This window comes from Micropterus salmoides, unplaced genomic scaffold, assembly GCF_014851395.1.
Source record: "Micropterus salmoides isolate LMB-PRFRI ecotype aquatic unplaced genomic scaffold, ASM1485139v1 Ms_hic_scaffold_1, whole genome shotgun sequence".
Taxonomy (NCBI): domain Eukaryota; kingdom Metazoa; phylum Chordata; class Actinopteri; order Centrarchiformes; family Centrarchidae; genus Micropterus; species Micropterus salmoides.
The window spans coordinates 39,068,550-39,356,907 of NW_024040040.1; the positions used below are offsets into that span (position 1 = coordinate 39,068,550).

The following is a 288,358-nucleotide window of genomic DNA, read 5'->3' on the forward strand; positions in this document are numbered from 1 at the left end:
AATTTAGTAACTTTAGCAAAATTTAGAATGCGGGACTTTACTTGTAATTGCAATGTCTTTTTAAAGTGTGGTAGTTTAAGTAAATAATTTGTTTACTTCTTCCACAACTGCCTTAGGGAGACCTGGAGACTTGCAATAGCTGTTTGTTGAAATTTCACTAAAAACAAAAATGCGAACCTTGTGGTGCTGTGAGAAGAAAGTCAGGCGATTGCCAGAGTCAAATTGCCAGAGTCAGAGTAATCTGGAAATGGCACTTAGAGTTAATTCCCTTGAAACCTGTCCATTCGTGTTCAACTTGAATGGTTCACACATTTAGTTTTTTCCAAAAACTGACAAAGCTGCAAAAAAATAGCGAAGATCCCTTGTTTGTAGCCTATACTACCATAGTGTAATTGTTTTGAATATTTTAGAAATTCTGTGCATTGGCTGCATTATTATAGAATTATCTTCTGCCATGCAAGCAGCTTATTTGTGCCAATTTGTCTAATAGCTGTTGAGGTAGTTCAGTCTGGACAAAAGTCATGGACCGACTGATCGATTGACACAGATACATTTTAATCCCCAGAGCTATGCTGATAACATGGCTAAAATGAATGAAAGATATGCTGGTTACTGGCATAACATTTTAAAGAAAAAACTCACCTAATTTGGTAATTGTTCATTTTCATTGCAGATGGCAACAACAACTACTCTTTAGATGACAAATAGTCAGGAATTTAGAATAAATTATCATTATGGCTCTGTTTTCAAACTTCTTTAATCCTTTTAATCAACATATTTAAAACGATCCGATAACAGCTGTGAGTCGGTTCATTGGACACCAGTATTTGCTACTGACATTGCACTTTGAGAGACACCTTCCCACTATTGATAAGACCTGCTCTACCAAACACCACATGAGTCATCAATAGCCCTTGAGTGATTTGAGACAGAGCCCTTCTGTTCTGAAAGGTCTCCCTCTGCACAGATACTGAGGAATCGGAGCAGCGCCAGGGCAGCTGGGCCCGCTGAGGAGAATCAGGACTTGTGGGGAAGCTGGCAGGGAAAAATGGAGGAGGCATAGTGGGTAATTGGAGCGCAGCGATATCCGCCATCTTGGCTCGTTACCTAAATAACAGCTTTGATTGAGGTGAATAGGCCCATAAAGGGTTGTGGTGGAGCTGATAAGCTTCAGTGTGGCTTGGCTGGTGTCACGAGGCTCTTGGCATCCATGAAGACTCTTGGCTTTCTGCAGCTCTGCAGCTGAGACCTGGATTGGCGGGACAGGGCACCTGGGATTCCAGATGTCTTGGGGTGGAATCTATAGTGGCATCCCTCAGCTGGCATTAGTGCCTACGGTGACATTCATCTTTCAGTCTGCCATGACGGAACCGGCAGCGTCGAGCCAGCTTCCTATCTGCACACACATATCTGTCTGAACGAGTGCTGCTGGAGGTCATGCTTCCTTCCGTCTGGGATGAAGAAAAGGACAAGTTTCTGCTGTGCTATCTGGAAACTTGGAAAGCGACACAGACAAAAGCAGCTGCTAATACAATGAGCATAGGATTCCGAAATGCTATTTTCCTGGAAGACGTCAATGAAATGAAAAATATTTTTCTTCAAGTATGGAAGCAATGGTGCTATTAGAGCTGAGAGATTAGAGCTGCTTTGAAGAATCTCTCTCATCTGTTGCTTTGAATACATGGTAATGTTAATCCGTACTGAAGCTGCATTAGGGAATGTTTGCTTCAAAACATACAAGCACAGGAAAGAAATATACACATATGATCTGTTTGTAGCGTCAAAGTAACAATAGATTGGTGAATCCGCGGGGCTTCACTGTGGAAGGTATAAGCTACACCTCTGTGGTGCTATGCTGTGAAAACCATCTAGTTTAAAGTGCCTGTGTGTGTGTGTGTGTCTGCACAAGTAAGCGTGTAGACACTAACTGTAACCCCCACTGCATGACAGCCGTTGCTAATCACTGTTATTTTCCTGCTGAAAAAAAACACAACATTTTATGACAGCTCATAAATTGTTCAGTAGTCTTCAGTCTTCCCTGGGGTTGTTTAGTCAACATCTACTTTCATCACTTCTCCCAGCTCATACAAACATAACGCAACAGTACATTCATCACTGGATTTTCTCCCTGAAAGCATTTTTCACAGCGCACTGCACTGACTGCATGGGGTCTCGTCCAAAACTTGGCTATAACTTCTTCTGAGACTCTCGGGCAACAAATGACTGAATACTTTCTGGCTGGATTAACCGCTGTAACAACAGCAGGTGGAGCAGCCAGTTGTAGTCTGGGGACATCATTCTGGGGTATTTGTATAGTTCTCCCTGCTGACATCACGGGGTGGTGGATTTGCTCGGGGAGGCGCCGAGAGGCCGGTCTAAAGCACAGTGATCCATGTGAATGAAAGACAGAGTCTGGCCTCGAGAGGAAAAGGAGGTGTTTAATGGGATGTTCACGCTCTGTTACCTGCTTGACAGGAACAATCTCACTCACTCACCTTGTTTGCCACTCAGAGGCCCCTGTATACAGGCTGCTAATTAACAGAGCTCCTGAATGCTTCATGAGCAAAAGTGTTACATGCACAGAGAATCCTGGCTCTTATTTGGTGAAAACTATTTATAGTAAAATGCCTTTTGTATTCAAATCACATCAGTAGTATCAATAGTATCAATCAAACAAATATTCAGAAAATAAACACGGAGGAAATGCTTTCACAGTCTAGATAGGATGTTTATGGGCCAATATTTTTATCAGTATTGGCGTATACTAGAGATGATATTTGGCTATCCAGGATAATGAAATGTCGCATTTATGCAAAACAACACATTTATGGAATCCTTGAGAATCTCTAAAAATACTTGAATATTAATGTCATTTTTTATCGTTCAGCTGTCGTCAGTCTGGTTGTTTTTGTAAATCCGTGACCACAGTCTTACCTTAACTAACAGGCCTGTACTTGCCCAAAGTTACAAATTGTGTCTGATCATTTAATGGTATTTTCACAGAGTTTTTGCTAACATCATCATGCTAAAATGCTTGCACTGACAATGCTAATACGCTGATGTTCAGCATGTTCACCATCTTGCGGAATATCATTAATTTTGCAGGTATGTGGTGATTACCTGTTGGCGCCAGATGAAAAGTCAGCAAAGTTATCCCAGTTCATCTTGAGGGGGGACATGAACTACTGCACCAAATTTCACAGCAATCCATCCAATATTTCACTACAAACAACACATATCAAGCTCATATTGAAATTTGAGGTGCTAGAGGAAAAGGATCACCTAAGTCATTAGGTTTCATCATCTGGGAACCAATATATCTGTTTAATGTTGAGATGTTTCACTGGGTAAGTGAAAGCTTTGACTTGTTGGTGGCCCAAGAGGAAAAATCAAGGGATCACCAAAGCCTGTGGGAGTCATCCTCTTGGGTAACATGAATGTCTACACAACATTTTATTGGCTATCCATTCATTAAATGTTGAGATACTTCAGTCTGAAACAAAGTGGTTGTCTGACCAACACGGCCATTGCCATTTCAATAAATCCTTCTGCGTACACCATAAATAAGATGCAGACTGAAGTCGCATCTCATGACACTTTGACTCCTTTATACACTTGCAAGCACTCACACAGTCAGTTTCGTTGACAGGCACAAGCCCTGCTCTCGTGACCTTTAGGTGTGACCTTTCGCAGTCCCTAAATGCCACTTTGGGAAAGTCATTCATTGTCCTCGGCCCTGCTTTCAAAGTGGGATGTCACATGTGTCTGAGTGGCTACGAGCTTTGCGAACTGATGCAAGTGAATGCTTCCACTCTGCTGGCTTTAGATGTTGTGTGTGTGTGTGTGTGTGTGTGCAGGATATGTACATTATGTGTACATCCAGTAATGAATCATCAATCAAGGTTTGGTGAGGTCAGTGTCTAACAAATGTCTGTTTTATACAAAATGCACAGAAATGAGCGCATATGCAGTTGCTCACACCACTTTTACAACCTCTAACACACACTTGCAATTGCATCCATGCTAGCCACCTCCAGTATATGTGCATATACAACCATCTGTGTGTCAGCTGCAGCATTGCTTTCTCTGGTAGTAAGAATGAAGTCAAGGTAGAGAGATTGATTCTCTGAAGCCAGACAGTGCTGGGTCATACGTACATTGGGCTGGATCAGCAGCCCCCCTCCCCACCACCTCCAACCAACCAAACAGCCGGGTGATTAATAACACCCCCTCCATTACCCTCTGCACACAGATGGGACGTCAGGTTGAAGGTTGATGGAGAACAGCCCTGTGTGTGGTGTTACACCCCATCATACAGATTAGAGTTTGGACTTCAGACAGCGTCCCCCTCCACCTTTACCCTGCGCGATTTGTATCCTTCAGATATCCTTCCACTGCCGCAGATACCATTTGTCACTGCGGGGCCCTGCTGAAGATGAGGGGGGAGGGGGGAGTCTTCAGCTCTGGTTTTGAGTGATTTATGAAGTACAGGTGTGTGTGCTCATGGTACTGTGGTTTTACAATGTTTTGCTCGAAGAATATCAAAGTCTCCAAAGTTGTCAGAGCAAACCACAGCGGACAGAAGTGCCTCACACTTAACGTACCTGCGCGCTTTCATATCACTGCTTTGACTGGATCTGAAGCCATATTTCGTTCATTCATAAGAGCCAGAGAGAAACTAAAACTTTGTGGGATCAAAGGCATCAAAGCTTTACAAACGGGATTGTAGACAAATGAATCTGTATAACTCACACTCTGACAAGTTTGTTGTGTATGAAGCCGTTTTTAATTTATGCACAGTAACACAAGCAAACATGTAGAAAGTTAGTTGCAAGTCAGCCACTGAATAACCTAATATTGGGTTATACACTCTGAGCAGAAATATCTCGACTTGCTGAATGTGTTTCATCGTATAGTATAGGGGTAGCGCTCCAGTTGAGGTTCAGGAGAATAGTATTTGCTACGCTCCATCTGTACAGTAAATGCCATTAACATTCTGCTCTCACAAACACATAGTTAACTCAGAAGCAAAAGAAATAGCGAACACTATCAAAATTCAAAAACTTTTTTTTTTTTTTTTTACAAAAAATATAAAAAGTACGGTGACAAAGACTGAACTTGATGCAGGCTGATATGACTACTGCAGATTATTATTATTATTCAGAATGCACATAAACTTTTTTTCTTTTCAAAAGGAAATGTTTTATTCTTTGAACACTTGAGACATTGAATTAATGTATTTAGAAAAAAAACCTACAGATACAGGCTTCAAACTTAACTTCCTGTACAAAATATATGTAACTTTAAAAGCAAAAGAAAACAAGAATATGTTACACTGAAAGTTCAATCACTGCGAGCTGCAAGAACCTGTAACAGAAAGAAAACAAAAACAAGTGGACAAACTTGACCACAGACTTCAGATATCTACATCCTGACTCTAGGACTCGGGCTGGATATTGATCCATCTGGTGACTGCTGCAGCAGTAAGCGGCACAGGCCGTCAGGAATCACCAGTCTTTACTTTATCTGACTTCCAAAACCAATCCTGAACCAAAGACCTGCAAAAACACTGCTTGTGTGTCCCCCAAAACTTGGAATGCGATCAACCATGCAAAACGAAACAGAACTGCAGAGAAAACACGTCAGATGAAGTCATGCAAAGCGCTTTCATGGTTATTTCCCATCATTACAAATACAGGTCTTTTTTTTAAGAGGCGTCACAGGAAAGTTAAAAGGGATCATATTTCCCAAAGTTTTGATTTCTCCCCTTTTGACCACGTTGGCAAATCCAGATGTCCGTTTCTCAGTGAGAGTCAAAAATTGAGCTTTCCAAGCGTACCCCAAGGCACCTGAGAGAAAGTGGGCATTTCCCTCTGTTGGCAACACTGCGTGTCAGTTTTTCATTACATACCAGCTGCCATAGAGTCTCAGAGTGGGACTATCCCACGCATGGTGTCACGAATCTCAATACAAAACACAAAGAAAAGAATATGAAAATGGATCATAGGGTTGGTGTCCCCGCTATGGTATGGAGTCTGAACTGCCGAATCGAGGGCTAATAGTCATCGTAGGTGTTGAGGTCGGTGAAGTATGCGTTGGTGTATGTCTTCCCCGCGAGCTGTGGGTTGAAGTATTTATTTCTTTCCTCCAAAATCAGATTGTTTTTGTTGAAGGCCTGTGGAAAACAAAAACCAAAAAATAGAGAGGAGAAAGGGAAAGGAGTCAGTACGGACTTGTTTGCAACACATGGATTAAGTGATTATTCAGCCCAGATGGCAAGGTAGAAGCAAATCCATCTAGCCCAAAAAGAAAAAAAAAAGGAGCAACACAAATCAATGGGAGGCCGCTCGGTGAATGAAACATACATTTCACAGAGCAAGGTCAAATCATTTGCAAACAGGCTGGAAAAAATGATAAGCCACCACGGGGCTAAATAATTTTGATGCGCGTCCGTATGTCCACCTCTGTCAACTCTAATACCCAGCATCAGCAGTTTTTATGGCCCTGAGATTGTTGGTCCTCTAGGACAATCTAAGCCATAAAAATCGATCAACAGAGGGTCTCCTCTCTGTTAAACAATAAGGAAGAGCCATGGGGGCATCTTCTCTGTCCCTGCGTGACATAGTAAACATGGAATGAGCTTCTGATGTGGTGCTCAATACAACATCGGCAATTTGGCAAATGGATGTGTTCACATCCAGTCTGTTGTAGAGAGTGTGTGCTGGGAGTCCCTTGGGGCAGTGTAATTGAACACTTGATGATGCTGCATTTGCAGTTGATGGATGTTGCGACTGACACTGATAGGGAACGAGTGTGCTGGACAAAAAACTCATATATTTTGCTTCTTTCCCATTATGTGATTTGCACACAAAGGGAACGCAATCAACGCTCCCGCAGCCCCGGAGACGGTTGTGTCTCTGCAGGTGGCCCCATGGCTGCTTTTAAACAGCTGTGCTACAATGCTTGTTAGCATCATCTACTCTGTCTTCATGCCTTAAACTTCTTTAATTGGCTGAAGAATGATTATATTTGAGTTTTTCGGTGCAGTAAACAACGTTTGCTTAAACTATGAAATGGCATTAGTGATAGAGAGGCAACCGAGGAGCGTAATAAAACAGCATCGCTGTGAATTTGCTTTGTCATCGCATCAAATCAAACCATCAAGTAAAAATAGAGGACAAAACGAAAGACAAACATGAAAAAACATGCAAATGGAAGCACTTTTTGAAAGAGAAAAATAAGGGGGTGGGGATACACTGCCTTCTCACAAGCCGGGCGAGAGAAGGGGGGTGGGGGGTCGTGATGGAGGGATGAAGGGATCTGAGCAGAAAAAGAGAAACTAGAGTCTGTACTCCAACCTGCCACACGCAGGAAGTGCCACAGGAAGTGGAAGGGTGGGGCACGGTGGGGAAGAGGAAGTAGTAGTGGTTGGGGTCAAAGAGTTGTTGGGGGGGTCAAGAGGCGGGATGTTGTAGAGGTCAGAGGTCAGTGGTTAGTAGAAAATCTCCAGGCCACGCATGGACACCCCCATGTTAGCAGAGAGAGGCTGGTGCATGGCGGGGTCGTCCAAGGGCAAGAGTACCGACACATCTGGCTGCAAGGAGGAGAGGAATGGGCAAGAGTCATCCTCAAAGAAACCCTAAGGCCATATTTTTTCTTACAGGAAGCCTGGAAATATGATAAACTGTACATAAAACTGCAGCTTATTGGTGGCAGGCTTGTGATCACAGACCAGACAGCTGGAAACACTCCAGCTGGCCAAGAAAACAATATCTATAATACATTGCGCACACTAATAATGACTAATGTGTCATCAACATCAATATTTGATCCAAAAAACTCTAAAATATGGCATCAGGTGTTCATCACTCCTCTTTATAAATGCTCAAAGGAGGCATATTATGGTTTTGCACACTTAATAGTTGAACATTTACTGCAACATTCAAACCGTTTAGGCTCAGTGAATGAGGGTTGGAGGCAGAATGTGCTTTTACAAAATTAGACAGTGTTCATTTGTCATGCAGGTGCCTTTGTATTTTCACATGGACTGTCTATATTCATATTCGCCTCCATCTGCAATAGAGCTAACTGAATTACGCTCTGTGCTGCTGACTCTAATTGCATGACAGATGAATGCTCCACACCTTTATTCCACAGTGAAATTACATTCGGAGAGGTTTGCGCCGAACCAAAGGATCTGTTCTCTCTGTGGCAGCTTTGCAAAACACTTTCATATCTGTGAAGTAGTTTTGCAAACAGAGATCCAGGTATTCACTTAGTTTATAATATATTGACGCCTTCCTCTGACAGAATAGAGGATATCAAACACAATCGAAAAGTAAAGAAAAATTATTGATTTCTCAGCATTACAATAAAGTCAAGTTTGACTATAATACCAAGCTGAGTTTGAGATTTAGGTTAAAAGTTTCATAAGTTCCCTAAACCCAGGGAGACCAGATGAAACAAGGCGAAATTCGGGACAGGGGAGCTGGGGGTGGGCGTGGCCTCCAGTACAATCGGTGTCAACAATCAGTTAAACCATAACACCTGAAAGTCAAAACTCAACGCTAAAATAAATTATTTTTGTTCAAGAAGTCAACTATCTGTAATTAGGAAGAAAACACAAAGACTATGTTGTATGTAACAGTGTGTAAATCATTATCTGTCACATAAAATTTATCTAATTTCTGTCTGCGTGTCAGATCTCTCTTTCTCCATGGCACTTTCCCTGTCCTCGCAACTGTAACTTCCACTCTCGTCCACTATCTACACTAGAAAACAAAAAGGGAAACAGAGCACACATGTTACTTTGTAACTATAACAACTCGGTTGACACAATGTCCATGATACCCTGCAGTCCCTGCTGCAACCAATGGAGAGCCAGAACAGTGCCCATCTGTGGGCAACACCAAAAGAATGTTTCACAATGGTCAGTATTTAATGTTTTATTAGGCTATAACTAATCAAAACTCATGTTTAGTATAATTTTCAGGACAAACGAGGCAGGAGTGGGGACAACTGCTCATAATTCGGGACTGTCCCGAAAATCGCCATAGCAATGCCTTACTTCCAGCTGTTCTGTCAAGCTCATCAAGCTTCAAATTCCTCTGCATTAGAAGCGATGCTAATGAAGCTGTGGAAAAGAGATAATCTGCATTTCAAAAGTTTGGAGGTTTTTTTTCTAGCATGTGTAAGGAAATGCTGTGTTTTGTCTGCTCTAACATTAGCTGCAAACGTTAGCATGTTTGGCTATTAGCTTACTACCTATAACAGAAACCAAGCGTTACTGTAAAGGCCATTGACACATCAGCTTGTGGGTTAGTAGGTTAAAAAAAGCACAAACTTGCTAACTAACTAACTAACACTGTGTAGTATTTCCCCACTGTGTGGAAGCTGGTCCTGGATGCTATCAGAGTTTAGGCTAACATTAGCAGCTCTTATGCACTTTATTGAAAGTTTACACACCAGTAACCTTAGTCAAAATTACGTTGGACAAACACAATGGTTAATCCTCTTCCTAAAGCTCTTTCTCTTGTCACATTAAAAGTGAAAACATACAGCAGCTAAACAGGGTATAAAAGCTTCTCTACAACTAATGTACATGTAGCCTTGCATGTCCAATAGCTGCTTATCAACAGGAAGACCTGGGTGCTACAACGTTTAAGTGGCAAGCTAGATGTAGGATTTGAGGTGACGTCCTTTATTGTTATAAAAACATGATGCCAGATTCACTGCTTCTAAAGCTCCTTTTTAAGGTAAAAGTGGTTGAAGCGCCCTTTAATATAGAGCACTGGGAATCCTTGAAAAAAAGCACAGCTGGAGCATGTGGACAAGCACTAATCACCAGCTCAGTCTGGCACTAAAGGCCTGATGTATCAGTGGATAAGAGGCTGTGTACCATAGAGAGTAGCTGGATCTCTGTCACTGGCTCTGGTGCATCCGACTGTCTGCAATTTAGGACGCAATAACGACACAAAGAACCTGTCTAAGCAGGGAAATATGCAGTTGCGGAGCGTGTTCGCTGATAACCTACCCACGCACTGATAAGTAATTGCATTAGTATGTTATGAGAAAGCAGTGTATGACCACTGACACATAACAAAGTCACACACTGAGACACACAGCAGAGGAGCACATGGAGGGAAGATGTACGCACAACTGCCTATCTGTTACACGACTAGAGAGTGTCAGTGCACGACAGGAGGTGGTGTGACAGTGAGATTCATGCAGTAAGAAGTGTATTTAATCACAACTGACACTGGAGGAAGAGGCAAACCGTTGCTCACTGGCTCGCAGAGGGAGTGGGACATCAATTGATTAAGTCAAACAGTAAGGAAATGTTACAAAGTGCTGCTTTGCCTCTACACGTCCTGACATCTGTCAAGCGTGACCTGCAGTGAACCCAGTGCAAACCCGTCCACAGACCTTGATGGCTTCCACCGAGTCGTATTTGTCCAGTTTGTTGATGTGGTTGGTGATGCTGGTGTTGAGCGGGGCTGCCGAGATTGGGTGGATGACGGTGGCATCGTGTGACTGCTGCTGGTAGCGCTGGCAGTACGAGTAGACCAGCAGGGTAACCAGACAGCCGAGGATGGAGCTGCTGAGCCCCACGGCGATCATGTGGAAGAGGTTGAAGTCTGGAAGAAGGGAGGGGATAGGGGAGAAGGAGGATGGGGGTAGTTCTGTCAGTTCACACAAGCGGAAGCTGTAACTGAATGTATGCCCTGTTTATATCTGGCATTCACATGCAACTGTCACCTAGATGTTGCACATATCGGCAATGATTACAGTAAAAATGTTTCTTCAGCTTTAAAATATTAATACAACCTTGTTTTATTTACATTTTAATTCTTCTGACTTCCTGCAGTGTCATCTGATGGATAAAATTGGATAATAAAAATGGATTTGCTATTTTGTATATTTTTTATATACTGCTATATCAAAGCAGGTAATGCATTATTAAATCAGTCATTGTTCTTTTATAAATAATTTTACCACAATAATATTAGTCTAACATAATTAATATATAAATGTAATATTGGTTTCAGGATTGTTAACGCACTATCCCTACTGAAACATCATGTTTCATGGATAGAGACATAAATCAGCTACAGTTCGAATATGAACTACGAGCTATCGGACAGCACTCTATTGGCTTTTATCTATGTTCAAAAACATGTACAGGAGAGAACAATAGTTTGGTTTTTGTTGCCCTGGGCACTGTCTGCATGCTGCAGAACTCCCTCTCAGACTGCATACAGCCTCCAACAAGCTAAATAATGATAGTAAGAGCAGCCTGTAGCCTGTGTAAGAGGCAGAACTCAGGGCACAAAAAGGTCCTGAAAGCCTCGCTTCTCCTCATGTAACTTATTGCTGTGGGCGCAGGATGCTTGTTGAAGCCAACTTAGATGAGTCTATCTGCATTTTTCATTTTTATCAACCCAGAGCATTCTCATATGTGGATTGTTGCAGCTGGGCTGCAAGACGACACTGTTAAAAGTGATTTTATTGATTCACTCAAACTCTGGCTGTAACTGTGCAAATTACAGCCATGGTAGTTTTTTTTTTCAGAACTAGGATTTTGCTGTGTAGAACTAAGAAGTAAATAAACCTGTAAATATAGATCACAGTATATATGTACATAAGACAACAATACAAACAGAGATGCTGTCTACTGCTCCTTTTTGGTAGGAAATTATACTTGAGAAGTGTGGTACATTTTCAAATAACCTGACAAATTTCATACAGCGCATCTATATCTCCAGATATAATCAGATCCCAATTTTTCCATTGTACCTTGGGTGCGTGGATTTATTTGCCGTTAAGCAGGATTGGAAAGCAAAGATGCTGTATAAGTGCAACGCCAGGTGTTAGCCTCCCCGCTCCATCTTACAAACACACAGACACACAGACACACACAACTCAGTAATACCTCCACAGCGCCTCTCCTCCTGACTGGAGCGTGCAATCGAGATTTCTGTCAAAGGAGAAGAAACAGCAAAAGGCAGCAGAATTAGGTCCAAAAACTATATACTGTTAGCATGACAAATTGTACCCTTGAAGGTGAGTGTGGGGATGAAAGCTGCACTCAATATGAAGCAGATTATCGTAAAAACTCCGCAAGCTAATCACAGCTGTGGCACCTGGAGTGGTTTATGAAAAGTATCAGCTCTCATTAAAGGAAATGAAGTACAAGACGTTGCTAATGAACCTTAATGGACTACCTTTCCCATTAAAGGGGATGGATGATAAGGTATAAAGGCAAATGGGTGATTCTATAAAGACCTGAGAACGTTTTTTGTGACTATTATATCCCTGCTAATTAATACAGAAAGGTTACAAATGTATGTTTCGATCAAATGTTTATTCAATCTAATAATTAATGATTCCTGAAGTTTAGAACTTCAGGACTCTGCCTATGAATATATAACTTTTTTCCAAATATTTGTACATATTTTACAGGATTTGCAGTATTCACAGTGATACAATGTGAATAACGTAAGTGCCCTTTGTTAAAGGGAGGAGCTTTTAATGATCTCTGTGTAGCAGAGATCAATGCTCTAGGGTGTCTCGCATTACTGGCTGTCAATAGGGAGATGCCTGTCTAAGCAGATATCAATACTAATGGTGTGTGTGAGAGGTATGTGTGTGTATGTATTTAGGTTTTAGAAGGACTTTCTAAACTTTCAGCCTTTCAGAAAGAGTTTAAAGAACTGTTAACCGCTTAACCTCTCCCTCGAACAGCTATAGTCTTATTGTAGCTCAGCAACCGTAACAACACACACCACATGCTGTAGCGATACTTGGCGATACTTTTAAATCTTCCCAAAAACCAAACATGAGCAAAAGTTAAGGAACAGTGTGTTATGAAAGAAGGGTTAGTCTGACTTTTCAGATTTTTTTTATCTCTTCTTACTCCACAATCTTTTTCATTTCAGCAGTTCCTTGTGAGACTTATTATCTAAAAAATAGATCAAGTAGTTACATCAAAAAGACATCTCTCATGTGCGCCACGGGTCATAAGAGTTTTTCCAGGGGAGGATCAATCCTGTCTCTGACAGTCAGATATCTGATCTCATTCAAATCAGGCTACAACATCATCTGATCTAATTCGTATTTGTTTTTAGGCTATTTGTTTTTAATTCAGGGTGGGTGGAAAATGCTGTGGGCCTCAAGCTCTTCAGCAGCCACAGAGCTGAAGCTTGTTCACGGTTCCAAAATTCAGTGGATGTTTACCCATTTATCTGGCAACTCTTAACCAAAATTAGAAGTTGGCTGCATTCTCACCTCTTTATAAATACATTGTTTTCCATCATGGGGGGAAGGGATTGCATTTTTTTTTCAAAGTCAAGTGGAGGATCCAATGAAAATATAGATAAGGCTGTTAATGAAATTAAATATTAGATTAAGCTCCCCCACCCAAGCAGATAATTTCCGCACTAAATAAAAGCTACAGCTGTTGGCATGCAGGTCCTCATTTTAAAACCTGTATGCCTTAAACATTAGAAAGTCAAACAACTCATGTAGCTACGGTTAGCTTATTTAGCTTGCGAGCTACAGCCATGTGAAAATGGACAGCTTGAAAGCTGTAGCAAAAGTAAGGGGGGCAGGGGTTAGCAAACAATCAATTTGCCTGTGTGGGATCAATAAAGTTGATCTCATCTTACCAGTTCTATAAATAAAACCTTTAGTACCTCACAGTAGGTAATTAAGTTGACATTTAAGGAGTTGTTGCGCTTGCATTGTTGATAAACAACAGAAAAGCAATTACTCTCATTAAGAAAAAGGTTGCATATTTAAAGGGCAAATTATCACTGAAACATGTATGCAAGAAAATAGTCTCAACCAGGCACTGCCCAGGCACAGAAAACAGCATACAGGAGCCATTTCTCCCTTTACTTCCAACATCTGAAAAAAAAGTAATACTGCTGGTGTAAGTGCTTTTTGCATGGCCTAACAAGACTCCTAGGCTCATAATGAAACTAATATAGCAGCAGCGTTGGTGGAACGAGTAGGGAGACAGCCCTTAAGCGTAGCGCCCGGGTTCACGCCCCCGTGTAATCACCTGCCACACTCAGGAGTCCTTGAGCAAGACGCTAATCCAAACCATCCCCAAAAGTGCTGCCCTGTTGCTGAACCTGACCTCTGACCTGGTATGAGTGCCTTAGAGGGATCAATATTGTATTTCATTATCACAGGATTCTTGGAAATGAACTGAATTGCCGCTGTGGGCATTTGGTGGTGGGTGGGGCGGAATGAGTGTGTGTGCTCAGAGTTGTGTGTTAGTTTATGCATGAGTGCCCAAGACTTTCCTAAAGAGAAGAAGCTTATGTGTGTGTGTGATCACCTGGTATAAAATTGGAGTCAGGAGGGCATGGCCTGGTCTCGCTGTTGTTTCCTGAGCACTGGTTTCCAGTGGGAAACAAGACATCGCAGTGACGCACACGCATCTGGGCCCCGTTGGAGTCACAGTGGGACCACTCCGACCAGCTGGACCAGCTCTCTGGAAATGTCAATGACAGTATTTCTCACAGCTGTGTGTGTCCATATTTAAGCTGTGTGGGCACTCAGCTGGATATTAGTCATGCATGCGTGCCCTCTGAGGGGCCTGGAGAGACTAAAAAAAATAAGCAATGAACCTGTGATGGATTGGTGGCCGAGTCAGAGCCCTAGGCTGCTTATCATTGAGGTGTGTGTGCGTGTGGGTACCTGGGCATGGTTGTGTGTTGCACAGTGCCTCCTCAGTGTGCAGGCCCAGGCAGATGTCTCCTCCGTAGGCTGGCGGGGGGTTGCTGCAGGTGCGTGTCCTCATGTAGTGTCCCCCTCCACACGTCACAGAGCACTTGGACCATGAAGACCAGCATGACCAGCTGCCGTCCACTAAACCGAGGATGTCAGCGTCACATTGTTTATGCTAATGCCCAAGAGCTGCATGATTATATTAGTATAAACATCTTGTACTTCTGTAATTGTGAGGACATTCGGAAATAGTCACTACATTTCACAGTTTCTGGTTTTCCAGGACAAGATTCAATATTTGTGCTTTCATGTTTTCTAGGTTTTAGGTTCCAGGTCATTTCAAAAGACAATTTCCTGTGAACATCAAGTGATTGGAAGTCATTCCAAGCCATTTCAAACAGCGATGCGTAACGCACAAATATGAAGCAATTTGAATATGTGTGTTTGTGTGAGTCTTTTGAAGTGACAGGAAGTGTGCTTCAGCCAGCTGTTACGCCAAACACCTGACCCCCCCCCCCTCCCCCTCCGAACTCAACAATCTTTCCTCTGATTAATAAAGATAAATGAAGCATAGCAATCCCCCGTTGTTGTTCCTCCCTTCATGTGGTGCCAAGAGGCAAACAAAACACGTGAAAACTCACGACGGTATCGGCAGACAAAGAAGACAAACAAGATGAAACGAGGGAGAGATGTGGGAGGAATGACAAGAGAGGAGGAAAGAGAGCAATAAAACAGGGGCAGTCTTTGACCATGAATCACAACGGAGGCAAACGTCCTTCTGTTGAATCATTTGGATAAAACCTTAGTTCACTGTGGCAGAGAGATATTCCCCTTTCGGATCCACTTGTGAATTGCTTCTAAAGAACCGATGATGGCTTGCAGCACAGTGCAGGTAATTTAAGTTGCCGATGCTTTTTGTCATCTCGACGTAATTTCTCTATCACAAAGTGACACATAAGTCGATTCCTGGCCTTCGATGACGGATCATCTCATCTCGGGCGCAGACGCAAGAAAAACACGGATTCATTTGTTTCCAAACCAGATGGATGGCAGGCATAACACCTTTTCTCTCCCCTTCTCCTTCACAGTGCTCGAATACATTTAAAAAGCACTGGATTAGCCATAGGAGGATTACAATTGGTCTAACGGCGCGGTCTGCCTGCCTCAAAATAATATCTCACTTTCAGAGGGGTGCTAATTGAGTATGCATTAGTATTCATTGCTACTCAGGCTGGGTTAAGTCGGTTCCTTTGAGGGTGAGGGATGCGGAGTGGTTCATCAACATACTGTAGCTATGGTATTATTACAGTCAACAGAATAGGTGTACTACATGTATTAGCACAGTGATGCTGCGCAGGGAAATCAAAGTGCATTCACTCGACATTTTACTCAGGGAGGAACAATTGTGGCAACCATAGCCCTCCTGGATGAAGCAAATCTGGTGCTTGCAGATCCATCCAAAGTCTTCATCTGAGCTCGCAGCTGATAAAAGCTTACCCTATTAGCGACTGCGTTCAAGCTGCTGGGAGCTAAATGCATTTGCACCGAATGAATTAACAGGCCGTTAAAATAAAAGTGTCGATGGCCGTTCACGCTCGTGTCCCTTTTGCTCGCTTACAGCGTGGCAGCAGCTATGAAGACAGATTGCTGCTGCTGAAGATGACGGGCAGATTCTTCAGGCTTTTAGTGGTATACCTAAGCCCTACTCCAGGGGGCTTGATTAATAATTATCTGAGACAACGTCCTGCTTGTCTGCTTGTCTTGGCGCCAGTGCAGGATACCAGGTGTGCTTTATGCCAAACTAAGCACTGGATTTCCATTTAGACAGCTTACTTCCCTTGTCAGACAGAGTATTCTTTTAATTAGAAAGCTTCCTCTCGTTGTCTTCCGCTAGAGGAGTGTTGAAAATGCATTGTCTCAGGGCTTTTCACAACAGAATAAGGCCTCCCATAGCTGGCAGCATAATTACCCAGCAATGTAATTACATACTGGAGCGCCACAGGGATTGTCTCTTTGATTCCTGGTGTAAATTGGGGTCTTCGTCACACCTCTTATCTGCAACTGATTTCTTTTGTGGTTCCTGATGATTTGGTAAGTCATTTTGTCACTGTAATTCTTTATCCATTAATCAAGGAAAAACATAGCTTGAGCATGGTGTCGGGTAGTGTTTATTTATCCGAGCGAAAAAGAGAGCTGGCAAAGTCATTGACTTCTAATCTTGTAAATGTTCTTATCTCCGTGGGTACTTTTCATTCTGGCAATGACGTTTGTGTACAGTATGTGGGTCTTTGCAACTAAATCTGCCTTGTAGCATGTTCATGTGTGTGCATTCCTTACCTGGACACGGGGTGATGTTACACTCCTGATACTCCTGTGCTGGCCCCAGGCAGGTCTGACCTCCGTACTTGGGCTCTGGGTTACTGCAGGTCCTCTTCCGGCTGCGGATTCCTCGGCTGCAGTCTCTGCTGCACTGGGACCAGGAACTCCAGGACGACCAGCCGCCGTTCACTGTGTGGCCTGAGATCCTCCCGAGACGAAGCACCTCTCCTGTTGGAAATAAGAGCGGCGACAACATAGATAATGAGGCTACTGTCAAAACACTTCTACTGTGCGCCATACCTGTGGTATTCTTAGCTTTTCTCAGTATAAGACAACATTTCCTATAAATCCCTGCTGTGTGAATCTGTAATGAATAGAACGATGAGAGCCAACAGCAGCCCTTGATAACAGTGCCTTTAAGCTAAAGCTTTTAGAGATACTCTAAACTTAGAGATACTCTGAAAGCTTTAGCTTGATTTGTGCTGAAAAGCAATTCAACGGATTTTATTAAAAACCAACTGGTGGAACACCATGTGAATACAGTGTAGAGGCTCGTAGGTGCTGTCGATCTGTTCTGTTTTCTAAATTATATCTGAAATTGTACTGATGCCTCAGGCAGATAGGAACACAAAAGCCAATTCATTCATTCAAGATCATGTTCGCCAAGTAGTAACATGGCTCTAGCGATCTTGGTCTGTCTGTCCACCACTTTGATCCAGACTGAAATATGTCACAAACTAATAGGTGGATTGTACAGGATGAAACCTTGTGACTATTACACTAGTGAGTATGCTAACACACTAAACTAAAATGGTGAATGTCGTAACCTTATACTTGCTAAACATCAGTATATCAGTATTTTCACTGTGAGCACATTGATGTTAGCATTTAGCACAAAGCCCCATTGTGTCTCAGATAGTCGCTAGCATGCCTGCAGACTCTTGTTTGTGTACTTGTATATTTATCAAGTTAGTCAAGTAAGTAAAATGACCGATTCAAAAAAATCTTTATTTCTATTTGTACTTGAATATTATCTATTTCAAATACCATACTAGTAGTATTATTGCCACAGTGCAAAAAATGTCAGAGTAAAGATTCACACAAGAGACTGGAGCAGCAGATAAATAAATCCAGTCCACAGACAGATCCCACATTGATGGCGCCAGAAATATGCTGCACAAATGTATCCATCATTTAATTCTTCACAGACCTCTTGTCATTTTCTAAAGATGGATTCAGTGAGAGCTGAGGGTCTCCCGTCAACACGCGAATGCACCCCCTCATCAAACAATATCAGCTGACTAATCTGTGTACTCTCATTTGAAATGAGTCGAACAGAGGTTTCCAAATGAAATATGAAACCTTAATTTCTATTAAACTATAATTACTGCATGCATTAATCAGTGCCGTGGAAATGAGCAGAATGAGCAGAGAGAGAAAGCTTCTGGCCTTTTTGAATGAAAAGAGTGAACTCATCTGTTTGAGTGAATGATAATCACCTCCGATGAAATTACAGCCACTGTCCAAGCACTTCTCTGATGATTCACTCATTGTACAAACAGGGTTATTATCTACTTTTTCAGATAACAATGGAAGACTTCATTTCGTGTCTGTGCTGCTCCAGCTTTGCGTCATTCTGCTCTGTCTTGCTCTTTCAGTCTCTTTCTCTTTGCCTTTGAAAGAAACAGGGGAGAGCATTTTTGTGTTGTTGAAACAGACAGCAGAATCCTGAGCCTTAACCACTCGACCATGCTTCATCAACCTTCATTTTTTTTGTCAGATTCTCCTTACAATCTCTTGATTCATCTTTTTTCATGATCACTATCTCATCTATTTTGTTTCCTGCACCTCTCTATCCTTCTCTTTCTCTCTATCTTTCCCATTAACCTTCTCTTGCTTTGTGTCTCGCTCCCCCCTCCCTCTTTGTCCTCCAACCTGGCCTCGTTGTTTTGTCAGCACGCTCTTTTCACTGACAGTTAGTGTGGCGTGGCTGCTTTGTATTCTCAGGGAGAGGACAGCGTGTTTACCTAGCCCAAATCCTCGACCTCTTCATAACTATGGCCGACCTTGGCAGTGCACAGGCCAAATCACCCTGGCATCAAGCTGGCGTGAGTGTTGACAGGCCCGTCGAGGCTCCCGCTCTTTATCGATTCTGAGCAGGCAGTGGCACGGACTGTCCTGCCACTGTGACCCATAGTCTTTATCAAGCCCTCTGGAGTCCAAGAGACTGGACTGCTGCTCTAAAGGCGGTGGAGTGCGCAAAGTCCATGCACACACTAATACAGGTATGCACAACATGGATACTTAACTATACACACACTGCACTTTGCTCGCTCATGCTTTGGCTTGAGACTTATGCACTGCGTATTGTTAATGCTACTTCACAAGGCCTGCCCTCCCGTCGCCAAAACAAACAGCGAGGTGCCCTCCCTCTCAAATAGGTAGCGACTGGATCTATTGATCCGCACAAGAACCACACACAGGCGGAGAGAATTAATCCTCGCTCTCCTGACGAGCTGCGCTGAGCCAAAACTAAGAAGGACACAGCGTAACGTCCAATAGTCCCCACTGCAAAGAAACTAGGACATGAAAAAAATTTCCCTCCTCCACTGCTCAACCTTACACCCAGCTCAAAGGCAAAATACACTGTAAACAAACTTGTGTGAACTTTGTGTGTGTGAGGGAGAATGTAGACGTATGTATGTGTGTGAGGAAAAAGAGGCCACACAGACACGCAATGCCTCGCAATCGAATGTACTGTATAGGCAACTGTACAGGCACACAAGAAGCGAGAGGAAAGGAAGCAAGGAAGGCAGAGATGGAGACGGGATGACATCTGCAAACCAGAGAGACGCCGCTTTGAGAGAGACAGATGTGAGAGACGGAGAGGTGGAAAAATCGCCAACCTTCAGCGGTGAAGAGAGAAGCGCTGGCATGTGTGAACAAAGTTTTATCGACATCAGAGTAACACTGGACCACACTGGGGTAGAAATAGAGAGGAGAAGTGCTTCTTCCAGACTGCCCTAGATTCAGATGTGCACATTTACTCCCCATTACTCTTCCTCCCTCCTCTTTACTTTCCCTATCACATCGGCAATGTCTCCCTGTGGAGGATGCAATTTCTTTGAGTGTGTGTGTTTGTACGTACACTCCATATTTATATCTTAAAAAAAATGTAGGGCTGTTTGTTGCAAACATCACGCCATTTAAAACCATGAAACAAGGGGCTCTAGTCGCTTGCAGTGGCAGAACATGACAGCCCCTCCAGAGCTGTCCTGAGGTCTGCCAAGCGACGGTCAACCCAGAAACCCTCCAGAAGGACATCCCCTATGGAAGAGCTAATTAAAATTTTGTGAGGGCGCAATTAAAAGCCCAACTCTGAGGGATGAGGGATCAGTGCACATGTGCAGAAACACACACACACGCACACGCACACGCACACACACACACACACGCACACACACACAATTAGCCAAGAACAAGGATCTAGATAGTAGCCTGATACGAGTACAGGGACTTACTGAACGTTATGGGATGTTTGATGAATTCACTTGAGGCAAGGCTTGTGAGTCTGACACGTTCAGGGAGGATTAAAGGCCCAACCTGCACCTTCAGACTGTGGTGTCCTCTGCTGAAACACTGTTACTCCCCACTTATAGGTTTGATTGCAGGGATTTACTGTACGAACAGGCTTTATTCACTGTCTGGAATGTTTGGGCTTATAAGGATAAATGGACTGAAAGGACAATATAAGACCTACTACTAGCATGAGCCATATTTGATTACTTTATTGGCGTTTGCAGGGTTTCAATGTTAAAAGGGATTTGCATTAGATTAAACAATATAATCATTAGATGTTTCAGTCAGCTGCCAAACAGCAACCTTTCAACGCAAACAAACAACCAAACTCATGTTACTGATTTTTTACACTGTTGTCTGTGTTTACTTAGTGTTTATCTGGTGATTTTCTGACAAAGTAATGCAGCATGATATTATTTTCAGCTTCTGTCTAACAATTTGTCCTTCAATGCGTCATCAGGGAGAGTGTTGGTCTTCCCTGTTCCTCCAAGATGCAACAATAACACAATTTTGACAAGAAAATTAAGGCATCTAAATGTTTACTGGGATGGATTACCTTCCACATGCAAGTCACCACTTGTGGATTTTTATGCTGTGGTGAAATGAAGGGAGACCAGCTAGTTGGAAGGTGGAAAATAAGCATAAATATGGTATTGTATTTTTCCAGAAAATTGGTGGAATGTAAAACCCATTTAAATAAATGCTTTTTTATCTTTTAAGTACGTATCCTTTTCTATGCAAAATTCCTCAACTCAACCTTGGTCCACTTGATGACACTCTCATGACTTCCTGGCTTCCTGGCAACTCTTCAAGTTGTTTTGTGTCGGTAGAAAAATAAATTATCAAGAAGGGAAATTCAAGACCAGTTTCTCTCCATTTATCCCTCTTGCCAATACAATCACAGGTAACACAGAGTACCAGCTGGTACTGCTGGCTGCAGTGGTGGGCTTCAAGTGCGTGTTTGTCGTAATTGTGGGCGCTCTCAAAAGAACGAGCCAACTACAACAACCTGAAATTGCCAACAAACAGTATAACTGGGATTGATTTCCCCCCACTACCTGAGGAAACTTGCTTCCATCAAAGAAACAGCCATTTCCTTCTCCCTGGTAATTTGAAGTATGACAAGCACTGCTCTCCACTCTGAGGCAGCATCCAGTCAGGCTGGTCAAAAAAAGCACCAAAGCGGAAAGTGAACCAGTGTCAGAGAAGACAGGCAAAGACACGCTCAAGACTGACTCAATCTAAGTCAGAGACCAGATGTTAGAGTGATTAGAAGGTACTGTCAAAACCTGCTGTTATGATGTTTTTTAAGAGCTATTTTCATGCAGGCAATGTCGAGCAAAGACTGGCTTGGCACCAACAAAGTAGATGACAGGCATTTCTGTTTTTTCAGCTCCTACTTTCAGCTGCTTATTTGTTGACTGTTACTGAAATCTGCGCTGCTCTACGAGTGCCACATTGGAGGCAAAGGTGAAACAGGCAGGGTGTCATTGGCAGTCCAATGGTTCCCTACAAAGATGGTGTCAAGGATAATTGCAATAAGGTTGTGAACTCCATCTGACAGTAATCTGGGAGAGGGCCTGGGTTATGTACTTACCCGAAGCATAACAAACAGAGAGAGACCCTTAGGGAGAGATCTTTTCATCAACTGCATAGTATTTGATTTATCGCAATATAAAATTGCAACTGAACATATGGTTATTGTGAAGGATACGTCATTATATTTCAAAATAAAGCCACACCCTCACACGTACCCATAATTAATGAAGATTTGGCGGAGGTTCTACAAGGAAGACGTTTTATTTTTTATGAAGTCTGTAATTCTTTCAGACTATTATGCAACCTATGCAACCTGCCACCATCTCCCTTTTTTCGGACATTCAAACAGAGTGCTTTCATTTTACTGGCTTTGCTCCACCTCCACCATCACCAGCGTCTAGACTCCAGGGGAATCTTGTCCTGTCTTCTAACTTTTTGGTCTTTTATATTTTATGGAAATGCTTCACTGTGACAGCGCCGATTCACCAAAGACCTTCTCTAGCTCAATAAATTTTGTTATACATTACATTTAAAGATAACCTCTCCTTATTGAAATACATGATGTGTGATAATGCATTTCTTTCTCATTCAAAAGAAAAGTGCACTGTCACACCCTTCATGCCCTAACCTTGATTTACAAAAATAGTTAACACATGAAAAATATGAAAATACCCCCAAATTTTAGATGGCAAAAATGATTCTGAATTATTTTAGCTATCTTGTATAGCAGTTTCCTATAGAAACAGGCATCTCAGGGACCAGACATGTGATGTATAACTTAACTCAACTGCATGTTCACATATTAGCTCACCTAGTTCTGTTTCTTCCTTGACAAACAGTGAGATGTTCACTGAAAAAGAGAGTGCTGACTGTAGGGAGAGAGAGAGAGAGAGAGAGAGAGCTGGACATAAAAACAGAAAGACAATAAGGACATTGGCATGGTTGTCATTCGTCAGAGGCGTCCCTCAGCACTGTCCTGTGTCTACTCATGACATCCGTGCAGCAGAAACTAATCTGTCGCCCATGAGAAGGCCCTGGCCTTGATATCAGATCAGCTGAAGTGAAACACATCAAGCTGCTGGCACGCTACTGTTTCTCCCTGGGAAAAAAATGAAGCCATCACTCACCAACAAAGCCAGCAAAATTACAAACTTGCAGTCAAAAATGCCTTTCATCTTTCCAGCGCTTTCCCTTTTCCCCCCTGTGTGTCTGCCCCTGTCTCCACGAGATGCAAATGGAAAAAAAACTGGGATAAATGCCAGATTTCAAAGTTTTTTTAAGCTTGATATTACTACTGCTGCATCATAAAACTAGCGTGATTGAACTTTTAACTAATTCCCATTATGTCGAGATATTGATTAAATCAGGCAGGCATATCTGTTTCACAAACATATGGCTGCACAGAAATCATCATTCAAATTGTCTGTTTGTGCAGAGGGTTGGCCTGTGGCAGCAGAGACAAAGTGACAGATAACGAAGACGTTTTTTTAGTTGGAGGCTGACTAATGATAGACAGGTAGCTGGTTTCAATCCTGGCACCAGCGGGAGGGTGGATCCCAGCTGTATGCAGACTTCTGCATGCTGGCTTGTAATTGACTGTTCACAAAACCCCTCCCCTGAACAGCGAGTGTCCAGTCATAGCTTAGCACGGAAGACTTGTCAGGCTTTCGATTTCTCCCCATGCTGAAATGTGTGCACGGGGCTGCTCCTGTAAAAGTGATACTTGATATTTAAAGAGTGTCGAGGATGGAGAAAGAGAGAAAGAGAAAGCCTTTCCAAGAACAAAAGTCTGAGGAATGGATTAAACAGTTTGTTTATCTGCTCTAAGCTGCAATCGTTAGCATGTCCGGCTACTAGCTTACCACCTTCACTAGCAATGGGGAGTTACTTCTAAGCAAAGCAGCATATTATTAACTTAATGTATTAGTTTGTAAGGTTACAGGTTACGTATAAAAAAAAGCCCAGTTCATGACTGCTACATGGTGCTACCTATGAAATCTATTTGAAAAGCTAAGCAGCCAAAAAAGAACTGCACTGCGAGAGAAGAGACTTCCAAGTAAATTTACACTCTGCCTACAGCCAAAGCTGTCCTTTTTTTGTGGTGGTAATGCACAGCAACACGAAGGAGGTTAACCCTGTTTGCTAGCACAGCTGTAGGGTTAACCGGTCGACATGCATATAATCAATAACTTAGGTTTAGGCACACACTCTGTGATGGTTGTGGTAAGGGCAATTGGCATAGGGGGGCTGTCAAGAGTAACATATCTAGCTACCTACCTAGCTAGCCAGCCAGCTAGCTGGCAGTATCAAAGTAAACAAGGGTCCTAAAAATGCAGTTCTGGACTTAGGATTGCGGTCCTGCAGCTACATACTACTCATTATTAACTGGTGAAGGACTTTTTGCCTGTGTCTTGCAGCTTTAGCCACCAAGTGCATAAGACCCCTTTTACAGGATTCTTGTTTTAAAATGTGTTAGGTATAAACATAAAAAAAACCAGCCAGAGACAGTGTTTTCAATCAATTCATGGAGCTAACGTTAGCTTGATTAGATGGCTAGCTACAACTGATAAAATCTGCCACTGACAGTTGCCTTTGTCCACGTAAAGTGATTACGACAGTGTGCATGATATAGAATATGCAAAAAACAACTGCCTTGTGGAAGCTAGTAATACTGTGTATCAATGCATAAGTATTACATGGAGACATACTGTGTTACTGAGTGAAAACAAGAGTCACATAATGGGTAGAAAAGCAACGCCTGTAGGATTTTCCTTCCTAGACGTTTAACAATACATGTCTCTACAGGCAATTATGCAAAGGATCAAATATTTGGTTTTTCATTCAGGCTTGTGAAATGTGTTAAGAAGGAAAAATGGCTACAAACGCTATAAGACTAATCACTGGGTGTAGATGACAAGAGAGGTCTTTAAATCACTACAGATCTTAAGTAAGTAACTCATCGCTATCATTAAGCCATGAGCACTGATATGAAACAATTCAGTGTGTTATATAAAAGCTCATTGTAAATGCTTGGTTAAATCATATATTCATAATTTATCTCTCATTATAAAGACAGACGGAAATCTTAATATGAGAGACACTGAGACACAAAGAAAAAGATATTCTGAAAAATATATTCTGGGGGGAGGTTGGGACAGTTGCTAAACATATCTCAAACAACAATTTATTCTCTCCATTGACGGAGGGGATTAATTCTCCATATCTGTGTGTCACAGATGAGACTTCCAGGTGTGTGTCAATACCATGCGCTGCATCTCTGAATACAATCCAAATCGTCAAATGTCAGGTATATCTGATAGACGCTCAAAGTTACAAACATGGTGGGCTTGCTATTGAGTAGCGGGGAAGCGGCATCAGTGCGACAGCAAGACAGCAAAGTATTCCTTCAGAGTTCATGCGGTGGTTTCAGATGAGAAAACAAAAACGGACAGCTTTGGCTGTAGGCAGAGTGAAAATTCACTTGAAAGTCTCTTCTCCCTTTAAAATGTTTGGTACTTAATCTTTTTAAAAGGAGAATGTTTTTGTTGTTTGCATACACAATCTCTGTGCACATTCTGCCTCACTGACTTGTATTGAGACGTTGTTTAATGGAGTGTTGATATCAGGACAGACTGCTGTGGGATGCGTTAGCTTAGTGCAAGTGTGGAAAGGTGTGGAGAGATGGATAGTCTGTGCTTGAATAACAGAAATTTGGCTCTCTGTAACTCAAAAGTCACCTTTATCCTTATGATTACTTATGACAGATATTAGTTTTATTTCTCGTATCATTTGTGTATATATAGAAAGACTGGACAGCAGGGCATACAGGTGTTGTGCTGAAAAGTGACCGTCCGCCGAAAACTGATTGCCGTCCGCGGGAGCGCTCAGCATGTTAAAGCTGTATCGCCCAGTCTCTTCACGACTACAGCTGCTTTTATCTGGATCAAACAGACATAACGTGCAAATAAACATCACTTTATGTCCGTGGTATATGTCTTGGTGATACTTCTTTTAACGGAAAATCACAATTGTGGCCAAATAAGTGTTTGCAGTTTATAACGTAACCAAGCATGACATTTACGTGACTATAGGTAATAATAGAAGCCTGTTGTTGCCGATGGAATGTGTGTGTTTGGTAGGCCTATGTCTAATGTCCTAGTTTATATTTGGAAAATGGAATAAACCCATAATTAACATGACTTTCTACTGAGTTATATATAAAATAAAGACATGATCTCTTTTGCAATTATTTAATTTGCTATGTACCAACAAATCCAGTAATTTTTACCTGTTGAAATACCTTTAAATGGCCAATGTAACTCATGTAATGCAGTATTCCACTTCCAGAAAGTGATTGCAGCTTCTACTTATTGACTGAAAGGTAGACTGCCTGAAAATGACTTGATTATATTTCACAGATTATAACTGAACTAGGACTTTTTACCTCTTAAAATACGTTTAAATGACCAAAACGACATATAAAATGCAGTATTCTGCTTGCCAGACAGTGATTTCAGCCTCTGTTTATTGAGTGAAAGGTTATTTCTGCCCTGAAATGAGTTGATTATATTCATTAGGGTTATATTTGACAGATTGCAACTGTCCTCCTTTATTACTTCACATATATAACATTATATTTTTAATGATATACTGACTAACCCAAAAATGTCCCCGGTTTTCATTTCAGAAATCTGGTCACCTTAAACTACAACTTAATCTTGTTATACAACCCTGTGTTGTAAACTGATAAATATCCTATTGTTGAGGATGGGACTTGAGTGCTCATACGGTCAGTCACAGTGGCTAAACTAATGTTAGCTGTTAATTGTCTGTAAATATCTCCAAACTGTTGGCTGGCTGCTCATTAAACCACCACTTGTTCTTTATACACATGTTAAATACAGAAGATGTGAGGTGTGGGTGTGGAGGACAGGAAGCTGTTAAAGGCATCTTTCATGAAGCTGGGCTGAGTAATGAAAGTAAAGCAACATCATTTATTACTTTTACTTTTTTGTCTTTAGTAAGCTTTTGTAATTATTTGTCAATGAGTAATTAATTACAATATTCAAGTAACCTGCCCAACATTGTTTTGCAACAGAAAAGCCCAGATTGTGTGTGGCGGGAGCTGTAATCGAAACTAAGCTGCCTGATGCAAATAGTAAATCTTTATCGGGTGACACACCATTCCTTTTGGGTGCGCTTCATCTCGGAGGGATCTCGGCGTCCTTTGCCTCGGCAGTGGATATCAATACACACCACCACTGTGGCGGTAATTATCCTGCAACGGCCTCTCGCTTTAAGCAAAGTTAACTGCTCTCCCAAGGGCTTGGGGCACCCCATGCATCTATGGGAGGTGGAGGGTGGGAGGACAACATATTGGAAAAATGTCATGTACACACACACACACACACACACACGCACACACACACACAATAACAGATACACTTATCCACCCACCCTCAAAACTGGCAAACGTGCACGCCAAAGCCGCCCCCACAAATACACACACCAGCGCTCTACAGATGGATGGCTAGTTTGATAATGGTTGAAATGAAGAAGTGGATCACTGGAGTCCATCCTCTTTTTCGACAGTTATGACCTAAAACTCCCCGAGAAGTGAATCATATCATAAGTCTGGAGATGAACAAGCAACTCGGGACAAGAGGAGAGTAGCACACGGAGGACACGTGCACCTCCATAGGTCTTGCTTTGGAGTGAAACAAATGAGTGAACCAGTTTATTGATGTTGAAAAGAAATGTGTTTCAACATTTACAAAAAGCAACTACATTTTTGATTTCATATAAAATTGTTTTACTCACAAGGTCTGCAGTGACGTTAATTACTTATCCGGTTTAAAATCCCAATATCGGGGAAATTAAGGTGCGATTGCATCATGGCAAATTACTGCTGCTAATAAAACTTTGACACTAATTCTATAATGAAGTCTGTCTCTATTAACAGGGATATTATAACCTCCTCTCCAGAATTATAAAAAGTGTCTAAATGTAACCTGCAGCACTGCTGGTACTTAATTTGCACCTTAATAAGTCCCAATTTCTTGATAGATTATTCGTGAAAACAACACCCATGTTTGTACACTGGCTGTTGAAGGGATTTGAAGGTTGTACTGCACAGCTCATACATCACCATCTGCCTGCTGTAGTAGCCTATAGGCTGCTTGCATCCTACAACACACACTGACACATTGCCAAAACCCTCAGCCTTCACTTTTCAATTGGTACAATTAACACTGAAGCTAATCTGATGTCAGGCTTGTGGTGGCAACCTGTTATGAAACACATAGTGTCATAGTGTTACTTCCTCCCCCTAATCAGAAACAAGACAGACCTATTAAAGCTCAAATCTTTGTTCTCTAATGTCTTGAATGTGCGGCTGTCACTCCTCTTGAGGCTTTTGAGCCTGCGGTGAGGTTTTCTCTGTGCCTGCCAGCGCTCGTTTAAAACCCTTCAGGAACATTTAAGCGTCGTCTTCAAAGTGTGAGGAGAACAACTTGTACCGGCGACAGCAGTGGAGGACAGACGACGACTAATAATCAGAAATGAGGGGGAAGAGAGAGATCAAAAGAGAGAAGCCCGCAGATAGTGTACATTAGGGCGAGCCCCGGTGATTACCGCAGCGTGTGGCATGCGAGCGGTGGAACGACAGACCACCCAGAGTCATAGATGAACTCAAAGTGATGGGAGGCCGCCGGAGCTTAGCCAGGCGCTAACTCTAAAGCCCTAAAAAAAAAAAAATTTAAAAATCAGCTTTTCCCCTCTGAGGCGAAGAGCAACTCCATAAACAAACTTTAACTGCTGCATCTGTATCTGAAGCCTGTTTGCTGTGATGTGGTGCCACCCGGCTTGTCTCCCCTCTAATACGGATCCTTCCACTTGACAACATAAACAACTTGTCAATTAGCAGCCTGTTTGTTCAAACGTTTACAGCGTTTAATTCACCAGGGGCGTGGCTGACTGGGACTGCGTGGTGCAGCAGCTCAGGCAAAAGGGGAAATAGCTGGGATGACGGATAAAAGGGCGCGTGCTTCTTTACGAAAGTATAATTTGAGTTTGTGCACGCATCTGTGCGTGTGTTTTGTGTGTACGAGTGCGAGAGATGGCGCGGGAGAGTTAAAATTAGTTGTAAACTGCTGATCGGCTTTGCAGATTGGAAGTTAATTAACATGCCTGATGCTTTGATCTGCTGATAAAGTCGAGGGAGGACGGGACCATAAACACGAGAGCTGATTAAGATAGCGGTCATTCAACTTTTGCAGGACAGAAAGGGGGGAAAAGTTTGAAGAGGCAAAATCCGATGAACAACAGAGGCACAGAAAGAAGGAATAGCTTGAGGTGAGGAGGCCAATAACTAACCCACAAAGCCAGTTGCAGTGAGATAACACAGAAACATCCAGAGGCTGAGATAGCTGGGACGAGACCATCTGTCTCTCCCACTCTGCACTCACCGTCAGTGGAGCAGCCAGTGGATCCGTCGCTGGAGCAGTAGCGCATCTCGATCCTCTGCCTGCCTACTTCGAGCAGGCTGGGGTCTGGGATGCGAGCTTTGCAAGTGTAGCGGAAACGCTGCTCGTAGTGCCCGCCGTTATCGGAGATGTTGACGGGCGTCCAGGGTGTCCAGGGTGTGGTCTTCTTCAGGTCAGGACACGGCAGGGTGTTGCACGACTGGTACTCCTGCAATCGCAGAGACAGAAAACCATAAATTTGTTATTACACGGCAAGCGCGTTTTCTGGCAGGTGAATTCGTCACAGCTGGCGTGGGAAGAGATCATCACAAATCATTAAAGCAATCATTAAACACGACAAGCTCAGACAGGAATTTCTGGTGTATTTCCAAAGCATAATAATGGACAGGACAATGCCTTTTGAAATTCTCACCAGTGACTAATATGAAATTAAACAGCTTATTTTATGAGGAAATAAACACCCTTTTCAAAGCTTTCTTAATCATTCATCCTTGAAAGCCTCTTGATCCCAGTTCTGGCTGGTTTACTGTCCTGCATGTTGCCAGATCCAGTAGCACTCACCGCCCAGAAATACCCCATTTACAATCCAACCAAGCCCTGTTTAGCCCGGCCCAAACATAGCCTGCCATTCTGCCTGCTCGCACGGACTAAGGATACATTCCCAGTGCACCACTTGCCGAACATGGCAAGAGACAAACAAGCCAGGCAGAAAAGGTCATTGATCAACTTCAATTTATAACCAAGGGGAACGGATGGAGGAGAAGAGGGAGGAGGGGGCAATTGAGAAGTTGACAGAGAAAGAGGGTGAAGAAGTGGAGGGGGAAAGAAATAAAAAGGCAATAATGGCAACTCTTTCTCCCATCTGCATCTGGCTTTGAGAGCCGGGGCAGTAAAAATGAAAAACACAGCACTGCAGCTCTAACAGTATGATATGTGGGTCTCATTCAGATGTGTCATGAGTATATATTTTGCCTCCACTCTTCTCAGCCAATTCATATTTGGACTGGAGGCTGAAAAAAGAAATCGTCTGCTTCTTCTGTGGTGCTGTATATGATAATGTGATCCAAGAAGATAATAGGTGGGTAATAGGCAGACCAGACCCCTTTTGTGCTCCGGCTAAATAAATAAGGAGGTGGAGGTAGTGATGTGTCTGGAGAAAATGACACCACAGAAAGGGAAAGTGAGACGGCTGCCATTTTCCTCACACTTGTTTATTTATGCTTAATAGCCCTTGAGTGACTGCCAGACCTTGACAAAATAAGATAAGAGTTCCTTTCTGCACATCCGTCAGCCTGTCACATGGGATACGCTGACAGGTCAGCTGAGGAGAGGAGCACTATACATTATACAGTATGCAAGTCTATTTTTCACCATCTTACCTCCTCTTTTATGCTCTCTCTTGGTCTCACTTTCCATCCAACTATCTATCTCTATCTTTCTTTCACACTCTTTTTCAAACTCACATAACTCGCTTTGTGTCAGCTCTCTTTCTGCCTCTCTTTCTTTTTGCCTCTGTATCCCCGCTTCATCTCTCACTGTCTTCTCCTCCTCTCTCCTCCTCTCACTCTGCCTCTCTTCCCCGGGGTACCAAGGTTAAAAACACAGGGAGGATTTAGATTCTGTTTGGGCCCCTGTGATGAATGAGGGTGTCACCTCCACCGCACTTCCTGCCTCTCTCTCCATCCTGCGCAGTAATCATCTCCAGACATTAATATTTAACATCATCACGCATCACAAGCCAGCCCACGATCTGTGATTATCAGCCAATAATGAAAAGTGGGGGGGGGGTCCACCTCAGCGTCTCACCATGGCACAAATCGGGTGGGAAACAGGCAAACGATCCGTGGGTGTTTGTTGTGCGAGTTGTTGATGGTGGCCAAACACAGTAAATATTTAATGAGGCTTGTCTGGTAAGCGTTTTTTCCTGTCCTCTCATAGGATTAGCGTCGATGCAGAGGGCTAAGTAGATAATTAGTGGGTTTAAAGCTGAACCTCATTCAAGGTCTCTGAAGACATCGACATCAACTACAGCTAAAGTATGTGCAGCTTAAAGCAAGGTGGTCAGTGTAGATGTAACAAAGATGCCCCACTGACTGAGCATTTTTTTGGGCCACTTAAGTCCTTCAAAATAAAACAATCTAAGAAGACAAAAATGACTCAGGTTGAGCTGCTCATTAAGGCCATAACCAAGTAAACACTGCTTCATTTTAAGGAGTCACAAGTCTGAAAGGTTGGTAAACTCCGCCCTTTGTGGTCGGTGGTGGGATTGTAGGGGATCAGTGAAATCTGGTGGCAAATCACAAAATATCAATTAGGAGAAGCATTTTTTTTAATGATCAGTTAAACATAAACATAAACATAGAGACTGCAGTATATTTGATTAATAAAAAACTATACTGAGGGAAGTTAAAAGTTCTGTTTGCCATTTGAAATGCACCAGGATTTAAATCTAAAGCTAGCTAAAGAGCTTGGAGTGAAGGTTGTTTGTGTAACCAAATCGCTAAATAGCTGTTCAGTGGGAACCATGCCAATTTAATTTCAATTTCTTTTCTGACATGAATCAGGACGGCAGGAGGAGAAAAAGGCGACTGAAGGGGAAAGGGAAGATGAAATGTGTCCGAAACCACGCAGAAAATCACCTGCCGTGAAGTGGAGCTGTCCTCCGTGTCACCCATAATAATAACGGACTGCACAACTTGTCAGGTATTATTCCTTCACTCTTTATTTATGTGGAGGGGAAGACGTCTTTGTTGAAGGCGTTTGATGAAAGTATTTGTGAGAATGGCCAGTTTTGTTGACTTTTACTTTGAAAATGCAATAAAAATAGCTGAATAATAACCCTGCTACCCTGCAGTAGCAATGCTAATAAACTGACTGAGAGAATGGGAGTATGACGTAATGCCGTGAAGATATGGTGAAGGTCCCCAGCATCATCCCTGTCTACCACCTGGGGGTCTATGATATGAAAAAAAGGTTGAAGGCCACTGCTGTTGACTATTACATCTAATAACAAATGTTGAAGGACAGTGGACAGTTTATTGTCTTCTCCTGCTATGCATGAGAATAAAACATGCGGCATAATAACAAAACAGTTCTCCTGCATTAAGAGTGGCAGTTTTTATAACATTTTGAATAATGCATTAAAAACGGAGCAGAGGATGTGAAATAAATATCAGTATAATTCTTCCCATAAAAACCCCTTAACCCCAACGCACACATACACCCACAAGCAGCTGAAATAACTCCATTCAAATTACATTTACTGAGCCATAGTAGTGAATATGTCGTACATTAAATATTGGCCATGTAAATGTGCCTCTGAGCAAAAAGAAGGAGCCACACTGTATTTGAATTAAGCTTTGATTCACTGTTGAAACACTTAGGCAAAGGAAGCTGATTGAGAGTAGCTATTTAAATGTTTCATCTCATTCTTTCCAGCTGATATGGTGAGCTAATAAAACAAAGTAACAAAACTGCAAGAAAACAACAAAAAAAAAACAGGAAACGTTCCCTGCACTCTTCACTCTGCCACGCTCACATCTCAATTTCAGAGAAATTAACCCAATGTGAAAAAACTGGCGGAAAGCAGTCGAATGTGACAAGTGGCATGTGGAACACAAAATTGGATTCAATTAGTCCACTGATTTCGACTCATATCCGCACTGACTCTCCCGGCGAGAGCAGTGATATGCATTATGGGCAAATGGAGAGCAGCGAGTTTATGCTGTGCTACACCTTTAACGGGGCAGCTGCTCGGAGACGGGCATGCACGGCAATGTGTTTCTGGCTTGAGCTCAGGAGGGCTGGGTGGGAGGTGCGCCTGATAGCATCTTTACTGCCCTCACACAAACAAGCTGCCTGGTTGGTCAGCGTGGGAGGGGCGGTCGGGCTGTTTGGGTGCGTACGTGCAAGTTGACTGTGGAGTGAAAGTTTGACTGGTACTTTAGGCTGGCAGTGATTTGTGTATGTGTGTGTGTGTGTGTGTGGGAAGCGCGTGCGTGTTTATAAGTTTATGCATGGCTGAGTTATGGATTCAGGCAGCTCCTATCTCACTCCGCCTCCATCCACAGACCTTTCTGCTTATTTTTTAGGTGTTATGGGCTGAGGGGATACAAGCTGAGGAGAAGGAAGGGCAAAGAAAGAGAGAGAGAGTGTGTGTCAGCACAGTGTCAGAGAGCTGGTGGAAGTATAAGCCTTCAGCCTCTCCTGACTTTTATTGAAGAATGTATGAATGTAGAGTGGAGGGTAAAATTCATTGTATGTCTTTACTTCTGTGTGTGTGTGTGTGTGTGTGTGTGTGTGTGTGTTTGGAGGGAAGAGAGTGTGTGTCTGTGTGTAGAGGTACAAAAGGCTCTCTACGGTGTCTGGCCAGCTGTGGGAGGTGAATAATAAGGAGTCGTGCCTCTCTAGCTTCCTACCATCATTACACTCATTATACTTCTTATTGGACTGGGAGAGAGGTGAGTGTGCGTGAGAGGGAGAGTGTCGGTGTGCATAAGGATTCCCACGTATACACACTAGTACTGCGCGACGTTTAAGTGAATGGTCCAGATGTGAGATGCGAGAGTGACTAATCCTCTCCAGTGCCTACATCTTTATCTATTGTGGTCGAGTCCATGGAAACAGAAGCCCAGTGTTCCTCAAGTCCCCGCGACACATCAGTTTAATTAGCAGCGCCGGCCAAAACACACTTTGTCAAACTCTGACTTCTCTCTCTACCTATCTGTCTGTCTCCCCACCAGTCTGAGTCTATAATGAAGCCTGCTGTGGTCCAGTAGCAGGTCTCCTGGCTGCACACCAATGCACACAGGCACGCATGCACACACACACGCACACACATACGGGTGCGATGACTTAAACTGAACAAATACGAAAACACACAAGTGTGTTCACACATCAGTCTGCCTACACAAACAGCGGGTACTTAACTTTCATTTCACAGCCCCGGCTGCACAACTGAACTCCTCGCAGGTAAATAGAACAGCTCGGTGCAGCTTCAGTTCCGCACGGCCCATATTTGACTTATTTAACTCTGAGAGGGAGACTCAAGATGTGCAGTTCAGCTGAGAAGAATGGTCCTTTTGATCCTTGGATGCGAGAGATATTTGATGTACTCTACTGTATAAAGTAGGTAATACCACAGTGTATGATATCCCCTTGAAGAGCGCACATCTCTGAAGCAAGTCTTCTTTCATCTAATGCTTGGAATTAAAGGAGAATACCAGCGCGCCATTTGCAGTGGAGCTGTAGCTCTAGTGTACATGTCTCTCATAAATTTTTTACAACATATATAAGTGTTACTGCTGCAGAAGTGCCTAAACTGCTATCAAATATGCAAAACATTAGGGAAGACATGTATGTGATGTCAAATTTCACATCGCAACATACAGACAAATGTGGCGGCTGATTTATGCATTGCACTCTCAACTTTTACACCAACAGTGGAGGCACAGATTTTTGGTTTGATCACCCCCAATGCATCATTAATGGATCATTAATGGAGATTCATGATAGTAAATTTGATTTCATGGAGATGAGGCTTACAACTTTTACTTAGTTTTTTCCCCCCGAAGTTGAAGTTTATTATTGAGCAGTTGATCGCAGGACAGAAGAGACATCTGGCAGACTAAATGTTCGTGGAAAAGTTACACTTTTGTAGCTTTTATCCTGCATTCTAATGGCATGTGACTACATTTTCAACATATAACCCGTTCTCCACGATCTGAGCTGAACAGATATTGTATCTTGGCTAAAGCACTTAAAAGGTGAAATTCGTCACATACATTGCCGTTACAGGCAGGTTTACAAGTGAGTTGCCACCGCAGTAGTGGCGGCTTGTCTACTTCTGCCTAATTCATCTATTGTTAAGGGAGATGTTCATTTGTTCCTTGTTGAATGAGTGCACTAAAACATCAACTCAAAACACCATAAAGTAACCGGGAGGCAGAGACTCTGACAAAGCCCAATTAAGGCAACATGTTTGCTGTGATGTATTGTGTAGGCTGGACGTGTCGATGGAAGTTTTTTTTCTTCTGTTCATTTGTGCTTCAAGGGATCAAAAAAGGAGTCCTCAAAGCAAATAACCCAGCTGACATGTGGCATAAATAAAAGTAAATTGTGAACAATCATGAACAATGATTCCCCCTTCATAAACTCGGCATTAACTCCTCAAAAGGGTTTGATATAGAGAATTATTATTATTACTAACACTACAATTTACCTTCTAAATAGTAGTGTATTGCCAAGTTTGCCTAACTGTATACTCTTTTTAGCGGAGACTTTGAGTCACGGAACCGGAGAAGATGGGGTTAAGTACAGTACACGTGGTACAGTACATCGCTGCCGGGCCACCAGAGGCTACCTTGTTTATTTCCAGCCCAGATTTTGCCAGCTCCTCTGGGGATTCAAACCTGTAATGCAGATACAGTGAAAGGGGAGAGATGGAGCAGCGCTGCATGGACCAGGGCTCAGACTGATGAAGTTGCAGTCATGTGCCCTTTTGCGTCAGCAAAATGAGGCACAGAGCACCTCAGGACTGAATACTTCCACGGTGATAAGACTGCTGAGGCTTAAGGCAGTGACACACAGGGCAACATTAGGGCAGGATTGATGGAAATAAAACACCTAGAGAGCTTGCTCTTTTCATCATGACTCTGGCAACATTTTGTTTTTAAAGTAGCAGGGTTGCATAGAGAGTAGACACACTTTTGTTTAAACTGAAGTGTCCTTGACCTGAATCCCTTCTAGCTTCACTTGAGCTGTTCTGTATCTGACTCTGTGCTGTGAGCTCCCTGTGAAGGGGGTATAAGTGTAAACAATTTTGTTTCAGGGATCAGTAGAGAATCACAAAAAAGTAACATTAAAATGTATTTGATTTTTTACTCATGTTGGAAGTGTTGAACTTTAGACTGACATCGCCGACTTCGGTCCATCTTTGTTTATTTTTCTAAATAAGTTCCAAAAGTTCACATTTCTTGCAAAGTCTCCCCCTGACATATCTGTAAAAGACCAAACAGATGTTAGCTCATCGCTGTTGATTAATGTCTGGAGGTGGCTGGGAGATATAAATTCCGACAGGTAAACATGAATGCACATGTGTACATCCGCGCACCAACATCTAAGACACACACAGTGTTCATCCTTTCAGGTCTCAGCAGGGTGTCTGGTCTAAAAAACTTAGCTCTGGCGACAGAAGCTGCAACGTGTGTGTGATTATGTGTGTGTGTGTGGTCTCCTTCTGTTTAATTAAACATGGATCTGTCCGGGGGTAGAGAACGCAGACAGATGGTACATAAAAAACGAACTCCATCACACTTTTCGGGGGTCCTTGATGAAATAAAACGAACGCATTCCCATCATCCTTGATCTTCAAGTGCTGAATACAAATGTATATAACTCACTTTATTGGAAAGGTGCATGGCGTTTCAAACACTGTTTCCTGTCTTGAACACTTGAGCTATACTTCGAAGGTGCTTTAGGTGCATTGAAGCAATTGTTATACATTAACAGCTGTGTCATTAAGCACCCGATCAGGGTTGTAAATGAAAGGCAGCAAATGTTTCTTTGATCTGCGTAAATATGCGGCTATAATACAAGTGAGCCAAGCTGTCCAAATAAAGCCCTCCCCGGGAAAGAGAAGGTGTTACATATGCATGTAATTACAACTCTGGTGGCTGCGATGGCCCCAATTAAGTTCATGTCGCAATGTTCGACAAGGAGCCGACGAGGAAACAAAACAAAACAGAGAGGGACTACAAGTGAAAGTCTAAGAGCAGTAGTGAAAAGAAGTGGCAAAAGGAAGAAAGAGAGGGAAGGGGGGAAATGGAGAGTATTGGGTATAGACAAGGTTCTCTTTTGAACTTTCACACTGACTCAGCTCTCTCTAGTATGTCACTTCCTTGTCTCTAATCACTTCGACACCAGCCTCTCCGCCTACCCTGACACCAATAAAAACTATCTCTAATATCAAGTGCACGGGGAGCCTGAGCTTGTCTCCAAACATAAAAAATACCCCAAATTACAGACAGTCAAAGACAGGCTTTTCCCTTTTGGAATCAGCAGTGACTCGGACTCCCTCATGCTCGCCGTCACTTTACTCTGCCGAACTGAGCTCCTCTAGGAATGCCGCACAGCATTCCCAGGATGCTTCATCGAGGATAATGGTCCTCCGCGTGGTGATAGAAATAAGACAGCTGCAATCTGATGGGAATGCGTGTGAGACAGAAAGTAGGTAGGTAGACGTAGCAGTAGATGATATTGTGTGACTGCTAAATTGCTATTTAATGGGAGGTCAGTCTTTTCATTTGGGTGTTCTGCAGCTACTAATGTGTCATGGGCAATTATCAGATACTATATATGCTCTCTGGGTTGCAAGGTCTTGTGTGGGATGTTTCATAATACTGGCAGTGTATTATTTAGCTTCACAACGGGCCATTACACAACCTGTGGGATGTGATTTTTCAGCTAAATGTGATTTGGGTCTTTCAATGCTTTTTCAGCATTTGGCAGAGTCATTTTTTAAAAACTAATTTCATCCAAAATCTCTTTAATTTTGCACAGTGAATGCCTGAGTCCAATCATTTATTCTGCATACATACAGACATTATGAAAATGCACTTATTCACATATACGCGCATACGGTATAAAGATGTGATATGTGCGTGTAATCCTATATATAAATAATCTAAAATAAGTTAGGTGTAAGGATCAGCATATTCCTAACACCATCCAAAACAACATTTTCCAACCAAAATGGTAAATAAACCCCACAAACAAACAAAAATATACATCAAAGATCTCATGCATCCACAGGACCCTGACCCATATTCGTTAATCCATTTTCAGGAGGGACACGAGAATCTACAGCTATCATGTTGATTCTCTCTTATTTTTACCAGGACTGTAGATGAGTGTGTGTGTGTGTGTGTGTATGTGTGTGTGTGTGTGAAAATAGCACCAGAAATAACACGAGCATCACATAATTCTGTCAACAAGGAGAACACTCGTATTTCAACACTCCCTTGCATCATTCGTGCGTTGGAGAAAGCTTTGTGGCAGAAAATAAGCCTATTCATATGTGCAGTGATTACTGCGTGTGTGTGGTATTAAATAGGTCTGGGTAATAAATCTGATGGCTGCTGCCACTGTATAAATATAGCCAGGGGATTTGGTCGTGTTAGATGTTCCAGTTTCATCACCGCTGACTGTTTCACCACGTCAAATGGCTCAGGCTGAGTCCTTAAACAATGAATAGACGGAGAGAAAGACGGATATAAGGATGGTGAGCAGCAGAGCTATTGTATTGTGTGACATACCTGACCACACCCGGGACAGTCGTTGCCGTTCTCACAGGTTCTGCGACGTGACTGGATGCCTCCGCCGCAAGGCACGTTGCAGCGTTCCCATGCCGACCAGGCCGACCAGTACACATGCGGTGGGCAGGGCAGGTGTTCGTTACAGTACCTGGGAGGGAAGAACAACAACCGTGGGTGATCAGAATGTAACTTTATTGAATATGACGGTTCGCTTACTCTTTACTTTAATCATTACTCAAGGTCATCCAAACAACAAACCATGATCCAAATGTTTTGTGTATAAAATATAGCAGTGCAAAGGGATGGATGGTTGTTGTACTTTCGTATTTAGTAATTGTGGAGGAGACCAGCCTGGGCTGTGTTAGGTGAGGGATTCCCCAGAAGGTAAAAGTAAATATTACCGCAGTCAGCTGCCAGTTTTTAACAGTAGAAATGCAGCAGCAGATGCTGTAACATTATATGGATCGGATATGCCCAACACTTGCAGTTTGTGTTCATATCTTTCTTTTTCTTAAGTTGAAAGGTGATTCAAATAAAATTTGACTGCTTTTGTGGCATCTCTGCGGGGAAGTCGCAGTGTTGGTCTGTTGTTTTGCCCTCTAGGTCACCGCGCATGTCATGTGACTAAAAACTATTAATAAGCTTAACTTATACTGGGTACATCCAACTGGATCTTGTATCTGATGTATGACTGTATGACAATGTCTTTTGACTTGTCTGCTTGGCTACTTTATCTGACAGAGTGCTCACATCATATGTGAAGGGCCCTGAAGACGTCACCAGCCTTCTGAAACCTTGCCACTGAACTGAAATTGCTACAAAGAGTTTATTCCACCAGGCAGGGATGTCTGAAAAGGCGTGTAAACTTGACTTAAAACAAACTCCAACAAACCCAACATCTCTCTCTGATGTGGCCACAGAGTGCGGAGCAAACACGGAGCACAGCGAACCGAAACATGCAATCGAATCACTGTCTGTGCACGGCATAATAGCCAGTGTGTACATCTCAGTTCCATCTCAAATCTTAAATGAACGTGCATATGCATTTTGCATAATTCATTGACACAGCCCATTAAAAAAGCCACAAAGATGCATGCATCATCTCTAATTACATCGTTTTACAAGACAGGATTACTGCGATGTCTAAAATACTTAATTACGCAGCCCTCATTATACAATAACGACAGACGATTGCCAGGCTTATTAGAGCCATATAATTTATTTTATAACTTTAACACATACTATAAAACAGCTTTTATTGCTGTTTTGTTGTGTTTTGGCACATGACTGTGCTTTGAGGAAAAGTGAGTCTTCTTGTGCTAAAATAGCTTTAACTTTATACCCTCACTCAAGAGGCTCAGGCTGGTTATTTCCATTGTACCATTCCCAAAAACTCTACTATTGTTTATGGCAAATCAAAAAGCTAGATTCTGTAAACCCTGGCTGTAAAAATCCTTAGAGCAGTGTGTTCTTTTCCACTTTTACTAATCTGCACGCTTGTAGTGGGATCATGCAGCAGGGAAGAGGAGAGTGGAGAAGTGAGGAAGAGTGTGGAGTAAAATCTGGAGCACACTTGAGAGACAGAGAAAGACGTACACACACGCACACACACACACAGACAGACATTAATGCGCACGGGCTTGTATTCAGACACAAAATACCCCTGCTGCACCGCAGCACAATGAAAAACTGCTGCGATCAATATAAAGCAGATTTACAGCTTAGAAATCATCATCACACACACTTTAATCATTTCAGACAAATCGGTGGCTCTAGTCCATCTTATCCTTTTCTCCTCTCTTCAAAAACACACAGAGCTGATCAGACTAAAACGCTGCTAATTACTCGCTATAGGCTGAGTAAGCAGTGTGGACGACGTCAGTACGCTAAGGGAAATACAGACAGAAGGTTCATAAATGCAGGCATTAACCCGCCAGATTTAAGCCCACAGCGCTGCCGTGCACGGTCAGTTTTAGAACATTTGCTTTATTTTTTAAAAGCGCTGCCTGCTGCAAACAATCATTTCAAACTTGTGGGAAGCCAGTTGGCTAAAAGACACAGAAAAGCGGTGAGAGAAGAGGTTCAGTTTTGGCCTATGTGCGTCTCTGTACTTATGAGCTCACACTACATGCACACATGTTTGAACACAGGTCTTGTGCATTAATCTGAGCATGGCACTTTGGGGCAACATGGGAAGAACAAAGTGAGTAGTGAGGCTGCCGACGCCTAACACCTCTGAAAGGAGGACCGTGCCCCATAAAATAAAAGCCTTTTCACAGCATTAAAAGAATCGTTCAGCGAGCAAACGCTGATAAAGTGCCAGTCCTTTTCATACTATGCGGATTAACGCTTGTACAGAAGACTCTACCTATTTCACACATGGGTAACTATAAACAACAGATGTGGTGAAAGTTTTTGGACACCGTTACACGGGTTGAACATCCAATGAGACGTTTTCCCCATTTTTTCCCCCAAGAATTGGAGATCCACATGCCTGACACACCTGGAAATGCTGATATTGAACACACGCACACACACAAACATTTTTTAGCATCCCTATCCTATTTATTTCTCCCTCAGGCAGACTCAAACCGACAGATAATTTATCTGTTAACACATTTTCTATCTCCCTGCCTCACTGTTCCTCTCTCTCTCACACACACACACACACACACACACACACACACACACGAATACTCCCATTGTCTCAAACCACCCTTACAAAGATCCTTTTCCAGCCCTCACAGATGGCCCCTAACTGGCCTAAGGTGTTTTAAATAGCTGAACCGAGCAAGTGCTGAGAGCATTAAGGGGGAATGAAACAAAGGAGATCGGAGAAAGAAAGAGAGGGGGTGGCAAAACCTGCTTCTGGCCTCCCGTGGTCTTCACTGCCAGCCAGCGTTTTTTCTCTGTGTGGCTCGTGAGTAACTGGGCTGTACCGGTCACTCCGTATATTTTCCCTCAGAGCTCCTGGAGGAACGGCCCTTGAAAGAAGGACCGCTCCTCCAGGAGCATCAGTGAGTAAGAAAAAGGAAGGTGGGAGGTTAGAGGAGGGAGAGAGGAAATGAAAAAGTGCAGAAGGGGGGGGGGGTGTAATATAAGGTTCATCCTTGAAGGCCGTATCCAATTACTCGTCCATCGCAATGCTGTTTCGGTTGCTGTGGTAACGATTGGCAACAATTTATTTCTCCATTTTCCTTCCCTGTAGCCCCTGAACTGTATTTATTTGCACTTTTTCTGCCTCCACGTCTGGTTACCGGCAGGAGCTGGATGAAAAACATCAGCTCGATGCCTCACTGGGTAACACAGACACTAAGGACACAGAGGAACAAGGCCTCAGTTCATTGAGAAATACCCGTCTCTATTAAGACTGAATTTAAATAATGTTATATAGTCACCACGGAAGGTATCACAGCTTTCCTCAGCCGCCACTGTTTTAAGATTTGGATGAACTGAACTAAAGTTTGAGAAACGAATAAAACTTTAAGGATACTCATCTTTTGACCTTATCTACCTGGTCTGCTTTGTACGTCTCTTTGTGCTCTTTCACATACTTTCTCCTTGAAAAGCAGATTTTTTTCTCCACCAGGCCTTGAAGGTTGCTTAGAAACCATACACAACATCTTTAAAAAGGCGATTATTCTACACCAAAGCCTCCAAAGCTTCAAAATGCAGACTCGGCCTGTGTGTGTGAAAGCCAGATAATTACCCGAGCACAGGCCTATCCCACTCATTCCTTAATTGGCTGTCACAAAGTTGGACAGAAGTGAGGGAAAAAAAGAAAAGAAAAGAAAAAGTCACAGTCAAAGTCAACTGCACGTTGCAAATTATGGAACAGAATGGCCTGTTTTCATTTTTTTTACATGCACAGAAATACGGCATGTTTTTGCTTTACTCACTACATGTAAATGAATGTATAACCACATGTGTGTGTGTGTGTTATACCTCTCCTCGCGGTTCTGGCCCACGCATACTCGTCCGCCGTGGCGAGGGGTTGGGTTGCTGCAGGAGCGCTGCCGGACCTGGAAGCCAATGCCGCAGCTGGTGCTGCAGGGAGACCAGGAAGTCCAGGGAGTCCACGCTCCGTTTCTATGAAGACACACAGAGCAACATCACTCTAAGCCACTGATGGAAGAACACAACAAGAAGATTATAGCAAGAAGATATTGATACTGTTCATAAAATAAGACTCTGGTAACTTGTAATAAACACTATTCATTACTTTCAGATATTAATAAGACTAGAAGCTGAATTGAAACAACAGATAAATTAATTAATAATGAGAATAATCCTTAGTTGCATCCCCTTATCAATTCACACGTCATATCTTTCATGCAAGGATATGTTCACAAGCCCTGTTTAGCAGGCAGCCTGATGCTCAGCAGCAGCATCTCAGTTCACTTTTGGTGTTAAAACGTTGTAATATGTCAGCCGAGTGAGACACAAAAACACCCCATCAACACTTGTTCTCCAAATAACTGACACTGAATATGCAACACGCAACAACTGTATGTGGTGCGAGGATGCAGAAAATGAATTAACACATTTTTATTTCCATCCCCTAGCCTCTCCATCTCTCTTTCCTGCCAACAAAGACAGGAGAAAGATTTACACAGGTGTGGTGGCGCATCACTACTCAACTTACCTGGAGCAGTTGGCGACTTCCACGCGGATGCCGTGGCACTGCTGGCCACCACACTGAGGGGCGGGGTTATCACAGGCTCGTGTCCGACACAGACAGGACCCCGCGCTGCCTCCATCGTTATGACTACATGTGGACCAGCCTGACCAGGCACCAAAGCCTCCATCGACTGTCACATTACGGATCTGTTAGCAACGAAAAAGGGCCAAAAATAAAACATTTAAGTATAATAACCTTTCTCGGGAAAATGGTCATTGCATTAGACTGATGGTCTCCAGGATGTGTTGCCATGGGAAACGCAGCCCACGGCTACGTTGGATGCAAACAGAAATCAATTTAACTCAAACAGATGCAAAAATAGCTGCATTACATCATATACAGCACGTCCAACATTGTGCAGCTATATGGACAAAACCGTGCTGTAAACACGAGGAAGATGCATGATGAGATTTCAGAACGGCAAATCGATGCTGTGAATGGACACATTCAAAGGACGGAAATATGAGGAAATAAAAGTGGCTGCATAAATAGATTTCTGAAGCAAAATAGAATGAAACAGGAAGGCTCCGATATTAGAGGAGCTACGAATTACGATGTCCTGGGCATACGAGCTAAATACAACATGAGCCATGTCGTCTGCACGCTACATTTCAGGGTGATTTAAAAAATGCAAAGAGCACTTTCATACGGGGAGAAAAGAGAGCGTGATCATCTGCTGCTCTGGCAGAAGCAGAAATAATGTCTGCCCTCCGCTCTTACTTGTAATTGAACTCTGCCGTGTGCCTAAATGGGGGAACGCTTGGCTAAGACAGACAACATTTGCATCAATGGGCTGTCTAGAAAGTAAACAACTACAAAGAGACAAACAATATCATCTCCAGCTGAGAATAGAAATGATATGGTGTGGATGCGATCATCGATTTTATACTTTTTATTTGTGCCTAAAACATAAATACACAAAATAATATTTTTTCCTGGTTAAAAGTACATGTGCAATTTTAAAAACAAAAACAGGATGATAGATGTCTTCTGAGGGACGATGAAAAGTATTCTTGTTTTATGTGGATTATAAGACAAGTCATTTCTTCTTCACAGGCTGAAATTACAACTTTTATATTCTAAAGCATACTGTAACATCATTTTTTTAGAGTGGTGGTGGATTAAAATTGCTTTTAAAAGCAAAGTGGTTCTTTCTAAAGCAAAGTGGTTCTTTCTAAAGCATTCGTTGAGTAAAAACGTCCATATTACCTGAGCAAAGTAAGACTCAGACTTCTTCCCTAAAACTGCAGAGAAAGTATTTTCTGCTTGTTTCCGTATAGAAGTGAGTATATGGTGCCAGATGGCGTTTGTGAACCGGTTGGTAAAGCGTATCTCCTGTCTCTGCCTACACAACGCAACTCAGTGTACAAACCCCAGACTTCCAGACATTCTGCCAGTTTAGCCTTTTTCAAAACTGTTAATGGACTCACAGGGAGTGAAACACTAACTGTGATAAAAGACAACTTCTTGTTTTTCATTTTTCACGTCTTGGCATCGAATTGTTGCAAGCAGACAATTTTCCCACTCAGGTCTGGCTTCACAAGCCCTACTGTATAGCCATTTCTTGCAAAAGTTACATACAATGTTATTACTGACAAAGTTAATTCATGATCACTTTAAATGGACTGGACCTGGTCAGACTAAGGTTAAGTGAGTAAATGCATTTTCCATTACTGGTGTGGGCAGTGGTGTGTGGCCAAATGAAAATACATCAAAACTAAATGACTGGTGGCTACACTGCTGCGGGAAACAAGTAATAGTTTGGAAAAGAAGGTGAAACATCAGTACCTCTAAAGCAGTGATTGCCAAACTTTCTCACGTCAATTTGTGTCCATTTTGGGGTGAAATGGACACAAATTGGCAAAATTTAAACCACAGACCTCCATTTGATAAGATTTCCCATCTGATAGGATTTTTGGATTTAAATTATTTATTTATTACAGAAGGTTTATAAAACCCATGAACAAAATAGCCATACTTTCTGTCACTGTGTTGCTTATGGATTGAATTATAGTGAAAATAAATAATTCCACTTCCACTGAATTCCCCCCTAGATCCCCCTCAAGGACCCCTCACCACTATGGGAAACACTGCTCTAAAGCTCACTAATTAACGCACTGTATGATTAATATATTGTTTGGTTCATCCGTATACGTGAGTTGTATTCTTACGGGATGTGTTTTTCAGTCACTGCTAAACGTGCAACATGCTAATTAGTGAGCTTCAGAGGCGCTGGTATGTATTCCACACTTTACGCTTTATGCTAAGCTAAGCTTCATAGTTACTGTACAGACAGGAGAGTGGTATCGGTATATTTGGCAAAACTACTTTGGCAAAACTATTCCTTTAAAATTAGTACTACAAGCAGTACAGCTAAGCCAACTCCTTTCAGACTAACATAGCTTAAATGAAAGTGTGACTATGTTTGATGTAATAACGACTACAGAAATACTCTGATTCTGAGTCTCCAGCTTAAGAAAAAAAACGCTGAGTTGCAGTGAAATTATGACGAAAAATGTTGAGTTGCGGTGAAACTGCATATGCATGCATGACTGTTTGTGTCCATGTATGTATCTGAATGCATATTTGGATGCAGTGTGGGGCCAAGTTTCTGCCAGAGCTCTGCTGACAGATGCCACTGGGTGCTCAGTGGCCTGAGTGCCAAATACTCCTCTGAACATGAAGCCACATAAAAGGGTATGTGCAGCACTCTCTGCTGTGACTGGCTTGAAAATGATGTCTGTGAAAAACTGAAAAAAAGCAGAGCCGTGCTGAAATTGATAGGCTTACCGCCCCCTAATACTGCTTCCACATTTGGTGCATGTTAAAATAAATGGAAGAGCTGTTTTGCTAATGAACAAGCAGTCAGAAGTGAATGATTGAGGCAGAGCTCTAGATCACTCCCGGGGTGCACGTCGATCCCTTAAAGTCAAGTTGTTCAGTCCCGAGATGCCTGTCTTTGGCAAGGATATGCTTCTCGGGCTGCTTTTAGGGGCTGTTGCTTGTAAGTTGAGTGTACAGCGAGAATACAGAGCAGGGTGTAGCTTTCAGAGGAGAGGAGCACAGATGAATGTGAGTATTAAATTCACATACAGAGGAGCGAGCACGGAGGCCGAGTAGGGATAATTGTGTTTTCCACCAACTTTAAAGTTTCAAAGTTGACACAGCAAAGCAAGTGAGAAACAAGCAAGTGAACTACATTTGAGGTGTGTACAGATCAGGCAGCAGGTCGGTCATACTCACAGGGCATTTTGTGATGCTCTGCTCCCATTGGCTCATTCTGACACTTTCCTCCAGGGTGGTGCATTTCTTCAACAGCAGGTCCCAACCACAGTATGGGTCCCTGGCCCCCACACACGCTCTGGAAGAACAAAGAGCACAAAGTTCACCTTTAACGGGTTTTTATTAACCTGTCATATGTGAATACAGATTGCTCTGCATTGTGACAGGACATAAAATCAAACATCAGGTTTAGACATAAAAAAAGAAAATAAAGGAGATTATGGAGAGCGTTGGAAGATAAGCTGGTTGGGAAGAAATGAAAAATTGGAAAGGGGAGAGATAAGATGGCAGAAGAAGGTAGGGGGGAAGAATGGGAAACAGCAAATATGGGATTGGGGAAAAAGCAAGAGAAGGGCAGAGGCTGAAAGTTAATATAGAAGAGAGGGAGGAGATGAGCTAGTGACAGAGAAGAGGAGAGAGATAAAAAAAGGCAAGGGGTAAAATGTTAATTTTGTTTATTTATGAATGTAGAGTATTGCGATGCTTTGCGATGCTTACATCGCATCAGCATCCTAAAATTATGTCTTAACACAATATGCTGACTGATTTCTCAGGTAATCTTCAGCCAAGCACCAGGATTGCAGTTTTGTGTCTACACACACACACACACACACACACACACACACACACACACACACACACACATTTCTGACTCAAATAGCTTATCAGCCCAACAAATATTCACTGTGAGGACACTGTAGCAAAGATAGCTGGATCTGTCTCTGCCATATCACCTTCAGGTGGTTTATCGAGTGCAATAAAGGGCCTGATGTTCCTCGTTTCATGCAAAGGCTGTGACAGCGCGACATATCTTGGAGCCACTAGCACCAACGCAGCCTGACATAACCCTAGTGAAATGTCACCATAGTTGTCAGTGGGTTTCACAAGAATGAACTGAGCACAGGCACTTATGCAAGGACACAAGATCATATGCATCCATCCATATTAAAATGCAGAAAGGCAAACGCTCTAGCACTTGCTTGCACACACGCAAGGCCGCTTATGTAGCGTCTGGGTGGCTAACAAAAAGTAGAGGGATACGGACTGTTCTGACAAGGATATCATGGGTGACGACAGCAGAGCAAAATGAAAGGGAGACAGAATGCACTAATAACTGTCTTTCAGAGGGCGTTAAGGACCTTGCAGATTGTACCCCACCCATCTGTGAACCAAACTGCACACACAGCCACACGGAGAGACTGCCTTCTAATATTTCAAACAGGTAAACCTCAAAGAAAGGTCAGCAATGAACCCAGTAACTCTCCGTGTAGTGTAGCTGCCAGTCTCTGTGCATGCTTTTATTTCTTTTATCTGTTTTTTTTTTTCTGACTCTCTCGGACTCTCTTCAAAAAAAAAAAAAAAATATATATATATATACATATATATAAAAAGGAGGTGATGAAGTGCTGTAATGGCTGCAGCATATATCACAGAGCCACAGCTGTAACATGAAGCCTTAACTCTTGTGTGAATTCCAATAAGAGCTCATTGTGCGGTAGATAAGGAATGCAGGTGTGATGCCTTTGCTGCGTGCAATGATGAATGGGATCCCAATCTTGCGGTGAGTCTACACACCCTGGCCTCTGTCTCTGCGTTTTTCTTTGCCAATATTTATGCCTTGACGGAGCGTCTTCCAGACAGAGAGAAACTCAATACAGTGTATCTGCTAAACACACACACACAGCAGAACTGTGCGCGAGGCAGAAACACATGGTCTAATGACAACGAGAGGAAGACAGTGAGACAGACAGACAGGGCAGCTGTGGGCACCTCTAGTGGCTCAGACAAAAGCTGATTTACAGGGTTTTAAATCTCAGCAAAGGCCCCTCACCAACACCCAGGCCTGGCCCTCTCAGATAAAGAGAATCTTATGAAAGAGGGAGCTTTAAAACTTCATTGTGGGCATATTTGCTTTTGACAGTTTCCATTGAGATTAATGGTTAGTGCATGTACTCACTCTCGGCTCTTGTGGTAGCTGCATCTCTTGAGTGGGATCTTGATGACCTGGTCTCTTACACCCACGTAAAGCTCGCTGCGGCTGTGCAGGATCAGCAGGCTTCGGATCGGCTGCCTCTTCCTGAGAGGGAACAACTCGATCTCCTCCAACAGGCAGCTCCCTGTAGACTGATTGAGAGGCGAAAGCACTTTCCTGATAGTACCGTAATCTGGAGGAGAAAGAGAGGGGAAGAGAGGATTTGGTCACAACGAGGAAGCTGGGTGTTCATCTGTACTAGAAAAGGTAAAAGTAATGGAGAGCAAAAGATAGGAGAGGTATAAATAGCAGGGAGTTTGAAGAGGGAAAAACAACAAAAAATATATCCTGGATGAGCAAACCTGCACACCAGTCGATGTGAAGTTGTGAACTCAGTGTGAACCACGCAACAATCACTTCCTACCACAGCGGCTCTGAAATAAGACTGTCAAAAAGACTGGTGGTGGCTGGCGTGCCAAGCTTGGTTATGCCATCAACATGCTGTGCTGTAGATGCAACCAGGGAATTTGTATGACACCTGAATACATGATTCCTGGCCTACTTTTCTTTGAGGGGATATTCCAGGGGATAAAACCACTTTGTAGTTCTGAGAGAGAACAGTGTGGAAAATCCATGTCATTGTGAATACGCCCTGACCTTTATTTTATGTAAGGTAGGCCCCTTGAGATGAAGTTAGGGGCAGATTTTCTTTTGGGAGAGCTGAAACAAACATCGTCTATTATACATGAAATCCCCTGGGTGAAGAAAAAGCAATTAGGTGCACAGTGATGCCAAGGGAAGAAGGGTGAATTGCTAATAGATAGTTTCAAAGTGAGGAATATAAAAGTGAAGTATTGCCCCGAGCAGTGTTGGGCAGTAACGTATTAATTAGTAACATGCTAAAGTAATGTGAATTACTATTTCAAGTAATGAGTAGTCTAAGGGTAAGGGGTTACACTTTGATATTCAGAAATAATATTACAGTTACTTATCCCAGCAATGCTTCATGACAGTTGACAATTTGGTCTCTGTGTGTTCAGTATCTCCAAAATGTTGTCCAGATGCATGTTCAACTATATAGTAGTTTGTATCATGTTACTCTAACAAATACAAATAAATATAACATTACATTAAACACACTATAATATAATTATAATATAATAGATGTAATATACAGTATGTATAATCCCCTATCATAGTATGCTACATATGGTGTGTAACATCGGCATACTGTATTTGCTCATTAATAACACCACTATGTCACTCACATAGACACAGCACTGCACCACTGGTCATGGGGATGTATACTTCTTGCCTTGTAATTTTGACTTTGCTCTTGTATTATTTTTATATTAGCTTCAATTACTTTATTATTATTTTATTTTTCTGGCGTATTATTTATTAATTTCTTCTCTTTTCTCTATTCATATGTGCTTCCTTCTCAGTCTGTGCTGCTATAAGACCCAAATTTTCCCCATGGGAATCAATAAAGGCTCATCTTATCTTATAATGTCTCCTTTTCTAATGCTCCATGTGCTGAAATAATTCCTTTTGCTGTTTTACTAATTAAAAAAGTTGCCCAACACTGGCCCCAAGTTTTTTTTTTCTCAAGGCATGTACGTAACTCTCATCTCCAGAACTGGTAAAAAAAAAAGTGGTACTTTGGGGAACCAGGAACTTTGAAACAATTAACTGAATTCTGTCCACATTAACACAGACAAAATTAAAGACAAAATGCTGCTGCAGGGCTGACTTTACTAATGAGAGCTGAATAACAAGAGAGGTAAAATCTGCTGCAAGCCACATGTTTGAAAAAATGAACCTACAACACCTTGAAATATTTGGACCCCCAGTTGGAGCTATCAGGTTTTCCACAATGGCCCCAATCAGCAGAGTGCATTTAAGCGTTAATAACAGCATGTGATTAGGTACAATATGTGCGCTACCCAATGGCCTTGGCAGTGTTTCAGATGTTTTCATTAGCGTCTGGTTAGTGTCTGGGGAACTTGCAGTGTGGGCAGCTCTGGTCGGACGCTACATTGATCACAGCACCATGCAAACAATGACTAGGGAGTTTTTGAGGGAGATGCCAAGCAGAGATCCAGTGAACTGGAACAGGTTGTGTGTGTGTGTGTGTGTGTGAGAGAAAGAGAGAGTGCTTGCATGTGTGATAACTTAAAATAACACTGACGCTACGACAGGAGAACCATGTTGACATTTCCCAGCGGGCCTATGGTACATTAGCACAGTGAAGTGGGTCACTACGTTCAAATTCTGTTCGGTGCACCCGTTCGTAATCCATATTGTCTGTTATATTATAATACAGAACAGACACCAAACGCTGGTGTGTATCTGGGGGTCTTGCTGATACTGTTTGCTGCACTTTGCCAAGTCTAATATCACACATTGTCACACCAGCATGATCAAACAGCCTACTGATAAGCAGGGAGCGCCACTCAGTTCAGACAGCGAAAACATGCAAGGGTTAAATCAGAAATGTATGTGGGCGTTACTAATTACTCGTCTGACACATGGCTGTTTGCTGTTTCATGATGTCTCCGATCTCCTTATGATGGATTGCACGGGAGTGATATGTGGTGCGATATGTGTATGTGCGCTCTGTCAATCCATATGGAGGACATATGGAGGTAAAGAATGATCCAAATTGTATCAGAAGACTAAGCTTTGATGTCTCCTCAGAACTACAGATCTATTGGTTTAATTATTCTTCTTGCAGGCCTTTTTTCCCCCCTAATGCTTGAAGTGCACTTCAAGGGCTTAAAGCTCCTGACCTTCGTATAATATTTTAAATGTTCTTCTATAACAATCAATACTCATGAAAACATGAGCATCAATTAAAGCTTAAGTTTGGGAAGCTAGGTTAGGTATTATTTATTAAGGGTTAAACAATGATAAAACTATCCTATGCTTCTCCTGACTGTGTCGGTGTGATTTGGTCAAATTTGACTGATAGAGCTGGCAACATAGGCACAACAACCAAACAACTGTCATCGTTTTTTTGCTTCTAGTATTGCTAAATCCTGATTGGTGAACAAAAGTACGTGATATGAGCTTTAGATTAAACCCATGAATGCAGAAAAAATTACAGAAATCTCTCTGGTTATGTAACCAGTAACCTCATATTAAGAAGGTGAGCATATGTTTTCAGGATCACAAAATCACAGCAGATCCATGCAAGGACCCCCCAAAAATATGCCAATGAATAAACAGTAAAATGTGTAGTATGTAGACAGAAATATCTTACGTATGAAAACAGAACAAAACATGTACTCACAGTGCCAAGAACCTACCAGTAGCCAAGTATATGATGTGAAACAGCATGTCTTTCCCCTGCACCACATCCACCGCCACGTGAGTGAAGCGCACGTTGTCCTCCATAAAATAGGGCACAGGAACCACGGGTTGGACCACCTCATGCATCAGCAAAAACTTCTGAGCGTCCTGCAGGTTCCTTTCAGTCAGGTTCACGTAGGAGCCAGAGTCAATGGTGCCGCACTGTGCAGGTGGGTAAGACAGAAAGGAAAAGTTTGACTGACTACATGAATAGAAGCCAAGCTACATTAATAATCAAGTTTTTTATCCAGAAGTACCACCAGAGATGGGAAAAGAGAGGGATTGAGTGACTAAATGAATGGGGCTTGAAAGTCAATTGCTGCCTCATGGTGATGGTTTGCTATCCTCACAACCTTAAGGCTTTGTAGTCAATACACCGCAGCTGATGGAAGAAGAGTGAATGAATGTTTGACTGAGCATGTAGTTTTTTCTCTTTTATTAAATTCTTCTTCATATGCATATATATTGCTGGTGAGTTTTATTGGAACCAAATACTAATGTTTCTGATTGTTCTTTTTAACTTTTTTTTTTACCTTTGATAAGCTAATATCTTTAAATTCATCTTTGGAGCTTCATTACTGCTAATAATTATAATTACAGTATAATTACAGACAAAAAGACATTCCCTAAGTGCTGCATTGTCATACAATCAAAGATCTCCCCACTAAAATATAAAGTATCAAAATGATGTGCAGCCACAATGTTAGGACCTGCTTAGAAAACTGTCACATAAATAGGCAGATTTCAGTCACAGATTAATTTGTTTTTTTTTTTCAGGCATTGGTGACTCATTCTGTGTCCTAGTGGAGTTTTCATACCGAAGCAGAGTCAGAGCCACAGCACTGGGTTTTAATGTGAAATATGTAATATGTAAGATATTTCCCTGAGTTCATTTATTAAAAAGAGTTCAATAAAGTGAACAATCTCCAAATGTGAGTTAAAAGAGGGAAATATTAAGGAGTCAAAAGTATATTTGTGATATATGGATATATATATATATATATATATATATATATATATTACAGTGAAATGTTAATTTCTTTAGTTTTAATTACATTATTTAATTTTTTTTTTTTTTCTGGGAAACAACATAATAAAATAATCTTTTGGCATTTGTAAATTTTACTTTCCAAGCTGAAAGATGTTCAAAACAGCATCATATACAATATAATGACCCATTATAGCAATAATAGCATACTAAAAACTAACTACAAGGAATATACGGTATATCTTTTTGTAGCATGTTGTTTGGTGATTTAGAATTTTTTTAAATAAACTGTGACTGTGTGTTTAACGTATCTCCTACTTCTAGATTTAATTAACCATTTAAAAACCCTAGCTTAAATGAAAAGCTGACATTTTGAAGATACTTGGTTCTCATAGGACAGTGACAATACTAATATGCTTTTTAATGTAGTATCTTTTTTCGAACAAGCAGAACGGGAAAAGGCCAGGCGTAAAGCCAGTCCAGCTGAGGCAGAGGTGGATAAGTAAAGCTAACCATGCATGTCCTCTCAGTAACAGAGGTCCCAGGCTGGGTCCAGGATTGTGGATTTAGGCACCATCCACAAAGAACAGGCCTCCTCCACAACATGGAGCAAAGAAAACAAAAATAAGTCATGCTCGACAATTACACTAACCCAAATGACTGGTCCTGTTTTTGTTTTGAACATCGTATCGCAGATGAGCTGCACAGATTTGCTCCAGGCTAACCGTACACACAGACTTGTCGTACTTAGCTGACTGAGACTGGACCTTGGGTGACGATTAGTTCCTGCTGACCAGCTACAGAAGCAACAGCAGGGGCACTTTATACAGATCAATCCATGGCCTTCCCTGGGCTGACAGATGAGAATCATGGTGGGTTTCCCCGGGATGGGCAACGGATCAGTGCCTTCACCACATCAGGAGATGGGAAATTAAAGTCCTGAAGGACAGGGAAATGCAACTCCACGCGTATGTGCTTGTGTGCATCCAATGTGTAGTGTGTGCGTGTATGGGGGCGCTATATAATGACATATGTCTGAGGTTTCCTTTTGTGGTTTGTCCTTGCATTGCGTGCATGTGTGTGAATCCCGAAGTGCCTGCGTGATTGCATTACTGCCACAGCGAGACAAAGTTAGGCGCTGACCAGTGAGGGTCTACGACATCAGTGAATGTACAGAGAGACGGATGGGGTGATTTCCTCAGTAAAGTCAAGGTGAGGGACAGAACCATCATTTGGCTGAGGGCCCATCCAACACTCAGCTGTCACGCTCCTCATCAGCACACTGTGCTCTGCCAGGATGATAAGTGCCACTGAGAAATATGGTTGTATTACAGCATGTTTTTGCCAAATGGGGTTTTGTTTAAAATGTGCCCCACGTCATTTAAAATGCCAGCATCCCAGTAAGATCTGATTACAACATTTTGTCAGTTTTGGCTTCAAATGATCACAGATAATGGGAAAGCACAGACACCTGATCCCTCCTTTTGTGTCGCACTTGAAACCTCTAAGATAACAAAACTTTCCATTAGCATTTGGCTCAGAGTGTAACATACCATATTTTCCTACATATGGAGCTCAACAATGAATGCAGTTTTACAGTAAGCAATTACAGTGTGACAGAAAACCTATACAACACAAAGAAGGTATTAGCTCCTAACGCCCAACGAACATGACTCATAGCCTGAATAAACCCAAGCTGGATCAATCAGTAGGGTTCAAAAAAATGTACGGATTTTCTCTGCAGACAGACAGGGAATTAAGCTCTCAATCAATGACCAGCGTGTGTGTGTGTTGAGTGATGAGTTCATTGTCATAATTATCCCCGTTTGGCAGCAATCTACACCCCTCTTTTTTTTGTGGGCATATTTGTGTACAGTAGATATGTACGTGGCCAGTGGCTTTCATAAGTGTACAGTATGTGCATGTACATGTGTGTAGGTGTGTGGGCACAAAGGGCTGAGGGGGAAAAAAGGCGCAGGCCATAATTCCTGCGCTCGTAAATCTAATCCTCCAACATTGACAAATGCTTGATGAAGATGTCACTGAAACCTAGATAAAGTGTGCATCGGTCCAGCGGTGAGGAGCAGCTATTGTGCCTGAGTTTAAGTGGAGGGATGCGGATGGAGAGAGAGAACTGATCCTGGTTTATCTTTCAGGAACACAGCCATAAAAACCATATATATATATATATATATATATATGTGTGTGTGTGTGTGTGATATATTATATTTATATAGTCTGTGATGTACCTACAGTATGCTGAACAGGATAAAGCTGTGGTCAGCACTGACCAGATTGGTTTTCTGGAAGGTAAGGTGAATTTCAGAAACATATAAATATATGACGGCAGTGAGATGCTTTCTATGTTACAGATTTGTGTGTGTGTGTGTGTGTGTTTTTTTCTTAGTAAACTATCACACCCAGCAATTTTCTCTACATGAGCACTTCATCCACTTTTTTCTGCATGAGCCTGCCATTATAGATAATGTTTGCGTAACTTCTCGATAGCGGGCATTGCGAACGCTCGTGCATCTGCTGGCTTGACGGAAACATGATCGAGGGCCCCGTGATGGGAAACATGTGTGGAAGTGAGGCGTGTGTCACTCATTGGCAGCCAGACCTCAGAGGGAATTCAATCCCTCATGGAGAGCTGCGTGGATTAGCTCCCTCGCTATCTGCTAAGCCCCGGCTACAACTGAGAACCACTACTGCTAATAAAACATTCCCTCTGTGTCATCAGTATAGAGCAGCGCCTAAGAAATCGTGATAAGATGCCACTCGGTTTGCTCCTCCGGGTTTTAGGACAGAATATAAACATAAAGTGCCACTTTTGCAAAACAAGGACAGTTTATTAGAAAGGGACTACAGTTCACAGAACGAGGCCATGAAACATCTTAAAGGAATGATTATGCCATTGTAAAAATCACCGGTTTTAAAACGAACGGTCGTAATGTGTATGTGCATGAGTAGAGAGAGGAATGATTGAAAGAGAGAGGAAATTAATGAGAGGGAAGAGCTTGCTGGGACTCTGAGGCAGGCTCATCAGGGTGAACACACATTTATTTATCAGGACACACACATAACACACCGCATGCATAAATTTCCTTAGGCACGAACAAAGCCACTCATATTGTTCGGCTGATTGGGCAGTGTGTTGGGTCTAAACCACCTCAAGCTTGAACAAATGATCATTAAGGATAAAGCGCTGAACTTTAGCTCACATCATGAAATGCCTCAGTGACCATGTTTTTTAGCCATGCTAGCAACAGTGATGCCGATATTGGTGCGTTGGTCGGTGCAAGATTTTGGTCCAGACTGAAATATCTCTGCCATGACGTTTTGCACAGATATTCCTGACTGACTTTAGTGATCCCCTGAATCTTCCTCTGGCGCCTACAGTGGGTTGACATTTTTTGTTTTCATCCTGCAATGTAAAAAGTGGAACGACAAACTACTGGATGGATTGTGACAAACTTTTTTTCAGATATTGATGATCCTGATCCCCTGTGGATAAGTCTGAGTAATGTTATTGACGCCCTGACCTTTATCTTTATCACAATCATCATGTCAAAAGTTCTAAACTAAGATGGTGAACAGGAGGAACATTATACCTGCTAAACATCATGTTGTCATTTGGAGCATATTAGCATTTAGCTCAAAGCACTGCACCACCTCACAGAGCTGCTAGCATGGCTGTAGACTCTTTGTCTTTGTCTCTGTGCTGTTCAAATCCCCACAAATATGTACAGTTTTGTTACCTGAAAGTCTGGGTTGGGGTTGGGGTAGGGCAGCCACGCTGACCGTGAGTTCTCCTGGTACTTGAAGGGCCCGTTGAAAACCTGTGATATGGCACTGAGATTGAAGGCACACACCGCAGATGCAGCAATGCTGTTTCTGAATGTCAGGAACAGAAAAAAAGGGTAGAGAGACCCAATAAAGGGGAATGAGAGGGTTGAGAGGATGATGGATGAGAGAGGGAGGAACAGGGGGAAAGTATTGGAAGAAAGAAATTTAGAAAAAGGACACTGTAACGCTAGGAGAAAACTCTTGTTTTCTAGAAAACTCTTTTTTTCTGCTAACAACTTGTGTTGGTATTTGTAAAGGTGACCATTGTATGTTTGTATTGCTCTCAGCCAAAAATACAAATCAAACACCGGACAGACAGAAGCAGACAGCGGCGTAAGTGATCGTCATTATTGGATTATAAATCCAGCAATAGGACACAATTAAGCTGTTCGGCTTGTCTGATTAACTGTACAGATCTCTGGCCTGGCCTGAAATACAACTTTGACTTTTTAGGCTGTCAGTTTCAACAAGTACTGGTCTCCTCCCTCCAAAGAGAAAGTAAAAAATGAGAGTATTAACTCTCAACTCAAACTGTGAGACTTGGGCAATGTGAATTATAATCCAATGCGGCTGTTCATTAAACTCTGTGCCTGCAGGGGGAAATGTTTCCAATACCCTTCAAAATACTTCTTTTTCAGCAGTGTGAAGGCAGTGGCCATAAAGAACAGATTACTCAGCTTTTAATAATGGTCTGTGAGAGCATGTGTGTGTGTGTTTGTGAGTATGAGAAAGTAAAAAAACAAACACATGAAGAGACAAAAAGAGGAAAGGACGTTTGTGGAAATAGAAACTAATAGTTTTCATCCATGAATGCATCCGATCTCTTACATGTCCGTGATGCAGTGTGCACTTTTAATAAGTGATAAGCTTCTTTCATGGGTTTAAATGTGAGATGTTACTGGAGTAAGTGCTTCTGTTAGTAGCTGGTTTGAGTGTTTATGGGAGGAAGTTTCTACTGGAAATTCAGTTTATGATGCATGCCATGTAACATCATTGTCAAATATCACTCAATGTTATATAGTCAGTGTACACGCTACCAAAAGGTCACTTGCCAAGTTAATGCAGATGCAGTTGAGGTGTGTTTGTTTATGCAAATGACAACATGATGCCAAAAACACTGAATTATACATGAAGCTATTCTGTGAGTGCATTTAAAACAACAAAGAACAGAAGAAAAAGCTGTTGATACGTGTATCAACATGCTGTGAGCTGAATCCCACTTTGATTCATCCTTCACAATGCGAGTTGTACTAACTATCAAATATACAGTATCATTGAAACTGGGCTGATTTTTTAAAAAGTCACCAACTCATGGAGCTAACGTTAGCTGAATTTGATTAGTTGGCTAGCTGGTTAGCTAAAGGTCAACTGTGGATGTAAATTCTGTTGGAACATTGACATAAGTTACATGTTGTAAGTACAGTATGAAGGAAGTAAGGTATGCAAAATCTCATTTTACTCACACATTGGTAGTGAAAATGCCGTAGAGTAGCTCCAGCTCAGGCAGGTAAAACGTTCCCTGCAGTTCGTTGTAGTTGAAGGGGATTTCGCCTGGTCGGGAGCAGTTCAGCCTGGCCTTCATGAAGGTGGTCCACGTGTCCTCCAGGAGGAAGCGGCCGCCAATGTCATTTTTACAGACACGCCCTGCGCGGGAAAATACAGTCCGGCCACAGTCATGCTCCACCGCATTTTCCCGGAAGAAGAAGTAGGTGAAGTTGCCGATATCGTAGGAGGAGACGAAGTTCGGTTCTGTTGAAGGAGAGGCAACAAGAGACACAATGAAAGTGAGCTGGGGGAAGGAGACATAGAAAGAAAAATTGAAAAGAGCTAAGAGAAAGATGAAGTGCAGAGAGAGGAAGAAGTGAGAACAATATTTAAGGCTGTGGGAGTAAGAGCGAGTGGGAGAGCAAAGGGTATGTGTTATGACTGATTGACTCGCAGTGTGTGTAAGCAGGAGGCCCACACAACAGCAGGTGATCAGGATTAATAACTACAGGCCATGTTATTAATGGCGTTGTGTTGTAATAAGAAAACTCATTTTTCACTCCCCAAACCAAAAGGTCAGGATGAGAAATGACCACAACAGGTGTGGCGTAATAGCTCGGACCTTATATGAAACATGTGACCTCCACGACACTGTCACACAGCTAAGGCGTTCATCTTTATGTATGACATTATTGGATCTAAACCGCACACTTTATTCTCGCTGACAGTGATTTAATTCACCTTTAAATGAAAGTGCCCCCCCCCCCCCCAACTTCTCATTTCAACCCTCTTCTCCTCTGCACCTTTAGAGGGCAGTGCAGGGGGAGACTGAGGGAAAAAAATCAATTCCCCATAAAATTAGTTATTAAACCTTTTCCCAGAAGGTTGCTGCAAAGCGATGTATGTGGTGGCTTTTAATTTATTTTTTTCAATTTAGCTTAAATGTGAATCAGATAAAAGTCACTTGCTGACAAGATACTGATTGACCTGCTCCTCTGTAGGCTGGACACTTTAAGCTGTCTGAAGTTCTCCAATTTGCACTGAAGGGGTTTGTGCCTGAAGCAGAAAAAGGCATTGATTGCTGAAGAATTTGCAATTTTTATGCCCCCTCAAAGAAAGGGTGAGATAAATATAAAGATTTTCTAGTTGCTTACTGACTTTTGAAATAATTGTTTTTACTGATAAAAAGCTAGCAGAACAATTACGAAGAAGATTTTCTGTCTCAGCATTCGCTACACTACTTTGTGCAGCACGGTGGGGATTTCAGAGGGAATACAATCCTTCAACCAAGACAGACAGATTCCAACACCTATGTTAGATAAGCATCTGCCACGCTTGAGTTTCCTTGAGCAACACTGAATACCCACCAGCTGCAGTAGGGGAGACCAGGGTCAATTGTAACAAGGGGCAATTGTAGCATCTCAAATTGCACCAATCACAAACGAGACAGAACCATGAAACCCATCATGCCCGCTCTCTGTGGCCATCACTCCCTGCCTGCCGAATGACAAGCCAAGGAGACATACTTATTAACGTTTTTCTGCCCAGACTCATTTTTGAGCTATGAAAGTAATTATTTTCATCTACAGTATTTTTCTCATACTGTCTTAACCATTAATGTCTATGCATTAAAATCTGTCTTTTTTGATGACCATTTTGTTGTCTAACATTTGATATCTTTGTCAAATATTAGCTTCATTGTTTCTAGCTAGTAAGGTAGCTTGTCAGAAACCATTTAAAATAGTGTCCAGCTTAGAAAGAACATCTATATATATAATTTTATTTTATTTTTGATAATTTACAGAAAAGTGTTTGTGGTCAATTTAAATATCTAATGTATATTCTATATAATGTGTGTTTTGCAGCATAGTCCAATAGTTAAATCTTTGGCCTTTTCATTCCCACCAAGAGCCAATTGCTCATGCTGTCAATATCTTCAATGTCTACGAATGAGAAGTCGTCTTAACTTTAAATACTATAGTCACTATAGTGGTGTAATCCAGAGGTTAAAGTTTTTGCCTCTCAATTTGGGGATCCATTGGACAGGGAGGTTGCCTCCAATGATGCGTTAAGGGGCAACTCAGTGAGGGCTGTCCTATGATGTTTGTCATGTGACCTTGTACCACTTCATAAGAGGAGAAGTTTCAAGCAGTAATATCAATGGATCTTAAATTGTTTTAACCATATCTATATTCTTGGTAGTTTTTTTTTTTATCCTTGGTATTTATATGAAGTAATTATGTGTGTTGTTACAATTGCCCCCATATGAAGTTACAATCGCCCCTGCATGTGGGGGCAGATGTAACATTTCACATCTAGTGTTTGAATCAATATTGTGACTTTAACATTGCTTGTAAAAACATTTGATTACTATTATTATTATTACAAGTTAGCTCTTTAAAATTGTATCCAATTAGTTCAAGAAGTTTTTGAGAAACCAAAAATTGTTACAATTGCCCCCGGTCTCCCCTACTGATGTTCAATATCTGTGACGGGGGGGAAGCCAAAAGATGATTTTCTCATCTGTAGTTGGACCCTAAATTTTGCCAGCCCCTCACCGTTCAGCCACTTGGAGTTGTACTGGGCGGTGCGCAGCGGTGGCAGGCCGCCCAGGCTGCGGTAGATGGCGGGGTCTCGCCCGGAGAAGTCCATGGCTGTGGCAGCGTAAAGTTCCCCGCTGGAGGTGATGAGGGCAGTGGAGTTGTGGAGTGGGTTGTAGGGACACCGAGCCATCCCGCTGATCTGATCGTGGATCTCTGTCAAATTTGTCAACTATGATAAAGAAAAAGACAAGGGTAAGGTAGGGTAAGGTTTATATTGTGAAGAGGAAAAACAGGCAGAGGGGACACAGGTGTTACCCATGAGAAAATTATTTTGATTGTTTGTAACAGGAGTATCCCTTGAGGTAAAAAAACATACCAGTAAGATGCAATACACTCGGCAATAAGATGTATGTTCTTCTTATTTCTAAATAATGGATCATTGCAAAAACAAAAAACTGCATAAAATATAGGACAGAGAATCAGAGGGCAGCATTAAAATGCAAACCAGAAGAAGTCTGGTAATGTTTTGTTTGTTCTTGCCAGTATGTAAATGAGGCAGGCCAAAAAAAAATGCTTAGTCCCATTATGTTTTGTTTGGTTTACATCTACAGCGAAACGCACCCAACAATATATATATAAGCAAAACCTTCAGGAGCAGGAAACATAATCAGAGAACGCATTTACAATCATTAGCAGTATAAAGCACACACAATAGAGCAGATGCCGCAAGTCCAATGTTAAGAAACCACCTGTTAAGAAAGCAATATAATTTATATAACAGGCTTCTTAAATAAAGTTACCCGGGGCTGCAGTATTTGGTTTCTGATGTCTCTACAGAAACACCAGCTGTTTGTCTGCTTATAACATTATTATACCACATCTTTGAAAAGCCTCTCTGACTTCCAAAGAGGTTTGATGTGAGATGCAGTCTTTCCTTCTTTGAATATGAGGCCAAATCCGACTCCCCGCTTTTTAAAAATACTTTACAGCGTGACCCTGGCTTAGCCCTGACACACTGCACTGGTTCCTCGTTAAAAAAAAATAAAAATTCAAGCCATAGCTCAGTGACTTAGCCCTGAATTCCAAAAAGGAGTAATGCATTTTTTAAATCCAATATGTAATTATATTTTATGGTGCAAAAGTAAACACAGTATACGGGGATTAGCTCATGGTTTGTGCTTCCATCCAAGTTCATCTAAGTTCTGAGGGCAAACGCATGATGCAAAGTAAAATTATTGCACTAATCTCAGGTTTTAAAATCCACAAATGATAATTGAAATGATTTTATTTGCAATTACTTTTCCATCAATCAATGTTCCAGATTTTCAACTCCTCGCTGGGTGCGGAGGACATCCAGTGACAGCGCTGCAAGTCTCAAAAGATTCATAGCTCAATCTCCCCTGTCAACAATCTGTGGACGGCTCCTCCACACAGGAGGCCAGACTCCATTCGGTGCATGTGTTGGGGAAACGGGGGACTTCTCTCACCAATTTCCCAGAGCCGGTCGATTTGGATCAAGGGGTTCTGTTAACTCCTGCCACCTCTGCTCCACCCAAACCACAACAAAACAGAGCAGCCCTGTCTGAGCTCTGAGATGAAAGCCTGGTATTGATGGGACACATTCTGTGGGCCGGAATGGCCGCTTTTAGGTCAATTGGGTCATTAAGAAATACAACAGGATGAGTGATAAATAGATAGACTGCAGTGTATCCGCTGCATTTTGAGGAAGTGGAGTGAAAGCCTTCTCTATAGTGCACCCAGCAGCTGTGCGAGGAGGACACTGAAGCGACTCTGAATGCATCTGATACAGATTTTTGGAAAGAGACGGCTCACAGGTTTGGCAGACGGCTGCGAGAGCCAGTTGGGTGCTATGTATGGCGCTACTGAGATCCTTTTTATGGCTATAGAGAGAATATTTAACTACACACTATGTAAGGACATCCATCCACAAGCTTTATATAAGCATGATTTGACATGGCTGGCAAATAACACATGCTAGCAGCTATTTGTCACGTGAGTGCAAACAGAATGAAAGAGATGTCACACTGAATTCTGGGTGTTTTGTGTCTTGAGCATTATCCCTGTCATCAGCTTTATTGTCACAAGCTAGATAATCATTGCCTCTGTCAGTGCAACAACCACCATTATCTTTATAATAACCACCTTTATTATCACCACTCTGACCAACAAAATTATAGCAATGGTTTTGAGAAAAACACTCATTTGCACTCAAGATTGATACCACTCTCATGTTTGTACGCTAATTATGAAGCTAGCCAGTAGCCGACTGGCTTAAATTAGCATTAAGACTGAAAACTGGAGGGAAACTGCTAACTTAGCTTTGTCCAAAGGTAAAATGAAATAAATTCTGCCTACCATTACTGTTTTCCCCCGTATCCGGTCCTTATGCTAAACTAAGCTAATCGGCTGTAGCATTATATTTAGTGCACAGACATGAGAAAGTCTTGTAACAGACAGACTGAAGAAACGGAATAAGCAGTTGTAAACTGGCTAAATACAGCCTCTAACTCAAATGGAATAGTTTCTTCACTCACAGTATATTAATATAGTCTCCTGGAGTTTTCCATTGAAATATTATTTGACCAATTAACGACAGGAAGTTTCTTTACAAATTTAACTTTATTTTATACCACAAACCATTTTTAAGTATAAGAATCTGTGATGACTGCAGTTCTTTAAAGTCTTTGTTACATTTATTTTAATATTGTCCTCAGACATTACACATTTTATTTACAGCAGTTGTTCTTAAAGTGAAAAGGTGAATTATTTGTTTTCACTATATTTCTTTCCATGAGTAACATAGTGCCAGAATATCTATTTTGGTTATGGGTTTCATACACTTCCTGTAAAGAACTATCTTAAAGCCAAAACACGATCGGCTGGGGATCTACCCTGGGTGTCAGCATTTCCTCTGTGGAATTGGTGGACATGACCATATCTGACCACAGATGTATTGTTTTTAGCTGCGATTTCGCCTGTTACTCATGCCGCCTCACCAAGCTCCGTGTGTTCTCGCATCTTTAATGAACAAAGTGTTTCAAAGTTTTGCGCATTCTTTAAGAGCCAAAGCCAACACCTGTCTGATTCCAACACCAACAATCTGGTCGATCACTTCAATCATATCTGCTTGTCGTCACTAAATATTACTGCTCCTCTAAAGGTTAGGCCTACGTCTAAAGCTAGTAAGCAACCCTGGATAAATGACAGCATTCGCAGCCTCAAAAGGGAATGCAGGAAAGCAGAGTGCAGATGGAAAAAATCCAGTCTCCAAGTCCATTACCTCAGTCTGAAGGATTTATTAATTAACTACAATAACATGGTTAAGGATGCGAGAACACACTATTTTTCTGAACTCATTACTACACATAAACACAATCCCAGGTTTCTGTTTAAGACTGTGGATCAGCTGGTAAACCCAACCCCTCCTTGTGCCTCAGCTGGAAGTAATGATGACTGTGAATTGTTTTTATCTTATTTTACCAATAAGGTGGTGTCAATCAGAGCCTCTATTACCCCCACTGCCTCTTACTCAGAGGTTCCTCACCAGCAACAAGAGAGTTTTAACCAGTTTTATCCCATCGACTTGTCTGAGCTTTTAAAAACAGTATCACAAATGAGAGTGTCCTCCAGCCCATCTACTGGTTGTGTCCCTGATTATTTTTAAACGGCTTGCGTGAACCCACTTTTAAAGAAACCTGGTGTAGATCCCTCCCTCCCACATAATTTTAGACCAATTTCAAAACTGCCTTTTATTGCAAAGATTCTAGAAAGAATTGTGTCCAAACAGCTGCTCACTGTACTGGAAAATAACAAATTATTTGAAAAGTTTCAGTCTGGTTTTAGGAAGTACCACAGCACTGAGACTGCCTTGCTTAAAGTCACCAATGACCTTTTAATGTCTGCTGATGAAAGTATGTGCTCAGTCCTTGTACTCCTGGACCTTAGCGCTGCTTTTGACACCATTGATCACAACATCATGTTAGACAGACCGAGGCACTGGGTTGGGATCTCTGGTACTGACCTAGAATGGTTTTCATCCTACCTGTCAAATAGGAAGTTTTGTGTGTCTGTAAACAACTATGTCTCCTCATTCTGTCCAGTTAAATATGGTGTGCCTCAGGGGTCGGTCTTAGGACCCATTTTGTTTTCCTTGTATCTGCTTCCCCTTGGACATATTATCCATAAACATGGCATTTCTTTTCATATTTATGCTGATGACACACAAATATACTTGCCCGTCAGATCCACAGACCCTGGAATGCTGAGTTCACTTAACAACTGCCTTTGTGAAGTAAAAAAATGGATGTCAAATAATTTCCTCCAGCTGAACTCAGACAAAACAGAAATCCTGGTCATCGGGTCTCAGCAGATGGCAAATCAAATACTGCCATCTGCTGGTTCCCTAGTAAATCACATTAAGCCTGTGGCAAAGAACCTTGGTGTTTGGTTTGATAGTAATTTAAATTTCGAGCAGCACACCACAAAGCTTGTTCAATCATGTTTTTATCAACTTAGAAATATAGCTAAAATTCGATCTATGTTAACTTTTAAGGACACCGAGACCATTTTACATGCCTTCATCTCATCACGCCTGGATTATTGCAACAGCCTTTTCACCTGTTTAACCCAAAAATCTATTGATCGACTCCAGACTGTCCGGAACTCAGCTGCCAGGCTTTTAACCAGAACAAAGAAATATGACCACATTACTCCTATTTTAGCTTCATTACACTGGCTCCCAGTATGTTTTAGAATTGACTTTAAAATTCTATTGATCATTTTTAAAGCTCTTCATGGCCTCTCGCCTTGTTATATTTCTGAACTTTTAGTCCCATACACACCAGCACGTACCTTGAGGTCCTCGGGCAGAGGTCTGTTGTCTGTTCCAGAGTCTCGACTGAAAACTAAAGGGGACAGAGCGTTTGCTGTCAGGGCCCCGAGGCTCTGGAACAGCCTGCCCGAGGAAATCAGGTCAGCTGAGTCAGTGAACTCTTTTAAGTCCCTTCTTAAAACATACTTTTATAGGAGAGCCTTTCCCGATCTTATTTGACTTTATTTTATCCCTTTTATTTTATTGTATTTTACTAATTTTATATAATTTTTTCATGCTCTTATCTTGTTTTTGTTTTTTTGTATTATTCTTTACACTTGTTAAAGCACTTTGTAACTTGTTTTTGAAAAGTGCTCTACAAATAAGGATTATTATTATATTATATCTCCATGGTCTAGTTTGTGTCATTTTAGGGGTCCTTGACGTGAGAAAGTTTGAGAACCACTGATTTACAGTATATTCAACTTTAACTTGTGTTTGGAGACTGAAGAGAAATATATTAAATGAATCTGTTATTTGAACTGGCAAAATACTAAATACATAAATTCAGTAATCTGTAACAAAACCAAAGAGTACACTGACACAATCTTCTCTTCAAATTATAAGAAAGCAGTTAAATAATTGATTACATTTTTATGTAAAGACATTGCCCTGGGTTCTACACTTGTTAATAACTAATAAAACTAGGGTCCCTCCCAAAAAAACTTCTCTCATCGCCACGATCGCTCTAATTATCACCATCATTGTTGTCATCATCAGTGGCAGCATGGCCAAAAGCCAGGGAAATGTACAGCTGTTTAATCTGTAACCCCCAAGCACTTACAAACTAATAGAATATTCTGCTCCATCTCTCTTGATCCATCACAGCTGATAGTTAATATGTCTGAGCGTCACTGCACTGGTGTTGCTGAGCCCAACTGATGTTTCACATAAAAGCACGTTCAGTGAGTAAATATGACAGCCCCTGATGAAATACTGCTATAATAATGTCATGACATTTCAACTATATGTATTTTCACAGCAGTAAACAGTCATTATGAGCCTGTGACCTTTGGATGCAGTGCTTTTGGACAAAAACAAATGTCATCATAATAGTAAACTCCTGCCTCCTCCTCCTCCTCTAAAATCAACCAGAAGGAAACGCAGATATTTGATATGTTCTTAAGTAAGTAAAATGCCCTGACATTTTGAATGTTGGTCTATACTTAACTTCAGTGGGCAGCGGGGCACTTGTCACAACAATAGTAGATAAAAAAAGTTTCTGAGCTGACACTTCAGTTATCAAGAAACATGGTTATTGGCAGCGTGCACTTTTGTAATAAAAATGAAAAGGATAGCAGCAAATTACAAACTGGGTTTTGTTAAGACACGAAACAATGTGTGTCGCCTTTCCTTTTTTCAAGATCCTGCTGACACACAATTCAAACTGAAACATCTGACTAAACATCCCTTTAAAACATGGGATTAAGAGCTAGAAAGAATTTGTAGGAGCATGAGAGAGAGAGGAGTGAAAACGTTGCGCCACACCAGAATTAAACATAGAAAAAGAAAAGACAACCTGATTTGATACAAAGAATAGAAGCTAAACAACTGCAAAGACTGAAGAAGGGCAAAACAGCAGTGTCTGTGTACTTGTAGGCCAACGCCTTGATTATTGGGAGTAATGAGCTTAAGGCGATATTTTGATTGCGACGTCTAAGATGTTTGAGGTAGCACGACTTCCTAAGCGACCTTAATACGATTCATCTAATTGGTCTACACCCCTGACTGCACAACAAAGGAGAACAGCCGTACAGTAAGTCCTGTGATATCAAGATCACCACTCAATCACATCTTGATTAAATGTGTTGATCAACCTTGACCTTTCCTTCTGACATTGTCAATTCAATTAATAACACTCCAGTCTTCATATTTGCAAAGTTATCAGGCTTGCCCAGCTTGAAATATCACTGTTATTCAAGGATAATTACTCTTTAAAATGTCCTCCTGGGGTAATCCGTGTTCTTTTACAGATTTTCAGTAAATAATGAGAATCAAATGTGACATATATTCCAGACAAAGAAAGAAACTAAGCAATGGCTGCTGTCAGCTTCTGATGGGAGACTCCTGAGGGACTGCTACAGCCTGCAAGGCAAGACGATCGAATATGCGCTTTGATCACTCACCCATTTTGCTCCCCCCCTACTGTGCTGTGACTGGATAGTACTTGTTACTTCGATGTGTCCTTATGACTGGATGCTAGGTGTGAGTACAATGTTGCCCTAGGATGATGATGCCCCTTCACCTGTAACTTATTGCATTAACTTTCTAGTTGGTCTTTATCACTGACACACATGGTTCAAGATTGTGTGTAATAGGTTCATTGGTTATGCTGCAACTTGACGCAAAACATGTGGGGAACAAAACTTGTGTGTGTTAAACAGTTGCCATGTGTTAAAAAACGTCAGAAACACTAGTTTTCGTTAGCATAATTTGTTAGCTTGTTTAGTTGTGTTGAAAGAAGTTATCCAGTGAAGAAGCGCATAACACTACTGAATAATGTGTGAAAGTCTAAAGCAAAGGGAAAGACACTTGTCAATTAAGGTGTTTCTTTATTCTTAAACCTTTCTACAATTCTATCTCCGAAAAAGAACCAAGTAAGCCTGTATCTGCAAAGCTTGAGTGTCTTGAACAGAGAAAGTCTTTTATTGCTATTGTTTTATATATATTTTTAATTACATATATCCTTCGTGACAAAAACTAATTAAACAACTCAGCCAGTGTGGTGAATACAAGATAACATAGCAGCTAACATGCCAGCGGTAGTGCTAGCTCGATCACTGCCTTTAGTTTGTAGCTTTCTCCCCAACATTATTATGCAAAATGACTTGCTGAATTTGCTTGGATCAGGTCATTTATACAGAGACAGACACCTTTTATTGGGTTAAAATTGGCATTCATGTGAACCTAGTCAAACAAAAGTAGCCTAGAAGAAACAAGTAGGAGGAGGCTACAAGAGAAACTCTGTTGTTATTCATACCGTTCGGTTGGTGCAGATGGGGGTGAAGGCGTTGGTTCCACAGGTAAACAGCCTGTTCCCATTCACCAGCAGCACCCTGATGTAGTTCTGGCACTCCTCCTGTGGAAACACACCAGCAAACACACATATCGCAGTTAGCAGCAGCACCATTATCTATCCATTGACGAGCAGCAGCATTAGGCAGAGGGACAAAATTACACTTTATACCAATAAATGAGACAAACACCTGCAACCACGGGGAGGGATACTTTAAAACGTGGCAAAGCTCGACAGAGTCAAATCAAGGCTAATGCCCACACGGCTTAGCCATGTCACATCTTAATTCAACAGGGACCACGTTTGGAGAGGGACCTGAATGAAGTGGAGAACAGATAAATGCAGCAGGCGTGGGAGAGGACCACTCAGGATTAGTTGAGAAAATGGCCTTGGCTTTGTTGACTAGTCAGAAAGTGTAGCCTCTCCTATGCTTCATTCATTTGTTTTTTTAGTCTGCTCTCTACATTAATCAATTCCAACAACTTTTCTCTAAATTATGGAGAAGTACATGCTCATCACTCTTTTCTTGGCTCGCTCCTCCTCTGAGGTTTTGGCATGGGTTTCTAGCAAACCACTCAGCACTTGGTTAAAAGCACACGGCAAATAAAGCGTGACAGGCAGAGTGAATGATTGATTGAATGATTGATTGCCACTGAACGTCTTGAACTCTCAACATTACCGTCTCTCGTGCAGCTTTGCTGGGGATTTCCATCACAAAACTCAGCAAATGTAACAACAACAGTCAGTTTTCATGTCAGAGAGTGGCATTTGTTTTTGTCCTAGGACAAGGTAATAAAGTCATACAGTCTCCATTTGAAAGGGGCCACGGCTGGGTTGGTGAGGGCCCCTCGTAGAAATTTAAAACCTTGTAAATCTACTATTGTCTGAGCCACTCGAGGTGCCCACGGCGACCCTCCCTCCCCCTCATCCCCCTTTCAAGGGTCTGATTTAGGAGTGGAGGGCACTGTAGGAGAGAAGAAGGGAAGAAGGGTTTTTATTTCCCCCTATCAAGATGGAGTTTGACTCGTAAAACAACTCGTTTCCTGGTGCTTACGACAACCTAAGTATGTGTGTATGTATGTGTGTAGTGACACTTGTTATGTATGCCTATATATCTGTGCTGTTTGTACTGCTCGTTGTGTACTGTATTCTTGTGTAGGCCTATATCTGTGCACATAAGTACAGGAGGGGGGGTGGGTTGTGAGGGGTCTGCATAATTAAATTCTTCTCAGCAGTTTGTTTCTATGGTAAATAACGGCATATTTAATATTTGCCCAGCCTCACAGTCTTGACTTGTTTATGAAAACTTCCTGACAAATGTTCCACGTCTGTACTGTAATACAGAAGCTGTTGTGCTTGGCTCACGCATTATAAAACAAAACAGAGGCAGCAATCAAGTGCTGTCAAGTCAATTTAACTCTCCTTTCTTCTCCCGGTTGAAATAAATCAAATACACAGGAGAAGTGCGGACGCGTGCATTAAGAGAAAAAAAAATACAATCACTTGTAAATTCACTCAAAGCACAGGCACGGTATCTGTGTAATAGCTTAAGCGATGGTATATTGCTGCGCGCTGAGCTAGGTAATAAACCATCGAAAGCCCTGTCAACTGCAGGAGAATGAAGTAAGTCTTTTAATGCTATTCTTAGTGTACATCACAGGAGCTGATCCTCAGAAGGGAACAGTGAGCAAAACAATTCGACTCTCTCAGACAGCAGCGACTCTCAAGGACTGAGGTAGCTTTGGTCTGTAATTCACAACAGCTATCTTGTGGTGGCCAGCCCATGCATGCCTATTATGGGCCCCTAACCACCTTTCACAGGAGGATAAATACACAGTGGTGCACACACACACACACACACACACACACACACACAGGGATCAGGGCTGGGCAGTTCACCTATAAGTCAAGTTCAGCTCGAAACCAGCTGTTTGGTAGACAGAGGGTTGGCAGTGAACCACATACAAAAACAGACACTTCTGCACAAAAAGAAACTTCAAAAACAATAGGAACTCCCTTTATGCAAGGTCAGTAAATAAGAGTTAAGATGTGGTTGGGGAAGCTTTTTACTTCACAACAAGTTGATTTAGATCCTTTTGAGGACAATCCCACATACAAAGCAGGGATTCCCAGTGATTTTATAAGTTAACGCTGAATTAAGAGCTCCCTTATTCTGTCAGGCTTCAAAATGTTTCATCATAACTTTTAACTTTTTTTGACTTTTGTGAGCTATTTGATTGTGATCTGTTCTCTGGAGCTCATTCAACTCTGTCTGTTAAAATGAAGGGAGATCTGTGATTCCTAATCTCTGCAGCACTGATGCTCCCATGGGAAAGTCCGACATCTGGGGCCTTCAGTTCCACTGGTAAACAACATTGATTCATGTGTTATTTTTGTAGCTTCATATCTATATTTTCTTCTACTATTAAAGGGGAGCTTCATCATCATCAATTTTACACATCAGTACCAATTTATTGTCATCTTCCAGGGCTCTTTAAAGAGCTTTGTCAAGTCTGAGACATTGGTTGAGTTGGAAAAGTAAACTTTTAGCCACGTTAGCGGCATGACTCAAGGAATCGCAATGCCTGTCAGTGGGTTTGTCAAACTCCTGACTACCTTGAAAATTGGTATTTGTATTAGTACTTGGTTTACGATCAAATACCTTCAAAAGTAATGACATACTTTGTCTGTGTTCGTAACAGGTAAAAATATTGTCTCAGAAGGTGTCTAATGCTATGTTCACACTGCGGGCCTTAATGCTCAGTTCTGATTTTTTTTTCCCCAGATCCAATTTTCTTGTTTGACAGTTCACATTATTGCTTAAATGTGGCCCATGTCAGACTTCAGTGTGAATTGTCCACGGCCTGAAAGTGACCCGCATGCCCAGAAGAATACACAACGTCACATGCAGCACGCTGTCGTACATAAGTAAACAATGAGCAACAGAGTTTAGCTCCAGTTAGCTCATACTTACTAAACCTCCCAATTTTCACGGAAGACTCCCATACTTCATTGTCCTCTCACGGGTCACATTCTCCCAAATTATGACCAGTGTTCACAACTTTCTATCCTTTTCATTACGGCTTCTGGCGCTGTACAACGCATCTGCCTCACAACTTGTAGAGCTTTTTCATTCCATCTACAACAAACTGTGACAACAGCTGCTCTACAGTGACGTCAAACTTGCATCAGTGTCCAGACTCAGGTCACATTTAAAAAGATCCGATATGTATAGGATTTGGACCACATATGAAAGTGGCCCAAATCCGAACTGGAAAATATCAGATTCCATGTGACTTAGCCTGTTCACTCTGTTATAATAAGATCAGATCTGAGTCACATATGGGCAAAAAAAAAAAAATCAGATTTGGGTCACGTTGGCCTGCAGTCTGAATGTAGCCAAACAGGACAGCAAGGCATCGAGTGCAGTTTGAACGGATCGAACGATCTTTTCATGTCTCATAAGATGCCTTCAAACTGCTCCCGTAATGGTCAGTTTTCGATGCTGCCTTTTACCCATAAATCTGTGCGCAGTAGCGATAGCTCACGAGACAACAAGCTCAATTTCATTACAAATATAAGTTTTTTATTAACTTATATATATTTTTATTTGATTTTTGAAAAGTTAGCGAAAACTAAACACTGAACGATCATACTAGCCTGTGACTATAACCAACCAAGTCAGTTTATTATGATTTCTGAGGTGTCCGATAGCCATTTGCCTGTTCAATAGTTCGCTAGCTGACGCTAGGGCTAGTGACTGACGCAAGGCGGCGTGCTGACATCACACGTTGCAGTAAATGCTGCCCTAAAAGGCAGTTTGAAACAAATGTTCATAGAGATGCCTTCACTCAAAAGTAATGCCTTCTGAGTCACCTATCTATTATGGTAGCGAGGCAGCATGGCAACTGCCTTCTGTTTCAAACAGAGCCTTTGGGTTTAGTGCTAATTCGCAAATATTAGCTTGCTCCATGCATATTAGCTTACTAAGATGGTGAACATTATACATTAAACATTAAACATGAGCATGTTGGCATTGTGAGCTGCGTTAAATGTTGTCAAATGAGAGTTGTAAAAAATATGGCTTATGTTAACATTTAGCTCAATGCGCTGCTAAACCGAAGTACAGCCTAACAGAGCTGCTTGCATGGCTTTAGACTCTTGCAATACAAATAGGGTGTTCAGTTTGAAGTATGTTTGCTTATGCTTTTACAGAAGACAAGATTTTGGTTTGCTTTATATTACATTGCATATAGAAGTTGTTTTTCTCAACCTAGTGACAAGTGTCTGATAAAGCAATATAACAGTGCGACATTTCAAATACTCAGGCATCACTTAAACTCACTTCAGATTTTCCACGGCTGAAGCAGGCTCCCTTGGTGAACTCATCGCAGTGCCACTCAGCCTCCTACAGAGTGAGAGAGAGAAAAGAAACATAAGGCTCTCAATAAACCATCAAGAAGAAGCAAACATTAGAAACATTTGGCGCCATGTCACCATGAACCACTCTGAAGACCAGTCAGGGAACCCAAACAAAAACAATACCTGGCTCTTAACTGGGGCAAAATTCCCACCTTTTTGAAGTCAATGTGATGTCTGGTGACCTGATGTCTCAGATAGCTCGGCAATAAAAAACGCCATAGAAGACATGAAAACACAGTCACAGGTGTAATAGAAACCCATACTCTGACGGGTTAGACACTCTGTCTGAAGCGCTGATATCTGGGTGCTGACTATTCTGGGTGCTGACTATTCTGGGAGGAATGGATTAAAACAGAAGCCGACAGTAGATGAATATGACATTACATCTTCACTGTACTCTCAATCCTACATACACACACTCACACATACACACTTACAGTACACAGAAGTTTATAAGCCATGTTAAATACAGGCACAGAATCCAATTAAGGTGCATACCAAGCAGAGACCTCAAGAAATGATGGGCAAGTGTGTGCAGAGCCGAATGCCATTTTGATTTATGTGTGAGGGAAAAGGAGGGATCATAAGACATAACCTGTTATTCCCTAGAGTAGGATGTCACCGTGATTTACATGTGAGGAAGAAACAGAGGGGCGCCTTTTACATTTTACAACAGGAGGGAGAGGAATAAGATGATAAAAGCCCGACCCGTCTCCTCCGAGGGTGAAGACACCAGCGTGCTCCAATTTCTGCCGTTTAATTTCAGCGTGACCTCTTGGGGGGCTTTCTCATTGAAAAAAGTTCTATTCATGAAATGAGTGTTGGCCTCGGGAAAGCAGCGGGCCACTAAGACACTTGCGCTTGTGACAGGCAGAATTAGACGTCACTGCCACCAGCGCAGTATGATTGGCAAAGAGAGGAATACTTAACAGAAAAACTGGCTGGCGCAATGATATGCTTAACGCTAAGTCATGAAATGTCTCCAAAAGTAAAACTATTCAACTTTTTTTTTTTGGCTGTAGAAATACGACTTTCCTGCAGTAATAACCTGGCTAGCGGCCAGAGGCGCATGACTTCACTCTCTGAGGGAATATAGTAAATATCTCTAACTGAAAGAGAATATTAGATTTCACCTTGTTATCAGGGCTTTTTAATGCCGGGACAAGAGCGGGAACGAAAACTGAACCCCCCTCAGCACTTAGGAGAACTTCTTTCATTTCCTCTTTGAGGAGCTCTGGGAGTTTCCTCTGTGTTTTATGACAAGGCCTTTCGCTTTCCGTCTCACTGGCTTTTGGGAGATGTAGAAACACCCGTATGTACACACACACACACACACACACACACACACAAATGCACACATAGGCAGTAACAGGAGGGAGCTTAGAGAGAGGAGAGAGCGCAGGGTGTGTGGGGCTATTCAGGGAGGATAAGATATGGAGTATTAATGGGAGCTGGCTTCTCTCTTTCTGTCTGTGTGTGTCTGTGTGTGTGTGTGTGTATGCGGGGGGGGGGTCACTTCACATTCCAGGCCAAAGCAGGCTATTCTGGGGCTCTTGCCGCCACCACAGACCCAAACCACACACATCAGCACAAGCAGCACAGCCTGCACACACAGCACCACAGCATGTCCCAGCTGAATTGAATGTGGGCGCTGAAAAGTACTTTCACTAATCGCAAGGGAAGGGGGGGGGGGGACGGGGGGGACGGGACTGTTACAGGCCTGAAACCATATTCTTTCATTCTCAGTGTAAAAATCAATCATAGTACAAAATTACAACTTGAGATCACATTAAAGGGAGCAAAACGGTTGCTTTTATCATTACTGGGTGATTATGTCATCATCTGAAATAGTTAAACGCAGATTTTCAGAATGCTACTGTACATATTCCCATCTTTAAGACATCAACTTTGTGACTACTGAAGGAGGTGATGCCATAAGCCTGTAAGTAGGGGATGTGCTGGCATCATTGACCACTATAGCCAACCTATCCGACTGCCTTGCCTCAAACGGTCCAGAGTAAAGAACAGAATCACAGCCATGCAAAGGCAAGTGCCAGTGTCATTAAGAAACATTAAAAGCTCATTAAGATGCTATTGTTCAGCCACAAGATGAATCTGTTTTGGACGGGAATGTGTCTGGAATGTGTTAAAGAATAATTCTTGGCTTTATCAGCAGAAGCTGCGTTACATAGACCTTTTTCTGTGCTGTTGTCACCTAGGAGTAACTGAAATAAAGGCTTAGAGGGGGAAACAAAGGAGATGAGAGAATAAGGAGAGAGCTGAACATGGTGGTGAATTAGCCTCAAAGGAAAAAATACATACACCATGACACTGGATAATGTGGAAAAAGGAGTGATATACAGCCGTTAAAGGACAATTATGGTTTTGTACAGCTATATATTTTCATAGTTTTGTTTTTTTGGTAATCATTTTCAGTGGGTATGATAACATTTTACTACACTACAACAAAGTCCGATAGGGCAGAAAAACATGGACGGTCAGTTGTAAACAAGCCAAATGTTTATCTAGAATGTCTAAACCAATCAATGAGCACACCTGATATGTTGCCCTCAATGCTCAGGAACGTTGGGGGGTAGAATTATCATAAGTACACTGGATCAAAGTTGAACCACTCGGTTCTGCAGGATCACGTGACACACATGGGCCCAGAAAGGCACTTTCCCACACACAATCATTTAAAGGGTTAGTGTGTAAGTTTTAGTGGCATCTAGTGGTTAAGGGTTGCAAACTACAACCAACGACTCACGGTGCATTCCCATGCTTCTTGGATCCCATTTCCAGAGTTGAGAAGTTGTTCTTCCGACTTCAGTGTGTGTTCATGTGCTCTTAAATCGGAATGTGGAATGGACGTTACTACAAAGATGTGTTGGATTAGCATTATCAGAGCATATCAACAATAGGCAGACATCTAGTTCACTTTACATGGACAGCAAACTAACCGTTATGACCATATTACAAATTACATGTTTGCAAAATATGTATATGCAGTACGTGATTTTGCACAAATCAAAGTTCTATATACTTCTTTATGTCACATGTACACATTACTTCTCTTTTTGCAATGAAAACTTAAGGAGGAATGCACCATCAGTCACCAATGTAGTTACAATTTATGTAGAGCAGTTTATCCATTTGGGCTACTGTAGAAACATGGCGGCACAACATGGCGACTTCTATGTAAGAGGACCTGCGGTGTATGTACATAGAAATGTCTCATTCTAAGGTAATAAAAACATAACGGTTAATTTTGAAAGGTCTTTAAATACCACTGAAAACATAGTTATGTATATTATATTGCATTTCTGTTAATAGATCCTCCTAAATATTACACACTGAATCTTTAAAAGGAAAATTATAAATTCTTTATGGGCATAAAGACAAACATTAATGATTCTTGTATTGTCCTAATTTTATCCCTTCAGTCCAATAAAATTAGGGAAACCCAGAATAAAAAAAGAGTTTGTTTAAAATATGCATGATTGATTGCTCCTGTTTCTTGCCATGTCGGACTTCTTTCTAGCAATACTGCCACCCTCCCAGATCTCAGCATTTACTTGGTGAGCAGAGTGTTTTTATTACCAAAAGCTATATTTGCCAAAACTACAAAAACAAGACTCACATTGTTACAAACCAGAATAATCCTATAAGCAAGATAAAGTGTGATTAAATGCAGAAATTCGGAGAGGCAGAGGGAATTTGGCACAGTCTGTAGCAGTCATTTGTTGCTTCAGGGAAGCTGAATAAAAAATAAAAAAAAGATCTGTTATGTTCCATATGTCCACCCTCTCTGCTGTCGCCTGTAATGCGTGCAATCCTCAGAGATGAACCATTGTGCTCGGACCACTCATCAGCCCTCACACTGAGGGGCTATTGTCAACACGAGGTGGGTGCACGAGAGATACCAAAGGAGAGAGTGGGTAGCGAGGGAGATCGACAGAGACAGAGGAAAGGACAGAGAAAGGAAAATAAGGGACAAAAAGACAGAAAAAAACAACAAAGAAAAAACAGAGTCCAACTTCGGAGTCAGCCAGAACAAAGGAGACAGTGTGGGCAGAGCGTAGTCACTGAGACGAGGGAGGGAGTGAGGAGCTGAATTCCAAAACAGCTCAGTTTCCAGACATGATATTGAATATATTTTGCATAAAGAGGGTCCAGAGAACACACTCGCTGCTGACACCTGTCTAGCTTTATTAAAACGACTGGCTGTGCGTCTCATTACAAGTGGACGGTGGGTTGAGAGGGAGATCTGGACAAATCCTGCCGGGGAAATCTAATCTGTCTTATGAATGGCTCATATTACCTTTTGATGCACTGGCACAATATTTGCTATTCAGACTGATGTCTGCTGATGTAAGCTGCTGAAAGATTTACACATGAAATTGGTGTTGATGTCATGTCTGAGTGAGTGTTTAGGTCTGAGTCACTACATATATCATAACCCATAAAGATATGTCAGTGTTGTAGTGACCCCCTGCTATGCATCTTACTACTTAATGCTGCTTGCACACTGCCCCGACAAACACTGACCGACTCCAACCAACACCAACTGTTGGATCAGTGTGCGCAGTCAATCGGTGTTTGTCGGTGTCAGTCGGATGAAGTCTTAAGAGTTTGACATGTCTAGTCGGGCTGGGTGGAGCTGTAGGAAGTCGGGCCAATGTTCGCCATTTTCCAACAAACAACATTCTGCGAGTGTTCCCTTTACAACTAAGTCTATATTCGCATGCAGGACATCAGCGCACACAACTTTCTTTGATGTCAGTGTAGGTTAATAAGGTGTCCATTACTCGCTCCTCTCTCTCTCTCTCTCTGTCATTGACAACAGACTGTCTGTGAACAGCCCCTCCTTCTGTGCACAATCTGAATCAGAACATGTGCTGGAGGAAGCGATAGGTCTCGGGCCGAAAAGTGATAATAGGAGCGCCTGCAGCATGTTAAAGCTGTAACGCCCAGTATCTGTACATCTACAGCTGCTTCAAACAATTCTAACGTGCAAATAAGCATCACTTTATGTCCGTGGTAGCAAAGGTATGTCTTTGTGAAATGTTTCTTGTAATGGAATAATCACAGTTGCAGTGTTTGCAGTTTATCAGGCCTGACAAACCTTTTTAGTAAAAGCAATAAAATTAGCCTATTGTTGCCGATGAAAATTGTGTTTGGTAGGCCTATGTTTAATGTCCCTTTTTCATATTTTGAAAACAGACTGTAGTCTTTATTTAACATGATTCATGGCTGGGTTAGGCTATAAATAAAATAAAGGGAGTGTCTCTCTTGCAATAACCCTCTCTTGCAAGCATTATTTTTGCTTGATCTGTGCCAACACAATCCACTTTTTTCCTCGCTGAAATATTTAGTTGCACGTAGTATTGCACTCGCCAAAAAGACAGGGTATTGCTGAATCAGTCCTTATTACCAGCTACAATACATTTAAATGGCCAACACAGCCCATACAGCCAATTCAGTTTTACACTTGCCAAAAAACTGATCCCGCCTCACTACTTGTGACTACAAGGTTCTCGAAATGAATTGATTTCAGTTATGAGCGTTATATTTGAGTTATGGCTGATTATAGCTCACCCAGTCCTTTCAACCTGTTGAAATACCTTTAAAGGGCCAATACACAAAAGTGATTGCAGCCTCGACCTTGTGACTTAAATAAGAAATAGGCAACCAAAGTCTGTCTGGTCAGTGTGAACTGACAGTTGGTTTTCTGAAGGCTGAACCAACTGCTGTCAACTTTAGAATGTTGGTGTTAGTTGGGCGCTGTCTGAGCAGTGTGCGAGCAGCGTAAGGCTTGGCAGACTCGTTCTACACATGCGCAGTAGATCGGTTGGTGCCCTGGTAGCGTTGTCTGCGTGCGGACATAAAAAACCAACAAGCCAAGCCCTTTGATGCCAATTATTTCGTCACGCAGACCCTAGCGGACGCGGAAAGTATAATCCTTGCTTTAAACTCACAGCTTCCTGAAAGCGTCCCATTGATGCTTTATATTCTATGCATTTAAACAGCCAAGTTAGAGGTTTCTAGTAATTTAATTAGTAATGCTTCCAGAGTTATGGAGGACAGTTGCTGTTTGCTACTGATTAGCAGGGCTAATTGTCTATCTGACAAAGTATAATTGCAAGAGACAGGCCAGTGAAATACAACATGTGTGACTGGAGAGCCTTTTGTTTTCTTTGGAGTCCCCTTCCTTCTTAACAACACAACAATGCGAGGGGAAGGGATGAAAAATGGAGGCACAATATACATCTCAACACCATACAGTGTCTGTTGCCAAGGGGAGCTGTTATGGATAGTGTTTTCATGTGCCAGTGCAGCAGGAGAGAGAGAGAGGAGAGAGAGAGAGAGAGAGAGAGAGAGAGAGGCTGGAGTGAATATCTACTATTTTTCTCCTCCTATGGTGCTGTATTGAATGGAGAACAATGCCACTGATCCTCCTCATCCCAGTACTTATTGACTAATGCTGTGCCACAGTGTTTCTGTTGAAACTCAGCCTCAGAGTCTGCATCCTGTTTCGATTTAGCATGGGAAAAAAGCAAGCTAATATTGAATTCTTAAATAGGGTGTTTATTTCTTTTAATTTCTTCTTACATTATCACCTTTGCTTGGGACATTGTGAATTCAGCAAACTCTTATTTTGCCTGCAAATGACACACTGAGTACCACCATGAAAATGTATAGCCTGTTGTTAGACCAGGGGTGCAAGGGTAAAGATGGAGCTAAAAATAGGCAGGGCGGATCACTGTATTAGGGTATTCAATGACGTCAAAGAACATTAATTGGGGAGCTCACAAGCAGACAGAAACACAGGGCTGAGAGGTACATCGAGCCGATTTGGCCATTCATCAGCTCTGGCAACACAATGCAAAAGTGAACACAATGCAAATGCAGAAGGGCCAATTCATCAGCATTTGTTCGCTCTCTGCAGAGGGCCATGGAAGGTGGATAATGGCAATGCCAGCGTTCACCTGCCTGCCCAAGGTTGGCAGCAGCTGAGGGCAGGGAGCTGAAAACCTGGGATAGAAGGGGCAGAAGGACAATACTGAACAGATGTGAGATATAAAGTGGCATTCACCTGTAGATGAGGGAAGGATACTGTGCTCTATGGCCGCTGTCTTTATAGCTAATTCGTTGCTGCGGGAGCTCTAAATGTCTTGTTAGTTGTGCATGCTGCAGAGTTGAGTCCTTGTCTGTTTTTTTTTTGTTTTAAAGTGGAGCAAGGAGAAAAGTATCAACCTTTTGTTCTTGACAGTGTTTTCCAGATCAGTGAGGATAAGGGTAGAGGTTGACAGGGAGAGGAAGGCCTCTTCAGGCTGTCGAGACACTGCAGAAAAAAAACTCTAAGTAACAGATATTAACTCCAATCAAGGCCATAGGAAGGGCTGACTCAAAGACTGTTCAAAGACTCTTCCACTTCAACCCCCAATTGCCTTTTACTTTGAGTACATACTTGCAAGTTCGTGTAATGTGATGAAAGATTTTCTGCTTATACTGTTTTTGATTGTTTTTTAGATAAATCTTCATATCTCTCTTACATGGCTGAACCCTTTCTAAGGCCAGGACTCAATGAGGACCAGGGGCCTCATTTATAACTGTATGTGTGCATCGGATTGACATCCAAAAGTTGCATATATACGAAACAGTGCTTACGCACTAAAATATTCGGATTCATAAAACAGTGCGCACACATGTCCAACGCCGTGTTCCCTTAATAAATCAATCAACTTAAAATTTGGCACACATGAGTTATAGTTGCCAGTCAGTGAAACGCACCTAATCAATATTATTAACTAGAGACTGCATGAAGACAAAATAAATATAATGAAGGATAAGGATGGCAAATTCTGACAAAAAAAAAAAATTTCACCCAGTGTGAGATTTAAGTTCTTGTTGGGGAGGTTGAAGCAAGAAAGATGATGTTGTTAGGTGAACATATAGTGCATTGTCATACACAGAAGAGTGTTTGTGCCCTGGAGGAACAGGGACACCAGTGCTCAACCCCCCTGATGAGCGACTTGCAAGAATGGGAATCCGGAAGTGGAGGAGGACATAGATTTGCAAGATGCACCTGATGTCCCCGGTCCGTAGTTTGTATTCCCTCGTTTGAAAAGAGACTAAACCAAATACATAAAACATTTATTCACACAAACAAATTAGACACTTTCTATCTTTTTTAGTGGCCCAGCCGGGTCGATGGTGCTGCCCTGAGCTTTTATATGCAAATGTTTGCAGATGAACTCATATAATGTTAAATTATTTCTTGACTTTTATATAATGCTAAAAGGTAATATTTCAAAATATTTTACACAATGGTATCCATTCTTTTGCCACTTGAGTCGCAGTTTCTTATTCCTCCAGTTTCTGTGCATGGATCAGAGTTAACATGGAGGACCGCAGATTCTCCAGCCAAGTTTGTTTTTTATAAATCCCAAAGTTTGCTTAGGAAGTGGTGAACACCTTCTTTTGTCCGTACGCAACTTTTAAAATGAGGCCCCAGATCTGAGGGGTGCCCAGACACACGGGCAATGAAAGCATAGAAATTCTCAGATGGCTTACAATCACCTAGAAAGGACCTCTTTCTCTCCAACTTCTGATGTTTTTGGCCTTTTTCTATTTTTTATTACCTCCAAGCAAGGAGGGCATTTACTGAGGAGATTATGGTTGCTGGGCTCAGGCTTTATTGATCTGTGAGTCTCACCTCGATATGTGCAATAGAGCAGATCAGACCAGCAGTCTTTAGCTACCACCCTGTGTCACTACTCTCTAACCCCTCCATAATACAATGGTGAGACGACCAAGTATACAGGGCTCATTGCAGAATGCTTGAAAACAACTCATACTAGGGCAGGAAAAGTGGGTGGGATTTATTTTGCCTTCATGCAGCAGAAGACCTTGGTGCCTGTTTTCATAAATGTTTTATGCATGTACATCAGCCCATCATCGATCATACGGTAATTATATCCACCTCTTTAGAGTGTTATAGGCTGTTTGTATTACACCGGCTCTAAGCCTTGTGCTCTGTCAAACCAAACACAGCTTCCCTCTTAGCTCTGCCAGCCGTGCAAGAACAAATTACTGCCACTGGGCATTTATCCGACAGGACTGATGCATGGGGATGGGGTGAAATCACAAAGACATGCGTAGGTGTAGCTTTTAGCTTGTTTTCCCTTCTGCAGTTAAGAAAGAAAAAAAAAAAAGAAACTGGCGCAACTCTTCTGAACGTTGGTGCAAACGGAAATAAAACGCACTGAACTACTAACAGCTGCTTGTGCTCAAACTTTCTTTGTTTGCTGTGGCTCTTCTCAGCACCATATTCCCTTGTAAATCTATTTGATCAATCAGCAATGCATGTGATGTGAGTGGAGCAACTGTGCCAAAGGGGAAAATCATTCAAGGCTTTTATATCCAACAACAATAAGAATGACAAATATATGTAAACCCAGCCACAAAGGCAATCAAATCTCTGTGCAATTAATCTCCCGTTTTATGCCAAGATGAAAAAGAAGGACGCAAAGAAAAATAATTCAGACGAAGGCAAATGAAAGAATAGTACTTAAGATTCCTCAAACTTCAGCAGTTGAATTTAGCCTTCCCCTTGACTCTTCCTGGTCCAGTCAAATACAAAGCAGGGACTAGTGCACAGGTCATCTTAAATTGGCTCTCCAGGCCGTAGCAGGAATTACCAGCTCCTATTCTCTTAAGAGAAGATGTCTTGGAGATGAGGGGTGATTGGGTCGGTGGAATCTCCTCGCTGATTCTGAAGCGCCACAATGAAATAAAGAAGGAAGCATGATTGGGTGCACGGATTGCACAGCGCATCTTTAAAAAGCATCTGTGTCCCAGTGAGCGGGCATAAAAGGCAGGCTCTGCATGAATCCTCGTCTCTCTTCGTGGGGGGTTTCTATGCTTTCTTCCCGCTGTCTCACTGCTCCCTGATTCCTTTGTATGTGCCGCCTTTACTATTCAACAAACTGAGTCTTGCTCCTTATTTTGTCTGTTCGACTGTTTTTCTCATTTTCCCTTTCCAGGCGGATTTATATCAACACTGCTCCCTCCCGTCTCCCTTTTGTTCCATCCCTCCAATCCCACCCTTTCTCTCCCTCCTCATCCTCTCCCCAGGTTTTCCAGGGTGTAAATGGCAAACATCAAGAGTTGTCAAACCATCAAAGAAGTCTTGCTGCTACCACCTTGAAATAAACCCGTCAATGAGTCAATGTTTGTATGGCAACTCAGTGGGTCACAAAATGCTTAGCTCAACAGGGGGGACGTAGGCTCATACAAGTTTGTAATAAGAAGGAAAGCAAAGAATGAAAACATTTGAGTGACAACATGTGGGAGGAGGGGGATGAAAAATTTTAAAAGTATAATTGCCACCTTGAGCATACTTCTATTTATGCATGTTCTGTGCTAATGTTACGACATGTCATCATACGCAGGGGTGAACTATAGCCATGAACTTAGCATTCTTTAAGTCCTCTGTAGTATTTCAGATGGTTTGATCCTCTCTGTGGATTTTTTGACCTTGCAACCTTGAAAATAGTGGGAGAGTTTAACCAAAACGGCAGAATCATATTAAAGAAATTGCATACAGTGTTAATACCCTAGAAAATGTCAGACAGTGTCAAACTGGATTTAAACACGAAGGGTTTTTACACTGACTAGAGTTTTTATAAACACTTGTTACCTCCCTCTGTGTATCAACCCACAGCACTGTTGACCAAACCCACTGTCACTCCGCCGGATGGGAACTTGTTGTGACATGTGAAATGCTAAACCATTTTACTGTAACAGCTTTAAGATGTGGTAGCTGGCAGCACGGCGTTTGTTGGAGGCAGGCAGCTCTCTGGGTGCCTGTGCCAGTATGTGACTGTAAGAGTCATATGAGCAGACAGAGTGAACACATATTCACTCAGAAAGGCGGTTGAGTCAGACTGAGCCAGAATCAGAAAGACAGAGTGGGAGAGAATTAGCACTCACCTGGATCAGTGTCAGGTCCTCCAGATTGAGCCTGAAGAGGTGATTTCTGAAAAAAACAAGGAAGTATGTGAGTTGATGGAGCCATTTCCTGCGAATAAACCAAGAAAAAAAGGTGGGTGGATGCTGGAGCATCTCTGCTCAAAGGCCAAGGCTCTGTACAGTTTTTATCTGCGCTCCCTCTCCAGTTCTTTCATCTCCACCCCACTCATAGTGCCACCAGTACAAAGGGATGTCCACCTCCAAAAAGGGAGCAGATAGACTTAAACTGCTTCAATAGCAACTTGGGAGGGAAAATTCCTGACTTAGATATGTTAGGAGCGAAAACGGTTCAGAGGATGTCAACAAACATGAAAGCATTTAGCACTTCAAACTCACGATGTACAGTTTACGCCACACATTCTTCTTCCATGTCAAAACCTCTCACCTACATTACCCACAATACAATTCGACAGCCGACAGTTCGGCCTGAGATGTGGGTGTGTTATGCTAGTAGCGGCTAATGTAGCCTCGAGTAGCTAGCCTCAAGCAGAGATGAGGCTAACGTTACAGACCGTCTGGCAAGCTCACTTCTTTCTATCGCCACAGCCCCAGATACCTTTATTTTCAAACTTGTAGTCTTGAGGCCCAACGCTTACTCAAGTGACATCACTTGAGGCAATTTATCAGATTTTGTACAGATCACTCTGGAGCCACAAAGGCTTTATAAAACTTAATACGCAGAAGTACTCCCCAAGACCTGTAAACAGACTCTGAATCCCCATGAAAAGTGCTGCATCTGAATCATCTATGGTTTCCCCACATTGAATTAAAATGGACCTCTTCATTGGTGGCATAAGAAGGTGCAACAGTCTAGTCAGAGTACTCATGGGGACCAAATTCAGTGGACTCCACCCACCGCAGCATATGATGGACCTCTAGGTTTATCCAACCCATAATTAGGAGGTAAAAGTGCTGAAAGTTTTTACAGCATGTTCCCATGTTCCTGGAGTCCCTGAACAGTGAGCGAGAAAGCGACGGAGAAAGAGAGAGATTGAAAGAAAATCAAAGCCTCACTCTAATAAGTGCCTATCCTATCTTGCCTGAAGCTTTTCAAATTTGCACAGCACAAACAAAACAGTTTCATTTGCATTTCCAACTTTTCAAGAACCATTAGGTTCTAATGAATGCCCTCTCAAAAGGAATATTGTGTATATTAACTAACGATGTCTCGGACTGTCTAACCACCATTACAAGAATGAGATCACATGAAACCTGACAATTAGGACTAAAAGTATTATTTATTGTGATTGTATTCCCTTTGAGACTTCGGTATAATCTTTGTACTTTTTGTTCCATGAGCCAATCATGATCCAAGAATATTGTCGGTCCATGCCGCCAAAAGAAAACCCCGTTAAAGATTTGGTAAGTTTAGTGCAATTTTACAGCAAAAAACATTTGTAGAGATTGGCCCGAACATTTTTTAATTGCACTGCTTAAAAACAGCGTTTCTGGCAGAGATCATGCAATAGCTTTAACAATAACCCATAATGTGTTTTTCTTCAATGCAGCAATCATTTTTAAAGAGCAAGAGCTGTTTTTTTTTCATGAAGCAGACATCTCATTTCGGGGTTAGAATCTTCAAGCGTGTTCACACACACTCACGCGCACACGTACATACAAACACTTTCACAGAGAGCTATCAATCACCCAAAGAGTGGCTATCAGCCAGGTCTCAGTGTGGCCGTGGCCTCCTGTTTTACTGTATTGATATTTGCATCGATCCCTCTTCCCCTCCATTATCACTCATACTTCGAACCCAGCCTGCAGTCATCCATCCAGCCACATTGCCTTTCACAGTGAGACACTCAACGGCCATCGAGTTGGCACCGAGAATTTAACTAAATCTCTTATTTAATTTTTTGAGTGCTCCAAATACGTTGTGACAATGTGTTGAAAGAATTGCCTCAGTGTGTGCTGAAAAATAAGTGATTGCCAGCAAAAACACTGTGTTTCTCTTATATTCATATAAATATTTTATTGGCATGGGAAACAGACATTTAGATTATATTATATTCTATTATGTAATTTCTCCTTTTCGACCTTTGCTCTTTATCTGTCCACACATACACACTTTCCCTGATTAGCCTTTTCAATCTAAGTTCCTGGGGTGCATTAGTAAATTCCCTGGGCTCACTTTGTTTCTGTTTGTTTTGCTTTGCTCCTTCCTGCTGGCTCCTCTGTTATCTCCTGCTCATGTGAGTGTTTCTTTCCATTGACAACTAAGCCATTAAGTGAAGTGCAGAGCGCACTTCATCTGGACTCAGCTAGAGACTCACACAGCGTGAATGCACACGCCCATTCCTTACACGACCACACACACACACACACACACACAAATTAAAGAACACACACACACGTATGAAAGATTTTATTGGAGTTTAATATTTGTAACCCACAGAAAACAATCCACAAATGTGTACTATGATGTGCAAATATTTCACTAACTACAATAGGGTGCCACTCAATGTAATGGCCAATTTCTTTTTTTTTCAACATTTTCCAGGTCCCACCCCCTCATTCTGTTCCTTTTATGATGCATAGTAACTGTGAGAAGTTTCATTCAGATACATTAATATTTACTGGTAGCTCAATGGGCTCAATGTTTTTATATTTACTTTCATTGTGATAAATTGTTATTTAATTAAAAATTTCTCTACCAAAGTAAATTAATCCTTGAGTAAGTATTGTTATAATTTTTTATATCATTTAACTGTTCTTTTTCATATTCTGATTTGTGTTATTATTTGGTTTAAATACTGTGTAATCAGAATAATATTTTGGGTTAGCACTATTGCAGCCGTAGTCAGTAGTATAGTTAACTCTGTGCAGGGTTGCGAAGGGGCTGGAGCCAATCCCAGCTGTCATTGGTGAACCCTGGGCAGGTTGCCCGTTCATCACAGGGCTAACTCATAGAGACAAACAAGTCATACACACGTTCACACCTAAGGGCAAAGAGTCACCAATTAACCTATGTCTTTGGACAGTGGGAGGAAGCAGGAGAACATGAAGAGAACCCACACAGAAACGGGGAGAACATCCACAAAGAAAGGCCTGGGCCTCAATCCACAGAACCTCTTGCTGTGAGGTGACAGTGCTAACCACTGCACCACCATGTCGCATCTGTGTGTCATGTTAATCTTAATTATTCTCATTTTTAGCACCACCTACCAGTTATTTTCTGGTATAGTAAATAAGGACACTTCAAGAGAGGTCACTTAACAAGAGCTTCTTCTGCAGCTGTCGCTTCTATTTGTTGGAGCGCATTGCGGACGTACCCATTTAGGCTCTCAGAGCTTTCCACTGGGCTCGGTGATCTACATATTTTTACATTTGTGATGTGTAAAATCATATCCACAAAAATACAGAGTGACTTCTACACATAAAACAGTTTGTGCACATTTGCAGATTGCTTTCTGTCAATTTTGGGTCATGTTACATTTGTAACTTCCTTTTTACACATTTGTAGAATTTTGTCCAATGTGTACTGCGGAGATCTGTAAATAAAAATATACACAAATATCTCACTACCCAAAACATGTATTTTTACATTTGTGTTCTGTTAAATAATATCCACAAAAATACAGTGCAATTTGCAAATATGTACAATTTACTCTGTACACACATATTTTAATTTCACATACAAAGTGTTATGCATTTGTGGATCTATTTTTACACACAAAACAATTTTTGCACATTTGCGGATCATTTCCTGTCAATTTGTAGGTCAACTCAGTCTAAATTTTTCTGTACAAGTGTATATAGTTTCCTATTGAATACTTTATCACTGTATTTTTTGTAAGGCTCATGAGTAGGGTCTACATGACACCTCAATACTGGAGATCCATCTTGGGGTGCCGTTCCCAACCAACCCAAGACTGACTACTGGGGGACCTCTTAGACAGGTTTGAGGGGCAATGTTCACTTTATCAGACTAGCCCTATTGCAGCTAATAAATTAATAGCCATTTGCTGGAACTATATACACTTGTACAGAAAAATTTAGACTGAGTAGAGTCCAGTGGTCCAGCAGAAGCAGAAATTGTTGTCTCCTACAGATGACCCTGGGTACTGCAATGGATATTCTTGCAACTCATGAGAGGCAATGTCGCTACCGCCACCTGCTGGTGTAGCTAATAAACTGCTCTCACATTTACAGATCTCTGTTTACAGCTCTCTGTGGTCCAGAGTGGACAAAATTCCACAAATGCGTAAAAAGGAAGTCACAAATGTAATGTGACCAGCACATTGACAGGAAATGATCCGCAAATGTGCAAAAATTGTTTTGTGTGTAAAAATAGATCCACAAATTCGTACACACTTTGTATGTGAAATTAAAATATGTGTGTACAGAGTAAATTGTACATATTTGCAAATTGCACTGTATTTTTGTGGATATGATTTTACACAACACAAATGTAAAAATACATGTTTTGGGTAGTGAGATATTTGTGTATATTTTTTTTTACAGATCTCCGCAGTACACATTGGACAAAATTCCACAAATGTGTAAAAAGGAAATTACAAATGTAACATGACCCACAAATTGACAGAAAACAATCTGCAAATGTGCAAAAACTGTTTTGTGTGTAGAAGTCACTATTTTTGTGGATATGATTTTCACATCACAAATGTAAAAATACACATTTGTAGATAGTGAAATATTTGCGCATCATAGTACACATTTGTAGATTGTTTGCTGTGGGTTACAAATATTAAAGTCCAATAAAATCTTCCATACACATGCTTCAATATTCTCACACGTATGCATGAACATCACAAAAACACACAACAGTTTATCACTAAATGTGTGCAATCCTTTTCAGTTTCAGTGTTTCAACCACTGAGTAACTGTAAACACCACACACACACACACTTGGCTGGGCTTGATAAAGACAATAGACTTGGAAACAATCTCCAAAGCTATTTTTCTCAGGCTTTTGAAGACATCTGTAAAGAAACTGATCATTACTCATGCAATGCACCAACAAACACTGAAAAAATGGGGAATGAAAGAAAAGACAATAAACGGACAGGCAACAAAGGAAAGAGGCAGGAGGGAAGAAAGCGAGACAAAATGAGACTAAGGGAAAGAGAAAAAAGTCAGATATGGCTTACCTGGCACCAACAATCAGTTCGTTTTGGCCAGGGTCAAAGGTCAGCTGTGAGTAATCCACCGTGCCCTCTGCCTTGAACCTGAAGATCCACGGCTCCATCTCTGCCAATGACACCACAGGACAAAAGAACAGTGAGCCAATCAGGGCAAAGAGTTTATCACTGCAGATGACAGCTGTGCTGATGAATTAGCTGTGTTCAAAGGGCTGCTGTAACTTTTCTCAAAACACTCAAAGAGTGGGGTCCTTAAAGGCCAAATTTATTATAGCAGCAAGCCTAACCACTACTTCCTTTGTTCTGATTTTTATCTTTAAATCCAACCTGTCCTTCATATTTAGTGATGTTGCGTAGCATTTGTGAATAAATACTAGAGCAATCGCACTTGTATTTTGTATTAAACAGTGTCACAAATGACATAGCCAAAAAATGCCGAGGCAGGTGCAAATTACTGACAGTATATAAAGACAGATGACATGACCCCAAAAGTGAAGCCAAAACGTCTCGATTGCGCTCTGGCAGCTGGCTGCAGTGTAGGTCATAAGCCCCCTCAACCCTATGCACCCATGTTAGTGGATGGGACATGGGCCAAAATCATGATGTTCATTCAAGCGTTCATTTCTCTGTTAAGTGTGGTTTTAATTAGTTATATGATGTTATAAAATGGGGGTTTCACGTCATGATTGAGTCAGCCGGGTGTATGGGCTCCAAAATGACATCACCAGCGCAAGATGGCAGTGCCCATATCCGGGATATTTTGGCTTCATTTTTGTACAGTAGGAAGTAGAGATGCATCGTCTATCTTTATATACAATCTATGGCAGTGATCCCCAACATCTTTATATACAGTCTATGGCAGTGATCCCCAACATCTTTATATACAGTCTATGGCAGTGATCCCCAACATCTTTATATACAGTCTATGGCAGTGATCCCCAACATCTTTATATACAGTCTATGGCAGTGATCCCCAACATCTTTATATACAGTCTATGGCAGTGATCCCCAACATCTTTATATACAGTCTATGGCAGTGATCCCCAACAAGGGGTACTGGTACCCCAGGGGGTACTTCTGCAGTTTTTTTCTTCTACGGGGTACATGAAAAGATTGCAAAAGTAGCCCAACTAATTTGAAAAAACATAATTTATTATTTTATGAAAAGAATATATACACATGTTAAGGCAGCAGTAACACCTTAGCAACCACAGTACCTGTTGTAATGATGTAAGAGTGTGTGAAAACTAGTTAGCGAGCACATAAGTCTAAACAGCTAAAGGTAATAGATAAAAGGTGGAACTAAATTGCTAACAATTAATCGATGAATAGATTAATTGTTAACTATTACAGTTAATTAAGCGACAACAATTTTGATCATCGAGTAATTTTTTACAAAATGTAAAAATCTTGTAGTTTCTTTACTCCTCTATGACAGTAAACTCACAAATATCTTTGGGCTGTGGACAAAACAAGACATTTGAGGATGTCATTGTGGGCTTTGGAAAACAAGCATCAACATTTGTCACCATTTTCTGACATTTTACAGACCAACGACTTATTATAATTAATTCATTGAAAATAGGCAACAATGAAAATAATTGTTAGTTGTAGCACTACACATGATCTGAACATCAGCTTCATATGGTAGTAGCTGAGCTGACCAAATCAACCTTAACACTGACACTTAAATTGTATGAAAAAAACAAAACAATATCCACTTTCATATAATAAATAGTGTACATGATAGTTGTGATTTATGAAGGGCTACGCAAGTTCAATTGACAGGGCTGTGGGGTTATCTTACACCAAAAAGGTTGGGAACCACTGGTCTATGGTGTCAATAGTTGTCGCCACACACCAGTAATGCCTGCAACAACCAACTGAAGAGGTCGGGCTAATTAAAAATAATGAGCTGTGCGGGGTACGTGCTATTTACAGTAAGCCAATGATCACATGAACCTTAATCTCAGTTAAACATAATGTCATTTCAGATCAGGAAAGTTTCAGTTTACTGTTGACAACAAGCAGCCTCCCGCCAAAACGTATCACACCTGAGCACATTTCGAGGGGGAACAACGTGACCAACAGTGGTGGAAAGTACATTACTCAAGTACTGAATGATGTAGATGCACATGTGCTTTATTTGAGTATTTCTATTTTATGCTGCTTACTGTAATACTTCTACCACACTACTTTTCAGTGGGATAATGTACTTGTACTCGCAACTTCACTACATTTATTTAACTGCTTTGGCTACAAGTCACTTTTCAGATTAAGACTGCATAAAAAACAACCACTGTTATAGATTAAACTACCTAACAGTATAAAGAGTAGTCCACATCAACCAGCTACAACTTTAAAATGCTCCTTACACGTCAATGCATTAATTACACATATGGGCCATTTTTCAGCATCATGAGCACTTTTTTTATACTTAAAGTATATTTAGCTGAGAGCACTTCTGTTCAGTTAAGTAAGATTTTGAATGCAGGACTTGTTTATTTTATTTTAATAAAGGATCTAGATACATCTTCCACCAGTGGGAACCAATCCAATCTTTAATCTAAAGTAAAAAAACATTAAATTTCCTTCTGCACAAGACATAGTTATAGATCATTATATTTCTGTGTTATAAAGGCAACAGGAGGAGCATTGTTGTATAAATATTTAAGTTTAGCATATTTTGTAATTACAATTACTTCACATAATTGCCCGGCAAGTTCTTCCCTGCTGTGACACAAATTTGGGCCCACCTACCAAGGAAATGAAGAGGAGATTATAAAAAGAACAAAAATGCTCAGAGCTGTCACCACCTGATAAGGTCACACATTCAAAAAATTATTTTGCACGGATCAAAGTACTCTTACATTAGTGCTTCTCAGCCTCTTCGTCTAAAAAATCCCCATTACAAAAGTGAGACCTGAAACCCCTATCAGCGAATGTGTACAAAATATTGAAATGTAGCTTCTTGTGACTCAGTTGGCAAGTCCTTTGATTTCTGAGAACCATCACTACTGCGGATTGACCGCTTTCATGGAAATGTACGCTGTATATGAACCGTGACGGCCGATGACTTTTTATGGAAATTGACCTTGTCTCCTTCCAGCATGGTATGCTGAATATTTAGGCACATAAAGAAAGAGAGAGATGCCAGACAGACACTGACATCTTATCCACGACATGCCTGTTCTCATGGCGCCCAGCCCATTAACCCCTGACCAAATCACAGGCCCCCGGGTGGTAGCTGAGCAATGAGGTACGCCTGTCTACCGTCTGGTTACCCGATAGGTTTAGTTGAGGATGGTCAATCACTCATTTTGGTGACGCGTGTTCTCTATCAGTCAACACATGCTTGATCTGTAGTCATAATAACTCATATCAGTACTACTGTATGCACACTTCCAAAAATCATCACAGGATATTTGGCAGATTTCTCCAAATAGCTATAAATTTGTGTTTTCCAGTAAGGTGCCAGCAAGGCTGAATGTTCCGCAGTGGTTGCTACAGTAATTTAAAAGAATTTATCACTACATTTGTGAGCTATTTCCAGACTAAAAATTTCAAAGGGACTTTTTTAATTTACTGGGGAGCTTTCCATCAGGGCCGGAACAGAGGGAGAGGACAGTTTGAATATCCCCCTCAAAACACATTATCTGCTTCAGGCACACCTGTCAGGCGGCGCCTCAAATGAAAGCACGCTCTCCCTTCACTGCATCAAAAGTAAATGCTTCGGGTTTGTGGCAACAAACATGGGATTGCGTCCGGGTGTTTCAAAACGAAGACAAACAGAGCAAGAAAAAAACGGGGAGCTTCCAAAAAACATCTGTCTCCTTCAGCTCACGTCGTGGGACCAAACTCTGGCTCGCCCAACAAAACAATATCATCTGCTGCGAGAGCGTACGCAAAGACACTTTCCCTTGTTCTCTTTCATGTCTCCAGTGACGAGTACAAGAGAACTGCGAAAGGAAAAAGCATCCCTCGTTTGGTTGCACAGCGCTAATACATTTTCATTAGCCGCCATGAAATGAATATCTGGGAGATCACTACCAACTTCACCCCAAATAATTCATTTTCCTTAATGGCTGCTGCTCTACTCATTCTGGAGGGAGACGCAAAGTTTTGGATGTGCCAATCCTTTGGCTCCACTGGGCTTGTTTTTCACACCATCGAGAGGATCCCTGGCATACAAATGTAGCTGTGACACCCCCTCGGGGGAAGACGCTGCTCGACGAACCCAGCTTCTCCCCATAAATCTCCCTGACTCACCGGGGGAGGCTCGCTAACGGGGTGATGGAGTGCGTGCGAATTTGTGCGCTTGTGTGTGAGACAGAAAGTGAGAAGAGAGGATATTTGGTGGAGTGTGCAAACGGGCCAAAAGGTTTTAATTGAACACAACAGCAGTCAAAGGATTTATGACCTTTTGTGACGAGGCCAAGGACAGTTCATAAGCGGCGTGGAAGGGGCCTCCCAAGGCTGTGTAGTTAAAATATACGGAGCTTCACAAAGTCAAACTCATGGGGGTTAGGCGGATCATATTTTGGCTTTACTGCAGGGGGAAAAAAACTGTGGCACACTTGGAAAGACTTTTAAAAACAACAATGCAGGATACTGTATTAGCGCCGCCACAGGGACTAATCACACTGATTTGAACTCTGATCTAACTTGTGGTATTTATTTGTTTTCGGGTGGTTTGTAATAGCTAATTTTAGGGGCACCCAGGGAGATTTTTATGATCTCATTAAATCAACCTTATCATTAACCCAGCAGAAAAGGAAACAGTAGGACAACCCCCAGCTAATAAATATCCTAAAAAAAAACAGAATCCACCCCCCCCCTCCCCATCTCACTTGCTTGCTTTGCATGTTACATGGGCTCATACCAGCTTCACTTTAAATGCATGTGATAATGTAATCACATCACGCCACGCTTGTACAGCAGCCGCCTGAATCAGGGGATTGGCTGCTGATGAGACAAAGGTGTAATCACGCACACAGACACACACGCACACAGACTCACATACACACAGATCCGGATGAAAATGCAGAGAGCAGCCAGGGCTCTGAGCCAACATGAAACCCATGAACACACACTTATACTCCCCTCCCCCACTTTTCCTTGCCCCATCTTATCCCCTTAACCCCTGTCTCGCTCCTCCTCAAAATAGAACAACCCATCACTCACATCCCGTTTGTTATTCCCCGCTCTGACACAGAGCAGTTGACACAAAGACAAAATGACAGGATGTATAAATATTTACAGCCAGCATCAAAGGCCACGCCGGTCTTCAGTCTTCCAGCCCTCAAAGTTAGTGTTCTACAGTACTGTCAGGCCCCCAACAATGGCAACATGTGGAACCAGTTCTGAAACATGAATGGTTTTTCTGTGAGTGGGTAAATAGCGTGTGGCAGCAGGCGCTCATATAAATGAAAAGCCAATTCACTCTAAATGCAGCCCTGTGGTACTGGGAAGCAGAAATAATGGCGACAACCACCTGCCCAGTTTGAAAAAACCCAAAGCAAAAGGTCAGTTAAGACTTTTGTGTGCAGCTCTGTGCTCGAAGGTTTTCTTCCTATTATGAATATCAAGAAAAACAAGCAAATTTTGTAGCTGAAAGTCCTACAACTCAAATTACCGTGGCTGTGCTGTGGCCCCCCGGGGGCAGCGAGTGAATCATGCAAAGCAAAACCACCGTGAAACAAAATATTGAAATCTAATGTGTATTTAGGAGCAGAGTCGTTTGGTTCTAGGCGTGCGGGAGAAGAGACAACCTTTTAACAAGATGACCAAATCTCTTCAGGCCACTTGACAGAAAAGAAGATGGAAATGTAAGGAAATGACATGTGGGACTTTTATTGCAGCAAGTCAATGAAAGACATAAAAAAACAAAAATATAGACAGGCCCTGCTTCATGCCACTGGTAGCCGGTCATCCATGAAAATAAAGCATGACTAGAACATAGCTGACCTTGGCCATGAATAGAGCGGAGGTAATGCTTTGGAATTGAAGCTCCAACGGCCTTGGTGGAATTACCCCCAAATTACCAATTAAAAGATCTCTGATGCTAGCTGTAGCCTGGTGCATTTACGAAATGCTATGAGGCAATTTGTTTTTTCTCTCCCTGCTTTCACTCCCCTCTCTCTCTAACGATGTGTTAGCCGTTAAGGGATGATAAAAGCTAAGCTCAGTCTGTGGCTGTAAAACAAGTCTGCCGGTTCCACTCCTCAGAGACATGGCCCTCAGCTTGGCCTGTGAAGGCATTGTTTACACCACAGTTTATAACCTTTTAAAGCCTTCAAGTCTACACCCAGGAACACTTGTTAAATACAACACTTTATTAATACAGTGTATCTCTGGGGCTTTGAGCTACAATAACAATACAAATGCTTGGTCACAAGATCTTTGCCAAAACATATCCTTTACTAAGAATATGGATAAAATCTTTCAACACCCCTCCTAAAATAATTCTATAAATTACACACACTTACATTGGACCTCTGCTGAAGCTATATTCAGACCTGTTTTCGTGAAAGCATAGCGAGTGGACCTTTTGGGTGAACCTTTCGAACGTAGCTGCTGAACTGTGTACAGTGTACTTTCTTTCTGAAACCCTACATTTCCAAAACCACCGTACAAAGCAGAAAGCGGTCTTCAGACTATAGCGTCCTTGCACTACAGTAGCAGTTCTGTCAGCCAAGTGTTGTGCCAAGTCAGAAAACCACCATCCCCAGTGGGGTCAAACCCATGTGAGGCACGCCCTTCCACAGTCAGGCCACAATCACGCAGAGAGAAAGAAATGCTGTCACTGGAACACACTCAGACAAACCTTGACCTTGGCTTCTCATGATGGGTCACAACCACACTATGGGCTCGCTATTGTTTAACCCCTTTGTTTACCGGACCAACTGAGACTGTCAGCTGATTCAGTGAGCCGAACAAAATGTCAGAAAACTGTGAAAAATGAACATCTCAATGCCCCAGAGTCCAATGTGATTTTGTGAAATGGCTTGTTTTGTCCCAGTCCAAAATCCTAAAATACTCAATTTAAGGTAGAAAACAAAGAAAAGCCAAAACATCCTCACATTTGAGAGTATTACTTAACGCCAATTGTCGCGAATTTGCATCACACCACTTGTCTGGTTTATGCCTTTTGTCGCTAATTTGCATAAAAACTAAATTTATTTCTGTTCTCTGGGCTATAGACAAATTAATGATCTCCACTTTTTTTTACATCAGCTTGAAAGCAAAAACACAATTAATTATTTTTTTTATATAAATGTAAACATAATTGTAATTACATTCAGGTATCAAGGGGTAAAGGAATAGTTTGCTTTCTTGACAAAAATTAGATGAGAGGACTGATACCACTCTAATGCAGCTCTGCAGCAAGCAGCTGTTTAACCTAGCATAAAACTCATTAACATGTAGTAGGTTGGAAAAGCTTCATGTTTAGTTTTATGTATACACACACCCCCTGATTTTTTGTTAATAGGGAATGTGAAGGTGATGTCACACCGTGTTTCATTATGGGTCCTGCCGCCATATTTACAGGATCGCCCCCTATCCCTCTCTACCCCGCTGTATTTGAATTTGTGTGTTGAGGCTGTGTTTGGATTTTCTGTCGAGATTTTAATAAAGGTCGATATGGTTGGTCAGTGCTGCTCAAACAAGAACTGCCCTAGCAACGGCCGGCTATGGCAACCGGCAGCGCTTGTAAAAGCAGCAGCCAGTAGCTCTTTCGAATTTCGCTCCATTTTTGTTTTTTTATCTGTTTTTTCCGACTTTATTGCCAAAACATGTGTTACCTCTGACATAAATACAGTCATTGGAAGATGAAGAGAGGGTTTTTTGGGTTAAAGAGCAGCAGACCACGATCCACCCGGCCCCAAACAACCGGACCAGGCGACCACGGTGGGTGCGGTGATCGCTCAGAGGAGAGGAAAGAGAGCCAGGAGAGGAACCATGCTGGCCCAGCTTGGACTTAATTCTGCTCCTATAGATCTGGTCTGAACAAAATGGGACTCATATTGACCAAGCAACCGAATTCAGAGACTGTTGTGCCCACATCGTTACACAGACCTGCCCCATCAACATCCCGGATCAAGCACTCGGCAAGTGGTTCATGTTCCGAGCTGTCAGCGCAAGACTCCGGCAAGATGAGAGGAGGTTGACTCTGTGTTTTACATCGATGATGCTTGGTGCTCAAACACAGTCAAGATGAAACTTTCATACTATCATCTGGTTGCTGCTGTTTACATTCACCCCAGATGCAAATTTAAAAAATGCGCTGTGCAATGTTCAGGGTGTATCCGTGTATGTATATGTACAGTATATAAATAACTGTATTGTTATTTTATTTTTTTATGTTACCATCTTTTAATATAGGCCTACATTAATTATATGTTGTGTGTGTAGCACGAAGGAACTACAAATTTTGTTACGTTATGTGCTGTATAATAACTAATAAACAACCTTGTACCTTGAAAAGGTACCCACGTCCCATAATGCAACACTCCGTGACGAACCTTCACATTTCCTATACAGCCTTTTCATAAAGGTAATACACAAGACGCTAACTTTGGTCATCTCTCTATCACTCCACAGGTACAGTAAAACTTGTGTTTCTATGTTTAGCATGTGAATGCAGTATAAAATGTTCTGTAGTGTTGAAAGATAATTTCGAGATGTGTGTAAAGTGTAGTAAGCTTCATTTTCTAGCTAAGTGTTCCAATAAGTGTTTTTTTTTATGGACTTCAGTCTCACATGGTAGTTTTGTAAGCGTGAGTATTAGCAGTCTGTAATATAAGCAAATGTGTTACTAAGGTGAGCAGATTTCTGAAATGAAAACCGGGGACATTTTTGGTTTGGTGGTCAGTATGTCATCAAAAAATATAATGTTATTATATATGAAATAAAAAAGGGGGACAACTATGGTTTTATAATCTGTCAAAAATAACTCTTCTGAATGTAATCAAGTCATTTTGAAGCAGAAACTACCTTTCAGTCAATAAGTGGAGGCTGCAGTCACCTTCTGGCAAGTAGAATACTGCATTGTCTGTGTTGTTTGGGCCATTTAAAGGTATTTTAAGAGGTAAAAGGTACTAGGTGAGTTATAATCTGTCAAATATAACCCTATTGAATATAATTAAGTCATCTCAGGTCAGAAATAACCTTTCAGTCAATAAGTAGAGGCTGCAATCACTTCCTAGCAAGTAGAATACTGCATTTTATGTGTTTGGGCCATTTAAAGGCATTTTAAGAGGTAAAAAAGCACTAGTTCAGTTAGAATCTGTCAAATATAACTTCTGAATTAAATAAATTATAATTAATTATTGGCTACATTCTGTTTTCCAAATATAATCAAGGATAAGGATTCTGTTAAAAGAAGTTTTAAGACATACCTTTGCTTTTACCACGGACATAAAGGGATGTTTCTTTGCATGTTATGTCTGTTTGACCCAGATAAAAGCAGCTGTAGACGTAAAGAGACTGGGTGCGCACTCTCGCGGACCACAATCACTTTTCGGCATGTCTACCCTGCTGTCCAGTCTTTCTGGCCACGTAAAATCTGATTTCAGGTCTGCTAACACCTCATACAGTCTATGATTAACACACAGTTAAAAATGGAGACATTTTCGGGGACAGGTCCCTGGAAAACAGGGACATCTAGTCACCCTATTCTAGATGTTGTTAAGAGTTTTAGCCAGCCAGTAGAGGGTAAATGGTCAGCGGAAAGATACCTTATTCAAACTAGTTCACATTGCTGGTCACACACTGGCCCAATCCCAATGTCCACATTCACAGACTTTGAGGTGCGTTCCTGGTAAGTCCGTGAGGGCTAAGGGCTGTCCCACTATCAAATCGTCAAGTGCGCGAGGGCTCTCTCATGGACATTTTGAGCCCTTTTCGTAAGTCCACATTTTGCAAACTTTGCCTAAGGGAATTGCCGAGAGTTCATAGCGTTGTGACGTGAAACACAGGGGTTACCAGGGGACACTCCGAAGCGAGAAAAATATCACGGCAAATCTGCCTTCTAAAGAAGAATGGTAAACAAACAGGCATGGACAACAACGTCCATGTGAAAAATGTTAGAATTTTTCTAAACATAGATTTAAGATGGTACATACAACACATGAAGTCAGCGGAATGCAATCACCTTATTACACACTTGACGTCAAATCAGTCAGCGCTTAGGGTTTAGGGGGTAATTGGGAGTGAGCCTCTAACATGTCGTGGTACCGCCATATTGTTATGCGCTGCGGTTAAGTGCAAGTGTGTGAGAGAGTGTGACGTACAAGATATGTGTAGAAAGATTGTGTATGTGTATTTCATGCTAGTTTTACAATTAATGTTATCAGGAATGTAATAATGTAATGTGTTAATATGTGAGTGACTGTATTAGAGTAAAGTGAATGCGTTTTGACTTATATTATTTTGTCAATTAAAAGTATTTGAATTAAGTCAATTTTGTTGTCATGTGTACTTATTTTCCTTAAGGTAGAATGTTTTATATATTGTAAATGGTCAGTTTGGTTACATCATTTGTTGTTTATTTTGTGAAATGTTTAGTATTAGTTTATAATGCACTTTAAGCAGGAAGCTAAATATAATGTGACTGGGACTGTATGTGATTGTAGCTTCCTAGCCTGTGTAACCTTTGCTGCCGGTCAAGATTCCCCCTAGGTCTGGCGCCGGTAACAAATGCATTACATCTCATGCCAGCTCAGCTGTTTCCCCCTTCTTCCGGTCTTTATGCTAAGCTTAGCAAAGCTAACCAGCTGCTGGCTGTACCTTAATATTTAGTGTACAGACATGAGAGTGGTGTAAATCTTCTCATTAACTCTCAGCAAGAAAGCAAACAAGTGTCTTCACCACAATGTCAAAGTATTTCTTTAGAACTAGCTGTAACACTGAAGCCAAATCTTTAAATGTATGTCTGTGAATATTCAAAAGGATAACGTTTGCCCGAGTAGTGTTCTGCTGTTGTGATCCACAGAGGTGCATTTAATGTGTTTATAGTCCTCCCAGCTCGACTGAAGAGGAGCCATGGCAGCCTCACACTGTATATTCTCAACAACCAGGGATTACACTACATTACATGGAGCACAATGACTCACAAAAGAGAATGATAATAGGTTTAACAAGAAGTTTCTCTTCCCTCACACACTGTGTGTACGTATACGCGTGTATTTATATATGTGTCGGCATTTTCTGTAATGACTCTGAATTTTTGAATTTATTGCAAAAAGCAAGGGCTATAATTTGGCGGTCTCTGAAAAAGCTTTGTAAACTTTACAACTCGGAACAATGAGATGTGTTTGAACTGCACAAAGACTATCATCAGGCCAAGAAAGCAAAGATATTAAAAACTGTGCAAAAATATAACTTTGAACACAAAGATTAATGCACATCATCATGAGACCGAGGGAATTAGCAGCTGCTCTGCAAAGGTGCTGATTACACAAGGTGAGAATAAACAAGATTGGGATGTAAGCAAACAGAGCTTAGTGATAAAACTTGTGTTAAATGGAAACTTCTTTTGTTTTCTTCCCCCCCACGGCAAAACAAACCAACAATCCTATAGACATGCACTGTGAGCTTAGAAACTCTGGGTAAACTTTTAGGGGTCAACAACCTTAACAAGCCCATGAAATGTACGTTTGTGCGTATGTATACTCTGTACATGTTTCTACATCAGTGTACCTTCATTTTATGAACAATAATTCCATGTTTAACAGTATGAATGCAGATGTGTGGCAGTGACTTGACTGCCTCTGGTTTCCTATTTAACCAAAAAAGAATTTCAACTAGGAGACATTTTGATTCCTTCGGGAAACGGAAGCACAGGAGTTTTCTCCGCTATTAGACTAAATAGATTAAAGAGGAAAGAAACAAAAAATGAAGGAACTGCATTGTGTTCAATGACATCCTGATTCTTGATGATTTAACTTTAACAGGCTACTGGAACGATGTGTTGAAAGACATTGTTCAGGAAATTAACTTCTTTGTTTTGCACTGGTATAAGAGCAAGGATACAAAATAACTGCCAAATTAGTATGTAAATTACCGGTTCAACGCTAGACACGCCCCCAAGTTTCAGGGTAATTTCAGAGGCACACATTTCGAAAACAAAACTCAAACTGTGTGTGGCCAGATACAATGGTAAGGTCTAGTTTGAAGTTTCTTTTGTAATTTGTGTGAAATTACATTTTAGCTTTTACCATACAATCTTCTATTATATAATATAATATTTCTCCAATGAGTCTCTTATCAAACTCCCTCCAGTAGGAAACCTGTGTATCATTACCGCTGATCATTCAGACCAAAGACACTGAACCACAGACACGAAGCCTCTGAGTTCTCCTCTCTTTCTTTCCACTTCTCCTGTACAGTAGCTTTGTGTTGGTGAACCATGTCTGATTGCTAACGGTAATGTCGACCCTTTTTATTAATGCTCCTATATCTCAAGCATAGCATTAAACCACTGGAGCTTAATGGGCCATTTTGGCACATTAGAGAACACAAACGCATTGACCACGGCTGACCCACTGGCTGGTGTGTCACTTCCCTCACGTAGAAAGCACAAGGCAAGAACGTACCACGTTAGCTGGGCAGTTAGTCATCATCATTGCACTCAATTGGCGCAGAGGGAAGAGTGCCACCTCAGCTAACAATGAAGTTGAAGACGGAGTGAGAGAGAAAGAAACTTGGGTTGCAGAGGAAGAGTTCTCGTGTCTGTGCTATATACTGAATATGAGTCTTTGAATGCATGTGGATCTTTGATCACATGCGGTGACCTTGGTCTTTTAGTGAATTTCGCAGTAGACAGAATCCTGTGCGATCATCTGACTGGGACTCTGCTGGACTAAAAACAGCTCAATGACATTTTGCTGCTTCGCAGTGGGTAGACAGAACTGTATTGATCGCTATTGATACTTTCCTTTGACTAAGTTTTACAGCATTTCATTACAGTTTAGTTGTTCAATAGCAATGTAAGATAAAGGATACGGACAATGAAATCTGATGTGGAATATACTGTATCTAAAAACTGCAGAGCCACATAGTAATTAAAGGCCTACGAGGAGGCTGTGTCTGCTTTGTGTCTCGAGGGAAGAAACAAAAGAGGAAAAAAGGGAAAGGAAGGGAAAGGAAGAAAAAGTTTTTCTAACCTAAAATCTTCATGGAAAGGGTTTTGAAAATAAATTACTAACTAAAAAAGTCCACAATTAACCATTCGTTAAGCTCCCTTTCTCATAGTTACAGGACATTTGGACACACTATAAAAGTGACAATGGGTCCTTAATTTCAGTCGGATGTACACAAAAGCAGTTTTTTTCTAGTCCATTTTGCTGTAACTAGCACAATTTATCAGCTGTAGTTAGCTAGCTAATCAAGCTAATGTTAAATTGTCTGAAAACACGACATTAGCTCGACGACTCGTTTCAATTAAGACTCTTGTAAAAGGGGTCTTAAATATGCACCTGATGACTACTGATACATCTACATGATATTGTGCTACAAGACGGAGGCTAAGGCTTCATGTTCCAGGTTCCAGGCAATAGTGGTAAGAATAGGTTTCTACTCCAGGTAGTAAGCTAGTTAGCTGGACATGCTAATGATAGCATCCTGGATTAGAACAGACATCACTAAACTGCTTTTGTGTGACACCACCCTTTCAAACTCTTCAAATGCTCAGCATCCCTCTGCATTTGAACAACATTTCAACATCTGGAGAAATCCATAACTTGACTGCAGTGTCTAGTTACAGTTGTTAAGCTTTGTGTTTATGTAAAATGTCCTGGTCCAGAAACTAGCCAAATGGTCTACAAATCTAACCTGGTGAAGACTATAGAAAAGGAAGTAGATGTCGATGGAGGAAAAAATATGTTTAAAGTAAGAGTGAAGGAATGGAGGATGTAGGTGGATGTAGAGAGACATCGCTAGGATCTAAAAAAAAGTACAAACAGCAAGCAGAAGATTTCACATAATTATGGGGGGAAATAAAAGAAAGAAAACATAATTAGTCAAATCGATGATGTCGCCTTGGTGTGTGCATGTCCCTGTGTGTTTGTTTGAACACTTACCTGAGTGTGGGATGAGTGGGTGCTCTGTCTTGTGACAGGGCGATTCTGGCAGCAGCACCGGCCCTCTCCTACCTGCCACGCCTCCAGGCAGCAAGACCAGCATGCACTGCAGCAGCAGCAGTGCATGCTGGGTAACAGGGCGTCCCATGGGCGCCTGAGCTTGGCTCACTTCTCCTCAGGCCTCAGGGGCCAAGAGCATTGGAGAGACACACCTGAAAGGATAGAAAGGGAAAGACAGATTTGGGTTTAAACAAAGACTTATTTCACATTAGTTTTAATCCAAGCGCTGAAAAGCTTGATACAGTGTAGCACCTCTCTACAATTACCAAGGATTCACTCTGGGAGATGAAAAGCAGCAAAACTAAATCCTTTACAAAAAGGAGAGGGAGCAAGGGAGAGAGGCGCAAAGACGAGAGAGGGTGTGACAGATTGCGGGGGGAAAAAAAGGTGTGAGTTCTTGCTGAGCAATAGCAGACTGTGTGCTCCTCATCGACACCGAGAGACCTCACACCTCTCACCTCTGACACCCAGTGCATGAACAAGACATGGTTCTGCATTACCTCACACAACTAAAGTGTGTGTGTGTCCTCTAATACAGTGGGTACAGAAAGTATTCAGACCCCTTTAAATTTTTCACTCTTTGTTTCATTGCAGCCATTTTCCAAAAATCAAAAAAGTTCATTTTATTTCTCAGTAATGTACACTCAGCACCCCATCTTGACAGAAAAAAAACAGAAATGTAGAAATTTTTGCAAATTTATTAAAAAAGAAAAACTGAAATATCACATGGTCATAAGTATTCAGACCCTTTGCTCAGTATTTAGTAGAAGCACCCTTTTGATCTAATACAGCCATGAGTCATTTTGGGAAAGATGCAACAAGTTTTTCACATCTGGATTTGGGTATCCTCTGCCATTCCTCCTTGCAGATCCTCTCCAGTTCTGTCAGGTTGGATGGTAAACGTTGGTGGACAGCCATTTTCAGGTCTCTCCAGAGATGCTCAATTGGTTTATCAGGGCTCTGGCTGGGCCATTCAAGAACAGCCACGGAGTTGTTGTGAAGCCACTCCTTCGTTATTTAGCGGTGTGCTTAGGGTCATTGTCTTGTTGGAAGGTAAACCTTCGGCCCAGTCTGAGGTCCAGAGCACTCTGGAAAAGGTTTTCGTCCAGGATATCCCTGTACTTGGCCTTCATCTTTCCCTCGATTGCAACCAGTCGTCCTGTCCCTGCAGCTGAAAAACACCCCCACAGCATGATGCTGCCACCACCATGCTTCACTGTTGAGACTGTATTGGACAGGTGATGAGCAGTGCCTGGTTTTCTCCACACATACCGCTTAGAATTAAGGCCAAAAAGTTCTATCTTGGTCTCATCAGACCAGAGGATCTTATTTATCACCATCTTGGAGTCCTTCAGGTGTTTTTTACCAAACTCCATGCGGGCTTTCATGTGTCTTGCACTGAGGAGAGGCTTCCGTCGGGCCACTCTGCCATAAAGCCCCGACTGTGCTGCAGTGATGGTTGACTTACTACAACTTTCTCCCATCTCCCGACTGCATCTCTGGAGCTCAGCCACAGTGACCTTTGGGTTCTTCTTTACCTCTCTCACCAAGGCTCTTCTCCCCCGATAGCTCAGTTTGGCCGGACGGCCAGCTCTAGGAAGGGTTCTGGTCGTCCCAAACGTCTTCCATTTGAGGATTATGGAGGCCACTGTGCTCTTAGGAACCTTAAGTGCAGCAGAAATTTTTTTGTAACCTTGGCCAGATCTGTGCCTTGCCACAATTCTTTTGTCTGGGGGTCTGAATACTTTCCGTACCCACTGTATCTGAAATTATGTGCCCTTTGTGAATGTCTTTGTTTCCACTGCACAAGAACTTAGCTGTATGTCATGATGAAGGGCAGCAACAGTTGAATGTTTATGTGCATGCATGTGTTATTCATTATTAAGAGTCTATTTGTTTGTGCGTGCATATGTGACTGATATATGTATGGAGTTGCGCTGCACAGCGCTCCTCGTGGGTCAATTAAATCCTACAGCTGCTGTAAATCTGATGTGTTTTTATTCACAACCAAACCCCAAATTGCTGGATGTGATTATTCTACAATGCTCATGGCAGATTCATCCTTCCCAGAAAAGTCGTTCGCCGCAAGAAAAACAAAGCACTTTTCACAACTCAATTGGTTCTGATTTCTTTTCTTTGTGGGGGTGAATTGATGAGCAGTCTACACCATCTACATCATTACTTTTTAATCATTTATGTGATGCTGTTAGCAAGAGTGATTCATGCTGTGCGTAACAGAAGAATGAGCCTCCCTGTCTGTATACCAGATTTGAAGCAGCGTGTGTGGTGGAGGGAGTAAAGATACTGAGGATCTTAGCTGTAAAGTGCTAGTACGGGCATTCATTTGGTCTGCCAACATTTTCTTTACTGAACCTGAGGAGCATACTTATTATTTTATTGCAGCATGTGAAAAAGGCTTTTCTATCTATTGTCCAGCTGGTGGGGGGGGGCTTTGTAGAGCATGAACAGAACCAGCCCTCCCTCCATGACACAGTTTATTTTGTGTGAATAAGCAAAAACTATTAATACTGAAATTTTTGTGGGAAGACAGCAAAATATGGAAAATACTGCGTGCTGCAAAAAAGACAAACTGAAGTGAGCTAAGAAAAAAATTAGTGGGAAACATTTGCTCTCCTCCAAGAAAAACCTTGTTTCCGCTTTGAGTATGAATCCCCCTTAGTGCTGGAAAGCTTGGTGTGGCACTGGGATAGAACATAAGGCACCTCTATATTCATGCTTTCAAATGAAACCCCTAATGCTTAGAGTGTGGTGATTTTATTTCATTTTCTCCTTCAGTGGAAAGTTTACTCTGCCTTTAGTGTGCATGAATAAGCTCCATGACCTTGGGGCCTATATGGAATTTATTCAAAGTCCAATGTATAAATGCACAGGGAGTGGGGATGTGTGGTTTGCCTTCACCTACAGAGTAATCTAAAACACCTGTCAGCCACAGCAAGGAAAGCCAGTGACAGCTAGTGCCTCTGTTCCTTTTCTCTTTCGTCTTGACGGTTCACACGTCGTTCTGTACTCTTTTGCTGTTTCGCTTTAGTCAACCTGTCATTTTACATGTCACTTTTCTTTGTCTGCTAGTTTCCTTGACAGTCTTTAATGTTTTTCCCCTCACTATAAAGTAATTTTACCTGTTGCAGCTGAGAGTGAGCAAGTCATTTTCCCCAGGTAGTCTCTAGCCAGGACATTCTTCTTGTCATTGTTCATACACACCTTTATGTCCGCATTCATTTAGGGAAAATATTTCACAAAATGCTGTGTGCAGAGGTGAATGTCACGCAGGAAATGAGTACCGTAAAGCATCAATTAATAGCCGAGTCCCAAATAGCCACCTACCCCGTTTACTGGCCTGGTGTGCGAACACATTTTCACAAATAAACGCAGGTCTCCATTAAACGCCTGGTCTGGTTCTTTGGATGTATAAAACAACTCTGCGGGGTTGCCTGCTTTGGCTGCTTCTAAGCTGCTTAGATCATCAATACAAATAGCCTATTAATGTTTAAACATATGATCAATAGCTTATGTCAGTACGGACCTGCTACACATCCTTAGATCGTTCAGTTCATTTAACAGAAACAACAAGCCCCAAAGTCTAATTCTTACAGATTTATCGGTGTAACTGGCATGGTACAAGAGATGAAAAAAAAAGTGCTGACTCACGTTACCTTTGAAGCGCTTGTTAAGTCCGAATGTGTCCGTTCCTTGATTAATTATCTTCCTTTAGTCTGTAAGGGTCCACCGATCAAAAGAATCAAAATAGCTTTTCATAAAAATTAATCCAAGTTGTGAATACTGTCATGTGAAGTCCATCACTCTCTATCTGCTAACTTCTGCCACACTTTTCTCATCCTGTACCATATTATTGTTTTCGTTACGTTGCTGCCTACAAAATAAAAGCGCATAAGTCGTCTGTCGGAGCTAAATCAAATGAATGACGTGTACCCTAAAACTTTGAATAATAGCCCGGGCTTTTATTTGCTAAAATCACTGAATTGACCCTGCCTTTATTTGGGACAGGCATCCATATGGGACGAGCCTTTAATTCTTTTTGCGCAAAACTGAAACTACTATGAAATAGTTTATTTATTTCAAACAGAATAATACATAGGTAAATCTAGAAGAATTAGACTTTGGGTCTTGTTGTTTCCGTTAAATGAACTTAAGAGTGGTATTGTGGAGAATCTAACCGATCTAAGGTGTAGCATATTGACTGACATATTACTGACATATTGATCATACGTTAAAACATTAATGTTTGTATTAACTAAATCTAAGCAGCTTAGAAGCAGCTAAAGCGGGCAACCCTGCAGGGTTTAAGAGGTTTTATACATCCAAAGAACTTCTATAAAAACCAGACCAGGCGTTTAATTAAGGCAGGTGTTTATTTGTCAAAATGTGTTCCTACACCAGGCCAGTAAAGGAGGTAGGCGGTTATTTGGGACTTGGCTATTAATTGAAGTTTTACGGTATTTGATATTATTTGTTCATTTTTAACATTAACATTCTGTTTGAAATAAATAAACTGTCTCATAGTAGCTTATTTCAGTTTTCTGCAAGATGAATTAAAGGCTTGTCCCAAATATAGGCAGGGTCAATTCAGTGAATTTAGCAAATAAAAGCCTGGGCTATTAATCAAAGTTTTACAGTATTATTGATGTTCTTATTGTTGTGTGCACACATGTGCAGAGAGCTGGCTGACAGGAGCAGGAGCTGAGGCCAGTGAGCTGTGCACCCTTTGTTCACCTTGCTACTTCTGAAACAGCCCTGCACACAGCCTCCCGTCAGCTTGTACATGCCTGCACACACACGCAACACGTGCATGTTCAGAAAACAAATGTCCACCGTCTCATGCACAATTTGTAATGTTATTTGAAGAACAAGCTGTTATGTAAAAATGTGTTATCACCAACGCATTCTCCTTGTTTTACAGAAATTTGTTGTAATTTAATTTAATATTAAAGGTGCCCTGTGGAGTTTTCTAGTACAAAAACATGTTTACATTCCCTGTTTCAAACCAAAGCACATTGTGTGTATCTGTGAGGTTAAACAAATGTTTTGGTGTAATAAAATATATTACACCAACACATTTATATAATATACTTCCTTCCTCATAAAACACTTGCAAAGTCAATTTTTACGACAACGTATGCTCGCTTGTCGTCTTCTTCTTCCTTGGCTTTGTTGGCACATTACGACACATCTTTGTATATTACCGCCACCAACTGTCCATGATTGGAATAGCGGGAAAATAGTCACAGGAAACTGTGTCGCATTCTCAGGTGAGAAACCTGTCATTGCATGGTGAAACAATTAAAACAAAAATTTAAGACACTGTAAATTTTTATAAGCCATGGTTTAAAAAAATGCATATATGCCACTTTAAAGACCCAGAGATAATGATTTATGCCCACGCATGCATTTGCATCATGCCTTTCAAGTAACAGAGCACAGACAGACAGCCATGACTTGATTTAAAACCAGACCATTTGAACAGTTGTTTTATGCCCCTGAAGGGATCTCTGGCGAATCCTGTTTTCTCTTTAACTCACCACAAGCCACCGACTGGTCCTGTGGGAGAAAACTGAAGAGCTTTCTGTGCTGTTCGGAGGTCTGAACTCTAAATCATCTCCAGGGCATTAGTACAAGCCTCCACCTCCTCCTGCTCCCACTCCTACTTCTTTCTGTGTCTCTCTCACACCTCCGCGGATGCAGACACACAAAAACACGCATGCAGTACCAGTGCATTCACAGCACACACACACACACACACACACACACACACACACACACACACTGAAATCACCCTGGGACCCTTTGATGGATAACACACCGCAGGGCACTTAGCAGAGGCAGCCCGAGCCACACAAAAAACTAAACATGGGGTAAACGACGTTGACATTTGAAATGCACGTACAGGGCAGATGATACAGTATACAGATTTTGAGAAGGCAAAGACAATGAGCTTCAACTTAAGTCCATCATCAACACGGTTTGCTAGTTTTTTTTCAATCTTGACTTGACTCGTTTCGGCTTCCTTTAAACACAGTCGATCTTGTTTTTACGACAAATTTAATCCACTGAAGCTTTGTGCGGCACGTTTAATTTTGGTGGTCTGATGTATCAAAACCTGCAATTAAAGGTGGAGTAAGCGATTCTGGAGAAATCCAACACCATGACAAATACCATGATGTAGAGCATCAAAGTATTAGAGAGTTAGCATTAAAGTTGTGGGCAAACTGTCGCTACTGTTACTGCCAGAGCCAGCACACCAGTTCCTGACAGCGATACTCACAACTCTCCTGCTACCATAGCTAGCATCACAACAGCAGCATGTCTTGGTGAAATAGAAAGTGCGCTGAATGTCTGTGGGCAAGTAATTTAACGTTATCTGACACACAAACCATGGCTTGAATAGTGTTGTGCGGCCCAATTTGTTTCCCATTTACAGAGCCAGGGCAGAGTATAAACAACAGATTTATTTTCAGGGCACACACAGAATGGACAGCGAGAGCACCCTGAGGAGATATTCATTGAATTTAACAAAAAGATGTGTATTGGATTAATCGCTTACCCCACCTTCAAGGACGGCATGTTAGAATAATAATAATGCAGACACAAAGTCCACTTGCACTAAAAAGTATTGTAGAACTCAATAGGCGTTTGCTTCATAGTTTTGGAAAGTTACATAATGACACACTCTGCTGCCAATAGACAGTATTACACACGAACACACACACAAATACACACTCTGCATGGGAGTTGAGGTGTCGGCTAACTAATCAATTGAAGTCTTCCTGCAGTGACGGGTGGAGAGAGGATCATATTAACACCACTATCGATTTTGTCTGTGGGGGGGGGGGGGGGGGGGGGCCTTTGTGGCGGTTGAATTACACTATACATAATGAACAGACTCCCAAATGTAATGCAGGCTTTGTATTTTTCACACTGGCACATACACACACATGCACGCAGGCTCAGATACAAACACGTTTGTCAAATGTGAGTGCTGCAGTGATGATCCATCTGTCCAAACACCGTCCAGGGAGTGTGAGCTTGGGGTCACAACACAGTGTTGATAGATGCTTCTCTCTCTCTCTCTCTCTCTCTCTCTCTCTCTCTCTCTCTCTCTCTCTCTGGCTAGACAGGACCCACACCAGTAAAAATCCACCCAGACTTTGCTTTAGAGCAGATCACACAAAGACAATACAGAGCTCTCTGTCTATCTCTCTCTCTCTATCAGACGGGTTATTGCCAGCTTTTGTTTGTTGTTCTGTGTCTGTCTGCCAATTGGTAATCTGTGATTTTGGCGTATTGTGTTTAGACCAAAGCACGCACAGAAGTGACGGAGAGATGTTTGCTCTTTACTTTGCTGTCTCTCTGTCTCAAAAGGGCAGCTGGCTTTGTGAATGTCAGACCGACTGATTTGTTTATGATTAAACTAAATAATTGATTGATAAAAGAGTAGAATGATGACTGACTCAACAAATGACAAATTCAAAGCCTAACCGCGACTTACCAACTTGTCTGACCGAGTGGCCAAGTGAGCGACTGATTCCCTGACTGAGTGTCCGACTGTCAGGCTGGCAGACTGAATGACAAATGAACTGACAAAATAACAAACTAGGTGACTGATTGATGAGGCGAGTGAGTGACTGCTGCGTAAAACACACCATGACTGACAGACTGAGTGGCCAACTGACTTTTCCTCTTTTCTGGCTGTCATGAGGATTTTGTTTTCACTGCCATCTGTTGGATTTCTCAAACTTCTGCCGTGCCCCTTTCTGTTTCTACCTTTCATTGACCTTTTCCATCAATGCTTTCAGTTCACCTCAGTCCGCTTGGCGTCTTGTGGGGGCTCTGCAGAGGATGACAGAGTGATGATATCGCCATCAAGGGCTCGTTGCCGCACAGCAGGGTCCTTTCCACTTGATGACCCCCAGATATGAGGGGTGATTAATTCTGTGCAAAGACATGTTTGTGTCTCCCCAACAGTGGGATTGGAAAGCGCATTCGACTCAGATGTTTGTTTCAACACCTTATCTGTGATGCACAGTGTGGCTTTTGAAGCGCAAATCAAATGTGCATGTGTGCGGTTTGTCTTTTTTCGCTCTTTCACATTGTCTCTCTATCTGACAGACACACACACACGCGCACACACACACACACATACACAGAGTGATGAATGGATTTCACACTTCACTCCACTTCACACTTTCTTACACTGTACCAATATTTCTCTGCATTTGGAAGTCATTCTGCTTGTGTGTGTTGTGGCCTATGTGAGCATGTTATTATGTTTTATATCTAATATATCCCATATATTACCATACTACTGTTACAGACTTCACTTAGTGCACATTTGCTCATCCATTTTCTTGTTTTCCTTATTTTAAAGCACTTTGAATAACATTATTTTTGAGCTACATTCCTTCTATGAAAAAATAAAGCATACATTTTTCTTCTTCTTCTTCTTATTTAATTAATTAATTTCATTTTGTTTTGGTACTATAAATCCCTTTTTCAAGTCAAATTGAACTTGAAATTCATTTTTGCTATGAAAAAAGTATATCCTTATTACTTGTGCACTTCTTTGGTTAAAAACAACAAAAACAAGAACACAAAAAAAAGAAATTAAAGGTTTGTTTATTTTTCTGCAGTGACAGTGTCCCCTACATTAGTGCTCGAATCTAGGTTGCAAAGTTGGTTCAGGTTGTTCTCCCTGTGTTTCGGGATCATGTACCTGTGATTGCCGGCTGCAGTGGCTTTGTTTTGGATCACACTATCTTGCTTGCCACCCTACTCTGCTTCTGATTAGCTTTACCTAGGAACTGCACATGTGCAACTCCCAACAAAGGTCAAACAGAAGTGAGATGCTTCACTCCGTAGCTAAAATGGAGCATTCAACCCAGAGGGGTTAAAAGAGGTGCTGCAGCAATTTTAATTGATTGTCATTCTGTTGGTTCAAGTACGTATTTATCACTATGAGAGCCTCGTTCATGTCATGCAGCAAAAGTAAATAAGTTAACAAGTTAAAAATACATTTCATCATTTAAGTATGTGATAACTTAGTTAAAGCAGATCATTAAAATGTATTGTGATAACTCTGTTAAAAATATACTTTACATTAAATGTGGTAATTTAGTTAAATAGATCATTTAGAACATCAAAAAGATACTCGTGGTGACTGTGGTACTGAATCTGAGTGTGTGTATATAGGAATAGAGTGTGTGCATTGTTCAAAACGTGATTCAATACAGATGAGTGCAGGCAAGACCTGTGTGTGCTTCTCCATCCTGTTACTAGTCCCCTTGTTTAAGGGCACAGTTTGTGTGACTGGATTTGACTGGTGCAATATCTGTGTAAGTGGACACACAAATAGTTAGCAATAGGAATTTCAATTCCAACATTCACACAGGCAGTTAACCTGTTGGGCCAACAGGCTTTGATTAACAAAAAGTAACATCTAGTGACAGTTAGCGCTAATTACTAACACTTGAGGAACAGAAAATGTTACCACTTCACTGTCTTTGTACTTGTTTTATGTCTTTTTTCTCTATTGTATTTGTTTTTATTGCATAACTCTTAGCACTGAAGAAATGCAATTTTGTTCCCCAGTATACTGAATATTGTGCATGGAGAGAATGACAATAACTTTTACCTGGTACTTGTATTAACGTTCATAAGCTATACAGGTCTCTGACAGGTTCCACCGGGGAACAGAAGTTGACAGCACATCTCCTAGCATCAGCTACCAAGGAAAACACCCACCACGAGGCTTGAAGCTTAGATGTTGTTTCCGCTGATATGTCCATACAACAGTTTTATCCTCTTTTGAAAAATGCGGAAAAAAGTGAGGAAGTTTCAGTTCAGCTCAACTTTAAAGCCCAGTGGAAAATGTTACAAATGCTTTATCACCAAGAAAGGTTTTCGTAAGTGTTTGAAAAATCACCCTTTGGAAAACGAATGTTTGCATATTTCTTCAGCGCAATGTTATATTTTGGCGTATTCTGACTCTGAGCCTGAATTCCAGTACGATCCACAGATCAGTGTTGGAATAAACATTAAATCGAACAAATACTGGAACTGTTTCTACCTGTTGGGTTGATGCTCTGAGATTCCAATCTTTTGTTAGGTTTTGCCACCGCTGCATATGATTTAGAATAAAAAGAACTTTGATTTGCTGTGTATTTTCTGATTTCAGCACATGTGGGGAAATGACACAGCTGATGAAACACAGGCGCTGCTCTGGTGGTGGACTGAAAGGAACATCCCAGGTACTCAATTTGGTTCAAAGTGTATTTCCTAAAACTTCTTCTGAATCGTTTTAGAGTAAATAGTCTTGGGGTCGATTTAAGAAAATGTCACCGTCCTTTGCTTCAGAGTAATGGTTGTACATAGCTCAGCCTCTGTGGTATTTTTGTTTTTTGTACATACTGAAAAACACAATGAATCTTAAACACACCAAAATTCAGTGCAGTGTAGTGAGGTGAAACACTTTTTTTGTTACCAGCCCTGATGACTTGCCTAGCCACAACCATATCTTTGGTCCAGTTAAATCTGGGACATACATCACACAAAATTCACCACAGAAACACACACACGCTGACTCTCTCCACTGTCTTGCTCAAAAACACACCCAGCAATTTCATCCGAGTCCCACCCTAGCTCCAGAGGTTTCCAAATCCTCCTGTTATTTTTACTCCACTCGCTTACCCTCTAGCACTCATGCTGATGCATTACCACGTGACTGAATGTGGTCTGCGTGTGTGTGTCTAGCACAACACGACTCCAGACAAGCAAAGGCTTCGACAACAAGCAATATGTGGCAGAGGAAAGTGACATCATGCATGAAGAGAGAGAAACATCGGAGTGAAAGCTCTCACACAATACTAGATTACCGGCGTGACCTGGCCCTGTCTTGCCGCCTCCATGATTGCTGGAGGTAGTTCAGTATGACCTGTGGCTTAAAACTATTACAGAAATCCTGGCAGGATAGACCTTTGAATATAGAGCAGGGCTTTTAAAACGGTTCACATCCAAATGTAGGTCAAGGTAAGGCAGAGTCTGGACTTGTAACCTACACAGCCAACTTTCATAATTATAGAGAATTAATCATTTCTGAGGTTGGTTGGCTCCTTCTAAGCTTTTGACAAGGGTGCTATGAAAATGGATACAGTGAGCAATCTTTTCATTTTTATTCATTTCTATTTGGAACTGTGCCTAGTTCCTCTTAAAGGAAAAGTGTGACATTTTGGGATCTATGCTCATTTGCTTTCTTGCCTTGAGACAGAGTTGATGCCACTTTAGTATCTTTACACTAAATTAGAAGCTATCGCCAGCAGCTGGCTAGCTTAGCTTAGCACAAAGATTTGAAACAGGGGGAAACAGCTAGGCCTGGCTATGTCCAAAACCAAAATATGTCTACCAGAACTTCTAATGCTCACCAATTAACATGTTTCATCTTGATTGTTTCATTAGTACAGAAAGTGAAATATAAAATCGCTGTTTTAAAGAGGGCTATGTGTAAGATTTCTTGCCTCTGAGCAGTTTGCCAGGCAAACAGCAGAGACCCCGGGGAAGTTACTGGTCCTGACCAACAATTAATCCGGCACATAACTGCCAGTTGTAGTTCTTACACTTTGGTTTTTTTTATCTGTTTCCTCCTGTTTCTAGTGTTTATGCTCAGCTAAGTTGGCCAGCTTTGGGCTGTTACTTTATATATTTAGCGCACAGACAATGTTCTCATCTAACTCTCGACAAGAAAGCAAATAAGCATGTTTCCCAAAATGTCAAACCTTCCTTTAAAATTTCAGTGTATAATATTTAGGAGGATCAATTGACAGAACTGCAATATACTCAGTTTTCAGTGGTGTATAAAGACTTTTCATAATGAACTGTTTTGTTTTTATTACCTTAGAATGAGGCATTTATATCACACCCACCGCGGGTCCATTACATGGAAGTGGCCATATTGCGCCACCATGTTTCTACAGTAACCTAAACAGACAAAGTGCTCTACCGAGTGCATTTCGTCACTACGTTAAATATGTACGAAGAAAAAGTAATAATAATAGTAGTAGTAGTAGCAGTAGAAGTAGTAGTCGTCTGGTTTGTTACAAGTAAGAAGAGAAGTGAAATTTGGACAAATGGAGGAACACACGTATTATTTAGCAGAAGAGCTGACAGAGCTCTGTTGGCCACCGTAGCTTCTCCTGCGCGTTTGGAAAGGGAGGGGTGAGCGGTCACTGACGATGCATTCGTTTAGTGTCGGAATAAATGTCAGATTTTTTTTTCACAGCCTTTTTATTGGTAGATTCATAAATTAAGTTGATATAATGTACAACCTCATGGAGAAAAGGTGCAAAGTTATTTTTTTTACTGCTGAATTTACAACAGAACTTGAATGCACAGTGAGTTGTTGGTTGCAATTTGCAACCCTCCCCACTAAATGCCACTAAAACTTAAACACCGAACCTTAAAGTTTACTTAGAAAAAAAGATCCTGAAGGAGCTAAAAAAATAAACAAAACCACATACAGCACGACAGAACAATGAAACTGTTTCACAGAATCAGTTTAATCAGGATCTCTGGACATCACACACTTTTCCTTTCAGTGCCAATTACCATTTTTCTACAAGCCCTGTGTCTACCGCTACAGCTGGGCTGCTACTGCTGAGAGATCTCTGTATAAAACAGTGTCAACTTGTGAAGAAATCCTGTGGCCAACCCAGACACGGATCGGCTGTTGAGACAGCGGCTCTGACACATAGTCCAGACCCTCAGGCTACTGTCTGAGCTGCTCTCAGTGTCAAGAAAGCGCTGTTCACGGGGAGAAAATTGTCACAACAACCTTGCAGATCTGGAGTGGCTTAAATCTGTGAGAAGAAACCGAGATTGTCACCACTGTCCCAACACTACATCTCACTGAGAGTTGATATTTCCACAACAGCCTCAGCAACGTACAACAAAATTATCTCTCTGACAGGAAAGCAATTGTCACGTTGCTACCAGCTCCCTTATACAAAGTTTCAGGATACTTCTTCAATGCCAATGTCATTGATAACTTTGGCTTAACAGCTAGCACTTCTGATAAATACAGGCCCCCCAAACCCTAAACTGATCTGCAAGCATAAGATCAGTTTCTTCTTCGCCCCAGAGATGATAAAAACAATCCCCACACGGATGTTTGAATAATTTATTGTCATTTTCTTGACGTTTAACTGCTTGGGTAATGCATTGGCATCAAAGATGTCTTGCACTTCAAAGTCTTTGTTCTAGCAGGGCCAATCCACACGACAAGAGCAGTGTCATCTGATGCCTGATCAAGGCAGCGCTGCAAAGATGGCCACAACACTTCAAGACTTCCAACAAAATAACTCACCACACATGCAGGAAATACAAACATTAAACTCGCGCGCTCATACCTGCTCATGCACACTCACCTGGGACTGCAGCGATAAGGGACATAAAGCCCACCACTGAGCGATGGTGACATTTTTAAAGCTTTAATTACGTGCTTGGCTAACGGGTAGGCGACTGTCTCACTGGGCGCAAAATTACACTATCACAGTCTACAGCTGTGCACAGACTCAGGTCTAAAACTGACTTGCCATTCACACAAACACACCTGCCTTCTGCACCTCGGAGGTGAAGAAGAAAAGTGAGGGCACTTGTGGCTCTGCCACTATCAAGGGCAACTACTAAGTAAAGGCCCCAGCTCATTGATCTATAGTTTCAAAAGGGCACAGACGCGCTTCACAGAAGAATAAAATGCTACCCTGATGCTAACCAGACTCTAAATGAAAAGAAAATTACAGTCATCCAAGGGTAAATTCCTCTCATTCAGCTGAGAATATGAAATCATTCAGTGGAGACTTATTCTTTTTGTGTTCTGCAGAGAATACTGCAGTTCCGAAGCATCCAATTACTAATATCGTAATCAATCATATCAGCTTTAGTGGTGACAGGCTTTGACTGGGGGAATGATAGATGAAATCTCTAACAGATAACTTCCACTGCAGGGGAGGTCGAGTCTCTTTGGTTATAGTTGCGGTAAATGTACAGAGCTTTCAGCTGTGTGTGCTGTTAGATCTTCTACAGCAGAGGTGGCGAGTTAAAAAGTACACGTAGTCAGGTGCTGCTCTTCAGCATCAGTATTAACACCATTTTGTTAGGTTATATTGTACTTGACTACATTCAGAGGGACGCTAATATTGTACTTTTTATTCTTGTGTAGTTACTTTATATACCGGTTACTTTAAAGCTGCACTTATTAATATTAGAAATTACTATGGATCAATAGTTATGTGTAATATAAAAGGCCTTGCTCCTAGTGAGAATTATTACTCTACACTTCCCCTACGCTCTATGGAGCTTTATAGCTTCTTTTAATTCCAGTCCACAACTTTATCGTTTTGATGCACTCTCATCGATCTCTTAGTGTTGATTTCAGCCACAGCAGGCTTCAGTTTTTGTTTTCTCTAAAAACCCCACTACCTGCCCAGCACAAACTGGCAGACAGACAATGTTAGCAACTACCTGGTGAATGTAGCAATTAGGTTAAGAGCCAGATTTTTCTCAGGAGTGAGAGACTAAACACACAACCGAATGAATGCCGTGAAGGCAGAAACACAACTCCGATTGAATGCTAATGTTGTCGGATGTGTAAAAAAGGCAGCTGTCTGCTAACAAGTTTGCCATTTCAACTTAAAATGTGATAATATGTCAGCGTTGACGGCTTGTGCCAGAGTGCCATAAGATGTGCCAAAGGATGATTAGTTAAAACTTAAAGTTAAAACTTGCTAATGTGATGGTTAAGATTGTGGCTATTAAAATATTTAATCTGTTAATTAATACTGAGATTGTAATACCTTGGACCTCCATATTAGGAAAACATGCTAACCTTTCTCTATTTAGTATATTTTGTGTGTTTCTTGTCACTATGTTTTCCCCTTTTAAAGTGTCAAACACCAGCAGAATATTCTTTATGGAGACATTGGATTTGAAAAGCATTTATACGCATGAGCTTAATGCAGACTACATTTTATGGGGTGCTTTCAATGTCTTTTATTATTTTACTTTACTAAAGGAGTTGATTACTTTTTCAGCTACAAGACTGGATTTAAGAAAGTTAGTTTTCTTTTAAATCTAGTCCTGACTGACAAAAGTATCAGTCAGTCAAATCCAACTCTTTACCCATGTTTCTTGCAATCAACATACCCCAGATAACAAGCCTAACAGGCTGCCTACTCCCACACCTCAGTAATTATATGCTAGGAAAAACAACAACAACCAACTCCTTGGCTGTAAAAAAAACAAAACATACACACATATACTTCAACACACATTAAAGAACTACAGATGGGGTAGGAGCCATAAGGAAGCTGCCTTGAGATGAGTTGTCTTACTGTATGTGAAGAAATGTGGCAGGAGGGATAGTAAATTAGCTCTTGGCTCCACTGGAACCAATTAATTACCCGGGCGTGGGCACGTGTGTGTGTCTGTGTGTGTCTGTTGAGTGCCCGGCCTTTGTAATTTGTCCCGTTAACACCAGAGACAGGCACAATAGCAGAAAGTTATAGCATTAATGGGAGGGAGATGTGGATTTGATTAACGGTAGCTGTTTTAACACAGAGAGGGGGCAGCAGAAGTGGTCTTTGTGTGTGTTTGTGTGTGTGTGATGTGCATGTGTGTGCCTGCCTGAGCCTCCGTCTCCTCGAACATGTCTCCCAAGGGTAAACTGGAACAACAGCGGAGCAGAGTCAGAGACGGAGCCTGCAGGCAATCCGATGTGGTCGTGTCTCTGCTAGACCAAGCAAACAGATCTAGGCTATATCTTTCTCCCTCAGTCTGCCTCCCTTTCCTTGTCTATGTGCTAGTGAGGCGTCTGAAGGATTGTGTTTCACCGAGGGTTGGATGGACCAGTCCGCTCCGACAGTTAGCCTCCTCAAAAATAGAGATGTCTGAGATTTACCACAGAACCAACATACACACCTTAGCCCCAGGCAACTCTGGATCTATTAAGGCCATGGTAAAGGAAAAAACTTCAGCCTAGCTATGAAATGTACTACTTCAGTAATTCCTCTTCTACTTCCTCTTCTCTGCTCACTTCTACTGGGGCAGGGCCTAAGGGTAAAAGTGCTAATTGGGCATTTGATTCCCAGCTGGAGTCCAGAAGAAGACTTTATTAGTCCGTGGTACAATTAGGAGGCACCGGACATTAAACGTATTGAGTCTGCATTTATATATATTACATTTTATGTACATTTGCATAGTAACAGATAATGGCACAATGCCAACACCTGCGCATTAAGAAGTTAACTTGTGTGTGCTGTGATGGATGAAGTCTTATATGTTTGTTCAGGTGGGAGTTAAAACACACACACACACACACACACACACAAGACCACGCTGCCTTCCAGATTTGCTACAGCTACACCAAGGGAATTTTTCAGGTTTACTAAAAAAAGAGTGTTAAATAAACATATTCACTGTAAATATATTAATTTCACTTCATCTTTCAGAGACTCAGCAGCTCCTCTTGAGGTCATGGGATGCACACATATTAAAAATGGCCGGTTAATAAGCTTATTTACATCCTGGGAGGATGGCAGTGAGTAAATCAAATGATTTGTGCTGTGTCTTTGAAATTCAACACATTAAAGAGGCTAACTTTTAACATCAGGGCTCAGTGATTAGGAATCTGCTGGGAGGCGGTAATTGCTCTTCCTTCTGTGTGATCCAGTGTATGTCCCCCATGAGAGAGACACCAGGCTGTTTTTGAAGAAGCGCAACAACATACACACCTCGCAAACACACTCTCGGGAGGGGAAAAACCCGCCAAAGCATGGCAGAGTAGCTGCAACAATTGCAAATATTAATAGATGGGGAGATGTCCATCATTACTGTTCATGACGTTCTGCATCATGACATGTAATGGGGGTTTTCACTTGAGGACTGTAACTGCAGCCTGCTTCAACACTTTCCCTAATGATAGCCCACAAAATGGTAAAAATGTCAATCAAACAACACATTTTATTCACCATAACCTCTGCAGAATGAATCTTTCTTTTTTCCCTTCAAAACAACTTCCTTAATGTCATCCTCCACAGTGCAGCATGAATATTCACAACTTTATTTATAAAGGACTGAATCTGATAGCTGACAGCTTTAATGAGCCATATTTTACCCCTAACACTGACATGTAAGTCAACACAACTGCACTACTGTAAAAAGCTTAAGACCACACCACATACGTATGGCCTCATCATTATCTCACCCACATCAAAAGATGCCTTGCTTAGGTTCAAAGGCTTAATGATCAGGATGTCCTTCATCGTGTGCTCATTAACCACTGTGACAAAGCCTTTTGTGCAGGTAGTGATCCTGTGTAAATGCCAATTGGAAGGTCATGAGAAGCAGCGAATTAGAGCGCAAGTTGACAAAGTGCCAAGGAAGAATCAGTGGTTAAATGAGGGGTTTGCCCTTGTATACAACTCGTGTTTATATAGAAAATGGTAGCACACGTTTACCAAACTAAAGGTAAACTACTAACATCAGTGTAAAACTGTCGTTTAAAATTTCTCTTTGCAGCATTTACACAGGAATCCATAATGTACCTATTATGTGACACACTTTCACAGCAGCGTGGAAGTGGCTGGTGATGCATTCGAGAAGCTGCCATGCTCTGCAGACAACGACAGTAGGGGGGGCATCAAACTTCTAAAGGAAACAGAAAACTGAGGCTCAAGCAGATTTTCTCCGGGTGTCATTATTGATGCTGATCCCTTGGCACGTCACGCTACTCTCTTACTAATCAGGACTCACTATAATGTTTCCACACTGTCTCTTCCTCTGATCAATGACACTCTGCCCTCCTTTAAAAGCATGAAACCTCAGACAGAGAGCGTGAACTGCACAGTTAATCCACTGCGCCGGTGTACTGCTAAATCATCAACATAATACATTAGATGGACAGAGGGGCGAGAGAAATGTAAAGTAGGCAAAAGATTAGATCACAGGAGGGCAGGGCAAGTAAAGACACAACATCACACATTATCACACAGTATAGTGTTGTGACCACATGAAGCAGATCAGACTTCAGCCACACATGAAAGGTCTGGTTGGTTTTACTCAACTATTTGAGCTATTTTTTATATTATCAACTAGACTACTGCTATTAGTAAAACACCACTTCCTGAATGTGCTTTACCATAAATGCACTTTAATCTGAACATAGCTATAGGCCTTTACTGTGAAACTGAGCTGCCATTGGCAGTTAGCTAAAATTACTATGATGTTACCATAATGTTAGCTAGTTTTACATTAATTCATTTAGCTGACGCTTTTATCCAAAACGACTTACAATTGCTATACATGTCAGAGATCGCACGCCTCTGGAGCAACTAGGGGTTAAGTGTCTTGCTCAGGCACACAACGGTGGACCAGGTCTCTCACACCAAAGGCATGTGTCTTATCCATTGCGCCATCACCACCCCGTAGTAAATGTACAATTTCATTTTGTTGGAAAGTAATTTTGCAACATTGCATGGCTAAAATAACATTTTACTACCCATGCTTGGTAAAGTAGAGTGGCTCAACCAACACACTGTCACTCCCAGCTTGTCACATATGGACGCCTGATCAGCACCCCTTTGTAGTCGCTTTCTAAATATGTAACATCCTTTCAGATTAAACAAGTGGTTAATGTTGTGAAACATCACAATTTGGTTATGTTTAGTCACCAAAACTACCTAAAATAACAACGTTACTTACGACAGTTAAGTAACATCACTTACGTAACTTACCCAACTTACGTAACCTACGTAACTTAAATAAAACCATTCAATGTTGACTTTTTTGTTCTGGAAACGAACAGGTGAAAGTCCGGTTTCTGGCCCACTTATCCCAACCACCTCCTTACTCGGACTTTTGTGTTAAATATCCTACACATACCTTTAGTGTTAAAAACTGACACTACAGGGCTTCTCCCAATGCTCCTTTGGTGAATTATGACACCAAAGGATCTTGACCATGCGTCCATAGGTGGCGACTGCATTTCATCTTCAACATGGATCTCATTCTTGGAATATAAAACTTATTATGTTCCCATCAAAACAATTTAAATTAGATAACATTTTTATTACTTCAAATTACTTCCATTTATTTCTTTGCCATATTTTACCAACAGAGAAGGGTGCTACATACAACATTTAAACCACTACATTGCTATAACTAGACATTTGAGACGCTGATGACTATAAATCCAATTATGCTCTAACCAGAAAGACTTTCAGCAGCAACAATTCCCAAAACCTGACACAAGGGATGTCCTCCTCTATTTTTTAACCTGAAAAATTTAATTTGAAAGCAAATATTAGAGCCATATTATTGCCAAGATTCCAACATGCTCATAAGTAATTTATGAAGAAAGTGGTTACTTTTTCAGGATTCAAACAAAATGTCATCATATAAAGCCTACCTGTGGTGACTGATATTATAAAGTGCTTTTGCACAATTGTACAACAGCTTGCACAAACACACACACAGACACGCAGTCTTCAAAACAACAACTCCCTTTTCAACTCATGTCATTTCTGCCTTGTAGCGACAACACAGCCTTTTAAGACTCCATATGACAAACACTTGTGAATATTTGAGGACGTCACAGCCAGACAACTAATTGCAAGTCTTTGGGGTACGGTGCCACTGTGCCCCCGAAACACTAACAACACAAAACAAGTTTCCTCTAATTGACCTAAATGAGCCATGTAACGAATAGAAATCACTTTGATAATGTGTCATCACCTCCCTCAGAAAAACTGAAAGAGCGACAGCAATTCAAAGCTACAAAGAGTGAGAAAACAGATCCTGTCTGTCTGTGTCCTCTCCACCCCCCCTAAAAAAAGGTGCGTGTGAGTGCGTGTGCACATCTAGTGGGCCAAATCACGCATCCAGCAGACTTATAAACATTTTTTAGTCTGGGTAAAACTGCAAAGATAGAATTATCAAAGACTCACTCCTCCATCTTTCTAGGTGGCGGGTGGATGGTCTATAATTGTTATGAAAATGCATGTGTCAGCAGGTATACAGTAGGAGAGCAGGTGTGTGTGTGTGTGTGTGTGTGCATAAACGCACTAAGCGGCTTCAGGCTTCATGTTGGTGTTTAATCACTTTTGTGGGGGGAAACTCCAAGGTGTCCGGGATAAAAGTGAGATGCTGTAGTCTCTATTTGGGCCAGTATTAACTCTCTGAGCCTTCGTGGCTGCAGGCCTCTCTACTAACTTGATTAGACAGGAATGGGCCAGGTGTTTGGGCCCTCTCTTCGCTGAAATGAAAGCTCGCGCAAGGACAAGCTGACACAAACACACACACATTAGCACACAAAAGGACAAAACCACACACTTGCAGTCTTTGTCTTTCTTTATACCATTATTTTCTTCCTTTTAATGCATACATGCCGCCACAGCCTCTCCCAAAATGCCACCCAGGAGTAAAAACAATACCATCTTTTCAATAGCTCCATCAACCTCCCCGACAGATGAAGAGACACACAAGCCGGGATGGCATGTGTCTATAGCTGTGATAGGTCTAATTTAAGCTTGCAGCTAAATATACAGTGCAGTTCAACGCTGCCCCTCTGAACCATGCAGTTTCATGACGCCTTTGATGGCTCAACATCAAAGCTGAACAGCATCACTTTTAACTCCAATACATTAATTCACTTGCTATGTTTAGGTTCTGCCTCGTATTGCTGCGGAGAAGTTAACTTGCCCTCACAATGCATATTCATACAGTGTACACACATAACAACACCTAAGAGTCTTGAGCCACACAAGACTCCAAATCTTGTTGGAGTTCGTTTGACTAACCAAAATTTCCCAGAAATTATGGCAGGTATTAATTTGGAAATACCTTCCTGTGTCATTATGATAACGATTACAGGTTGTGGTCCTGGTTAATACCCCTTCACTGCTCTAAATCCCCAGGAGTCAGACGCAAGAACACTGGGCGTATTTAATGTGTGGTCTCCACTGGTGTTGACACACCAGCCTCGGGGTCCATCTGGGCTTGATTGTAGGCCAAAAACAGATGTTTGTGCCTGTATAAGTGTGTGTGTGTGTGTGTGTGTGTGTGTGTGCTTGTGTGTGCGCATGGTTTCTTCACTACGTTTAAGCATGTGTGTGTAGAACATATGTGTGTGTGCACAGCTGTCTACCTGACCCAGATGTATCTATTACTGCTGAAATGCCTCTTTGTCAGAGTGAGCGTACCTGACCCACTTGTATCAGTTTGTTTACCTGCATGTTCCTCTGTTCCTCTGTAAGTGTGAGTTTGTATCTGTGCCTCCTTATATTTATTTTTGTGTTATATCTGAACACTTTTAAGGGGGCTGTGAACACCTCATGATCTGATCCTATTTATTGGTTTTCATGTTCTCTTAGTCAATCCACAAAAAATTAATCTGCAACTATCCAAAATTAATCTCCATAGTCAGCTGTGAGGATATGCAGGAAAAGATGTACAAGCATAGAAGAAAGAACACACAGGTTGATGAAAGATAAAGATAAAAATGATAAAAAATGGATCAATAAAGATAAATAAAAAGAATAAAAGCAATAAAAGGACAACATCCCATAAAAAACAAGTCTATACAAATGGGTTTTAAGAAGTGATTTCAAAGGGGTCACTGATTCTGCGAGCCTTATCAGGTTATTCCAAACAGCCAGAAGGCCCCAGCTGAGGATCTAAGGCTGTGAGCTGGCTCATATGGGGGGGTCAACATTTCTGCTATATAGCTTGGGGCCAAACCCAGATGTGCTATAAAGTAAAATCAATTCTATATCGAACAGGGAGCCAATGGAGAGAAGCCAGGATTGGGGTGATGTTGTGATGTTGTCTGTTAAAACCAGTGAGAAGCTTAGCTGCTGCATTCTGAACTAGTTGGGAGAGACTTTTGGTTTATGCCAGAGAGGAGGAAGCTGCAGCAGTCAAGCCTAGACAAGATAAATGTTATATATGACTATCATAGTTTACTAAATATCTTAGAGTTTTGGACTGATAGTCAGATAAAATAATTGAAAATTATTATTTTTTATAGACAAAAAGATTAATTGAGAAATAATCAGCAACTGACATACATATATGAGAAATTGCGCTTTGTGCTTAATAATTTGCATATAAGCAAATGCACATGGATGTTGTTCATATGTGTTTCTTTTAGGGCTGACCCCCAATAGTCGAAGATTCGATGCTTCGATGGGCGGAGCCTGATTCGACTGTCTCACAGCTTCGTAGCGAAACAAGGATCAAGCCATTTTGGCGACATGGGGGTGCAACGTCTAATTTTACATAGAACTACCATTTTTCTCACAATAAGTTAATATACAGCCTATTACAATACACATTTCAACGTTTAATGCTGTAAATAAACAAATAAACAAACAATGGCAACTGAAACTGCGAGCATCTTGTTGGAAGTTGGGGCTGATTGATGTTGTACAGCAGCTACTGTTAGTAAAATTACTTAAACGCAGAAATGAGAGAAGTCCCTCTTACAATGTCAACAAGCGTTGCAGATTTGTAGCAAATCAGAAGTATTTAACACAGACAATTTTATTCCTGTGATTACTTTCTATAATCTTTACCAAAATCCCAATTGTAAAAAAAAGTCTAAATAATATTTTTGGTATTGAAATATTTCTTTTTATTATTTTGCAGTCCTGTGTCAGGTGCTCTGCAGTAGTATAACAGTGCACAAGTGTCGGAAAATTCAAAAGTGCATTATCACGTGGTTACACTTGACTTCAGATGTGAGCAGTCGGTGGACAAAGTCGGACCAAATTTAAGTGTGTACGTGCATGACGTTGCCTTATAACTGTGCTGCAATTAAACCCAGCTGAACACTACAGCTAGCTCGTCTGGATGCCTACATATATTATATTCGCAGCGTATATTATTTACGTTCAAAGTGAGCACATGAGAAAATGTCCACACATACACAAGTGTCCATGAACGTGAACATGAAGCTAGTGAATATTACTTCCACATCTGCCTGTGAACTCTTGGAGGCACCAGGGCTGCTCGGCTCTCAGCGAAGACTGAAAACATGGTGGAGTAATGGCTTTCAGACTCACGCTGACCTGCTCTTCAAAAACACGAAGAGAGGAGCCAAAGACTGGAGAGGGTGAGGGGGCGAGGCAGTCGTTTAGGGTCACTTGAGGTGGATTACCGGAGAGAGGCTGCTAATAAAGGGAGGAATCGAGGAACAAAGGACGAAGGGAGATACAGGAGAGGATGAAGAGTAGAGGTTGGGTGAGATAAAATTAAGGGATGGGGGAGGTTGGAGGGGAGAGGGAGAGGGGTGTTAAAGAGGTTAAGCTCGAACAAAAGGAGCGGGGAGTCAGGAGGAGAATGGAGAGGATTAATAGAGGATGAGTTCAGATGGAAAGAAAGAAAAGGACTGAGGAGTTTAGAGGCACTTCGAAGAAAAGGAAAGAAGGGTTGGAAAGAAAGCCCGGGACCTCCATAAATAACACACACCACATAAAACTGCAACTCTGAACATCTCTCCTGTCCAGTGTGTGTGTGTGTGTCAGGAGAGCGGTCCCACAGAGGTAAATGAATCAGGGCATGAAAACAACAGGGGAACAGATTCGGGGTGAGGTGGTCAGGCACAGCTGGAAAAGCAACAGTTCCTTCCCTTTTAACTAAAGGCAAAAGAAACACCGGGGGGAAACGGCGGTATTTGGAGTAGCTGGGACTGCGGCGTCTAGAGAGCTGACTCTACATGGCCTTTCACAGGAGCCACAGCTCCAGGTGCAACACAGTGCAGGTCTGTTTAACATCCAATTCTATTCCAACTCCCCATGTCATTTTATTTCTTTAGACCGCCTGTTCCCCATATGTTTTCACGAACATGCTAGGCTTTTTTTGTTGTTATTGTTGTTTTGTTTTATGTAAACTGCAATCATATCGTCCATCACGGTGTGAAACGATGACAGAACGTGTGAAAATTAGAGTCACACGCATCCCCTCTGACAAGGAAAGGCAGACTCAAATAAACCAGCTGACACACAAAACACCTATAACAACCACCAGGCTGCTTTTACAAGGTAAGTAAATGTTGCGGAGGGGAAGAAGCCAAAATTGGGTGAGAGGGAACTTAAAGTGCTCTGTTTGCGCTGCGTTTTTACCCGGGCTCATCAAGCAAACTACTAGGGGGGAAATTGCCTGTAAAAAACGTCCCCTCTGCTACCTCATCCCTCAAACCGGAGGAAATCTGGAAGTAAAGGTTCACTTTGGGAGCAACAGCGTGTAAATAAACATAAACAATACTAGGTGTAAACGAGCCCAACGGGGGGAAAAAGAGGTGGGTTAGACGTCTCGGCAGCTGGCCCAACTGTTAATGTCTGCACTTTTTCTATTAGACGGGACCCCCTGGCTGCCTCATACAATTATGTTATTCTTCTGGGACTGTGAGTGTGGGTGTCTGCACTGTGAGACCGTGTCTGGAGGTGATAAAACAGCAGAAAGCACATAAATAATGACTTAATGATCCCCTCCACCCCTCACTATAATGATGACGGTGAGGTTTTCAAAGCTGAGTCGCTGGTTGGAGGGGGCGGGGTTATCCACATGTGGCCTCCAGGTGCGTTCAACTCCATATGCGTTCCTTCTTAACCTCCCAACTCGCAAAGGCGACGTCCACTTTTACCTTATTGGCCTTTTATTATCCCACCGTTGCTGTCCATCCCTCTGCAAGCGCATTCTTTCCCATGTGTGAGCATTCATCTTATTGCAATTGTAAAAATTTGTCTGTAACACCGTTCTCTAGAGGATGATACAGACGGATGATCTGCATTAATCAGCCCGTCAAGCTGCATTCTTCTGTGCACGGAGAGTGTATGAAAGTGGTAAATGTGTGTATGTGTGGATGTGAGAAGCAGAATTTTTAGAGTGACAGAACGTGTGGGCTCAGACGCAGAATCAGACGCTAAATTACAGTCCAGCCGCCGAGGCAGAAATAACAGGGTGATTTGTGTAATTATTTCTTTAGGTACGTTCTGCTACCACTGCGACGCAACAATAGCAGTAAATCATGTGACCCTACACTGCAATTAACATGCTTTGCCTCCTTCATACTTCATACTAATCATGCTCGGTGGCTAAATATGGATGCTGATGATTTGGGTTGGAAATACTTTTGCCTTTTCTGCTAAAGGTATTTTTAATAATTTTTCACACCTGACTGTTTGTTGCAGCTCCTTAAAAGCAGCTAATTCATGTCTGGAGACTGAGAATGTGGATGCACACTGGGAGAGGAGAAAAGGGATGACTAAGAAGCACTAAAGAGTGAGAGTCTAAGATCAAATAAAGGGACTGTAACCTGCCAATTACTATGATTGCTTCAGCTAAAAGTGATAAACCCTGGAGATGAATCTGAGAGGATGCGCAATCGCACATTGGTTCGTGTACGTGTGCTCTTGTGCATCTACTAAAAGAGCACCAATCTTTTTAAGACCAGGCTAAGAAGAAACCCATATTTGGAATGAGAAGGTGTTAATTATGGCCCAGGGGGGTTGCAGAGCTCTGCTGATGACAATGACAGGTTACAGTGGGTCTCACTGTGTGCAGAGAAACCTGCCACTGCCTGCAGGTGTTTGGACTGAAACGGAGCAGAAACGGCTGCTGCCTCATGCCTGTCAACAGGGTTGTTAGTGTCCTTGAGGAACTTACCACATCTCTCCTCCAAGATCCAGCTCACCCTGCACTCTGACCTTCACATATCAGAGGGAGGACGGGCGAAAAGATTACTTCCCCCCAGGGATGAAGGAAGTATTATATTAATATTTTGATTTCCAGTACAGAGTGAGAAGGTGAGTGGGAGCTGTAATGGGGTTTGAGGGATAGGAAAAAAAACATCCCCTATTCCCTAAAAACAATTCAGAATGGTTTCTCCAGCTACAAATGTCAGGTTTTTGTAGCAAAAGCAAAGGCATTAAAGAGTAGGCAAAAAACTCACAATTACCTACTGAGTATCAGCTGCTTGAGGGTCTCTAGCAACAGTTTCCTCTTCGCATTGTGCGATATAACTCCTTTTTGTGTGGTATTCCAGAGTCAATAAAAAGACGTCGACCCCGCAGGAAAGATCCCCTTTTGCCCTTAACTGCTGCAGAGAAGGGAGTGCTTTTCTACCCCGAAAGCCTTTGGGGAACAGCGTGGAGTACAAAATAGATCAGGATGCCACGGGGCCCGTGCTTCAGAAGGGCAGAGGTCTATTTTTAATGACAACAAGAGCACTGCAACAAAGTGATGTGGTAGGGCAAGTCCAGAGGAAATGTACCCTCTGCGTAGGAGTTCCTCCCTCGCTGCGCACCCCCCTCCACCTCTTAAGAGTCCTGCAACAGCTTAAGTCCAAAACAACTCTGCAACAAAATCCACTTTATCCATTACTTGCAACGATTTGACTGAATGTCTCCTCTTGCTGACAAGATACGCCGGGGAAGAGTGAGTGTTTTCACGCAACTGCGCACCTTTCTCACACACCTATAGATATGCACAGCTCTCCGAAAGGGCAGCGGTGAAGTCGGGGTCAGGGCTGGGGTCGGGTCCAGTCAAGCTGAGGTCAAGCAACGGGGGCAGTCTGATCGCTGAGAAAGTGAAACTGGAGCCTTTCCTTTCAGAGTCACCCTGCTGACCTCCAGAGGCCGGACACATGTGCCTGAGAGCCGAGCCTCATGTGAAACTAACACTAAAAACTATTAATATCTTCATTTTTGTACACAGGGATATTTTTTGCTCACTCTAGTTTGCTTATTCTTGGGGATTTATTTGTTGATATTATCTGTCTATCTGACTGCCTCGTTCCGTGTCACAGCATATTATACGATGCTGCAGGGTTTAAAGCTCATCTTCTTCCACTAAGACAACACACAAGCTTGCACTACACCACCTTTTTTAAGGTACTTTTAGGTGTTTCTTTGCATTTGAGCCTTCGCTTTTCTATGCCAGACAGAGGAGGGGAAAAACAACATCTCATCCCGGAGAATCTTTAAACAAGCCATTCCAGTCCCAACAAGGCCGAAGAAGCACGGGCAGAGAGTCAGCACAACTCTTGAACGTAACTGACTTCTCGGGGGGATTCAGTCACACAATAGAGTCAGAGCAGGAGAATATTAACATTCTCTTGTTTCATGAACAGCAAAATCAGCTACTATAATACTAGCCAACCAGCACTGTACATGCAAACAGGACACACCTGGCAATACCTCTACAATTGTCTTTTACAGTAACTAATATCCTTATCGTCGAAGCCCAGTATCTGCTGAGCCTTTAATAGACTTAATGTTCCATAACAAAATATCCCTTGAAACCAAACCCCCCACTAGTGCACAAAGTATTCAACTCCAAATGACCACTTCCTGTCGTGTAAAGAGCTTAAGAGAAATCAAAGTCAAGTCAGCTCGGTGTACCATATGTGTGCGATCGACAAAATAAGGTGTTCACGGCTGGCAGGTTTCTAACTGAGGGCTCATTCTTCCTGATGGTTTATTCAAGGAAGAATGAAATGTTATTCAGAAGGAATAATAAGTGGTTTGTTATTCACCGCTGGTGGTTCAGATCAGACCACACTTCCTCTGCGTGGTTTCACCTTCAGAACTGAGGCAGCATTGTGTCTCCGCCCGGGCAGACTACACATTCCCGTTCATGCCTTACACAGAGCGGTAAAGGGCATGACTCATGAGCGTCTCGTTTCTGGAGTGTGTGTAGTGCAGTGTTTGTAGGCAAGGGTCTGGAAAACAGGACATTTGGTGTGTGTGAAGGAGTACTCTACCATGAAGACCACGCAACTTCTTACTTGTTTCTCACTTGGTTACTTCGCCTCTCTTTCAAGGGCGTTGTTTGGTTTCAGGCACACAGTGAAGTCGGACGTCCTTTAATGAAATACCACGTATATTACTGTGTTGTTAATGCAGTAACCCTGCTTAAAATCCCATTTAGGTCCCTTGTGAAAAATAATGTTGAATATTCCACCTTTGCTCTTTTTGATTGAAATTTAATTCCAGCATTTTTTAAGGAGAACATTTACGGTGAATACATCTTTTAAAAAAACAACATATGGAAGAGGTGGAAGTGCTTTTTCCGTCCGCACCATGTAGTGCCTGCAGTCTTCCTCTCTGGCAGTAAACAACTACAACAACATACCACAACAAGGGTGGGCAATGCAGTTGTGGAAGAAGCGTTAGGATCCTTTACTTAATCAAAAGTACCAATACAACTATGTATAAAGTACTGCATTCAAAATCCTACTTACGTAAAAGAAGTATTGTCAGCAGAACTACTAGTCTTGCAAAAAAAATGGCTCGTGTGACTGTTTTAACTTTTTTTTTTTAAATTTATTTTAGGACTTTGGTGGCAACAACAATTGAATTGTAGTGTGTTGACAAAGAGGAGAATTTGGTGAGTTAACTGAAACTGTAAAAGTTAGGGCATTTTGAGGATTTTGAAATGTGAGGGAGACATGTTCCTCTCATCCCCTGTGGCAAGAGATCCCTTGCTTCATTTCCTCTTTACTGTCAGTTCTGCCGTCTCCTCTCCAGTCTTCCCGTCTCTTGCTGCCTGTGCATATACTTCTCTCTTTCCCGTCTTGTGCCGCCCTGTGTATGTGTGTCTGTCTGTCCGTCCCTCTCTGAGGACCTCAAGCACTGACAGATGAATCCAGCAGACGGAGGCATCTGGGGAACGACTAGACCGCCGCCTCCTGAGAGAAACCTCCTCCTTGTATATTTAACAATTTCCCCATCCAACCTGCTCGGCCTGCCTGTCTGCTTGTCAATCCTTGTATCACCCCGTTCCATCTCCACATAATTCCTCTTCCTTTTTTGCCTTTTCTTTCTCCCCTCAAAAGCAGGAGCCTCCCCTCTTTGTCTGGGAAACCTAAGTTCTTATCTTTTCACCTCTATCTGCGCTGTCCATTCTCCCCTTTCTCTCTCTTTATATCTCTCCTCTCTAATCTCTGTATCTCTCTTCCGCTCCCATTTTTTCCTGCTTGGCCGAACTACAAGTAGTGGGCCGCTTTATCTTTTAGATGCTATCGTAAACTTTCATATAAGGTCGGATGAAAAGAATACAGCGTGCGCTGTAATTTCGTTTTCTCATTCATCTGCCAGGGGAAGCATTCGCTTGCAACACAAATTTCTTCTTCTTCTTCGAGGATATTGCTCTGATTAGCCCTCCGTAATGATTTCAAAGTGCAGATAAATGTTTTCATTTGCTGAAGATTAAAGGATTTTCCGTATTTATATCCTCTCACTGATCAAATTAGAGCTTCTCTGGCTGTTTGCAGCGGTGCCATAGATGAAGCTCAGATAGTTCTAAACACCTCACATCAAAACAGCTTCTTATCGTATAATGATATGCTCTATAAAGATAAGACGCTGTGATCAACGTCCCATGAGGAGTAAAAAAAAAACAACACCCAAACCCACGAAAGAGTCTGGTTGCACTACCTCCCGCTGACATGAAAAGCACACGGCAAACACAACATCGCATGACAAGCAAACAAACACACGGAGAGAACATACCCATGCACCTGTTTTACTAATAGGCTGTGGGCTGCTAATTTAGCAGTGACTATACATAGCGACGAGTGTCAAAGTCTCACAGGAGGCAGTCCAGTTTTGCTCTCACCTCTGAGGTATGAGCCGCAGCCTGAAAGAAGAAGCTCCTATAAAAGAGAAATATATGAGCTGAGCGCCGCTATCAAATGATCCTCTCATTCATGCTTTAAAGTCATTCATCTTCCAGAGAAATACAGCTGTGTGACGGCCTGGAGAGTGTGTTTCTCTGTGTGTGTGTTTGGTGACAACTCATGACTCATTTCACCCTTCAAATGGCCGTGTGGCGCTCAATCAGTCAATAAACAAAGACCAGCAAAGCCTCTTCACTCTCTCTTCCTCAATCTCTCACTTTCTTTTCACCTCTCTTCCCCCACAGCTGCCCCCCTCCCCTCTCCCTCCCTCTCTCTCTCTCGCACACTCACTCTCTGTTGCGCTGATGCAAGTGCGAACGTAAAGCACAACAAACTCCAAACTTAAAATGAGTTTACAATAATCGCTTCTCCTGTTGTCACAGAAGTTGGGAGCCATCTCTGTTTAACCTTTCAAACACCCTCTCGGCATGATCCCCCAGTGAAAAAGAGGCTTTGGGGATTATTTCATCGTGACCCAAATGGAGTCTCCCTCTCCTTTTCTGTGCTGGCGTTGTGGTTTAAAGACAGATTCCTCTGCTGTTGGAGCTGGGTTTTGAGGTTGTAGTGGAGGAGAGGGACAGAGCTAATGTAGTGTAACAGTGGCGGGGAGTGACGGCTGCTTCAGCAGTGCTAATTCCCTTTGACGTGTGGACATGAAACTGGATGTTTTACTTGAAACCAATCATTCTTGGATCCAGGCAACAGAAATAATAGCGCATCTAGGATCACATATCGCTTGCCTGTGCTTCCCTGCCGCACTGTGAACTCAAATTATTTCCTACATCTGCCCCTGTGCTGTTTCTGCTGTTTAGCATGCAGTGTGAAATGATCACAGCCTCTATTTTTATGTTTTTTTTTTTACAAGGATCTGTCCAATCACAGAGCCCGGCGCACTTGTGTTTCTACACACACAGCCCACATCCATTTTTTTTGTCACTTCATTTTCCAGCTCTTTTTCAGAAATCACTCTTCATTATGGAAGTCAACTCACTTTATTCTAGCTGTGTACACCTGGCACAAAACCAACCGGTTTGTTGAAATAACGACACCATTCCAGTTTTTCTTAAGCAAGCAACCTTTCAGATCTGACCTTGATGGAAAGAGATGTAACTCCCCTCTACCTGTATGGCCATGGAGACTTTTGTGAGGATAAACAACTGATCCTCCTTCCAATCTCTATGCCAACCGTCGTGACACTTTGGCTTTTTAAGAACAGAAGTGGTGTGGATGATAAACTTTCATTTTGCCAACATTTTCATTCCCTTTGTGACTGATGGGGCACTCAAATCCCCGGCAGGAAACCTTGGGGTAGCCATGGCAACATCACACCATCTCACTAAATAACTGCGAGTGGTGGAAAAGAAAGAATTGTTTACTTACATCCTGGCAACTTTCTCCGCTCAGTAGAGGCGGGATCAGAAATGCATCTGAGTAACGCTGGATCCTGGTACACACAAGCACAAAATTCCACTAAAAATGAACATGAATATATTTGAATCAGCGTCTCCTCACATGTGGGATGGCTTTCTGGAGCTACTACAGACTTGAAATCAGATGTGGCAGGGAGAACACTGGAGGGATGAGATAATGACAAAGTGGTTGTGATGTATAAATAGCGTGGTAGTAGCGCGACAAGGACAAAGCACAGCGGGGAAGAACAGCAAACCACTTCAACTATTGTTTGCGTCTCCCAGTTTACTTGCATAAGAGCAATAAATCATCCGCTGAGGAATTTTGAACAACCAGGGCTTCTGTACAATTCACAGCCAATAAAGCCAGATCTTTTGTGAGGCTGTGTGTACAGGGACAAACAATCCCAAAGCCCCGTCTTGCTGGTGTCAGATAAATAAGTAACCAAAGGGCCTTAAAGAGCACGAGGGGGCCAGAGGGTAATGGCTGTTTAGTTTACACGTGCATGATAATGCCTTTCACTTTCCCTCCCGACAGGGCTCGACCCCCGGGGGGGATACAGAATCACAAAGGTCGACGACAATGGGGCTTGTCACTCAGAGGGTTTCCATGGCGACCACACAGCCCGCTGAGGCCACCGGGGGTCATTTTCATCATGGAAATCTCCCGGTTGGGACTAATTGCTGTGTTTGTGCCGGTGTTCTGTGTCAGGGCTGGGCAAATTCCTAACACGGCGCAAATATCAGTCCTGCTCATCTTATTCTGCTCATCACCGGGTGCTGGAATATGTGGCTGGTTTCCATACCACAGGCTCATCTGGATCTGCTACATCAATCTGTCAATTCCTCATGTTCTACCTTCAGAAAATGACTCAAACCATTAATCAATTATCAAAATAGTTGCCAATTAATTTTCTCAATGAATCGATTAATAGTTTGGTCTACAATATACCGACAAAAGTCCATCTCACTTTCCAAGAACCCCCGGGTGACGTCTTCAAATGTCTTGTTTTGTCTGACTAACAGTCCAAATACTAAAGATATTCAGTTTACCCTGATTTAAGTCAGAGAAAAGCAGCATATCCTCACACTGGAGAAGCTGCAACCAGACAACTTTTGGTTGAAACGAATGACAACTATCAAAATAGTTGCATAAAAATTGATAAATTGACCAATCGTTGCATCTCCATGCCTGGACATGTTTCGACCATCTAGCTGAGGGTCCCTTGTTTACCCCATACGTAAGAACAGTGTGACAGGACGGATGAGCTGCAGCATCTTCACAGGTCTGAGGCCACGGGATCAGAGGAGGCCGACTGTGTTTATCAAGAGCTGCAGCTTTCAAGTCATAAAAGCTAGCACGAGCAAAACAACCACAGACCTATATGAATACCAATGAAATGGAAAAGAGTATCCGCTCAGGGCTCTGGATGCAACATCTGAGTCGAAATGTGCATTTTTCCAAAAAAGACGCTTGCCTCAGGCTTGACAAAAGACAATGGCGAATTAAGTGACTTACTAAACAATTATGTCTAGTTAATTGTACACTAATCGGCATGATCATGGTTACAGATTAGCATTCATCTAAACCTACTGCGGGTCCGGTGAGAACCAAGGACAGGGCTGCGGGCTAACTGAGGAGCTGTGAATTCATGTAGCACCTGAACCACATATATTATCTCCTTCACAACACCAATCACCTTTCCACCTACGGCACAAACAGAACTTTTGCCATTGTGCATTTAACTTGACTAATCTTCTTTAACTCTGCTCGCTGACAAAAAGCACATTGGATATGCTGGGTTTCATTTGGAATTTGTTGAGTACAAGAAAAGTTCAAATGAAGCTCTTATTCTGCTTGTAAATTAACTTTTTTTTTGACAAAGCCCAAGGTAGAGACCCTCAAGGACTCTGTCCTTGCTCCTTCATTACGTGCGATGTGGAGAATAAGAGAAACTTGGCACATCTCGTCACTTTCATTAATAGTAAAAATACAAGTATTATGCTGTACACTATCAGCATGTATCAAGGTCACGCATTCTGTTCACCTCTTCTGTGCATTCAAAACAGTGACATCACTTCACCCACAGCAAATAAGAATGAACATTTTCAGACTGAACTGAACACAGCAGCAAATACAATTTAAAAGTCACATAGAAAAGCAGAGACAGTCGATTCCACAGCCATTAATAAAAACTGCACTGCTGTCAGAAATCTTGACACATTCAACCAGGAAACAACGGAGTGTGAAAAATTCCCAATTTGCATTTTGGGCTTTCAAGGCACTGACATTTTCAGGACTGGTGCACAGCTTTCTTCTGCGCTTTTTTTTTTTTTTTTTAAATCATGAGCAGAATTATCTTTCATGCTTCTCCCAAAATTCACACTTTTCTTTCCCTGCAGCCAAACTACTGACACTATTGGCCACCACGCCAGACCCCAATCAATGGTCATAAGATACTGAAAGAGGAAAGGATCGTGTAGAATGTAAAGGTTTGATGAGAGCTCTCAAAGACCTGCTGATGGCTGCACTCTGCCAGCACCACCAAGTGGTCGGACATCGCAAAGCAAAATGCAAAACTTCTTAAACTGATTGTTTACGGTGTGGGGTTTTGGATTTGTGGATTATATCATTGTACGGTCCCTGGAAGATGCTGGCGTATTCCCATTCTGCAACAAAGTTTTAACCTCTTTTTAACTTGTGATACGAATGCAAATTATGACAAGCAGTAAAAGTCGTGGGTTTGTTTTCGGGAGAAAACAAATAGCTCGCGTTTAGAAACAGAATGGCTGCAGAAGCCTGTGACACATCAAAATAATAAAGATGCACGAATCCACAATAAAATAATATGATCCGGCTTACCAAGTGAGGTGCCCAACTCCCGTTCATCTAGTATGGAGCGAAGCTGCGTGTCTTGTCCCGGTGAAAAGAGTGTTAGGGAGAAACAAACAATAAAGGTGAGCTGAAGATGATATATCCTCAGTTCTGCTGTGTCACTTGTCAGAAATCGACCTCGGTAAAACTCATTCTTTCTCTGCAGAGATTCCTCCGTGCCCTCTCTCTCTCTCTCTCTCGTCCCTGCGGAGCCCTGCGTGCTATTTCTGCCCCCACAGAGGAGCGCTCTGTGCCGGTGGCTCCTCGGCGCACTGTTTGTAATCGGACACCGCACTGTCGCGCTGCGCCACAATGTGCCTCCGCTCTTGGGGTGGGGTGGAGGTGGAGGGGAAGGACAAAAAGCAATGGCGCCAAGAAAAAAACTAAAACAAAACTGTGCTTCAACTAAAACACTCGGAGCTTGCACACAAAAAAGCCAGCCGGAGTGGAGGTGGGCGATGTGTCCATAACGCTGCTCTCTCAGTCACAGCTGCGCATCTCACGCGCAGGGTTTTAATGAGCAGTGCGCCCCCACTTTGCGCGTCCGTTCCAGCAGCAGCCGCAGCAGCATCAGCGAGAGAGACGTGGCAGCGGCGCACAGCTGTCCTGCAGGTGGAGGAGAGGAACAGAGCCCGCCAACCGCTGGAGCTCCGAGTGGGATGGCGATGATGAGATTTGGACAGTTTGAGCTGTTTTGACACGTTGACCTCAATGCAATATGGCGCTCTGTTGATTCCAGCAGTTTAAAATTCTCCCGTGGTTTGTCTGTTCCAGGGAGGTCAGAGGTCAACATCAGCCTCAGGAAAGCCGCTCAACCCTTGAATCGTTCCTTATTTGCAAGTGAATCAGGCAGTCTTAAGCCACATTTGGACGTATAGCCCTGCTTACAGACATATAAAAACTTCAATTTTAGAGTCTTTCCACCTGCACATCCTCAAATTGGTTCTGTCAGGGACAGAGCTGGTGAGAATTCAGTTTCAAGGACACTTGACAAGAGAGGATGCTCACTAAAGTGGAGCTTGAACCCTGTCATGCATATCTGTAACAACTGGGACCAGCAGCTGTCCAATATTGTGGATCAAGTGTTTTGTATCACTGTACACCGCTGAGTTTTTTAACAGAGAAAAAAAATGAGCAATGATGAACGGTTAATTCTTCATTACAGCTCTATTTTGAATGACAGCATATTGATCGTTTTAGAAAGTAAATGAAGACTGATGTTTGTGTGTGTGAGTGACAGCACTGTTTTTTTGTGCCTTTGTGTATTTTAATAGTGACATCCCCAGTCAAATTACCTATTTATCCCCCCCAGCCTCTATCGTACTCCCAACAGCCCAAAGATTGTCGTACACAGCTTTAGGGCTATGACAGCAAGTGTGTGTCTGTCTTCTTGACAGACACGTAGCGGAGTCAACAACAGCCTGTTAATACGCCTCTTCATTCAACGGGAACGTGGCTCAGTGAATGCCTCGGCTCCTGTATACCCACATCTAAATTCAAATCAGGTAATTTTCATAAAAATGTGGCAACCCACGATGGGAAGTAAAGCTGAGATTTACATTTCAAGTGGCCCCCGTGCAACTCTGGGAAATGTGTGGGTGACCTTTTCCTTTCTCTTTGCTGCACAGGGAGACACCAAATGGAGCAGATCTGCTTTCTTAAAATATCAGAACAGATTGGATGAAGATATGGCATGCCAAAGGCGGTGACAGAGCTTGGCAAATATAATGAAGAAACTAAAAAAACAATATATATATGATTTAGGCAAACGTTAGTTGGAAAATCAGGAAAATCAGAGTTTCATCCACTGAAAGCGCTCTGACCTCCAGAACTTTTCTCTCAGCGCTTCAGGAATTTCAGACTCCCTTTTACTCTGCATGGTTTGCTCTCCCGCAGAAGTAGACGTTTTACTTCACTCACGGCCAAAAGCGTAACCCACAGAGCTCCTGCTAAACTTCAGAGTGAGGCCTCAGTTGTCTCTAAGCTGCACAGAGGAGCAAGTTTCATCAGTACAATGCAGTGTCTCTGAATGAGCCACCCGACTCCGTGATGGATGATTGTGAGTACATTAGCTCTTGATGGGAGGCCTGAGACGGAATGAATCAAACCCACACTGGCATTTGAGTCTCCTCTGGTGTGTGTGTGTGTATGTGTGTGTGCAACCACCTTTGTTGCTCAGGATTTCTGTTTTGGTGTCAGACAAAATGAACACAAGTTGCCAGGCAACCACCAAAAATTCACCTGGTCGTATATGATCTCAGTAGGGTGTATTTGTGAGTGTGTGGATGTGTGTGTGTTTTTAAAGTGTTTCATCTCTCAGTTTTTTGAACAAATGGGGTTTTATACTTTTTTTTCTGGTCTACTGTGCAGTGACCAAACAATATTTTCAAAGTAATGTCATAATGAAAGAAACTGAAGGCCAACTTTCATCTGTACAGGGAAAAAAGGCATACCAGAGGGGACAAAATATTAATTTGAGAATAATCCCCGGCATGTCTATTCATTGTCGGTTACCTTCTGCTGCATCTGTAAGGGCTCCTGTGCAAGCATGTGTGTGTCTGTATGCAGTGATGGAAGGGGCGGAGATACAAACAGCGGACCAACCCCTTGCTCTGGTGCCAAACCTCAGTTGACTGTAGCCGAGCCGCCAAATCCGCTCTCCCAAACTGGCCATCTGTCTGAGGTTTCTCTGTTGCTTCAAGCCCTGGGTCAGCTCACACCTTTTCAAACACAGCCAGCCATTGGGACATTCAAAACACACCGGCTCGCTGACACATAAATGCAGCATTTGCAACACACACGTGGAGGTTGAGATACGGGCGCACTCCGATGCTTGCACGCTTGCATTGTAATTGTGCAAGAATTACTGTACATCTGAGGTGAGAGTACAGGTGAGTGAGAGAGAGGAGGTGGGGGTATGAAAAGATAGCAAGGGTGAGAGAGAGAGAGACAAAAGCTGGCCAGTTGTGAAAGACTGCAGTCATTTCTCACTTTCAGCTCCATACCTGCAGACTCAATGAGCCGTCCCACGCTGCAGCAGGGCCAAAGCCATGCGATTTCTCAGGCTTACTCAGCCTTACTGCGCCCCTGCAGCAGCGGCATCCACGGACGGCCTTGTAGTGCGATGACTACACAAAGTCTGCTTTCACTGCCACGCTCCACAGGAGGAAGGATTGGACGATGATACTGTCACGGTGTCAGAGGAAGCATGTGTGCGACAGCAGTTCTAGAGGTGACAGACTCAGCAAAATTATTCAGAGAGGTGTCGTTTCAGTAGGTGCAAATTTATCAGCTAACACGTTTCCATAGAGATACCAACACTGGTCTGACGGTCGGTCCGCCACTTTGATCCAGACTAAAATATCTCAAGTATACTTGTTGGATTTCCATAAAGTTTGGTGTAGATATTCATGGTGCCCAGAGGATGAATCCTAAAGACTTTGGCTATCTCTTGACTTTTCCTGTAGCGCCACCAGCTGAAGTTTCCATTTATCCTGTGAAATATTTCAACAATTTCTAGATGGATTTGCACAAATTTCGCTATAGACATTCATGTTCCCAGATGAGGAATCCTAATGACTTTGGAGATCCCCTGATGTGTCCTCTGGCGCCACCAGCAGGTGGACATTTTGGGTTTTTCCATTGGATGGATCGCCAGGAATTTGGTACAGACATTGATGTTATTCTCAGGATTAATTATAACAGCTTTGGTAATCCCTTCACTTCTCAATTAGCACCATCATCAGGTCAAAACCTTTATTTTGTCCAGTACTTGTTTATGCATCCTTTCGGCCTCAGCTGCACTTTGTGTTTTGTGCCAATTAGCAAATGTTAGCATGGTAAAAAGCTCAACTAAGATGTTAAACATTATAACTGCTAAAGATCTTAGTATTTCATGTTAGCATGGTCGTGTGCAAGTTAGCATTTAGTCTAAAGCACCGCTGTGCCTAAGTACGCCCCCTCATTGTGGTCGACTCTGAGTCTTCTTAAACACGTAAAACAACATCAGACACTGTAATAAAATAGAGTGCTCTCTGTTCTCACTTATAACATCATTATGGAAGTTTACTCCATCTTCATCTTCTTTTTGTGGATCTGTCCAGTCCACATCAGCCTGCAACAGCGCAGTGTAGAGGTATGATAAAGTGTTTTAGGGGCCCAGTCCATCCAAAGGTAGTGAATAAATGGACTGAGTGAGATAATGAAATGCAGCTCCAGAGTCCAGAGGGGTCATCTTTCTCGCTTTCTGCCCAGATTCTGGCTGGCTGTATTTGTCTTTGTCCTCCCTTCTATGGCCCATGATGGATAGTAAAAAGAATATGGCTGATGGTGAGAGTTTTCTTTCTTTTTTAGTGTCTTCTTTTTCCCCCCAATCACCATTAGCCGAAGTGGCAAAGTTAAGGGCTGGAGAGATGAACTCTGAAATTCAATCATGGGAATTGAAGGTTTGGAGGCGTGAGGTCTTGGCCCCACGGGCAGTTTGGAGATTGCTTCAGATTAATTAATGTCAAAATGGAGAGTGTGAGGCTGAGGAGGACAATTATATATGTGACTGCTGGGCACGGTGTTTGCCATTCACAGTAAATAGTGCAGTCTGCTGATTTTCCTCTGTGTTAAGAAGATACTTTATTCCCAGTCAGTAATTTTGAGAAGCCCAAAGCAATTTAAGTGAAGATAAAGTAGGCAAAAGCTACCCATGGCTAAATGGATAGAAAAATAAAGCCACTTATGTAAGTACTCAAGGCGTGTATAATCCATAGAAACCACAGTGGGGAAACTACCACCATCTCCTGTGCATTGTAATCCCAGATTTAAACCCAGAGTTAAAATGTGAATGTCACTCAATTAAAAAATTCACGTTTTATTTATAAAGCCTGAAATTGTCCAGTCAAAACATATGAACCACCACATGACACCTATGTATGTGTGTGTTTCAGTTAAAAAATATTTTATAGAGGATCTTGAATTACTATGGCAATGCTATCAATAAAAAGAAATAGAACCTTATCTTCAGAAAATCTTCCTGCAGCCACAGCCAGGTTCTCACTTCCACTTCATACTCAGTCGAGGTTTTACATCTCAGATTAAGTAGACAAATAAACTGCACGCTGCTCCTCCTGGCCACGGGGGACCGAAGTGATTGTTCACTAGCACTGACCAGAGTGTCTCAGGAAACAGGAATAAATCCTCCAATTTCTAACTCAGCAAAAGCAATTTGTTTCTTTCGACACCATCTTGTGTTTCAGAGTGAGCCCGCTGGCCTCTCGCCACACTGTCTGTTCTCTCATTGCACACGCACAAATCCGTATCCTCACTTACTGAGGCCACAGACATCATGCACGCAAATTTTACATGCACAAACGCTGATTTAATGAATGGACACACAATTTCAGATGTGCACAACATGCTCTGTGCCTTTGTCTCCCGTCTTGCTCACTCTCACCATGCAAACACACAACAGAGCTGCACCCGCAGACCGACCAAACGCAGAGGGAGTTTGTATTTGCGTGATCCGTGATGCACTCTAAGCAGGTGTGCACAGGAACTCAAGATTGGTCTTCTCGCTACACTGCATTTCTATCTCCAGAGTTTTGGAAACCTTGATTTGTGTGTGCTTCTCAGGTCTGCAGGGGAAACAAAAAATGTCAGAAGAAAATTCTGAGAGGCTTTGCCAGTCTAACGGAGACACAGACTGAAGAAATTGAGCAGCTTTTGAAGAAATGGTTAAATTACATTAATGTATGTATGCTCTTGGTAAATGTACCGCATTGCAGTCTTTGTATATTTTCATACCCTTTAGATAACACTGACTTTCATAAACAGCCCCATTAAAGGAAGGGAAATAACCAGCAAGCCTGACAACATCGAGCAAAACTTGCATTAGCTGATAATAATCAGACACATTACCAGGATATTATCATTTCTTATTATTCTCAGTAATGCAGATCCTATTTATAATGAGCCCACAATACGGCTCAGGAACTCATTAGAAAGAAGGCACCACTGGAAATACAGACATCCATCATCTCTGCACGTCTCCTGTAGGGGCCATCTGCAAAGGACTGTAACAGGGTACCCATACCTCTCATGAGAAACGAGCTTTGTTGACATGCAAAGGGGCTAATTGTAATTGTTTTTGCCTCTCTTTGGGCAAGTGAATTAATTTCAATTACTGGTAGCTCACCAGGTGGAGGGTCATCTCTGAAGTCATCTCTGGACCAGGCTGTGTGAAGGAGGTAGAGTTGGATATTTATTTTTCCATTCATCAAAGGCAACATAACTTTAACTTTGTTACTTGTGAGTATATTTAGATAGACTTTGTCTCTGAAGCTGTCATAAGAGCTGCTCTGGCTACTGATCATGAGAGTGAGCTCATGAGAGTCTTGCTGTCTCCACACAGTAGAACAGGAACCGTCAAAATAGCATCATAAGATGGAAGCACCTGCTTATGTTCAGGAAATTTAGGCCACTCTGCAAAAAGGAGGAAACTCTTTTGCTCCTGCTTTGAACATGCCTTTTTTTCCCCACACCACCTCACGGAGTCACTTTCACCTTTTTTCCCATCTTTGAGGCATGCCTTTGGACAAGATGAAAGCAAATGTCTTAACACTTCAGTCAGGGTACACCAGACAAACTATATGGAGGCAGCTCATGTGAAGTAAAGTGCCTCTAAAAGGAAGAATTCAAAGGAGAACAAAAGACTATCGACAGTTTATAATGGTTTAAAGGCCAGGCTGCATGCTTTTGCACTAAATAGGGAAAAAGCATCATCACATGGTGAAAGAACATTTTATAAGAGGCATACTCTGCAGAGGCTCTGCAGAGGCTCTGCAGAGGGGGTGTGACAGTGTTAAGTGGACAATATACATTGCTTAATAATGAAGTCACCTAATGAAATAAGTCTGGTAATTGGTAATGGACGCAGAGATGTTGACACTGGTTACTTAAACAACTTTTCGGCTTGTGTCATTCTGTCTAAAATCCTGTCCAACAGCCTTTTCTAAACTCTGAGTGATACATTAAAACATTATTATAATTAGGAATTTGGTTGACTTGATCAAAATCAAAATAGTCTGCAGGCACGCTAGAGGTATTGTAAAGCCGTGTTTAGACCGACTTTAGCCCTGCATGAAATCTAATTCACTAGAATGAAGCCAATTCGGCAGACGCCGGAAAACATGGGCCAGGTTCCATGCACCGTGATGTCATCTGGCAAGGTGTTGCGCTTTGTCGTGATGAAAGGTAAAATTATTGTTGCTGTGATACGTTTCCAGAGTTGTAAAATCCTGTTTGTGAGTATTTTAAATCTTTGTGCAGTGTTTTGGCATCTGATAAGCTTTAAATGCATTGATCTATTCCAACTGGACCTCCCAGATCATATTTCACACAAAGTACAGCTGAGGCTGACCACAAATAGTTTTACTGGTATTTAGTTATATACCAAAGTACTGAGCAAATTGAAATTTAAACCTGATAATGTACACAGTGGGCAGAGGCAGCGTATCTGCGTAGTTTGAGAAAAAAATGATCCCCATTGATGGAGGACCCGAGTTTTAAAAAATTGTGAAGATTATTTTATTCTTAATCAGATTCTGTTTGTTTCCACTTGAAATTCTTGAACATTTTTCCAAAATCATAGTCTAAAGTTTGTTGAATTTGCAGGCAAACGTTGTGGCCTACTATATCAGTCAAACTAATAGCATGCTAAGATATCTATGGAGGGATGTCATTAACCTTTCAGGTTTGGCTACACTGAACACAGCGGTTTGGCCTATGAGGAACTGAGGAATCAGCTGATGGATTCAATGGAAAACGTTAGATGTGGCAGCAGCACCACTCGACCCATGAGGGTAAATATTAATGTTATTGAATAAATGCTAGCTATGCAACTTGTGTTCTTGCTACGTATGGTGCCCTTTTGTGTAAAGGTAGCATTAGCTAACGATCCTCTCACTAGCTAGTGGAGCAAGATGTAGAGTAAAGGTATCATCTAAGCGATTACAATTCACGGACACGAATGTCTGTCCCAAATTTCACAGCATTCATCCAATAGTTGTAGAGACATTTCACTCACAACCACAAATGTGAACCTTGCGGTGGCGTAAGAGGCACTGCTTTAAGTGGGACTTCTTGTTTCGCACCAGCACATCTCACATTCTGCCGAAACTCATGTCTGCCCTCTCCATATCAGGTTCTCTGGGTGGTTCATGTGGCTCTAAATAAACTGCATCACCACTGTGTGACGCTCACTTGTTCCCGCTCTCACCAGCCTGCTAATCTGTGTTGGCAGAGACGGAGTAGGGCGAAGATCAGGTGCCTTTTGTTGAAGCGTGTGCATAAAGATGCTCGTCAATGTGACTTTTTTTGCGAACCGACTAATCGCAGCCTGGACGGAGCAGAACAAATTTTAAAAAAGGTTGACGTGCTACAGCAAACTTTTGAAATGTTGAACTCTTTGTTATGCGTGAATGGTTATGATTATCGACAGCATTAAAGGGACTATATGTAAGTTTTTCAATGAAATTAATCCAATTGTCATTGCCTTATTGTCAGTAGGCTCAAAACTCACTTAGAAATGAAGCACACGCCTGTTTTCTCCGTTGCTTGCATCAGCCACTACTCTGCTTTTAATGTGAGGACTACGGGTCGGATTTAGCCCTGTGCGTGCTCCTGAGCCTCTCTCAGACTGTAGCAACAAAACAGCAGCTAACAACATGCAGTCCACTAACACCATAAAACAACCGGCTCACTGCAAAACACAGGCTCCACTTAAGGATACAAAACAACAATAAAGTTTTATGTGCTGAAGCCATCAGACCAAACAGGTTCAGATGATGTCAAGAAGAACAAAATGAGCATTAGTAAAGCTGGAGAAACACAGAGAAATGCACGTTAGCTTGCAGGTGTTGTGCCGAATTCTGCCTGCCTGCCGAGAATTGCGTACACCTCGCGGGTGATAACGGTCATTTATGCTGAGATAAGACGTGGATGCAAATCTTGCAAAAATTTGATCTGCCGAATTATGATGCACCTCTTTAGGTCCTTTTCAGACACTTTGCTGTGCTCATTTATCAAACGGCGTTTTCACCACATATATTTACTGAATGTCAAGGAATGGTACTTCTACGAAGTGTATTAAAATATTAAAGACTCTAAACGTTCATAAAATATATACTTCGAATCATTTATCACCATTGATGAACCCCACAAAGAATATTATAGTGTTTAAAAGCATTATTTGAAGGTGCATGCAATTCTCAGGTAGGCAAAACTCGGCATAACACTGGCTAACGCCGAGCAGTTGCTAATGTCACCTGGTGCAAAGTGTACCACTGTTGATTTAGCCTGCAAGAAAGGATGCAATGGTAAAAAGCAAATGTGGAGCGATTTTTTTTACTAATGTTAGCCTATAGTGATGTAGCCAGGAGCAGTCAGCTAACGATACAGTAGCTCGGATCTGCCGCTGTTTGCTTCTTAACGTTTAGGTTTATTGTGGTTTTACCAATACTCATGTACACAGCTTCTCCACCTCTCCATTGCTGTAACTAACGTGACCCACATAATATACAATACTGCAAAGTCACGGCGACAACAACACAGAGGAAGAGCCATGCACTAGACACTACAGTAAAGTAGTGTGTCGTTCAAAGAACGTTTTGTTCATTTGACCTAATCTTGTATGTGACTTGTATGTGAGTAATTCATTCATTTTTACGCATGCGTTCACTCGTTACACAGCAGCTGCAAGGTCTCCGTCAGCACAGGAAACAGAATTGATTAGTTCAGGACTCATAACTGTGGGTCTCTGGGTTTGAGTCGTTCATTTTTCACGTGACATCTCGGCTATTGTGGAGCAAGAATGAACTAATCGTTCAGCGCTCACATGGGTCCTCCTCGGAGTCTGTCTTCACTCGGCAGGCTGACTTACTGCCAGCACCGGGGAATGAGAGGCAAGTCTGTTGTCAGGTAACAGTCACTGGACCGACATATATCTAATATCTATTTTGATAATTGAAGTTATAGTTTTAACACAGCCGCACTGTAACTTTAGTCCTGCTAGTGTTTACAGCCAACAGCTGATGAGAGTTGTGGGTCCGCTCCACTTCAGCACCCTGAAAGACTTTTACTCATGGATAGGCATTAGGCTACTGTATGAATGAGCACTGTAGAGATATAGTGATAGTAATTATAATTATATATATATGGCTGGTCTGGTAGTATATATAGATTGTGAAAATGGACGGATTTAGTCGGAGTAGTGGCTTAATCGAATATTGACAACATATTTCTGTGGTTTTTACATGGTTTGAATTTGGTTGTGGCTCCATGGGGCTTTATAGAACCATGATAGAGAAAGAGTAAGAGGTGAATTTGTGCATTATACTGCAGCCTTCTGTGTTTGAGCACTGCGCTGTTTTTTAAAAATTTCCCACTAGAGAGCTACAGGGTCACTACAGTAAAGTTACTTACTGCGGTCTTATTATTATAAAGAGTGACACAATCTCATTATAATATTCAGTCCAGCTCACTACCTGTTCGTTATCATCCAGTACATTTAGCTGTTCTGACATTGCTGAGCCTCCGGTGAAAGACACACAGATAGTAAAGATAGTTACTGAAAGCAGCAGGCGAGCTAATGCTGTAGCACGTCGGGTAAATGCAGTCACTTTAACTTTATCATGTAACATTAACGAGCATGGATTAGTTCAACCTGCAGCTGATAAAACTATTACTCTAATGTTTCAGTAGGGGATTACCTGAGTTTCCGGTATATTGTGTGAAGCTGTCGCCTTTTTTTCAGGAGGATTGCAATAAGGTTTATGGAGCCGGTGTTGATCTGCCTCTGAGACGGGAACGTTTAAGTAACAGAGCCTGAACATGTTTGAGTGAAAAGCCCTAGCCTGCATGCTGGTGTTCCTGCGTTTATTGCAGGATTTCTGTATGAAAGCTGTTGTGTTTCGGATTATGCTCGCTCATGAGTTCAAGCGAGCGCGCGTACGAGCTTCAATGTAAAAAATGGTGTGCCCATTTTTCCACAAGATTTTCCACTAGATATTTCACAGGATATGCGAAAACTTTCTAGTAGTTGTTGAGATACTTTAGTCTGGACCAAAGTAGTGGACTGATTGACACGTATAGAGCTATGCCGCTAGCATAGCTGACAATTCAAATTGGATTCATAGATCTTGACTGCAACAAGACCTCCTGAATAACTAAAACTTAATTAACTGTCTACAGTGTAATTCTGAAATATCAGCCCTAAGTGGCATCAGTCAGTCAGCGAAGGATTATGTGAGATGATATTTGCAGCTTGCCGTGAACAGACCTGCTTTTATGTTGCAATATTCATATTAGATCTTGATCAGGTTTTATCCCAGCAGTAACAGCTTCTACGGCCATTAGTCACACACCAGCTTCCTCAGCACTCAGCAGTGTTCAACACCTAATGGAGACTGTTCCATATGTGAGACATTTTGTTAACTGATGCCAGGAGATGAATGCTGCTCTGGTCTCCATGAGTGTTAGAGGTATATAGCTTCTGGGCTTTTTAAAAGGTATTGCTGTGTGAATCATGCAGGAGATAGATCAGTGAATATTACAAGCTGTTTGCAACAGATTTAAAGAATTAAATATTTATTTCCTCCCAAACCATTATTTATTTAGGCGTTCATCAGATGTCTGGGAGAGCCACGGCAGTAATGCAGGGTTTCTAGAGACATTCATTCTCAAGCCAATCAGTGTTCAGAAATTTTCAATCGCTTTCATAAGACCTGAATGTGTTCTATTGCCCTCTATGGTGACAGCATCGCAGAACTTATCTGTGCAAGTCTACATTTTAAGCAGCAAAATGTTAATTATTTCTTAATTGTACATTTGAAAGCTTTCCCTCAGGAAGGGCACTAATTTCCCAAGTGTGACCTCTTGGTTGCAATAGGGAACAAAACTAATAAACAGCCTGACTTTGGTGCTTTGTCGAGCCAAGTGCACACTTCTCACTTCAGCAACACATGTATTACCATAATAGCTACATGGGGGCCAATCAACCCCTTGATTGATTGGTTAATTGCTCAGAATCCTCCAACTGTACCCCAATGACCGACTAGTGTCGCCGTAGGGAGTATGGGATTTGTGTCAACATTTCCCCAAGCCATCTCATTCATTCCGTCTTTCTGCTACTCTTCTTCAGAGCGTGAAGCATGAGATTGGATTTACAGTGTAATGGAATAAAGCACATTGTTTCTCATCTGTGAGAGATGAGGATAGCGCCGATAAAACCCAGACTTGGCCGACTGGAAAGTTGATCAAAAGCTGTGCATACAGGATGGAATTCTGTTTTTCTTACCCTGTTGTTAAGTTAACCAACCCCCACCCCAAGAAAAAAAACAGTACATCTCTGGGTTTCTTGTTGCTGTTGCTATTGATTTGCTCTGCTGTCTTATGCTGGGTTTTGGAAGAAGAGTAGGAGTGAATAAAAGAGGTCATCATCAAGAGATCAAAGGCTCGGATGTGACAGGTGTGTTTTCTCCAAGATGCCTGTTGTGCTATTTGTATAGAAATACACAGGATGAAATTTATACTCCTTGGTTTAGGTCATTGTTGTGGCGGCTGTGATGAAGATTACTCAGCATTTTTGGGCATTCATGCCATCCCAATGAGAAGTTATAAAAGTTATCAACTTTTCTTTAAGATCTACAGAATGTCCATTTTTCTCATTGACTCACAACCTTTTATTTCTATGCACTGACTTTCATCTCAGTGAATAGAGTGCCATTATCAGTTAATTAACTCTTAACTCTTATCTGCTTAACTGTTACAATAACACTTTCCTGTGTCACACCGACGCATAATCTGCTTAAGTTACAATGTTGCTGCTACCATCTCTTACCACATTGTTTTCATTTCCATACGCACGCAGTAAAGACAGAGAGAGGAACATCTATTTGCTCCAGCTGAAGCAATGAGAGTGGAAGGTCGGGTTAGATGTAATTAGTAAGAATCCTAATGACTTCTTTTGGAAACTGGCGATGGCAGTCTGTCGCTCAATTTATGCTCTTGACTTTTCAGTTGCTCTTTATTGGCGTGATACTGCAGAAGTTAATCACTATCTCGTTACAGTGTACAGAACATGGATGGAACCTGCAGATGCCACAGTCTGGAAATAATGTAATAATACAAACAATCAAAATTAGCATTTTAATTGCATTGTAATGTGTTTTGCTTCAGTCCATACCAGTGTAGACATAGAGTAAGTATTGTCATATACCTGATCTCTGTGTAACAAAACCACAGAACAGTAGCTTTAAAATAGCACTTGTGCTAGTCTTATGAGAAAATCGGAAGAACTGACAATTTCAAACATAAAGCTTTTGAATTGAATGATTGAATTAATCTTAGAAAAGACAGAGGTAAACAGAGTTTCCAGCAGCTTTATTCCAACTGATAACTTTTAACTGTGAAATCAGTTTGTATTAGGCCTCACAAGACTAAGGACATAAGGAGACAGAGATTGAGCAGAGAAAGGATAAGACAAAAACTTTTTTATTGTAATTTGACCTGCAATATAAGATAACAGCCTCAGTAAAGCTAGTCGGTTAATCGATAAATTGATCTACAGAAAGCTTGTTGGAAAATAGTGTTTAGTTGAAAAACTTTTTAAAGCGGTCAGACAGACATTTATGACACCCGGAAGAAAGATCCTTATAACTTTGTAGATTTCTGGACTTTTCCTCTAACACTCATGAAATGTGTCAAAAATGATTGTATGGCTTTGGTCATACAGTCTCCTGACCTTTCTTGTTGTGCCTTAATAAGGTCAAAATCCTTTTTGACCAAATACCTTCAAAACTCATGACATTCCCATCAGCCTCACTAAACTAACATGGCAAACATGGTTTTCCTCTTATCTGCTAAACATCAGCATGTTAGCATTGTCATTGTGAATGTGTTAGCATGCTGAGGTTAGCGTTTAGCTATATGGACCACTGAAAAAAACAATTAACTTTACACATTTGAATTAACTTACTACCTGAAACAGGTTTGAACCAAGCAGAAACCTTTGGGTCTGAAAAGTGAAACCAATGTGGAAGTGCCTTAAACCAGCATTCTTTCCAATGGCCAGCAGGGGGCGACTCCACTGGTTACAAAAAGAAGTCCTGGCCATTAGATGTGTAGAAGTGGAAAAATTACCCTACTTCTAACCTGATATATTAGAGTTTATGGTCTCAATCGCTAGTTTCAAGTCTTCTTCAATACGGCATCATGTTGATTTACTAAATTATGGTTCCTTTCAGAGAAAATAGACAATAAAGCAGCGCATGATTTAGGGCATGACTATCTTGTGATTGTTGTTGCTACCATGGTCGCCTGTCAATCAGGCTAGAGTACAGGTAAGTACGTTTTGTTTTTAGCCTGTTTTTTTCTAGCCAGAATAAGCATGCCGGTTAAAATCAAAGCTAATGTGAATTACAGATGCACCTTGCTAACCAAGCTTGCTAGCGCCACCTTCTAGTCCAAATATCTGGTGTCTGGTTCCAAAAAATCAAGATTGCAACGGCCAAAATGCCAAACTCGAGGCTTTAGAATGGTAGTCCGCAAACCAATGGGTGACGTCACAGTGACTATGTCCACATCATTTGTACAGTGTATGGTTTGAATTCATCAGATCTCTGTTAATACAGGACAAACATAATAATATAAACAACACAAAAATTTTGCCTTGCAAAATCAACTAGGGTCCCAGAGCACTCACGCCCATATTGTCTGATATAATATTCTAAACAGATGTAAAAGGTCGACCAAACAAAGACAGGTGCTGACGAATCATATCTTTTTATCTCATATCTTATTAGACAAAATCTTACCCATCAGCAGAGTTGGCCAACATGCCACATCAAAGAGAGTGTAGGAGTGGACGCGTCCATCCTAATTAGTATGATAGAGCGTTGATCTGTGAGTGATCTAAGAACACACACACACACACACACACCTACCTTGAGCCCAACTCTATTTCACTGCTGTTTTTACGCACACATTCCAAGTATATCCCTGGCAATGGGCGCATGATAAATCTTGGCATGTTCAAACTCATTAAAATACATAGAAGCTGATGTGTAAATACGCACACACCACACACTAAGTCCAGCTGTAGTTTTGTGACATTTCTACACACACACACACACAGGAAGGATATTCCTGATGACGGCAGCATGAGTAATCTTGGCACATAAAGCTGAATTCTGCATAGTCAATGTGAATGAGACTGACTGCCTGTCATCTTCAGTGGACTCACACTTCAAGCCTGTAAGTTGTTTCTCTGAAGGGCCGCCAGTTACTCAGCAAGTATAGTTTGGCTCAAATGTCAGGATTCAATTAAAATGTAAATTCTCACTAAGCTGATAAATGAGAACAACAGTTCTCTCAGTTCCTTGGGCACCAGACAGGAGGCGTCTTTTTGCAGAGCCAGACTTGGAAGTTGTAGCGCGGGACAGCAGGTGAGCAATGAGGCCCAGCAGGGAAAATGAGAAATTAACATAAAGTCCGAGGTCGGCGGGATTCAGGCCATCCAGACGGTTTTACAGACTGGTCTTGTCTCTGCCTTTTCCCTCACTGCTTCTCTTGCTTCCTGCACATCACATATCTTCTGTTTATTGCAGGTCTTTTGTCTGGTATACTGACAGCTCCCAGAAAAACTCAATCTGGTCTGCACCTGCACCTTTGAAGTTCTTCTACAAACTGTACAAGCGGAGAGACATTGTTTGCAGGAGCTGACACACTTCTTCGACTTGTGGTAGTTTAAAAAAAAGTCAGCAATGCACGTCACGTCAAAACCCAATACGCTGAAGGGCAAATGCAACACTTTGGAATGCTGAATCCAGATAAGAATGACTACATTTCTGTAAGTCAGATAGATATCTCCAAACTGTTTCTGCACCAGCTCTCAGCTGATTTTTGTGAGAGCTGAAGGAACGGTAGCGGGACAGATGAACGGTTTGCTTCACAGGCCAATGCTGAGGCAAGCTGCGGGCCCTCCAGCAGGAGAGAGTTTCTAATTTTCACCTTTCATCACTTAGATTAAGCACGTGGTGTATATAAGTCACGAACCCACTTGCCTAGATGACAGCTTTCCATTTGGAGAAATTCTCTGGGATTAAAAATGCTAAACATATTGACTCCAGTGACCAACAAATTACCTTCTTGGAAGAGTGGACGGCTTGCACAACACTGTGCCATGTGGTCGGACTGAATTAAGAAGCCATAAAGAATAGGTCCTGATGACTATGTCCAGTAGGTAATAATAAATTCTTAAAATTGAAAAACCCGATGTCTTGACTGATTCCTCATTATGCTCAGACACATGTCTATCTGCACCAGGTGCTCATCCTTCCTTCCTGACATTCAGACATCCTCGCTTATCCTGTCATCACACAGACACAGGAGCAGGCATGTCCCTGCCCTCTAGATTTTATCTATAGTGGCGGGCCAAGTAGAAATGATGAACCTGCTTATCATGCTGTTGACACTTGATGCTGATGAAAGCTAGTGTGGACAGCAGTTTTTAAAAACACCCGTGAAGCAAACCACTCCTACTCTGCCTTTCTTCAAAACTCCCTTTCCTTCATATAACATTACATTTTCTGACTTCACCAATCACTGAATACTATTATATTTTTTTTATATAATCTTCAAACAAAAAACACAAGACAAATTAGTAGTTTTTCTTTCATCAGTGGTGGAAGAACTCCTCAGACCATTTACTAAGTAAAAGTACCAATAAAACAATGGGGGAAAAAATCTAATAAAGTACTGGTTGTGCAGTTACATGTCCCCAGTGACTGATATATGATTAGGAGTGCATGCACAAAGTTTTTAGCTTGATTGGGCATGACCAGTGACTGGCTGATCGGTCCCACATATCTGATTCTGTCAAATGTACATGCATGCTGCGCTGCACAATGGTTCAAATCATGCGCACAGCCAAAGCAAGCCAAAGTTGACAGCCGGTGACTCTCCAAAAGGGTCAGACTCTGTTTCTTCTCTCTGCCTGCTTGGTCGACTGACTGACGCAGCTGCCTTGATAAGGATGCACATGCTCATCCATTTGCTAGTTAACCCAAGGTCGAGATTATCTTTATTTTTTTCCATACAGACAGACTGACTGGCTCTATGTAGAAAGTGTTGCATGTGGCTTAAATGACACACATAATTACTTAGGGTAACACAGGTACGCATAGTGACTTGTTTTGAAGCAATATCCAACATAATCTTCATACATGTATAGACAGGTGAACGAGAACCTTATTTTGGACACTGAGCTCTATTATGGATGTCTATGAAGGATAAATACCCCCAGACATGAAGTATCCATCAGAATGATTTTGGTTCTACGTTATCGTATCTGTAAGCGGTGTACCATAATCCGTCTCCCTGGCCGGGCTCAATAAACAGTGCTGTGTAAGTATTCAAGAGTCTCAGAGAACTTTTTCGTCACACCTGACACTTGGCTCACTTTATTTTCATAACAATTACAAACATGTTTTAGCGTGTGCGCCAGTAAGTTTTTATAGTTGAATATTTAATTCTGACAATTGATGAGGATGAAAGGGCGTCAAAATCAAGGTTACATAAATAATTTGCCCTGCATAAGTAAATTAACCGTACCTTGTCTATTAAAGCCTTGTTTTTAATATACTATGCATTTAGGTAAAAGGTGTATTTACCTTTTTGTTTTGACAAATCAGCATTGTTGATGCCTCCCCCCCCCCCTCAGCTTCATGGTTTGCCCCGCAGCTCTTAAGCAGGTGCTTGGGCCTACCAGACTCCTTTGCCGCCGCCCCCTGCTGAGGAGACAACTAGGAAGAAGTGAGTACTACCATTGTTTGCTTTATCCGTTTGAGCTAATTTGACTTCCAGCTTTATCAACAATTAACTATTTCAGGTGATGGAACCACTGGTCTCCACAGAGGCCTTCAATATTTGTGCGCACACATGGTCTGAGGCAGTTCTAAATTTGTTCGCAAGGTATGAACAAATTCAGGTAAGAAAATATTGATGAATCATAGATTTGCATTATAACAGCTGAGGGCAGTCACGGGAACACAAGAAGTTTGGACCCAAAATGCCAGACACCAAAGCTCAGCAGTTCCGTTTGCAGTGTTTAATGGTCCATATGGAAAAAAGACAGCCGTCCAAATGACAAACACAATCCAAAAAGGGTTCGGGCAGTAATCCAAAAACAAAGATCCAAAACATAAATCCCACACATAGCATAAACAGGACACAGACACAGGACATGGCAAAACTTTCAAAATAAAACAGAAGTTAAACACACAAGGACATATTTAACAAAATAAAACAGAACTAACAAAACCCAAAACCCAAAAACTCAAACCATAACAATTTGTATGTACAGTTTAAACACAGATGTGTGCATATGCACTGTTTATAAAAGAGGCCGAATGAGCTAAGACATGTTTGCACATGCTACTCCAGCAGAGTAAAAAGTAGTTACAAGCAAGTAGCCATATGAAACTACGTGTCGCACAGCACATGATTCTTCAGGTTAAATGCAATGGTCCAATTTATTTCTGTTTAGCATGACGTTAGTTTTTTACTATTATCTAGTGCAGTTATGCTTCAAAAATGTTAGTGTTGCTCATTTGTGAAGGTTATCTTTAGAAACAATCATTGTTGATATTGTAAGTAAACATGTAACCGACACTGTACACTGTACAACACTGTATGTAGAGTCCGAAATCATTTTCTTGATAGAGGGGAAAAAAGTTAAGATTCAAGCTGTATTTTTTCAGCAGGGGAGCCCAAATGTTTTGAAATAATAGCACTATGTTAGCTAGCGAGTAGCTTTGATTTTAGCATCATGATGCATGCTCTTTGAACATTTATTCAGCCCACTAGCTAGCCCTTTATTCTTGTATCCCTTTCACACTGATTATGTTCTGGGCCTGGAGGCCCCAGTGGTCAGCGCATGCTTTAAGCACGGTGGGGGCCCACACACTGTCACACTGTAGGTGCAGAATGGCCCAGGGGCCCTAGTGGTCAGCTTATTCTAAAAAGGCCAAAGGCCCTGGGGATCTCACATTGTAAGTGCTGGGAGGTCTGGGGGCATTAACCAGTTTTAATATTTAAATCTTAAGAATGCACACAGCAGACTACTCAGTCAAGACAAAGCATCACACACTTGGCGTTAATACTAAGCAATTTTCCTGGTGGCAATTCTGGGGACTTGGGATGTCACAGAAACTTATGTAATCAGAAGTGACTTCAAACATAAGCAAACATGGAGGCAGATTTTGAATCAAACATAGGGGGGGTTGGGGAGCCCTATAAACACCCAGGGGTCTGGTGGTCAGCTTGAACTATGCGCTCTAAGGAACCTGGCTTAACTTCCCTCAGAAGTCTTGGGCTTGGAGGCCCCCTGGCAATCCGAAGCACTGGTGCTGTCCATAAACCCACACTATACTCAGGGATGTGATTTTTATTACCTGAAAATCTGAACCACGTGAATCATGCAGATCTGTAATAATAATAATAATAAAGTTGAAGTCGAGTTAAATGGAAAGGACATCTATAGGCTGACGTAAAATGGCGAATACTTACTTTATTTTTATTTATTTTTAATTAACCCATATTTAGCCAGGTAAGACCTGACTCTTTTACAAAGGACACCTGGCCAAGACAGCAGCACAACAAGGTTACAGACACAAACAATAACCACAAGAAGATTTAAATTAATGTGTCAAAATAATACTGCTGAAAAGATCAAAGTCTAAGGTTTACCATAAGCTCTGTCAATACTTGTCTGCTCCTTTGTTTTTATGCATAAGGGTAGTGGAATGAAGGGGAGAATATGTTTTTGTAAAATATAGTATAGTATACAGGTATGTGACTGGCAAAGGGCAAAAAAGCAGGAAAATATACAGAGACACCCTGATTAAACTGGCAGCGGCAGGACCCATGACAATAACTTATTTGGTGGATGTGTAGTGGGAATCAGACAAATGTCTAATCCACTGCTCCATCGCAACCTCTCAACAGCTAAATATGCAACATGAAATAATTTACTCTATAACTAAATAATATAACTACTAACTTTCAAATTACTTCAGTTGAAGTTAATAGATTCTTTTTAATGAATAAGAGACAGCAGCAAAGGTTGTCGCCTGTGTAAGACCTGGTGGCCAAACTGTTAAAGAAACAGTTATATTATTATGAAATTTTGCCAAACTTGCCAAAACCTTTAACATAAGGACGACCTAAAAAGCAACCATTCATACAGCAAAGTGTAGCCTATTTAGCCCATGACTGATCAATCGACAACAAAGTCAAAGTAAACATTAGATAGCTTATAACAAGCAATAATCAAAACATTCCCAATTTATCTGATCCTTATTGTCAACTCAGTGTTGGGCAAGTTACTCAGAAATAATATAGTTATTACCAATTAGTTACTCAGCATATACTCCTTAAAAAAGTAATATCAGCTACTCCACTTATTACTGGGGGATATAAAGCCACTTTCTCCCGATCATAGACTGTAGTCCAAGCATCACTGGCAGCAGCGGCCGGAGTTTCTTTCTGAGTTTCACATTGCTGTGTTGCTTTAGCTGATGCTTCAATTCCCAATGCAAATTTGAAATGTCGGGGGAACTCTTTAGCTCCACATTTTAGAGGGCTGTTACCATTTGCGTTGAGAGTGACAACTGGACACGTGTGACATATATTACATGTAATTTTTGTCTACAACACAATCCATATGGTTTATGCACCATGCAAAAGAACCATGTGGATAAAGATGCCACACCTCTGCTCTGACATGAGTCACCCTCTCTGTGGTTTCTGAGCTTTGGCATTATTTGAGCAGCTGTTGATGTTTGGACACTTTTCACCGTGGGACAGAAGCATGGCAGAGAATCACCCTCTCTGTAAACAAACCACAGTAGCTGATAAATGCACAAACATCTTCACAATTATAGCCACCAGAGTTTTTTAAAACAAATGTGGTTTGAGAAAGATGGCCACTTGCCAGTGAGGCTGCCAAAGTACTGAAGCTTATCAGGCACGCTAAGTTTTTCTTTTAAAATGATGACAGGGGTTGTTCCAATTCCCGATTCATCTATATATATATATACTCTGAATGCATATTACATAACTTTTAACTGAAACACTACTGTAGCACTGAACCAAACTAACAAGTAAAGTAAGACATTAGAACAAAAAGCAATGAAGGTGTTCAGACAGAGAGAGGGAGAAATCTGTTAGCAGTTAAATGACCTGCAAAACTCATTAACGCTTGCTGTGTTGCCATGTTATACCGTCCATGCACAAGGATGTAATGTGAATTTGCAGAAAGATAAAAATTTAAACAGTGTAAAATAACACCTTTGGTCAGGCTAGTGATGGGTATCCTCATCTGAAATGACTTTGAGGTGGGAAATTAATAACAGAAACATTTTCTTTTGACATCTTATCCATCCTCAGGAATGCCTGGAATGTGCTTTCTTGCTGAAATCAAAAAAGGTGGGGCTTTTTCCACTGCATGCATACCGCCCTCGAAAACTCTTCTGCCATTTGATAGCTACTGCACCTATTGGCTTGGAAGTACAATGCATCTTTGACAAGACAACAGAGGGTAATTGAGCCGTCGCTTGTGTTGAGGCCTTGAAGACCTCAATAATCTCGAGTGGGGGTTGAGTGAATATCCTTGAGCAGAGTGTTCTGTGTTGTATCTATTATACAGCTGTTTATACTGAGATGTGATGATTAGCAAAGCCGTTTACATGATGGATAGTTTCCTGTTTTCCAAAATGCTAATATTTCCCCTGAAAACATCAATTTCTCAAAGCAAAACCAGTGCACTGCATACAGGAGTGACAAACACAGACTGTATTTAGCCATGACAGGAGATGTACTCACACATGAATCAGTGAGTACAGCTTTAGTCTTGATGGATTACCTTCATTTCAGTGTTCAAAATGATATCTGAATAGCTGCGGATAAGATAAAGCACATAAATGTGTACCATTACAACATTTTAATTCCTAATTCTAATACATATTTAACAGGCATGGGAATGAGCATCTTTTATCCAAGTTGCCTGTAATTCCAATAGCTCTGCATTAATTTATTTCTCTTGTAGTTGTCTGTCAAATGATCACTTATCTGATTAATCTCACAGGCATCAATTTTGCTTAAAAAAGGGTCTCTAATGAAGTGTATACACAGTGCAAATTGTTCCAGCTCAGCTAATCTGTATGCAGCTTAGCAAGGCAGCAGCTGAGATATGAAAAATGAGCGGCCTTGAGGATCTACTCTGCTATACATTCCACCGAGAGGGCTGTACAATTGATCTTGATCGAGCCCAATTATTTTTTCCATCTAAAGTCTAAAACTTCGGAGTGAATGTCAGTGCCGTTTTCTGCGTAATAAAAGGCATCAATCTATACTGAGGTGACGCCAACCAGCAAGCACTGCTTATGTCACAGTTTTGCACATGGGCTCAGCAACAGGTGCAGGGCTGCTCAGACGCGTAGTTGAAATCATCACTGGTGCAACACTGCTCTCTAGTGGCACATCAAAGCTTTGCCAAAGTTTCTAATAATGAAGCTTCAGCAGTCTGACATAAAAAGCAAGGAAGTATCCTCAAATGTTTTTAATACAAAATTCCCTCTTTTATTGTACACCCCCCACCCCCACCCCCAGAAACTTTACACAGAGCAAGGATGGATACTGTCCCCCATGTCTTGCATTGGAATCACATACGGAAGAGATTTCTTCATGTAAAGGAGCATTTGCAGTGCGAGTTTCACGCATTTCTCATTACTGAGCTCATTCTTTTAAAACACACAGTCGGCACAGCAACAGTCAATGTGGACTAAACTGTGGAACACTAGTCATCGATCTGACACTAAATGCATTCAATGACAACATCTTTCAAACGACATGAATTGTTTTCTCACTCCCACTTATCTCCACCAAATGTGTGTATTTGCACATGTTAATGTACCCTTTTGAAATAGCTTAAATAAGATAAAAGGAATTAGGATGTAAGTACAAAATAGAAAAGATGGGAACAGTGTTCTGGTTCGAGAGATGTGTTTTGAAGGGTTGTGGTTGCATTGCTGCATCTTGGGTGTGAGATTAACTGTTGTGTTGAGCTGAGACTTTGAGATAGATATCAGTATAGACAAATGTGGGTAACCAATTGTGAAAAACTTTTAAACACATTTGAGTAAATGTACACCTACAAGGAAAGTGAAAAAGAAAATTCCGAGCTCAGATTCTGCACACTTCTGCATTATGTTGTCTGTAGGAACCAGATAAACCTAGTTAAATATAATATACTGTATAACCACCTACTTCCTGTGTATAAAGTAACCTATTACACTAGTCACTCAATATTTAGTCTAGCACTCTTCGGCCTTTCACTATCGTATTCTTATCAGTTCACAGTTTGACTTGTACATATTGTATGTTGTTGTTCTTTGTTGCCGTTTATATTTATTTATATACATGTTTTTACACCTGTAGTTAAACTGTTTGTATTAACTTTGTTCAGCTTTGTTGTTGCATCCTTGTCTTTATCTCTAGGTCCATTTGAAGCTACCTCAAAACTACACTACACACACTTGGCCAATAAAGCTGTTTCAGATGAGCATGTTTATACAATGCATAATATAATGCATTTTAAAAGGGTACATGAAGGTCTGTTTAGTTGTCACAGAGAGCAGTCCTCCACCTGTGAAACCAGTTATGTCTTCTTTGGCTCTGAAGGGAGCTTTCTGAAATAAAGGAAATAACCCCGATCATGTCATCAAGGTCGTCTCGGAGTGGGTTGGAGACCTTAACTGGAATATGCCAGATATACTGTTGTTTTACATACAGGGGGCTATAAGGTTTGAACTAAACGGCATTTTGGAGACTGGAACATAGACAGTATATTACTGAACGAAGCCACCCTGCAGATTCGAATGGAGAGCAGTGAAGCCAGTTTTGGACCAATAAAATACTACTACAGGGCTACTTCCTGCTTGCACCAGCGTCTACTGCATATGATCGCTCAGCATAAGCGTGGTTTAATGACATAGAGCAACAGCAGACACACCGTAGTTCTGGTAGTTGCATAGCTGCGCTATGTCGCACAAACAAGAAGTTTCATGGCTCAGTGTATTTGTCTGACTCAGATCGTCACTGTTTCATCAACCCACCTATGAGGCTCACCTGCCAAACACCAAAGTAGCTTTACTGATGGCCGAATGTTTATTATTTTTAGATTCACTGAGAGTTTATAATCTAAGCAATACGGTTACATCTCTCATGTGCATCGGGATGACACAGAGTTTTGATTTGTCATTTTTGGGCCTACATGAAACCATTGCATTATGGGAAATGTAGGTTGCTTTTGGAGATCGACCCATACTAGGGACTAAAATTCAGGATAATTCCATTTTAAGGCTGATCTGATAAAATTATAATTGGTATACTCCAAAAAGTAAGTAAACATCAATAGAAACAAATCATGACAGTCTAATAGTGTGAAATTAAGTAAATAAGGTCTATTTTGGAATCTGAGTGTACTGCAGCTATTGTTCAGGTAAAGCAAGAAAATAACACTAACAAGATTATAAACAACAGTTTAATACAGAAGACGTATTTCTCCCGAAACAGAAAAAAAAAAAGTAGCAAATTCCCCACAACTTACAACTGGAGAGATCCGATAGGTCAACCACCATGGGAATAAACATGAAGTTAACAAACATGATGTATTTTACAGTGGAGGCCTGTAACTATGGTTAAGGTAGTCAATTGACATCATAAGATCCCCTGTTATATACTTTCCACAAAAGCCCCAAATAGATTCATACAGCGATCATTTTGTTTTACTTTCGTCTCATTTTCTGCAATGTTCAGAAACTGTATACAGATTATATTGTTGCTGAAGCAAAACACAGCAGGTGGATTATTCGGGAGCATCTTTTAACAGTGTTATTTCGAGATGATCTGAAACGCAGTGATACAAAAGAAGCAAGAAAAAAATAAAATAAAAGCACAGTAATGACCTTTCCCAAAACAATACTACAACACACCAGAAAACACAAACAGAAGAAATACACAAACGTTGCTGACTTCTACCAGCCTGTGGTAGATTAACATGAAGATTAAAAGGAACGAAAGCTGCTATTGAAAAATTTTGCATTACTCTTCAATTTGCAACGATTCTAATGAAAACAGCTTCTCTCTTTTTCAGCAACTGCATTAAATGCAGCCTTCAGATCCAAAAATGTTTTGAGCCTTAGCTCACAGCCTTGTATGGATTTTTTTCAGGATTGTTGCACATTTTTTTTCCATTTGATGATCTTTTTCTCATTATATTCATAACATCACATCCGATTATTTCACAGCTGGATCTAAAACTACAGTGTTTTTTTTTCCTTTTTACATGTGGTAAGGGACTGAACTACACATTTCCACACTTCTGAAGACCTTTTATCTGATTCCACAGTTCTCACAGAAATAATTAAATTCATGTTCATACCGTTTGCACAGAACCTCACTTTCTGTAATATGAAAGCAGCGACAGACAGAACCCAGGAGTAGAGCTGACTATCATCGGTGGACAACCACTTGTCTACTGCCAGGAGTCATCAGCTTGTCCTTGCTCACTTCCATTCACAGATCTAATAGGCACTTGAACTACCTAATGTGCCAGTATAATCCCCATGATATACTACACAGAACCAGTTACGCTAAACACTCGAAACAATTAGTGCATTCATGAAGTAGTTCTCAGTCAACAACACATGCAGTATTAATGAAGCATTAAGAGTAATATAAAACACAATTATTTCAGTATTTCAGTAAGTATTTTCTGTCACACAATGTTCTTGAGCTACTGTGTTCAGAACATCTACTCGTTTCCCCAATCGTACTTTTTGGAATGAGTCAATTGTTTGAGATCTGTGAAAGGAAGTGGCCGCGGACATACGGCGGGAGACGTTTTCATAAAAACACACTTGAAAGTTATGTGTCTCTCTGATTATCTGCATCTCTGGTTTATCCTCATCCTAGCTGGGAGGCAGGTTCTGCAGTCCTGACCGAGGCACACAGGCTTGCTGATGTCATTTGTTATTGCCCAACTCATCAGATGATCACTTTTTTTTTTAAAACAATACAAAGTAGAAAAACAACTTAGTTCTAAAAACCCCCAAACACACACACACACACACACACACACACACACAGTCGCATTCAAATAAACATCTGCTCTCATGTGCTGAGAGTTAGGCTGGCAACGATCGCTGAGGTTGAATGTAGGAAGGCAGTGCATGGAAAAGGCAAACTGGCATCAGGGATCGATTAGGTGGACCTGCTCTCGACTCGGACTCAATGTGGCTTACAGGGCCGTCTTGCTGACTGACTTGTGGAGTTGCACACGGTGTGTAGGGGGGTGGGGCTTCATTTATGCTGATGGTGTCTCCTCCCTCAGAAATGAGAGGAGTCTGATGGAAGGGACGAAGAGCGTCGGCCTCCGCGGCATGAGCGTACTGGCTGTAGGGAGGGGGCTTCAGGTCATCCTCTGAAAGGACAGGAGAAAACAGATCAGAAGGGTGATCAGCTGTCTAAAAAATGTAAACATTAGGTCAAATAAGTTTCAACAATAGGGCTGCAGGTCTAATCAAAAAAGCTCCCGATCTCAATTCACACCTGCAATCTCACTTTTATGTGACAATGATTCTGCCGTGTGCGCAGTTGCATCAAAACAAACGCTCCAAATTTCTCCCTAAGCTGCATCAACAAATGACAAGTGTGTGTCTGCGTAGCAAGAGAGACAAGGCAGCGAAATGTGGTGAAAGACAAAGCTTTTTAGGAACAACAAAAACATGTCAGAGTTTTGGATACCCAGTGATGCTGAAGAATGACAAAAACGTTGTCGGAGAAAACAGACCCCGGAGCACTTCTCATCAAGTTGTTATTTTATTTTACTCTCGGTTCAACAGTGTTCCTTGTTTGCCGTATTCTCATTACAAAACCTGCTCTCTTTTCATTTGTCCATTACCACCGTGGCACCTCCGGTACACTCTCCTCTCCTTCAGAAGGTGCGTCTCAATTCTCTTAATTGCATCCATGTTTCCCTTACCCGAGTCTTTTTCCATCCCACCAGAGATGCATGGTGGGACGCAAGGAAACCATGCGAGGAGAGAAGAAACAAGGAAATATGTTTTGTATTGAAATGAGACGTCTTTTCCTCCGAACTGTCACGTGAAGCGATGCCTGTTTCTGATGATGGTGGCAACTGATGCAGCTGTATCAGCTGACACTCGGTTTTAACAGCTGTAGAGGCTTTTGATGGATCTGTGGCTGCACACATGTGCACTGTGCTGATACTAAAAAAGAAGCAGCATGTTTTCCCTCTGTAGCCGTTACCTGTATAACAAACACCTGCACATGAACAACAACCTGCAGTCTGTATTTATACTATGACCTGCTCAGAGGCACTGGATCATTTCTACAGGCACAATGTGTTTATTTATTTATTCATTATTTGCATCTGTATTTATTAGTATTTTGATTGTGAATTAATTATTGAATAACCCAGAATATGATCATAGTGTCTTTTGATTTATAAGGCTAAATGTTTCAGGGAAAATTGAAGTGATGTAACCCATATCAAAGCCAACTCTCCGGAATTATCAGCCTCACATCTGACTGAATGGAAATGGTGATAAATGATGTATAAAAGCATTTCTTGCTGACAGACACTGCCGACTCTCTGACTTTAATTGCCTCTAAAATAAAAGTTAGTGGAAATGAAAAAATCTTTCTAATAAGTGAAGAAAGTTGTTTGTGGTCCTTTTGGTTTTCAGACCTACAATGAACACAGATTTTAACTAGATAGTGAATTAGAAAACTAATCAAATATAAAACTTGGGTGTGACACACTGGAGTTTCAATTCAGTATGAAACTGCAGCAATGCCGTGATGTATCAGATCAGTCCAATCAGCTGCAGCGTCCAATGAATAACTAATATCCGATAAGAGGGCGTGTCGGCTAGTAAAAGGCTCCCGTGATGGCTGGTCTCGTGTATCCTTAGTCATTGCTCCTCAGAGATCGCTCCTCGCTGCACAAGTAAGAACTTTGGGATGGTCTGCATGATGGCGGAGCAGAACAACTTCCAGGTTCAAGCGAGGAAGCGACAAATAAAATAAACTGAGATGCACCTACTGTCTCAGCCTAACCACACTCACTCTCTCTCTCTCGACTCATTTATTAACCTGAAAACAACATGACCTATCAATTAGTCCTACACTGAAGCCACTGGCTCTGACCTGGCGCATGCAAATGACTTAAACTACATTAATGTAAAGTTTGGAAGTTACAAATGAGCATGTGACTGGGAGTTTTTTATTTATTTATTTTTCCTCAAATGGTCACAGAATTACAATTTGACAAAGATTATGTAAGAAACTGCGCCAGCGCAGACGCATTACGCAAGTGTACAAAATTATTTTCCTACCTATAGTACTTTTTATCCATGCATACATTTCCCCAATTAAAATTTTTATATTACAGCAAGCCCCTAGACACCATCTGGTATCTTTGACAGGGGAAAAAAATCTGATGTGGGGGTGAAAATGAGGTTGCAACATTGTGTAACGCAATTAGTGCTGTCACCACTTCCACCCTCCATGAACACATCCTGCTTACTGAATGAGCCCTTTAGATGAAGTAAAATGCAATTTGTCAAGAAACAGACTCTGAAACTTGACACAAAGATTACAAAAACTGGCCTGGGTAGCTCCTGCCCTATTCATGAAGTCACAATGACAATGTTGAGAATCAGCAGTAAGTCACATGAAAGACGAGCTCCTTTAAATGTTACTGGGAAGAAAGGTCAACATCAGATTGGCTGGGGATAGTAATAACATTTAAAAATATTAAATTAAATAGGATTGGCATAGGGGGAACAAAGATTTAAAAAACTGCTAAAGTGGTAAAGGTCTGACTGCTCCCAGAGCACCAGCAGAGTGCTGAGTACATGAAGTCTCTTAGTGGAAAGAGTTAGATGACAGGTTTTCCCTTACTAGCTTTGCTTCTGCCTGCAGAGCTGAAAACACAAGAAATGACTGAACTGACATGAGCGGCACACATCAAGGAGACCTGGTACACAAAGTAAACCTCGAAGCGTCTGATGGAGTCATAATGCTGGCAGTGTTTCAGAAGCCGGTGGCCAACTTTTGTCATGAGTAGTTCAAACCTGTGCTCAACAAGTGCAAGCAACTGGATTAATAAACTGTACTCTGATGTGTGTCTGAGTTTTTTGTGGGTTACGGTGAAGGAGTAGTAATTTTAAGCTTAAACTGGATTTCTGTGGTAATGGGCAACGCTGTAACCACGGTGACAACGGGCGTAGGCTCCATTATGCTGTAGGCTGACATGCACCTCTATAAAAATGTAAAACGCTCAGTTATCTTTTCCTTTTCAAAGCCACCTCCACTGCAAACCTTCTTCTCACAATAAACTCTGCTCAATTGCAGTAAATCAAGCTATGTAAATACCACGACCAGGCGGAATAGTCAGTAATGAAACAAGGCAGACTTCCCCACTGTTGCTCGTAACACAAAGCGAATAAAACAATGTAAACAGAGTTACTGTGGGGAATGTAGTAATTAAAACACCATCTGGTCCGATCATGTATGATATACCTGTTTTAGTGCTGCGGTGGTGCTATCAACTGCTGAAATCCGACACTGAAATATTAATCAATACCCGTCATAGGTAGCTACGATGTGACTACCGTTAACCCCTAGCATCAAGCATAAATCTGGCTTTGCTTTGCTGGGTGCTGTGAACCAAGGAGGACTTGCCTTTTATATCTTAAAGTTGCAACTGAGTGAAAATATATGCAGCGGATAGCAGCCAAGAGCTGCCACTGACAGGAAGTTATGAATGAAGAAGTGCAAAAAATAAGAATGAAGCCGTCTTCCTGACTCAAATTTAGGTCAGCTATGTGAATGAGGAAGCAGCAGGCGCATGGTACATGACTGTGTTGAAGAGTGTGCGTGTGCTACCTCCGGAGACGGTCTCATATGGTGGTGGCATGTCCAAGTGGGAGTAGGAAGCAGCTGGTGGCAGGGCTGTGGAGGGCTCCTCTATTGACAGGTCATCCTGAACGCCGTACAGACTAGGCCAGACAGACGTTTGCTGCAGAGAGAAGGAAACATAGAGGGAGTTAATGATACACTCAAAAAAGCAGAAACACACAAGAATATACACTTAGACCTGCACTTGTACACAGACAGCAAAAAGATGCAGCTTACACCTTCATAAATCTGAAGCCAAGAAATCCCAACACTGCTAACACTATCAGGATACTAACTCGGTTGGTTTTACAGTACACATCTCCAGAGGTGACATTGCTGCTGGCTATGACAATATTGATTTATGTATTTTGGTTTAGCCCTGATGATAAAGGGGAGCCAGGCAACAGGACGGAGCCATGTGCACATCATCTCCGTTTAGCCCACTGATGTGTCGGTGTAAGTGTCATCGGTCCTCCAGCAAGAATCTATGGAAGAAGGGCGCTTACTTTATGTCTAATCATTATTCTATGGTCATAATTATTGAAATCTAAGTAGGCCAACAACGTATTAGACACACACCATTGTAGGCTAATCAATGGCATACATGTCAGTGACTTCTATCACCAGCAGCTCCTTACAAATACCAAAATATACTATATCTACAGTCAGGAATGTATTAAAAAATAAATACCGCCCAAGCCTACCAAACACCATGAAGCAAACAGTGAGACAATACTCCTGGAGAGAAATGAGATACTGTAGGTATGATAGACCCCTCTTTACTCTGTTTAAACGTGTTTTCTAACCATTGTGCTGACCAGCATGGAAACTTTCCACACCAAACCCGATGAACCACGAGGCTGCCCATAAAGTCGTTTACACAAAACGCAGGAGCGAGGCGTCTGCAAGTGAACGTCTGAAACAATGGATTCAAATCACACAAAATGAAACAGGGGTGTTTATTTTGATGACAAAAGATGACGAGGAGAGCAAGCAGCTATAATAGTCATAGTCAGTTTTATCAGCCAGTTAGAACGGTCAAGGTCTTTTATCTCCTCTACCTCCTCTGAAGAAGCTCTCAATGGGTTTTTTTTTTATAACCATGTTAGCTGGCTAACTACAGCAGGAACAGGAAGAAGGTTCATGCTGTTTGAGCCGATAATGCAGTGATGATGGACTGATTCCTTTGCAGACTGATGTCTTAATTAGCCCAAATTGCCATCCTGTTGTTGTGGGCGTGATAGAGAGCGTTGAGGAAAGATGCAGCACAGATAAACCACCCCAAGTTCAAGGTAATTACCGCACAAATAACCTGTAATAGCCTATAAAATAACATAATTACTGTGACACCTTTTTGCCAAATCAAACTGGATCCTCAAATCTTCCGTGGCCAGTTACCGGTCACATCTCTGCACAGCTATTTCTATAGTCCAAAACCAATTAAGATAAAGCCTAAGAATCTAAACTATTCAGTTCTTCCATCTCTCTACAGGGCCTACGTGTATCAAAAGTTTCTTTTCTCATAGCTCTAATGGATTCACTTTTCAGGTTAGCCGTGAATAAGATTGTCCAGGTGGCTTAGTGAGTGATACTACATTAAGACTTTCCCCTCCCACTATGTTTGATTCATTGAAAAAGGCCAGGACTCGAGTCGTCTTGGCGTCTCTCCAGAAAACGTTCAGGGTGCTAGGTTATGGATGACCAGGGGGCCTCCCTGCTGCACATTCCATTAAAATCTAAACAGGGAACATTATACACCAGAGACGGCAGAGGGAACTAGAAAGGAAGAGGAGCAGAAGGGGGGTAAAACGGAAGAGGAAGAGTTATGGAACAAGGACAGATTAGAAACTGGAGGAGGCTGAAGAGTAACAAGCCGAAGAGGGCTTCTGGGATACTGGAGGTTGGCCAGTATATGCATGTCTGATAAGACACGAAGAACGGCAATCTAAACTGGATTGGACTTTCTCTAAAATCAGACAAACATTACAGATAGCACACAGGATATTATAACTGGTCTGGGAAAACCCAAGGCCAACAGCCCAGGCGTCTCAGTTCCTACCGCATCATTTATTTATTTTTTTAACAACTGGGGCATTTCCTGTTTCCTGCACAAATATTTCAAACAATGCTAAAAATATCATAGTCTGCACCTCTTAAAGCGTAACTACAGCAATGAAAAATAACTCAGAAGAGGGGGCAGTGTCAAGATGAACAGGAAATGACTAAATTGACTTTTATGCGTTTGTCATTTGTGCAGCATCTTTTGCAATAGCTACTCAGAAGTGGACGAAAGTTGAGTTAGAAAAAAGTCTGAGACACCGGTTGTGATTCAGGGAGCATATTCTAGGTAGGGTCTGAATCATGGACATTGCTTCCAGGTGTTTTATAGAGGCAGTGAAGCAGAAAGGCCGTAGGAGAAGCACGAGCATGAGGACTGTCTAAACCTTTTGGCATCGCCCACAGAAAAGACTATTCTAGACATGCCGCTCATCAAAGCAAATTCAACTTGCACTTTAAGGGAGCAATAAAAGCAGACAACTAAGGTCATCCCAGAGATCAAATGACTCTAAAAGGGCAGCCCAAACGGACCACATCAATTAATCAGGAAACTTACAATTTTTTTTTTTTTTTTTTTTTTTTTAACCTTTATTTAACCACGAAGTCCCATTGAGATTCAGAATCTCTTTTACAATTTTGATTCTTATGATTTCCATGGGACAAAAGATAGTAACAGTACAGAGTAAAAGAGTTCTGAGACACACATTGCTGACTGTAAACCAGTCCCGCACACGTCACTCACACACACACACACACACACACACACTATTACTTTCTAACTGAAGAAATGTCGAAGCTGTGACCTGCCTTGCCAGGCCCTCGGTCGCCACGGTCAAGTGCACGCAAAGCAGAAGCGTGGAACCTATTAATGCACATCCACACACACACACTCACTCATTATGTCACTGAAAGGGAAACGAAGCCCGTCTTGTCATTCTATACAAAGTAAAAGCGACTGACTGAAAACCACATGCCCTCTTGAGAGAACAAACAACTCCTCTGCAAAAATGTAACACAACTGTGACCTTATTTGACTTTCTCTCACTCCAGGCCTGCAAACTCCAGCGGGGTGAAAAAGGTGACAGTTCTGGGAATAGGGCCGGACGTTGCTTATTGCCGAACAAAGCTAGCTGAAGTAGCTGAAGAGGAACAACAGTTACTTAATACAGTCGATTTTTCCAACAACATTCATATGGTGTGTGTGTCAAATATGTGTCTGCTTGGTTTTGAAAGTTTAAAAGATATTTAGGGCCCACAAACAGTAACATTAACTGCAGTAAACAGCATGGCTATGTACTGAATTGCTTATGCTGACTGTCAATGCTCCTTTACACTTCCTGTATTTCCAGGGGAGAAATGACATCATCTCCTGGATCACACTCTGTGTAGCCTCGAGGCCACGCACCCTCCAGTTGTTGCGCCATCATCCCCTCTGTTGCATTTTTAAACATGTTGGGAGAGAGGTACAGCAACCATGAGGTGTCTTCAGCCTACATAAAGTGAGTCTCTTTATTGCCAAAACACCTGAACCTGTGTATACTTGGCCTCAGCCATAATAAAAACATCACCTGGGGGTGCAAAACCACTTTGGTGGTTGACAGCTAGATTAGCAGTTTCAAATGTAGACCGAGTTAGTGTTTGAATGTAGGTGGGGGCTCAGCACTTACACTCTGTCTCTCGCACATCTGATGAAGGTAGGCCCTTCCTCCAACAATGACTATCTGAGCATTGCGTGGATTGCTCAGGTATGCTGCCAGCTGCCTCTGTCTTGATCGGTACCAGCAAACATAGAAGAATATCTTGATGATGATGAATATAATAACAACTCTGTAAAGGGCAGAGGAATTGGCAGAAAGAGAGGAGGAAATTGGGATATGGATGGGTATTAAGCACACAATTTAAACTCTACCTTTATCATATTGTTTTTAATTCATTATACAATTAAACAAGATATACTCACATGTACCAGTACAGTTCCATTTTTTGTGAGATGTCAGTCACTGAGTACAGGCTCTCATAGCTGGGGAACAACTTGCTGATGATCCCTAGCCAAAACCACAAATTGCCCTACAAAGGGAACAGTTTTGAGGAATGATTAGAGAGGCAATATTTATTACCTTCACTTAATTAATACATTACAATAACAGAGGTTATCAGGTTATCATTAACACTAACAAACTTTTATAAACCCAGAAGCTCAGAGCATCTCACCACTTCAGCTAACGTTAGGTTGAGTTAAACGTTCAAGCACTTTCTGTAACTTAAACCAGATGGTTAAACATTACGTTTAGCACGACAGCTTCTCCTTTAACTTAGCAAAACGCAAACGCAAACACAAGAACAAGATTTTTTTAACTTACTTTCTAGCAATGGCTACTCGGCCTTCACAGTTAACTGAGAAGGTGTGCCATTTCCCTTTTCCTGTAGTCTCTTGAGATGCGAGTAAGTCAGAGCTCCAGGAACCAGTTGGGGCTACTGCTAATTTAGCTAGGCTATCGTGTCGCAGGCCAGAACAGCAACAACATCCGTTAACGTTACTCTATTTACATCCGCCGCGAACAAAACAATAACTGAAATTGACCTGTTTTATGAGCATACGTTACCTTCTTGGTATTATATACCAGGTCGCTAGCTAGTTACTCGGCAGGCTACTCGTTAACTTAACATTGAGGAAACAACTAAACTAGTCCTATAGAGTTTTAGCTAGCGTTAACTTAGCACATCCTTGTGCGTTCAACGCTGCCTTCACAGTGGGCGGCGTTCACGGTACTGTTTCTTTCAGTGCTTCCAGTAAGCAGCTGCACCGCCTCAACGCATTACGGGTAGCTTTTACGTTCATGTGCTGTTGTTCCTGTCAGAAATTGTAGCCCCAAATGGCGACCGCTGTATAAGCAGCACGGAGCTACTTTGTGCTTCCACAGGATAATTCAAATAAGAAAGCCTAACTCTGGTGGGTTCGTAGTTTATGATTTTTTCCCCCCAAAATATGCCCCCTCCTGGAAAAAAAATCCTCAAACGTCACAACTGTGAAAGGATTCAAAATAGTAAGAACAAATTATCTGTCTTCCCGCATCTCGGCAGCGGCGTTGTCACCACCACAAAAAAAGATTTGATTGATTTAAAAAGTGATATTACTGTGTTGTTTTTTTTTTTACTGCTGGGCATTTAATTGAGTCCTATCATAAGTGTCAATATTTCCTGGGGTCATTGAAAGTACCATCGTCTGACAAAGGGGCAAAATTGGACCAAATATAGAATATTTTAAAAACTATGTCAATATATTACACATGTAGATCAACGTGTTATAAACTATAATTATTAGAAGGCGAAATGATTGCAAACGTAACCTTGTTTAAAAGTAGATGTTCAGTTAATGTCGAGTCTTGAAAGTTTCCCCATGATACCTTCCAAGAACTATTGAAAAACTCATCGAAACACCCATTCAAATTCAAACATATATAAAGATGTCAATTAATGACAAATTCTAAATATTCTAAAGGGTTTTTCCTATCTCTTGATTCTTTGCCCCATCTAGTGGCCACTGTTTTATAATACAATGTACCATTTCAAAAAGACAACCACATACAGAATGACACAGTAAACTACAGACTCAAGTTAATACGTAAATATATATAAATATGAAAAGCAGACCTATCAAAATTTACAGGTGTGTGACTGAGCTAATTTCTAAGCAAATCACAAGGAACATTTCTGCAACATTTTCAAGATCTCTAAAACAACAGATTTGACAGTATTTTAAACAAAGATGTTTTAAGGGTAAAAGCTTTCTTAAAATAACTGACAATGCCGCACCTAAACCATAAATCCAATTCAATAAAGCTAAAAGATCACAGTGACATCCATAGGTACAACCCAACAGTTACAGAAAAAAGCACTGACACTATTTTTTGTTGTGTTTCTGTTCCAGTGCATATAACAAACACACATTTTTATTACAATTTATAAGCATCTTTTATTACACGTTATTTCAAAATTCAAGTCATCCTGTAGTCTTTTAGTCAAAAACAAACAACTATTTGTAGCACATGTGTCTGATTTATAAAACAATAACACGTAAGAGTGAATGATTATTTTCTGTGAACGAGACTGTGCTTTGCAATGCTCTCCACCAAATGTATGTAAGATATGTAATGTAAATTTAAGTTCAATTTACATTACATCTTAAGCTATTTGTCCAATAAACCAAACCTGCCTTTCAGAGATACAGTTTTCACAATGCTTTCACAGTGAAGTGACACTTCACCATTATCCGAATGTTCAATGTTAGTCCATTATCTTTCTTATCGGTTATCTTCCACAATGATGGTCCTTCTTGGGTAGGTGTCTATGTCCACAAATATGTAGCGAAACTCATATTTTCCAGTTTCAGGGTTCTGCAAAACAACAAGTTAAAACAGTATCTCAACTTGGCAGATATTTGTAAAATCATTTCAAATCATGTCTAAATATCACCTCTATACATTTAGTCTCTCTGCTGTCACACGTGACATTACTTATGGATTTTTTTGCAGATACTTTAAATTTAGAATAAATATTGGGATAGCTCAATATTAATAGTACTGCTCTTAACTAAAGGAAAATGCCAACCTCTTTTGACTCTGAATGTACAGTCCCTTTGAGGCCTGGCTCAGAGCCTTCGATGTAAAATGTAAGTCTCATGTGCTTCAGTCCGTCCTTCAGGTACTCCATGTGACTATAGTGGAAACACACACACACACACACACACACACACACACACAAAAATACTATAATGCCTCAGCACTACCACCACATAGATGCTAATTTATCTACTGTATACTTTCACCTATTTAACACTCAAATCCAAGATATATCCGGTTTGTGAAATGGTACTTTTGATTTGATTGAAGACTTTTTTGTTCACTGTCAGACTGAACTGAGGTAATAAAAGCATATGATAATTTGAAGTGACAAAACTTATTTATTACTTCACGCACTAATCACCAACAGCTTATTTTGACAGAGTAACGAAATTCCCACCTGACTTGCTGCCTCCTTCCTCGACGGGTAGTCTCCCCATAACACTTGATTGGCTCCCCAAATGCACCAATCACCTACATGTTCAACAAACATAAATGTTTTATTGCACTTCATTTTTCAACAGGAGATAACCTCAAGACCTTGGCAAACTGTCAGAACAGATATCAACACAATATACACAATAAGCACCACAATACGGGCACGCATTTAGTGTAACACTGCATATTATCCAGTATAGGTGTGAGCTGTCTCTGGGTTATTGAGCTTAACAAGAGAAGTACTGTTTGGTCTCAGCAATTTGTGATTTTAATCTCACCTCTGGGTGTAACTTGACTTTGTTGAAGGCTTTCCCGTAGATTTTATTTGGACTCGAGGAAGAAAACAGCTCCTGGAACACCACATATAACAGCCCACCTGAAACACACACACACACACACACACACACACACACACATAAACGTCCATATCCATTACCTGACTTGAAATGAGACTGCAAATCTGCTCGTTTGTGATATGCCACTCTTGAAATCTTGAGGTTGTCGTCACCTGTCACTCCAAGCCCGATAAGGACGACTATCAAGTAGGTGAAGTCTCTGCCGGCTTCTTTCACTGGAAGATATTGTGGGTGGGAATTATTAGACAATCAACTAACTGAACATTTGCAGTTTACAGTCTCACAAATACAGGTGGCCCAGTTGGAAAATTGCACTGGACTCTGGTCACTTGTGATGACGATTTGTCACAATTCAGATGCTATTTCTAGACTCAACAGTTTTTGGGTGTATAAATGAAAGAAATACATTATCATATCTTATCATGCAAGGAGCAAGAGAGGCCACAACTCTGCCGGCCCCTGGCTTACCTTTTTGTGCAGCTGAAGGCTTTGGACTCGCACCCTGATACCTGTAAACTGACTTGTCTCTCTCTTCTGGGCTGCTTTTATTTCTGGCTGTAAAGTCCAGGGAAATAGCCCGCCACCTCTGAGTTTGAACGAAGCAGCTGAGTGCTGGCTGAACACAAGCAGGAGCCCCGACTCTTCTGTGGAAGGTCAGTCTTGATACTGTGGACACGGTCCTGTGTGTGAGGAGGACCGAGCTGACCTGTGTGAGCTTGGATTTTTGCACAGAGTATTGTGTCGCTGCCTGTTGTAGATTCCGGTGCAGGGCTTTCAATATCTGCGTATAAGCCATGATTGTGTCCTCTGTGAGTGAAGCTTAAACTCCTTAAACCTGTAGCAAGGCCGAGTTAACTCTTTAGCACGGTCAACAGCTAGGTAGCTGAAGATGTGAAATCAAACTAACCTACCGCAATGTATAATAACATAACATTAATTTATTATACGACATGAATGTACTACTTTAACCACTGACTAACCTACTCGAACATATTTGCAGGGGTGGTCTGCGTCAAATCAATTCCAGAGTCGCATACGTTTGTCGTCACACAACATATAGGATTCATGGGAGACTGAGTTTTTAACTTTAACTGAACCTCCCAACGGGAGGACCTTTCTGACGAGGAGAGATGCCAATATAATAAACTACGAAATAAATAACGACATATATAAAGCAAAAGCGAGCATGTGTTAGATCCAGGAAAAAGTTGATAAAAGAGGGCGAGCAAAACTCCGCCTACTTCTTTAGACTGGAAAAAAATACATACATTTCTTAACCGGCTACTGTTGATCAGATTAAGGTAGATGGTAAAATTATTGTTAACCCTAGAGAAATAGCCTCTTATTTCTAGGCCTATACACTTCTAATTATTGTGAGGCAACTGCCAACTCCTTTACAGAATCTATCGGCCACTGCAAAGTTATACAGGTGAAACTCGAAAGATTAGCATATTGTGCAAAAGTTCATTTATTTCAGTAATTCAACTTAAAAGGTGAAACTAATATTTTATATAGACTCATTACATGCAAAGTGAGATATTTCAAGCCTTTATTTGATATAACTTTGATGATTGCATACAGCTTATGAAAACCCTAAATTCAAAATCTCAGAAAATTAGAATATTACATGAAATCAACAAACAAAAAGGATTTTAAATACAGAAATGTCAGCCCTCTGAAAATTATAAATCATGCATGTGCGCTCAGTACTTGGTTTGGGTCCCTTTTGCATGGATTACTGCCTCAATGCGGCGTGGCATGGATGCTATCAGCCTCTGGTACGGATGCTATCAGCCTGTGGCACGGCTGAGGTGTTATGGAAGACCAGGATGCTTCAATAGCGGCCTTCAGCTCTTCTGCATTGTTCGGTCTCATGTCTTTCATCTTTCGCTTGGCAATGTCCCATAGATTCTCTATGGGGTTCAGGTCAGGCGAGTTTGCTGGCCAATCACACACAGTAATCCCATGGTCATTGAACCAGGTTTTGGTACTTTTGGCAGTGTGGGCAGGTGCCAAGTCCTGCTGGAAAATGAAGTCAGCATCTCCATAAAGCTCGTCTGCTGAAGGAAGCATAAAGTGCTCTAAAATGTCCTGGTAGACGGCTGCGCTGACTCTGGACTTAATAAAGCACAGTGGACCAACACCAGCAGATGACATGGCTCCCCAAACCAACACAGACTGTGGAAACTTCACACTGGACTTCAAGCAACTTGGACTGTGTGCCTCTCCATTCTTCCTCCAGACTCTGGGACCTTGGTTTCCAAATGAGATGCAAAATTTACGCTCATCAGAAAAGAGGACTTTGGACCACTGAGAAACAGACCAGTTCTTTTTTCCCCTTTAGCCCAGGTAAGACGCTTCTGACGTTGTTTGTTGTTCAGGAGCGGCTTGACAAGAGGAATACGACATTTGAAGCCCATGTCCAGGACCCATCTGTGTGTGGTGGCTCTTGATGCAGTAACTCCAGCCTCAGTCCACTCCTTGTGAAGCTCCCCCACACATTTGAATGGCCTTTTCCTGACAATCCTCTCCACGGCTACTGCTTGTGCACCTTTTTCTTCCACACTTTTCCCTTCCACTTAACTTTCTATTAATGTGCCTTGATACAGCACTTTGAAAACATCCAACTTCTTTTGCAGTTACCTTTTGAGGCTTTCCCTCCTTATGGAAGGTGTCAATGATGGTTTTCTGCCCAACTGTCAGGTCAGCAGTCTTCCCCATGATTGTAAATTCCACTGAACCAGACTGAGACACCAATTAAAGGCTCAGGAACCCTTTGCAGGTGTTTTGGATTAATTAGCTGATTAGAGTGTGACACTTTGAGCCTACAATACTGAACCTTTCACAATATTAAAATTTTCTGAGATTTTTAATTTGGGTATTTCATAAGCTGTACGCCATAATCATCGAAATTATATCAAATAAAGGCTTGAAATATCTTACTTTGCATGTAATGAGTCTATATAATATATTAGTTTCACCTTTTAAGTTGAATTACTGAAATAAATGAACGTTTGCACGATATACAAATTTTTCGAGTTTCACCTGTATCCATAGACTGTATATAAAAAGTTGATATCACTAGAGGATAGAGACTTCTGTGATTACAGCATTTCCCAGGGGGAGGTGTTAACAGCTATTAGAGGTCTGAAATATAACAGAAGCCCAAGGTGTGATGGCATAACATCTGAACTATATTAAATGTTTGATGAATTGCCATGTCCTTTTCTGTATAAGGTTTTCTTAGAGAGTTTATAAAAAGAAGCTCTTCCAACAACTATGACACAAGGTGTCATCACTCTGATTCCAAAAATAAAAAAAGACAGACATTGTCTAGAGAAATTGGCACCCCATCACTCTCATAAACAACGATTATAAAATCTTTGCCCTTATTTTTGCTAATTGACTTAAAGAAGTGTAATAGATGAATCATCGAGAGATGCCTCCCAGATTTCTCCTGCATTAGATTTAATTCATGGTTTCTCACTGGCGTCTGGTTTAAAGTTAAATGCGCAAAAATGTGAACTAATGGCAGTTAAAGAGTGTAATGTCTCTTCTATACAGTGGGTACAGAAAGTATTCAGACCCCTTTAAATTTTTCACTCTTTGTTTCATTGCAGCCATTTTCCAAAAATCAAAAAAGTTCATTTTATTTCTCAGTAATGTACACTCAGCACCCCATCTTGACAGAAAAAAACAGAAATGTAGAAATTTTTGCAAATTTATTAAAAAAGAAAAACTGAAATATCACATGGTCATAAGTATTCAGACCCTTTGCCGTGACATATTTAACTCAGGTGCTGTCTATTTCTTCTGATCATCCTTGAGATGGTTCTACACCTTCATTTGAGTCCAGCTGTGTTTGTTTATACTGATTGGACTTGATTAGGAAAGCCACACACCTGTCTATATAAGACCTTACAGCTCACAGTGCATGTCAGAGCAAATGAGAATCATGAGGTCAAAGGAACTGCCTGAAGAGCTCAGAGACAGAATTGTGGCAAGGCACAGATCTGGCCAAGGTTACAAAAAAATTTCTGCACTGTTGAGTCTTCTTTTTTCTGCTTCATTGCCAAACTTCATTATAGTTTAGATCACTGCTGATTATTTTCTAAATTAGGGTTGCAACTAATGTTTATTTTCATCATTGATTAATCTATTTTCAGTCAAGCAATTGATTGTTTAATTTATAAAATAGCAGAAAATTATAATTTTTTATGGAATGCAAAGAGACATTTTAAATTTTAAAAAATAGTCTAAAATGCAAAGATATTCAGTTTATAATGATATAAGAAAAGAAAAGCAGTAAATCTTCACTTATAAGATTGCTAAACTAGAGAACGTTTTGGCATTTTTACTTTATATGACTTAAGCAATCAATCGATTATCAAAATTGTTACCGTTTCATCGACTAATTGATTCATCCACTAATTGTTTTACTGACCTGTACACAGTATCTAAAGGAATAGTGATAGACAGATTAATTCGTCGGCCGATTAATCAGGCATTCACAAGGCTGATGTATCATCTTAATGACAACAGATCTAATCTAAAACCATTACTGGCTAGAGTTAAATATATATTGTTATACTGTAGAGAATAATGCAGTTAAGTGTATTTTTGTTTTTCATGAAGTAATAAAAAGTACATCTAAAACAACACGTTACTGGCTAATAACATGTACTGTATGTGATATCTTTGTGATGGATCAGGTAACATACTTGGGAGCAGTTATCTTCAAAGACCAAAATGCAAGATGTCTGTTAAATTTTAAGCCAATCATTGACAAAACACACAAGAAATTTAACTATTGGCTGCTAAGGAATTTATCTTTGAGAGGCAGAATATTACTATCTAAAGCAGAAGGCATATCCAGACTCACTTACTTGGCTGTGTCTTTGGATGTTGACGCTGTGTTATCCAAAAGAATTGACAATATGTTGGTTAATTTTGTGTGGAAAAACAAAACTCACTTTGTTAAAAAGTCTGTGATTATGAACCCTATGAATTTTCTGGACTTCACAACTCTAAACAACTTCAAAATCAATTGGCTTAGACAATTTGTTAATAATCCTTCATCATTATGGAATTTCATTCCAAATGCAATCTTTTCCAAGATTGGTTGCCTGGACGTTCTTTTATTGTGTAATTATCATAAGTCATAAGTCAGCTGGCAGATTTCACAATGTTGTCTTTGAAAAATATTAAGCAAGTCTCAAAACCTATTCAGATAATTAATTTATTTGCAAGGAATCTGGTTTACAACTGAACTTGAAAGTGTGAATTATTAGCTATAAATGTCTGCCATCTTGTGGCAGCACATAGTATCCCCATTAAAACTAAATACTTAGATGTTTATATAGTAGAAAGGACACAAAATTAAGTGAAACTTTAAATCTATGGAACAAAACTGATGAATGCAAATCAAGTTTAGACTGACTGAATAGAGATCTTCCTTGTTTTGATCTCATTTATATATTAAAGAGGGAGAGTCTTTCAAAGTGCATTTACTCAGCTTACTCTCTTTCCATATCTAACAAAGCAGCGAGGACCATCAACAAGCTAAACATTTGGAAAAGAAAACATCATTATTTAAAGAAAGCAACCATGGTAAAACATTAGGAAGAATGTGGCCCCCCTTAAAACTTTGGTCTTCAAACACTTAATTTCCTGCATTCTGGTGATTTTTTTTTGCACCAAATTGTTGAGGAAATGTCTAAGGTGACAATTCAAAATAAAATAATTTAGTGTAATATAATGCAGTAAGGCTGTCAGGCATTCTGTATTGATGTCAGATATGTTTCTCCTGTAGATCAACTTTTCTCATTTAATTTAATCCTGAGTCTGCGAGACAGGCTTTGTCATGAAGATTATTGCACATTAACATGGAAAATATTTTTGTTGCTGTTGTACATTCAGGGCTACAGTCAAAACATCCGGGGCTAAAGCCCGATGGAATTGATTTTCTTTTACTTTTACAGTCCCTCATTACTGCCAAAGACCCGGTCATCCTCTTCCTCTTCTTCATTAGTGGTGATCACATACACATCCACACTATGAAGGGATTATGAAAATTACATATGGTAGTAGTGGTCTGTATGGGTATTATTTAAGGTAGGACGTCTTCTGGGAATAAGCAAATATTGGTACAATACAAACCTAAATGTCACTACTTTTCAAACAGACATCACACACAAATAGGCTACAACATACAAGGAAAAACTGTCCTCACCCTCAAAAAATGTGATGTGTAACTTTTTAAACATCAAAGATGATGTTATCTCTTTATCATTACAATGCCTCATTTTGCATTTGTCCAGACATTCCACTGATGAAGTTGTGTCATGATTTCACTTTCCCATAACCTGAAAATAGTTTTTATTAGGCCTATTGTAATCATCAAGCTAATCATTAAAGCTAAGTATCAGTGACCACAATAAACTGTATACTTGTAAAGTTTGAATTATTAACTGTATTTGAAGAGTGCTTTTATTTGGTTATTTACCAATAAGTGGCAACAATGTAGTTTAAATGTATTTTTGTGTATAAAAATATGGAGTTTATTTGATGTTGCTAATGAGTTACTATGTAATGCTAATGATGTTATGTTTTACTTTGCCTTTTGTCTGTATTTCTTTGTTTAGCACATTGTTGAATGCTAAGAGAAACCAGCACACTGTTGTTGCTGCCTATACCTCTCATAATATTAATCTTTAATGTAGAATTCTATATCATTAAATGCTAATCTGCAAACAAATGTACAGGGTTAATGCACAGCAGGGGTAGGGATCTCTTAAACTACACAACAATTATTAAGCTTTTTAAATTATGGCTGTATCAAATATGGGGAAAAGATAGATTTTCAAAATTTAACCCATTTGAATTGAACTAAACCCTATGGACACAAACATATTATAATTCTGAGCAAATATCGTCCTATTAAAGAAATTACCCTTTGCACTTTTGTCAATATATGCACCCTCGTGACTATTGCAATCTTAAATTTAAAAGTTAACTCACAAACAAGTTGCCCTTAAAGTTCAAAAGACGAGACAGTGTACACTTTTCAGCCTTACCTTGACTGCTGAAATTGAGCACTACAAATGCAAATTCAACAGTGCCATGAAGTAATGACATTACAAAACAGCCATGCTGAATGATTCCATCAACAAGAATAAATAAGAAACTTGGAAAAGGAAGAGAACATTGATGAATAAAAAAACTGATAGGGGAGATGTTAAAACTAGATAAAATAGTTTTTACCCCCAATGAATTTCTGTTTAAGATTGTACACAGGTCATAACCATTTAAAGCTAGTTTCTACTTTCTTCCCAAGTAGGACATAGGGACATAGTTATCAACAACCATGTAGACTGGCGATGGCATTTCCACAGGACAGTCTCTTTCAGTAGGTCATCCATGGTACTATAAAACTACCTTAGGGTCTTTATCCAGCCATGGCACAGTGGAGGACTACTCTGCTCAGGACTACTGTGGAGGTTGTGCATTTCAATTGTGAGGAAAGTTAGATACAGTAGTTTCTTAATGGATAGATGGTTTTACTTGTTGCTAAAGTAACTGCTAACGGCAGCTGCCTTTAGCTCAGTTAGCTGTGCAGCTACAGTGCTTTTTCAATTGTGAACAAAAGTTAGTTTCTTGATGGATACTTCTTACTAAAGTAACTGTTAACAACTTTTAACGGTAGCTGCAGTTAGCTAGTTAGCTCAGTTAGCCGTTCACCTTGAGGTCTCATTAGCTAGCTAGCGTTCAAAGCTCCTGTGCTAGCAGTGTAAACACCGACACTACCCCTGTGCTTGTGTCCTCTGTCCAGGAAGTCAGCTAAGCCCAAGTCCCTCCCGTTCCAATGGACCTAGATGGGAAAAAATACGTACAGTAGTCAACGGCAAGACACAACAAATTTTTGTATCCTTTTGGAATTGTGCCCTGAATTACACATTGTTTGTCAACTTAAAATATAAAGTTGAAAGTCAAGAAAGTTGCCGTTTGTCGTAAAACTGTTCAAGTATAAGACTGTGAAAATGCATTCTTTACAAAGACCACTTTATGCCACAAACCCAAAAGTCAGGCATGTAATGTAACTTTTTCTCACAATGACTGAAGCTAATGTTACTGAAGCTACTATTACTGAAGCTAACTTTAAACTTACATGTTTAGATGATGTGATGAAAGGACAAAGAGTGATTAAACACATCAGCTGAGATACATCTGAGCATGGAACATATAGGTATAGCTAGTAGCAACTAAGCAGTGAACGTTAGCTAGCATTACAGCATTAACCTATTGGAGATGAGAGATGTAGTTTTTTTTTTAATTGACAAACATATGTGTATTTCAATGAACAATTCAAATGGGATAAAAAAATAATTGTTTCTCAAGGTTGAACACTGAAATAAGGTCTATAGGGCTGGTAGCTGCATGGCTAATTGAGCTAAGTAGCTAACAGCAGCTACACGGCTCCCCTTTAAAACCCACAAATTCCCAGAAAATATTGAGGACATATGGCCTCAGTATCCTCGATGCTAGGTACAGCCTTGAACAGACCAGAATAGAATAGAAAATTTGATGTTACTGACAAAATAAGTCATCACAATAAAATCAGTAAACATTAGTTTATTGAAAACATTCTATCCAGCATTTTCTTAATGTTATCAAATAAATGTTCAAATAGGTTAAAAAAAACACCACAACGCAATGAAGTTTGACAAAGAGAAAGACAGAAAAAAACAATTCTGTTCTAACATCAGAAAGTGAAAGTGGGAATAAATAAAGTCGTAGTTGATGGTCAGTAGAATCATGTACTGTATATGCACCTATTTATGAAGATTAACATCATTTTATTTCAAACATTCTGTATTTTTTGTCTTCTCAACAAGGCGTCCTGTAATTGTTTAGATTAACAAACAACCTGGCACTCCACTATAAAGACAAGAAATGTGAAATCAGCAGTGGAAATATGCAATTTCATATTTTGATGTTGACATGAAAAGGATTTAAAAAAAACCTGATTCAGTTTTTTTTTCTCTGCTTGAACAACTTTACATTAAAGGTACTCTATTTTTCAAAAAACACAACGTTTCAGTCCCGTATCTGAGATTATCAGTGTTCCATGGCTCGTCAATCCTAGCCAGCTGTGGAGCACCGGAAGGGAAAATGCACCTCTGGGGTCCAAAGCAAAGAAGAAAACTTGATGCATACGCCACAAACCTTTTTTTAATTTTCATTTTTTAAAGTTTTTTTCTCATCACAACACTCTACACTGGTAAAGTTGCTCAGGGCAACAGTTCACTCAAGATGCAAGGGAGAGAAACCTTATAGCTCCAAATGCTGTCAAACTTGGCAAGATGCAGAGGAATGACGCATCTGTCTGATGTATCTGCAGAGAAATGAAAACACTATTACTTTACGTCTGTTCTGGGCCCACCGCTTTGCTCACCTGCTGCCTGGGCTGCTTGTGATCGAATTGGTTGAGACTTACTTAATTACTGAGTTGTCTGCCTCTATCTATATACTGGCAGATGAGTTTGTGACTTTGTGGTTTTGTGTGTGAGTGTGTGTGTGTGTGTGTTTAAGCAAGAGAGTAAACAACAGAAAGAAAGAGAGATGAGTGAGCTGTTTTTGACCCTTTTTTGATATCTTTAACAGAAGTTTTGGCACAGTTGTAAAACAGAGAAACAACACACAGACATCAGCACAATGTACGTATAGAAAAGGGAAATATTTTATTTAGTATCTGCAGAAATATGGGTCTTTGTATGATTATGTATATATGGAGGAATAAGAGTGGAAAGCATGGGTGTAAATAATATATACACATGACATTGAATACAAAAAAGAATGCACACATGGATGGTAAATACCATAAAAATTGATACAGTAAGAATTAAATTGGTACTCTGAGAATGAAATAGTGTAAGAAAAAAGACGTGATATGCAAGTATGTGTGAACTGAAATGTGTTTATCTCATTGTACTGACAGCTGATCTCTTTCCACATGATGCGTGTTGTTTATCAGTGTTTCCTAAAAGAACAGCCTGCCAATAGTGAGTGTTGTTAGAGCATGAGGCTGATCTGTCCCTTCTGCAGTATATGTGAGGTTAATCTCATCAGGACAAACACAAAAACTGAATTAACTTGTCAGATACCTGTGATTACCTGTGTTTATTTGAATTATCTAGGACCCGTTTTATTGTCCTGTTTTGGTGAAACAAATCCTTTTGGCTTGGGTCTGGTCTACCTCTAAAGCAAACCAGCCACAACAAATAAACCAACATCTAAAAATCACATGATTGTGAGACATGGGTATCGTGGGACAGTTTGAGAACACACTAAAGGGACAGAGGAACTACTGATCAAATGCCAATAAAACAAAGAAAAAAGGTGAAGCTTTATTGTTATTTATTTTACAAAGCATCAGTAAAATCAGCCCTGAAAGATCATTTGAATAACTGTAAAAACTGTCATCCTTTCAATTTGCCCTAGTATAAAAGTCTGTTTTAATACAAAGATATTAAGCTCCCAGAAGAGAGTTAGAAGACAAACATACTTGAAATAAATATGTTTGCCAAAAAAAGTACTCTTTGTTAAAATAAAACTGCCTGTCGAAAAGTTAGTCAACATAATTAAAAGGGAGTTTCTTTTAAGATACAAATTGTGAAATTAATTTTGCGCAATTCTCATTAGCCAATGATTTAACTTAGCAACAACATGCAATGCAATTACTTAATTATGAGGATGCTTTTTCTTATGTCCACATGACACATGTGTTAGTACCTTGGGGCAATTATTCTAATATTAGTATGTTAATGCTTTATGGCTATAAAAGAAGCATGCACAAGCCACACTACTCTGCCCAGAATTGTTAGCCAAATGAAACTACTTCTGGTTTTCCCAACAGTATTAGATTTAATTAGGTTAGTAATTAATTTAGTTTAATTCTAATTTTTTCTAATAAAGTAAATCTTCATAAGTTTGACAAGCTACTATAATTTGCTATTAAAATAATAAAACATATGCTACTAATTAAAAAAAAAACATGCTTAAAAATGAACTTGAAGATGTTTGATCACATTCATTTTCTTATCAGTGAGGACTCTATGACAATGACAGACATGAGGCTGACTAACATCCCTCAGTTAGTATTCGTTTGTTCATTCTAAAGGTCCATTTCTTTCCAGTGAGACAAAAGAAATCTGGATTGACTACAGTACGCACAGAGCTGCAGCTGGAGTGTTTTGATCTAGTCCTTTGTGTTCATCCTTGCACATGAATTCACATTACACATATTCAATATCCTTTTGTCAAAGTGTCCCTTCATCATCATCAGCATCATGCTGGTGTAAATCTCCGCTCCGCTTTTTCACATGTCAGTGATGCCCGTTCGTACTGATCCAGGATTGCACTATTCTCAAGAAGTCTACATGATGGAGACAATGCAACATAATGTAGAACATAAGCACACACACACACACACACACACAACAGGGCAGCACATTTTTCACACTAAAAGACAAAACAATGGGTAGCACTTTATGTGACTGCTCCATTATATGCAAGTATAAAACTGCAAGCATGAACTTCTACAGTCCTGCATTGAATTTTTACTACATTTAACTTTTTAATGAATAAGTTCACCTATCGGTTATTTAAATTTCAAATTTATTAACTAAAACTTCTTGTTATATTGTGCTTATTGCAACATTATGAAAGCACAGTCGTGGAGCACACACATGAACTGTTACACACAGGCATACATACTATGCTTCACAATTAACCAAACACAAAATCAAATACTACAAGTGACATAAATCATGCAAAACTACAGAGAAATTCTGTGTGTGATCAGTAAATATTTGTAAATTTCAAAGAGATTAAGAGGAAGATGCGATATTTAAATGATCTCAATGTGCTTTCTTTAGTGTGCATGCAAAAAATCCCACTGGTGTGACTGAATGAAAACACGTGGGATTGTGTCTGCTTTCAAATTTGTGCTTCTATGTGGACTTAACAAGAGTCTTTACACGACTGATATAAAATATTTGCTGTAGGCCTACTGGGAGAAAAGTGCAGAGGTTAGACATATTATTTGATAACAGCTTCAACTAAAGATGACTGAAAAAGTACATGCTAATGAATATCCACTGAGTGACATAATGTATGTCCCTTGGAAGACATACAGTAAGCGCTTGCATCACAAAGACTTCAAACAAACTCACTAGGAAGGCAAGATGGTTGCAAGCAAGAAAACCATCTTGTTGAAAATAAACAATTAAAAACATAAACAATTAAATATAAACCTGCGCAAAAATCACAGAAAAGAAAAAAAAAAGAACTTACATAAAAGTATATACTGACTGGGCAAATGATGACTACAGAACAACATATAAAGATGTTGATTGTTGAATAAGGGTGCTTACCTTGAGATTGTCTCTTAGACCCTAGTTGTGTTGTACTCTGATTCATGTTTGCTCAAAGAGCCAATGAGGCAGAACCTGAAATGTCATGGCTCTTTCATTTAATATCAAACTCTTTTTGCATAGAGAGGTCAGAATGCATAATGTGCTACATAACAGGAATAAACTTCATTAGTGCTTTGCTAGTCTGTGGGAGCCTTGCATGCAGACTTGTAGAAAATGAATAAACAGTCAAGAACACTCTGGAAAGAGCACATAGAAAGTGCATGCAGGAGAAGGTTGCACTCCAGAAATGTACTCTGATACCTTCACACAGTGTTTTTGTAAACATATACAGTTACTTTTCAAGCAGTCAAGGTGCAGGTACACAGGAAAATACTTTTTTAAAATAGAAAATCTTGTTCATGCCAAAATGTTGAGCTACATAGAATAATTGTTATATATTTTCAGTGGCACAGTTAGGAATAAAAATGCATATTTTATAATAATTTGCATTCATGGCAATGAAGTTAGTCATCTGTATGAGGCACAGATTCAAGCCCTTGTGTTACTGATTACAGAATTAATATCTTTTAAAATTAAGTCTGCATTTGCTTAAAGAGCTCCATTTGAGGAAACTAGCTTGACATGTTGACAAAGATGGGCATGCAAGAGGGGGGCAAGTTTGTCTATCATAATTTAGCCCTTTGTAAATTTGTTTAATTTAAATTAGAAAGGGGGGAAAGAACAAGGATCAGTGCAAAAAAAAAAGGTTATCATAATCTTAAAAAAATAATGAGAGGAAGAGGAAGAACTTAGCTAAAATAAGAGGGGAAACAAAAATAAATGTAAGTATCCCACACACATTTCAAACATCCCCATAGGTAACTCTAGGGTTGTTGTTCTTTCCTCATCAGAAATCTATGGATACTGACCGCTGTACTGCCTTTTCGTGGCGTGAAAGCCGGTGGCTGGTGGTGGGAACGTCTTCCAGGTCGTCGTCCAGGTCACATCCATTGTCTGCTGCCTCTTGCGAGTAGCTGTGCTTCATGACCAAGATGCTCCTGCGGTTTCCAGTGGCCGGCAGCAAGGGCCGCACTGCCATGGGTGGCTGTGGAAGGTCTGTGAGCAGAGTGGCGGCCGCAGCGTCTCGAGTGCTCAAGTTCCCGCGGCTTCCTCGTCCACTGAGTGACAGCTGGGATATGTGGGCTGAGCCGGGGTTGGAGGAGGAGCCACAGTGGTGATCGTGGACGCAACGTGAGGAGGCACGGCGAAGGGCGTGATAGTTCTCAAAGTCTTCTGCCAGGTCGACTAAGTCTGCTGAGGCCGCAGCGGCTGTGGTGGCACTCCGTAAAGTACACAGCTCATAGTGAGGCGGCTCAAAGACCTCCTGGAACATGGTGGGGTCAAAGTCTTCACGCCGCAGGATGTACTTTTTACGTGGCTGCTTGATCTGGACGATGACAGAGACGATGAGGAGGATGAGGACGATGCAACAGGTGACACCAATTATGGTGCCGTTTGTGTTGTTGAGGTTGTCCAGTATGTTGGCTTTCCTCTTCTCTGAACAGTGGTAGAGAGACAGCACAACAGAAAGAGAACGTTTATGAGAATATAAACTATATGGCCCTATTAGAAGTCTTGCAAAAGTTATGAAGATAATGATCACAATGAAAAAACACAGTTAATTCACCATTTGCTAAACCCCTCATGAAGCAGTGATTATACAATCATAGCCTAGCAAATGTAATTATGCACGGCAGGTTTGTCAAGCTTTGGATTTCTTTAAGGCTGTAGTAAGAGAGAAGCTCCTTATATAAAGGGTTTGGGTGGTGGATTCTTTTGTTAGCCTTTCCGAAAAACCAAAAACACAAGTTTAATGGGTTGAATTAAACCGTGTGTCTGTCTGCTCCAAACATAACATACTACCAACAGTAGTTACCAAACCAAACATTACTTCCAAGGCCAGGGGCATTTCCTACTGCATGTAATAGAAAAGCCCCATTCACAACTAGCAAATCCACTGTGTAGTATTTCTCCACTGTGTGGAAACTGGTCCTGGAGGTTACTGTATCATAGTGTAAACATTGCTCTGTCCTGCTCAATTGGATTTTGGGAAGTTTACACACCAGCAAGTCAAACTTGTTCCTCAAGATAGCATTACATTCATCAAACACAGTGGTTTGTCCTCATCCTAAAAGCCTTTTCTACTGTAACGTTAAGTTTTAAACTTACAGTTTGAAAATATGAACAACTAAGCATCTGTGCTCTCTCTTGCTTGTCCAAGTCATAGGCCCAAGTATGTAAGCTAAGCAGCCAACCAGGGTTATGTTTCAATGAAATAATAAAAAAATAAAAAATATATAATTAAAATATGAGGACTAACTAGCTCTATGCTGCAATACAAAAACAATGCAGGTGGATCATCAAGATTTTCGAGAGGTAATCTGCCACTGTTATCCTTCTAGATTGCACATGTGCTTTGTGAGAATAGAAAGTTTGACAGGCATCGCAGCAGGTGTGGAGCTTAGCACGCGGTCATAAAATTTCTTTAGCAATGGCACAAAGAAGGAAATACTATAGCTCACATGTAAAGGAATCGTCTAACAAATGGACTTAAAAGTGCAAGAGTAAGGCCATGCCTTTCATGAGCTATCAAAAGAGGGACCAAAAGGTCCTATTGGGTATAGTCTAACAATCACAAGGGAAACCACAAAGAGTAGCACAGACTAACCATGTGTGTAGAGGTAACCTGTGGGGAGATCTGTGACATTTAAATGCTGGATGAACATGTAGTGCAACACACTGCGCTTCAATGACTGAATGGTTGAGTAAATGGTTACATTCAGAAGTATAAAGAAGAAAGGAATAAAACTTGACATTTTACCACTAATGAGGATAAATGTGGGCACTGCGGTGGCCCTATGCTTTACTAGAGTGGTGAGAAGATGGAAGACTAACAGACAGAGAAACATGGCCTCTTCTTGCTGAGTTCTGCACAATTTCAAACTCAGCGTTGAAAGGTATCTTAGTCTGAGTGAGGAATGGGCCATGTAGGATTAACTTAATTGATGCTGTTTGTCAGTGGCTCTGCTTATAGCTTCAGAGAGTTACAGTACTGTACATACGGTATACAGAGGCATCTCTGTGTGCAGCTTGTCTGTCTGATCTAAAGGAAGCTGCACTGGTGGGCTGGGAGTTTATGGCAAACAAATGAGAAACTGAAGAAAAAATGTAAGAGAGAGAGAGTTTGTGTATATGTTTGACAAAAAAACAAGCTAGAACTCATCTTAACAGCAAGACAAGCAAAACAGCGTAATGATCATCAAGATGTTTATTGATCTGGGAATTTCAGTATTATACGGTTCAGGGGATACTGTATGGACTTCATCTTATGTACTTATAAATACAGTGATGAGTCATGAAAGGTCAAGGAACAGAAGACAAATTCATTGGCAAGATAATGCAAAGAAAAACTGGCTTGTCCTCAGAGTCTTTACACATCTCAACACAGGAACCCACCACTCACATCATTGCCTTTAAAATGGCTGATTAATGGCTGATCAAAATTTAAGTGGACCATATTTCACAATGGTGTGGTTGCTGGGGTAATATGTGAAATACTAATAGTACCTGGATAGATAGTACTATAAAGTACTATTAGTAGCAGTAGAAGTAGTGACTAGTAGTAGTAGTAGTAGTAGTAGTAGTAGTAGTAGTAGTAGTAGTAGAGACAAAAGGACAGCCATTCAGTCTATGGTTCAAACCCACTCTGTTTCCCTGCCGCTTTCCATGGTGCTGAAACATTAAGCGTCTCTCTCTGGTGTCCCTCTTCATGTTGCTATAAATATTTCACCTGAAATGTAACATCTCACCTTTACATTGGTTCTCATCCCAGGGGTAGACACAGTTCTGCATGCCATTGCACACCAGCGTGTTGTTTATGCACATGTTACTGTGACAGAAGAAGGCATCTGCATCACATGGAGCTGGAAAGGGACAGAGCAAATTAACACGATATTGCATTGAGAGCTTTTTAAAGTAAAAGACATCCATTGTGGTACTATCTTAACTGAAACTTTCTCTCTTAGCAATCCAATCAGAAGCCATAGAAACAGTTGAGTAAAAAGTTACTACTACGACTACTTTTTGGTGAATCTCTCATTATTAACAACAGCAAATGTGTAGCACACTTAGATATGCTGCAGCACAAATCAGCATTTGAAGTACAGCTGAAGAGAAGTCCCAGTGTGCCAGATTCTTGAGGAAATAAATTTGGATGGGCATTACTCAAATCAGACCTGTTCCCCCGAAACCCATCTGTTCTTCATGAATTTTCATCCTCTTCAAACATTTGCAGAGACAACTTGTGGATATGAATGAATTCCTTGTGTGTGTATGTGTGTGTACTGTAGGCTACGTGTGTGTGTGTGTGTGTGTGTGTGTGTGTGTGTGTGTGGTGTCTGGAAAAACAGCCATGACATTTCACAATCATCTGCACGCAAAACAAACCCCAAACTAATTCTGTTTATTTGTGCAAGATGTTGTTTATTTGTCCTTAGCGCACAGCCCTTATCAACACAAATCTAAACAGACGATAAAAAAGAGCTTATCCTCAAACATATGATCCATCTTGACACCTGCCCTCCCAGTATGGCCTTTCTGCGATCACATCTCCACCTTTCTATGTGTGAGAGGTAGAGCCACCCATCAGCCAGACATGGTCATAAAACCAGTGTCATAATGTTTCAGGCTCCGTCGTAACATATATGCGGCGATGGAGCTACATAATTTAAAGCCAAGGTGCCCTTGCTCTCAACAGCCAATCATGCTAATGCATAAACGAGCTGATTGGCCAATTCATTGCTTCCTACTGTCAATCACAGACAGTGCCATGGCAAGCTAACCACATTCTAAATTAGATTGTCCTATCTACTCTACAGTGTATAGTGTAATTTCACTGCTACCAGGTAGAGATTTTATTTTAGGATTATACAGCAGTAGTTGTCTCTTTCCACTGCAGGCAAAGGAAACATATGTCAATACTGGATTTAGAGGATTTTTGTATCAGTGTGATGTGATGTGTTTCACTGGGTTAGCCAAAAACACTATTTCCCATCTGATTATATTCATCTATAAAGTTTCTTAACTGAATTACCAGATAATCTGTTGTATCAACATATATTTCAATATTGCCATATACAATTATATATTGTAAGAAGACTTCAGCCATTGTCCACCCTAGGCAAAATGTACACACACAATGTCAGATCCTTTACTTAAGGAAAAGTAGCAATACCACACTCCATTAAAAGAAAAAAGGATTAAAAATGTGACAAATGTACCCAGTATTATCTGCAAAATACAGTTAAATATAAGTATGTTGTTGTATTAATATCACCGATGCTTTAAAGTGCATGCAACAATTTAATGTTTCAGCTGGTCAAGGTGGAGGTCATTTTAACTATTTTACATACCGTTGGGTTATTAATTGTATAAAAAGGTATTTTACAAGCTCATTATAGCAATGCCAGATATATGTAGTGGAGTACAATATTTACCTCCAAAATGTAATGTGTTAGAACTAAACAGAATAAAAACTCAAGAAAAGTACAAGTACTTAATTAAGTGCAATACTTTACTTAGTTACATTCCACCATTGCAGAATAGTATTAACCAATCACCCATAACAAGTACTATCCCTTAGTATACATACTATCCATTTTGCACGTGGTCTTGTGGGAAAGTATGTGAAGAGTAAAAGTGTTCCAAAAGTTACTTATTTGCCACTGACATGTGAATATAATGGATGGCTCTATTTAGGTGCTGTCTGTTTGGTAGTGGATTAGACGTCCAACCACTCTCTCTCTCTCTCTCTCTCTCTCTCTCTATCGCTCTCTCTGTATGTCTCTCATTCGCTCTCTTTATCTCTCATTCTCTCCCCTCTCACACACAACACTGGCACTGGGTACTAAAGCAGCTTGCCAGTGGTATGGGAGAGCTGGGGACTATTTGACAGTGTTACCACTGTGATGCATGGCTGTTTTCATCCCAGCACTCATCCCAAGTGAATAATAACACACCAAATTAGAGTGACTTATCTCTATCTGTCTCTGTATCCCATCCTGTCTGGGCCTTTGCCAGCATCGCCTGAGTCAAACTGGCTCTCTGTGTGTGTTCTGATACTCCTCTTCTCGTTTTCTCCCCCTACCTCTGTTTCTGAGTTTCTCTCTTTCTCTTCCTTCTTCTTTCACACAGTATAGCCAAAAGCTGTGACCATTTGTTTTTTCTGTGTGTTAATAACCAGCAGAGGGAGCTCACACCTTCTCCTCTTGCTACTGGTCCTTCTGTCTCCTCTGCACACCACAGGGCGAGACCCAACGTTATAAAGAGTGAGATCCACACTAATCTCCTGCAAAATTAATTTCAAGACATTCTGTAATAAAAGTGCCCTTTAGCCCACACAGAAATATTCCCAGTCACTGCTGGAAGCATAAATTAACTCCTAAATGAGTGGCTGATGAAAATAGTCTGGGTGTCTCTGCAGAGGGAGCAAAGAGGCTTCTGCAGTGAAGCGCTAGAAGCAAAACATATTATGAATGTTTTAAACGAAATAACCATTATAGAGCTGTGTTTAGTGTGTTTTTGCGCTATAGGAGTGTAGTAGGGCTATTTCTAGGAGATGAGTATGGTGTGTCTTTACCCGCTTTTTTTGTGTTTTTCATTTTGTAATAATCTATTTCTTAAGGAAACTTAAGAAGGCATAATTTCAGTGCCAAGGTCTTATGAACGTCTACAGAGGAACAATAGAAAGCATCCTGAGAGGAAACATCACAAACTGGTGGCCTCTGCAGCGGGTGATTAAAATCGCATACCTCATTGGTTGAGCATCAAGAGATATCGGTGAGGTGAGCGACTTGAGCAGAGCCCACAGTATACCCAGCCACTGCCTGTTCATCCTGCTGCCGTCTGGCAAGAGATACAGAAATATCTGTAGTCGCACCACCAGACTGCAGAGCAGGGTCTTCCTCCAGGTTGTGAGACTCTAAATTTGATCCTCTCACCATGTAAAATAGTTGTATTTCTTTATCCACAAATCTAGTGTATATAATTTTTGTCATATAACATTTGCTTTTTGTGAGTAGCATAAAGAGAACTACAACTTCATCTTGTTATACAACCCTGTGTTGTAAAATCATAAATACCTTGTACCTTTTTTTCAGCCCCCACACCTGCAGTAATATATTCTTTCTCTTTTTTATTTATTTTTCAAATGCAATGTTTTTTTTTCTTTTTAATCATTATCTTAATGAATAACAATTAATGGTATGTACTTTCATGGCTGACAGTACATACTGTAACTCTCTCTCTGTGGGAATCAATTATCCCTATCTTGCCTGCAGCTATGGAGTTCAAAATGCTCTTTATTGCTACCAGAAAAACAAACCACGTCTACCCAGTACCAGACCACATCTAGTCTCCCTGCACTGGTTACCAGCAGAAAAATATACTGTACAATAGATTTTATTTGTTTTTAAAGCACGGCATGGACTGGCACATGCTTATATCTCCAATCTTCTTAGGCCTTTAATGATTAATAAAAATATAAAATGCCTTAAATTTTGTCTGTAACGGTTGCCTCTTTGTTATCATCTTAATTATTTCATTTGTATTTTAAAAGTACTTTGGTCAACACTTGACTAATGCTTACAATTCAGCTTGTATTCTTAGTCAAACTCCTGTTGGCCCTCAGACATGAGTACGAGAAATTCTATATGTAAGAGTTGCTAGATTATATTGTATGATGTAAATGCACCAGGCAAAAACAGTAGGCTTTGCCAGCGGATTACATGTTCTACATTTGTTATCAACTAAATCCCGGTCCATGGAATTTCTCCAAACCCTGGATATTGCGAAAGCCAATTGCCCACCCACTCATCCACCCGTCCAGCCATCCATCCATCATCCATCCAGTAATTCTTCTTATCTTACTGTACTTTGCTTTACAATGCTACAATCAAATATTCCCACAGTATACTTTCTAATCCCAAAGCAGCTGAGATAACAAGTGCGCAGAGATGATATAATCTGATCTAAGACCTAGCAAATATCCATATGTTAACAGACATTAGCATACTGTGCTGTTCTCAAATGCTTTCATGCATGCAGTAAAAGAAGCTTTGCAAGAAACAAGAACTGATATGTGTAGTGAAGCCAGAGCAAATTTTCATCTGCAACCCCAGAGACGGGGATCTGTCGATGAGGCATAACAATGCTGACAGCTCAGATGTCACACAAGCACATTTATCACCTAGACATAATTGCTTCTTGAGAAAAGAAAGGCTTCACTTTCTTATACTTTAAATTAGTAAAATCTTACGCTGTAGTTCTGCATCGCAGGAGTGTGTGTGTGTGTGAGAGAGAGAGTGTGGAAACAGTGCATCATCAGTAGTATCAGCTGCAGCAGGTGTGAACACAGCGTGGATGGTAAAGGTGGAGGTTTGCATTTGGGAGCATTGCTCTCCCCATTGGAGCATCTAGTTGGGCGTCAGCAGCTGTGAATGGTTCTCTAAAAGCTGCTGGTCCTACAAACATACAGGCTTGGGATCCACTGTAGCAAGGAAGTGCTTATTGTAAAAAATAAATAAATAAAAGGCCTATAAACTGCTAACCCAGCTAGCGCACCTGTAACAGTACAGGTACACACACTCCCTTGTAGTAGTAACACAATGACTCCCTTTCACCTGAGGAGGGGAATTAAATAGCTTCTTGCTGTATTTTTTTAGCACACAGTGCACCTAGTACCTCACCTTACATTGTCCATGTCTGTCGACTGTACTTGCCTGCTCTCTTGATGATTTTTAAATTGTATTTATTTACTTTAATTCATCACTTTGATAAAATGTGTAGTTATTAATAGCGCCAGCTTTCTGGTCAACAAACCCCTGTCCAGCTGCACCGCTCGCCACATTGAACACTTTTCTGTGATATATACATGTCACTAAATGGTGTCATTTTCAAGTTTTCCATATTTGTTGTAGACAAGTGAATAGAAGGTATGTAGTTGTTGGGGTTTTTTTTGTTAAGTCAAGAGAAACTTTAATGGGAGCATTGTACAGACAGATTTCAGTTCAAGAAAAACCTGTTAACTACATACTACAGAGCAGTAGAAGCACTTTAGACAGCACACATGAATGAATTACTTGTCTTAGTGCTTGTACGCCACCTGTATACATCCACTGTTGGCAGGGCTGGTGCAGTGCTGTGGTGGATGCTGCTCTAAAGACGGAGGTCTAGCTGGGGATCGCCTAAGTGACTTAGGGAGAAGTGTTGCCCCGGCAACAGCACATCCTGGCTCTGCTTGGTGAAAAGGCCTTACAAAAGGGACACTGACTTCACAACACAAACAACTCCACTGCCACTGCTGTCACCTATGGTGTAGAAGCTAGCCCCTTATCTCTTCATCATCACTGTAACATGCACATGCGAGCGATACAGACATGTTGTAGAAATGTAAGGAGTGACGACTGATTGTCCTTCAGGGTCTGGTGATTCCTTATATATGTGGATATAGTTTAAGACGTTCAATAAATCAACCATGCAGCATGAAGGAAAGGTTAATTAAACTCACTTAAATACCCATTCTAGGTTCATGTATTTATCTGAAAATTATTTCATTTTCTTAATACCCCAATATGATGCACTGTGGCATTAATAGAGCATTCTGAAAAGAAGCATCTGACATAGTTTCTCCTTTTTCCATCATAAAAATAAAGAGCTAAGCACCTCTTTGAAATTTCAGGGGAACTGTAAACCATTTTTCAGATATTCAGCGAATAAGTGTAACATAATGTGTATCATGTTATGATTAATTTTTTGGTGGGGGCATTGTTTCAGTTTTGTATCTCATCCTTTCTGGATTTTTCTCTTCATTTTCCAAAACTGCAGATGCAATGTTCAGTAGTGCAGTGTGTGTGTGTGTGTGTGTGTGTGTGTGTGTGCGCGCACAACTGTGTGCTTGTATCTGTGGCATAAAAAGGCACTGAATACTCACAAGCCTCAGACCGCTCTTCATTCACCTCACTAGTACAAAGAATGCCCTCTGCAACCCCTGTCAAGCTACAAGCCCCATCAATGGAAAGCCGGTGAATGAGAAAGAGGAAGACTGTGTTTGTTTACAGTGTGTGTGTGTGTGTGTGTGAATTTGAATCTCTCCCAGGAGTTTGGCTGAAAGAAAACGGGTACATGGCAACATACTGTAGCTCATCCTGATATTCCTTTGTCTCAGAGTCTCTCCAGCTCGCTCTCTTTCCATTTATCTATCTATCCATTAAGAATAGTGCTGTGGTGCTGCAGTGCTGAGCTAAAATCCACCAATACTGTCATATTCACAATCACCCACAGGCAATATTCTCCATAATGGAATTCATATTCCTTGGTTTCCTGCTTGTTGCTGTTTAAATGGTAATAAAACTAAATAGAAACCTCAGACAGCACCTTTCCTATGAACAACAAAAGATATAACTTGCCATAAATGAGATCGCTGTGCTACCAATGAAGACTGGGCCCGTTTTATTTTGGCGTCAGTGTTGCTTTCATTGAGTAGTGGTCTGAATAATAAAGCTAATCAGTTTCCCTCAGCAGGTGGGTCATGTTGCAGTGAAAACCTCTTTATGATAAACAGCACATGTGTGCGAGGGTAGATATCTGTTGCCTCTTACGTTCTTGGTAGGTTGTGAATAAGATGCGGAAGCGGCTTTTGCGGCTGGCTTCATCTGCCCACATGCGGATGACGCCCAGCGTCGAAACCAGCATGATGTCGTTGGCCACCGTGGAGCAGAACTTGCTCTTCAGGTCTTCCACTGAACTGAGACAAGACAGGATGAGATAAGAATACATAGTTTATCATCAGGTAGCATGGTTATTTGCTGTGCGTTTAAATAACTTATAGAACAAAACTGATCAGAGCAGTCATGGTTGCTCATATTTTTATAGGCCCATTATCATGTGATATTTGTATTCTGGTTATCTCAAGATAACAAGTTAGATTGTTAGGGAGCTCATATTTGTTTTTATGCCTATTGTAGTTCATGATTCAATTATATCTTTATCTCAAGATTGTATCTCTTATATTGTTTTCTTTGATGGCAATTTTAATACCTCATTATCTTGAGATAGAAAGAAGTTACGGATTTGCAAGTGACGTTGCCTATAATATTGTCATCTGGCTGTTGTATTAAAGGAATAGCTACATATATAGTTAAATAGGTAGTTGGAAAATACACTTGCTTTTTTGCCGAGAGCTCGATGAGAAGATTGACACCTTTCTCATACCTGTCTGCGCAATATGAACCAGCAGATAGTTAGCTTAGCTTAGCATAAATGGGAATGGAAGGAAGGAGAAAAGAGCTAGCCTGGTTGTCCACGAGTAAAAAAATCCCCCTACTTGCACTTTTAAAGCTCACTAACATGTTATTTCTTTGGTTGTTGAATCCACACACAAAGAATGCAAAAACAAAAAATGTGTGTGTATTTCTTGGCCAGGTGCTGTGACTTTCTGAAGTCTCCAATTGTGGCCTACCAACCTCTTGGTGACAAAAAGACTCCCACTCCAATGAAGGTTAAAGTCAAGGGCAACTGAACTTGGTTGAAGATACTGGAAGACGTTTTGTCCCTCATCCAAAGGACTTCTTCAGTTCTGACTGACTGGTAGGGAAACTCAGCTATTTAACCTCAGTGGTGTCATTTGCCAGGATCGTCGATACTGCTGGTTCATTAGTGTTCCTTGTGGTGGTGATGGTGCATAGATAAGATGCTTGCCTTTGGTGTGAGAGACCTGGGTTCAATTCCCACTGTGAGCCATTCACCATTGTGTCCCTGAGCAAGACACTTAACCTCTTGTTGCTCCACAGGCGTGCGACCTCTGACATGTATATTTGGATAAAAGCGTCAGCTAAATGAATAAATGTTCCTGGCTAGCAGTCGTTATGGTCGTTACTACTACCCGAGGCCAAGACTGAACGACCATCGTTGGCATCTTCACCTGAGGCCAATAGGTTACATTTGTTGAGTTTCCTGGGAAGTGATGAAAGGACCGCATTGTAAGTGGAGGATAAGTGGTGGCGTAGACCCCCTCCCCTGTTCAATGACGGCCTCTTGACCCAGGTGTAGATGCATTGGACCGCATACACTAGATTACTTTTCTTGTGTTTTGGTGTGTCTTTGGGGTGTACCAGCATCTGTCTTAGCGTGTTCTTGGGTTTAAAAAACACAGGGATGTTGTGTTTGTTGAAAATCCTCCTGAGTTTCTCTGATAATCCAGACACATATGGAATCACAATGTTGTTGTGTTTGACCTTCTTTTCTTCATCCCCTGTAGTTTTGCTCTTCTTGGATCTTGTGGGTGTGTTCACAAAGGTCCATTTAGGGTATACACAGGCTGTAAGTGCCCCCTTCAGGTGGTTCTCTTCCTTCTCTCTGGCTTGGGTGCTTGTTGGTATGTTGTGCGCTCTGTGGTGCAGTGTGCTCATGACCCCTAGCTTTACTTACATCTGAAGGACAGAGGACACTCGTTTGAGGACCACCAGGTGCACATCTTAGACAGAGAACACAGATGGTTTGAAAGAGGTGTCAAGGAAGCCATCTACACCAGGGTTGAGAAGCCATCGCTGAACAGAGGAGGGGGTCTACGCCACCACTTATCCTCCACTTACAATGCGGTCCTTTCATCACTTCCCAGGAAACTCAACAAATGTAACCTATTGGCCTCAGGTGAAGATGCAAACGATGGTCGTTCAGTCTTGGCCTCAGTTAGTCCTAACTACTGTAACGACTGTCGTTACGCCAGCCAGGAACACTAACGAACCAGCGGTATCGATGATCCTGGCAAACTCCACTGAGGTTAAATAGCTGAGTTTCCCTGCCAGTCAGTCAGAACTGAAGAAGTCCTTTGGATGAGGGACGAAACGTCTTCCAGTATCTTCAACCAAGTCCAGTTGCCCTTGACTTTAACCTTCATTGGATAACTATGACCTGGATGACTGAGAATCTTCACAGACAAGACTCCCACTGTTTCCACTCTTTGAGCTAAGCTAAACTGCTGCCTGTGGCTACATATTTACAGTACATACATTAGAGTGTTATTCACCTTTTCATCTAACTCTTTCTGAAAAAGTTTTATTAATTATTACTTTAACTGTAAATGACAAACGCTTGAAATTTGTGTTGAATAGAAAATTACAATGATATTGCTCCACGTCTCAGAAATGGATTCCTGTAAAGTAAAATCTGAGTTGTTCATCAGTCTTGGGCTTTAGCTCTCAGTCTGTTACCAAGTAGGTTATGTGAGGCTAAGCTAACGTGGACAGACAAGGGCAAGGGAACTATATCTTGTCCTAACCATTCATTTCTTGTCTTGACAAAATTCAATATTCAAATCTTCATCAGAAAAAGCCCAATTGTAAATTGCAAGTTTTTATCTCAAAATAAGGAGATGATTAAAATTAACAAGCAACTAAGTCCACTTTAAATCTCTCTATGAGTCATCAAAATGAAAGGTTAAAAAGTCCCACCTGCCACCATCATATACTGCCACAAAGTTGCGCTTGCATTCATTGGAATTGGCCATCTCATAGTCGAGAAAACGCAGGTATATCTGTCAAATGCAAGGAGGCAAAGTGGAGGGAAAACACAGAGAGAACTTTAAAGATGTCAACATGACAGAGTGAAAAAAAGCTGAACAGGAGGAGGAGTGGTGACAGAAAAACTCCTATTCTCCTGGATTGTGCATTAGCCCGGTGCATAGCAGCTCTGTATATAGCAGCTCTGTAATGAAATAACGCTGACAGACTGCAGCTTGTACAAAGTCATTACATACACATATCAAATGAGGACTCAGAGAATGACAGAGTATATTAGCTTTACACTCATTATCCATATCTGTTGAGATAAAGCATTACACAAAACCTACAACCTTGTTAAACCTCAAGGAGACCTTGGACATTTTTCCCCGAACTTTGGATGTCTTCCACTTGAAGTTCATTCAAGAAATTCAGTTGAAATTCAGTCTAAATGTTTACATCATTGGAGTCCAAACATATGCAGTTTAAAAATAAGACTTTCTAAATGCTGTGTATTTGTATAGTGCCTTTCTAGTCTTTGTGACAACTCAAAGCGCTTCTACACTATATTGCATTCACCATTCACACACAATTATAAACTGAGCCTAAGTGCTCAAACAGAAACTAACATTGATACACTGGTGGAATAACAACCAGGGGCCATTCGGGATTCAGTATCTTGCCCAAGGACACTTTGACATGCAGCCTGGAGGAGCCAGGGATTGAACCGCCACTCTTCCGATTGATGGGCAACCCACTCTATCCCCCGAGCCACAGACACCCACTTTCAAATGATGGCAGATATATACAGCGTATGGACTATTTGATTATGCTAACAACCCCTTGTTGAGAGAAATATCCACCTTGCTATCCACCTTGACTCTTCACAACAGCTATTCTAGGTGAAACTCACACTTCCTGATTGCTTCCGCATCATTGTCTGTCACTCATTCATCAGGCGGAGATCGCCCAATCACAGCCATGGTTCCGGTTGGGTGGGCACAGCACTCGCCATCATTACGGTTAATGAGCGGACCGCTCCCGAACTGTGACAGGGGAATGTGACACTTTAAATGCCCAAAGACGAAAGCTGCAGATCGAGCAGGATGATGGACCTTGCAATGTCAACTCCGCTTCAACAACATGACAAGCAAAATGGAATCGCGGAGGGGGAAAACCAAAATTCCCTCGAGGTCTCATACTGGTGTCAATAATGTTCCATCTAATAAATTTGTCATATTCAGCCACTCTTTTGGCTATATTGGCTTTGTCATACGAGTCATGGCACTTTTGTTTTCCATCCTGTGACACTGGAATGAAATACTACTCAACCAGTTTCATGATGCAAAGATGAATGTACGTATATATCTATATCTATCTATATCTATAGAGATAAGTACTGCATGGGGAGTATATGCTCTTCCTAAAATTTATTTGTCGCACAGAGTCTCTGCAGGGAGGGCTGGAAGATAGAAGAGGAAGACAATTGCTTAGCAGACGTCACTGTGGAGTGCTGTTGTGGTCTCTTCAATATTGTATGGATTTTCAATACAGCACCTTTAAATGTCATCAAAAGATTGAGAATGTGGATATAAAATGTGGCTTCTCAACGGGGTGGATGAACTCAGAGAGACACAGTGATTAGGTCAGTGATCTGAGAGGAACGTCACTTTACATTGTAGGAAGTTGCACAAAAAATGGTGCTACAAATGGCTTTTTTCACGCTTAGGATTTGAAGAAAACGGTTAGCAGTCACTTACACTATGAACAGGTAAAGAACAAAGTTATGGGTGGATGATGTTTAAAAATGGCTCCATTCCATGTGGCATGTTGCCAAAGAAGTCTGATTAAATGTGTTATTGTTAAGGTTATAGTCAAGGTTAAGGTTATGGTTAGGTGCTCTCTGCCAACGTTGTCTCCATTTGTTTTAGAGTTGAATACGCCAATAATGAGAAAAAGTAACACTAAGCATGTTAATTAGGTCACTTGGCCCAGTCTTTCTAGTCAGCTAGAAGCAGCCAAATGACACATGAAGTTTTCCACCCACAGCATAAAGAATATAGTTAATGCAGCAGTCTGTAACCAATAAAAGTGAATTTAATCAGGGGAGACGAATTACAAACACAAAACAATGTTGAATAGACTACATCTGTTGGTAAAAGCTGATTAAAGCAATGTACCTACGGACATTAAAGAGCATAATCTCCCAGCTTGACTGATCAGAACTGATTTTGTATGGCATAATAAGACTGCTGGTGTTGTTGGGGATAGTGGTGGCTGGATTTTTATATTGCATTCACAGATGGATGTTTTGCCACAGCACTCTGTACACACATTCCTGGTATCAAGAGGATAAAACATACCGACTTTGGTGATCCCCCAATGTTTTTATTTATCCTGTTAAAGATCTCAACATCTGCTGGATGGATTGAAACAAGAGTTTGTACAAGCCATTCATGGTTCTGTGGCCAGGCCAATCTCCACACATTCACAACAAGTGTACTGTTTATTGCTGTAGCATACAGTTTCTTATAATTTTATTACTACACACAAACATTGTTCGATACTTTGGTTTATGAAATACTAAAATTTCCCTTCAGCCAGCTGCACTTTGTGTTTAGTGCTAACTAGCAAATGTTAGCATGTTAACACGATAAAACAAAGATGGTGAACATGGTAAACATTATACCTGCTTAACATCAGCATGTTGCTAACATTGTCATTGAACAAATATTAGTAAACTAATGTTAGCATGTAGCTCAAAACACTGCTGTGTCTTAGTATAGCCGTACTGCTATTGTTGTGTTTTAATTTTTATTTAATTTATTTTAACAGCATTAAGACACTCTTTTCTCGTCTCTTTAACAAGGGAGTCCTGTCATGTCATCAGCGAGGCTGTAGACTAGTCTTGTTATTCTCTGCATCATAGATATGTATCACTTGCTATGTGATTTCAGGCCATACGTGGTCTGGTTTAGAGAGTATTTTGTGTATTTGTATCTCTCAGTATTGCCTGTCTGACTGGCTTCAGTCAGTGCTTTTGGAACCTTTGTAAACTGCCCAATTTGATATAGTGTACCAAGAATTGGACACATTTTTTGAAGACCTCTAAGTTTGCAGAATAACTGCTAGTTTGTTTTCTTCCATTGTATTTTTGTAAGCGTATAGGTGCTGACTTCTTTGTTCTTTAGTGAATTTTGAGCCAAGAGCTAAGAAAGTGTCTTTGGATAAGAACCTCTTTTGTTTTACTTAACGGCCTCTTTCTGTTGTATTTCCTGTGCAAGCACTGTCCATGGTTAATTAAACACCTGACTTTTGTAGTGAACAACGGTGTGGATTTGTGCATTTTGTATTGAATAAATTTGGAACTACTACAAATTCCTTTTTTTCTCCCACAGAGGAGCAGGGGGGTCAAAGTTGCTTTCTCTAAGTGCTATCCCTGACCATAAAACTGGCACCTTTTGATTCCGAAGCTGATAACGCGGGGCCTGACTGTTAAACTGACAAGAGACTCAAAGCATTTAATTAAGTTTAATTAAATCTTTAGTTACTTGATTACGTTTGCCTCTATTTGAGTAGTTATGTTAACATGTTGCTATCTGTTGTTGATATTAGTGCTGAAAAGAAAGTTACTTTTGCAGTGTTTTTATTTTCAGCAAGACACTCCATCTAATGTAATCAATGCTTGTTCATAATACTTTCCTACAGAATTCCTTTAGAAATGATGACAAAGGAATGTTTTACTATACTCTTAACCGCCAGCTTGAATTTAAGGATGAATCAACAATATTCCCCAGTTCCTAAGGAGAGATGATCTTGGATTAATCTAAGCTTTCCTCAGGTAACCTGAGCTCCCCCAAGTGGATGAAATAAGTATTACATACCCTCGTTGGAAATGCCGTTAAATGTATAAATATCCTGACCAATAATGTGACAATTGTTTCCTGTTACCAAATGCTTAACTTAGAACAGTACAACCGTTTCACCATTGAGGTTCGACTGTGGAAAATATTTGTATATAATACGCGCAAATAGATATATTTTCTTTTAGACCTTAAGTTTAGAAAGGCAGTCCCTTGGGAAACCTGAAACGCCCCCTGGGGAACCATGCCCCAGGCAACAAAAGAGCAACACGCGACGTTCTCGCGCTCTTCTCTCTCCGCTCTTCCCCTCGGCTCTCTCTGGACGCTTCTGCACGCGTCCGGCGTGCCTTGCCAGGCAACGCCCTAAGAGTTCGGCCAGTCCTTTGTTCGCTTGAAGCTACACACGCGAAGTGCCGCGACATCGATCTGCCCCTCAGTTTGTTTTATTTTCTTTCTTTCTTTTGTTTTGTTAAAGTTATCAGTCCGTTAAGTTACACTGGACTAATTCAGGAACGACCAAGTTCTATTTTTAAGCCTTTCTCGTTGAGCCAACTTCACCGAAGTCAGACCAAGCCACGTGGTCTCGCCAGCTACAACGAAGGAAACCTGAAAACAGCTGAATTGCCAGACAGAGGAGGAGTTTTCAATCAGACACGGAGAACCCCGGAGAATCCCTAGCAAAAAGCCAGGATCGGGCAGCTAGTGGGACCAGCAACAGGCCAAAGCAGGCTGTCGACAAGCAGTAAGACTTAACACACATTGGTCAGAGATTTCCCTTTTAACTCCTAAACTCATAGCATTAGCTTACTTTCATTAGTTTTTCTATGCCATATGAGTCAAATGCTTCCCACAATCGAACCTCCATTTCTCATTGTTCAGCAATTGTTTATTTTCCCTGTATTCAACCATCTTTTTTATCACATTAGTTAGAGAATAAATTCACTGTAATATAATCAAGAACTGTGTGTGTTGCCTATTTCTACGTCCCTGCCAAGAGAATTGACCCTTTAGATATGAGACTGACTGATTGATTTAAGATAATTGATTGAAAGTGATTATTAACTAACTGATCACTAGTACTAATTGTATAATTATTCAAAACTACCTAGAGGTCCAGAGACTCTAGGTTTATAACAACTCCGGTGGTGCCCTTAACGAGGAATAAAGTTTGATTTTATGAATATTAAAATTCATAATTGGGTATCAATTCTCATAAATTTATTAAAATGCATAACTAAATTTAGGTTTGCTACACTTTAAACAGAACCTTCCAGTTGTCGCATTCCACCTCATTTCCAATCTCAATTATATGTTACTGCTCTCCAAGACGAGCCGAGTCATAACAGACTAAACATGAAGAGTTAGTCAACTGAGTTGCATTTGTTACTCATTCCTAAAGTGTATGACACATTCCTGCTGAATTCCTCATGTTAAAGCTACAGCTTATGGTTTTTTCCTCCACAGGTCTAGTTTCCTGGATGGTTTAAGTAGAATGGGGGTTGCGTTGCAATAGAAGCAATAGGAGAGATTTGCATTTTTGCGAAGTACACCAATCTAGCACTATATCTTAAAAAACAGAACAGCTCACTGAATCTATTTATTTGGCCCAATACAGAAACATTATTGTATCTAAAATTCCAACTACTGTTGATTCACTGCCAATGTGAATTGTAAGACCTGAAACACAAGTACAACAAAGACAGAAATGTAGCTTCTGGACATGGCTACCTTTGTAAGTGCTGAAGTTGCAGGCTAAACCTGAAAGTGTTTTCAATTATTGTTGTTTGGCGGAGGGGGGCAACACAGTGATAAAAGAAAAAAGCCTTTAGCCTACACTATGCTGCCACACACCCCCTTTTATACTGTAAAAGATGGCAGCCTTATGGTCTTCAAAAATGTATAATTTTTACTGCATGAAATGGTGTAAATGGTATCACAGCCTGCAGTCGTTTACTTTTCACTCAAATACCTCCTGCTGAGTTGACAGTTGAAAAAATAATAACTGCAATTCCTGTGATATCTTTGCTCAACCTTTTCATTCACAAAATCAATGTCTGGTAGATGAATGTGACTAGAAGGCCTCATTATGAGTGAGAGACATGCACAAACAAAACAGATACATAAATAAAAGCTTCTCATGTTGTTTTTCTACAGCTTTTGTTGCAGAACTCTTCTAAATGACCAATGATGAAGACAAATCTGAGTGCAGATGGCATTACAAAGCCAAATGACGGCAATGGATCAGATAGACAGAATCACCAATTTGTAAGAAGAGAGATTGGCTCCAACAGGAAAACGGCCTGCCTCTTCATTGATTCTACAGCACCCAATGATGACGCAGAATCCATCACTGACTGAGGGAGAATATCTTCCCACTGTTGCTAAAAGGGGCCTGTAACAGAGTCCGTGCTGTTCATTATAGTCAGAATGAATGTCCATATTTTGGCCAATAGCTTTATGAAAAGATACAGAAGGTGTCAGACAGCGCAGGCAGGTGTGGTGGGATTCAGACAGGCCACAAATGAGGAAAATGCAGTAACTGTTATGAGTCAACATAGAAAATATTCGTCTACAACCAACAGCTGTCAGCTGAATTTGGACAGCTGTCCAAACAGAAAAACTAAGAAGAAGAAATGTTACAAGTAAACACAGACCACAGTAAACAAGAGTTGTTATTTTGCAAAAGTAAGTATCCAATTCTTTTCATTGAAGCATCAATTATCTCTTTAGCCTTCATAATTTACACTCTAGTTAGGTTTGTATCGCATACACGTATGTAAAAGGTGATACTGTGGCACAGGCTCGCTTTTTTACGTTACTCTGGACACCAATACAAGCTAATTAATGTTTTTTCGAGGTAATTTCTGTAAAATCTATTTATAGGAAAAGCTGAAATGAAAATGACACATGGTGGTGTAAAGCAATCACATTATGGCATTAAAATTGGTGCAGTGCTGTCACTTCTGGCAACAACACATGGTCATTATTGCTTACTTGCAGGTATATCTTTCAGTCACTCTCTCCTTTCCTTACGTTTCAAGCCATCCCCCTCTGTCTGCCATCTGCCACCTCACCCCTAAACTTCATCCCTATACATTTAGATCTCAGACAAAATGCATTATTAAGTATATCTTTCCCTTATCCCCTCCTTTCCCATTTTTCCTTCTCCTCTGTTCCCCTCTCCTCCCTTCTCTCTGGAGTGCTCCGGTGCAGTCTAATTAGAGCCTCCGGTATAGGATGTCATTATCTCTGCTGTTTCTGGCACACTGGGTACAGTGCAGCACTGTATCAGCATAGGGAAATGAAAGCCGCAGCGCAACTTCACGCATGCACATACACAGTGATGTGGAGGTGGCATCCTCTGCATCTCCTTCGCTGCAGTAACATGTGAGCATGCGTGTGCTTTTTTAAAAAGAGAGAGGAAGTAAGAAACACAGTTAAGTTTTACATATTTCATGTGTAACTGAGTGTGAACAGTGATGATGCTGGTGAGAGCTACGGGACTGTGTGACTGGCGATACATATGTGCTAAAAATGTTATTTGTCGCCTTGTCCATCAGTACCAATGACTGTCAGCCTTTGGGCCATGACTTGCCTTGTGAGACACTCCTGCAGGGCGAAATATGACACCGATTCAGACCAAGTCAAATACATCATACTGCCAGGCTCGCTCACTCTGCAGCTCTTTCATGCACATACCTTTCGCCTCACACACGCACACACATACTGAGGCACGCATGCGACATACGCAAAATTGACTTATGGTCCTCTTTGGTGCTGTTGCCACAATGTACTGGCTGACTTGTGCACTCCACGTAGAGGGATTGGGGAATCAATGCTGCTTTTTTGAATCGACCGTAGCCGCCAGGGTCCCTCCTAATACCGATTTCAGTGTTACTTATTGTATGGCTCCACATGAGTGCTGATGATGAAGAGAATGGCTGTAGGTGGATGATGCAGTCTAATAGTTCCTGTGGCCTTGGGGCTTAAAGTAGCTGAATCTGAAGGGCATTGCTGAAGGGAAACAAGGGCAATAGCAAAGAGTATGCGACCTCGAAGAATATGTCAGATAAGAGCCAAGCAACTGCTGTGGCCATGAATCAAAGTCGCACCATTATCAGTCATATCATAAGCCAATTTGTGTATACAGCACAAAAGCCTGCAGCACTGAGTGAAAAACCTGCATGAAAAAGTACTATGAACTCATATCCCAGTTTTCATCAGGGATCAAACAAAGCTTATGGACTGTGTGACTCCATGGTGGCCACAAAAATGGAAGGATAACATCTCGTAACATTAACTGGCACTGAATTAGTGAAACAAATAGTGAAGCTAAGAGAAGTTAAGCTGACATTGCAGCTGCCTTATCTTACTCCTGGGAGTAACGGGAGAATGCACACACTGTGAGAACTGAACCCCACGTAATGAAAAGGTCACTATTTTAAACATATTTACTTCCATTTTTGCATTTACTTGTAGGTATTATGGTTAAAGGAGGCTTTTCTAATCTAAGTTTTATATATCTAAATGGTCTATTTTAGCTCACCATTTCGAATTACAGTATAATAAATTTGACCGGACCTTTTAAATCCTCAAGACAAGCAGGCCTCATAATACTTGAATGAATTGTTCTAACCATAAAAGTCAAAGTAGAAACGTGGCCTTATTCTGTTAAGTCAAATGCACCCAGAAGACGGCCAACACTATTTCAGCATTAGATTTACTGCAGTCATGGGCTGGCCTGTATATGTGCGTATATGATTATGCCTTATGGACTCATGTGAGGAGTTATAGCTGTAAAATGTGGCCTTTTCCTGCATTGCTGCTCTACCCTCGGGAAACTTTTAATCCTGTAGCATTAATGCAGCACGGGTACCTCTGGTAGATAAGGAAGCATGTCTAGTTTGTGTTAGATAAATGAAGCAAAGGTGTGCATGTTTATGTGTATGGATGTATGTCAGTATTTGTATATGCATGCAGGGCAGCGTGGAGAACACTGGCAGAGAAAACAAATACAGGGTGTAGCAGGCCTTAGGGTCAAACTGCATGGCAACACTATTTTATCAGCACTAACGCTCCTTCCCTCTCTCTGTGTTTCCCTCGCTCTCTTTCTCTATCTCCTTCCATCCCTCTATTCCTCCTGGCAACAGCTTGCTGATTTAAAAAAATGGCCTGACCCCAAGTAAACCCTTCTGCCTATCTGTCTGACCCTAGTAGGGGAAAAAGTCCCCCTGCAACCACAAACGTTCACATTGGGATACTGCTGACAGCTGCAGACAAACCCACATGCATTATCAGAAATTCCTGATGCAACCCCTGATCTACATGTATGAAGGAATGCTAAATGGAAACAGCAAATTAATAAGAAATAATACTCTATCTATCTCAATAGAGTCTTGAAGCTGAAGTTAAATTTTCAGCTTCAAGGAATGAGAACAATGAACATGATCTTGCAGCATGTATTTTTTGTCATTTGTTGTCTGAAGTAACTGCGTTTTTCTGTCATCAACCCAGTTGATAGGAACACAATTTAATTTCCATTTTATTTCATGTGACATTTCATTTCAAATTTGGCAGTAAATCTAATTCACAGTTGGATGGGAGCGTAGCTTATGTCACTAACCTTGGAGCGCGGCGGAGCACGGATGTACCATTTACAGTCGACGGCCTCGGCGGCGCCAGCCTTCCCGTCTCTGGTGATCTGAAGGGACTCAACGATACCTTCTGGACCAACCATGTCATACTGACAGGCTGAAACACACGCATATGCATAAACACACACGTGCACTCATACACACGTGCGGTTCAAGCAAACACACATAGACACACAAATACTACACAGGTACACACATGTACATACTTTGAACAACTAGGCCTCAAGTTTAAATGGAGGAACCACAGTGTACATTTATTGAGAGAAAAAATAGAGCACTGAGAGAGAGTAAATGAGAAAATAAGTGAAACAAAGACAAAAAAAAGAAAGGAAGAAATAGAGGCAGAAAGCAAGAGTGAAGGAGTATACCTACAGGGCAGCGGTGGGGGTACTCCCAAGTCTGCAAAGTCCGGATCTGAGGAGAGAGCAGAAGAGGGGGGGGATTCATTTTTAATACATGATTATAAAGTCAGGCTCCTCACACAGGCAAAAACAACCAGGTAATAACATACTGAGGAACGTCTTGCAGAGATAACAACAAATTGCTGCCCTCACTCCTAAATTATTTTGGCATCCTTAAATGCTTTGCTACTCTCTCTTCTTTGCAGTCACCTAGAAGAAAGCTAATGGCATGCTAGCTGCCACCCATGTCATCTCCTGTCGTGCCCACAAACAGTTCAAAACTTGTGGTCAAAGGTCATTAGCTCCTGAGTATGAGATTCTTCTTTGGATCCTTCACTTATGCATGATTGTTTAACCATTTGAAGACATCTTTGCACAACACATTTTCCGAAAATCCTCCTATCCTATAAAAATCCTATTAATCTCACAAACCGGAAGAAAACAATTTGGACGAAGACGAAAATGAAGCAAAGACGGAACAAAATAATGTACAAACTGCTGGATAAACTCCAACCAGACCATTCGCATTAGGAGAAACTAAAGATGTTTTTGAAAGACAATATTTAAGCCTTTGATAAAACCCGGCCCCTTCTCCATCCAGTACCTCTTGCTCTGATTTCTCTCATCAACTCAAAACTAGCATAAATTAGCAAAACAATTAAGCATGAAAATCCATGCTAACACCTCTGTGAAGCTGTACTTTGATGGTAACATGCTCACAAAGACAATCTTACCACATTGATGTTAAGTAAGTAACCAAGTTCACCATTTTAGTTGTGTGTTTAGTTGCTTGTTAGAATGCTAACAACATAGCTAGTTAGCTGTAAACCCACATTATGTGTTTTTGAAGAATGTAGGCATAAATAAAAGTATTGGGTGGCTCTAGAGCAAACCGTCGCTCTCTCTTGGTATATATATATATACCGTAGCCCGCAGCATCTGATTGATTCCACGTCGTGAATAATAGCCTATCAACACTTTCAACACTTTGTGTGTTGAAGAGAAGACAGCCGATATTACTGAATAAAAATCAAAATCTGAAGATCTGTTTTTATGATGATGATGACAAGCAGTGCATTGTCCCTGTTTTTGTCACTACTGAACATGCCCCAAGTCACAGCTACTGGGTTTCACTCAATGACACTCTTGAAAGTGACGCCTTTTAAATCAGTTGCTCTCCCCTTACATACTCACTGCGCTTAAACACAGCATGCATCTGTCTGCTGTGTCTTTTCACTGATTGCGATGTAACGTTATATATTTACTACTTTAAAAAGTAACAGTGGCAGTAAAACTTTTTCTCATACTGTGATGGTTAAACTTTGCAATCAATCCACATTTCACCTGCGTGACGAACCGTGCAGAGGGAGGTGGAGGGTATTTTCAAGACATTTCAAAACATCCCTCTGCTGTTTTCTCATAAATCACATCCTGTTATAGCCTCATAAATGAACAAAAAGAGGATCTATATGAGAATTTGTTGTACAGCTCAGTCTGAGAGAGAGGGTGGGGAGAGGGGTGTGTGAGTGGCCATTCCCTCTGAGCTAAGTATTAATAATAATGTTTTTAGTTTTGAATTAAATTTACGTAAAGTTAAGGAAAGTTTTCAATTCAAGTTTTTATTTAATGAAAATTCCACAAAAAAATAATTGTTGTAGTTATTACACTACTACACCACCATTACATTTTTCCTGTCACACACTCACGCACCCCCAGGGGTGCGCGCACCACCCTTTGGGTATTGCTGTTTTAGAGGAAAAGTTCAAAGGATCACCAAAGTTTTTCAAATTGATCTTAAGCAAGCATGAATGTCTGTACCAAATGTAATGGCAAGTGTTGGTGCTAGCATGGCTAAACTGTTTTCCCACAATTTGACATGTTTTACATTTACTGTGCATTTAATGGAGTTATTAAACCATTAATTAAACCAATATTCATAACAGTAATTTAAGTATCTGTGTGTAGTCTACTCCATATGTAATATGTAAAGTCTCTGGAAGTACAGTGCATTAAATGGACCCTTATTTATGACCAAAAAACATCTCTAAATTGCTCATATGCTAGGCAAATACGGCTCACCACACTATCCCCACTCTTCTAAAATTATGTAAAAAGCCCTCATTATAGCTATATTAGTCAAAATATGGAATCAACCAAATTTACTGGCAATTAGAGGATCAAGCTCAAACTCTTGTGCTATAGATGTTCTCTCGCGGTTTTATTCCACATGCTGATCGGTAGAGTATGCAGCTGTTGTTTTTTTCCCCCAGCAACTTTGACAGTAATTTGGTTTAATTAGGTTTAGTATAGTAAGACCAGATAAACTGTCTATGACAAAGTAGCCGTGAAAACCATTGGTATTGTTTGAAACCAGGACAGTTGTCGTTTTCTGGGGGAAGCCGGTTCGGTTACAGGCATATGACAATAAGGTCAGTGTCACGTCACTGTTGACTTACAGGATCGACTGCACTGTATGTCTCAATAAGGATACAACAGGGATAATGTTTTTTGGACTGACATACTAAATATGCGTAAAACACCTCTGAGCTCACCAAATAAGTTCAGGTCTTATATTTGTTCCCTTTTGCAGTATCAGAATAAAACAGAAGTGACACTAAACACAGATAAATGGAAGTGAATAAACATTTAAAGTGGTTTCAGAAACTTTTTGAGCAGACCGTTGGGGACTGTGAATCTAATCCTAAACCATAGTTTCACACAATGAGAATACAAACTTTACTAAAGCCAAGCTGAGGCCATGCATTTTGTGAGCTAAATAAGATCAGGGACATGCCTGCTAAAGTTTTGAAAGTCAGCTTGAAGCAAAAAGGTTTACAAATGTTTTTTTCTGTATAATGTTGCAATAAATTACATCAACAAGCCTGGCCTCGGCGAGGTATGTTACCTCATCTTACTAGTGAAACATCACAGTCTCGTCTCTTATCCCCCAAGATTAAATATCACTCCTCAGATGACTTCACACCAGACAGAAATTGACTCTTGAACAATCTCTGCTGTTCTTCCACACCATCATTTCTGTGTTTGTGTGCACTCTTGCAGGGGCGTTTGTGTGTTTTACCCACCATACTCAGTCACCACTTACTACCGAATTTCAGATCCACTAGCTTGAAATCAGAACTCACTTTAGCTAAGAAAAACCAAATTCTTTTTATTGTTATGCCTTTCTGTCACTTGCTCAGAACCTATTGCAAATAGTTCTGTCTTAGTTTTCAAGAAGATAAAATGATGAAATAGCGATGAAAACTATTAAAGTAGTCACAGGATAATCATACTCCACTATAATGGCACTGCATGACATCATGCTATGACACATGGCATTGTGTTTGAAATAAAAAACTCCACAATATTAAATGCATTCCTGCTGATTCCATTTTATTCCAGCCTAGCGACAGAGCAGTTGTGCTTTCAAAGATATGCCGTGAGCTCTGGGCTGCATTCATTTGAGGACAGAGCCTGCGGAAATAGGAAACACAAAAAAGGCTTCACATTAAATCTGATTGTTCCTCGCCAAATCGAGACATGGCTACCACTGACTGAGCTCAGTGTGGAAAATGAGGTCTGATTGCACAGCGTGAACACCTTGCCTAAATGTCACAGTTTTTTGTCTGTATGTATGCCCTAATTTTTCTGTCTAGACATGAGTCAGAGTTTCAGTGTGTCTGTGTGTACGCCGGACCTGAGGAGCAAGTTCCATACACCTGGCAATGCTGCATGCCTAATGACGGCTCACCAGATGAAAAAAAAAAATCGGAATGCGCATGAAACGGTGGGGGAGGGAGGATGAGCATTCAGTGTGTTTGATGATGACACTTGCTGCATGAAACCTATAATTAAAGGAGAGAGATTCTTGGCCAGATTTCGGCTGTGTTCCGGTGGGGACTCAGAAGACCTGACCCTCCACCTATGGTGAAAACAAAAAGAGCCCATTGAATGCTTGTAACAAATTTAGCAAGGCTTCAAAAACCCCTCTCTCGTTTGCGCTTAGTAAAACGTTCATGTGAACACAAAAGCAGTCAGCAGAGGTGCTTAGAGGGTACTCAAGAGCTCCTCCTGAGGCTTTCTCCACAATTCTTCCCGATTAATTGCTTTCAACTATGGCTCAAATGATCCTATCTATAAAAAGCTAAAGGGGAAATACAGTGCAATTTAAAAATACAAGTGGTTCCTTTGGCCTTGGACAGCTAACTGGTTGTGAACTGGTTGTCTTTTGGGGAAAGTAATGCTTTGCTTGCATAGTTCAAAGAAATCCACCCACATGGCCTCTCTCCATCTGCAGAGATTGTGAGTTATATACTTCAACGAAGCCAAGTGACTTGTGTCTTTCAAGAGCAAAACACAGACATCTACTATACTTCCTACACTGTTAGTTCCCACAGAAATGAATCAAAGCGGCCCACCCTCTTTCTTCACTGTCTGATACTCGGGATGAGTTTCATTGAACACATGTGACACTGTATTTGAATGAGACAGCACATAAGCCACTGGTAATTATTATCTAGATTAAATTATCTAGACTCAGTTAATATTTTGATCTACAAAGGGTCAGAAAATAGTGAAAAATGCCTATCACAGTTTTCCAGAGCTCAAGTTCACATATTCAGTTTGCTTGTCCAACCAACAGATTAAAATCCCAAAATATCTTTAAACCACTAAAATTCATTGGCATTCTATCTTAAAACATTGACTTGACTGGCAATTAACTGATTATCAAACAAGCTGTAGATTTATTTTCTGTCAGTTGAATAATCAATTCAACTAAAAGTTATATCCTTAGTTTGATCTTTTGAGAGTTCAACAAGAAGATTGACACCACTTTCATATCTAAACAGAGCTAGACTGTTAGCTTAGCTTAGATTTAAGTCTGGAAACGAGCTACAGCTTACTAATTGAAGAGTTACATCTCTTTTTTAATCTGTTTGACCAGGAAGTAGTTTAGCACATATCCCTCCATATAACAACAGCTTGTTGTTTTATATTTTTGTTTTTGGACAGATTAAACAAACAAGATTCAATGCGTTATTTTGTGGGCTTTTGAATTGGTGGTAGGCAGATATTGTTACCTTAAGGCAAGTCTAGCTGTTTCCAGTATTTATGTTAAGCTAAGCTGACCTAAGCTAACCATCTTCTGGTTCTAGCTTCAAGATTCCCATACAGACATGAGAGTGGTATCAAACATCTCATCTAACACTTGTCGAGAAAGTGAATAAATGTATTTCCCAAAGGTCAAACTACTCCTTTAAGGATGTTTATTTATACCACAGGCCTTCTTCCTTTTTATTAATGTCTACCCATGTTGCCTTCCATGGGATGTTCAGGTATGTGTAGCAAGCAGGTAGGCACGCAGGGAAGTAGACAGTAACAAGGGACAAGAAATCAAAGTGAAGGACAGTTAATGAAACAGTGACCTTCAGGTGATCTGTGCTGGTTGTACCAGAGATTTATTATTGGGCTTTGGCATCACTTAACCCAATGAAATCACAAGGCCAAGCCATGATGTGCGCCGGCACATCCACAAACACACACACACACACTTTTGGTAAAGGCTATTCTTAACATAGTAAAAAAGGTCCCACTAAGAGCCTGCTACGCCTATAAATGCTTCTCGACCCTTGACCTATTTAGACTTTGGCTCCTGAATTTTAATCAGGTGGGTTCCATCCCCGCCACCATCAATCACCTCCTCTCCTCCGCTGCCCTCCTTCATTAATCGATTCAATCAATTACATGGATTGATAAAATGATTGATGAGCTATATACTACGTGTACTCTTTCCACAGCGTGTGATTTAACCTTGTTATTTACAAGCTGGATGACTCAGCTCAGTCACACTATGTAATATTTGATTACAGGGAGAACGCGAACTTTAAAAGGACCACTGTATGTTTCTATGGTGAATAATAAACACCATAATACATATCTAACATGCCAAAGTAAGAACACATAGAAATGTCACCACAGTATGTGCTACCATTGTAATCACACCGCAGCTTCTTTATAGTGCTCACTTTCTCCACTGCATTGTATAAATGCTTTTGCCTGAGTGAGCTGAATTCACAGCACATCCACATATGGCCACACCCTGTCCTCTCTTCATAAAGCTTGAGTAAGTGTATAATCATCTGGGGCTTACTGTGTTTACCCTTTCCAAAACAGAAAATGCCCACTTTAAAGCCCCAGACTTTAAGTTGCCCTGCAGCACTGTTTATGCACATATTGAGCTCCTCAAAGAGCTAAACGTTATCATCATCCTACAACACGCATACCTGACCTGCAGGAAAATACATATACTCACACCAATGTACAGTAGGTATACACCTGTATATGAACTGCTAGCAAAATCACAGAGATTCACCGAGGCAGAGCAGAATTTACAGAAGTTGTGAAATGTGAAAAAGTCCCCAGAAGCAAACATGAGCAGCTTACAAATGCCAGCTCAAATTTACTCATCACATTGCTTCAAAAACATGTTTATAATGCTAGCAGTGCAGCGATGGTAATTCAGTTTGGCAGACAGACACAAAAATAATCATTAGGAATTTGTTCTAGTAAGAAATTCTGAAACAAATGATGAGTTGGTCCTGATTAGACATACAAATGAAACGGAGCATTGCAGAACTGTCAACAGATGTAAATCTCTAGTAAGTGTACAGTCCCATAAGTATTGTATTGCTCTTCATAATGGCGCAGCACCATGTTTTATTAATGAGACAAAATATGTCTTATTTGGAATTGAGTATTAGGTGCTATTGCTAAATATCTCTTCAGTATCAGCTGTTGAGCCCTATGTATGTAAAACAGCATATGAATGAAGCTCATGGTTATCGGTGTGGGGCACAAACATGCAGATTATTTACACACACACAAGCAGCCCACACACAAAAACTCAATTTCCCAGTGGCCTCATTTCCTCTCAGCTGCTCAGTGGTGACATTTAAATAAGCATCTGATTAATAATCTCTGCTAAAGTGGTTGATCAAGCTAATGAAAGGCTGCCATTAATCACACCAGGCGCAGCTGTGGATGGAGTTCGGGAGACAGACAGAGGAAGAGGTAGAAAGATGGGGAAGGAAAAGGGAAGATTTTCTAGTTTCATTACCTCTTTTCAGTCACAACTAAACAACAAATTTTGGCTGAGGTGATTGTCTCTGTCATACTTTCACAGTTTCCTGGATTGAGTATGTGCCTGCAGTTTTTAGTCTGGCCAGCCAAGTCACCCAGCCTTCAACTGCCAAAACAAACATGTTACATACTGGCCTATTTGAAAAAATTGCCTGAACAAACAATAGGCTATTGTGAAAACCTCTTTTTGATCATACGGTGCTGCAAAGATTAGCTATATAGCTAATACCCCCCTCGACAGGGCTTTGTTGACCCCGCGGATGAAAGCCCAACTATACAGAACGGTAGCGGTGAAAAGCGGAGGCCACAGGATCTGCTGGGGACTGATAGGATTCACCACACCCTGGGTGTCATGGCCAGTGAGCTGGGTCTGTGCCCTGAACAGCGATTAGCAGCGATGTGTACCCCAATGCCATGGCACTAGCAAAAACCAGCTACACACCAACGATCCTACTAAGAACTGTACTGAACTAGTCCGCAGAGGAAAAGAGTGCACAAAGTGACATGAATTTCAATGTTTCTGTTATTTATCCAGGAAAGTTTAACTCAATCTGCTTCACATTCACACAGCTGCCCTTGACCTGTATTTATCGCCACTGTAACTGTAATACACTGAATGCAAAATGAAGCCTGTAAATGAGGGGTTGGGAAAAAAGCTAATGGCACTTTATGGCTATGTGCCCTTGAGCAAGGCACATAACCCCAGTGCTGTATGTTCCAGTGGAGGTGTTCAGTATCCAGGAATATCGGTTCAAAGGAATGCCGGAGCTTGGAGGACGGACTGTCACAGCATTTCAGAGGCATATAGATTACAAGAACGGCTTGGTCTCTGCCCTTGTGCGTGGACTAAAGATTCATGTGATACATTATTGATCTCCATAAGGGAAGCAGCTGTAGGACAGCTCTTGATGCGGACAGCGATACAGTGTCTTGGTCAAGGACAACTCAGCAGGGCTATAAGCGACTCTCAGGGTCATCTTGGTCATCTCTAACTTCATCAGCACCACACATTGTGTTCCAAATTTGTTTATTTGAGTTTATTTTAAACTGGATGGTATCTAACAGTATGATTATTGGATATATTTACACATTTTTTCATACAATTGAACTTTCAGTGTCGAATTTTGTCCACTCTGTACCACAGAGGTCTGTAAACAGAGATCTGTAAATGTGAGAGCAGTTTATTAGCTACACCAGCAGGTGTATGTATAGCGGCATTGCCTCTCATGAGTTGTAAGAATATCCATAGCATTTGTGTATATTTTTTTTTACAGATTTCCGCTGCAAATGTGCAAAAACATTTTTTTGTTTATAGAAGTCACTCTGTATTTTTGTGGATATGATTTTACACATCACAAATGTAAAAATACATATTTGTAGATAGTGAAATATTTGCGCATCATAGTACACATTTGCGTCTTGTTTTCTGTGGGTTAAAAATGTTAAAGTCCAATAAAATATTCCATAAATTTTCTGTATACATGATGAACATAATGCCCATGGGTCAAATATATCCTATATAAGTGACATGGGGACCACACATGCATGCATACTTTTTTAATAAATTTACTTTTGTATTACTGTCATAAATGGTTACATAGAAGAACAATATCTATATGCAAATGGTGTATGTCAGATCTTTTGTTGAATGCATGTATGGAAGTGTAGTTCATTAAAGTATACGTTAAATATATAAGACTGACACATCATTTTTAAATATACATTAAATATACATGATATTGACAAATAAAATGTTAAATATGGACATATGGCATTCTAATATATGTCATAAATGTGATTCCTGCAAATGAACATACATTACATATATGACATTTTTACGCACATATATTAGATTTCCATATGGGTATATTGCATTGTAAAAATAGACAGGTGTGGTGAAATGTATTAAATTGCATTGCATGTTTCGTTCTTTTACTTTCTTAATTGATTTTGATTTCATTGACTAAAATGTCACTCTTGTCTCCAGCCCATTGAGCACATTGGCGTTGAAGGAGAAAACCTCTTATTTGTTCATTACTCTGCTCATTCAACCATTCATCTATCTCTGTCCACACACTCCCTATATTATGCTCCTGGAACACTTCTACAGTAAAGAGTTTGGTACATACTACAGTTACCTACACTCACAGCGTATATACCACATCAAATAAAAATGTCCATCAAGATTTTTGCTTTGAGAGCACAGCAGGGAATTTGGTCTCTGGGATGGAGTTTCACTTCAGTTTATCCATTTGACAGCGCTCCTCCGCACATATGCCGGTACATCTATTGCCTGGAAAAGGGGCAGTGCCTTAAAAAGGCTGAAGTCAGAGAACAAACGTTCCTGAGTACAGTTGAAGGGGAACTTAACCGAAAGTATGTTTTCAGGTCTTGATGAATGCAATCAGTGAAGTACTGTTTTAACACCATGAATCATATATGCATATATGCTCGCTCTGGTATACCGTATATGCAGCTACACCTGATTACAAGCAAATTTGTGTGAATGACTTTGTCAGTGCAGAGTGCACGTTTTGTTTTGAGTGCTCGTACAAACTCTTGTGTGTGTGTGTGTTGTTGTGATGTGGGCTTTTGTGTGTATGTGTGTGTGTGTGTGTGTGTGTAAGATGCGCTGATGACACAAACGGAAACCCATTCCTGATGGAGCAGATAGTTGTCCCTAGGCATCACAGGTGTTTCTATCTAAGCGACGCCCCAATGACAGACACATTCCATCCAGGTTCCATTTGGGCAACCATGCAATAAATCAACACAACATTGCCACTCTGCCACTCATTACTGCACATAGAGTATCTGAGAGGCAGAGAGATACAATGACATAAAGGGACAGAGCGAGGACAGTTCTGCTGATCTGCAAACAATGCTCCCCCAAGAAAGGTAATTTGAGAGTCTGATTGCTTTCTTGAGATAGTGTTTCATTTCACTGTCATGGAATTATGAGAGGTAGCAGACTACTGTTTCAATTTTTACTGCTGCTCTGCATCTGTTCCAGAGGGCCCACGGGGGAATCAATGGCTGACAGACTTTTCTATGCCAAAAACTGGCTCCAGTTTGACCCAGTGGGGTAATAAACGGCAGCCAAACACACTTTAGCAAATGGCCACTGCAAACACAAGTGGATTTAAAGGAGGAATGCAGAACAAATTGCTTGCCACGTTAGCGCGACAGTTATGGTAACATGATTAAAGATTAGAAATAATGTGATTCCAAGGTGAAATTGTGTGTAATATTAAGCCTTTAAATAAACTCTGAATCACTGAGCGGAGGAAAAATAAAGGAGAAGGGAAAGTCATTTTAATTTTTGCTTGTGGACAGAGCTGGAGAGACTGACAGAGGCAGAGAGAGATTAAGAAACAGGGAGAGAGATGCAGATTGAGATTTTGGCCTCCAAGCGCCACGTTTCTTACACTTTCCATCACTGAAGTGATTGACAAATTGTTGAAAAGAACCGTAATTGGATTTACAGCTACATTAAGAATATTACACTACCAGCGCAGCTGTGTAGCACAACAAGAGGTCTAAGGGAACTGGTCATTAGCCCAGAGCAGAGCAAGCTATAAAACCTACAGTTCTGGTAACAATCACAACTGTCAGCCGTGCTGGATACATTTCCAACATTCATGTTCCCTTTGAGAACAGAATCCCTACAACACACTAACAGCTTCTTCTAATATATGTTTCTAGAAACAATGCTGGCAGTATGGAGTGCAGTTTACTAGTACACAAGTGTGGTGTTTATAGACTGACACATTTCCTTTGAGGAATAATTTAAGAAAAATTTTGAACAGTGAGCAAAGTAATTTGCACCAGTGGTGTATAAGTTAATGAGTATTCAAAATGAATCATTAAGACACGCTGCAGCAGAATTAATTTAAAGTGGTCATATTATGCTCATTTTCTGGTTCATAATCTTATTTAGGGGTAGTACCAGAACAAGGTTTACATGGTTTCATTTTCAAAATACACCATATTTTTTGTCATGCTGCACATTGATGCAGCTCCTCTTTTCACCCTGTGTGTTATTGACTGCCTGGAGGGTAGCTAATGTTTGGAAGGGAGAGGAGAGGCAGCAGGCAGACGTCTTGTCACTGTGTGCTGCAGCTCAGAGTGTTTTTCCACCGGTGTTTTTGAGGGCATGTCGGACTAACCGCTTAGCGAGAACAGCAAAGCGGAAGAAAAGGCTACAACTAAAACTACTAGCTAAAACTACAAACGCATTGAGCAGTGTTTTCTGTGGGAGATGGGAAGTCCCTTTGGGGTGGACTTTGGGCTTTTCACTATTACATGCACAAAAAAAGGTATATAACTCAATAAAGGTGAGGGAAAAAGCCAAAAAGCGTAATATGACCGCTTTAAATCACTCTTGTTATGTCACCAGGGTAATCTTGACTTGGACTACATACAAACTTGGGGGTTGGAGTTAGAAAGATGTGGAAAACTAAGGCTATGAGAGCAGTGAGACAGTGAAGTCAGCAGAGCTAAGGGGAACTGCAGAATCTGTGGCTTCGTCAGGATAAATGACCCCTATGCATACACTTAGTCTTCTGATCAATTGATTATTGCAGCTACTAACTAGATCCAATGAACCTATTGCTTTATATGACACTAAATCAAGATTGGGCAAACATCTTGTGTGTAGCTTACAGCCGGGTTGGAAACCTTTCCTAGTCCTGTAAGATGCAGCAGTCTGAAATTGGTTCAAAAATCCTACATCCTATGATATCAGTCCCATCTCTCCCTATTGCTTCTTCCCACCTGATTAGATGTTTGACCTCTTAGGAAATGTATTTTCCTAACCCTAACCCCTAACCCTAATGGCCTCTAATAACTAATAACCGCCACACTTTCTTTTCACATGCTAGCTGCTACTTTCTGTTGTCACCATGGAGATGCAGCTCATGTGCCCTGACACTGGTCTCTCTCGCCACACAAACACTGCGGATAACCAGGCCAAGCAAGCATGTCTTCGGAAAAGATGAAATGAAGCTGCTAGACCATGACAAGCACAAACCCACAACCTTCGATCGCCTGCCTTCTTTACTTTGACCCCTGTCTGTTGGGATACACCGAGTGTTAAATTGGCTGGATCAGAATGGAAATATTCAGTGTGGCGGTCTACCTGTGTTAGGTCTGACTGAGTCTCCACTGAGCCCAGAGGATAATCCATGCAGGGCTGGTGTCTCTTCAACCAGTACTGGAAACAGCAACTGTATGGGGACACATTTTTGACCCTCTTGTTAATTCATTCCACATTTGATCAGACTGAACTGGATTAATTTCCTCTTTTAGTTACAGTATGTACATGATCGTTTGTTGGTGACAATAAAGTAGATTTGATCAGTTTGAATTGGATTAATTTCCCCTATACAGAATCACAAGCTCATAATAAAAGTAACATACTGTACGACTAAACAATGTGACATTGTCTCACAGTTTTTCTCTAGCTTTTACCCTCCCTGACTCCCAAAACACTTAAGCCTGCTAAATTAAGCCAACAAATCCTGATGTGCATTAAGGCCATTGCAGGCAGAAGATATTTACACCAGTCAGCAAATTATTCTTGGAGAGACTACTTGACAGAGTGACTGGCAGTGAACCGCCAAAATCTGGCTCCACACCCACCAGAACGCTCATTTCATTGGATGTTACTTGGAGTAAAAGAAAATTAACATTGTGTACATCAAAGATTTTGTCAATTCTCCCAAAATGTCGCATTAAGTATGAAATCGCATGAAATTGCCAGGTAAGTAATCACCCAGAGTGGTTAAACATAATAACAGCAAATACCCAGGCTGAGTGCTTTCCTTGCAGCATAGCATATTTCTAAGCCATGGCCATTACATCCAAATAAGTAAATGCAATCAACAGAGAAATATTGAGGGAGGGGTGCTGGAGGAGTGCAGGGTGGTACTGTAGTGACATACTAATAGAAATGAAATTTCTATCTGCACACTGAAAACTGCATTTACACTTGCAACCTCAGGTTTTACTGTTTCAAACAACTCCCAGCAGAGCAGACTAGAAGGTAATGGAGGGTGACCGGAGTGTTGGACTTCATTTCGCCAGCAATTTGGAAAGAATGAAACAGCTGAAATGCCTAAACACTGAAATAAAATTGGGGTAGGTTTGGAAATCTGCACCCTTAAGTATTTCAGTCATTTGAACCTGCCTATTATTTGCATCTTATTCCTTACAGTGGGTAATACTGGTAATAAATAATTGGTCATCAAGGTTTTTGTGAAAGAAAGCTGTGTTGCTGTGTTTGAGATAAATACTGTATGTGCTAAATATTCACTGAGATCCAATTCAGGAACTGTAAAATGAAGAATCAACAGCAGAAGCCCTGTTGCTTTATATCCAAGAGGACCTGATCAGAAAATCCTGCAGGTGTTTCTCAAGGGGTAAAAATGCAGAGGGAAAAGTCTTGTACAGGAGCTACTTCTGTGTGTAGAAAAAATCTGACTAAAGGATTTCCTACTTGGACTAGAGCAGAGCAGCTCAGAATGTTTGAGTATCTGTCAATTCCTATATCATACTGGTCCAGGTCTAAAAGATCAGCCCTGTGCTTGCAGTCATGGTCACTTTGCTACATAAACTGCAATCTCACTTATTGATGGCACAGGGAGCCAGTCATCAATAAGACAGTATCGAGATATCTGCACTTCAAAGCCAGTTCTTGCACATGTGCATTTTGGGACAAATTCCTTTTCATTTTCTTGCAGAGAGTTAGATGAGAAGATTGATACCACTATCATTTATGTATGTTAAGTATGAAGCTACAGCCAGCATCCTGTTAGCCTAGCATAGCATAAAGATAGCATGAAAACAGGGGGAGACCGCCAGCCTGGCTCTGTCTAAAGGTATAGAAATCTGCCAAGAAGAATCTCTAAAACTCACTTATTAACACCCTTACATCTCGTCTGTTAAAAAACAGCACTTGGCAGTTTGTACACTTTTGGTAAGGATTAAAAATATAATGTGGATGGAGGGATGGACAAGACATTTCCCAAAAAGTCAAACTTGCTTTAAATAAAATACCCTGACAGTAGAAAAGACCTTTGAGATTTATTCACTATACAACAAAACAAGATGTTCTCACACAGACACAAATAGGTTCGCACACATAAATATACCTGCACTCACTCACAGCGACACTTGATTAAGTCCCTGTTGGCACAGCAACACCTACCTGCATGCATACTGAGCTACTGAACTATCCACTGAAACCTACCCGCAATGCTGTGTCCATGTCTTCTAGTCTTACCGTCACCATGCTATATAGGGGGGCTGTTTGAGTGTCGCACACTTTATTTAAATACACTTTCATCCCAGCACAGGACTGATCACTGTCAGCAACAATATATTTCACTGAGAGGAGGGTAAGTATGTGCGTGCATGCATTAGTATCCGCATCCAAATATGTGGCTGCAAGTGAACATTCAAGATTTGCATGCATGCGTGCCGTCATTACTTTCACGACTGGTGTGACATGCTCCCATATGGACTCATCTTTGGTGACAGGCTCATCATCTCCATCAGCAAAGGTCACTGAAATGCCTTCTAATAAGACTGAACCGCTGTCAGAGTCTGCGCTGTAACCACTGACAGACAATTACATCCAACTCTGTTCAGTATCGTCAGTCTGACAATCTGTTAAGCACTCATATAAAAAAAGATTATGAAACAGTTTCTTCTTCTTTTCTTCTTCTTCTAGGAAAGACGCTATGAAAGCAGTTCATACAGTATAATGAATATCAAAGGATGGGTGTCAGCAAGAATAATGGCTTTGATTCAAGCTAAGATGCACTGTTCTGTTGCAGACCTTACATTCTGACATCCATGGAGAAGAGAAAAACAAACAAAAGAATACAACTTTATTGGAATAAGTAAGTGAGCAATACATTTGAATAGACACTACAGTCAATACAATGCAGAAAAAAAATACTTGCCATGTATTTATCTTGCTATATAATACTGTTTTCCTGTTTTACCTTATAAAGGTATCATTTTTTGCATGCTAGTTGCATAATAATAACTTTTGTGATCCCTTAACTATACATGTAGTGTGTATTGTCAGGTCAACTTAGATAGCGAACATGGAAAACATTACCTGCTAAATATTAGCATGTTAGCATGCTGATGTTACCATTTAGCTCAAAGCACCACCATGCCTGAGCACAGCCTCAGTGAGCCGCTAGCGTGGCTGCAGACTCTTGTTTCCACATGGGAAGCAACTGACACAGGCCCAGCAGTTACAGAAGCAGGCTTGAGGCCTAATAAAATGACAAGTGAAGAGCGAACACCCATCCCTCCAACTACTTTACACCTAAACTGGAGCTGCACAGTGCAAACAGTAAAAGACTGCTTGCAGTGAGCTTTTCCAGTGGGGAAAAGTTTTTACCTGTATCTGAATGTAAATCAGGGTGTTACTGACAAACAAAAATTGGCAAAATGGGTAAATAGTGAATAAAGGTTTCTTCATGATGCCGTTGATAGCATTTGTTGAAATATTTACTATAGTCTTGACTGTAACTTTAGGAAGCCAGGTAGCCAGCAGCATTGTGCCTTTCTACTGATATCCCTAGTTGAAGCAGGGGCAGAACTGTCAAGCTGAATCTATAATCACTCAGTACCAATGGGCTCAGTGTGAGACTGCCCTTGAGGGCTAATCTATATGTGTCCCTAGTGCTTAGGATGTCCATAAAATGTAGTGACTCTGAGCCTGGACACTCAGAGGACTCGGAGGCTAGAGATTAAAGAGGAAAGGTCTGATGACTGAATTGTTGCTCTGCCTCTTTTCAACCTTACTCATATCCTGCTTCCTTTTTTCCATCTACCCCTTATTCAGTTTCTGTCTATTTTCAATTCTATTGTACGCCACTTCACTCAACCCCCTGGCACCCCCACTGAAATACCTGCTTATTTTTTGGAGAAAAGGATAGAAAGTTACTGTGGCTATCGATCCAGTAATTTTTTTGTGCAGATATATTAAGATTGCAGATTTCTCTCTCTCTCTCTCTCTAAATTTATATATATATATATATATATATATAAAATAAGAGCAAGGGGCGACCATATAAATAACAAAATAACAAACAACAGCAGGTGTAATATAACATTATTTGATGTTAAAAGCTAGTTTAAAAAGATGAGTTTTGAAAGAGTCCATGTCGCTGAAATCTCGGATGTGTATGGGTAAGGAGTTCCATAGGGAGGGGGCTGCAATGGTGAAAGCTCTGTCGCCCCAGGTACGGTATATATATATATACCGTACCTTACCCATACACATACGAGATGGAAGAATTTCTATTCATTGATTCAGATATATATATATTACATGTTTTGGATTTATTTTTATCAGCCACAAACAACAGAAATTACTTATTTATCATCCATACTTTATCATCATCCATAGCGTACTTTGCAGTTTTGATTTTAATCAGTGGGCTCTGTGTACTTTTAGTTTTGATGGCTTTGCCCTCCATCAGCTCCTGTGGTACACTTTTACTATTATTCTGCTAAAATATTTTAACAATGCTCTTCAGGGAGCTCCTGGCACACTTTGCATTCTAAAAAACCTAACTTTAAAGTTCACTTGTCAAGGTGATAGTGTAGACAGAGCGCCTACTGTTTTTTAAAAGAAATGATGATGAAAAAAGTTGATAAAAAGGTGATACACCTGACCTGTGACAGGAGTTAGTGCAGTTTGTATTATATGCCGGCCTTCTTCTGTTTACGTGTACATATGCATGCTTGTGTGGGAGAGAGAGAGAGAGAGAGAGAGAGAGAGAGAGAGAGAGAGAGAGAGAGAGAGATTGCAGCTGTCAACATGCCAACCTTTCTCTCTCCTGTCCTGTCAACCTCTCCTCGCTTGTGCTCTGCATCCCATAGTGCGGAACAGAGATGGGGCTAGGAAAGCCCCATTTTCCCTTCCTCTCCTCCTTCATCTTCCAGCCTTTGCCCATCATTCTTGAGTTGGATATGTCACACAGGCCGCCATTGAACCACTGTATGACATCTTGTCAACATTTTTACCCATCACCTTGAGTGTCCAACACGAGCACTGTTATGGTTACTGTTTAACATCCAGTCTCCAAATGCTGGAGTTCTTGTGTTTGACATAAGCAGTTTCAGTGTAGGTTCCTTGATCTGTGGTCTCAGTGCGCTGCTGTCATTGTAAGGGTCTAAGGTCACTAGCCTTGGACTCATGAGAGTGATGACATTCCAGAAACAGAGACACTGGACATCATTTCCACATGTCACACATATCACCAGCATCACTTTGTATCAGGAATGTTGAGTGCTGCCTTGTTAGTAATGACATCTGTGTCAAGACACCAATGTCAGCATCATACACAAGGCAATGGCTATTTCTTTTAGTTTAGCTTAGTCGTTTATACAGTCACAGTTTCACATCAGTTGCTCTAAGCATTATGTACACACTGTACATATACACGCACAATTTGGACCATTACAACAAATTATTTAAGTGTTTCAAAAGTTATTCTTCTCTTCTTTTGTCATTGTAGTATTGATGTTCTGTATTGTCATTATCTCAATAGATTGTTCCTAAACTAAAACTACAGTACTTTTCTTAAGAGTGGTCTCTACACCACACAAATGTATGGCTTAAATGCGCCCTGTAGAGAGTTAAATGCATTTCATTCCTCATGAAACTTTTGCAGAAGCTGATTTGTTTTGTGCATTAGCCCTCTTCTTTTTTAACACCTTCGTTGGTGCATTGCCTTGTTTGTTTGCCGCGTCACCACCACCGACTGTCAGACAGCAAAACAGCTTGAAAACAAAGGGATGAGGTGAACCCTCCCCCCCACCAGCGCACATGTGGGTCCTCAAGTGTGTGCATGCTACAAACAAAGCGGGGACCCACTCATCGAAACATTGCTCCACAGTGCTGCTGGTTGTCAAAAACCCCACAGGGTACCTTTAACTTAATTTTGTCAACCAGCTGAAATCATTTAATTACAGCAAATGGCTGAAATGCAGGACACGATAATTACACTTTACTTACAATTATGAAACAGGGATTACACACACAAAAGAATGGAAATGAATTTGATACCATTCCTCACATAGTAAATGTGCTCCACACATTGCTCCTCCTGTGGCCCTGCAGGCTCTATATCTGTGTAGGAATATTTCGCAGCTGACATACCTTACATATTTCATTCTATAATTCTCATCCAATGGCTAACACATATGTCAGTTTCATTTTTAAAATATCTGCAATGATTTAAGTCTTTTTTTTTTTTTAATGTAAGATGAATACTTCACGCTGTCCAAAACCACTAAGACTCAGCTTCAACTTCAACACTGTCTTCAGTGAGTATATACTCCTGGCGCAGTGAGAGTAAACATGATCTTTATCACATCATGGATTTTATTGCAAAAAGTGTTGCTTTAGTCAAAACCAGATGGGCAGCTTAATATTATCTGTAAATACTACATTATGACGCCTTGAACCTGCTTGTTTCTATTGAGAACAGAAACTAATTTATACAGTGTGTATTAACTTTCCTGAAGTGTCCAGCTACGTCAAACTCCACCGATAATTTGGGATCAAGCAGTTTACAGTAGTAAGATGCACATTAATTCTCGACATGTGTGTCACAGACCAGTAGTCCACCAAGATGTAAATAGATGACATGAGTACTCTTTCACTTCATAAAAATTTCACAGAGTGTAAATGAACAGCTTTATATTTATATTTGTTTATGAGATTGGATCATGATCTTTACGAGGGCGCATTTGAGAGCCCTGTTGCATGACGTTGGTACGAGTGTGTATTTTACACTGCATAGGGTGTGTATACACTAGTATTAGTGTATATGTGTGCGTGTCTAATACATGCATCCTCGGCTCCCCTTGCCTCCCGAGGGGAGATCAACAGCAGCTTGAAGTTTTAAGGTTTCCTCTCTGAACTTGCTGAAAACACACAGTAACACCCTGAGCACAATGCTGGACCTCCACCGGAGTGGTCCCGGGGGGGAAAATATCTGAAGTTAAAAAAACATTTATAACCTCCTCCACAGAGAGAAACACACATTTTCATCCACACTAGCACATGCTCTGTAAATATCTCCCGTCAGTGCAGATATTCTGATGCAGTTTCTGTGACAGGTGCTCCCCCCTGTGTGTTTCACTGCAGGTGTGTGTGTGTGTGTGCATCAGTGCACACTTGTTTATGAGGCAAGTAGTAGGATGTATGACAAAAAAGAACAAAAAGAAGTGCAGCTGTTTGGCAGTAGAGAAAAGTTAATTGGTGAGTACAACTAACAAGTTTTCCCCACTCCTTAGGCTTTCTTGAACATTGTTGAACAACATTCACAAATTCAAATTAGGCTTATTTTTGTTTTCTTGACAGTGGATATTCAAATTTGTTACCAGTCACTGAGGTAGGAGGTGTGGATTTCATCAGAGCTTGGAGAACACACACAAGTTAAGCTTTACTTTTGGTCTTGGTCATACAATTTTTAAAGAGAGCATTTAAAAGAAGAAACTAAATTACAATTAGAGTTTAAAGGAGTTAAAACATTTCCTCCAACCTCATTTATCAGCAGTGATGATGCCCCCCCCCCGGCTTTAAGGACGGATAAGGCCTACTTGGGACTCTTGCCTGCCACCAGCACAATAAGAAGGCAACAGGAAGCTAGCCAAGCACTAGCTGTAGGGGTCTAAGCAGCAGGGAAGCTGTACCGCAACATAGCTTTTGCTACATGTCTGCCAGATTCGAGCATGAATAAATAAACACAGCAAGATCTGTCCAATTTTCCCTCAGCCCCTAGGCTTTAAACCAGAATACTTCTGACACCTGCTATGATCATTCATTATCCTTTCCTCACATGCATTATTTCACAGGTGCCAAGTTAAAAATAGTTCTATCTATTTTTGATGGGTGCCAACGAATAAGTGAAATAAAGTAGACTTGCGCTTGACACAGCACACAGTGCCAGATGAGGAGATTACTGCTGGTTAAGCTGCTCCAACTGCGGGTCCCACAACCAAATTACTCAACAGGTCACAGTTCACTTGTTAGAAAACAAGGAAGCCTTCTGGGGACAAGAGGCCTCAAACATCATTTGCTGCTCCATCAATGGTCTCTTTTGAAGGGAGTTTTCTTGATGCGAAATGCTTCAGGAGTAACATAATTTTACCATGTGTATTGTGTTAGACTTCACATCCTGGTGAGATTTTTTTCCGGAACAACTGAGACATACAGCATATGTGGAACTACTCAGTCCAACTTTGGATATAAAGATAATTTTTACATGAACTCTACAATATGTGCAAATTATTTACAGTCACATGAAATGAAAATTTCTATCTTCCTTACTTCCTGAAGAAGTATAAACTAACTAAGCATGTTCTGGCAAACAAAAAAATAAAAGTAAAAGATTCAGAAACTATGGTGGCTGCACTTAGTTATCAATTTGCTCCCAATTTAAATTGTTCATATTGAGGTGTTTGCTGTTTCACATCTTCCTTTATAGTATGTGTTACGAATATGGGTTTAGAAAGCAAGGCGATGGATGATATATAATGCCAATATCAAAACAAAGAAAAGTCTTGTATAATTCATTATTCCACGCAGAGTACAATCTAATATACTGTACATGTTATTAGCCAGTAACGTGTTGTTTTAGATGTACTTTTTATTACTTCATGAAAAACAAAAATACACTTAACTGCATTATTCTCTACAGTATAACAATATATATTTAACTCTAGCCAGTAATGGTTTTAGATTAGATCTGTTGTCATTAAGATGATACATCAGCCTTGTGAATGCCTGATTAATCGGCCGACCAATGAATCTGTCTATCACTATTCCTTTAGATACTGTGTACAGGTCAGTAAAACGATTAGTGGATGAATCAATTAGTCGATGAAACGGTAACAATTTTGATAATCGATTGATTGCTTTGTCACACTCTGCATTTCTGTCTCTGTTTTCCCCTACACTCGCTCTCTCTCTCCCTGCCTGTGTCTCATTAGCCTCATGTCTTTCACCTGTGTTGCTCCCGCCCTGCTCGTTAGTCCCTGTGTGTGTATATATACCTGGTGTTTCTGTCTTGTCTTTGTCGGGTCATTGTATGTTGTCACCCAGTGTTGCAGTTTGTTCTCGTGTCTTCAGCCTTACTCGCCGTGTCTCGTTGTTACCCTGCTCAGTTTTGGATTCTGGTTTTCACCCTTTTGGTTTTCTGTTGGACAGCCTTTGTTTTGGGGCCACTCAGTTTGTAAGTGTGCTCGCCTTTTGTTTGTTTATTAAACCACTGAACCATACCTGCTCCGCTCTGTGTCCTGCTTTTGGGTCCTCCAACCTGCTCCACCCTGCTCCACACCACCGATCGTGACAGAATGACCCGACCAAGACAAGGACCCAGCAGACGCTAAAATGGAGAGGGAGAGGTTTCTGGACGTCTTGGCTGAATTGTGGACTATCTGGCAGTTTGCCTCAAGCCGCAAATCCCGGCAAGCCGCTCTCACCAGGGCCCACCGGGAGGCGGCCACAAAGCCATGGTTGCGGCGTCGGTTGCCAAGGTGGGCAAAAAGTTTTTTGAGCACCAGCACCCCTGCAGCTAGCCCCCAGCCTACTCCTGTTCCTCGTGCTCCGTCGGTGGTCCGACCGGCACCTGCTTCGCCGGTGGCCCAGCCGACTCCTGTTCCCTCGTCGGTGGTCCGACCGGCACCAGCTCCGTTGGTGGACCGAACGACTCCAGCTCCTCGTGTCCGGTCCATGGTCCCCAGCCCAGCTGCTCAGTCGGTGTTCAGACCGACTCCAGCTCCTCGTGTCCGGTCCATGGTCCTCAGCCCAGCTGTCTCGCCAGTGGTCCTCAGCCCAGCTGCTCAGTCGGTGTTCAGACCGACTCCAGCACCTCGTGTCCGGTCCATGGTCCTCAGCCCAGCTGTCTCGCCAGTGGTCCTCAGCCCAGCTGCTCAGTCGGTGTTCAGACCGACTCCAGCTCCTCGTGTCCGGTCCATGGTCCTCAGCCCAGCTGTCTCGCCAGTGGTCCTCAGCCCAGCTGCTCAGTCGGTGTTCAGACCGACTCCAGCACCTCGTGTCCGGTCCGTGGTCCTCAGCCCAGCTGTCCAGTCGGTGTTCAGACCGACTCCAGCACCTCGTGTCCGGTCCATGGTCCCCAGCCCAGCTGTCCAGTCGGTGTTCAGACCGACTCCAGCTCCTCGAGTCCGGCCCATGGTCCTCAGCCCAGCTGTCTCACCCGTGGTCCTCAGCCCAGCTGCTCAGTCCGTGGACCTCAGCCCTGCTGCAGCTCCAGAGCACCAGAGCTTTGGGTGCCGACCTCCGGAAAGGTCTTCCCGTCGGCCTCCAGTGGGTTTCCAGCCTCTTTGTTGGCCTTCCTGTCGTCCCCCTGAACAGTCCGGCCTCCAGGGCCGTACTCCGGGACGGCCACCTGACCTCTGTGGTCCCTCTGGTCCTCCCGCCCAGTTGGGTCGTCCGCCCAGTTGGGTCGTCCTCCCAGGCGACCTCCCGAATTCTGTGGCCCCCCTGTTCTGCCCAGCCTGTTGGGTCGTCCTCCGGGACGGCCTCCCGAACTCTGTTCTCCCCCTGATTTGCCCGGCCTCATGGGTCACCCTCCGGGACGACCCCCTGAACTCTGTTGCCCACCTGGTCCATTGGGTTATCCTCCAGGACGACCCCCTGAACTTTTGTCCCCCACTGGATGCCTCGGTCAGCCTCCTGAACTGCCTTGCCCTGCCGGTAGTTGGCCCTTTGAGACTTTTGGTTTTGTTTTTCTGGCCCTCCACCTGGCCTCCCTCCGCCCACCCTGGGCCGGCTTGACCTGTTTGTGTTTTTTTTTTGTTTGTGATGTTTCATTTTAGGACGTCAGGGGCCGTCCTTTTGAGGGAGGGGTACTGTCACACTCTGCATTTCTGTCTCTGTTTTCCCCTACACTCGCTCTCTCTCTCCCTGCCTGTGTCTCATTAGCCTCATGTCTTTCACCTGTGTTGCTCCCGCCCTGCTCGTTAGTCCGTGTGTGTGTGTGTGTGTGTGTGTGTGTGTGTGTACCTGGTGTTTCTGTCTTGTCTTTGTCGGGTCATTGTATGTTGTCACCCAGTGTTGCAGTTTGTTCTCGTGTCTTCAGCCTTACTCGCCGTGTCTCGTTGTTACCCTGCTCAGTTTTGGATTCTGGTTTTCACCCTTTTGGTTTTCTGTTGGACAGCCTTTGTTTTGGAGCCACTCAGTTTGTAAGTGTGCTCGCCTTTTGTTTGTTTATTAAACCACTGAACCATACCTGCTCCGCTCTGTGTCCTGCTTTTGGGTCCTCCAACCTGCTCCACACCACCGATCGTGACATGCTTAAGTCATATAAAGTAAAAATGCCAAAACGTTCTCTAGTTTAGCAATCTTATAAGTGAAGATTTACTGCTTTTCTTTTCTTATATCATTATAAACTGAATATCTTTGCATTTTAGACTATTTTTTAAAATTTAAAATGTCTCTTTGCATTCCATAAAAAATTATAATTTTCTGCTATTTTATAAATTAAACAATCAATTGCTTGACTGAAAATAGATTAATCAATGATGAAAATAAACATTAGTTGCAACCCTAATTTAGAAAATAATCAGCAGTGATCTAAACTATAATGAAGTTTGGCAATGAAGCAGAAAAAAGAAGACTCAACAGTGCAGCAGCATTGTAAATGATCTAGTATGACACAGACAGTACCAACCAAGGGTGAGTGGTAAGTCAACGAGAAGCCCAGCGTGGTGCTAAGAGACGGAGGCAGGGTACAACCTGCCTGCTGCAAAATGGCAGGAATAACAGGCTGACACACAAAGACTGACAGGGGCGTGGAAAATTGGTCCTGGCTGTCGGGAAAGCGAGAGGAGAGAGACAGAGACACTGAGGGGTTTTTGCTGTAGAAAGAGAATAAGGAAATAGCAGATGGTAGAGAAATGGCATGGGCTGGAGACAAGGAAGGAAGTGGAAGAACACATGCTATTATACAGTGTCGAGAAATGGGAAAAGAAAGTAATGGGGAAAGGGAAAAACAGAGCGTGACAGAAGCAGAGATAAATAGGGAAAAAACAAAAACAAACGAGAAGGACTGCAAGCTGTCCAAATTCAAGAGAGAAGCAGGTGATTAGTAGTGATGTGATGACTTGAGGTATGTGTGTGTGCGCGCACGTGGCTGCTGATGAAGGGTAGCTATCTAGCAAGAAAGGGGGGAGAGGCAATGGGGAGAGAGAACGGATACCAGCCAAGTGGTCTAGTACCATCCAGGGAGAAACAGCATCTGTCTCAGCAAAATAGAGAGGAGCAATCAATAACTATACAGTTAATGTGTGTGCGCATGCTTGTGTGCGTGTGTATATGTGTTCCTGGTGCATTGGCCTTTGCAGTTTGCTTATACTGCATCTACAATGCTGTGTTGCGAATGATGCATGGGCATGGTTGTGTGTAATTTTTTTTACAGATATGTGTGTTATTTTGAAAATCAGATAATCATTTTTTTTGGATGGAACCCGTAGACTAAACAAAAAAACTTGTTTGACTAAGCTACGTGCTACATGGGACATTTTACAGTTGAAAAATTGTCACTGCTCTCTGGTGGACAAACTATGTAATGGTGACCAGTGTTGTGGGCAGTAACGCATTACTCATATTACTAATATTATTACTTTTTTAGGGAGTAATAAGTAAACCTATTGCAATTCCCGAGTAACTTGTCTTACACTGATGGTGACTAAATGGCATTTATGTACTGCAATTACTCGCAATTTATCGGTTAATAGTCTGGCAATAGACTGAAATATCTCAACAACAACTGGATGCCATGTGATTTTGTACAGACAATCGAGGTCCGCAGCAGATGAGTCCTATTGGTTTTAGGGATCCTCTGACAATTCATCGAGGGCCACCAGCAGGTCAAACTTTTCACTTATACTGTGAAATATCATGAACATTTGCCAGATGGATTGGCATGGTTCCAAAATGATGTATCCTAATGACTTTTGTAAATGCTCTGTATTTCTAGCCTTTTCAACCACTCTTACACTACATCCACACACATTCATTCAGCCTAAGTGCTTAAAGAGAAACTAACATTCACACACATTCATACACTGAGGTAGTCCTAGCCAGGGATAGAACCGCCGACCTTGTGATTAAAGGGCAACACGCTCCACCTCCTGAGCCACAGCCATCCCTTTTGTGCTCTTATCAACTACTGGATGCACTGTCATAAAATTTGGTATACATTCACGTTCCCTTCTGGATATATAACTTTGGTGAATGCTCAAGTTTTCGTTTGGCATCACCATCAGGTCAGTTTATCTATTTGCCCTTCAGTCCTTTAGTTTATAACCAAATATCTGCAAAACTATTGACGTCCCACTCATCCTCAGCTGTACTTTGTGTTTACGGCTAATTAGCAAATAATAGCATGTGGTGAAAATATGTTAGTATTGTCATTGTGAGCAGATTAGCATGCTAATGTTGACATTAGCTCAAAGCACCCCATGCCCGAGTAAAGCCTCAAAAAGCCTCTAGCATGTCTGTAGAATCTTAGTCTTGTGTGTACACAGGTAAATTAGGTGTAGCCTATTCTTTGAATATGTTGATTTGTAAGCACTTTTAACAGTTTCCTTCTCTACTGGGCTAAAAAGTAAAGCATGTGGCCATCGTGGTCTCTTTATCTCACATCTGACCTCTCCTTCCACAATATTACAGCCAGAAATACAGCCGAGAAAGGAGACTATAATCTCACTGAGCATCATAATATCAAAATCCATTTCTATTTGTTGCCCAATCCTAACTAGAAAGCTCCATTTAAGAGTGGCAAAATATGGCTGAGAAGACGCAATTCAAAGTGAAGCATGATCAGCTTTATGCAAATATCTGTTTCTGTGACCTGTGGAGAATGCAAAGTGCAATTCACATAATGGATTTTCAACCCTTACATGGGTTTACTGTGCAAAGCGTCAATGTCTTTTTTATCATAAAAAGTGGAGTTTCATTTCTCACTACCAGGAAAGTACGCACTCTACATCCAAATGGACACAGGCTCACACACACAAACACACAGATTTATGATGGATTAGCGTGCCCACAGCTATTAAAAAGATGAATACATATACTGTATATACACTGCAATTATTTCTGTATGTAACCTTTGAAGTCTAATAAAAATGGGGAAAAACTCTCTGATCTCCCAGAGAGAATAACCCTGTTGGTCATATTCGCTGCAATCAAAAGGGCTGTCTGTTTCTCAATGCGTGTCAGAGGGAATTAAGAGCCCTGAATGAGAAATCAAATCACACAGCATTTCCTTTCATCTTCTCTTGAATCGATAGCATGTCATAAAGTATGTTGGAGCGGACCTTGCAGCACTCTGGCATATATCCACCGACGAGGATGCCTGCATCTTCGCTCTTTCACGAAGGAGCTTCTTGCGACACCTTTGAGCTAACTCCCCAAAATGTCAGGTTTTATTGCAGTCACACTGACACGCTGCGATTAGGCCTTCATCAGAGTATTTGTCCTTACAATACAAACATTTCCGTCATCCAATTTAGTCAATTTAGGCTTTCCCCTGCCTGGGTGTTTGATGGATGTCCAGAGTAGTTGGCAGTGGAGTGGAGACTAAGCTTTGATGTTCAGGCCCAGACTGTTAGAGTATTCAGGTTGACTTTGATAAAGCCCATTAGAGTGTCGCTATCTCTCCCTCTCTCACCCTCACTCTCTTGCACACACTTAAAGGCTATGAGCCTCAGAGGAATGGGTGTGAGGGCAAAAATACAAGGTTGCTCCGACACTGCATAAATTCTGAGTAAGTGAGTTGAGAAGTGGATAACGGAGATATATAACCGGCATCCACTTACAGAAAGGCAATGCCAGTTGATTGAGACGACGAACAATTGGATAATGGCAAAGGGTTGCGTTACAAAAGATTTAGATATACAATTTCAGGCATTAGTCACCATAAAAGATTGAGAGATGTATATCACCACATCACTGGAGACACCTGCTTCTTTGAATATGCAGGCAGAGCTGCAGTAGGTGAACGATTGAAAGAATGAATGATTCTCCAGGAAGTCTGGCGGAGGTCGATACTCTACATGCACACCAGCGCAACACCCCATTCACCACTCGCCACTATCTAAATTGAAAAGAGTATTTATACCAACTTAGGGATCAGAAGTTAATGGAAGCAGTCATGCATCAATTGAGTTACATAAAAATGTCCGTTGGAAAAGGGTGAGATAACTACATTCTTTTAAAAGATTTTTAATTTTCTCAAATTGTTTTTTTGTGTCAGATAGAGTGTGTGTGTGTGTGTGTGTGTGTGTGTGTGTGAGAGGTGGGGGGCGGGGGTTGTAGGCACATTATTGTGAGAGTTTTAATCAGACATCAGAATGAGTATCAACGGGGAAATGTGCTAAAAGAGTAGGATGAAATAAAGATCTCAATCCGATGTAATGCAATGCTGCTCTTTGGTGTGCCGCCTAATCATGCTGGCCAAGTTGCAGCACAGCTTGCTCAATGCAAAAAAAAAAGGAAAAGGCACAATGACATAGGTGGGAAAGTGATTAAGATGCACTGGTAACTCGCTGTCCCTCTGTTATAAAACATGTAATAACATCTTTTGCACAAAAGGAGGACTCCCTCCCTGACGCTCTTGTCACTCGGTGTCTAATGCCTCTTATAAAATCCCAGGGAAATACTACTGCTATTTCTGTTGCTTTACACATCTGAACCCCAGGCAAACTGTTGGTTGCCTCTAGCTGATGAAATCCCCCTCACATTTAATGAAATGAAAAACCCAATCCCAATCAGGATTGCACTGAGAATACCCCAAAGACATTTTTAGGCGTGTTGACAAAACACAAGCTGTGCCAAACACACTCAACACTACACTCACTGATAAAAAGCAACGTCATTTTTGCAGGCTTGGACATGCGGAACTAACAGAGTTTTAAGACTGATATCTCAGTATTCACTTGTGTATCACTGAGTATGCAAAACCCCCAAAACTACACATTTATGATGGTTGGGCCACAAAGTCAATACTCTGCTAAGAAATGCTGAGGAATGTTCAAAACTGACCCTACACACAGACAGCAATGTATTTGTGGATTTAACTTACAAACAAAGCTTTTTAAAGGGTGCATGGAAGGCACAGGGTATGATTCTTGCCATCACCACAGAGCCCGTAAAATAGTGATGGGAATTACGGCTTTTTCAAGGGAGCCAGATCTTATGGCTACGTTCCCTTCCGAGTGCCGGCTCTTTTGGCTCCCAAATGGCTCTTCATTTAGAACCACTTCTGCTTAGATTAGAATCAACTTTATTGTCATTATACAGAGTACAGGTACAGAGCTAATGAAATGCGGTTAGCATCTAACCAGAAATGCAGAAATGTAGTGTTTTTTCAGATGAGTGCAGTTATGCTATATCTTACAATATGTACAGTGGAGGTACACAGATATTATATAGTACAGTTTAGGTGAATATATTATAAACTTATAGTAGAGAAGTGGACAGGGTTAGTGAATGGAGAGTGCAAATGTAAGGATGTATGTTTCAAGAATAATTTCCTTGCTGTATAACAACCTACTGTAAATAACACCCTGCTAATGAAAATTAAATAGTCTGGTTAATAAAAAAAATACACAAGTCTATACACACAGGCACTGTATATTTCAATGAGGAAACGTAATTAATTTAAGTGCAAGCTATTTTATTTTGGTGAAATGCTCTGACTGAGTTGATTTCCCTCTGTTAAGCACTTACCCAAGATGTGGGCTTTTATTGTTAAGGCTGGAAAGTAGAAAATTGGTTCCGGTAAAAACTAACATGAGGGAGAAGAAGAAAAATAAAGTTTCTTCAGACAATGGAGCCTCTGTGTTTTTATTTTATAACATGTATAAGCATAGGCGAAACTGATAAGCCTCGGTTACATAAGTGTAATTTGTTCATTGTCATGCTTTTGTATTGCGGCTCCCGTCGTTCATTTCATAGAGTCAAGTCCTTCACAACCAACACATCACTACCACAAAAGCAGCTCCTTGCAGGGGTATCTCAGGCTTGGCTGCGTATTTCAACAAATGCAACTAATTATGTTCACAGGATGGGAAGCCAGTGAGGGATTGTGTACTTGGCACTGCACTAGCTCCTACTGGTTAGTTGAGGTGCCTCCTTGGTGGCACGACAGGCTGCCATTCATTGCAAATGGAAACTCCAAATAAATAATCTCTCAGGAAACTGAAGCACAGCTGTTTTTTTTACTCCAACTCAACTCTAATAACAAAAGTGGAAAAAGCCAGTAGGTTGGGATTATCTGTCACAGCTTCAAGCGAGGATCAGGAAAACCAGTGATAGGACCCAAATGCAGACTTTGACTCAGAGGAGGTTCAGATTTAACAGTATTTATTAATAATGAAACCAAAGGGGTACGAGCTTATGGAAAGGTGAGGCAGGCAAAGGTCCAAACCAGAGAAAATCAAATCCAAACACGAACAGGCAAGAAACAAAATCAAAATAATACAAGAAGTAAAGAAGAAAAATCCTAAAAAGCACAGGAAAGTGCTGAAATGCTTGAAATGTTGACACATTTAGAAATAAAACAACAACTAATAAAGATGATGCAAGCATTTTTATTACAAATCCAAGGTTTTAGTCAAAAAGGCCTTCCACATTCTTAACAGGAAAACAACAAATGCTTTGCGACTCAACACTTAAATGCCAGTTTGTAAAAAAATAACCTTTGTTTCAGCCAGAAGGGCTGTCCCAGAGATGTGTGACAAGTAGTGTGTCAAGCGATCCACAGCTAGGAGCTAAAACCTCACTCCAACATAGTGCCACCAGCCAATGAATATTTAAGCCACACCAAAGCCCTCCTCTCCACACACTCAATTTGAGCATTTTCACTGAGTTTCCACAAAGCCTCGCCTCTTCACTGATTCAGACTTCCTTCCTGATCACAGTCAATCTCTCCTATAAGCTACAAACACAAATTGAGGGGGGTTTAAACCTAATTCCACCACTATCTCCTGCTTTTCTTTATTTCTCTGTCTGACGTATGACCCTGCGATTCTGTTTCAGGCCCTCTCAGCTTGCTTTGTGCTGTGGTGGCAGTGGAGATTGGTTTGCGGATGTGTGATTAACACAGTAGATTATGGTCTGCGTATGTGGTGGAAATTGCCTTTTGCATGTGTTTTTTGATGGGATTAATAGCACAGTATTTTGGTCTATGTCTAAGAGAGCAAGTCAAAGCACTTTTGCATGATAAGTGAAGTTCAAAGTTCAAAGACAAATAATTTTCCTCGGTTATGAATCACCAGTCCAGCCAGCACCCACACACGCATTTCCCCTTCCTATAACAAAGAGACAGAGCTTTAGAGAGAGACTGTGAAATATCAACTAAATCAGGAGGTAAAGTTGGAAGACTTTTGAAATAGTGGGAAATAAAGTGTTGCCCAGAGGGCGACAAAATTCTCAGCCGAGCCCCACATATTCAACCTAATCTTTTCTAATTTAAGAAAAAGAAAATTATGTCCTTGTGGCACACTGCTATCAAGGGAAGGGATGGTGATTTCAATCTCACTTGAATTCTACATCTTACCAGAAGAGCCCCAAAAGGATTATGCCTGAATATTTAAGATTGCTGTACATGGCGAGGGTGGTTAGAATAAGTGTTTTGAGGGAAATGGGCAAAATCTCTGCAATGCTGTACTGTATATATATTCCACATGAAGATAAATCTCACACTGTTCTACTCTTCACTATTCTCTCTTCCTTACAAACTTGCCCATTTTTACAGCCAGCATATAAACCAAGAACCAACATCACCTCTACAAAATGAAAAGGATTTTTTGATCTGATGGTTCAGATGTAGCTGCTCAGTAGAGGTCCAGTGTGTGTGTGTCTGTGTTTGGGGCACAGGGATTAGGAGAAGCATACAGATTTGAGTAGTTTCATCCAGCTTGGCTCAAGCCTTGGATGAGAAATGTCCTCTCTGTATATAAGGACACAAAAATCAGAGCAACCTCGTATTTTTTGCATGTGCGTGACACTGTGCATGTGCACAGTGAGCATGAATCAAAAAACACATTTTCCCACCAATTAGCTCAACTGTGTAGTTGTCTTGTTCACACAGACTCAGCAGGCAGTGATCATTGCAGGATGTAGTATCTGCAGTGTGCAGGCTCAATATTGTCAGCAAAGAATGCTTCTGTCCTGTGCGATATTACAATATATAAAAGTTTACATTTATTAATTTAGCTGACACTTTTATCCAAAGCCACTTACAATTGCTATATATGTCAGAGGTCGCATGCCTCTGGAGCAACTAGGGGTAAAATGTCTTGCTCAGGGACACATTAGTGTCTCACAGTGGATTCTATCCCTGGTTTCTCACACCAAAGGCATGTGTCTTATCCACTGTTCCATCACCACCCCAAAGGTTCCTTTACTGTAAAGCTCACTATAGAATAATCTACTTTTTGTACAAACTGAAGGACTTCCCAAAACAATTGTATTCCCCTGCAGCAGATCAGATATTCCATTATTCAGAATGAATAAACAGTCGTAGTGCATGCATGACAGAAGATAAAGTCAGCAAGTCTCAATTTCAGTCCTGGAGATATGAAGCCAAACAGCTGGCACAGAAAAAAATGTTATCTAGTAATGTTTTTCATGCACAGCAATTTAAACATACAGGGGAGCAAACTGTTTAAGCTGTTTCAAGGCTGTTTATAAGAAAGTGCAGAAATCACTCTGTGTGTCTGTGTGTCATGCAGAGTTGTTTATATGCATGTTAGGCACACAGGCTTATTAGAGGCCACAAGGTAAAAGCCAATTGGCATCCTTTTCTAGATGGTGGCGAGAAAAGCTGGTGTCAGCTCAATGAATATTCAGATGGAAGCAGAGCCTTGAGGGGACATGGAGCAGCCCCAATCTTTTATCTCTCTTCCTCACGGCGTGGCCATAACCTATTCACAGTAATCCAAATCTTTCTCTGTATCACCACATTCTTCTTTCCTTTCTTCTTTCTTTGTCTCTTTGTATCACTCATATACACAGTGTAAGCATTAGTATAGCTATGGCTTTCTTCTTCTCTGCCTCAGTTCCCCCCTAGCTGTACACTTTCTTGCATAGGGGAACAATGAGAGCCCGCAGCGGTGGGTGGCCACGTGTGTCGCATTGTATAGGAGTGCTGTGATTAATCGAGCTTGCCAAATAGAAAATGAAATGCCAGCAAGGCCACGCTGTTCAGCAGGCTGTTAGTGTTTGTTTGGGATGAAACAGAGATGAACACACGATCGACTCCATGACTTTTCCAGGTCCTTGCTTGTGGCAATCTGCCGAAAGACTGCAGTCGTCCAATGGAAGAAGATGGTCTTAATTGACTTGCTGGACTCCATTGGCATTGATGTACAGTCAGTGATTTAGGGAAGAAATAAAAATGTTCTCTAGCAACCCCCTGCACCTTAATAACCACAGACGAATGAGCAATTTGAGCGGTGACGAGAATGAAAGAGGACAAAATGTCTGACAGATCTTTCAGCTTTCAGGACTCAAGGTTTCAGAGCCAAACAAATGCTTGACACCTTCAGCAAAATGGCTGAAAGTGAAGTAAAACCGCCGCATAGAACATCAAGCAATCTGTTACACACCTACGGAAAACCAAATGCCACATGCACCTTTAGGACATCAAACAGTAAACATTCAAATTGAACCTGGTCTTTCCTATAGGAACTGTTTAGCAGCCTGCAAGCTCACATAATGGATCCTCTGGGTGCAATAGCAATCCTTCACACAGACAAGGGGAAACAGGGGGGGAGGCAGGAGAACCAAGCAGGTCTTTCTGTGGAAAATCTTGCCTTGACCTGCCTGGAAATTCTGCCATTATGGTTATGAATGAGCTACAAAAACATCTCTTCAACCACCTGTCCAAACCCAGATCAGATACAGAGCATTATAGGCTATTCTTTTCTGCTTTGTATACAAATTTTGTTCCATTATTACATTGGACATTTCTTCCTTGGTTGAACCCAGGGAACCCTAGAATATATAGAGAGAATATAGAATAATAAAATATGATAGAGTTAGAGGAACTAGAGAATTATAGTCAGTTGTAAACCATAAACCACTTGTCATGACTTTTCTATAAGCCCATAAATTGGTAATGATATTATTTAACCCTTCAACGCAGTCCCAGCAGTATAAAGAGCGGGACAGCCAATATGACCCAAGCTGCACTTTAATTTCATGAAATGTAGCATCAACTCATTTTATTGTAATTTCATATTGTTGTGGCAGTCCGCTTGAATACACAACTGTTATCATTCTGAAATGTTGTGAGGATTACTCAAACTCCACATTTCGTAATCCCATCATGGTCTTGCCCTCTTTCATTGTTGACATCATTCTCCTTGTGGCAAAACAAAAGCTTGCCATTACCTATTAGATTACCCAGATGCCAAATGTGATTTAGGTCCCTTTGGAATCAGACATTGCTCTTAGATGATAAGCTGGGAATGAGTCCAATACACTGCCAAAAAAGGATGCAAGAAAATGGGGGATGCTATGTGTAGAAAACAGAACATTTATCATTCATACGGCATTTGAGGCAGTTACTAGGCTTTTCATCCCTGTGTGTCAATACAGGAACTCCCTAAGGAAGTATCCCACTGATGGGATGATGAAAACAAAAGCAAAACCCATCAAGCATGGAGAGCAATCTGCTCTGTGATGTCCTTCGAAAATCAGAGGTACAAATCAGGGGGGATGCACAAACACTCACTCACCTTCCAAATATGAAAAGACCTTTTCAATCAACTCTTAAGGGAATAATTCTCCAAGACATTTTCAATGGCTTGAAGCATTAATGTGTGCAGAGATAAAACACACAGCTCAATCTCATTGCTGCCTAATACAGCATAATGAAGAGAGTCAGGCTCTCAGCATGACAGCCAAGGATCCACCACAGTGATAGGCTAATGAAACAAATAGCCCTAGGCGAGCTGTTATACCTACAGAGGAAGGGAGTAGGGAGAAAAAACACACACTTTCAATAACCCAGCTAATTTCCAATGCAGTTCTGGGAGCCAAGACCATATGCATTATGTGTACAATGTAGCTAACACTGCGTGAATACACAATAGGTCACTATTGTGGAAGTAGCAAAGGAAGGACATGGGGGTTTGAATAGGAAAGCAGCCCAGATTCTGTTACAGATTGGAAAGATGCATGGTGTAGACAAACACATACACACACACACAAATGCACATGTTCTAACATACTGTATGTACACATGGGTATTGATACATATGGTGTGTGTGTATGTGTATGTACAGTAGCAGATACACAAAACCCCTTCATTCCAATCCCCACAAATAAAACCCCCACACCCAGCCTGGTTTACATTACTGCAGACTTCCAGCTACAACAGAGCGGTGCCCTGACCCCCACAGCATCTGTAGCTGAACAGCAGGCCTGGATAACAAACTGCCACAGAGGATGGAAGAAGGAGGCAGGCTGAGCCACTGATTGATCTGCAGGGTAATTGGCTGGGAGCGGCTGAAACAGCCAAAGGACATAAATATCAGCCATCCTGTTGGATAGTGAGTTAAGTTTCACGGGGCGATAAACTCTGACTGGTTGTCCCCTGAGTGAAGGCTTCTTGTCTGATAAGCTGGTGAACATTTTGTGCCTGGACTTCTCTGCTGTGCAGGAAGGAGCACGGCGTCTGAGTGGAGATAGGAGGGAAGTGAAGTGGAGTAGAAGTGGAGCAGGAAGAGGAAGAGAATAAAGGTGCAGACACACCAAAATGTCACAGCAAAATTCATCTTCATCTTCATCTTCGGGAAGTGTGTTTTTAGAAACTTGGCAATATACTGACAGCTCGCAGGTCTACCTGGTGAACCACTGCAGCTGCCTAGCTAATTGCTAACAAGTGGGAACATGCTAGTGCTAGTCAATCAAAAAAGCTAGCTAGCTTTTTAAGTTATGCTGTCAATGAGCAAGCAGTTAGCTCGGTAGCTAAATACATTGACAGTTTCAAGAGATTTCGCTTCTTTGTACTACTGACTGTCTGTTTACAAACCAGCACATAAGCTACGGCAGCTTCCTCTGCTTTGGACACACAGACTCTTCGGCCGCTCAAATGTCATAATTATGATGATGGTTTGCTGTTGGTCAACAAAGCCACTTTGTGTGTCAGATTTGATCAAAGCAGATCCATTGAAATTAATTGATTTTGTGTTGACATTTTCCTGCTTTAAATGCTGCCATAACAGCTGGTTCGTGCTTAAAGGATAATTCCAGTTTCTTATAACTTTATTATTTAATATTTATGTTGGTTATGGGTACCATAATTAACCCAGTTATTGCTGAGATTTGGGGACATGGTGGCTGTCACTAGAACAAAGTCAGACAATGAAACGAAACATGAGTGTTCAGATGATTTGACAGGTGGAAGACAACATTTTCACCACATTACTGTATCTAAACCACTTTATTTAAGGGAAAAACTGGAAGTGAGCATGCCTGGAATGTGAGTAATCACTGCACAGGAATAGTGTCTGCACCTACAACTGCAGTTACGGTTTGCAAAAAATAAAGCAGGAAGTCGGTCTTTAAACTTGGTGATGGACCTGTGATGGAAGCTTGTAATCGAACACCTTTACTGGCTAGTGTTATATTTATATTGTTATACTGTGGAGAATGATGCAGTTGAATGACATCACTTCTGACAAACTGCTCCCCACTCTTCCTCAAACACCAGTCACGTTCTGAAATCTACAGCAGAACCAGTGGTGGAAAAAGTACAAAATTTTCCTACTCAAGTAAAAGTACAGATACCATTCAAGTAAAAGTAAAAGTCGTCCAGTAAAATACTACTCAAGTAAAAGTGAAAAAGTACCTGGTTTTAAAAGTACTTAAATATCAAAAGTAAAAAAGTAGTACACATTAACATCTATTGATCACCACAAATCCACACCCACGTTAACTTCAGCACCTCTGATGCAGCCCATGGTCAAACAGAGAAAGGTTGTGCCTCAGTTTTTAGATGCTTCTATTGCAAAACTCTACCAGCTACATTAACGCTCTCTCACAAAGTCACTGCGACTCACGGCGCAAGAGTTACTTGATCTCTATCGTTACTTTACACCTCTGATTATAACCTAATGTATTTTTCTATTTCATTCATTAATAAAAATTCCATCTAAAACAACACATTACTGGCTAAAATAACCATGTATACTAGATTGTACTCTGCATGGAATAATGGAATTATACATGACTTTTCTTTGTTTTGATATTGGCAGTATATATTCTCTCTAAATATCGGCATCGGCCACTGAGAAACCCATATCAGTCGACCACTAGCCAAAACCATGAAAAATAAGAACCTGATTGCGATACACTGGAATCATCCTTTAAGGTGGACAGTGGGAGTTACATAGATTAATTTCCTGGAGCACCACAGAAAGCATTAAAATCATGTGAGTGGGACATCTCCCTTTACGTGGCTCTGGTGCATAACATATAGCCAGTAATGTTGGGAGTGAGACAAGGACAGAAGAAAAGAGGTAGTGTTAGCTGAACTAAAGAGAGACAAAGAGATGAGTGAGGAGAGCGAGGGTGCGACCGACCTCTTGCACAGCTGCAAGAGGTGTGCCTGCAATGCTAACTCACTCCATCCACCTCGCTTTGCTAAAACAGAGGCAGTGCGGAGGGAAGGCTGTCTTCAGCTCACCGCATATGAGCACAAGAGATTCTCTTTTGAAATGAGATTGATGTGTGCAGCCAGAACTCTAAAACACGAAGCTATGTGAGCAACTCCAAGCCTGTTCTCCAAACACAGGTCTGTTTCTTTCTAGACCACTATCAGCCTTTTCACATTAAAATGAGTCATCTGAAAGGACAACAGTTATTTTCTCCTTTCCAAAGCAAAATTACATTACACATGACGAGCATACCTCTGCAGGGAATAATGTACACATACACATTTTCCCAGTAGAGAAACAGACAACAGGCCCATAACAATCAGAGAAACAGTAGGCAGCGCTGAAGAATCAGGAAAAGAGAATGTGACTTGCACTGGAGGGAGCACTAATGACAACAAGCATTAGAGCAAAACATTGGGAGGATGATCTTTTTTGTGGTGATTTATGAGGAGTGACTACATGCAAGCAGCTCATTCAGGCAAACACACTCTTTACAGAAATCTTGGGAGAACACCAGAAAATGCACCACAGGAGACTTCTCTCTCCATTTCTACTCATGAATTTCATCTACTTTTCCTCTGTTCCCCTTTGTGAATCTGAACCCCTACAAGTTTTGAGCCATGGAAAATGAAAATTTACTCCCAGTGCCCTAGGTGCTGTACCAGTGTGGGACAGAGTTTTCACAATGTTTTTAATAGATTTAGGTTGAGAGGTACCACAGTAGAAAAGCCAGACCACATCTCACAAGCTTGTTTTCCACTATGAGACATTACAGGTATGCTTCTGCAACTACATGGTCTGTGTCTCACCTAAACAAATAAAATTTTGGTAAGAGATTTAGGAGAAATTTGACATTTCCATATTTTTCCTTTTTAGGTTACCAGGACAGAACTGTCAGTCACCCGTCAGTTGTACATCCTGATTGATGTCTGTCTGAAGCAAATACCTGTGAAAAGCTTCCAAAGCCCAATTGTGACCGTATATTCAAAGCTACAGTGACCATTCTTTACCATCTGTATGTACCACTGTAAATGCAATGTAATAAAGTGAAATACAAAGAATTTCCCAAATACTTAAAAAGTCAAAATGTCAAACATTGCTAGCAAATATTAGTGTTTATTTATTCAACTGCTAATAAAACATCCGTGTCTTCAGAATAAGAGCCCCAGATCTCACACTCAACATCTCCATGGCTATTTACACACTGCACTGTCTTTGCTCTGGTCAAATTACCTAAACTACTACTACTACTACCTCTGACACCTCATATCTACTTAGGCTGGAGTTCAGTTCCGTCCTAAAATACAATATACGATGACCATCGTGAATTAACATGCATCGCCAACCTGGTGAATGTCAGTGTCTTTGGAAACTTCACTGAGAGCTCAGTGGATGTAACTGAACAAAAAGCGACTCACACAGTTAAATGCCGGGTGTTGCCACTGGCAAATGACTTTGGAGACAGATGTGAAACTGAAAATTCGCTGAACTTTCTGTCCAACCCCAGCAATGGTGCTTCCGAAGTCAGTTCCTTCCAAGAGCGAAGAGTCGATCTCCATGGTTCAATTTTCAATTTTCCAGTTTGAGCCCATCTAGGTTTAATCTCATGGCCCTGCCTCCTTTATGATAAGCCCATATATCCTATTCCAGCTATAATCTTAAATGCCATTTGACTCATTTAATTCCAGAAAGATACTCAGCCCTGTTAGAGCTTGGTCAGGCTATAAGGCACCTAGATCAATCAGTGTCATCTAGATTCATTAGTGGAAAACAGCCAGTAGCAGTGCTGCTGATGGTGCCACATGAGGCTGAATGGCATGCTGACCAGTTTCCATTTCACAAGAGAAAAAGAGGGATCTGTTTTCTTTTCACTATGGTGAATACTAGTTTGAGTTTGCATAAGTTTTGCATTTAAATTACAAGTTAGAGTAAAGACCAAAGGAATTTTATCAAGCATTTTCTACAGTTCATAAAATTAAATAAACAATACATATCCAATTCAGGATGTACATTTTCTTGAAGCAAAACAGAAAAGTCTTCATACGCTATTCCATCTGAAAATTTATTCACAGACCCACCTCACATCTAAGAAGCAGCTTAAAAACCTAATGGGCCACATGGGTATACTGTACAGTCCACACAATATGTTCAATAAAGGAACAGTTTATCACTAGTGCTTGGATCAAGGAAATGCACAAATACTGCCTGAGTCTCCATATAGAAGCATCTGCCTCACCACCAAGTCTTGGCTCTGCAAACAGCCAATGATCGGAGCACAGGGACCAAGAGGGGGAGAACTTGCAGCTTTTATTTGCTCTGGCTTTGGCTTAAGGTGCTGAAACACCACTTAATCTGCCAGTCCAGAGGTTTCTAAGGTCATGGCGCCCTAGAAAGACTTGAAAAGCAAAATGCTGCCCAAATCCCCCAACAGCCTTGCACACAAACATACACACAGAAATATACACACAATGGTTCCTCTACACTTCACTACTGCATCTTGGTATTTTTGAAGGTCTCACTAATGGTGTATCAATATGCCCCTACAGGAATAGTTTGACATCTTTGAAATATGCTTATTCATCTTTTTGCCAAGAGCTAGATGAGGAGACTGATATCACTCCCATGTCTGTAGTCTACGGTAAAAATTAAGTTACCGTCAACAGCCAGTTAGCTTAGCTTAGACGTCTGGCTCTGTCCAAGGGCCAGGTCACACCTTGTATTAACATGTGATCTGTAACTGGATACATTATCTGGATATTGACATCCAATCCACAGGCCTTTGCATTTACATCAAGCGTCAGGCGGGGCTTGTGGACTTGCTAGCTATCAGTACTGCTTGTAGCTTTTTTACCAGGTTTGCTCAAGCCAGCACGAAAAAGTGGACTTAGGTGACCTTTCAACTTGGCGGATGTATTGCTCAAGAATGTGGCCACACTGTATGGACTGAACTGATACCTGGCTGAGAGCTGATCACAATGTCAAGGTGTCTTCTGTCTGATTCAATCGTGTTCCGATCCCAAAGCGTGCACTTACACCGTGCATTAACATGCGTTTTTCCTTTTCTAGATACAAACTGCATGCCAACACAAAGCATAAATGGCATCCAAAGCTTGTGTTTTGTTTGTTTGATCTGTACAAAAACAGAAGTTTAAACATTTTTACGTTTTGAACAAATAAAGAAAGGAGATAAAACGTGTTAATTAGTGAGTTTTCGAGGTGCTAGTAGGATTTTGTTACCATTTGACCTGCCAGGTTTGCTGCCTCCACTCTTTCTGCTAAGCTAAGCTAATTAGCTGCTGGAGTTAGCTTTATATATACTGTACAGACATGAAGTGGTATTTCCCAAAATGTCGTACTGTTGTTTTAAGTATACCAGAGTGTACACTAGTGCGAGAATTAGGACAGATATTGTGAGATTCCATATATTTAATGGGCCGCTTATGACTATGATTCATCTGGGTGATAAAGAGATATTTCCTGACTAGCCTACAATGTACATTCATTCAGTCAGGTAACTCAAGTGAGTCACATATGTAGCCCGCCAGATAGACTCCACAGCCTGAAGTCCCTCCACAGGTGCCAGAAAGTCAATGAAAGTCTGTCTTTGTAGCTGGATGACTTTAGTAGGAAATAGTTGCATGATCTTATCGATATATTTAGTCCCCCCACAGCTTTCAAAGCCTTTTACAGCTGTGGGGAAAGCTGCAGTACATTGTATTTTGCAGAGGTAAAAAAGACAGCTGCAAAAGTTCTGTGATGCAAAACAAGACCATGAATGAGGCATCTGGGTGTAATTAGTTTGACAAATAAATTGTGCATCACATCACATGGGCAGCCAAGTTCATTTAGTCACTGGTCTGAGTCAGTCTCTAGTGTCTGTTACACCAACATCTCTTCCACTGATGCCACATATAAATTGAATACATAGCATCTGCAGACTGTGAAGTGCTTCACTGAAGTACCTCAACACATAAAATGACACCGGATATTGTGAGATTCCAGTCACTGCTCCTTCATTCACTGGCTGCTGTACTAACTGCATTAGTCATCGAGAGCACGAGGCTCTGAAAAGATACTGGAAGAACGTGAAGAAGATGAAGAGACATAAGAGTTTTTATCTCTCCACTCCTAAAAAGACTGAGGAAAGAGAGTAAGAGGTGGTGATTCATGTCACCTTTGTTGCCTCTTTTTTTCTCTCATATTCATCAGAGGAGGGCTGTGTGAATTAGCATGGTTAGCAGAGCAGCTGCAGATGTGAGACACTATTCACAATGCCAGATTGAGTATCAAGTCGAGTGAATTCAGTACTTTTATCTTCTTTAATTATGTAAATCATATGCCACAGATATTTCCTATCAAGTCGAGAGGCAGAGCTTTTTTTCTTTCCTCCCAGCAAATTGTCAATGAGACTCCCAAGAGAAGAAGGCAGAGGAAACAATACTCCAATTGCGCATTACAGAAAATGTGGTCCGGCTTCTATATCTCTGACTATCAGGGCGGGAAATGACAAATTATCCTTTCTGTGTAGCTTTATTTTTAAAAGCACTTTTTGGAAGTTTCAGTAGTGATGTTACTTTAATTTTTATTCACATCTTGAGACACATTTTGAGACTACATCAGGATACCTGGACATGCATGTTTGAAGTTTTAGAAAATATGCTTATTTGCTTTCTTGTCAAGAGCATGATGAAAAGATTAATACCACTCTTTGTACAGTGAATATGAAGCTATACCACCTGTAGCTGGTTAGCTTAGTCTGTTAGCTGCACGAAAACTGAAGTTCAGTTTATGTACTGACCAAACATGCTGTAATGTTAATTAGTGTGCTTTACGGTGTGTTCAAACATATCGTGAGGCGAATTTTAGAGGTGGCACATTTGCATACAAAGTTGATGAACTGACGTAATGGACACAATTAGTCCTGTGCGGTGGAAACTGACACAAAGACACTAGTTGGAAATGTTTCAGCTTGAGCGCTTTATGACTGTACTAAATAAACAAACAGAGAGAAAAGGACAAAGGAGATAAACTGGAAACAGAAGTAACTGGCTTTCTTGCTAACTATCTATACAGTTGGTAAATGGGCTCTTTGGGGGGAATCAAAAACAGTCAAAAGTTCCAATGGTCAAACGAATGACAAAAAATCAGTTTAGAGGTACTGATAGGCAGATTTTGTCACCATTTGTTAAGCCCGGCTAGCTGTTTTCTCCTGTTTCCATTCTTCTCTAGTAGAGTAACCCAGACCTTCTGGGATGCTTTCCAGTACTGGATCATTTACAATACACAAAACATATATCATAAATTTGGGCTTCAAATGCAGAACAGAAGAACTGAATTTGGAATGAATAATCTGTTTCCATTCCTTTTATTTCTTTGCTTGGTAAATTATCAATATTTTACTCCATGTTCAATTCATGTTGTATAATTGATTAAATATGAATGTAATGTGCTTTTTTGTATGTTTGATACAAAGTTTCATTAAAAAAGAAAAAACAACAACTCCTGTTTCCTCTTTGTACTATGCTAAGCTAACCAGCTGCTGTCTGTAGCTTCATTTTTACTGTACAGACATTAGAGTGTTATCAATCTTCTCATATAACTCTTGGCAAAATAGTGAATAACAGTATTTCCCAATATGTCAGACTCTGCACACTAATGACCTCTGTGGCCATATGTGTGTGTGTGTGTTTGTGTGTGTGGATGTGAGTTTGTTTATCCTATTTCTTATTATGTGCATATATTTTATTTCTTATTCTAATGCTGCAAATTGGATTGCTCCAACAGAGTTTTGCTGTATAAATACAAGCAATGACAATAAAGATCTATCTATCTATTTAAAATGAGCTAGAATGCCATCCATCCAATGATATTATTGCCTGGCAAATGTTTAGCTACTCAACTAGCCTTACTGCTACAGCGCACCAAGTAGCACCAAATGTAACGATTATTTTTCAAATCGATTAATATAACGATTATTTTTTCAATTAGTCGATTAATCTAACGAATCATTTTGTGTATTCTAAAGAAAAAAGTTGCCTATTCCTCGATAAGCATACCAATTTATCCAAAATAAATATCAAATACATATCTGATCAATAAATCAATATTTTATTCAATCATCCTCATTAAGCATATTAAAATAATGACAATAGTAGCAAATCTTAAAATGAATCCAATTTCCACTTTACTGATGTGTTGTGATAATAACAATAACAGACATTAATTAGGCTACTTTACTTAAAACTTCAAATGTTTCTGACATGGATTTATTTCAATATTGAGTAATATGCAGTATGATATTCAAATGTATTTCTGCATCAGTGTGGGGCAAAGAAAACAACTGAAACGATTCACAGACGGTGCAGACAGTCACAGATTGTCTGTAATGTTAGATCCAGCTGTTCCAGCAGTTCTTGCTCATACGTGGCCGTTAAACAGAAAATATGAAATGGCCGAATGTTAGATGACACGGTGTAACGTTACGTTACCATGACAGCAGCAGGGCAGAAATTACTTTTAACATGAACGCAATGAAGAAAAACTTAGAAAATACATTTTAACGGACTATGTGTCTTCGTGCTGATAACGTGCTATGCTTGTGTGGAGACAGGAAACAGGATTTGCGGTGCTGCCGTCAGTGCTCCGGGATACTTTCGCTTCACGTGTTCATGCTGCTTCACATATTCTTGGACAGCATTTGTGCTGCAGTGATGCTCACGGAGCGAGCACCATGTTGTTGAGTGTCTGTCTAAAACACTCCCAAACTGGAGCTTGTCCGAGGGAATCCCTGCTAACACCGGGGACAGCAACGCTTCGACGCACATAATGCGAGTCGACATATTTACGTAATCGATTACGTCGACTACGTTGGTGAACAGCCTCAGCCCTAACCAAGTTAACACATTTGCAATATCACAAGTGCATTTCTAAATAATAAAACTTAAAAATCAAAGTTGCTAGAACAAGTGATGTGTATAACACAGCAGCGGGATAAGAGACTCATGCTGCAGCAGACAGCAGTCTCTGTAAGCATATCCCCGACAGCATATCCCCGACCCCGCCTGACACTCTCTTGAAATTTGTGTGGATTCATGTTTTCTACTTTCTCTTACATGTTTTTTTTTCTCTCCAACTCCTTTCTGAATTGCTTGGAAAACATCATATCTGACAGCGTAACACTTTTACACATAATACATTGAGCTACAGCAGTTTTACCTTAGTGCAGTTTTAAATTAGTTATGTAACTGCTACTGACAAATCTCACAAAAGTAGCAGCACTTCTGCTTAACAACCCATGGTATGAAGCCCTTGACTTTATTCTTCCGTAGATTTCCTTGTTATACATTGCTCTTCTTCAACATAATTTCACCCACAAAATAAATGTAAAAATAAATGTATAGTCCCTCTTCACCTCGATAGGTTTCTTTTAAATAGCCTGTAGCTAGTAGCATGTTTTTCGAATGAAAGGTTGATGTACTGCATAAGTGTTCATCATTTGAACAATGACACACTCATATGTCAGATGGTAAAATGCCCCTGAAGGTGCAATGGATGTGGAGACAAATTGGCATACCGTTCATGTTTCCTGGCACTGTGCCTTTCAAGCCTCAAACACACTAAAAAAGTTGACAGTGTTATTAAACCTAGTCAAGTGTAGGTGAAGGAAGGAATATTAAATCATGGTAATATGATTCCTTGTCATCAATCCTCAAGCTGCTTCAGTAATAGGATCTCAACCAAAGATGAGGCAAATTAAGAAAGCCAAGGTTTAACACACAGACATAATTGCCACGATTGTGTTTGACAATGCCGAATAGTTAGTAGTTGATAATGCCTTAGTTTCCAGGCTTGTAAACTAAGGAGTGGTGCTGCTGAACTGGATTTGAATCTGACACTGCTCCGCATCACTCCAGATATAGAGAGAAAAGAAATAACTGCCTAGCCAGTCAAAAGAGTGTCCCAGCCAATGACAGAATATTGCCAATAGAAATAATGAGTGTGTGCAGACAGACAATCAATAAAGCAGCAAGAGGCTCCCACAAGGGCGAGTTCCCTGGATGATATTTGTTATTCATTTAGAGCCTTGATGTTAGAACGATAAAGCATGGACATGCTTACAAAGAAAGAAATGAATTGACAAGAGCAAAACAGCTACAAAAAAATGTACCTGCAGTGAAGTTGTAACTTGCTGAAAATCCCACCGCTTCCAGTTCACCATCTGTAACAAATTTTATCCACAGATATCGGCCGCTACTCCTGATATCAGACGGGCTATGCTGACCGCAGTACCGTCCGAGAATTGGGGAGAAGCCAAAGGGTCCATCCCGAACCTCGATGTTGTCAAATTTACATTCCCAAGAGGACTCGATTGAATAATTCTCGTCAAAGTGTAGATCAATACACTGCCTTGGGGGAGCTGGAAGACACAGTAAAAATAATGACCACCGAGCACAGAGCAGGGAGTAAAATATTAGCCATGCTTTCATTGATGAACATTCAACTGGTTTCATTATCAGCACACCCACACACATCTCCACTCCTGGCTTTTAGGGCTTTAGCTTCTACATTCACTTTGGTGATTTTATAATCACCAAAGGAACACCCCCCGCAGGATAACCCCAGCTTTAGCTTTAGAGAATAGCCCAAACACGGTGCTCTCTCACTGCTGCTGTGCTTAAAAAGAAGATTTACCTTCAAGGATATAAACACACTCTGTGTCTGGGGGGTATTTGTTTGGGTAATTGGGAGACGTGAACAGCCCTCCTTCTGATTCTTTCACCCACGTTCCACATTGACCTGCAGGCTTCACTCCAGAATTGTTTTTCACTAAAAACATACAAAGCAAAAAGAAGAAAGAAGGGAAGTGAGAGATTAAGGCTTTGAAAATAGGACGCTTAGGGAGAAAAGGCGTGCGGTTGTGGCAATGGAGATTACCTGCAGTATCCTTCCTTGTTGCCCCAGACAACCCAAGTAGGAGAAGACTTGCAACAACTGTAAGAACAGAAAGACAAATAAATTTTTGATGGTAGACTGTGGCATGCCCATATTGTTTTTCTCTTTTTTTCTCAGTTTTGTTAGCAGCGTGATTTCAGCTGAGGGAGGGTTGAGTCAGCAAGGAACACATCTTAGGTTTTGGATTTCATGCACTGTACACCAGCTTTATGCTAATGCTAAGCCCTTGCTGACTGCAACCTTCCCCAAACAGCACACAATACCTAAAATAATCATTATAACATCAATTACAATGATTTATTTAATCAGAAAGGTAAAAAACAAACAGCCTTTATAATTCTAATAGGCTCCAAGTAGCTCAGAAACATAGCCTCTAAGCCTGTACTGTAACTTTGTGCAAACACATGAATGATTCTTATTTGCAGCCTTGGTCAGCCATGCACTAACCAAACTCTGTAAAAAAGAGTTACTGTAAAATGACCATAAAATGAGACATGATATAAATGAACAACCAAAACATCTTTATCATAAGTTGTCACAAGATGTGTATTCCAAAGAGTCAATTATTTCAAAAACCAAAAAGAAAAACACCTACAACTTACAGTGTGACCTTCAACAGTGAGTTTCTGTTGTAAAATGCAGTATGTACCTCATGGTATTTGTTTCATCCTGAGAAAAACACAATTCTGTTTCTATTTGTAGTTTTTATCTGTTGCTCAGATATTTTGCAAGCTCCTAAAACTGATTAGAGGATTACTACACTTCTTTTTCTTTGGGGTTTAAGAAATTTAAGAGGTTTGAGCAAGTGGGCTCCAGCTAATGAATATACAGGATATCTTACCGTGATGGAAGCTGTGTCCATGTACCATGTCTGTTCCTTTCACAAACGGCTTCAGACTCAACTAATTCCATTTAGATCTAGGAATACTTTAAGAGGAAAAAAAGATTGAGATCAGAGTTTTCACACCGGGAAACCGCTCATATCATACAACCTTTCAGTGGGAGGGGGAAAAAGGCAAATTTGCTCCTCAATATAATCTTAAGTGACAAAAAATCCTTGCAAGACGTGTCAAAACAACTAATCACCAGTTTCATATAAAACCAAAAACAGTTCCAAACACTCGCCCGATTTCCATCCAGTCGTTTCTAATACCCGTTGGTGCTTTTGATGCACTGAAGGGATTAATAGTCCCGTCATCAGCCCTTCTCTAATCGCTCCACCTTTGCAATCTTCTTTTGGAAAATATCATGGGCAGCCTTGTTTTGTCCTCTTTGGTCCCTTTATCAGGAGAGGGGATCCTTCAGGAGCATGTACAACCACGCAGCGCTCATATCTGCAGCGTTTTCTTCACTCTTTTGCGGTGCGTAAAATCCCCTGGAAGGCACTGGATAGCCAGAAAATTAAGTGGATTTTCGTTTGGGTTTCATTTGTCGCTTCCGTGCTTCTTCAAAAAGCTGTCAGTGTTGTTCTGAGCGCATCCCTCTGTCTTGGCATCTATCAACTGGAAGTGTCCCCCCCCCCCTCACCCGCATCCAGCAGGAGTTAATGTATGATCTCCCTCCTGCTTCCGTTCATTCAACACTACAGCCGTCCAATGCGCCACAATCCTCACGTAGGCTACTTTCACGCACGCATTAAAAACTTCTCCAGGATACGACTTCATCTACACACACGCAAACACACACAACGCACGCACGCACACACAAACACGCACCAGAAAAAAGTAGAGAAGCAAGCGGTAGTGCGCGTCCGCGCGAGTGTGTATGTGTGTTTGGACAATAAGCACGCGCCGCGGAATTCATTTCAGCTCGCGGATCTGCCGCGCAACGGAAATAGAAAGGTAAGCAGAAAAAAGGCAATGAGATAGGAAATTGAATAAACAAGCAGGGACCCGTCGCTATCAAATAGTGAGTTCTATCAGCGTGATCAAACATGGAAAACCTGCAGAGTGAAATAGACTGGAGAAATACAGCATTGTTTGCTATAAACAACTGGGAGCATTGTGTCTTCCATAATGCTTTTGCTCATCCACAGTCATAGCTCTGTTGTTGGTTAAAACCATCTAAAACTGTTCCTTTTACCTTCATTAATCGTCTTTGTTGTATTTGAAATGTAGCCTACCCTAAAATGCAGCAAACGCTGTACACCGCACTGTGTAGGGCTGCAACACACTTCAAGGTTAACAGGGGTGACATCTTAAGATCTTCTCCTAACTTCTGCATGTTTCCAATTGAGAAATGGGAGAGGTACCCTGAGGTCTGCAGATAAGCTGCAATTGTTTTCTTTTCTTTTCTTGTCTTTCTTAGACCCTTTATCTTTGCACCTATATTTTATGGTATTGTATTTTGGAGCCACCTTGCAACTTTTAGTGTATTATTACGTTCCTGAGGAGTGAGTGCAAGGATGTATGCAGTGTGTAGGCACTCTTTCACACCTGATGACAAAGCTAATCAGAAGGTGCCCGGGGACGATTCAGGGTCTTGGGCTCCCAAAATAATCTTGGCACCCAGCAGACAATATCCATCTTCAGATACTCCTGCTGCAGAGACGATCTTGGACTCAGTCCCTGTGTGTTAATGTTACTGGTTTGCATTTCCTGGACAATTTGGATCAGCTTGAAATGTACTGTTAATGAACCACCCTGGTAGTGGATGCTTGTGTAAACTCCATTGAAGTGCTGTTATGCCAATGACAGACAATACAATGACTTTGCCTGCTCTCTTTTTTTCTCTCTCCTCCCCTCTGTGTTTTTCTTGCAGTGCATAAACCCTCTTGAGATTTCCAAGATAAAGACTTACTATTGTCCCTAACGCCCTCCTCTTAATTACATCCTGTCCCAGAGACAGTCTTGTTTTAAAAGTCTTTGGTTTTAAAGTGGGTAATGCAGACTTTGCAGGTGGTACGCCGTCTTCGAGAATACGTGTGGGAGTGGGAAATCTCAGAACTCTTTTCAACTAATAGGCTCCTGCTAATCTGTTATACAGAGCTATTTAATGGACATGGGATTTAGACACCCCCCATCACAATAACTGGAGCTTAGCCAGTCACTTTCTTACTACTGCAAAATAAACTCCCATGAAGCTTGAAGCCCACAGTGTGGCTCTGCTCTCTCCAAAAATTTACAAACACAACAAAGACATTAAAATGTCAATTTCTCTGCAAAGCAAAGCCTATTATAGATCTTTCAGTCTGAGGGGATGTCAATAATATCTGCACCAAAATACAATGCAGTGCCCAAAGCTCGTTATTGATTACCAGTGGTGCTGTGGTGTCTGACAACTTTATAAGCACAACACCACACGTTTCTGATGGGTAAACTCTGAGATAAAGCAGCAGAGCTATATGGGAATTATTCAAATGAGGCTTATCTAGCCCACTGTATGCAACAGTAGCCCTGGTGAATTTAACAGCAGCCTCCAGTTTAACTCTCCGGCATGTTTAAACTGTCTGTTTGACTGAAAGGCAGTGAGGCAGTGTGAGCATCTCAGAGAAATAATTCATTCAACAGCAGTCTCAAAGTCTGCCATTTTTAATTAAGGAAGTCTATCATTTGGCCGGAGATAACTGTTGTGCTGTGTCGGCCTAACCTGAATTTGTAATTGTAATCAGTTTGGGGAAAGTGGGACAACCAGGCCCGGAACCATACATTTTACACCCAGCACACACACATAACTATACAGCCAGGTAAACACATCAGTACGTTACGCATGCACTGCTCTGTTTGCCGGCTTAACTTCAATTAAACGTCATGACTGCTCATTGTCCAGCTTCAACTTAATTACCACAGTTTCTCCGGCTTGTTTTCCCAACCATCAAGGCTCATAAGCTTCACTTAAAACATGCAAAAGAATAGTCACAACAAATTTACTATCCTGTAGCATACACAAAACAGCAAGTAATTCGTGAGTGCTTCCTTTTAATTTGGCTCAGATGAGTAAATTGGGCGTTCACCTTCTATTCAGTGTCATTCTAATGACACTGCCGGCACTGTTTTTTTGTCCGTCTGACAGGGGACAATGCTAAAGCGGATAAACACTTAGGCTAATGCCTCTTGCCAAATGGGACTCAAATTAACCTTATTAGTGATGCATTGAGGAGTTTGTTGGAATAAAAAACACCATTTATTGTCATTCAAGGCGCCTTGTAGTTCATTAGGCAAGACCCAGTTACAAGAAAGGGTCGCTCTTACCATGGGCAAATTTTGAGCTGCTCTTTATGCTACATTAGCTGTCTGGGTCTCTTGTGATATACTGCCTTTATCCTGGTCTTGCACCTGGAGCCTGTGGGGAAATTATTCCATCAGATGATAGCCCTTAAACTACCTGTGACTTCCTTTTTGTTGAGGTGCCTCTGTTAGTTTGCAATACAGCATGCCATTTTAAGGCCTGTACTTGCTCTCTCTCTCTCTCCCGCTCTCTCCATAAAAAGTACTAGACCATCTCATATTATGTGAAATGAGGCAAAGTGTGAAAATGCAGATAGACACGTGGTTAAAGGAAATTATATTTGACACAAAAAACTTCTCAGAGAGTGTATTTGCCAGTTGTGCAACTACTATGTAGAAGACAAATCTCAATGTGGTATAATGGCATTGTACCAGGGCTGCTGTCATTATCAATTAATCTTATTCTCTTTTTGGTAAAAAAAAATCAGAAAATAGAGAAGAATGGCCATCACATTTTCCCAAAGCCCAAGTTAATGTCATTAATGTCATCATTGCTTGTTTTTCCAATGAACAGTGAAAAACCTGAATATATTCAATTCAGTTAATCGACTAATTGTTTTAGCTCTACATTGTAGACGTATGAAAGTCACATATATTCAAATAATTACAAATGGTCCAAAATTACACATTTATGACACAATAAATATGCATTTGAACAACTGTGGCAATGGTTAGAGATAAATGTTGATGTGAGAGTATGAAGTAGTACTGTACAATGTGAAAATTAAGTGCACTTGTTTCTTTATGTCACTCTTCAAAACTCAGACTTCATTATGTGTTCAAACAGTCCAAATATGCTTTAGAACATCCAGAAGATCGGATGTGCTTTGTCAACCTGCGCACACTATCACATTTACACATGGAGGCAACATGACCTTCAGTTGAAAAGTTTTACGTGCAAGAACACACAATTCTGTGTACATGTGCAAGTTAGCTAACTGTGAGTAGAAGACTTAATACTGCATGGATGCCTAACAGAACATCCTGAATTCTCTATGTACTTTGTTTAGTTTCTGGTTGTCAGACATTTTTAGACTATTTTTCAAAAATGCTTTACAAATACAAATAAATGCAGAGTCGGAACAAAACCCTGGACACCTGATCTATAAATCACCCAGTGTTGCAAATGCTGATGACGTCTCATGAGCCAAAAATAATATTTTGCAAGGTAAAATCCAAATGTTTGGTGGTTGCATTTTTTTTTTTTTGAGGAATTGAAAGTACTCAATGCTAATTTCACTTTGAACTGCTCCATATTCATCTCTCTCATGTCTCCTCAGTGCTGCAACTCATCTGTCAATCACTGTGGCTTTATCCATCCAGCAACTAATCTTAGCCCAAGAGGGGCAGCTGCACTGGCTATGAACCTAAACGTCTGCTGAAATTCTACGCCTGGTCTGCAGATTTCTGCTCTAGTTATAGTATTGAGCGTAGTTATATGAGAGGGGTATTTTTTTTTAGCACTTTTCAGCAGATCTTTTGTCTCCACATTTCGTCTGCATGACTTTAACTATGCCCTCCTGTCCATTTGATCAAGCACAAAGGAAACAGTTACTTGCTGCTTCACAGGTGACCTGGATTTGGGCTAACATACTCTCGGCAATCTGTTCTGTGTATGAAGTCCCAAGCCCCTGGGTTAAACTGACTGTGTAATTCGTCATTTGACCTCATTAACCACTTGGTAGGGGAGGTGCCATAGACACTGTGGAGTGATACTCTGTAGGCCATAACACCCCCAATGGGAGAGTTGATGTCACACCGCCACAAAAAACTGAGGTTTTTGGGATTGAGTTTTGAGAGAGTGAAGCCAGAATCAGCATTCTGTTTGTTTATGGCAGTGGTACTCAACCTTTTTTGGGCCAGCGCCCCCCTACCCATTATCCAGGGCCCTTACCTTACCTTACCCCATCAAAAAAGGCTCTTTACCCTGAATATTGTTGATTATTATCATTATTATTATTATTATTATGAACATGAAATATGCACATAAGTTTATAAACAACAATTTTATGACTTTCCCAGGGAACAAAAAAGCCATGTCAATAGTAATTGTATTTAATTAATAAGTGAATGTTCCTTAGAAACTTTTTGTAAACACAGAGACAGTTTTCTTGGATGGTGCACTTAATAAGGGGGGGTCTGGGGGTCCTTCCCCAGAAGATTTTGAACATTAAAGACTTAATTTCCTGCATTCTGGTAAAAAATTTCTGCACCAATTTATGGTGGAAATGTTTTTATTTATGTAAAGGTAAACACAAAATTCAGGTGGAAGGTGACCATTCAAAATATAAACATATATTAAAATATAAAGCAGTAAGGCTCTCAGGTATTCTTTTTTGCTCTACAGTTTCTCCTGTAGATCAACTCAGGCCTACTTAATATCATCCCTGCTGAGTCAACACTCATGATTTAGTCTTCCCTCCTTTTTGTGTCTGTTGGTGAATTAACCTCTTTAAATGTGATTGTGGCACCTTTTCAGCTCAATGATAAATTAATTCATTTTAATTCAATTATTAACTCCTGGACTTTATTAGGCTAGCTCCTTTGTTTTAACATGTGTTTCATGTATTTAAACGGGATAACTGCGGGATTGAACAGTAAACGGTTGACAGGTAGCCAAAGCAACACTGTGATCAGTCAAAGGTCTCACCACAAATCCACACGTTAACTTCAGCAGCTCGGATAAAGTGCAACTCACAGTCCCAAACAGAGCAAGTCAGGGTTTCAGCTTTTAGCGTTACATTTTTTTAATTGCAACTCTACATGTCACCTTATCGTTTCCTCAGTGCGATTCACAGTGTGAGGTGGGTCCACTTCATTAATCTCACGCACTCGCTGGCAGTGTTGGGAGCTTTTTGCTGTAATGCAGTAATATAACGCATTACTTCAAAAATCAATCGAAAAGATTAGACCTGTTAAAATCTCAGTAACGCGCGTTACAACGCGTTTTAACCCGAAATTAAGTGGTGTTTTTTTAACAATTCACCAACACCGAGAAACATTTCAGCAGCAGAAAAACAAATCCATCCTCTTCTTAACAAGAGGGTAGCTCCCCAGCCCGTGTGTTTGTGCTCTAACGAATTACTTTCATGATCAGAGAGGCTGCTGTCAGTTCATCCTGACCGATCCTGTCTGAAATTCAACTAATCAGTGAAGTTATGCTGCTGTACCTCATGCGTAAATGCGCACAGCGTCTTTCTTAATGGGGACACGATTCATCCTGCTATTAAATCAAGTAACGCAAAAGTAGTGTAAAGCATTACAATTCAGAGATAGTAATATTGTAACGTAACTAATTACTCAAATGACAGTAACTAGTAATCTATAATGTATTACATTTTGGAAGTTTGCCCAACACTGCTCGTTGCTGTTGCATCAGGTGCTAGATGCTAAGTTGCTTTCAGGGGAAGTCCGACAGCGGAATAGAATGGATATACACGGTGATAGAAAGGCGTTCATGATGTGTTCCTCAGAGAAATTAATGCTTTTAAAAGAAAGACATGTTCATAGACATTTAATATCCGCCCCTGTTGAGAAACACTAGTTTATGGCATCCAATCAACCATGGTTCAAATGAGACAATATCAAGAAAGGTTCCGTTGTACAAAGTAGGCTAAGAAAACTTTCACTTATTTCACCTAAGCAGTTCACCAAAATCTGATTCTGAACATATCTGAGTCCAGTTGCTGAATCTTCACTTGTAATAGATCTACATGGCCTAATTTAAAACTACTACAGACTACACTGCCGTTTGCCACTGATTTTCTAGCGTGTTAGCTTACTACTATAATTTTCTATAGAGGAATAATATAGTGAAAAAACTAACATTAGCTTTCAGTTGGGCGGCTTGGTGGTGCAGTGGTTAACACTGTCGCCTTTCGGCAAGAAGGTCCGGGGTTTCAACCTTGGTTGTCCCAGGCCTTTTTGTGAGGAGTTTGCATGTTCTTATGTGGAGTTTGCATGTTCTCCCCTTGTCTGCATGGGTTCTCCCTTGTGATGGACTGGCAGCCTGTCCAGGGTGTACCCCACCTCTTGCCCAGTATCAGCCAGGAATGGCTCCAGTCACCAGTGACCATGCACAGATTAGCGTGTATAGATAATGGATGGATGGATAGCTTGCAGCTGCATACATCCTGTGGTAGCTCATTAGCCACCAGGGACGCCACTCGCTTTCCAACAAAATTCTAATAAACTTAGGACGTGTGATAAGCATCTAACTGCATAACTAAAACACCAGGTGCTTTCCTGCTCAATATTAGTTTACTGAAGTTGCCAAACTCATCCATTATTCCTCATTCTCAATGCCTTTTGTCTTGTAAAAGTAAAGAATACTTTTTAAACTTTGAACACTGAAGCATAACTCTAAAAGCACTGTTATTATTATCCAAGTTTATCCAGGTATGTTGAACAGAAAGAACATAAACTGTTATGGCTGTATGTGTTTCCCTGTGCTGTGTCCATGTTCTTTTCTGTCCTCTAGTTCTGCTCCAGGAGTGCTCCAGGTAATAGCTGAATGAGGTCCACCTGGCCTTGGAAGCTGGTCTGTAAAAGCTCCTGTGCAAGTGTCAGAAGGCAGGCTTTTTAATTTGGGCATGCTGGTCTTGCTGCCTCTCACCTAGGGATTGTCATGCCCAGCTCTGACACTTAAGTTCATGTTTTCGGTTGTCAGTTGTGCTTGTGCTTTTGTTGGTGCTTCTTTGCTCACATTGTGTTTCGTTTCAGGTCCACCCCATCACCTGGTTCCTGTCTGCCTCCCTCCTGTGTGTGATCACCCTTCCCCACCCTAATGTGTTCCACCTGTGCCTCATTGTCTCCTTGGTCCCTTGCATAAATACCCACACCTCCTCTGCAATAGTTGCTAGATCTACTCGTTCCCAGCGTATTACTTGAGTTTAGTTTCCCTGTGTATCAAACTAATGTTTCTCTGACCAAGTTACCAGCCTTTCGTTATAAACTCTCGTCACTCGTACCTCCTGGAGTCGTGCTCAGTGGGTTCATTCCTTCCGTGTGGCAGCTCTGATAGTTAGATCTAGCCATCTATGGACCCCGCCAACTCCGACCCTGTGCGCCAGGCACTATGTGCCCATGGGCAGCGTCTCCACCACCAGGAGGAAGCCCTCACCGCCATCCAGCAAGAGGTTTGCGGTATCTGACATCTGACAGGTATCCGCTCAAGCCTAGCTCTTCAGCTCCTCTCCCCAAGCCTAATCCGCTTTCTCCGGGCCACGAAGAGGAGCCCATGCAGCTGGGGCGAGCTTGGCTTTCTCCAGAGGAGATGGAGAAGAGGTTCAGACAGGGCCGCTGCATTTATTGCTCCCAGCTTGGTCACTTCATCGCCCGCTGCCCGTTAAAAGGGCCAGTAAACGAGAGGATACTGGTGAGCCAAATGACCGTTAAATCTAATTCCTCTCGTCCTAGGCCCTCAGTAAGCCTTTCCTCTCCCTTTTACTCCCGCTCGCAGGTGGTGTTGTTAGCTCAACACAACCCCCACATAGACTGATCTGCTGGGGTAGTCAAGGGGTGGGGGGCTGGGTGTAAGACACACTGAGACGGTCTCCGTGCACTCTATTAGGGACCCCAGGGTGTAGTTTCCAAGCATATTCAATGTTCCCTCCTGTTACTGGGATTTAAAGGAAGTTTTTAATAAGGCAGGGGCAGGGTTTTTCACACTTTTTGACACTACATCCCTGTATAGGCTATCGGGGGCTGAACAACATCACAATAAAGAACAGGTACCCTCTGCCCTTAATCTCCTCTGCCTTTGAACTCCTGCAGGGGGCCAGGGTTTTCACCAAGCTTGACTTAAGAAACACCTACCACCTAGTCCGGATAAGGGAAGGGGATGAATGGAAGACTGCGTTTAACACCCCCAGTGGCCACTGCGAGTACCTAGTGATGCCCTTCGGCTTGACTAATGACCCCGCAGTATTTTAGGCTCTGGTAAACGCTGTTTTGAGGGAAATGTTAAATGACTTTGTGTTTGTCTACCTTGACGATATTCTTATCTTCTTCCCTGACCTCGAGACTCATATCCAACATGACCGCCGGGTGCTCCAGCGCCTCCTCAACCATCAGCGTTTTGTCAAGGCTGAGAAGTGTGAATTCCACGTGCCCAGAGTGTCATTCCTGGGTTATGTGGTGGCTGAGTACCAACCTGTCGGAAGGAGGTCCAGAGGTTCCTGGGATTTGCAAATTTCTATAGAAAATTCATAAGAGGCTTCAGTACTGTTGCTGCCCCTTTGCATGCTCTCACCTCTCCCAACATCAGGTTCAGTTGGACACCCCAGGCTGATGCTGCCTTCCTGAGACTCAAGGACTGCTTCACTGCCGCCCCAATTGGTCGGCAATTCGTGGTGGAGGTGGATGTGTCCGGTGTGGGCATAGGGGCTGTCCTTTCCCAGCATAGCCCCCATGATGGTAAACTCCATCCCTGTGCTTTTCTCTCCCGCAAGCTGTCGCCCGCAGAGAGGAACTACGACATGGGCAGTCGGGAACTGCTGGCCATTAAGGTGGCCCTAGAGGAGTGGAGACACTGGCTTGAGTGGGCGGAGCAGCCTTTCCTGGTATGGACAGATGCAGCAGACCTCGGCTACGTAAAATTTTAATACAGTTATGAAAATGAATATTTCCGGGAATATTAATTTATACCTCGAAATTAGGAGCACCACCTAAAGATTTGCTTGTCTGCCCAAGGCTTTAGGTCCTTGAGTATAGCCTGAGAATTATACCAAGTTCTGGTAATTCATGAAATCGTAAGGTCAATCAGTCAGTCTCAGATCTGAGCGTAAGTTCTATGTATAAGGACTCTACATTCTGAATAACACACACACATACATCGCTGTGCTCAAGGTGAATTTATTAACTAACAAAAGAGGGTACAATAGTGGGTAAATGTGGTGATATTACAGGGATAACAGTTAATATGACAACCAGGAGGTACTAAAACAGGTTAGCCTATGTAAGGTTCGATTGAATTTCAGTTTATATTGTAGAGGGAGAGAATTCTACGAGTATGAGGGAACGAATGACCGAAATTGGGTTGCAGATTTAATTTGTCTAATCTAAGGGTTATTAACTGTGGATGGAGCCCATAGAACACCAACGAGTCACAGAGTGAGTTTGTTTTGCCCTACCGTTGCCGCAGGACCCGTGGCGAGTCTCGACTGCCGGTTGGCTCGGGAAGTCGGTTCTGGCCCGACCCCAGTGGCGTTTTCGAGTTGGGTTGAAACCGGTGGATTGGGTCCGGAGTCCTCTTGTGGGAAGCGCTTGCAGCAACGGGCTGTCAGCCAAGGCTTTTGCTCTGATCTCAGTTCGTTTGGTGTCGCTATAGGGCCCACTCAGGGTTCTGTCGTCAGAGCCGTGGTTTCATTTATTCAAGGCCATAAATGAAGGCTTCTGAGTTTCTGGTCCAAAGTTGCTCACAACGGTCGGATGAGGTTGCAACAACAAAATCAAATAAACTCACACATTCACCGTAGGTTCGCGAGGCCTCGGGAATATAGGCTATTTAATGTTGCTGAGATTAAGCAGGCAGCTCCAAACAGAATAAAAAAAATCAAATCTCCCGCTAAGAAATTTGGAATTCAGGGTCGTAGCTTTCTCAGCTCGTCTGAAGAGATTTAAGTACGAAACAAAAATCGGAATTTCAAAAGTAAAGGAAGTTAAGAGAACGTATACGTTTAGTTTCAAGAAAGTTTAAAAGAAAAGAGTTTTTTTTGAAGAGGAAGAAGCTAGAACAAAAGACAGCAGGGCCTTTTTATTGATCCCGCTAGGTAGTGTGACGTCATTTTGGGGATGGTCTCCCAAACGTTGCTAAGGTGTTAACTTTTTGGGATAAAGAAATATACGTTGCGCGTATTTCTCTCTCTCCACAATACGACATTTGGAAAAATACTTAGTTCTAAACATTCGGATAAAGACAGTTAAAACAAGGCTAAACACTATGGAAAAAGGTTATAATGGTTATATAAAACGTAACAAAGCTTGATTACCTGTCCTCAGTATACTTGCTGGTTACTGGTTTTACTCATGAGACAATTTAGATGTAAGCGTGACAGTAAAATTTCGTTTATGCAATTACATGGTGATAGTTAGGCCTACTTAACGATTCTGTCAGTGTAAGCCGAGTTTTAAACACTTGCGTGTTATACCTTTCTTGTCCCCTTGGTGGGGCTCGGGTCACACAAGAAAAGAGTAGACGTTCCACTTTAACTGAGAGGCTGGTGATGAACATGAGCGCTTCCATGGATAATTTAGTAGGAAATTGTATATGAAACATTGAACTAAAGCATTAGTTAATACTGAACAGACAGTGATTACTAGGGAGTAACAGGGATGAATTAAGACAACACAGAAAGAGGTTAGAAAACTAGTTCAAGATTACTTTCTTATGGGTCTGCTAGTCTTCAAACATCACTAAAGGATAACAACAGGGTTATTACTTACTAAACTCAGAGGCAAACACCGCTGCTCACTTAGCAAGGTTATTATTTAAACAGAATAAACACAGTTATAATGGAACCTTGCTTGGTTCGAGAAACAGGGGTTTTTATGGTCTCTCTTCTCTGCATTCCTGGTTTATCGCACCGGTTATCAGAGAATGAAATGGTGGTTTATGGCTCAGTCGTTCTGTGGAGAGAAAAGAGTCAGGTTGAGGCTGGAGGTGACGGGAGGGAGAAGGGGTCAGATCGCCCCTTTTCCTGTCCTGTGGACTGTCTTTAGTGACACCTTTACGGCTAGAAAGGTTCACTAAGGCTCTTTGAATACACAATCCTTAAGCGATTCATTGTCTGAGTGAGTCTCTTTCGGTCCTTACCAAACACCAGGCGATGTCTCTGGGTTTTACATGTGAAAAGGTCAACTCTCGGGGAGGGAAACTTCCCTCCCTCTTTTGACACCACCTGACCTTCTTTGAAGTGCGTCTGGTTGAGTTCACAACACAGACAACAACAATCTCAAGTACCTGCGTACTGCCAAGAGGATTAACTCCCGACAAGCCAGATGGGCCCTCTTTTTTAACTGTTTTCATTTCACCCTGTCATATTGTCCTGGTTCCAAGAACTTAAAGCCTGACGCCTTGTCCCGCCTGTTCAGCTCCGACTACGCCCCCAAGTCTCAGGAGACCATTCTGAACCGCTCTTTGGTCATGGGTGCCGTAACTTGGGAGGTGGAGAGACAAGTTAGGCAGACCACTGTTAACCAATCTGTCCTGGTCGGCTGCCCCCCGAACTGCTTGATTGTTCCCCCCAACTTGAGATCTCGGGTCATCCACTGGGCCCACGCCTCCGCTCTGTCGTGCCACCCAGGGGTTAAGAGGACTATGTTTGTTGTCAGACAATACTTTTGGTGGCCTTCTATGGAGAGACAAGTAGGGGAGTACGCGGCAGTTTGCCCTGTGTGCACTTGGAGTCTCATCAACCTCCAGCTGGAAAGCTGCAGCCCTTGCCGGTCCCAACCCGGCCCTGGTCCGACATCTCCCTGGACTTTGTCACGGGGCTGCCCCCCTCTGCAGGTAACACTGTTGTCTTAACCATTGTAGACAGATTCTCTAAGTTGGTTTACTCTGTCCCGTTGGCCAAACTCCCCTCTACCAAGGAAAAGGCGGGGCTTCTGTTACTACATGTCTTCAGGTTGCATGGACCGCCTCGGGACGTAGTGTCGGACCGGGGTCCCCAGTTTATTTCCCGGTTTTGGAAAGCCTTCTGTGCCCTGATTGGATCCACTGTTAGCCTGTCATTCGGCTACCACCCCCAGACCAACGGCCAGACTGAGTGCCTGAACCAGGAGCTGGAGATGGGCCTTCGCTGTCTGGTCTCCCGGAACCCTGCCACTTGGAGCCAACAGTTGGTTTGGGTGGAATATGCCCACAGCACTCAGAGTCGTGCTCAGTGGGTTCATTCAATCCGTGGCAGCTCTGATAGGGATTTATGTGTTATATTTTTTGGTGTTCTTATTGTCTTTCCACTGATTTGGTTGTTTTAAAGGTGTTTTTCTGTGTTAAGTTTGGGTCAGTGTTGGAGTGTTGTTCGCCCCATGTGGCCATTTTCAAAGTTAAAATCCTATATATACTAGGGCTGGGGGGTATAGCCAAAAATGTTATCACAATAAAAAATGTCATATCATTCAATATTGATAATTATAACGATAAATGTCAAATCATTATTTCTATCGAGTTTAAAGGCTGATTTTTGCTCCTTAGTAAAGCTGAAGAAACCAGATGGTTCATTGTGGTTTTTCTTTATGGTCAGAACATGAAAATCACTTACCACAGTGGATTACTTCACAAATCTGAGGTAGAACTTTCAACACAATTATTATAAAATCTTTTTTCAACAAATATGCGTGAGTAAAATTAGTTAAATCTTTTTTTCAATTCCTTTTTTCCATAACAAAATAAATATCTTAATAGAAAAAAGTAAGTGCTAATTTGTTCATGATTCAAATGAATAAGATCGAACATTTGTTGAATATTTATTGAACGTATGTTATATTGTTGTTGAGGAAAAGTGTGCATAATAGTGCGTAATTATTGGTGTTGTTTTATTGTCCAGCCCTAATTTATTCTATGACTTGACTGAATAGGTTATGTTTATTATTTACTGAGATATGTGTATCCATATTGCCCAGTCTGCCCCACTAATCAACATTTTAATTGTCAGTGTGAATCCAATGCTTTCCATCTTGCATTAGTCCAGAGTTGTAACTAAACCTTCACTGAGAGACAGAGAATCACTGTCTTGTTTTAAAATGACGTGTGCCTCATGAATCTTTGAATGACTTTCAGAGGAGAGAATCCAAGTAGTGACGCCTATGGTCACCAGTGTTGCGTGCAGTAACTTGTGTTTGGTTTTGTGGTCTTTTTCACCTCATGATGGTGGCCATTTTGTCTATGTTCTTTTCTGTCCTCTAGTTCTGCTCCGGCAGTGCTTTTTACCTCTCAGCTGGGGATTTTTGTGTTATGGCCTTGTGTTTTTGGTGTTCTTAATTTATCGTCTTATGTTAATAAATTCCACTGATTTGGTTGTTTTAATGGTGCTTATCTGTGTTAAGTTTGGGTTAGTGTTGGAGTGTTGTTTGCCCCATATAGCCACTAAAGGGTGGGCTGGAACACAAACCATCTGAACATTTTCTAATAATACCTTAGGCTACTCTTACTATGTACCTTACAATACATGAACAATGTATATATATATATTTATTAGCTTTCAGTCTTAAACTATTATATAATAAGTTTAGCTGGAGACTTTTAAACCAACTCTTGGAGTTTTAGCGTTAGCTTTAGCTTACATTTGCTAGCCACAACTGATAAAAATCTGCTAGAGATAGCAATAATTTTTGCTACTGAAATCCACAGTCATTGACTCAGTGTGAACTCTAACATCCATGTTTAAAAAATGATGGCAAATTTTGAGTTGTAAATACAGCAACTTTATTATTTATTTTAATAAGGGAAAATTTGACAGGCATAGACACATTAACTAAGGGGGAGGAGGCTTAGTGAATGGTCAATTGCAAGAATAACCTTAACAACGAGGTGGAGGTCATTCTGTTCACAAAACTGACGTAAAAATACGCATTTGGAGTATAATTTCATTCACACTCCTTCATTCCCCTCTGTGGAAGTGTGAAAATGTAATTTGTCCTCGTGCTGTGTTTAAGGAGCCCCGCTGTACACTGGCAGGGAGAGGGATCATTTCCGCTGAAATGCCAACTGGTTTCTGTGTAGTGGTGAGAGATGACCTTTTATATTGGCCCCAATGTTTGAAGACACAGCCTGGCTGCTGAGATCCTCTCACCCTTCAACATCCCCGCTCCGTTCCAACATTGTCAGTTACCTCAGTGTTTGTGCATGGTACATTTCATTCAGTTGAACTGCTTTGTTTGATGTTGCTTTTTAAAAAAGTCACAGTGAAGTACTCACTTTGCGGAGGTAAATCAGGATTATATACATGATTTTGGTCATGAAGAATAAAAGTCAGATAAAACCAGAAATCAAAACTGAAATCCAGACCGCCAATGGGATTAATTTCTTTCAGCAACATACAAACTACAATCTGTAATTTTTGTTTAGTTTTAGTTATGCAACATAACTTGAATTTCCACAAAGAGCTTTTTCATCTTCCTGAAGCTGTGTGATGTGAAAAAATCTAACCTACTCATTGATATGTGCAGTCAAGTCATTTATTTGACAAATTCAGTTTTCTGGGGCACAGGGCAGCAGTTCTTGTCTATAGTAGAATAAATTATTTTACCTAAAGAGCAAAGTTTTATACAAGTTTGATTTTGTAGAGAAGAGTATCTAAACCCATACAGTAGAAGGCCCTGAGTTAAAAAGCCATTTAGCTGTCATTATTGTCGATGTCATGCTAATCTTTTATGTTACCTGCATTCATAGAAGCAACTTTCCTTCAAAAATATTGGCAGAATTGTCAGCAACAAGGAAATTTGATTCACCAAATTATAGACTGTCAAATTAGTCACAGTGTCCCTCATGGCAGGAAGAAACTAAGTATCACCAGTCAAAGAGCAAAATTAAAGGTTCAGTGTGTAAGTTTTAGTGACATCTAGTGGTGAGGGTTGCGAATTGCAACAAATGGCTCATTGTGCATTCACTTGCTCCTTGGAAATAAGTACTTTATAATAAATGTATTAATTCTAATGAAAATTGTAAATTCAGCAGTCAAAAAATTACTTTGCACCTTTACTCCATGAGGTTTCTACACTCACCTAAAGGATTATTAGGAACACCTGTTAAATTTCTCATTAATGCAATTATCTAATCAACCAACAACATGGCAGTTGCTTCAATGCATTTAGGGGTGTGGTCCTGGTCAAGACAATCTTCTGAACTCCAAACTGAATGTCAGAATGGGAAAGAAAGGTGATTTAAGCAATTTTGAGCGTGGCATAGTTGTTGGTGCCAGACGGGCCGGTCTGAGTATTTCACAGTCTGCTCAGTTACTGGGATTTTCACGCACAACCATTTCTAGGGTTTACAAAGAATGGTGTGAAAAGGGAAAAACATCCAGTATGCGGCAGTCCTGTGGGCGAAAATGCCTTGTTGATGCTAGAGTTCAGAGGAGAATGGGCCGACTGATTCAAGCTGATAGAAGAGCAACTTTGACTGAAATAACCACTCGTTACAACCGAGGTATGCAGCAAAGCATTTGTGAAGCCACAACACGCACAACCTTGAGGCGGATGGGCTACAACAGCAGAAGACCCCACCGGGTACCACTCATCTCCACTACAAATAGGAAAAAGAGGCTACAATTTGCAAGAGCTCACCAAAATTGGACAGTTGAAGACTAGAAAAATGTTGCCTGGTCTGATGAGTCTCGATTTCTGTTGAGACATTCAGATGGTAGAGTCAGAATTTGGCGTAAACAGAATGAGAACATGGATCCATCATGCTTTGTTACCACTGTGCAGGCTGGTGGTGGTGGTGTAATGGTGTGGGGGATGTTTTCTTGGCACACTTTAGGCCCCTTAGTGCCAATTGGGCATCGTTTAAATGCCACGGCCTACCTGAGCATTGTTTCTGACCATGTCCATCCCTTTATGGCCACCATGTATCCATCCTCTGCTACTTCCAGCAGGATAATGCACCATGTCACAAAGCTCGAATCATTTCAAATTGGTTTCTTGAACATGACAATGAGTTCTCTGTACTAAAATGGCCCCCACAGTCACCAGATCTCAACCCAATAGAGCATCTTTGGGATGTGGTGGAACGGGAGCTTCGTGCCCTGGATGTGCATCCCACAAATCTCTATCAACTGCAAGATGCTATCCTATCAATATGGGCCAACATTTCTAAAGAATGCTTTCAGCACCTTGTTGAATCAATCCACGTAGAATTAAGGCAGGTCTGAAGGCGAAAGGGGGTCAAACACAGTATTAGTATGGTGTTCCTAATAATCCTTTAGGTGAGTGTACATTATATCAATTTAATTTCTAAATCTAACAATAAAAAGGCTGTGAAAACTGTCAGCCTCGCAATGCCTCCAAACCAACAGGAAGTGTTCCGTGCATTGAAGTAAATTTTCACTATCAGAATGTGATCAATTCGGTCGATAACATTTGAACAGTCTATAACAGCCGCACGTATATCATTTTACCCCCAGTTAAGTTAGCTAAACCGGAAGTTAGCCTGCTCGGCCGGCAAAAGTCCACACCGTGGACGCTGTAGTGCTAACTTGGTGGTGTAATTGCAGAATGATGCAGACACAATTACATTTACTCATTTGGCAGACGCTTTTATCCAAAGCAACACCGACGCAGAAGTATAAATGCATGGCTACGTATGTTCCCATAGGAAATATACCACAGTAATACATCTAGTAAATATACACTTCTCAAGAATACAAGTGAGAAGAGTAATATACATAACAGTTAGTAACAGTATAATAACATTTACTTAGAATGCTGTATTAGCAACACATTAGCCTCAAGATGGCAGTTTTCCGGATAGCTTGGTTAGCAGTAAAGTGATCACAGAAGACCTAAATTAACAAATCACAAATCAACATGTCAATATTTGCTTATTCACAGATCTGACAAAATGGTGGATTAGTTAGTTAAGCTCATCAATCAATCAATCAACATTTATTTCTATAGCGCTTTACAACAACCGTCAGGTATCCAAAGTGCTTCACATCACAGAATATTATAAAACAGCATATCATACAATAGATACATATAACAAAAAAATGAAACGAAAAGTTAAAAAGAAACAAGAAAAAGGAAATTGTCACACCACTACTGCGTATTAAAAGCCATTCTAAACAGGTGGGTTTTAAGTTTAGACCTAAAAATAGTTTCATCTGCAATTGTGCGAATATCAGGGGGTAGCTTGTTCCAGAGTCTCAGAGCAGCAACTGCAAACGCCTGATCACCCCATCGCTTATACTTAGACCTTGGGACTTCTAAAACCAATTGGTTTCAAGATCGTAACGACCGGCTGTGCTCACGCAGGATTAAAATCTCAGTTAAGTACTCCGGGGCCAGGCCATTTAGGGCCTTAAAAACGAACAGCAAAATATTAAAATTTATTCTATACTGCACTGGGAGCCAATGTAAAGTGTAGAGGACGGAAGTGATGTGAGCACGCCTAGATGTATTTGATAAAAACCGAGCAGCAGCATTTTGAACAAGTTGAAGTCGTGAGATGAAGCTTTGATTTAAACCAACATAAAGAACATTACAATAATCCAACCTCGAACTAATAAAGGCATGAATCACTTTTTCTAGGTCATGCCTGTTAAGAAAAGGCTTAACTTTAGATAGAATACGAAGCTGGAAAAAACTCATTTTGACAACATTACTGATTTGCATGTCAAATTTCATGTTGCAATCAAAAGTAACCCCCAAATTTCTGACAGCAGGCTTAAGGTATGGAGCCAGAGCCCCCAAATTCACCACTGAACCATTTGGGTAACCGAAGATGATACACTCAGTTTTTGCTTTGTTTAAATTAAGAAAATTTTGTGACAACCACAATTTAATATCATTAATACAACTAAGTAGGGAGTCTAGTGTGATACTAACATTCGGTTTTAAAGGCAAATAAATCTGCAAATCATCTGCATAACAGTGAAAGGACAGGTTGTGCTTTCCTATAATACTCCCTAACAGCAACATATATAAAGAAAACAAGATTGGGCCAAGAATTGAACCCTGGGGTACCCCACAAGAAAGAAGAGCAGCTGACAAAGAGCATTCACCAATCATAACAGAGAAGCTCCTATTTGCTAAATAGGAGCTAAACCATTGAAGAGCCAAACCACGAAATGCCTACATTATGCTCCCGGCATCCACAGACAAGGCCAATGTCATTGTGTACTCTGAGCAGTGCAGACTCAGTACTGTGACGTGATCTAAAACCAGATGGAAATTTTTCAAGCACAGAATTTTTCTGCATAAAGGCTTGTAGCTGTATAAAAACAACTTTTTCCAAGACCTTTGACAGAAATGGCAGATGAGAAACTGGTCTAAAATTAGATAACACTGAAGGGTCAAGATTTGGTTTCTTAAGTAGGGTCCTGACCACAGCATGTTTAAATGCAGCTGGGACACAACCTAGACTAAGACAAGAATTAATTAACGTGAGTAGACTCGACCCAATGGCGCTATTAAAAACTTCCTTCATTATCCTGGCTGGGACAATGTCTAACGGACAGTAGGTGGGTTTCATGTGTTGCACTACCTCAGAAAGCAGCGTAAGTGAAACTGGTTTAAAATCCTCAAAAACAGCAGAACGCACAGGAGCAGCAGGTACAAACACATTGAAATTAGCACTGCAGTTCTGCCTGACAGATGCTACTTTGTCAGTAAAATAGCCAAGAAATTTCTCACATGTACTAATTGAAACCTCTGTCAGATCGGCGGTACATGGATTCAACACAGAGTTAATGGTATTAAAGAAAACTCTAGGTTCATGGCAACTGCTAGTTATGATCGAAGGTGCATCTTTGACACCTTTACACCCTTCTGGTATGCGGCTAGGCTGTCCCTTAATAGGCACAGCGATGTAAATAATTTGTCCTTCTTCCACCTTCGTTCGGCTTGTCTACAATGTTGCCTAAGGGCCCTTGTGGCGTCATTTAACCAGGGATCCACCTTAGATTTAATAGCTTTAGTACGAAAAGGGGCAATAGAGTCTAAAATTTCAGTGCTTGTGGAATGAAACACAGAGAGAACATTATATGTGGAAAAAGGAGAGACCAGGCCATTCATAGCATAAAACTGTGAACCCATAAATGCAGAAGCAAACTCTATACCTAAAGAGGGTGTGATGCAGCAGTGCCTAGAGGCTGAGGAGACAGGTTTACTAGCGGGTGGTGGAATACTGATCTCAAATCTAATAGGGAAGTGATCTGAGATACCGGATTCTGTTATTGATGATGTGTCGGCCCCTCCACACATTGATTTAGGCCAAAAGAGTTTAAAAGAGTATTAAAATCATGAGCGAGTGGGTTTGAAGGACAACACACATGGATATTGAAGTCCCGACAAACTAAAAGCTTGTCATATTTAGGAACAACATCAGCTAAAAACTCAGAAAACTTGTGTATAAAATCTTTGTTTAGCTTTGGTGGGCGGCAAATAACTGCACACAGTACAGGTGAATCTAGATTAGCTACAAACAGCTGAAGTTCAAAACTATAATAAACAAGTGCAGGTAGTAGCCTGCAACTGTGCTCGTCTTTGAAGAGCATGGCCAGCCCACCCCCTCGACATGACAGTCGTGGGGAGTTGAAGAAAGAACAGCTGGGGGGGAGGAGCTCCGAGAAGGCGCTGTCATCACCTGGTTTCAGCCATGTTTCCATCAACAACAAAAAGTCCAGAGCATTTGTCATAAAAAAGTCATTCAATATAAAAATCTTATTTGTAAGTGATCTAGTGTTGATCAGCGCCATATGAATAGAGTGTCTTTCAGTCCGTTGGGAAGCACGACCAAGCGGGCGGAGATTCCCATGCACGCAGCCTAGCTAGAGGCGCTCCCTGTTCCAATAGCGGGGAGATGGACACTCGGAGCCCGGAACAGTCGACCGGAGCCACCGATAACTGCGTGCCACAGAACGCAGACCGCAGCCGACGAACCCAGCCAAAAACCCACCACACGGATGACCCTGATCACAGGCAGAGGATGATGTCAGGTACACTCTGAGCCTGACACGTATTCCGCGTCTCCTGCGGTTATTTCTCCGGAGTGGCAGGCAAGGTTGACGCCATAGATAGGCAGGTATGGACGTAAGGAAAGGCGGTGGTCGACTGACCGACAGAGTCGTAGATTGCCACGTTCTCCACAAAATTACCTATACTTAACAAAGTCAGGCGGTCATACACCAGTAGCGGCGACACATTTTACAGGACCTGTTTACGGGACCAAAAGAGGCTGCCTATTCAATCCAATAAGAATTCCTTGCCTGAAGCAAATGGCAAAAATGTTTCTAGCTTTACTTATGGGGTATGCGGCCCACTGAATATGCAGTGGGCCGCATGGTGTTTCTCCCGCTGGCCCTGCCTGGGAGTTCTCGTTCTGTCTTAGACTTTACATTGCGATGATGTGATGGATTTTTAAAAGCTCTTTTCTTGGCTTGAGGGAAGTCTTATGAATATAAAACCTCCATGGATCAAAAAATCATAATAAAGAGTCATAATTGAACTTGACAGTTTGAGGTGTCCTGTCAACCAGTTTACAGACATCTGTTTTATAATAGTGGCCTAAGCAGAAATGGACATTTTTTTGCTGCAATACTGCGAGTGGCCACTGGGCAAAATTGGAACCAAGGCTGAGCAGCGGCAACATATCAAGGTCTTATTATCATGAATGTATAATGAGAACTGGATACAGCGTCGAAAGCAGGGCCCTGTTCATTCCTATGAAAGTTGCTTAGTGGCGCATGAAGCCAAAAAAGTTTGACAAGAAAATTACCCTAATCTTCCACATAACTTTGGCATCATGCAGTTCATAGAGCAAGCGTACTAGAAAAATAATAAGTTGTGCGGCTCCAGTAAATGTTACTGGACCAAATTAATCAAATTCTAATATATAAAAAAAGTACCCACCGTTTTACAGCTGCTTCTCTCTCAATGTGAATGGGAAAAATGGCCCTATCTTGCACATGGCGCGCAGCGCGAGTGTCATTGCTAGTTTCCCAACAACGCAGCTCTCATTTTGTGCCCATGGAGACGGGCGTAACGCCGATCTGTCTGTTTGTAACTGTTAAAAGAGAAACCAGTCTGCAGTGTAGTTACACATTTGTGGCAAAACTTCTGTTTGCTAGTAGAGGTTGCTACTAGTAAGAAATGTTCAACTGGAACCAACGGCTGTTGCCTGAACACAAGTTAGGTGGCATTACGTTACTTTCAAAACATCATTGCTGTTGCAAATTTGTCTCATATTAACATAATTTTGGGTTGCACACATTGCACTTCTTGGCTTCATGCACCATGGCTGGTAGCATATGATTTTATAACATACTTGACAGTTTACAGTTTGGCGATTTTCACAACAAATGCTTCCATTAAGGTAGAAACTGGATGCATCTATTATTTCTAACAAAAGAACATGGCAGCATATGGATTCATGAGTGAATCATAGGCCTGCCCAAATGTTGCAATATGGCAGCTGAATAATTCATCTCAGACGGGGCTCTTGCCATAGTGCCCAAATCTCATACAATGTACACTTCATGAGATGCTGTAAGAATTATGTTTCTGTGATCTCTCATCTAAATGATTATTTTTTCCATTTTCTGTACTGTGGCACATCTGTTCTTTCAGTATGAATAATTGCTGTGATTGAATATATATAAAGATTTATCTCAAAATACCAAAATGAATGATGGTTGTTCTTAATGTCTAGTTTAAGGTCTCTGGACTACTGTAATTTTACAGCAGTTTCATGCAAGAGCTTCTATGACTCAAGTGCAAATTATAAGAAAAACCATTATGTCAGTGTATATTTATTTTTTCACCGTATGTTTATAGCACTTTCTGGTTAACATTGTTCAACAACTGTGTAGAGGCACATGATCTGTATAATTTGTATGGACGGGGTACTTTGTCAACTTTATTGCATTCTTGCATTTAGGCCTGTTGGTGTTATCTCATCACTGCAGCTCTAACACAAATCCTGGAGCATAAGACAGCAGAAGAGAGGAAAAAGATACTGTAGAGCAGGAAAATAAAGGAGACAATGTGGAGGAAAGGCAGAGAGTACAGAAGAGGAAAGTAAAGGAGAGGAGCGAGATGATTAATGATGAGTGTAGAGAAGATGGCCAAGGTGGTTAGTGAAATTAACAGAGGCTTAGCCAGCAGCAGAACCACAGGGAGTAGATGGCATTTCCAGGGCCCATACCAACTCAGATCAAACTTATGTGTGTATGTGTGTGTTGTTGTTGGTGTTCCGATCTGTGATTGTATAAACACCCATGCAGTTATATGCAAATACTGACATAAGTGCTGCGGCATTCTGAAAAATAGATGGCATGATGTATAAAATCGCCAGCGCTCACTAGCTAGCTGTCACAAGCGTATTTTATCCTAGCTGACTGTTAGCTCCACAAGTTCTTTGTCTGACTGACTTGTTTTGAAACTAGAACAAAATGTAACCTGGACAGTTTCTTACATATCATGCTGAAAAAGAGAGGCTAAAGCTACAGGATAAGTACAAGACAAAATGTCAGCATCCTCATTAGCTGATGATCCAAGTAGAATATGTGGAAGTAAAAGAGCATCATTGGTTTTGTATTGCAAGGTAGGGTTCGTAAGCCCTTGCTATAATAACAACAGGTCATAAAGGAGCAAACGGTACAAAAGTATTTAGACACCATAGATTACAGCTAAAAGGTTGAAAAATCAGTTTTTATAAGAATAGTTGTAATGTAAGTAGCCTACCTGCAATGCCATGCTGGTACATTTTTGTAGGGTTTTTTGTGTGCTTACGCAGTAATGGTTGTTTAACTTTGTTAAAATCACAAAAGTAAGTGAATAAAAGTATGTGCTGTAGTGGATCGTGATTTGTTTCAGAATATGGACAATAAGGTCCACACGTGAAGTATAATTCATCTGCAGTTGTCTTACTTGTGCCAATGCAAATGTATATTGACCCGTGTGAGTTCATTTTTCCATAGCCGATGCTGCCTAAACGCTGTTAGCACTATGCCTGTGTTATTGTTGCATTGAATGAAGACGTGCAATGCAATTCTGTGCCAGGTTGTTCCATTATTGATCTTGTACAATGGAAATTAAACAAGGAAGTCAAGCTGATTGACAATTTAATTCACATAATGTATGGTAAAGTGGCAGAAATCTGAAAATTATGAATTATGTTCAATATTAACGCAAGGCTATTAAATTAGTTAAAAACGCAGACAATTTACTTTGAAGGCGAGCTGTATTTGTTTGTGGTTGTAGACTTCCTTGTTGAATTTCCCCATAACTGGCATTTTTCATCATACAATGTGAACAACTGCAAATGAATTATACTTAACGCACAGACCCAAAAAACCCCAGTATGCTTCATTTTTTCAGAAAGACCAATGAAAGAAATGCTTAATGATAGATTGTATTGAGTTACAGAATAGTGGAACAGAGGCTAGCCTGGAAATTACATGATGACCTCTCACGCACAAATAACATCATTAGCTAACATGCTGCTTGGTTTTGGAAGTTACGTTAGAGTTACTACTGTTCATTGCTTAAACTGTAGCTCTTGTATTTTTGGTTTTGGAAAGGATAAATAATAAGATACCACCATTCTCTTACTAAAGCCAAAAAGATGAGTTCACCGTTTTAACACATGGGGAAATCCGAAGCTAGACAGTTTTCGCTTTTTCATATGAAGATTCATTGAGTCTTATGTAAAAACAGCTCTTACCTCAGTGAGGTGCTACTGCATCATAGCTTCAAATCAATAGAAATAATCAAAAGATTGGAATGTACAAACAATGAGAGAAATCCCTTTTAGCTGCCCTGTAGAAAATCAATGGTTTTAATGGTGCAACGAGACACAAAATTCTGGTGTTTTAATCAATCTTTTTAGCCTTCAACAAAAGCTCATCATGAAAGCAGCCAAACCCCTGTGGACTGGAGGAGGAGAGTGCTGTGTCAGTAACAGATAAGATTTTTACTCGCTAATAGAAGACATTAATTACTCAGGAGCTACTCTGATGTTAGAACAAAACGTTTCTGTTGTAAAACCCACACATCAGACAGCTAATGAACATTGAAAATCTGAGCAGTTAAGTGGAAAACATTTGTAATTATGTTTTAATATAAGAAGGAAATCCTATTACCCTCTGTAAAAATGGCAGCACAACTCTCAGATAAATTAACAAGGCTTTTTCACCTTTAATATAAACTATAAAGAATTGATTTTTATTTCAAAATCCCTTTTGAGTGACTGAAACTGTATGAACACCTGGTACATGCAGAGAGATGTCTAGTTTGTATTACCCTAGTCAAGCGATACAAACCAATGTGACACTGGCTAAAGCTCTTTACAGAGACGGCATTACTTTGCTGAAAGTGTATCTACATAGTGAGCCTTTAGCATTTTAGAAATCAAAAATAGGAATTTATACAAAGGTCCTCTCATTCTCACTGATATCAAACTAGTCATTACGCTGGATATGTCTTCTGCTTTGAATTGTCAAAAAAGAATACATTAACCCAATGCCCCAGTGCTGCAAGTAACAGTAAATTCCACACTCGCGATAGCAAGGCAGTGTAAGGTATTTACTATTCCAGTGTGATTAAAGAGCTGCCCCTAAATTAATGTAAAAGGTTACTTGTTAATTTGCTGTTTCTCTGTCCCTCATATTGACAGCTAAGAACCCAGGAGACAGCAGCAGCGGTCTTGGTGGTCCCTAGTGCCGCATGTCTGTAATGAATTGGTGTCACTTCAGACTGAATGTTTCCAGTAGTTGGATGGTTAATACTGATAGATAGGTCAGGCCACACTCCTGCACAGGCCACTGTGGACTCATATTATTTATTATATGGAGGCACACAGTCAGAAGTTTTACCTCACAGAAATTGAGATGATTTTGGCCCAGTTAGGACTGATTTTACAATAGCTTTTCTGAATAACTGTGGTACAATTTGCGAGCCTTTCCATTATTTTGCCGTAACAAAAATTAGGTAAGGTTTAAAATTTTAAGGTCTGCAATCTGTTCCAAAAGTAAAAATAAGGTTTAAATTCATAAAGGTAGTGTTTGATCAGTAGGTGATCTACAGAATCTTTTTTTAATTACGCCTGCAGTATGTGGTAGTTCCTATTCCCAGACCATGTACAGCTACCAGTAAGTTTCAATACATGAAATGGTTAGTTTTAGATGTTTTATAGAGATTGGAGGTGCAGGTATAGGCTTATATCTCGTTTTTTGATATCTACATTGGTGGAGCTTGCTGGGAGTTATACACAGTGAGTAAACAGAAACACTGCCTGACAAGGCTACTTCAGGGGAATATAGTCTGGTAAGTTAACAGAATGCAGGAAAGTGGATTTTTTGAGGCTGCTTTTGATTTTATTTGACCTGTGCTCATTATAGTGGTTCTAATTGGGAGAAATTAGCAATAGTTGGTAACATCTTCTAAACAGTTTGACAGTTTCTTGCAGAAACATTGCAAGAATAGGAAAAACTGCAAACTTTTACAAATGATGCTCAAATTCTGAGAACTGGAGATGACATGATAACAAATTTCTGGAGGCGCTATAATATGGCTACTAAAAGAGGAGAAAAGAAAATAGAATGAGAGGGAAAGCAGGCGCATTCAAGTCTTGTGAAAAATTCTGAAAGTTTGTTTTACATCCTACATGTCAGACCTTACCCAGTCGCTTTCCACATGCAGGTTAAACTACAGACCAAAGGAGACCAGACCTTATTTAGCTACAGAAGGAGCCTGGGTCCATTTCCGGCTCGAATATGTTTATTCAGTTCTGGAGGCTCTTTGGCTGTAATCAGCTTGCATAAATCTCTTTGATGATAGCCACTAGAACATCTGCTGGAGCAATAAAAAAAATCCAGGGAGGCAATAAAATGTCTGGCGCAACATATGCTAATGGAAATGTGGACTTTTCTGAAAAGTTTGTCCCAAAGTAATTGCCACACTATGACTACCTTATGTATGAATTTATATAATGATCATACTGAATGTAGCAAAACTGATGTTGTTATTCCTGTTTCTGCCTCATGATGATGACCCCAAAGCGTGATGAGGTTACCTAGCTGAGGTTGTTGAAATTTCAGAGTGCTGAGCCAGCTTTGTCCTTCACAGAGTCTTTTTCTCTCTGTCTTTCCCTCTCCTCCAATACCTCTCGTTCCTTTCACTGCCTTCACGCAGTCACAAACACACACACACACACACACACACACACACACACACACACACACACACAAAGAGTTCACGGTGGGCTGCACGACAGATGACTGCACGCTCTTTACCTTTACCTGCAAACTCAGGGCTAAAAGGTACAACGATTCATCAGAAGTGTGTGTGTGTTTGTCTGAGGCATAGTTTGTGTATATCCTTATCAGTGTTGGGCAAGTTAGTTGATGTAATCAATATAATCAACCACACACTATGTATTACTCAATGAAAAAGTAATTACATGGCTTTACTAACCACTCAGCAAAAGTTACATTACTTTACTTTCGTTACTCAGCTCAATCTAAAGCGTCTTTAAACAACTCAAACAAGACATTATAGTTTAATAACAGGAGCATATCCATATTCCCAGGGTTGTATGTTCCCCAGCCTAATACCATGTTAAAATGACTCATTGAGGAGACCTTTCAAAAGGTTTCTCAGCAATGTTTTCCCTTAGGTCAAATGTTGACCCACCATATAAAACAGTTTTCTTGACTTTAGACATTGATATGTCCACAGTGGCAGATTTTTACCATTCAAACTGCATTTGAAACATCCATCTCCCTTGTTTTTTTTTTATTTGATCTGCAATTTCACAGCTACCTAAACGTTAGCCCAGGTAGCATTAACACACCCTCTTACTCTGAACAAAACCAGCTGATTCCTTAATGTAGGTTTACCAGTTGTGAACGCAAAAAGAAGAAGACACAACATAAAAATGCAATAACTTGAAATTATCAGGAGTAGCATGTCTCCTCTTTTGGTTAAAGCTAGCTCCAGCGACAAGCTAACACGTGCCAGATCAGTCTGTCCCACGTGCCAGATCAATACACAGAGAGACCAGATGGATGTCATTTAGCTTAGGAAAGCAAACAAGAAAACTTTCAAATTACCAAAGTAACAGCATGTTACTGGGATTAACTGCCATGTAATTAATGAATTTGAAATTGTTGACTCTGATACTATTTGAAGAGCTCCACTGACATCCACTGATATAAAACATGAAAGAGTAAGGTAACTCAATCAAATGAGAGAGGCATTATTCCATGCTTGGCTTTAAACCTGCAATAATTGATTTCTTTTTTTGTTTTCAAGTTGTTAACGCAACATTGACATATCATCAGATTTTAAGTTGATATGGTGGACTTAGCAAACAGTTGCTTATTTACAGACCAACATTATTATCGTTTTTCTGGCCACCTGGCAAATGTAAGTCCATAATCCACTCTCTTTTAACTCTGTTTTTGGTCTCCACCAACTCCTGAGGGAAATATCTGACTGCTTGGCTGCTAAACGCATCACTATGTTCACCAGCTAGTCCGCTACTGTGTCTGTCTGCTGTTTGATACAGAGTACCCAAGTGAAAAAGAAATATACTTAAGTAGCACTTTTTTTGGATGCACTTATTACATTTTAATTGTACTATACTAAGTGTCTATTAAATGTGTAAACTTAAAGTATTGTTAAGTGTCATTTTAGAAATAATTAAAGTCAACTTTAAGATACTTGCAATATATTTTAATATACTTAGTTGTGTTAAAATTGACCTATTTTAAGTATCTTTACTATAAGTTAAATATACTTCTTTAAATTTAACTTTAAATAGCCTTTTGTGCTATACTTAAACTTCACATAAATGTGTTCCCTGAACATTTTTATTAACATTTCAGCATATTAGTAATATATTACTAGTATACTCCAAGAGCCACTATTCATATCTTAGGAAGCTGCTTTATGAAACCATTCTGTATGAGAATAATTATTAATTATTAATGCATTAAAAATAACTTGCAAAATGCCCTTTTAGCATAATAATAAAAATCTGGAAAAAAAAAAAACAGGTACAGCAGCATGTATCACATCTTGACCAACATACCTTCAAATAAAAATAAAATCAGTAAAATGATGACATATGATCAGTATTACTGAAAAGTACACTATACACATCACATCCTTAATGTTACCCATGGGGGTCCCTCATATGGTTTGGACTCTGGGCACGGCTCAGATGACCTCACGGCAAGCCGTCCCACTTCTGACACCATATGTGGACAAAGGCGAGAGCAGTCACCCTACCAAGATTCAAACACAGGTCTACAGGGTACCAAACATGCAACTTTGACAGCAATGTATGAAAGTCCAAGCGCTTACTCAGCTGTAGTGAAGGTACTCCGTCACAAGCATACAGCACAAATGGTGGAACCAAACTGAAACTGAAAAATGTCAATCCTTATTCTTAGAGTGGAGGGTCGTTATCTTTGAGTGGGACTAGTTGCATTTTCTGCGACTGCAGACACTATGGGATTTGGAAACTGCTTTATCACACTGCATCCGTGGAAGGGAAAAGTAAATATTTTGTCTATATCAAAGCAATATTACCTCTAATTAATTAATAACCATTGTCAGATTTTTTTTATTTTGTTTAAATTTGCTGAAACACAATATGACATCATGTCTAACTTTTCTGATAATGCTAACCGTTTAGTTTCAGGTGAAATGGTTGTCCACAAGGGACCCCTCCCAGTTAATGCTCAGTTCTTCCATTACAACATGATCAAAAACATAACATAAACACTACTGTACATTCAGCCAAGGAGCTGTATAGGATAAAATGTTATTAAACAGGTACAACAAATAACAAAAACATACATATTTGCTTAACAACTGTTCTGTCTACATATCATTTCACATCAACACAGTCAATTTGTGAACTACAAAAGTAGCCAGTTAATGTATAATAATATTTTAAATAAAATTATTTTTTCACAAGAATATTTGTTTATTTAGTCTGACCCCGTTGACATGTAGTGAGAGCAAAAACAGTGATCGTGTGCAGGAGCCAGACATACCTATGGACACATTGAGCTTGTGAGGGTCCAGCTTGTCCTTTGAGGTTTTTGTGGCGTCTAAGCCCTCTGAGTGAGGATACGATCCCAGGAAGCTCTAAAAGAAAAGAAATGCAGTTGCAAATGAGATATAATAAATATACAAATACAATTCAGTTAGTCCAGTACTTCCACCTAATTTAGTTCTTCATTTGCGTATCATTATAAACACTGCAATTCTATTCTTATAGCAAATCTTTATTACTATTCTTTATTTCATTTTCTTGA

The 288,358-nt window shown here is 41.1% G+C and overlaps 4 protein-coding genes across 7 annotated transcripts; all 4 read right to left on the bottom strand.

Annotated features, from left to right (window-relative positions):
* Positions 1-4,763: 4,763 nt before the first annotated feature.
* Positions 4,764-138,276, bottom strand: sema5a (sema domain, seven thrombospondin repeats (type 1 and type 1-like), transmembrane domain (TM) and short cytoplasmic domain, (semaphorin) 5A). 2 transcript variants are annotated; one of them, XM_038726994.1, is made up of 22 exons: positions 137,774-138,274; positions 103,681-103,892; positions 89,606-89,705; positions 84,453-84,498; positions 73,378-73,440; positions 68,997-69,095; positions 61,141-61,354; positions 58,561-58,846; positions 57,010-57,145; positions 52,221-52,425; positions 48,895-49,102; positions 46,899-47,016; positions 43,620-43,801; positions 42,920-43,063; positions 38,975-39,122; positions 29,643-29,868; positions 17,077-17,286; positions 14,710-14,880; positions 14,348-14,503; positions 11,933-11,977; positions 10,426-10,637; positions 4,764-6,175 (listed from the first exon to the last, which is right to left on the bottom strand). In XM_038726994.1, exons 2-22 carry the CDS (start codon positions 103,826-103,828, stop codon positions 6,056-6,058), a joined length of 3,237 nt encoding a protein of 1,078 aa, XP_038582922.1. In that variant the 5' UTR covers positions 103,829-103,892; positions 137,774-138,274; the 3' UTR covers positions 4,764-6,055. The 2 variants fall into 2 exon arrangements, with proteins under 2 accessions (XP_038582922.1, XP_038582931.1); XM_038727003.1 differs by lacking the exon at positions 4,764-6,175 and adding an exon at positions 7,400-7,594 and having other exon boundaries at positions 137,774-138,276.
* Positions 138,277-162,416: 24,140 nt separating this feature from the next.
* si:dkey-118j18.2 (protein transport protein SEC31) lies at positions 162,417-172,709 on the bottom strand. Of its 2 annotated transcripts, none has more exons than XM_038727027.1 (5): positions 172,300-172,709; positions 171,900-172,006; positions 171,607-171,766; positions 167,870-168,002; positions 162,417-164,375 (listed from the first exon to the last, which is right to left on the bottom strand). In XM_038727027.1, the coding sequence occupies exons 2-5, from the start codon at positions 171,917-171,919 to the stop codon at positions 164,080-164,082; spliced, it is 609 nt and encodes a 202-aa protein (XP_038582955.1). In that variant the 5' UTR covers positions 171,920-172,006; positions 172,300-172,709; the 3' UTR covers positions 162,417-164,079. The 2 variants fall into 2 exon arrangements, with proteins under 2 accessions (XP_038582955.1, XP_038582964.1); XM_038727036.1 differs by having other exon boundaries at positions 172,543-172,707.
* A 1,134-nt stretch (positions 172,710-173,843) lies between these two features.
* On the bottom strand, positions 173,844-176,374 carry timm21 (translocase of inner mitochondrial membrane 21). Its single transcript, XM_038727016.1, has 6 exons — positions 175,821-176,374; positions 175,505-175,567; positions 175,275-175,372; positions 174,959-175,032; positions 174,548-174,653; positions 173,844-174,333 (listed from the first exon to the last, which is right to left on the bottom strand). Exons 1-6 carry the CDS (start codon positions 176,146-176,148, stop codon positions 174,241-174,243), a joined length of 762 nt encoding a protein of 253 aa, XP_038582944.1. The 5' UTR covers positions 176,149-176,374; the 3' UTR covers positions 173,844-174,240.
* Positions 176,375-183,968: 7,594 nt separating this feature from the next.
* Positions 183,969-258,641, bottom strand: neto1l (neuropilin (NRP) and tolloid (TLL)-like 1, like). Of its 2 annotated transcripts, none has more exons than XM_038727056.1 (12): positions 257,978-258,641; positions 257,119-257,175; positions 256,876-257,010; positions 256,352-256,600; positions 211,271-211,312; positions 210,868-210,995; positions 201,334-201,416; positions 198,484-198,629; positions 191,638-191,751; positions 188,698-189,325; positions 187,787-187,861; positions 183,969-184,746 (listed from the first exon to the last, which is right to left on the bottom strand). In XM_038727056.1, exons 1-11 carry the CDS (start codon positions 258,003-258,005, stop codon positions 187,801-187,803), a joined length of 1,671 nt encoding a protein of 556 aa, XP_038582984.1. In that variant the 5' UTR covers positions 258,006-258,641; the 3' UTR covers positions 183,969-184,746; positions 187,787-187,800. The 2 variants fall into 2 exon arrangements, with proteins under 2 accessions (XP_038582984.1, XP_038582975.1); XM_038727047.1 differs by having other exon boundaries at positions 183,969-186,786.
* Positions 258,642-288,358: the final 29,717 nt, after the last annotated feature.

What these genes read in the sequence shown, in the direction of transcription:
- neto1l (XM_038727056.1), bottom strand. Translation starts at nt 258,005, where the DNA reads ATGGTACATGGACACAGCTTCCATCACG. An exon ending in AACAAGGAAGGATACTGCAG is followed by an intron (nt 257,011 to 257,118) that starts GTAATCTCCATT and finishes GTATGTTTTTAG; the next exon opens with TGAAAAACAATTCTGGAGTG. An exon ending in ATTCACAACCTACCAAGAAC is followed by an intron (nt 191,752 to 198,483) that starts GTAAGAGGCAAC and finishes GTCCCTTTCCAG; the next exon opens with CTCCATGTGATGCAGATGCC.
- si:dkey-118j18.2 (XM_038727027.1), bottom strand. Translation starts at nt 171,919, where the DNA reads ATGGAACTGTACTGGTACAT. An exon ending in ATGGAACTGTACTGGTACAT is followed by an intron (nt 171,767 to 171,899) that starts GTGAGTATATCT and finishes TGCCCTTTACAG; the next exon opens with AGTTGTTATTATATTCATCA. An exon ending in ATATGAGACCGTCTCCGGAG is followed by an intron (nt 164,376 to 167,869) that starts GTAGCACACGCA and finishes CTGTCCTTTCAG; the next exon opens with AGGATGACCTGAAGCCCCCT.
- sema5a (XM_038726994.1), bottom strand. Translation starts at nt 103,828, where the DNA reads ATGGGACGCCCTGTTACCCAGCATGCACTGCTGCTGCTGCAGTGCATG. An exon ending in TCAGCCGTGGAAAATCTGAA is followed by an intron (nt 69,096 to 73,377) that starts GTGAGTTTAAGT and finishes GTGTTTCCACAG; the next exon opens with GAGGAGTGCCAGAACTACAT. An exon ending in CACTGGCTGCTCCACTGACG is followed by an intron (nt 17,287 to 29,642) that starts GTGAGTGCAGAG and finishes TATTTCCAACAG; the next exon opens with GAGAGGTGCTTCGTCTCGGG.
- timm21 (XM_038727016.1), bottom strand. Translation starts at nt 176,148, where the DNA reads ATGGCTTATACGCAGATATTGAAAGCCCTGCACCGGAATCTACAACAG. An exon ending in TATCGGGCTTGGAGTGACAG is followed by an intron (nt 175,373 to 175,504) that starts GTGACGACAACC and finishes TGTGTGTTTCAG; the next exon opens with GTGGGCTGTTATATGTGGTG. An exon ending in AAGTCAAGTTACACCCAGAG is followed by an intron (nt 175,033 to 175,274) that starts GTGAGATTAAAA and finishes TTGAACATGTAG; the next exon opens with GTGATTGGTGCATTTGGGGA.